Source organism: Mytilus californianus, unplaced genomic scaffold, assembly GCF_021869535.1.
Source record: "Mytilus californianus isolate M0D057914Y unplaced genomic scaffold, xbMytCali1.0.p SCAF_6, whole genome shotgun sequence".
Classification (NCBI taxonomy): Eukaryota; Metazoa; Mollusca; class Bivalvia; order Mytilida; family Mytilidae; genus Mytilus; species Mytilus californianus.
Genome location: NW_026262712.1, coordinates 80,024,928 through 80,266,220, shown reverse-complemented (window position 1 = coordinate 80,266,220; position 241,293 = coordinate 80,024,928). Strand labels below are relative to the sequence as shown.

The 241,293-nt window shown below is 32.8% G+C and overlaps 5 protein-coding genes, 2 long non-coding RNA genes and 2 pseudogenes across 10 annotated transcripts; 3 read left to right on the top strand and 6 right to left on the bottom strand.

The window, feature by feature from the left end:
* Positions 1-7,257: 7,257 nt before the first annotated feature.
* Positions 7,258-29,321, bottom strand: LOC127704197 (alpha-1,6-mannosyl-glycoprotein 4-beta-N-acetylglucosaminyltransferase-like). The gene is made up of 5 exons (XM_052208134.1): positions 29,216-29,321; positions 20,027-20,113; positions 19,371-19,420; positions 10,115-10,388; positions 7,258-8,430 (listed from the first exon to the last, which is right to left on the bottom strand). The coding sequence occupies exons 1-5, from the start codon at positions 29,220-29,222 to the stop codon at positions 7,265-7,267; spliced, it is 1,584 nt and encodes a 527-aa protein (XP_052064094.1). The 5' UTR covers positions 29,223-29,321; the 3' UTR covers positions 7,258-7,264.
* A 9,024-nt stretch (positions 29,322-38,345) lies between these two features.
* On the bottom strand, positions 38,346-149,551 carry LOC127704203 (alpha-1,3-mannosyl-glycoprotein 4-beta-N-acetylglucosaminyltransferase C-like; annotated as a pseudogene).
* Positions 46,266-59,086, top strand: LOC127704208 (uncharacterized). 3 transcript variants are annotated; one of them, XM_052208152.1, is made up of 4 exons: positions 46,266-46,408; positions 53,500-53,807; positions 56,741-56,866; positions 58,837-59,086. In XM_052208152.1, the coding sequence occupies exons 1-4, from the start codon at positions 46,405-46,407 to the stop codon at positions 58,987-58,989; spliced, it is 591 nt and encodes a 196-aa protein (XP_052064112.1). In that variant the 5' UTR covers positions 46,266-46,404; the 3' UTR covers positions 58,990-59,086. The 3 variants fall into 3 exon arrangements, 2 of the variants coding, with proteins under 2 accessions (XP_052064112.1, XP_052064113.1); XM_052208153.1 differs by having other exon boundaries at positions 46,268-46,408; positions 58,851-59,086; XR_007983182.1 differs by having other exon boundaries at positions 46,270-46,449; positions 58,851-59,086.
* LOC127704210 (uncharacterized) lies at positions 65,689-67,742 on the bottom strand (annotated as a pseudogene).
* Positions 74,376-123,381, bottom strand: LOC127704196 (alpha-1,6-mannosyl-glycoprotein 4-beta-N-acetylglucosaminyltransferase-like). The gene is made up of 5 exons (XM_052208132.1): positions 123,317-123,381; positions 85,574-85,660; positions 85,266-85,315; positions 77,917-78,190; positions 74,376-76,198 (listed from the first exon to the last, which is right to left on the bottom strand). The coding sequence occupies exons 1-5, from the start codon at positions 123,345-123,347 to the stop codon at positions 75,033-75,035; spliced, it is 1,608 nt and encodes a 535-aa protein (XP_052064092.1). The 5' UTR covers positions 123,348-123,381; the 3' UTR covers positions 74,376-75,032.
* LOC127704211 (uncharacterized) lies at positions 107,756-112,471 on the bottom strand. Its single transcript, XR_007983183.1, has 2 exons — positions 112,295-112,471; positions 107,756-108,592 (listed from the first exon to the last, which is right to left on the bottom strand). It is a non-coding gene; the product is annotated as an uncharacterized LOC127704211 (long non-coding RNA).
* Positions 132,901-136,170, bottom strand: LOC127704201 (alpha-1,3-mannosyl-glycoprotein 4-beta-N-acetylglucosaminyltransferase C-like). The gene is made up of 2 exons (XM_052208144.1): positions 136,018-136,170; positions 132,901-134,067 (listed from the first exon to the last, which is right to left on the bottom strand). Exons 1-2 carry the CDS (start codon positions 136,154-136,156, stop codon positions 132,908-132,910), a joined length of 1,299 nt encoding a protein of 432 aa, XP_052064104.1. The 5' UTR covers positions 136,157-136,170; the 3' UTR covers positions 132,901-132,907.
* A 15,025-nt stretch (positions 149,552-164,576) lies between the features above and the next one.
* Positions 164,577-194,229, top strand: LOC127704207 (NADH-cytochrome b5 reductase 3-like). Of its 2 annotated transcripts, none has more exons than XM_052208151.1 (8): positions 164,577-164,619; positions 184,681-184,827; positions 186,489-186,561; positions 187,440-187,546; positions 188,782-188,911; positions 189,428-189,597; positions 191,841-191,940; positions 192,894-194,229. In XM_052208151.1, exons 1-8 carry the CDS (start codon positions 164,599-164,601, stop codon positions 193,064-193,066), a joined length of 921 nt encoding a protein of 306 aa, XP_052064111.1. In that variant the 5' UTR covers positions 164,577-164,598; the 3' UTR covers positions 193,067-194,229. The 2 variants fall into 2 exon arrangements, with proteins under 2 accessions (XP_052064111.1, XP_052064110.1); XM_052208150.1 differs by lacking the exon at positions 164,577-164,619 and adding an exon at positions 168,163-168,233.
* Positions 194,230-214,607: 20,378 nt separating this feature from the next.
* LOC127704212 (uncharacterized) lies at positions 214,608-229,114 on the top strand. The gene is made up of 3 exons (XR_007983184.1): positions 214,608-214,828; positions 227,966-228,063; positions 228,957-229,114. It is a non-coding gene; the product is annotated as an uncharacterized LOC127704212 (long non-coding RNA).
* Positions 229,115-241,293: the final 12,179 nt, after the last annotated feature.

The window sequence follows — 241,293 nt, the reverse complement described above, 5'->3', positions numbered from 1 at the left end:
CATTCGACAGTTAAGGACATATCATGGCTACATATCAACCTATTTCAAGTTAAACTCATATTTCATATGTATGTTCACAATTTTCGGATTTGAATGCCTGCATACCAAACTAGTATATACAGAGCTCCAATTTTACATTTATACATTTTCAATTTCAGGGCTATACGTCAGCTGGCCTACGCCTAACAACCATTCCACCAGTATGTTTGCTTTTTTATGGGTCGCATTCCAAGTTATGTATGCCGATCTCCTATTTTCTGCTCTACACGTTTGCAGAATACTTGTACAAAACTGGTCTATGCTCATATATTTCACATGCATCTTGTATATTTTCACATGTTCGTGTTGCTGGGTTTTACCGGGTAGTGTTTGTTAGATTGTTGTTCTTATGATATTGGCATTGCCAGTTTTTCTTCGATTATAAGTCTGAGTCAATTTTATCAAGACCCTTCCAAACGCATATTTGATGTAACTGATATGCAATTTTATGAAAGACTGAGCAGGGTGATACAGATATAGTTGCATGGTTACGAGACCTCATGCGATCATGTTTCGTGCCATGATACACTTTAAGTCACAGATCATAGCACGTTGTTTTTTGCAACAAACAAAGAAAACGAATGTAAAATAACAAAAAAAAAAAAAAAAAAACGAACTCCAAGAAAAATTCAAAACGGAAATCCTTTATTATAAAGCAAAATAAAACGCTCAAACGAATGAAAAACAACTGTCATATTCCGGACTTGGTTCAGGCATTTCCTCATGTAGAAAATGGTGGATTGAACCTGGTTTTATAGCTAGCTAAACCTCTCATTTGTATGACAGTTGCATAGAATTCCATTATATTGAGTGTGTGTGAGCAAAACAAACAGACATAATAGGTAAATTTAATACAAATTGGAGTACAGCAGTCAACCTTGTGTTATAATCTTAATCACTATAAAACCAAACAACTATGTCAACAAAGAACAAGAGGCTCTCAAGAGCCTGAATCGCTCACCTGTAATTTTTTGCTTAAATCTTTCATCAATGATTATTTTTGCTTTTCAATATATATTAATGAGTGGCTTAAAAATGCCATTTAAATGTTCTTTGTATCTGTCATATTTTCTACAAAAGCAAAAAATTGCATTTTACCCCTATGTTGCATTTTAGCCATAGTGGCTATGTTTCTTGACATACAAGGAAATAAAATACAAAATTTATACTAGATACTCTGAAACTCATTCAGCCCAAGTTTGGCGGAAATTTATTCAGCAGATTCAAAGGAAAAGATTTTTGAAAATTTTTGCTGTTTACAGTTTATCTTTATCTATAATAATATTCAAGATAATAACCGAAAACTGCAAAATATCCTTAAAATCATCAATTCAGGGGCAATAACATAAAAATCATTTTAAAAAACTGCATTTTACCCTATGTTCTAATCTTGTCCATGGCGGCCATGTTTTCTGAGGAAATAGAAAATAAAACACAAACTTTATTCTAGTTAACCTAAGAATCATTCAGCTTAAGTTTGGTTTAATTTGGTTCAGTAGTTTCAGAGGAGAAGATTTTTTAAAGTTAGAAAACATGATAAACAAATTGTGTAAAATTGTCCTTAAAGGACAATAACTCCTTAAGGGGTCAATTGACAATTTTGGTCATATAAACTTGTTTGTAGATCTTACTTTGTTGATCATTTTTGCTGTTTACAGTTTACAGTTTATCTTTATGTATAATAATATTCAAGATAACCGAAAACTGCAAAATTTCCTTAAAATTACCAATTTAGTGGCAGCAACCCAACAATGGGTTGTTAGATTCATCTGAAAATTTCAGGGCTGATAGAACTTGACCTAATGAACATTTTTATACCTGTCAGATTGTCAGATTTGCTCTAAATGCTTTAGTTTTTGAGATATAAGCCAAAAACTGCATTTTACCCCTATGTTCTATTTTTAGCCATGGCGGCAATGTTATTTGACGAAACAAAAAAAACCACAAACTTTATTCTAGATACCCTAAGGATCATTCAGCTTAAGTTGAGTTGGAATTGGTTCAGTATGTTCAGAGGAGAAGATGTTTGAAATAGTTTACACCGGACGGACGACGACGGACGACGACGGACGCCAAGTGATGACAAAAACTCACATTTCCTTTGGAAAGGTTAGCTAAAAACAAATGCTTATTCTATTGATATTTAACAAGAGGCTCCCAAGAGCCTGAAACGCTCACCTGTAATTTTTTGCTTAAATCTTTCATCAATGATTATTTTTGCTTTTCAATATATATATTAATGAGTGGCTTAAAAATGCCATTTAACATGTTTAAATGTTCTTTGTATCTGTCATATTTTCTTCAAAAGCAAAAAAATGCATTTTATCCCTATGTTCCATTTTAGCAATAGTGGCTATGTTTCTTGACGTACAAGGAAATAAAATACAAAATTTATACTAGATACTCTGAAACTCATTCAGCCCAAGTTTGGTTGAAATTGATTCTGCTGTTTCAAAGGAGAAGATTTTTTAAAGTAAGTAAACTAGATGAACAAATTGTGAAAAATTGTCTTTAAAGGACAATAACTCTTTAAAGAATCAATTGACAATTTTGGTCATATAAAACTCATTTGTAGATCTTAATTTGCTGAACATTTTTGCTGTTTACAGTTTATCTTTATTTATAATAATATTCAAGATAATAACCGAACACTGCAAAATTTCCTTAAAATCATCAATTCAGGAGCAATAACCTAAAAATCAGATACCCGATTTGGCTGATCATTTCAGGGCAGGTAGACCTTGACCTAATGAATACTTTAACTTCTTGTCTGATTTGCTCTAAATGGTTTTAGTTTTTGAGATAAAAGTCAAAAACTGCATTTTACCCTATGTTTTATTTTTAGCCATGGCGGCCATGTTTTTCTGAGGAAACAGAAAATAAAACACAAACTTAATTTTAGAAACCCTAAGAATCATTCAGCTTAAGTTTTGTTTAATTTGGTTTAGTAGTTTCTATAAAGGGCAATAACTTCTTAAGGGGTCAATTGGCAATTTTGGTCATATTAAACTTATTTGTAGATCTTACTTTGCTGATCATTTTTGCTGTTTACAGTTTATCTTTATCTATATTAATATTCAAGATAATAACCAAAAACTGCTAAATTTCCTTAAAATTACCAACTTATTGGCAGCAACCCAACAATGGATTGTCAGATTCATCTGAAAATTTCAGGGCTGATAGAACGTGACCTAATGACCATTTTTACCCCTGTCAGATATGCTCTAAATGCTTTAGTTTTTGAGATATAAGCCAAAAACTGCATTTTACCCCTATGTTCTATTTTTAGCCATGGCGGCCATGTTTGTTGACGAATCAGAAAATAAAACACAAAATTTATTCTAGATACCCTAAGGATCATTCAGCTTAAGTTTGATTTGAATTGGTTCAGTAGTTTCAGAGGAAAATATGTTTGAAATAGTTTACACCGGACGGACGACGACGGACGCCAAGTGATGACAATAGCTCACATTTCCTTTAAAAAGGTGAGCTAAAAATGATCAGATATTTGTCGATTGTTCAATTGTTGATAATTTAAATATTTTATCTATAAAGTGGAAATAATCTTGCGCTGTTGGAGACTTCTAAAGAATCCTTTACATTATTTAACCATGGAAGTATCATATAATAACTTTCATGGTTTAACCTTACCAGCCACTAAGAAGTGCATTAAGTCACTAAGTACACAACAAACAAATAGTACATGCACTGAAAACTTAACTAAACTTGTCAGTTTGACAATTTTTAAATGGTCATTTTGAAGGTCCACAGGACGATGCTCCGGTAGTCAGAATGATAATGGCAATAATCATATAGACTAGTCAGATATAATCAGTATTTCACCAAGAACTCTACTCACTCCGACTATTTATATAATCAATATGACTATACCAGTCAGTCACCTTGACTACAATTTTCAGTCAATTTGACTACTGTTTCTTGACTCGGTCAAACCACTGTCCACAGAACGTGTATGCAGTTGGTCATACTGACTGAAGCTCAGTCAAATCGAGTTTTGATCAGTCCATTAATCAGAGTTTAACTGCTTAATAGAGCCCCATACTCAAAATTACTAACCAAAAGTTCAAGTCTTTTCTAAAATCTATAAATTTACCATTCAATACTAATATATTACCCGATTTTGTACAAAGCCTGCACAGTAGAACCGAAGACTATTTGACCAAATATGAAAAATGTAAAACCGTCATGCAGAGAGTAAAATATGTAAAATATATCAAACAAAAATGGTATGCAAAGAAAGAGCCCAAAAATGACGTTAACATTGTACCTTTTACTCTGTCACGAAGGAAGTGAATAAAAGATGTGTCGATAGTTTTATATTTTCATTAAAAAACAGAAATGCAAATCAGTTTGTAATAATGATGATCCGTTGTAATTATTTTCCTTTTAAGCAATAATTTCGTTCATTGAAGCCTGAAATTTATAGCAGACGCGTGCATAGTGTTTTCGAAGTGCATATGAAACCAGGAACATCGCCAAAAAGAAAAAAACAAATGGCAACCATTGTCAACAAAAATCTATCTTCTTTTATTTCGCTTGTATACTTTTCATCGTTTGTAAACATACATGAGTATTCTTATTTTACAACTGAACTATTTTATTAGAACCGTCATCGCTATTATTATTTATTTAATGTATACATATGAAGGTTTAACATTTAAAACAATATCAAATTGCACTTCTCACAGTTGTCAATTAGGTAATGCTTAGATAGATCTGTATGAAGTACGGCTTCAAACTTTGTAACATAATGACAAAGAAATAATTAAAAGTGCAAGAGGTCAAGATTTCCATAAAATATCAAGTACCGTGACACACCTTTCCGTAACTGTAATCTTTCTTTTATAAGGTAGAATACGATTTTTTTTTACTGTTAGCTCTATCTTCGCCGTCTTTTATTCTATTTCAGTGCGTTTTTTACTGTTTCTTTTGTTGTTCCAATTATCCATGTAAAACGATTCTAGCCTGAATATCCCTAGACCTAGTTTATCCCGTACGATTTTATGTGCAAGTCTTAAATCTCTTCATTGGTTTGCTTGTTCATTACTTTCTGTTTCTCAGTTCATGTCATAGCGGTTTCTTTGTTCATGTCTTGCTGTTTCTTTGTTCATGTCTTGCTGTTTCTCTGTACATGTCATGGTGTTTCTCTGTATATGTCGTGGTGTTTTTTCGTTCGTGTCTTGGTGTTACTTTTTCATATCTTTCTTGTTTGTTTGAATTATTTGATCTTTTAGCAGCAGGTGTTTGTAAGGTATACTAATTGCTTCTCTAGAGTTTTTCTCGGTACATGTTTGTAAGGGATATGTAGCTCGTACATACATGTAGTCGTGGGAAGACGGAAGACAAGTAGTAAAAAGCACCACCGCATACGCCGCCTATTCCTTAAAAAAACTCAGAATCAACACACTCCACACTCTCGTGAACAAACCTGTCTTAAAGTTGGAGGTAAAAAACGTAAAGAAAAGGTAGCTCGTAAGTTAAAAGTATCGAGATAATTACTCATGGTTGATTAAGGTTCAGTTGCTTCAAATAAAAGGAATAATGATTGGCCCAACACAATAACTATTGGCATTTGTTCAAAATGCAACAAATACTTAATATTCCGAGTCTCATGTAAAATACTTTATATAAAAGACATAAAGTGAAAAAATAGAGTTGCTTTAACTGCGAATGGATTGATGATTCTTGTTTAATTAACGTTCAGTAGCAAAGATTTCATGCATATTCGTGACAATGAATAAATTTAAACAACAAATCAAACAAGTTCCCAAATATGACGGATCCGACGTGTCTGTGTAGTGATGCATCCGGCATAGCCAATATAAACGGACCAACACTCTTTCAACATTAGAGAATTCCAGGCGACCATATCTATATACACACATGTAAATCAATGGAGTGCCTCCCTTGAAATAAGGGAGGAGTCAAGTAAGCGAAAAGACAAAATACAAGCAGCCAATATGCAAAAGGGAAAACACTACGAAAAACAGTCATCATTCTCATCCATATGGACAAATTTGGGGTACTTCGCTAATTTGCATCGCGGCCATATTGCCTTATCATGACGACAGCCATTACAATAGGATTATACTGGCCCCTGAATTAAAATAAAAATACAAATTTGCCAATTCCTAAGTCGAATCAACAATTTGTTCGCATATAGGTGAATTGTACATGTATTTGCCTTCTGTTCGTGTCTAATGAACATTGTCTACTATGAAATATTTTCAGTTTAAAAATGGGGAGCGTAACCGTAGTATAATTGCTATATAAAATAACGAAAAATCGTAAAAAGCAAAAGCAAAAATAAAAAAAAGAACACAAGAAGAGATTGTTCATGATTTGTTCGCATGTAGGGAAAGTTTTACACCTAGCTGCGGAACCGTAGCTCATAGGTCCTTATGGTCCGCAAATTGTGTCAAAAAATATCACAAGGACCTATCAGCTACGGTTCCGCAGCTAGGAAACACCTTGCAGGTTAAATAACTGTTATCTTACCTGCTTTCTTAAGTTTTTGGCCAAATTGTTTTAAAAACATGATGTTTTCATCCTTTCCATTTCGAAAATAGTCAAATTTTAAGCATTTCACCTTTGAATAGCACAACATATTTGTAAATATCCGCCAAAGGTAGTTTTAAAAGTATAGTCATGCCGATGCACAGGAAGTCCAATGTAAAAATTATGATTTTGTGTATTAATGAAAGAAATACAACATGTATTCAACATTACAGATAAATAAAATTCTAATTAAGATAAGCAGTATCTAGGAATATATTCCAACATGGATTCCTATGAATAAAATGGTCAGAGGGTAGTGGTATGAAACAACTGTTTACTTTGTTGTAGTTCACTTGTTGAATATGATTAATACCAATAACCAAACGACTGACTGCAGTATAAACATAATTATGGTTACCTTTTAGACCGGTTTGAGAGGGACATCCGTTTGGCTACGTGTTATATAAAGATACGCAGTTACGTGTGATCCGAATGGGTACGTCAAATCCGATGCCATGTGTCAATAGTTTTATTTTTCGCTCAATGTGCAATACATTTTGATTTCCAATTTTAATTTATTTGCCAAAATATGGCCACAAGGAAACTTGAAACTGCCTTTCTAATAAAGACGGATATTAATTTCAAATAGAGTTATGTGAAAATGTTCTGCTATCCCTGACTGCAAGCAAAGACAATACCCGCTTTTTCAATATTTTTTATTTGTAAATACTTCTAGTTCACGGATTATAAGCCAGCTGAATTGTGTTCCCCTGACCTCAATGTGTAAACAATCTATATTGTATGGGAGAACTATTCCTTGAATTAAAGAATCTACATCACCACCTGCAAAGTTGCCGACTTTTCTCAAATCGCTACAATAAAATCTATCTTTTTCATTAGCACCAACTTTTAAAATTCCATATTCTAATGTATCGGTCTTATCTGTAATATTCCCTGTAGATATAATAAGCCTAGATATATTTAATGGTTTTTCAAAAATTATTCTAAAATATTGCCTTTTCTTTATTCCTTTCGCCCAAAAATATGAATTATTTGTATATATATTTTCCGGTGGATATCCTGGTACCACCTCCATATCTGTCTTGAATCTCGCTGGAGGTTTTTCTCCTTTCGGTAAAATCATAATAAGCGGAACTTTAGATCCAAATCCTTTAAATTTTATGTCAACTGATGGCATCATTTTATTTTCTAGTGATGAAATCCTTCCAATGTGTTGAAATAAACTGACTGGTGAGTGTATTGGTGATGGTTGTCCCATATATTTTCGAATATAACCTAGAAGAATATCACATGGAAACGACGTGAAATTCGACAGTAAGACAGATGAAATTGAAGAAAGATGCTTAGAATGAAAGATTTGGCCAATGAATCCAAGGCTTGAAAATTCTAAACATATCCAACTTTGATTTTGTCTGAGGACAAAACCTTTAATATCAGTTAAGAATCCTGGTGCCACTAGGATGTCATCTTCCAGTTGAATAAAATACCGATTGATACCTTGGCTGTAAAGCATAAGAAATGCAAAATCAATATTCTGTTTTGATCTCCATTTTACCCGTTCAACAGGGTCATGCTTTGTTTTGTTAAGTATTGACAGATCTGGGTAAATATATGACGGAGCACTTATAATGTGGATGAGTCCATTCTCAAAATGAGATCTGAAGTCTATATATAATAACCGTGCTGTACGTTTATTCCATGCCATATCTAAATCTGCCATAAATATTACAATAACCACCTCGCTGGCTATGTTGTTGTCGATATTTGATACCAATGATTTTAATGTAAAGTTGAGGTAGTAGTAGTCATTAAAAGGTCTTTTCACTGTGGATATTGCCAGGGTCAAATAGCCTGTTAAAATAATAAATAAAACAATAATTCATATTATTTCTGATGTTCACCTAATTCTGCCCTTCGAATTATCGCCAGCTCATCTCTATGATCTAAGAAAACGTATATGCGTATGATCATCATAAGTTATTTAACTAAACATGTAAAAAACTTTTAAATTCAATGTTACACAAAGACCTATAACAGAAAAAAATTCTAAAGAAACAAGAAAAAGATGAATATTCAGGACGAGAAAACTGACCAATAAATCAATTAGATAGGTATGCAAAGTTAGGCGACCGTGATGAAGAGTGAGATATTTGGATTGAACCAAGAAAACGACATGTTAGGTATGGACATTTATTTCCTTGCAATATTTGTTATTTTATACTTCACCAAAGTGTTGTTAATGGCGATATTTCATGTGCAGACAGCGCGGCACTCTCCTATAACCATGCAGGCATTGCATCTAATTTTTGTATTTTTTAAAGAACTGGCTGATTATTTCACCATACCAAGCAATCAAACGCACACTCCTTGACTCAGCACGGGTCCTACTACAAAAGTGGAGTCTATGCGATCATATTTCTACAATCCCAAACAACCCATGAGGACCAAAGAAAGATGAAATATGCCTAATACTGTAAAATGTGTATTTGCATTGGGATTTACTGGAAGATCAAGAATTTATGTAACTAAGAAACAGTTGATGCTAATACAACTGTTTATACCAAAACAAAATTTTTCTCTTCACAGAGCAACCGTTTGACAAGTGGTTACAATCGATTAAAACATTAAGAGATATATCATAATAATTTTTTTTTGGGGGATGTAACACATCTTCTGATAGGCTGAATTTTTTTTACCTATCAGCTCATAGACATAATTTTATCATGTGACCATGATGTCATCAACGTTTTTTTCATGATTTACTCTTTATTAATGGAATTTAGAATTAAATTATAAGGAATGACTGTAACATATTTTTTTCTGTCTATAAAAAAATAAGCTAAAAAATGTGGTGCACACATTTAAATAATCCGATAGCGGGTTATTCAGTGTGCACCACATTTTTGATGTCATTTATTCATAGACAGAACAAAATATAACAGTCATTCCTTAAATAAACTGAAGTTTCTAAATATAATGATAAGATGAAAATTACTTGTATTCTCGAAACATTCTGTTTCAAATAGCACCTGATTCATCGATCAAAAACCCTAAGCTGCACTTTTCATTTACATTTTCGAATGTCAAGAACCATTGAAACAACTCTATGAGAGATGGCCTGGAACACGGCACATTTTCGGTCTCTATCTAACATATTCTAATTAACAGTGACAATCAAATTGTCCGCCCGTCATCCCGGACGACCTACTTTTTTACTTTACTGTTAATGTGTTCTCGTCCTGAAATGCATTAACTAGTTTACAAGTATTGCTGAATAACATTTTCAGTTTATGGAAATAAAGTTGTTGGTTTTATTTTAATGTATGTTATATTGATACTGGTTGAGGAATTACGTTATAACTGAAATAGAAAAATCGAAAAAAAAATTTCAAAAAGTATATTTCCTATACTAGAGGAAACTTGTATCCTCATTGGTTCTCTTTCTGTAATTATAGTAAACTTTACACTGACCAACGTGTCAAATGGTGGAAATAAACTATAACAAAATCCTTATCATTCTGTTAATAACATGTACCTGCTGTCTTCCTTTTGTGTCCATAAAGAATAACACTATCATCTATATTGCCATTCTTGTTGTAATATTGTTGAAATGCAGACAGCGAGGAAGGTAATGACAAAGTCCTGATATCTTGTTTTCGCCAACTATTGAAGAAGGAAGTATCAAAATTATCGCCTTTTTTACTTGTTTGGATTTTTTTTCCTGGCTCCGATTTCCTTGTTTCTTTATTCAACGTTACATTTTGTACAATGTCCTTTCTAAATATTGTTTCATTGACTATGAACTCTGCCTACAGTAAAAAATCGTGATATAAAAAACAATGAGATGTGATTGACTGTCTTATAGATAAAGATGAAACAAAAAACTTTAAGATCTGAACTTTTTGAAGGCTAAAATATGCTCTTTATAAAACTGTACAGGAATATACATGTAATAGTAATTGTAATTTTAAAATAATCATTGACAACAGAGTCAAAAATAGTATGATTATTAACATATGAATTGAAAGTACTTATTAGTACACTAATGAAATAGAGTTTAACCAATCAAATATTATTTTTTCTTCTTTTTTGAGCAGTTTTTAGCTTTCTTTTGTGAATGAATTTATCATCAGATAAAAATCAGAAAAATACAATCTTAGGAACATTGATGTATTGTTCCTTACGTAATGTCTTGTGGCAAATATTCTCTGCATGTTCTGGAAAAATAAATGAAAACGTAGGCAGCGCAAAGTGCGTCGTCCGGGATGAAGGGCTAGAAATCGTGACTGGCACTTGAGAAAGAGGGGATGTTTGATAGGAGCAGAAATTTGGCACGTATGTACCTCTAAAAAAAATGAAAACAACACGTTATAAATTTCATGCGTCCGAAGCGCTTTCCGGGATTTACCTTCATCAGGAACGCTCAAAGCCGAATATTTGAAAGCCAAGGATGTATAAAAACCAAAACAATTGAAAAGATATATAACCAAAAGGACAAAAAAAAAATAGACAAATCCATCTAAGGTCAACTTTGCCTGAGGGGGTTGAAACCTTAGTTTCTTTATAATTTCAAAATTCAAAATGTGTGTTGAATGTTCTTTAACGCACAGAAATCGTGTCATTTTCTCAAAATGATGTATATGAAAAATATTTTTGTGAACTTGGTGTGTCCGAAGCCCTTTTCTGGATCAACCATCGCCATGAACGCTTAAATCTAAAAATTTGAAAGCCACAGATGTATTAGTATTTCGGAGCTATAGAACCAAAAGCGACATGAAAAAAGCGAAATCCATTTTCGGTCAATTTTGCCTGAGGGAATTCGAATCTTTGTTGGTTTTAACATGCCTATTCAAACCAGACATGACTGTATATCTACATCCCACATAGCCAAATGGACATCAATGTCTGCTTACAACTGGCTATATAAAAATAAGCAGATATGGTTTGATTACCAATGAGATAACTAACCACCAAAGACCAACCGACAAGAATTTAAACAACTACAGGTCACCGTACGGCCTTCAGCAATGAGCAAATTCGATACCGTATAGGGTCCTACAAAAGGTATAAAATTCTCTGGAATAACAAAATGTGAAACGATTCAAGAGAAGAAACCAACGGCCTGATTTCTGTACCCCGATCACTCTTGAGGTGACCATCTAAGGAAGAGCTAATTTTGTCACTAAGAGACCAGTTTCATAGAAAAATGTATAATGTACAACAAAATGTATATGCTGTATGAAAAAAAAACCATATTTACGCGAATTTCTTCTTCATTTATGTTCCACTGAACATGAAATTAAAGATTAATGGAAAGTTAGAGGTTTGTTTCATAGCTTCGTCTTTTCTTGAAATTGACACAGATGCAAGACTTCAAACTACAATCTAAGACAAACATGACTCTTTTCAAATCGTAGACTTTTCATTTCTCAAAAGTATCATACTTTTTGTATGACGTTTGTATATCTCCATTTATACGTTACGCAAGTGCATGTTCATACTCCGCGGACTTCATTCGTAGAGATGTTCTTCTAACGCAATTATTCCTAAATTGGGTTATGAAGAAGAACGATTGAAATCGACACTACACATGCTTTACGGTCGCTATCTATAACTGATTGAACGATACGATGAGGTTGTGTTTTAACTCTGCGGTCGCCAGACCAGCATAGAAAAAGGGATGCTTTCTTTTTGTTGTTAAAATTATTTTATCTCCAATAGAGATTTAATTCGTTGTCATTAAATAAAAAAAAGAATTTGGTCATATGAAATAAATAAAATTGTAAATTATGTATGAAAAATGTATTATCCTGGATTTCTCCGCTCCAGCAATAAGATCCATCCTGTAGAGGGAGGCTGTTCGGGATGTATAAATACAGAGCAACATCCGGTGCAATAGGGACCTTAAAGCTGATGCTCTTAGTTTGAAGTGTTACGCATTCTTAATAGCCTATTAGTCCTGCAGATCGGTGACAAAATTGTGGGTTTGTTGATAAAAGCACCTTAATTTGGCATGGCAGTAGTGTTGGGTGTTTCGAAATAAATTAGCTATAAATCCACCTTAAAAATTAGATATGGCAGTTTTTTCCAAGATGGCCGCCACAAATATCAAAATAAACAAACATCCCTTATATTAGTTTAAATTTGTTATGTTAGTAGTGCTGGGTGCTTATAACAATATAAGCTACGAACCCAACTTGAAATTCCAATATGGCGGCTTTTTCCAAGATGGCCACCATAAGATATCAAAATTCCCTTATAGAAGGTTACAAAGTGTTTTGTTTTGACGTAACTTCAGTAAAACTAAGAGCATTATACTACCAAGTGTATGCCACATTTATCAAACATCAAAAGATTTGTGAAGAAAGTATAGAAAATCGCAACTACGGTAACATTCTTGCAGAACAGTAGTCTACACTATAGACACTGGTGTTATTCCAATATTTCAGCTAGACTTAACTAGAATGTATTCTTCTCTGTGATCAACTGGAAGAGGACATAGTAATGATCTAAAAAATGCAGTAATCTCAGGCTTGCCAGGCCATTAACAAGGCAGGTGTTTGCTTCTTCTGTTTAGTGATTAGTTTGGTGTTGCAATTAAACAACAGAAACAAACTGTATGTTATAACAACGATACTTGAAAAAGCTGCACATGCAGGTAGTTCAAAAATACATGGTGTGGGCAAAAGTCATTCAAAGGAACTTCTGTTTTATTTCTCTATTCTTCTTTAACATTACATTCAACTTAACCAAATCCATCTCTTAGTGTACATAGGCCTTCTTCTGGATGCTAGAAACAGGAAAGGAGGTACTAGATGACAAAATGTACATTTTACGTTTGTCGTTTATGAATGATCCCGTTATAAATTTATCTACAGTACTATAAGATTCAATTAATGAAACATTCAACATTGAATATATAGTTCCTACGGCGAAAATTGTTGGTTGTACAACAGCAGCCGTGGAAAATATTGACAACATCAAGCGTTCAACTACGGTTAAAGAATCGTTACATAGTACGACAATTTCAATATTTCAGCATTTTCTTAATCCAACTTGGCAAATTCGTCATAACCTTTTGCTTTGAATTAAATCAATTTCCCTTATTATCCGTGGTACTTCAATCAATATATTATGTGCCAGCACAATTGTTCGTATTATTGCTATAACTAAGTATATATTTTACTATAAAATAAGATATATCCTTAATACTAACCAAATATAACCATGCGTTTCATACTTTTATCTAATAATAACCGTTTTATGGACATGCACTCTGCCAATTGTCTAACCAGAAATACATGTATGCCAACCTGGTTAGATAAGTCAATTGTGCATCCTTACATGGTATAAATAAGTTAACAAAATGATAAAACAGATGGCGTGAAGCAGATGATAATGAAAACATTAAATATGCCTGGACAGCATGCCACTCATGTACAGCCAAGACCAATAGACATCCGCCTTTGTGTATCAGTCCACATTGACCAATGTTTCAAGAAGAGATCAAATCTATCACAACGATTCGACATTCTATGAATAAAATCCAGCATTGTGTTAATTTTTTCGGGGACATGTATCAATTATTACTTGCGATCAATTGTTTTTTTTTTTGCTTTTGCAGTGGAACTGGGCAAGCATATTTCGAGCAGGACAAAGAATAGTTTTGTTTTAGGTCTTCGTATAGAAATGGCATCGTTGAGAACCTTATGTGATTGGTTAGAAAACAGTGGTTAACAAGTGTTTAATCATGGAAACATAGTACTTCATGAACAGCAGATTCTTTTTAGAGGCTCACATGCATCATGAACAAAACATTTCCATGAGGTTACAGTAGGTGTACGTCTCATTCATATACAAAGATCCTGACATAATTTTTACTGAGGAACGAGACCCTAGTGAGAACTATGTAACATTCAAAGAATGGAGTAATAAGAGGGAAATTGACAGTCAACTTAACCACGACTGGTATGTAACATTAAAGATTGAACTGGACATTTTGATGTGAGATCATTTAAAGAATGTTCCTTCTATTCCTTCTAAGTATATAAAGATTCCATTATAATACTGATTATTCATTGGTTCTTTCCATTTTTCAATCTAAATTATGGCTTCGAGTACCCGTGTGCGATAGTATGCCATTTAACTATACAGTTTAAGTGTTGCAAACGTTTTTGAAAATGATAAATGTAGATCAAGCCCATTTACACACTTGTCAAAGGAGAAGGTGGGGCAATCAAAATGACCATCAATATCGCACAACTACAGACTTTAATAATGTTTTGTCTAGAAATGGCCATAATGATTAACAAGTTTGAATCCACCTTTGAAATAATATAACGTGATCAGGTAATCCACATTATGTTCTACACCAGAAACGATTTAAAACCAAAAACACAACATTCTCAAAGCATGTGAAAGCTTTAGGCGGGTGAATATTTCGGCCTTTTACCCAGAGTACTACTTTGAGTGAATGCGGATAGCATATACCCTATTGGGCGTTTATCACAAAGGTATCAGCATTTTGTAATGATCTAATAAAATGTGGTTGACAGATATGAAACGGATGTCAAGGTAGATGAAAATGCGCGAGGACAATGACGTTATGTATACGTTCCTGTTTAAAATGTGGTTGGGAGTGAGGCAAAGACTAAATGGGCTGTCCTTAAGAAACATTTTGAAAACTGCTGTGAAAACATGTTGTTGTTTAGATAATAAAAAATATAGAGAAGGTACTTAAGCACTCAACTATCATAAGTAAAACAAAACCAGATAAGAACATGGGTAAAACACGAAAAAAAGGACTAACAGCAGTCAAGAAACCACTACACAAAAATCTAAACATTGAGCAACACCAGCCCAAATATCTAGGTGATCTTGTTTAAATAAATAGATGAGTCATATCCAGTAATTAGGCATATATCTTATAATGGTAGATTTATAAGTGTCTTTTTTCTAACCCTTAGAATCATAAAATTCAAAACGTAAAAACATTGGTACATACAAATTATCTAAACTTTGACCAAATGTGAATGTCTGAAATGAAATAAGGTTTTCCATGCCTGTACGATGGATAAACAAGACTTTAAGGGTTATCGTACCAATGTTGTAATTAGATCTCTGAATATAATTTACATTGGCACTAATATCGATTTTGTCATTAGCAAATTAAAACATAACTAAATTTGTATTTTCTTTTCAAACGGGATGTATAGAGACACACACGCGTTCATTTTAATCTATAAAGAAGTCACTCCTAACTATCCTACTACCTGTCGATACATTTATTTTTGGCATTGCACAAGTCATGTCTTCTTTGACTGTTCATGACGTTAAAATACTAAATCCCTGGGATGTATTTTGGTTGATTTTAGTCTCTGATACATGATTTTTTTTATTATTAATTGTTTTGGCTTTTAACTACTGTGGATTCATTATTATTCGTGGGATACCAATTTTCGAGGATTTCGTGGGTACAGATGAACCACGAATTTAAATGTTCAACAAATTACGAATTTATTATGGTCTTGTATGCAGACTGTTACAAAACCACGAAATCAAATATCCACGAAAATGTAACTATTCCTCAATCCACTAAAATTGGTACCCACGAAAATAAATGAATCCACAGTAGCTGTCAGTAACTGCGAGTACTCTCAAATTGTACTTCCTTTTTAATTTGACCTGTTGATACTATTTGTTGCTTTTTTGTTATTTAATGTTAACATGGATCTTGTCTATATACCAGCTTTGATTATTTGGTATTTAATTACTACAAATTTTCACTTCTTCGTACTATGAACATCAAAATTATTTCATTTTTCCTTAGATGCTGTTCTTGGACCTGTACAGGAAGTTTTATCTAGCACTAATTGTATATTTTTATTGTTGATATTCACCCCATATGTACCAAGTGTTAGATTAGTTTTATTGATATTAAAGAAATATCTTGGTATTCCTAAACGGAAGATTTTATACACACAGAAGAAGAAGTATACTTAACAACAAAATTATTTTCATTTACCTGTGTATAATATGACGCAGGTTTCTTCAAAAGTGATGATTTTCTATAAATTGTTTGAAATTTCAGTGATATCATAATTTAACTTGTTTAAACCTGTTTATTTACTTTTGATTTTAATTATTTATCCCTTGTAATTTTTAATTAACTGTGTATTTGCATTCAGGTGTCACAGGTCAAATTTATTCGTTCATTGTGTGTTAATTTACGTTTTTTGATTGAGTTAAGCCTTCCAATTGATATTTTATAGTGTGTTTTTCTATGTTGTGATGTTATACTATTGTTTCAGAAAAGGGAGAAGGTTTGGTACCATTAAAACGTGTAATCCTGTTGCAAATGTTTGCACCTGTCCTAAGTCAGGAATCTGATTACAGTAGTTGTCGTCTGTTTATGTAGTTCAAACGTGTTTCTCGTTTCTCGTTTTTATATAGATTAGACCGTTGGTTTTTCCGTTTGAATGGTTTTACACTAGTAATTTTTTGGGGCCCTTTATAGCTTGTTGTTTGGTGTGAGCCAATGCTCCGTGTTGAGGGCCGTACTTTGACCTATAATGGTTTACTTTTATAAATTGTAACTTGGATTGAGAGTTGTCTCATTGGCACTCATACCACATCTTCCGATATCTTTTTATTGGTTGACAACACAGACATTGAAAAAAGAGCAAATAACACAATATTGAAAGCATAAACAACACGAGTTCCTTTTCATCAACCCCCCAAGGGTGACTGGGGAATAGAAGTATGGTCACCATTGGTCTTCCTCCGACCGGCAGTAAAACCCGTGCTAAAGTGGGGCGTCCGTTTGGCTGTGCGGGATGTACAAATTTGCAGCCACGTCCGGTCAGAATGGGGACGTTAAATCCGATGCCTCGTGTAAAAAGAGTGCCACGCTCTTTGCACGTTAAGAACCCTTGCAACAACTCTTTGAGGGGTCCGTAGGTGACCTGTTGCAAGGCTAAATTTCTGTCCCTATCCAATGTACCCTCATTTCCCGTGGCAGTCTAAATTTCTCCGACCTTAATCCCTTAATCTATTACAGAACCTACCTATTGTATTTATTGTGAACTTGTTCTCGTCCTGAATATGCATGAAATATTTGCCACTGGACGTTAAGCAACCAACAATCAATCAATCAATCAATCTTTTCATCAAAACTAGGGGTCAACGCAGATGTTCCGGAAGGGTGTGTAGTTTCTGGCCAACTGGAAGAACTCGTGATGTTACTCATTGCAAGTAGAAATTCGGTGATTATTTGTATTTATTGATCATCTTGGTGTTACCACAATCGAGAAAAAACAAAGGATTGTGGCAAGGAGAAGTGGAATATATAAATTATCATTTGTGACTCAGATGGTACTTAACGGTCAAACAAATTCTGATGGCGTCCTGAAAACCTTCGAATGTTTCCATTTATGGGATCTTTGATTAAATTGTCCTGCAAGCAGCACCCATATATCATGAAAACGCAATCACTAGAATCAAAGTGCAATTCGATAGAAAAAATAAATATCAGCGGAAAATATGACACAGAAACGTCCAGGACAGAATGTTCTCGCCTCCTGTTGGGCGCAAATTGCAAATAAAACCTATTTATTGTTATTGTTTGTACGCTACATTTTATGCTCTTTTTTGAAGATTGGCCATGCTCTCTTCGTGCTGAATTGAGGTTATCTGTTACATAGCAAAGTTTTCCCCCTAACCAAAATACCCTACTTAAAAAGAAGCGGGATATGCTAAGGGGACATCCAAAACTAATAAATCAAAACAAAACTGACAATGCCATGGCAACACTGAAAGACAACGGTAGGACAAACAAGTACACTAAACAATGCACATCAAGAAATGAGCTATTAAATTAACTGCAAACAGGGATTTCTGTACTGTGAAAGTAGCCATTGTTAAACTTAATCAGAGTGCATGTAGAATGATATAAAATCCCCTTTGTCATCGGTAACAACGTTTAAAAAATTTGAAAAGCATTGATTTAACGGTTCATAGTTTATTGCACGGAATCGACAGAAGTGCCTTTTTCCAATATATCAAGGACCATAACTCCTGAACGACAAACATGATCTAACATGAAAATCGTCAATAACGAATTTGACCTCCATTTTGTCACCAATAATTAAATGAATTGGTTGAACAGTTATTGCACATAAACGTCATAAAGTGATATTTGCCAACCAACAACGGACAATGGCTCCTGAGCGGCACGAGTGAAAATCGTCAATATCGAATTTGACCTCTATTTTGGAATCAGTAACAACACATTAAAAATTTAAAAGCATTGATTTAACAGTTATTGCACACCACAACACAAAGGGCAATTTTCAATTTAACCAATGACCATACTCCTGAACGGCACATATGAAAATCGTCAATATTGAACTTGGCCTCTATTTCGTCATCGGTAACAACAAATTAAAATTTAAAGGCATTGGTTAACAGTCCATAACTGACGTCGCTACAAAAAAGTTTAACGGAGACGAGTGGTGATCTTATTCATTAATACCTGGAATTATTCCGTTCGGGATTGATTGTTGGTTCTCAGTGTTAATATATCATGCATGTTCGGGACGATTTAATGTTAATGAGCTACTTTCAGTGTTCAACATGTACCAACAGGACGAGTAACAACAAATAAAAAGCAGTAAATGCTTTTATGTTGAAGACTCCTTTTTTCATTTTTAAATGTTCAAAATTCGTGAATGAATGAACTAAAATTCTGATTTAAGACCTAGTAACATATAAATATTTACATGTCACGTTACCTCCTGTATTTGTAGTAAGTGTTTCAATGGTTGTGACATGTGTACGTCAACTGAAATAAATCAAAGTTATTGTAGCAATAATGTATTTTTACCCTATAAAACGCCAACCCTTAGATATACAAAATGTAGTTTTGTTTGAAATTATCGTGTACATGCCGAATATATCTGTATTTTAAAAAAATATTAACGCAAAAGTATATTATTAGATATGATAAAAGGATATAATTAAGCCAATATGAAATAAATCGCGATAGACTCATATTTTTTTAGGCTCGGAACGATTCAGAGCTTTAAAGACACTTTGTTGAAGACTGTATATGTTGACTTCTAGGAGTCCTTTCTTTATTTGTGTTGAGTCCCTGTCACATTGACGTATACCCCAACATCTTCTTTTATTCGGATTGATATATAATATGGTGAAATAGATCTTGTAAAAAATCGTTTTCAATACGACTTATTGAACATACTTCAACAAGTGGGTATGATTGCCGTTGTTTGTCTGTTGACCTGGCCTACATATCTATAAAAAATTTATAACAGAAACATAATACTTTGAACAATCCATCATAGAAGAAATAAAGAACAAAACAAAGATGTTTTCGGTAACATTTCGTTACCCGCTTTAAAAAAAAAATTAGAAAAATTTCACTACCTACCTGTGATAAGAAAATTGAAGATCCACACGATGACAAATATACAGAGTAATTGTTTCCAACATTTAAGTCGTATTCTTTTCATTCTTCCTGTAAAAGAAATTTTTCTGTCACTAAAATTTGTCACACCAATGTTGTCATATCTCTAATTTAAAAAGACTGCCGTTCGACAATATTCATAAGCCTATAGACAAAAGTAAATCAATTTCGTATAAAAATATACACTCTATTATTAATTATTATTTAATTTACATATTTCATATAAATGTATTATCATAATATCGTTCATGGAATCAGGTCGATATAGTATCTATCTCAAATAAACTTACATACTTTCGATAATCTGTATGAAGTTTCATAATGTAACATTGTGGAAAATTATGATTTGTACAAATGCAGTATTTATCAATAGTTTTACATGTTAAAGTATGTAACATCTAAATGTTTCTATTATACTATAATACTTCAATTCATCTCCAAGTTTTTACTTATTGATCATGTGTTGATTGTAAGCTTGAATAATAAAAGCTTTCATGATAATTATTTCAAAAGTTTAGTAGGATAAAACTACGAATTGTGAAGTTTAACCGACTTATTTGCTGTACGTGTTTATCAAAAAAATATTAAAACATTTTACAACAAAACACGGGAAGTTCATTGTTTGTGCAATCAAAAAGAGTCAATTGTTACCTGAATAACTATAATTTCAGAAGAAACGTAAGCTTTTGTTTAAAATCTCAGGGTCAGTGCAACCGACAAGTTTTACCCGACGTAGTTATCAACTAAGATTCATTTAATTGTATGCTCCACTCAACTAAAAACATAAATGTACATCCTTGTTAAATCAAACAAGAGGCTCTTGGAGTCTGAATCGGTCACCTGGTAAGGATATGCCGTTTTTATATCAATTTTACTTTTAATGTAATCAGTTATGTTATTTTCGTAGATCTTGTATTGTTGATAATGTTTGCAGTGCATAATTTGTACCTATCGTTTATAGTTCTCGAGATAATTGACAAAATAAGGGTAAGAACTCTTTGTTGACATTTTGTAGAACTTGTATAGCCGATCGTTGTTGCTATTTACCATAACTCTTTAGGGAGCTATCCCGTGAATTGTTTGTGTCACATTTTGTTTTTGCAGCCCCTGTATTGCTGAACATTTTTGCTTTTTACAGTTTTTATCTATATGTTATTTTAATATATTAGGCAAAAACATAAAAATTCGCCAAAAATCGTCATTAAAGGATAATTTCTTAAGGAGTTATCACATGATTTCGATTATATATGCATTTTTTGTCGATCTCGTATTGCTGATAATTTTTGTCATAACAGTTTCTATCTATCTATAATAATTCTTAGGATAAATGGCAAAAACTTGAAAAATAGCCAAAAGTTGTCATTAAATGGCAATTAACTCCTTTCGGACTGATCTGGTTTTTATGGGGAACTAGGAAGTAGTTGGATCTTGACATTTTTTAGCATTTTTGCACCTGTCAGATTTCCTCTTTTTATGATTTTAAAAATAGAAGATAATTAATGCATTTTATCTTTATGTTCTATTTTAAACCCAAGCGGCCTTTTTTGTTGAAAGACCGGGAAAAAGAAAAAAAAAACAAACTCCATACTAGATACCATAAGGATTATTAACCGTAAGTTTGGTTGAAACTTGTTTAGTAATTTCAGAGAAGATATTTGCAAAATGTTACGACGAACGCCATTTGAAGACAATAGCTCATTAGGCCTTATGGCCAGATGAGATAAGGAAACGTTTTATATAAAAAAAAAAAACTATATGTAGTTACTATACAGAGAAATTAAAGACTGTTCATATCTTATTTTTTCAACTCCAACGAGTGATTTGAGTATAGAAAACAAGAGGCTCTCAAGAGCCTGAATCGCTCACCTTTATTTTCTTGCTTAAATCTTTCATCAATGATTTTTTTTGCTTTTCATTATATATTAATGAATGGCTTAAAACTTCCATTGAAATGTTCTTTGTATCTGTCATATTTTCTTCACAATCAAAGAAATGCATTGTACCCCTATATTTCATTTTAGCCATAGTGGCTAAGTTTCTTGACGAACAAGAAAATAAAATACATAATTTATACTAGAGATACTGTGAAACTCATTCAGCCAAAGTTTGGCTGAAATTGATTCAGCAGTTTCAAAGGAGAAGATATTTTAAAGTAAGCAAACTAAATGAACAAATTGTGAACAATTGATTTAAAAGGGCAATAACTCCTTAAGGGGACAATTGACAATTTTGGTCATACGAACTTATTTGTAGATCTTACTTTGCTGAACATTTTTGCTGTTTGTAGTTTATCTTTATCATTAATAATATTCAAGATAATAACCAAAATCTGCAAAATTTCCTTAAAATTACCAATTAAGTGGCTGCAATCCAACAATGGGTTGTTAGATTCATCTGAAAATTTCAGGGCTGATAGAACTTCACCTAATAAACATTTTAACTTCCCTCAGATTAGCTCTAAATGCTTTGGTTTTTGAGATATAATCCAAAAAAATTGCATTTTACCCCTGCGTTCTATTTTTAGCCATGGCGACCATGTTTTTCTACGAAACAGAAAATAAAACACAAACTATATTCTAGATACCCTTAGAATCATTCAGTTTAAGTTTGGTTGGAATTGGTTCAGTAGTTTCAGAGAAGATTTTTTAAAGTTAGAAAACATGATAAACTAATTGTGTAAAATTGCCCTTAAAGGGCAATAACTCCTTAAGGGGACAATTGACAATTTTGATCATATGAACTTATTTGTAGATCTTACCTTGCTGAAAAATTTTTGCTGTACACAGTTTATCTGTATTATAATAATATACAAGATAATAACCAAAAACTGAAAAATTTCCTTAAAATTACCAATTTAGTGGCAGCAACCCAACAATGGGTTATCAGATTCAACTGAAAATTTCAGGGCTGATAGAACTTCACCTCATGAACCCCATATCAGATTTGCTCTAAATGCTTTGGTTTTTGAGATATAATCCAAAAACTGCATTTTACCCCTATGTTCTATTTTTTGCCATGGCGGCCATGTTATTTGACGAAACAGTAAATAAAACACAAACTTTATTCTAGATACCCTAAGCATCATTCAGCATAAGTTTGGTTGGAATTGATTCAGTAGTTTCAGAGGAGAAGATGTTTGAAATAGTTTACACCAGACGGACGACGACAGACGACGACGGACGCCAAGTGATGGCAAAAGCTCACCGTTCCTTCGGAACGATGAGCTAAAAATCGTAGTGGACTGGGTGGGCAGGATGTATAAATACGCAGCCACGTCATGTTGGAATGGAGACGTTAAATTGGATGCCTCCTGCAGGGCGAGTGCCACGCTCTCTAAACATGTAACTTTTTTCATCAACACTTTGGTGGGGGGTCCATAGGTGGCCAGTTGCAGGGAAAGTTTCTAATATCTAACATACCCACGTTTTACAGGGGCAGTCGAAATTTCCCATCCTTTATTCTGAAAAACCTTCCTATTGTATTTTTTGTCTATTTATTCTCGTCCAAAATATGCATGAAACAGTTGCCACCGGACATTAGGCAGACAACAATTAATCAATCATACATTAATTTTTAATGTCCCTATGAATATATGCCAAGTTCAACAGCGCAATTTTCGAGTAATGCGATGTACTTCTTCTAACAAGAACAGTAGATATCGGCACTTCTGACAATTCCTTTTAAAAAAATGACCGTTATAATGTAATTTGCATTTGAATTCGAAAAATTGCATGAGTCTTTTTTACATAATTCATTGGTTGTCCCTTTGGTATCTTGTATCTCTTTTTCTACCGATGACACTCAGTTATTGATTGCTATATGATGGTTTGCATTATTCTAGGACTAATGCAGATTCCGTCTATTCATCTCCTTGTTTGTCTGTAATTACAGCTTATTGATCAAAAAGTTGCATTGAAAAAGCTTTCATATACAAATTATCAAATACACAATTTCAACAAAGAATGAAACGATATAATATTTTATTTATAATATTTTTATATTGAGTACTCAATCCGTTCTTTGTTCAAATTCGGTTACACTGCAGATAATAGAAGTTTGTTATGAGTATTTGCCAATGAATAATTGGAAGAAAAATGGCTTTTTATGAAACTTTGGAAGAAATCTTGCTTCTAGGATAGGTATTACATTCCTGTTAATAACAAAACAGACATGGATCAAACTGGTATATGCTAACATATCTTGTGCATTGCCAAATATTATGTTTTCTAGAATGAGATTTCTACTGCCAGTGCCGATTTAAAATATATAAAAATAACACTTAACTTTTAAAATTATATTTAATATAATAAAAGAACAGAGTTCCAATGTTCCTGCGTTGCTCATATTCTATCTATCTAAGGGCAATAACAAAAAAAAACTTTTTTTTTCTTTAAAACTTTTTACAAATATCTTTGAGAAATGATTCTTAGGCTTGAGAGCAAATACAATGCAATTTTCAATTTAATTAATATTTCCAAGGGCCTTAATTCTTTTAAAAATGTTTGATCGGCACTGATTTTCGAACATGTCCGAGACATTGCTTATATAAACCATTGATATAAATTTGAAATCTGGCAAAAAAATATACACATGAGAGCGCTTACAATGCAATTTGCCATATGATTAATATTTCCAAGGGCATAACTCTTTAAAAAATATTTGATCGTCACTGATTTTCGAACTTGTCTGAGACATTTCTGATATAAACCTTTGATAAAAGTTTGATAAATATCTGGCAAGAATTGTACACACGAGAGAGCTAACAATGCAATTTTCTATATGCTCAATATTTCCAAGGGGCAAAACTCTTTTTTTGAAATAATTAATCGACACTGATTTTCGAACTTATCCGAGACATTGCTGATATAAACCTATGATACAAATTTCATAAAAAATCTGGCAAGAATTGTACACGTTATAGCGCTAACAGTGAAGTTTTCCATATAATTAATATTCCCAAGGGGCATAACTCTTTTAAAAAAAGTTTATCGGTACTGATTTTCGAATTTGTTCGGGAAATTGCTGATGTAAACCTATGGTATAAGTATTATAAAAATATGGCAAGAATTTTTCACGTGAGAGCGCTAACAAGACCAGACGGACAGACACACGGATGGACGGACGGTATTTCTATGTCCCCCGCAATGCCTCGCGCGGGGGACAGATATAACCAATAGTAAGTTATAGCCTAATTGACCTCAATTCTTTCTCGTCAACTGAACAACCTCTCATGCAGCTAGAGGCTAAAGTAATGTCAACGGACAGGAATCCCGATAACCGCGTGCTACGAATAATAGATTTTACTGTGTATGTATATACCACGAACTAATTCAACCAATACCTGATAATAACCCTGTTTAATTATTCGTGAAATGAAAAAAAAAAAAAAAAAAAAAATTAATTATAAAATGTTTTAGATGCTTGAAAATTGAAACTGAAAAATAAGTTAAATTTGAATTATTTACGACCAACAGGAAGATTAATTACAATTGTAAGTCATCTTTGTAAAATTAATTTGATCACAAGCAATTGATATTATGTAAATCACAGGAGATAAAAAAGATGGATTAAAGGGGTGATGCTAATTATCAAAAATATTGTACTGTACAAGACTTAAAATACCCGAACTTCCGAAAAAGACGCGTACGTACAAACAAAGAAAACAACACGTGCGCAAGATAACCGGACTTGGTACAGGCAAAATATACCCCTTTTATTCCTTTCTAGAACATATGTCGCAAAAGTAGTACACATAAATAACCTGTAAAGTCCAGCTACCAACATGATGACCACAAACTTGAAAAAGGAAATAAAATAAAACACGGCATATAATTTGATCGCAACTACAGGAAACCATCTAAGGTGCCAAAATCTATTGTCACTACTGCTCCTTAAAAAACAAAAAAAATCAGACACATTACTCCTTATAAGTTTCTTTACGTCTCGTCAAAAATTTTATCTGAAATCGGCAGTGTATGGGAAGGGCCAGTAGGCCAAGTTTCGACTAAGTTAATTGTTTTCTAAAACAATTTGCATTTGACCAAATGAACAACGAAGATGATATATAATATCAACCGATGTTCGGAATTGTTTACAGAAGGGCTGTTTTTTCAAAAGTCGATGAAGACTGTAATGTTGCCATATAGATGTCTTTTGATTTTATAGTTTGCTGTATCACGTACGTATACACTATGGATTGACTTAGGTTTAGAAATTCGTCTGTTCCCTTGGCTTTACTTTCTGGCAGTAAAACGGCTGGATGTATAATTACGCAACAACGTCAAGTCGGAATGGGGACATCAAATTCAACGCGTCGTGTAGGGCAAGGGCCACTCTCTTTACACGTTAACGGTAACACCCTGAGGGTCCCGTAGGTGGTCTGTTGCAAGGCAAAATATCTGCCCTTTCCAACATCAATGTATCTACATTTTCCATTGGAAGTCCAAATTTCCTACCCTTCAGCCTCTTCGACTAACCTTGCAAAAACTTTCCTTTTAGATTGATAATATTGTTAATTTGTTCCCGGCCTGAATATGTATGAAATATTTGCCACTGGGCGTTAAGCAAGCAACAATCAATAACATCTCTCATTGGAATTTACCCAACACCCAACATTTCTTTTTATTCACATTTCAATCTTTAATCCAATTCATAGTATAACTGTTTAATGTGTTGTACTTAGGGATTGTAAATATTTTATAGCTTATTTCTTAACAGATGACAAAAATATGTAAAGTTTGCTTTTTTTTTTTTTATATATCAAAATGGATTTAACAGCAACATATAACACTGGACAATATTTTAATTTATGGAAATATGTAAAACTGTTGAATTAATTCCATGTAAATGACATTGACTCTTTAATATTCAGATTTCTTTACCATTTGACACTTTTTGAGTGAAACAAGTTTCGGGGAAATTGGACAAAGCTTACTATGAATGCATATTTCTAACGGCTAAAGCACACTAGAAAATACTCATTAAAAAAAAATAAGTTCTCAAAAAAATGTTGAGGTATGTTTTTTAATTAATTTTATTTAGTAATTGTCTAGTATGGTCAGGCTACTGTTAGTTGAGGTTGTTTGCTTAATGTCTAGTGACAAATATTTTATGTACACATTTAGGAAGATAACATGTTTTCGATAATCTAAAAGGTAATAACCCTACAAAGTGGATCGAGTGAAATAAAGAGCTGAAATTACGACTGTCAATGTAAAATACAGTCTGATTAAAACCAGCCCCCCACTATCCACTTGCGTTTGCCTACAAACGCAAGTGGGTAGTGGGGGCTGGTTTTCATCAGACTGTGTAAAATGAGGAATGATTGGATATAGAAAACCCTATTGTCTTGCAACAGACTACCTACATGTATATACCTCTCCAAGAGTTGTCGCAAGGGTTATTACACTTAAAAAGAGCGTGGTAATTTCTCTATTCACGGGACTATGAATTTGATATCCATAATTCGACCGGACGTTGCTGCGTATATTTACACATCCATGCAGAAGCCTTCTTATGCGATTTGCGGGATATTTTGATTGAGTGTAGATTTGCACCAAAATGATGCATATACAGCATGCGACTTTTACCATCTCTCGCTCTTTTTAAAGTTCATGCTATACCCTCAGTTTTTATTTATCTTGATTTGTATATGTTCTAAATGGATTAGCGGTATTTGAAATCAGTTAACTGCTGTTGCTCTAATTAAACATGGATTGTAATGCCGGATGGAAGAAGTTCAGGGATGGCAATATTTTTTTTTATCTCAGTCAACCCATGATGTGTTGTATATGGTGTTAAGGTAAATTACCAGACGAAAAGATAATTATCAACCAAGACAAAGTATAGGGTTATATATTTTTAAATATGGTAACATACCATGTAACACGTATGTTAAAGCAGTAATTTTGATATTATACTGAATTCTTATCCTTCAAATGTCATAAGGAGAAAATATTGAAAGAAAAAAAATACACATGTATTTATAATTGAATTACTAAAGATTGAAAAAAGTTGATTGTTCTATTGACTTACAACAATGTAGCCATGTTTATATGTATAATTGTTTAGTGTAATTTGTAATGTGTAAGCCTAACTCCTCAAATTCTTACTTTGAATACTCACTATATATATGTTTTACCATACTTAAGTTACCCGGTATAATATTGGCTGCGTTTAAATAACTTATTAAAAGAAGAAGAAAAGACGCACATGATAACTCTAATTCCGTTCAAATACTAATTCTCAATGAGTTTCTTATAGTCGTAAGCAAATTTCATTTTTCATAAACTTTATTTCGTTAACTGAGTTTTCGATGTGAAAAAGGAGATTCGAGGTATACGTCAATCATCATAGTCTCCTTTATTGCATGGCGTTTGCATATCTCAGTTTTATATGTTCGTGCATGTTCACACTATACGGACTTCATTGACAGGGATGTGTTGCTTATACAAAAACTGTTCCAACAGAGTTATGAGGAAGAACGAATGAAATCGACACTACATGAGTGTTACTGTCACTATCACAAATTGATTGACCAATATGATGTGTCGTTTTATTAACTCACTAGTGACATGTTTTCGCGGTCTTAGATCTTAAGATACCGGTTTAGTCGATCTGTAATTTTACCGAGTGTGTTTTATTATCGATTGTGACATTTTGACTGAGTGTGAATTTGCATGGTGGGTGATGCATGTATTGCAGGAGACGCTTACACTGTCGTTGGTCTCGTCATGAACATGCATAAACAATTTGCTTATGGACAATAATCAGTCAATCTACCAAATACTTTACTTTAACAAAGACTCCTATAAGCACAACTGGTTTTAAAAAAAGTCACGAAAATATAGAAAGTATTATTTTTTCTTTTGTGCAGATAAAAACAACTCCCTCAAGTTGACCTTTGATAGATCTTGCAATTTTTATGGTCCCATATGGTCATATTTCTCTTCACGTGCTCTGATACTTATACATCCTTGGCTTTCAAATTAGTTTGAGCCTTCCTGGTGAAGGTAAATCCAGAAAAGGCCATCCTTTATAGCTTTATTTTCTTCTTCTGCATAGTCGGTTGTTTTTTTTTCATCAATATTACAGAAAAATTGGCACCGCTAATGTAATTATATGATATTGTAAATCCATGTAATGTCTACTTACCAGACATAGTGAGCCGGATGTTATGTATCCATTTTAGAATTTTAAAATAACGTACAACTTAAACATTGATATCATCGGCTGGCTAGTAGAGCGAAACATTATTGTTTAAATTTTTATACATATTAAAGTGTCAATCGATCAGGTGACCGAAGTTAGTTATTTTACAAAAATAATTCAAACGTTTGATATACATTTCAAATAGGCGGTATTTGTAAGAATATCATAATGTAGGAAAGTAATCACCTGATACTATCATTGTAGAAACACTTTTTGTTCAAAATGCATTCAATGGTCGACACTCCTTTCATTAATATGAATATTAATAATATATTCAGTCTTAATAGCTTGAAATGTTAACATACACACATATTTCATGTCTTCAAATGTTCATGTTCCATCCCCAGTGATGCAAATACAAAAAAAATAATGAAAGGAAATATCTATAAAGCTTGAATTATTTAGATCAGGAGCTTGCATGCATAATAGAAATTCCCTTTAATTCACATTGAAACATATTTTAACATGCAGAATTACCGGTATATTTATATATACATACTGGATGCCAACAGAAACGCATGTCATACACTTATCCATGAATTATCCTTAAACCAGAAATTTACCTTTATCCATTACCCTTAACCAGGCAACAAAACTTTTCTAAAATATTTTTCAACAAATCAAAATATTTTATAGTAGGTCTTTTGATAGGATATAAAGTGAAGTAATAGATATTTTTGGATGAGTAGAACTATGATAATTGGAATAAAATGAACAAATATTGAATTAATCCTTGTGTAACAGTAATGGGAGGATTCATTAAATTTGTATTTTATATAAAGGGAGACAACTGTAACGTATTACTCTTAAACTGAAACGTAATTTACTCGTTATCTAGAAAATACAATATGTAAATAGAGTATAGCTATTATAAAAAACAAAATGCATATATTAACACAAAAATGCACATAAAAGATTACATCCACTATATAATTAAAGGTTATAAATAAATGAAACCCAAATGTTATCTTATGTCCTTCAACAATCATTGCAGTCACTATCCTGATGATATGCAGACAGGATTATTATCCAGGTCTAACATGTTAAAGTTGAGAAACTAAAATCCTTCTCTTTTATTTGTTTTAATGCTACTTAGCAATGACTGAATGGTAACAGATTTATTTGGTGCAGTTGCACATACGTCTTATTTCGCTTATTCCAACAAAAGAAGGGGGTTAAGAGCTGTGGTTAAAAAAAATATTTGAAAATTGTGAGTTTCTAGCTGCAGTATCATGCAGACATATTTAAATTCGGTTTGTGATAATGTTCGTGTAGTTGAAAATGAGGTTGCCCATTTAAGACAAGTCATGTCTTCTTTGACCGTCCATAGCGTTAAAACACTAAATACCTGTGTTTAATTGATTTTAGTCTCTTATGCATGATTTTTTATTGTTCATTGTTTTTGGCTTTTAACCAGCTTTTAGTAACTGCGAATACTCTCAAATTGTACTTTCGTGTTAATTTGACCAGTTGACACGATTTGTAATGCATTTCTGTAATTCAGTGTTTACTTATTTTGTGTGGTATAACGTCTCACTATTTTTAATATGCACCACCTGTGATAAGTATTTAGTATGACGATAAATTTTCACTTCTGTATTCGTACTCCGAACAACAAATTTTATTAATTTTGTAAAAAATGTTTACTTCCGTACTCTTAACAACAAAATTATTATATTTAAATTTACCTGTGTACGTTGTTTTATTTAACGCCATTTTGTCCCAGGTAAGAGTTGTCTTATTGACACTCTCCCTACATTTTTTTTATTACTACCTGAAAGATCTATGTTATATACATGTAGGCACCTACGTTTTAATATTTTATTTATATTGTGTTATAGATGAAACTAATTCGTTCAGTGTATGTTTACTTGTTTTTCTTTAAATGTCTTTTGGAACTTCTGGATAATTTTAAATCTCGGTCTTTTTCTGAAATTAGTTCTATCAAAACATTTGATTTTTCAACCCTGTATAGCACCATACCTCATGAGAATTTGAAAAATCGCCTAAAAGAAATAATCCACAATGCCTTTCAACATAACAGTGGTAGTATACGCTATAAATTTATTACTTTGGGATACCATAAGGCATATTGTGTTAATAGGGTAAAACATGCTACACAGAGGAACAAGTGATCAGTATGCTGGAGTTTCTTATCGACAACATTTTTGTAGAATTTGGAGGTAGACTTTTTTCAACAAATTGTCGGCATTCCTATGATAACGAACTGTGCGCCTCTCTTTGCCGACCTCCTCTTAAGTTATTTTCATATGAATCGGAGTTCCTTCAGACACTTGTCAAAAACAAGAAGATCAAAGAAGCCAGATTATTTAATTTCACTTTGAGATATATTGATGATGTTATTTCCATTAACAATCCGAACTTTTCTGATTGGGTTCCATTAATATATCCCCCGGAACTAGAAAGTAAAGAAACAACAGACACGGATTCCTCCGCCTCATTTTTAGACTTATGCCTCGAATTTGACATACACAGTCATCTCAGTACCAGAATCTATGACAAACGAGACGATTTTAATTTTATAATTATCAATTTCCTCCACCTTAGTAGCAATATACGAACTTCACCTGCATACGGGATATACATTTCCCAACTTATTCGGTATGCAAGAGCTTGCAGCTCCTACTCAGACTTTGTAAAACGTCACCAGTGTCTGAGCAAAAAGTTGATGAACCAGGGGTATGTCAAAGAACGTCTCTTCCTTTTTCTAAAAAAGTTCATCGGTAGGTAACAAGACCTTGTTGATAAATATTCCGTATCAACTTCACAAATAATACATGACAGTCTTGAAGTATAGATTCTGCGTACTGATGCTGTTTATCATCTTAATAACGTGTTAAAGTGTTCTTTTATTTGTCTTTATTTATATTACTTTTACTGTTTGTTCTGTTTTTTGGTGATATACATTTAACGTGCCTCTGTACTTATGCATCCCGTCATTGTGTTGTTTGTATTATTTTTCATTTCTACTTGTGTGCTTTGTCCGTGTGACTTTTTATGTTTCTTTGATACATATGACGTGTCTCTGTACTTTAAACATCCCGCCATTGTGTTATTGTTCTATTATAATTTTTGCATACTTTGAACGACAAAATTGTTTTATGTCTCTACCTGTGTGATGTTTACATTCTGACGTCAAACACGCGATTCTACGCCAGAGTTAATGTTAAAATTACGATTTGGTCCCAGTGCTTAAAATCCCTCGATCCTTTATGGGTTGATTTGGCATACATAAATAAAACACAAAAATAAGTAAGCAATGAACGAGGTTGCTAAATGTGATATATGCTTTTTTGTGCTTCTTTGTTAAATATTTGTTTGTTTTTGTTGTGATTACGATTGTGACACGGTGTTGACTGCATGCTGTACCCCTATTTTGACATTTTTACCTATTATGTCTGTTTGTTTTATTCACACATCGATGTCAATATAATAGAATTTGATGTGACTGTCATGCATGTGAGAAGTTTAGCGCTATAAAACCAGGTTCAATCCAGTTTCTACATAAGAAAATGCCTGTACTAGGTAAGGAATATGACAGTTGTTGTCCATTCGTTTGATGTGTTTGTGCTTTTGATTTTGCCTTTTGATTAGGGACTTTCCGTTTTGAATTTTCCTCGGAGTTCAGTATTTTTGTGATTTAACGTTTTAGATCGAGTTAAGCCATTTCAATTGATATTTTATAGTGTGTCTTTTTATGTTGTAATGTTACACCGCTGTCTCATGTTAGGGTGAAGGTTGGCGCCTGTTAAAACGTTTAAACCCGCTGCATTTTTATGCACCTGTCCTGGTCAGGATCCTGTTGTTCAGTGGTTGTCGTTTTTTAGTGTGGTTCATATGTGTTTCTCGTTTCTCGTTTTTTATATAGATTAGACCGTTGGTTTTCCTGTTTGAATTGTTTTACACTAGTCATGTTGGGACCCTTTATAGCTTGCTGTTCGGTGTAAGCCAAGGCTCCGTGAAGGCCGTACTTTGACCTATAATTGTTAACTTTTTATACCTTGTGACTTGGATGGAGAGTTGTCTCATTGGCACTCATACCACATCTTCTTATTTATATTGAACAAAAGTACTTTGTTATGATGTAGTAATTATTAAATTTATTTTTCTTGACTTAATTTATTTTGTATGGCCTTATAGTAGTTTACAAAATAATGTTATACCTGTGCAGTTTAGAAACCACTGGAACAATCGTAGATACTGATGGACTTATTAGAACTTTCTATTTGAGTTACATGATGATTCCAGAATGATCATAATCTACGATGTGTATTTTAAATTCTACCATATTCTAGAAGTTTCCGTTCTATAGTTTCCTAGGAGTTTCCCTTCTACAGTGTTCTAGAGGTTTCCTAGACAAACATTTATACCGAAACCGAAATTGGACAGATTAGACATTAACATTCTAGTATTCTCAGAAGTTCTCTGGAGTTATTTAGTCCGAGATTACTCTGACGTCCAACGGTCTCACGGCCCCAGCTTGTCTGGCAAAACAACCGTTGGACGTCAGAGTAATCTCGGACTATGTTGTAATTACTTTACCTTCGTCAAATTTGAAATTTTAGTATTATACCAGCTCAAATCGATCAATGATATTCATTAGGAATGTATTTCTATGCAGTCTCTGTTGTAATAACTTAACTTTCGCCACCTGTGAAATTTTAGGATTGTACCAGTTCATATTGCACATTACTATTCTTTTTAATAGCATATCTATGTAGGGAAAACAGTAGTATTTATTCTGCCATAGGCGACAATACTAACATTTTCTAAATTTACCACTTTTTATAATAAAAACCTGACAAAACAGTTATGTGTGGTGTTAGTACTTTATTATTCTGGTTTAAAAATTGAAGTCAAACAGTATAATGACCAACTTCCAACGGAGCTTGTTTATGTTATTTATGCCCACCGTCATTTTACACTAATTTTATGAAAGTTTGGAAATCTTTTCGAATAATTCTCTAGAAAATATTTCAATGGGTTTCAAAATTTATATTGTAAATATACACACTATAGTTATTCATAGATAAATAAAAAAAATATATTGTACCTTACATTCAATCACAGCGCTCCTAAGTTGACTTCCTTCGCCTGCCTTGGGTACACAAAAGGCAAACCTAATGCTGGGAAAATGTAATAAAACTGTTTTCTCTGCAGTCTCTGTTGTAAATACTAAAACCTACGTCATTTTTGAAATCTAAGAATTATGCAAGCGTTGTTAGGTTTTTAATTGTATAACTGTAAAGATTGCTATGGTTAAATCAGAATAGGTTGATATGATTCATTTTACATCATCATAATCATAACGATGAAAGATATCTGTTATTAGAAATATTTATAGATGCTTATATTTAATGTTTCCTTTTTTTAATATTGTTGTTGTTTTGTACACATTTTTGATGTATATATATATATATATATATATATATATATATATATATAGACCAAGTACCAACAGAAACGCAACCCTACATGAATTTTCAATTTAATAAAAAATACAACCCCTTTGATTAGGAAAAATAGAAGTTGACCAATCGTTCTAGGTTTTAAAAGACCTCTCAGTATGCACACAGAACATTTTCAGCAATTTTCGGAGCTTTTTTATTATTTTTCTAACGTTTTTCTTTATTAAATGAAAGCATTGAATCAAACAATAACACAATTTTATATGAAAATGATACAATTTCTCAGTGATAATAAAGAGCTATCAGAAATTTTTGTCATAAATGTTGCTAAAGATAATAGGAGACAAAACATTAAAATAGAAATAAAAATCAACCAAATATAATAAAAATTGAAGAAAAAAAACATAAACAAAAACGATTATAATGACTAACATTTAAAACTGTAACAGAAGAGTTTGTGAGTAAACTAATAAATAGATTGAATATAGGAAAAGCTACAGGATACGACACTAGTTCACCAAAAATGATAAAAATGGCACAACCAGTAATATCCTATCATATTAGAATTGTAGTTAATAAATCAATTGAAAGTTCAATTTTCCCAGATAATCCCAAAGCTACTCAGGCATCCCCACTGTTTAAAAAGAACAACTTTCTAAATAAAGACAATTATAGATCTGTAAGTGTGCTACCTTGTATTTTCAAAATTTATGGAAGACCAATAATACATGATCAATTAATGACATTTTTCGATAAATATTTTCATCCTCTTCTTTCGGCATTTAGGTCTGGTTTTGATTGACAAACATCACTTTTAAAGATATTAGAAGACTTGAAAAAAGCTCTGGACGACAACAAATATATTGCTGCAATTCTGATGAATATACCTAATTTTAAGCATTTGATTGTTTACCGCAAAATTTTCTTTTCCTAAAATTGGAAGCATATGGTCTGTCAAGAAATTCTCTAAAATTATTACAAAGTTATTTAGAAAACAGGAAACAATGTATTATGATTGGAAATTTTTACAGTGAATGGGATCTGATGTTTAAATGTGTACCACAAGGATCAACTATTGGTCTAGTTCTTTTCATATATGTTTTGTCTTGTAGTCATAATTAAACTGCAATTATTCTGCTCTAATACGGGCACTGTGATTAGTTAATAAAATTATTTGTATTTGTCATTAGAAAAATCTTTAGTCAGTGTAAATAATTTTGATCAGATATGTTTAAACAAACACATATAATACAATTTATTATACGTCTCTGATGTAACCAAATTAGTTTCAACACAAACTTGTAATTGAAAAAGTCAGATACCATATAGGCAGATACAATATACCGAAGTTTCAGTCCCTCAGAAGTGTTTACTCTGCAACTCATGATACACATTTTCTAATTTATTGTAACAGAAATAATCTTTATCTTTAATCCGGAAAATTATAAAAGAGGACATCCGCATCCTTTCAAGTGAAGACCTGTTTAATTTTAAGCATTTAAGTTAAGTAAAATATGCTTACTATGCATTAAGTACGGCATACTAGTCTTTTTTCGGATTTCCAATATATGATTGGTTGTTCTATTATAAAGGCCTATGCTTCTTATTGCGTGCAACTCAATCTGTAGGACTTAATAATTAACCTCTAATAAGTAAGCTATTATTATGGCATGTTTATGTCTCAATGTTAATATGTCTTTTTGGAGGCAGTATTCATTTCCCACCCTTCATTCCGGTCCACAATCTTTACAGAACCTATTGTTAATTTATACGCTGTGATAAACTACATTTTCCTCTATCTTTTGAATGTTCTGTCGGTTCGTCCAGTGTATAAATCTCTCTTGTTAAATTGTGTTTACAGGTACTCGTTAAAAAACAGTAATTGCAATCGAAAGGATAAACTTACAATGTAAGCTGCATTTATTTTAATTGTAAGCTACTAACCACAAGGCATTGTTGCAACTCGAGGAATTGTAATGATGTGACTTATATCGCACTCTTGCGGGTAATTATAAAATTTTGTTCAGTATAAATATATATGACACCGTAAAATATTAATTTTTAAGACACACACACAGCGATTATTAAATTCCTGTTTGGCGGGATATCATTAGTCAACAGCTTGTTTGTTTTCGTCCTGAATATGCGTGAAATATTTTCCATTGGATGTAAAAAAAAAAAAAAAAACAACAAGTAGTACGTCTTCATCCCATGGTTTGGTTAAGTTTTGCTGATATATGAACTAAATATTTGAACATGTATTTCAGCATTACAATTCAGCAAGAATTAAGGGTTTCTTAGGTCACCTTTTAGATGGCATAATTTTGTTCGAACTAAACTTCGGTGTCCTGTTTTCCCTTGAACTGTTTGAAGATAAAAACTTTCGACCTACGGTAATTATAAATTCATCAGATGATTAGATAATATCGTCAGAAGGACCAATACCGGAAGTTACAGATGATTTCACAAGTTGTGCTTTTTCAGTGATCCGGCAATATCCCATGATTTTTTGCAATTATGTGTAGATTTCATACAATCTGCTTGAATTAGACGAATTACATGTCAGAGCGAATTCAATATCTTAAAATGATAAATTCTAAGTTTTGCAGATGAATGTTGTAGATGGTACATTTAGTTGATGAAGTCTAGACGCTTTGATCAAATTATCTGCATTTTTTATAATCCTTAATCCTTGACAACGACCGACCAGGACGTTTATCGCAATCTGATTATACTGCAAATCTTTCAGCACTCGCTTACTCGTCGAAGATATGAGCATTACGAAATCAGAGAGAGGCAAAAGATACAAAAGGGACATTCAAGCTCATTGCCATGTCTAAAAAAGAAAATTACCAACAGACATCATCAGTACACAAAACACAACATAGAAAACTAAAGACTGAGCAACAGGAACCCCACTCTGATGTTTTGAACAAAATATATTTGTAATTGTTTGATGTTTATCTCGTCTTTAATATATATATACATATATGCACGGAATACTTGCTAGTAGACGTTTAGCAACACACTTTCAACCAAGAAAGTTATGTTTAGAATAGAGAATGGAAACAAGGAATGTGTCGAAGAGACAACTACCCGACCAAAGAGCATAAAACAGCCACCAATGGGTCTTAAATACAGATCAAAAGATACAACGATAAATATTCCGTATCAACTTCACAAATAATACATGATGGTCTAGAAGTATAGATTCTAGGTATTGACGTTGTTTATCATCTTAATTATGTGTTATAGTGTTCTTTTTGTTTGTCTTTGTTTATTTTTAACCTTTACTGTGAAGTCCATTTTTTGTAATTTATCATTTTGGCGTGGCTCGGTATTTATACATCCCGCCATTGTGTTATTGTTCTATGCTCATTTTTTGTATTCTTGTCTTTCATTTTTGCTTATGTGCTTTGTCTATAGAGTGTCTATATGTCATTTTATTTTTCTTTGTTGGCATAGTTGTTTAATTTTATAGTGATTAAGATTATAACACAATGTTGACTGCTGTACCCCAATTTTTGACATTTTTACCTATTATGTCTGTTTGTTTAACTTACAAATTATTGTCAATATAATGGAATTCTATGCGACTGTCTATGCGGGACAGTTGCGCTCTTTCATTGGACATTTGCGCTTTTTTTAATGGACATTCATACAAGTGAGAGGTTTAGCTAGCTATGCAACCTGGTTTAATCCACCATTTTCTACATAAGGAAATGCCAGTACCAAGTCAGGAGTATGACAGTTGTTTCCATTCGTTTGATGTATTTGAGCTTTTAATTTTGCCATTTGATGAGGGATTTTCCGTTTTGAGTTTTCCTTGGAGTTCGGTATTTTTATTTTTTATGTATACTAGTTCAGCGAAATGGACGCCACACTTAACTCCAAAACACAAGAATGAACCAAAATTTAAACAAGTTGCTTTCTTTAAAAAAAGAAAAGCAATACGTGAACCTAAGACCGCTGACTGCCGGGTCACCAAAAGATTGTTGCTGAATTTTTGTTTGCTTTTGGAATGAAATAATTGACTGTGAATAGAATAAGACAATGATGATGTTAAACACCTTTATTAAAAATATGCAATTGTGTGTACAATCACAAGTCAGCTGAAAGTGTATATATACAGCTACTATTTGAATATCAATTTTAAAGCTCGACTATTTTATTTATTACTTGGGAATGTATATCATTTTTTTCCGATGATTACCCTTTTGCAAATTCCAATTTTAACAAACCGGATGTCCTATGCAAATTGCACAAACCAAGCGCAATATAAATTTAAGCACTCAGTTTGCTTTATACTCTGGATGCATTTATTTTATCTATCATATCTTTATATTTTGTTTCCTCCATTGATGCCTTCATATTCTCAACTCATTGTTGAAGCTGTCTGTACTCATGGTAGATGTTGTACATTTGTATAAAGATGAATTTTAAGTCAAATTTCTATGTGAGGTGAAAACCTGTGGCATGCAATTCATTGAGCCCACATATATAGAGACTTATTTAGGTCTCATAAAACATCTCAAATGTTAAGGATTTCCTGATTTTACTTAAATCGAATCAAACATTCTACAGGGAAACTTGGTTTTGAAGAATATATTATTTTCAGAAGTATGGTATTATCTATTAATGAAATTAGATATTTTTTTTACGAAAAATTCATTTTGGTTGATTATCTTTCTGCTTTCCGACCACTGTGATTCCGAAAATAGATAAATATTTTAACAGAAATATCGTTTTCTTAATTTTCTTCATGCTTTCCGACATTTTCTCATGCTATGATTGAAATACAAATTATCAAATGATAAAAGTTCAGAAATAATCAGTTTATTCTGGGTCATAATATATCAATAAACTATTCCCAGGTTTATTGTAACAATGCACAGCAGCACGCTGTATTAAATACTACACACACAACGAGTAGAGGGACCGTCTCAAATAATGAATTATATAATTGCATTATCATTATACTTGATATTTAATAAACATTCAAATTATTAAAACACACATATGTTTTGTCAGAAGGCAAATAGTTTCTAACATATAAATGATTTTTTGAATGCAACCTAATCTTTATTGTTTTACTTTCCAATCTACAATTGAAATTTGATTGTTGAAATATACAATGCCACGTGGTAGCCTATCCATAGAGCGACCGTATCAAAGACATAAATAACTATACCTGTACAAATGATCGAAAAATTTAGAGACGTTCCGAAAATCTTGATTCCGAGGATATCGAGTGGCCCATAGACACTTCCAAAACTCGCCAATATATAAGCGGGGGGTTCACGCAAAAAAAAACAAGCATTCTGAGAGTATTGCATGGCAATACATAGTCCCCAACCAGTTGAAAATTCATTATACTGAAACAAAATGCTAACTTGATTCATAGATATAATAGCCATAGGCTATTATATCTATGCTTGATCTATAACTTGTCATGGTGTAAACTATATAACAAATATCAAGTCAATATCTTCAAGCATGACGAAAAAAAGTGTGGAAAACTGATTATTTAAGTGAATTTTCGAAGTCCAAGGACCATGACTCTGCACAAAATCATCCAAACGGAACAAAATTTGAACTTGATCTGTAACTTGTCATGATTAAACTATATACCAATTATCAAATCAATATCTTTAAGCATGACGGAAAAAAGTGTGGAAAACTGATTATTTGAGTGAATTTTCCAAGTCCAAGGACCATTACTATGCACAAAATCATCAGACCGGAACAAAATTGGAACGTGATCTGTAACTTGTCATGATAAAACAATATACCAAATATCAAATCAATACCTCTAAGCACGAAGAAAAAAAGTGTGGAAAACTGATTTGCCGGACAGACGGATGGACAGACAGACGGAGTGCAAACCTAAAGTCCCCTTCGACTTCGTCGGTAGGGGACTAAAACACAAGACTAACAAAGGCTAGAGGTTCCAGACTTAGTACAAGGGCACAAGATGAAGCGGGGTTAAACATGTTTTGTGGGATCTCAACCCTTGTTTGTGCATTGAAAGGTGTTCCGGATTAGATACGAATATCTCAAATGTTTCATGCAATATCCTCTTTGTGAATATGGGCAACCCCAAAAATCAATGATATCAAATAACATAGTTTCTTCATCTCACTAACAGGAAGAAACAGTATGTTAAAGCTTGTTTTTTTCTGTCAAATTCTTTCAGAGGCGTTTATATCAAAATGCAGACAAAATATATTTCATATTTTATTTTGGAACATTTCTATCTCTCTTATTATCAACCACCGTTTTTGTCCCTTTTTAGCTTCTATCTGCAAGCATTTTATATTTTCTGGTATGGCTATTCCTTGTAATAAAGAATCGAATTCACCTTCAACGAAACGACCAATTTCTTTCAAATCATTGCAAATACTTTGTTTATTATTAAAACCAACCTTCAATACGCCATGCTCTGAAAAATCCGTTTTATTGATATTTTCACCCGTAGAAATAACTAATCGTGACATATTCAAATTTTTTGTAAAACTTATTCTAAAATACTGTTTACTACTAGGGTATGAAGCAAAAAAATATAAATTATTTTAATTCACATTTTCCGGTGGAAAACCGGGTATGACTTTCATATTAGTTACAAACTTTGCATCGGGATGATCGCCTTTTGGTAGCTTCATAATTAGAAGAATGTTTGATCCTTTATCTTTGAAAAATCGGTCTATCGAAGGCATCATTTTATTCCGGAGGGACGAAATTTTACCATATGTTGGAATAAACTAACAGGTGAATAAATAGGAGAATTTTGTCCTAAGAATTTTATTATTCCTCCTAGTAAAAGATCACATGGTGTTTCACTGAAATACGTTAACAACACTGATGAAATCACTCGTAAATCACTTGAATGAAACATTTTACCAATAAATCCAAGATACGAAAATTCCAAACATATCCAGTGGTTTATACGATTCAAAACAAAACTTTCGATATCTTTAACGAAATTAGAGGCGATCAGAACGTCGTCTTCTAATTGTATATAATATGTACTAAGATTCTGACAATAACAGCATTAAAAAGGCGAAATCAATATTTTGTTTTGATCTCCAATGGACCCTTTCTGCGGAATCCTGTTTTGTTTTCAGCAAATCTGAAAAGTCTGGGTAAATATGTGAAGTTGCTTTTATTATCTGCATGAAACCGCTATCAAAATGAGGCTTAAATTCATCATATATCTGTTTTGCACTTTCATTATTCCAAGATTCGTCAGGGTCTGCCATGAAAATCACAATAACAACATCCTGAATTCTACCTTCATCGGTGTTAGATATAAGAGAGTTTAGAGTTGTGTAAATGTAGTGGTCACCATTTAATCGTTTTTTTACAGTAGGTATCCCTATTGTTAGATAACCTGGAACAGACAAACATACAGTTTTTTTTATTACGAACTTGGAAAATGTACACACACAAAAATAATGTTTCAACGTTCATAAAAGCTCACAGTCGCTTGTCACTGCAAATAAGAATATTCTGGTCTTTCAATCTGGGAAAAGAGGAATATGGAAAGTACATATCATTAAACGGTTCACGTTTTAAACCATAGGCTGAATTGTTAACCATGAAATACTCTATGCGTGGTAACTGTTTAAAGAATGTACTAAGGATATTATCGTAGTTTACTTAACAAGCAAGCTAATTTTCTAACACTAAATGGGGCTTCGGTGGCCTAGTGGTCTAAGTAGTCGAACTACTGTATCACTAGCCAGTCAACACTGAGGTTGTGAGTTCGAATCCCGCACGGGGCAGGTGCACTCGACTCCAATCTTAATTGACTAGGATTGTCAGTTTTCCTACCGAAGGTCGGTGGTTCTCTCCGGGAACTCCGGCTTCCTCCACCAATAAAAACTGACCGCCACGAAATAGCACAAGAGTGTTGAAAGTGACGTAAACATCAATCAATCAATCAATCTAACATTAAACAATTAATCTTATTTTCCATGTTCTTGAATATCTAAAACAGAGCTTTTTGAGAGTATAAAGCGCCTACCTAATCAATCGTAAACTAGCCTTTTCTATAAAAAGGAACTTACTTTTTTATATGAATTCAGCCGTAATAAATATACAATGTGAAACTGTTTGAATTTTCCTTGGAGTTCAGTATTTTTGTTAATTTGCTTTTTACGAAATCATAGCTAATTTTTTTGTGTACTGCCTATCAAGGGCCCTTAATTGGAACAATAAATATTCTATTCTTAATTCATTTTATACATATATGACACATGCAAGAATGTGTATTGGGAAAATTACTGGTAAAAGGTGTCTTTTTCACATTATCAATACAACAAAATGTTTTCTGAAGTCTAACTTAATATATCTTTTAAACCGATAAGATTTGGTTTAAACAAACTTGAATGTAGAATACATGAACAAAGTTCCACAACTCTAAAACTACAGTAGCGCAAATCGTCAACAACATATTTAAAGACATTACACGCGAGAGAAAAAAAATACGTGGTTCTTGGTTTTTCGTTTTAAAGTTGCATTTCACAATCATTGAATTTTATGCCCGCGTAAGATAGTACATCATTGTGAGGTGATTTTTAAAAGTTATTGATATTATGATTTTGATTCCGTTTTCACGGTAAGCTGAAAATGGACATATATGATAGTGCGAATCGGTATGGTGTTCTATAGATATAAGAAGATGTGGTATGAGTGCCAATGAGACAACTCTCCATCCAAGTCAAAATTTATAGAAGTAAACCATTGTAGGTCAAAGTACGGTCTTCAACACGGAGCCCTGGCTCACACCGAATGGCAAGCTAACGGTGTAAAACCATTCAAACGGGAAACAATGGTATAATCTATATAAAAAACGAGAAACGAGAAACACTTATGAACCACATCAAAAAACGACAACTACAACTACATATGCAAACATATTCTTGTTTTTCATAATTTTTTCAGTTTTTTGTATATTTGGTAGTGTACTAAATCTAAGGTTGCAGCCTTCTACGGCAAAGCTGACTTAAAGCAGTTTAGATCGTACTTCAGCAAGCCCAATTGGTTTTGAAAATCACAAAAGTTTAAGTATTTTGATTCCTAAACTTTTAGTTTCGATTAATGCAGATGGTTGTTTGAGAACACGTGTTGTGCACACCGGAATCATCATACTATCAATCAGTTCTAAAGTTTGCTACATATGTGTTCACCATGTGTTCATTTTATTTTGGGAGGGTTGGGTTTTTTGTTGCTAAATTCCTCCTAAAAAGAATTTTTACCACAAAATGTTAAAATACAAATTTTACCAAACTTCTATGAAATACGTCCATTCATCAAAGAAGAGACCTTTGTGACCGAGTGTCAAAGAAGATTATCTACACCCAATTTTGAGTTTGAACCCCTATCGTGGCACGGTGCGCCCGACTCTTTATTAACCAGGATCGCAGTTTTCTTGCCGAAGACGAAGGGTCTGTGGCTTTCTCCTGATACTCCGGATTCCACCACAAGTGGACGTTATTATATTGTCAAGTTTCCCCTATTCTGTTCACTAAAGTAAGACAATGCAAAAATAGTTGCGCTTTATTGTGTCGTCATACCTAAAAAGCACGTCAATGAAATTCTATAAATAGAGCAAACATTGGAAGATAACAGCAAGAGCATGGACATTTGTAGAATATAAACGATAATAGAATAATATGTAAATGTACTACTGACTGTTATGAAAAGAGGGACTTTGATGAAACATTTTCATGCATAACCAAATGGTATAAATTAAAGTGAAACAGTGATACCTTTGTGAAGTGCCAAGTTATACAAATGTACTTAGCGTTTAATAGTCGATCCTCAATAAATATACTATATAGTGTAATGAGAGGACCAAAGATAAGATACAATGTTACAACAACTATTAGTGAAAGCGAAACAGACAACATCAAGGAGGTTTTCCAAGAACAAACCTTGTCTGTTAGTAAAATTACCATACTGAACAACGCTGTAATCAATGTATGAATGTGCGTTGTATAACCTCTCAAATTCCACGAGTGCCGAGGGCAGAGTTAAAATGTTTAGCTCTGTCCCTGATATGTTTTTCTTCATTAGTTGAAGATAAGTTCTGTTGAACCAACCTTGGTCCCTTGTAGATTTACCATACATGACAACATTCAGGTCAACTGCATTATGGTTGTTATAAAACTTCTGAAATTCTGTCAGTGGTGACGGTAATGATAAGTTTTTCATTTCTTTTCCCGCCAAGATGTTTCTAAACAGACTTATATTATTCGCCAACATTCCAGCCTGAAAAAAAAGAAAAAGGTGATTTTTATGTTATAAACCTGTCCAATGCCCACTTCTTACACCAGCAGGCAATGAAATGGAAATGAATTAAATCTGTAAAATACAGTTTGTGAGTGTTGAAGAAAAATACATGGTAAACACGCTTATCTTTACAGCTAAGTGCTGCCAGGCTTTTAAATTTAATACCAAACAGATTATTGTTTTCTGTTTGGTATTAAATTAATAATTAAGATCCATGTTACATCTCGTGATCAATTTATTTGGCAATCGTCAATGGCAGTCAGCAGGGTTTAAGAACATCAGTTGTTCGATTTGTTAGTCAAATGCTATTTGTTAAAATATACTTTTCACTTTTTTGGTCTTTTTGAAAATGTTGTTTGTGCTGTGTATATATATATATATATATACATAAGGTAAATCTCATCATTCTCAAAATTTTTGTCCATGTCAGATTTTCTCTACCGGTTTTCGCAATAACAGACAAATATCTTTCTTGGTGTTTTGAAGACCCATTGGCAGCCTTGGGCTGTTTTCTGCTCCATGGTCGGGTTGTTGTTTCCTTGACAAATTCCCCATTTCCATTATCAATTTTTAATATTTCATTTAACCCTTATGTTCGTTTTTATCATGTCGATCATGTTTTCATCAAGCAAGATAATCGATCAAATTATTTAAACTAAATACTCCATTGATGACTGAGTCCAACGTTGGTGAAATTTGGCCGAGTAATGTCAGAAGAGATGATCCTTGTAAAAGGTAACAGACGACAGACAACGTCGACGACAAACAACGACAGAAAAAGGACGACAAGTGTTGGCAAGAGCTTACACTTGCTTTTTGGACCAGCTAAACTAAAAAAGTCAAATTAACTATATATTGGATCTATAAAAAAAAAACATTTTAACATGAACAATTTACAACAACTCGAAAGGGGTCATCATAAAAAAAAAGATATTTGTTTCAAAATACAGTTTGCTAAATTTTATCTAAATTCACAAAAAATTACAACGTTATAAAGATCTTGGCAAACTACATCTAAAACTACTGATGTATAACATGACAATCGGTCTTTGTTGTTTGCCGTATTGTGATCGTTGAAATTTTAATATTCTAAATTCTAAATAAAATGGAAGTGTACAAGGTAAAATATTCTTGTTTTTTTTTTAAATAATATCAATCAATGAAGTTAAAACACGAAAGTCACAGTAAAAGCAATAGAAATTAGAGGGATAGGTTTGTATAAAAGCATATTGAAAACAAACCATGCACAAAAATCGTGTTTATCTAATAAGGAAATATCACATATTGAGGTCAGGAGGGCGAACAAAAGAAATATTTTTTGTCGAATGAAATTATGTTAACATATCGTTTTCCACAAGAAAGGGTATTTCTGTCCACTTCCTCTACTTGTTAACTGGCTTTAGCATAATGGGTAAATATTTTTCGAATATTTAATTGGCAGTAATATAATTGGTAAGTGACTTTTTATACTTCATCAGCTACCTCATTTCTTCATACTACAAATCTTGATGCAAAAGACAGAACCTGGTAAAATGACGATTTTTCTCATTAGTTTTTATTGGCTTTGAACTAGCTGTTAGTAACTGCGATTACTCTCAGCTCTGTACTTAGTGTCTTTTTGTTGTTGAGATGTACAAGAATTTCTATGCATCTACTGAGTTAAGCATATTTGAAATGATTTTGTTTAGTTCATTGTTATGTTGTACTGCAACACCACTGTCCCTTTTATATGTTTAACCCCGCCACATTATGTATGTTTGTGACTTTCCAAAGTCAGAAGACTGCAACATGTGTAATTTAGTGGTTGTCGTTTGTTTCTGTGTTACATATTTGTTTTTCGTTCATTTTTTTATACATTAACTTGGCCGATAGTTTTCTTGTTTGAAATGTTTTACATTTGTCATTTCGAGGCCTTTTATAGCTGACTATGCCGTATATGCTTTGTTCCTTGTTGAAGGCCACACATTGACCTATAGTTTTTAATTTCTACGTCATTTGGTCAATTGTGAAGAGTTGTCTCATTAGTAATCATGCCACATCTTCTTTTTTTTCATTTTTTTTATATAAGCAAGATTATAAAGAAGAAACATATTATTATCATACGGTAGAATAGCCCATTACCCCTATTTATATTACCGAAGCGATTATTTTTCTCTAAATGACAAATCTTGGTTTATCCGTCTTTGATAAAAAAAAAACTAAGATTGTTTAGATATATTACAATATTTTAACATACATTTCACAAAGGATACAAATATCATAGCACCTTCACAAACACAGAGTTTACATACGTGTCTGTTTGAATCGCGAACTCGTTGCCAATTGCAAGAATCCGATAGTAACTCGCTGGTAACCGGGAATATCTCGTCACACATCGCAACAACTCGCAAAAAGTCGTAAGGATCCGTGAAAAGACAAAAAAATGTTTTGACATGCGAAAAAGATTTTATGTTTTTCGGCAATAACTCGTAACACTCTGAAAGTTTAAACTGCTCGTAAACTGGCCTTGCAAAACACGTTCCCATCTGAAAACTGTTCACCAGAATCCGTTAATGGCTCGTCACAACCTTTTTAAACGACTTGTTGCGGTTATTTTATGTTTTGTTTACGGGTTATTTATGGATTATTACAAGCGCTTACGTGTTGCTTACGATTTTATGGCCGGGTATCAATGTGTATACTTGACGAGTGATTATGAGCATTTTAAGTGTATTATTTAATACTTAACGAATAGATACTATTCTTACGTAGTAATTTACGATTTTGGGAAATTAAAAAAGCTGCAAAATTGCAAAGAGTCGTATATAATCGTTACTTATTCGTAAACAGGCCCAGCACGAAAAAGCTTTGATGAATAGTAACAATCTGTGATATACTTGTAATAATCCGTAACATCCACGTAGTTGTCTGTGGCATCTCGTAACAAATTATGCAGTTTTACAGTAAACAAATCGTAATAACTCGAAATAATCTCGTAAATATACATTATAAACCGAAAATAGCTCGTTATTACTCAAAACAATTCTTAAATAGGTCATTCAAGTAACCATAACGTGAATTTAGGTGATTGGTAAGAACTCCGTGTATGTGAAGGGACCAGAAAATAGATGATGTCGGATAATAGATTCTTTCTTACAGTTAAATCGTGTTGTTGTTGTTAAAATAAGATAAACATGCAGGAATTATAAATCCAAACAACAGTATACAGTTTGTTTGTAGCTATTTGAACCACAAACATACAAGAGTTTTTCTGCGTGCCATGTGAAAAAAAAATATGGAGGTTAAAAAAAATGTACCTAACCTTAACCAAACCAACAACTGTATACTGTTCGAATAAATCTATCCAAGTATACAAAATTTTATTGTTTAACCTGTGAACAATTTACCTTAATATGCTAGTTAAAGTCCCAATACTATAAAAAGACATACCAGAAAATATTCAAAATTGAAAGAGAATTTTTTTCAATCAGTGAAAACAAAAGCCTTAAATTTTGTTTAAAAAAATGCTAAGCATACTCTAGTTTATACAATACGTGGAAAACTGCCTTTTATTCGACGATAAAAGTCCCATAACACTGGAACGGAAAAAATGATAATCGAGCTTTCTTTTACCAATCAAAACAATTGCATACAGATTTGAATAAATTATCAAACTAGAATTAGAATGTGAAATGAGACTAGCACCCCTCCCTAGTTATCATTCAAACTGTTCAAATACGGTATATCATAAAAAGTCTCGTTTACGACGGACTTATAGATAGCCAACTTTTACAGTTGACATGTGATTTTATACCATATCATCTTTTAAAGGTCATTTGAACATACCTACATCAACTAGATATACTTTTTTTGTCAATTACGCAAACAATGTCCACTCAATCTCTATAGTAGATATGTCTTATTTGAGTCATTATCTTCGATCTTTGAAACGAACAATGAGTAAAACATACGTATTGGACAAAACTCTAGTAAACAAGTCAACACTATTAATTTCGTTTATGTATCGTATTTGTATATCTTGTTAGTTGATTATTTATCCAGTTTATAGAGTTTATATATTTAAAATAGGTTGAGATATGACCGAAAAATTAAGACACTCATAGATTATCGATGTTAATATTTCATAAATTGATAAACAAGACAAACCAATTGCAAGCCCCACTCCAATTTGAGCGAGACTGGGTCTATCAAGAGCATTAGCGTTTCCTGATATGCATGTATCAAATTGTAAATGGCTAGCATGCGAAGGAAATAACTTCAATAAGGAGCAGGTTATACAGGCATTTTTGTAGACTTTTGAATTCTATAAGGTTTAGCTGGGACTACAGTAAAGGTTGTTGTTTATCGATTCTTAATGTTTTTATCAGTTTGTGAGTTGATATTGATAGCAGATTTAGAAAGTCTTCTTTCAGTTATTTATGCGTTTCTTATTTTTCTGGAATGGTATATGCTATAGATCGTGTCAGATGTTGGAATTTTTTTTGCTGGGTTTGTGTCAGTTTGACTTATAACCCCATACTTTCTTTTATTTTTTTATTCATACAGGACTTCATGATAATGATGAAATGGTCACACAATATAAAGTTGTAAAGCATTTAGAACCCAAAATTCCAAACGTTGTGCCAAATACGGCTAAGGTAGTCTTTGCCTGGGATAAGAAAATCCTTAGTATTTCAAATAATTTCTACTTTTGCAAACAGTTAATTTTTAAAAATTACCATATAATTGATATTCATGTCAACACCGAAGTGCTGACTAAGGGGCTGGTGATACCCTCTGGGACGAAACGTCCACCAGCAGTTGCATCGACCCAGTGGTGGAAATTGTTATCAAACTTGAAAGGTACCAGGCTTATAAGGAGTCGGAGGAGGTCAACATGAGATAGACGAATCCATGCGTGTTATCTGGTTGATTTATTGAAGAATAAATAATCACTTTTATCTTACAGGTATATATGTTAGCGGCAATAAGTGAAATTAGGCATAAGCTTAAATCCTAGGCAATAGGCTAACGCCTAGGCAGTAAGTCTATTGTCTAAATGATGTTAGGCGTAAGTCTTAAATCCTAGGATTTAAGCTTAAATCCGGAAAAATGTAAGCAGGCATTAAGCTTAATGCCTAAAATATAATTGCGAGTAAATAAAAGACAGTTAGTCATTTAAATAAAAATACATGTATTGCATAATAACATTATCAGAACTGAAGTTTAAAATGTTATCTACTGGAAATAAAACCACTAATAAAATAAATTATTCATGCATATTAAAAATCATCAAATTATACTTTAAAAATATGAAACTTGATAGAAATTTGTGTTAAAATCATTTGTTATCACATGTTGTGGAACTGTGGCATCGAATTTTGCACTGTCTCTTATTTGTTTTTGCAGTTGCATTGGTTACTTAAACATTTTGACTTACATGCACATTTGAAAAATCCTTGACCTCCGGATAATGACTGGTATTGGTACGGCCACTGTTTTACCAACTTCTGGTGTCCCTAGTTATTTTTTGCTTCTGACTATCATATGCATAATGTTTGCCTGCTTCCATAGCTCCAGAACGATGGCGAACTCTGTTGGTATCAATCGTACAATTTGGACATTACACTTTCGAACCGTACCCTCTTCACTAACAGTAGTTCCACATATAATTAGATTAAAAGCAACCTCTGAGGCACATTTTTACGCAATAGCTTTAATGTTTCAAAGTTGTGTAAGGTGATCTTGGAACACCATAAGAAATGAATAGTTTCAATCTGGGTTTGATTGAAAATCCATCAAATTAACTTGTCCTCTACTGTTAAAGTCTTCAGATAAAATGGGCTTCACGACTTCTCCTTTCCCTAAAATTTTCTCAAAGTGAAAGAAAAAAACAGTTCAATAGCATCACAGGAAATATTAGCATATCCATTATTCAGTTGCTTAATCATGCGGTCTCTGCCGCCATGCCCTGTTTCTTTATGTGCCTTTTCAAAATGCAATAGAGTTCCTTTAGGAAGACATAAATTCTAAAATTTCTCTCATCATTCTCGTTTGACTTTAGTTATCAACATCTCAATACCTCCAATGGTAATAATGTCATACCTTTTTTAATTGCAGTAATCTTCTGTTATCTTCTGATTTAATCTTTGCCAAAAGATCATGGTACTTTTCTATAGGGTATATGTTCCTTGTTTTCCTTGATTCGAATTTAGACCGCAAAGATTAATGACGTTTGTCCTCAATAGACATTTTGTCACTTAATGCTAACACAAGACAAGATGGCCTCGGGGTATTTAACAAAATTTTTAACAAAGAAAATAAACTTATCCAATAAAAAAATTGGAAAAATTGTGAGAGCAAAAAAACATATCTTAATTTTGTCAACTTTTGACCAGTTCAAACCAGCTCGACTTGTGAAGTGTAAAAATTTTTAATTAATTATTATAATTATTATACAGAATCTAACCCCCTTTTGGTATTGGATACAATCAGGTTTTTTTAAATCTTTTTTTTTTATTTTTTGTAATACCACACAACAGTATGAGTTAATTCTGTTTTGAATATGAAAAACACTAAAATTTGAAGATCTGTCTAATGAATGTATATTAACATTAGGAATATAATTAAGAAACTATTTAATATCAAGAACAAATCACCGAATATACATCATGTACATAAATTCTAGAGTTCACTTGTTGCCTAAAATTATGTTAGGCAATAGGTTGAATAATCGTCATCAGATTTCAGGAAATAAGCTTAATGCCTGAAAACTTCAGGCAATAACTTAGTGCCTAGGCATTAGCTCATTGCCTAGGATTTAATTTTAATGCCTAATTTCACTTATTGCCGCGAACATATACATATGGTCAGTTGATTGAATATGTACCATTACAATTTTCAAGTGATTTTTTCGTTTGGAGTTTAAACTAATGTAAGTGTTTGAATCTGGTAAATGTATGTTACAAAGACTGCATATGAGAGTTATTCCCCTTATGTATTTAAAATAAGTGATATGTATTTGTAACTGGTAAACCGTAAGTAATAGATGCCTATGGTGTTTAGATTTGAGGTACTTGGTCCACTATAAGAAAAACGAGGCCAAGTTCTTGTTCTAAATTTTGATTTTGGCTTGTTTTTACTTATTTTCAGAAGCCATATAAGTTATCGAAAAATATTTTTACTAAATTGCTATATGCGACATATTGTAACACACATTTTGATTGTACTGGTACGTTTATATATGATGGGAGTATTTCCCCCCTCTCATATTTAAAACTAGCTGTATGGTGATTTAACCAAATAACTATATATAATAGAGACTCAGGGTCTTTTGATATGAGGTCCTTATTGTATGACCTTGGAATTTCAGTTAAGGTCAAAGGTAAACTTGACGTTCTAGATTTTGACCTATGCCAAAAACTTTATATCTATATAAGATACAGCCAATTGACTTTTTGAATTAGGTTGCAAGCCATACTACCTTAAAAGCAAACTAGATGGGACCTTGTGTAAACCGGAAGTAACTATTTTTATGCTTATTTAACATAAAAGTATATAGAACCATATATTTTTTGAATCACGAAACTATCATATAATACCAGAAGTGACATTTTTCATACAGGAAGTAACACATTATATCCATATTTCAAACAAAAGTGTATAAAAACCATATATTTTTGTAATCAGTTTATAGTTATCTATCATCTGATACTGTAAATAACATGTTTAGCATTGTTATTTTCATATTAAAATACATTTGTTTTGTGAAAAGACCTTCAATCCTCTAAACAATTGGTTTTTAATTGTTAAAGATGTTTTTCTTCTGCATTTACCATATATCATGCTAATGTGTCCTGGAATACAGTCCTTTAGATCAGTTGGATATTTATCATAACGCATCTTCTGGAACTTGTAATAAGTAGGAAAAGTACCAAACAGACTTGCGACCAATTTCCAGAAAATGAAAATAGAAGTATATTCAAAGATAAACAAAATTTCTAGGGCACGTTGAACAGGTTCATTCAGTAGTCATAGGCCAAAGTTGACAGTATAGATATGTTTAGGCAATTGGTGATGTTTGGACGTATTTAGTTAAAACCACCAAGGTATGTTCCTGTATCAGAAATATCATGGAGAAGCTCTGCGGTCACGTGGTCTTAGTAGCTAATCTACAGTAAACACTAGCATGTCAACAGTGAGGTGCTGATATCAAACCCCATTTATGGTTTGTTTGTTCGACTCCGATACCAAAAGTTTTATTACCAAAAGTCGGTGGTTCCCTCCAGGAACTTTAACTCTACCAATACAAAATAACCACCATAAAGGTTTGCTGTCAGAACGAAAATTAAATCAGCAATAATTACTCAATCAATCAAAATGCACAGAGTGGCCATAATCCCCCCAAAAATGTATGAAAAATATCTTTATTGTGCTTTAAAAATATGTTTTTCTGTCAACCACAATCACATTTTGACTTTGTAGATTAATTTAACCTGGTTATAATAATTTTAATTTTTGCAGCCCAATCTTCAAACTACGGTAAAATAAAACTGAATGAACATAGGCCCCAGTCATATTCATCAATCGAAGTCCAATCAGATGAACCTGATAAATCATTAACTTATCACAACGAAGATGACAATAAACAACCGTCACATACTTTACTGGAAAATCAACAGTTTACTGATACTGAATCTTCTACTGCCTGCAACAAAGTTACATCAATGGTAAATCCAGAAGTGGATACGACACGTCCATATACCACAGTTGAACATATAACTGTTGTAACAGATTTATCGCCAACATACTATAGCGATCCAGATCAAACTGTAAGATTTCTATCGCCAAAGTTAGTGAGTTGTATATAAGAGGGGGTTGACAGAGTCAGTAGGAGGGAAGTGCGAGTCATTAGATGGGAACCAGTTGAAGTGGGGGGTAATAAACAGGATATGGTGGAAAAGTTTTTTGACTGATTGTCGAATGAGAGTAGGGGGCGGAAAGTGAGAGCAGGAAAGGGAATCGGGAAACCCCAGTCTCCATCATGTAAAATAGACATAGATGAATATAAAGTAACGAATTTACTAAAGCCAATATTGTGTAGTATAAAATGTCATTTTAGGTTCTTACGACTTTCTTTTGTTCAATATAACGTTTTCATTTTTGTGTTTCCTGGTTAGTTTTAATATGTCTTCTATGATCGTTTTTAATATACTGGAATGTTATGTGACTGTCATACAAGAGAAAGGTTTAGCTAGCTATATAACCAGATTAAATCCATCATTTTCCACACAAGTAAATGACTGTAACAAGTCAGGAATATGACAGTTGTTAACCATTCGTTTGATGTGTTTGATCTTTTTATTTCACCATTTGATTGAATTTTCCTCGGAGGTCGTTATTTTTACTTTATATTTATATTGCATGTTTTGTCTCTTTAAATTTTTGGTGTTTTCCTGATGTGGTTTCAAAGAACTTCTCAAAAGAAGTGTAATTTGTAACGAGCAAGCAGGTGCTTGTTTTACACATCTGATGAAGTTACAAATCTTACGTTAATAATTTATAAGTTTGCTATATCATGATTAGCACCAGTGATTTATTAATCAATTTAATCAGTATAGAATTAAAAAGAAATTGTCCTAAATGATGATCGTTTGACAATATTCCCCTCAAAATATTCAACATATCTATGAACATTGTGATTTTTTGTATATTGTTTATCCATATTCATAGATAGCTGTAATTTCTTTCAACCAACTCATGTTGGAGTCCGTAAACGTACGAAAACATAACTTTTAGTTGTCAGTCTCATAAAATCTGCATTTTTTGTGTATTACAACCTTTGTTATTAAATGTACATGCAAAGAACCATGTAAAACTGCCTCCTTTATACTAGATAATTCTTTCACAAAAATCAAACTAAAGAACGATATATAGCCGGGTGGTCAGGAATAAAAAATTAAATAAAAATGCTGGACTTTTTCCTCAACAACTCTTTAGTTGAAATTGATAGATTTATATTTCAGTAGATATTTGAATGGGTACTTATTGTGTCATTCTACTGGCAGACTTGGTTTTGTACTCACATGAAAAAGATTTCATACTGATCTAGAACTTTAACAAAACCAAAACCTAAAAGTATCTTTTATTTCCCTTTTAGTTAAAGTGTCCTTTCACCCAAATACCCACATTGATGAGATGTCTCATATATGTTCGACTATACCAAAAAAAAGTGGGTAAATTCTTGGTAGTGTCACCTACCCTCTGCCTATCGCATAGTGATAACATATCTCAATAAAAACGCTACGACCTTATAAAAGAACCAGTAAGCAGATGAGGTATGATTGCCAATGAGATAACAATTTAACAATGTTATACAAAAAAGTGGATGTAAGCATTTAAAGGCAACCATACGGCCTTCAACAATGAGAAACAATCATACGGTGAAGTCAGATTTATAGGCTCCGACAAAAAAATGTGAAACGATTCAATGAAGAAAACAAACGTTCTCTCATCGTGCAGCAGCAGCAGCATCATCGTTTTAAATTAAGGATGTGCTATTCCGTATATAAGTTTTTTACAAGTACAGCCAAACTTTAAAACTTTTTGTATCTAATTGAAGAATTTGATAAAGGTTTCTTGTAGTGTGTGGCAACGAAATCCTTACTTGATAATTTACCAGTAATACATATACTACGCTCATTGAGATCCAAAAGGTCACTACAGACACCGGCATAACGAAGGAACACCGTAATATGATGCCACAGGAACATCACCATCAAAAAAGGAAAATTAACAATAGGAAAAGAAAAATCACCCCTTTGTGCGTAAATTTTTGTGTAGAGTTACTGGTGTAAAACTGAAATATGTCAATCTAGGAAAGGAGACTTATAGCTGTTAATATTTGATTTATTTAAAGTAAGGTGATGTGGGTAAATGTCGGCAGCATATTAAGACAATTTTTGATAATTTAACGAAAAAATATCATCAAGATAACGGCATGTTCACACTTTACGGAATCCACAATCAGAGGTGTGCTCTACACATAATTTAAACTTTTCAGTTACTACCATGAACTATTTGACTTATACGATATGTCTATGTTTGAACTATCTCGCGGCATATTTTCGCGCGTTTAGACTTTTCGATTACGTTTTTGATATTGATAGTCTGACTGAATGTGAACTCGCATGGCTGATGATGCATGCATATCAGTGGACGCTGAGTAAATTAACGTCTTTTGGAGGTAAGGTGTAAAACCATCAAATTATAGTACGTCACATCAGGTTGCGTACGAAAAAAAAATTCCTTTGATTTTGACAGTTGTAGGAAGTTTCATTGCAGTAAAAACAAAATTGTGTCATAATTATTTCTTGCGTTTTTCAAAGAAGCATTATCTTTTATTTTGTGCTTCTATAGAACATTTTGGAAACTTAGGGTTACATGGTTGCTAAAGCTTGCATGAATACAGAAAGAAAAAGGGTGAAAATTTGATTGGTTAACTTCCAATGATGGATATTTTCCTATATTCAATGACACATTATGTGATTTTTTTCTATAGTACTGGACAGTTTAAAACTTTACACGTGCGAAGTATTACTTTATTTGAAACTAAGCTAAATTCTGCACAATTTTTTGAAATGTGCAAATTTAACAAGGACTAATAGGGGAAAATCAATGGTGGTATTACACCTTCATGTGATTCCCTTAGTTTTTTTTATCCTTTATTTATCATGCTTACTTTGATTTTTATCATCTTCTACAGCATGTTTGTTGTCTGATGTATGATGAAGATCCACCAGACAATGCCAGTTATCTTTGTTTAGCCCTTTTTGCCATTTGCTGTTGTTGCTGGCCATGTGCTGGGGTTGCCGTCTGTAATGCAAGCCAAGTAAGTGTTGAATGATTAATGTATTATCATTTATATTAAAGAATCTAGGATGAAAAAAACAACTTTTAGCATATCTTTCTTCATATAGTGTTCTACCATTAGATTGTTTTATATTTAGTGGTCATTGAACAAAATGAAAATTGTATGAAAATTTTGAAAAAAAAAGATGGTTACACAATATTTCAATCATGTCCTATTTTACGATTTTTTTCCTGATTGCATTCTATTTACAAATTACAAATTTGTAATTTACGTGATAGAGTGCAGAAATTGTAACATACTTAAAAAAAAATAAAAAAAACAAAAATGATTCAAGAAAAAAAATTCTCAGTTTAAAGGATTCTGTTTTATAAAAGTTAATTTCAGTTATGTTTAATCATTGCAAGGCAGACCTTATCTTGCTGAAAATGTTTGCAGGAAACAGTTTCTCTACATCTATTATAACAGTGAAAACACGATTTCAGTTATGTTTATATTTGTGTTGTTCTAATTTGCCGATTACAATTTGTATGATACTTTTCAAGTTTATAGCTTAAAACACAAAATGGGTTAACATTATATTTAAATCAAAACAGTACTCAAACCAAACAAATCTTCGACTTTCAATGTTGTGTAAAATAGACCCTCTTTGTCATTGCAAAACAAATTGTTCTTGGTACAAACATGATATTGAGATTCATTGACATACAAATTTTTACATATATTGGTTGGTTTTCTAAGAATATATAACACTGGAAGTGAATCATACACTTCTCTCTCAAAATTCATACACATAGTAGAAAAGGTTGTCCAGTCTGCTATCGAGGATGTGAAATTTCTGATATGATTTGACCAATGAGTTTATTTATTTGCAGCAAAAAGATATAATAAGATGGCTTATACTTGGATTACCCGACAGGGATAAACATCCATTCATAAAGTGTTTGACTTTATTTTGAACAAAGCTTAAATAGAAAAAAAAAGTTGTGATTTTACAAAGAAATAAAAGAAAACAATATGTTTGCTGGAACACCCTTTTGAACTATCAATGGATATAACTCCTATATGAATTTGGATCTTTGGTAGAATTTACTAGCTAACCATTTTAGAACGTTTAACTTTTTTTGAAAATTATTCTGATCCCCAGTCTGATGCAAAAATATGTTCTGTTCAAGCAGATGACAAAAAAAAATATATTTTTAATCCAGTTTTCCCATACCTTATAGTGTTAAATTTTGAAGAAAAAAAAATTGATTGACAGCGTTAAAAAACTAAATAAAATTGTTCGCGAAATATTTTTTCTGATTCAGACAAAAAACCACCCCCCCCCCCTTTTTTTGAAGTTAAATGGTTGCTCCCTTAACAAATTGTGGAAAATATACAAAGTAAGTTCACTGTCATAACAAATATCATTTTTTGTATGAGGCTCAGAATCTGGGGAAGAGGGGAAGGGCAATGTTTACCGAGCCCTTCAACTGTTTTGTGCCAAATATAAAAAAAGTAAATATTTTTCTGACATTGAACTAATACTGTTTTTATATTGAAGCCGAAAAAGGATACAATGATAGGTAAGAAATTTTACCACAAAAAATAAAAACGAAGTCGGATTCCTTAATGTACCCCAAATAGTAAAGAAAAATGACGTGACATGAAATCGACAGTGCACAAAATATCATTTTGTTACTATATTTGGTAGAAAAACACAACAGGAAGTATTCTAACTGCAGTATAGAAATCATTATCTAATAGTAACAACAAATAGTCTTGTGATTTTAAACCCTATGGCTTATTGAAGATTATACCTTAGAGATAATTTTAGGTTTCTCTCTTTATCTTTATTGGTTTTCAAGACAATAGATCAATTGATAAAATTCGCCCTGTCAGGAGTCGATTGAAGACGGCAGGCATTTGAGTTAGCAATATATTTTGTCATGCTACTCGATTGTTGCTATAAAAATTCTATCTACAAACTACTGCATTGAATTTAATAGTATTTATTTTGTAGGCATCCAACGCAAGAGCACGTGGTGATGTTAATGCAACAAAAAGATATAATAAGATGGCTTATACTTGTTTTAGATTGTCAATTGGTGTTGGAAGTATTTTTCTCATTGTTTCACTATACATACATTTTTTTAGAATGATATAATATAACATACAGTATATATCTGACAACTTACCAAGAACAAAACACGAGTTTATCAGTTATTTAGTTAAAAATTGTAATAAAGGTGCAGAGTATACGGTAGTTGCATTATAATACAAAGTACACAAGCATGAGACCAAAGTGTTTACATTGATTGAAAGTTGTAAATGGTCATTAAAAAAAATCAAAAAGGAAAAACAAATTTTAATTTAAATTTAGAAATAAGCCCTTAGGGATAACTCTCTGCAGCATAAGCTAGATCCATTTTGAATAGGAGGTGTCATAAACGTTTATATATGAGAACGAAACTATACAAAATCATGTTATTTTCTATTTGTTGTTTTTCGTATTACTCATTTCGAAAAAAACCAAAGAAAACTGTGAAGCAACATGGATCATCTAAAGCGATATCAAATAGATTGAAAAACTAATCAAATACTATTGAAAAGTGTTTCTTTCGATTTGAAAAGCTGTCAAACATACCAAACTCCAAGAAACGTTTAAAACGGAAAGTCATAACAATCAATAAGCGTTCTTTTAATACATGGTAACATAACAACACAAAAAACGCACTACGTTTTTCAATATGTACAGTAGTTTCACAATTTCGTGATCGCTTAAAATAAGCATGTCTCCAGTATATTTTAAACACAGCCTAGAAATTATTTCCCAATTTACAGGGAAATTTTCGTTTTGTGGTGACAAACAGATTTCATTCAAGAGATTCAAAAGTAAAAAGTCTAAAATCAGCAAATTCAAATTGGTCATTCGAAAAAAAAAATTGATTCAAAAACTAAAACTAAACATAAAAGTAAGAAGATGTGATATGATTGCCAAGAGACAATTCTCCATCCAAGACCAAAAGTCGTCGATCTAAGGGGTTATAGGTCAACGTACAGCATTCAACATGGAGTCTTTGCTCCAACCACAAAGTAAGCTATGATATACCCTAAAATGACCAGTGTAAAAAAATCATACGAGATAAACCAACGACTAGATTTATATACAAAATTTATTTTTGTTGTATTCGGTTGAAAAGATACTCACAAAATTTGGCATTTTATTTTCATTTTTAGGAATAAAAAAAAAAAACATTTTTCGATTTCAAAAATTCCGACTTTTACAGAATTTCATGTTATGGTTCTGGAAACTTTTTGTCAAAAAATCTTATTACTTGGCGCGTTTTATGTTCTTGAATATAAAATACCTTACGACACGTGTCGTTCAGAACCTAATAGGAAACCTGACAATCTATACTAGAAAAATGAAAATTGCCAATAGTTTTTGGTTTGAATCATGTTATCATGGACATATAGGTTTATGATGTTAGAGTTATTTTATCGTAATAAATTTAAACAATCAAGAATTTTCCAATGCATCAATTACAAGTAAATGCTTAAAGGCAAGCAATTATATACAATCCGCAAAAATTAAGCAACACTTTGGTTTTCTAGTAATCACCATGTAAAACGCCACATGTGTGATGTCGGCTATGTTTGAAACGGGGTGGCGGTTTTGAAGAGCGGAAAAACGATCAAAGTAAGTTCAAGTATCAAAATGTTGATGACAAAAAAGTAATAGGACCAATAGATTGTAACTTAGAAGCTGGTATTAGGTTAAATTTCAGGATGAAAATTTATTTTTATATAAATCATAAGGGAAAAAATTCCTCAAAAGTAGTTTTTTTTATCCTGAAACTGCATATGAAGCATCACAATCTGCAACACCGTCACGGAAAACTAGGGAGAGGTGTTTGAGAAAACAGAGCACGGAAAACGTCTGCTTCTGCTTGCTGAAAATAGATTATGGTTCGATACCTTCTGTACAATACATTATTTGGTACATTGTACTGTGACAGGGGAAAAAGCAGCTTCGTTTATCATTTTGGACTTTAATATAAAATTCTCAATTTTGATATTTTGGACTTTATTTCTCTGTGTTTCACAATTCTTTTTAATTTATGTTTTCGTTTCTATTTACATTTCATATCCAGGACTTAAATCAACATGCTTTGATGTGCAATTCAATTCTCAGTTTGGACATTGAGTGACATGTTTTACTATGTTAACTAATAAGTGACAGTTTACCTTTTTCATAATTATATGTTTTTAAATATCATAATCAGATTAGTAAATTAACTTTATTCTTCATGTTCTAAAAATAGTTTAATCTTTGTCAGTGAACAATATTACTCAAATTAATTGTTATTTGTTATGTTTATTCTTGTCATTTCAATTGTGTATAAGTACTTGTTTATAATTTTGATAAGCAAGATTTGGACTCAGGACTTTACATTGAACACAGTCCATCTGTAATAAAAGTATTCCATGCTGAATTATTGATTTATTCATCGCTAGTTCCAGAGTCTCAAGAGTTAGTTTTCATCAGAGTTTCAGTCTCAGAAGTGTCATTGCTATTCAGAGCAATCGTTCGTTGTGTGATCAGGTGCATCACAGTTTCAGTAACAAGAGACCATTCAGTCAGGCTCTTGCTTCACAACCCTACAAGTCACCCAGTTTCCCCGGTGACAGATTGGTGGACGACGACGGCGTGCTCACTTTTTAGCCAAGCACACGATCCAGAGACCTCAAGCAGCCAATCGAATTCCCCAGACAAGTAGCGTAGACAATATTCAGCGATGGAGTACAGCTTTCGACCACAATGGAGAACATGGAATGTCCAGTCAGGTTACAGTCCAGCATGTGGAAGATGCGGTAAATTTCACAAATTCTATTTATGCAATTCAATCGATCAGAGATGCTATTTGTGTGGAAAGTTCGGACATTATTCTAGTAAGTGTTTTTCAAAAGCAGCAAAGAACAGACAAAGTACACCAGTTCATGTAAAATCTCGAAAGCAAAAGGAGCGTGATACAGCTTGAATGACCAGCTACATTGAACGCAAAAATATCATCCGAGCCTTACCGTTTTCTGGTATGAGAAATTCAGCTTTCGTTCAATATTTGGATATTACAAATGTGTTAAAAACAGAACTGATAAGTGTAAAGCAGAAAATTTCACAGGAAAGGAATAAAAATCTAGAACAACAAAAGTGCATCGAGGACCTTAAAATTCAATCAAAAAATCAACGTAGTATCGAGTCAGAGAGAGACCAGTTGAAACAAGAACTTGAAATCATTTGTCAACAAAAAGAACAAAGTGCCTCGCCTATAGACGTACAAGAATATGTACATCAAATTCAGGAATTGGAAGACCAGGTTATTGAAAAAGACAAGACTGTGAAAATTGTCCAGGATCTTTATTATTTACGTTCCACCAAATTTACGGATGAGATACAAACATTGAAAAAAGAAAAAAACAGACCTATATGTTCCAAGGTACAAATTCAAGCTGATTCGATTTCTCAGCTGACATATAAACTTCAGGACCTTAACCACGAATACCAACTTGTATTTTCCTGCCAAAACCAACAGCGACCCAATCATAACAACAGACACTATAACAACCACAGAGGGGGCCGATTTAGGTAAAGCTAAGTCCTAGGACGGACCTAATTGGGAGGAAAGGCATATGTGACAGGGGGAAAAACAGCTTCGTTTATCATTTTGGAATTATAAAATTCTCAATTTTGATATTTTGGACTTTAATTCTCTGTGTTTCACAATTCTTTTTAATTTATGTTTTTGTTTCTATTTACATTTCATATCCAGGACTTAAATCAACATGCTTTGATGTGCAATTTAATTTTCAGTTTGGACATTGAGTGACATGATTTACTATTTTAAGTGACAGTTTACCTTTTTCATAATTATATGTTTTTAAATATCATAATCAGATTAGTAAATTAACTATCTTCTTCAAGTTCTAAAAATAGTTTAATTTTTGTCAGTGAACAATATTACTCAAATTAATTGTTATTTGTTATGTTTATTCTTGTCATTTCAATTGTGTATAAATACTTGTTTATAATTTTGATAAGCAAGATTTGGACTCAGGACTTTACACTGAACACAGTCCATCTGTAATAAAAGTATTCCATGCTGAATTATTGATTTATTCATCGCTAGTTCCAGAGTCTCAAGAGTTAGTTTTCACCAGAGTTTCAGTCTCAGAAGTGTCATTGCTATTCAGAGCAATCGTTCGTTGTGTGATCAGGTGCATCACACGGTTTCAGTAACAAGAGGCCATTCAGGCAGGCTCTTGCTTCACAACCCTATAAGTCACCCAGTTCCCCCGGTGACAGTACTATCAATTCTCCAAAAAGAAATTTTGATACTTGAACTTACCTTCATCGTTTTTCTCAGCGTCAAAACCGTCATCCCGTGTCAAACATAGCCGACTAACCACATGTAATAGAAACTTAAAAAGTAAGTATTCAACAGCATCTTTTTGTAAATCAATTGATGGTTGGTGAAAATCTGAATCGCAAACAGTATTAATAACAGCTGGAAAATGACGAGGAAAATATCAGTAAAAAGTGTATATATGAGGACTATCAAAATTGTCGGCTGATCAATAACAATGGCAGTGAGTAGATTCTTACCTTCTGGTCATTCCTTTCTTTTTCATTTAAGCTTCTAGTAGAAAACAAATCAAAATCAAACGAACTTTGAAAAATTGTACAATAGTTTAGTTACTCAAATTACATCATTTATTTATCCAAGAAATTACCAAATTGTTAAAGCACAGTAGTAAAAAATAAAAAAAATAGTTTCATATCATCGTCCTCTAAAAATGCTTTTTCTGCTTTACACATTTATCCACGTTGCATTTAACTATAAGCTAGCAGCTTAAAACTGACAGTGTTCCGAGACTTTTCACAAATTTGTTGAAAGTAAACCCATCGGAATTCAATATTTCCATTTGTTTCTATTTCTAAATGCCAAAGTATGTTGTTAGATTTCATCCTTTTCTTTCATAATCGATTCGAAAATATAATTTTAATAATTCTTTACTTTACTTTACACGAGTTCATACCATTTGAATGAATTTCATCTGTCATGATTTCTTCATCTTTGTGTAAAGCTTTACTTTTTTCGAGTGTACTTATTTTCGCGGTTTTGGTATTGTCGATGGATTCGCGCGTTCTTAATTTCGCAGTATATCCGAGAGAAAAAAATTGTACACTGAATGAATTTATATTCGAGTGTATTTGTTTTTGCTGAAATTCATGACAATAAATACACCTCGAAAAAGTACATACACAATAATGGTTTCGTTCCGTTATATTTTCATTGTATGCGTAAGCTACAGCATGATCAGCACATGCCAGATTTTCTCTGAAACACTCAAACTCGGATTGTTTACTTGACATTGCTTCAAGTTCTTTAGTAAGCAGTAGTAGAAGGCGACTATCGTGTGCATGTGCTTAAAACTTACAGTACATGTACGTTTATAAGTTATGTACAATTTGTAAACGTTACCATTATTTGGACAATGTTGACATAACGCAAATGTGTGTTAACGAGTGCATGATAATATTCTAGAGAAAATCATTTATTTAATCGAGTACATCTCCGTTTATTTTGAATTGATTGGAATTGAAAATTTAACGTTACTTTGTTTTTCTATTTTCTAATGACAATTTTAGCGTCTGTGTACGCTTGTCACTGGATAGCTTATGGTCACATCTCCCACCTCATTTCAATCCAACTCAGAATGTTCCTCCATTATAACCTAACAATACACTAGAAAGTACTGTAAGGATTTTCTACCTCAGGCACAGATAGTTAACTAAGCCGTTTTTGGGGATCATCTTTTTGGAATTTTTTGTCCTCAATGCTCTTCCACTTTAAACTTGATTTAGCTTTTTAACTTTTGTTTTATTCTATAATGATGACAGTTTTTAACGACCTTGACTGGCTATACAGTTCTCGCACGGTCGGAAGACGTTTTATTCGAGCGTGTTTTATAGATGATGTTCTCTCAATAAATAATTCAAAATTTGGTGACAATGCTGAACGCATCTATCCAATCGAACTAGAGATAAAGGATACAACAGATACAGTTAAGTCTGCCTCATATCTTGACTTACATCTAGAAATTGACAATGAGGGTCGGTTGAAAACAAAACTTTACGACAAAAGAGATGATTTCAGCTTTCCAATTGTGAACTTTTCATTTCTATGTAGCAACATTCCAGAAGCGCCTGCTAACGAAGTATATATCTTCCAATTGATACGATATTCCGGGGCTTGTATTTCCTATCATGATTTCCTCGATAGAGGGTTGCTGCTCACAAGGAAGATATTAAACCAAGAGTTCCAAACGGTGACGCTGAAATCATTCCTTCGTAAGTTCTACGGACGTCATCACGAGTTGGTTGACCGTTATGCAATAACCGTTTCACAGGTGATAGCGGATATGTTCCTTATGTCGTAACTACAATCACCTTCCCTCAACACGAATGTGACCTACCAAATTAGACTATCTACCGGATGTGTAATAACATGCGCAACACGACGGGTGCCACATGTTGAGCAGGATCTGCTTACCCTTCAGGAGCACCTTCGATCACCCCTAGTTTTTGATGGGGTTCGTGTAGCTTAGTCTTTAGTTTTCTATGTTGTGTCTTGTGTACTATTGTTTGTCTGTTTGTCTGTTTCTTTTTTGGCCATGGCGTTGTCAGTTTATTTTCGATTTATGAGTTTGACTGTCCCTCTGGTATCTTTCGCCCCTCTTTTGTGAGTCTTATGTAGACGAAACGCGCGTCTGGTGTGCAAAATTTAAAGCATGACAACTTTGATTATTTTTTATAAGGAATGTAACAATAAAGATAAAAGCATTACATGTTCATGTTTTGGTTTCACTTTGTGATAAGTGATAGTATAACCTCGTCATTTGGACAAATTTTCAAAACCTTTAAAAATACCTCTTCTGCTTTACACATTTCTCCACGTTGCTTGTAACTATAAGCTAGCAGCTTAAAACAACCGACAGTGTCCCGAGACTTTTCACAAATTTGCTGAAAATCATTTAAAATGATCGAAAGTTTTGGTATTTTGTCTTTTTGAACTAGGCATTTAACAAGAAAGTAGTAGGCAAAATAAACCCATCGGCCTTCTATGTTACCATTTGTTGCTATTTCTAATTGCAAATCTGCATCAAGAAATATTTGCTCACTTTTACCAAATGCCAGTTTATATTGTTGGATTTCATCTTTTTCATTTATAATCGATTCGAAAGTGTCTAATGCCTCTTGAAATTTCTTTTGTGACATAAGGATAATTCCATACATCACTCCGCATGAGTTCAAACCATTTAAATGAATTTCACCTATCATGATTTCTTCAGCTTTGTGTAAATGTTCAGTTCGTTCCGTTGAATTTTCATGATATTTGTAAGCTACAGCATGATAAGCACATGCCAGATTCTCTCTGAAACACTCAAATTCGGATTGTTCAATTGACATTGCTACAAGTTCTTGAAGAAGCAGTAGTAGAAGGCGACTATCCTCTATCAAAATTGCTACGTTATTGAGGTAGCAGATCAGCGGCATAGAGCCAAGGTGTCGATTGATTGTAGGATAGGAATCCAGTAAAATTTCCACCGATTCTTTTGCCTTTCCACCATTCAACAGGAGCAAACTCATTCGGAATGACGTCGTTACGAAGGCATACGAAGCCGATCTTTTGATATCTTTTTGGGTTTTAAATTTTTCATTGTCATCTAAAACATATGATATATTCTCACGGAAAACGTACGGAATGTCCGCTTTGCCGATCAGTCTGGAATCAGTAAATTTTAAAATGGGTGAAATAGGATCTTTTTGAAATTGAACAAGTCTTTTTTCTACTTCTTTCCAATTCTCAACAGGAATATGATCCACTAAATTATTTTCTGGTATGAAGTAACTTGGGATATTTTTTTCTTTTGACACAGTTTATCAAACTATCGATTACGTATATGGTATAGAACCACTAATTCAGGCCCGGTCGGAAAGAACATACAAGAAAGTAGTACATATTTCAAACAAAATAGTTCCTCCGCATAGCTGTATCTTTGTCAATAGGTGAAATATTTGGATAGTTTTGGTATCAAATGAAAGCCTTGGGACTTGGGATCACTGTAGAATTATCGTTGAAAGTTTTTCTTAATAATAAAGAAGTATATAAAATTATAATAGGAGGGCACATTTTCCCTGTTGTTCAGATCAGAAGTACCGGTTTTTGTACTATCAAACTTCCGGGAACCAGTACGCTCTAATATGCAATTAAAGGTATGTTGAATTTTTCAGCAGAAGTCAGGATAAGGTATAGTTTTAACATGAAATGACTGCCACTTTATTTGAACTTAAGACAAAGTAGCAATTAATGCTTGAAATTGCAGAATTTAACATAGAAAGCAATGGGGCTATGAATTAGTGGTTTTATACCATATCAAACATTGTCCAATATGCAATTTCCACATAGGTTTTGAAATTCTTTCACAAGCGTAGAAGAACACCGTTTTTAAACAATACTAGTAGGACGAGATCACGTCTAAATCTTTTAGACATAAATGTCGTAACAGCTTGAAATAAATATAGCATTGTTTTTGTTCGTCAATAATGGCCTTCTTTGCTATTTGCTTTTCTGATGTAGCGAATGAAATTTCCATTCAATGTCGGGATTATGACTGCTCTTGTGGGCAATAGGTACAACATGACACCCATCGGAAACAATGTTATCAACGAATTCGTTACCAAGCCATTTGCTTTGCTTGCACCTTTCTATCCAAAACCTTGCCTCTGATGGCCAATCTGTTACTGGAAGAGCAAGCACTATGTCGAGTGATGTCCGGAGACCGTATTTTGTAATATTTTCAGCGTTCAAGGTTGTAGAATACTCAACTGATACAGCTGGGCCATGCACCAGTATGACTTTTTCGTCATCCTTATCACTTTGAAGATTAAAACGCATAAACCTTTCACCCTGTTTTTGCTTACCATTTAGGAAAACTTTATCTTTCAGCGTTAAAATGTCTTTGTTATCTTTGTATTGGTGTAAACATACTCGTGTGTAGCCTGGGTGAACGTCACAGGATTCCAAAGTTGCATGAACATTTGTTTCCTGTCTACAAACCAATGAATTTGTAGGAGTTTTTCGCAAAATTCCTTCAGTTGTGATTCTATATTACTTTCACGATCTAAAGTAATAAGTCGCTTTGGCAGTAGAATATTAATGATGTAAGATAAGTGTGCTGGTGATAGGTTTGCTTCATCGTCCCACTCTTGAACTGTAAATGGTAACGCGAAAATATCTAAAAAAGAAACATTTTTAGGCATTAAACTAATTCGCATAACAATTTAAAAAAAAACGTTTTCATTAGAATATAATAGTCAAATTTAATAGATATCCCAGAACAGGAGCGTTGCATGTGAACATTCCTACGATTTCATTTCTTTATTTCTCCTTTGCTGTTCCGTATTTAATCTTTTGCGTTGCTTTGGCATAAATTCACCCAACCGCTTATTTACTCATTCATCCAAAAGAAATAAATGTTGTTATTTTCAATAACCGTTGCTTCAGTATTAATAAGTTTAACACGATTGGTGTCACATGTGGAGCAAGATCTGCTGTACCTTCCGTAGCACCTGAGACCGGTGTTATTAGGGCTTCGTCTTGCTTACTTTTTGTTTTTGTGTTGTATTTGTTGACTTCTCTTTGTCAAGTCCTCGTTTTAAATTATTTGCAATGGCTTTGCTGGGTTGTTTTCGACTTGGGAATTTCACTGTCGTTGTGGAGTCTTTCGATTCACCTTTATTATAATAGATCAGATGTATTTGTTTGCCGTAAAGGATGATATTTGTTTAAATTGTGGTATTTCTAAATATGTGCCATCGTAAGAAAATGTACAGCGACAGTACTAGTGTTCTAGCTAGAATTAAAGGACAGAGGGGATCAGTTTAAGGAAAAAGGACACACAAGCGCGGCTGCTCTTCTAAAAAGAGTAACTTGGTCAAGGAATCTGATAAGAATAGAAATATTTAAAGAATTTGATCAATTTTACCTGGATTTATAAAATTTTAGTGTTGTAGAACGTTTTTGTCGGTAAAAAAATGTCCATCATGACTTATAAGGACATAGGGGGTTCCGAAAGGGCAACATTTTGATACTTGATATTTAGCCAACGATGTTTAATTTGTATTAAAGTATTATACATTTAAATGAAATAAATACCTGTGAGGGATTCAAGATATGATTCATCAATGCCAGTTAGTGGTTCATCGATAACACTTTGTCAAATTATTCAGTTTTAATGCATGTATATTGATCTTAAAGACGAGAACAATCAAGTTTAACTTGACATTGTAGAAAAACAGTTCTCTTAAATCTTTGAGCTGAATTACATATGTTGTTTTGTCTAAAGAAAGCGAAAAACTTCAAGTATATAATCAAGGTCACTCTATTATGTTATGAAACGAAAGCGGAAGTTTGTTAGGATTTAATAAACTTCAAATCGTAACTCGATCAAGCTTGGTTACGAATCCGTTTATGCAAGATTGTATAAGATTTTTAAATGTTTAAATAAGTTCACGTGAATTCGAGAAGCTGAAAAGTTTTTTTTCAATTTCCTGTTGACCCTTTGTGCCTACCATTCGGCATATGCAATTATTCAGACACTATTGAGATCGGTTAGTCTACACAGTACTTGAGGTACTTATTCAAAAATACACGCATACTACCCAACAAACAGAAAATCTAACCTATCTTTTATCTATCAATAATAAAATCAAACTACTACATTTATAAACCATACTAAACAAACATACATTTTTATCAAAACCATCACTGTTATAATGCATTGTTCTTTTTTTTTTTTGGGGGGGGGGGGGGGGGGGGTTAATACAATTGGCCTTTTTACTTTGTCTATTTCTTTGTGTTTTTCTGTTAATGTCATAGCTGTTTCTTTGTTCATGTCTTGACGTTTCTCTGTACATGTCATGTTGTTTCTCTGCTGTATATGTCTTGCTGTTTCTTTGTTCATGTTTTGATGTTTCACTGTACATGTCATGGTGTTTCGAAGTATATGTCTTGGTGTTTCTTCGTTCGTGTCTTGATGTTACTTTTTGATATCTTGATGTTTCTTTTTCTTTTCTATTTGAGATATTTGGCAGCAGGTGTTTGTGAGGAATACTAATTGCTCAAATGGTTCCTTTTGCTGAGCTTCTGCCTTCAAATTCAGTGTACGAACGACAACTTGCATTGTTGCATATCTGTTTGTTTAAAAACAAGGTACTGACAGCAAAATCAGCAGAAATATACCCTTATTCAGCACCAAACTTTCGAGTTACCGAAGCAACAGCAGCAACTACATGTACAACCCCCTTATTCAGCAGCCCAAAAACAAAAGCGTCCGAGGAGCAATAGAGATATTGAGAACTCGTTGATTTCTCATAAATACTATACCGTGAGTACATATGTAGCTCGTACATACATGTAGTCGTGAGTAGACGGAAAAGTAAAGAGCACCACCGCATTTGCCGCCTATTCCATAAAAAACTCAGAATTAACCCACTCCACCGCTCGTGAACAAACTTGTCTTAAACTTTTGGGTAAAAAATGCAAAAAAAAAGGTAGCTCGTAAGTTAAAAGTATCGAGATAATTACTGATGGTTTATTAAGGTCTAAGTCAAATAAAAGGAATAACGATTGGCCCAACGCAATAACTATTGGCATTTGTTCAAAATGCAACAAATACTTAATTTTCCGAGTCTCATGTAAAATACCTTATATAAAAGACAAAGTGAAAAAGTAGAGTTGCTTTAACTTCGAATGGATTGATCCCACGTGGTTGTGTAGTTATGCATCCTGCGTAGCCAATATGTACGGACAAACCCGGCCTCTTTCAACATTAGAGAATTCCAGGCGACCATATCTATATACACAAATGTTAACTAATGGAGTGCCTCCCTTGAAATGAGGGAGGAGTCAAATGCAAGTAGGCGAAAAGACAAAATACAAGCAGCCAATATGCAAAAGGGAAAACACTACGAAAAACAGTCATCGTTCTCAGCCATATGGACAAATTTGAGGTACTTTGCTAATTTGCATAGCGGCCATATTGCCTTATTATGACGACAGCCTTTATAATAGGATTATACTGGCCCTTAGAATAAAAATACAAATTTGCCAATTCTTACGTCAAATCAACAATTTGTTCTCATATAGGTGAATTGTACATGTTTTTTTCCTTCTGTTCGTGTTTCAATGCACATTGTCTACTATGAAATATTTCGGCCTTTTCAGTTTGAAAATGGGAAGCGTAACCATAGTATACTACCTCTTTCCGGTGTATACCTGATTCCGGTGTAATGTTAAAATCCGAGTTTTCGTTGAACTGAAAGCGCGTGTGCATGTGTCAGAGGTCAGAGGTTACAGACAACTGGTTCACCGCTGTATGTCAACAGATGTAATTACGTCAAACAGTCTTCACTACAGGTAAAAATATATTTATCAGCTCAAGATATTGTTTTTTCCACCATTCCAAAATCATTGATATGCCATGAAATATCAAGCCATCTAAAAATATTGAATATTCATCCAAAATCAATCTATTGTTATTGATTTATCGTCTGCCATTTGTAAGGCGTCACAAACAACAGTCACGTGATAATAAAACGTCCTTATGACTCTGGAAAATCTATGGAAAGCCTGATTAACAAAAATGAACACTTTTCAGGTTTTTAAAAAGAAATGACTTATCATTTTTTTTGTTTTTGAAAACCATTGCTGTTGATTGAATTTAATTAGAATTATAAAAATTTATATGAAGACCAGATAAATGTGATTAAAGGACAAAATATACAATGATTTATAAATAAAATAATTGCAGCTATATATGAGAGAAAAAAAATTGGATACAAATTTATTTCAAAGTAGATTTTAGTTTTTACTTATTATTTTTAAATATTTATGAGTGTTAATTTTTATTACAGATATCTTCAAAATGAAGAAAAAGCAGTATGACCCAAATGCTTTGAAATATGCCTTTGATGCTGTCCAAAATGGAATGTCTGTTTACAAGGCTGCAAAAAACTATGGTATTCCAGAAAGCACACTTAGAGATAGGACACTTGGTTTGGTTTCTGTGGATGGAAGATGCTCAAATTACCTGTTTGATGAGGGTACAGAGACAAAAATGGTGGACCACATTGCACATATGGCCAGCATTGGTTATGGTTATTTTAGAATTGACGTAATATATCTTGCAACTGATTTAGCTGTGTTTATGGGCAAAAGAAAACTTCAGGATGATATATTAAGTAACAAATGGTACTACTCCTTTATGAAAAGATGGCCAAATTTAACTATCAGTAAACCACGGAAATTGTCCATGCAGAGAACTAGATGTGCATCAAAGGAGACACTCTCCAACTATTACAAAGAGCTGGGCACTATTATGATCCAAAACAATCTCCATGTTCAGCCACAAAGAATCTTCAATATTGATGAGAGTGCTCTGCACACTGAACATAACCCAAATAGAATAGTTCACGACATTGTTGTTAAGTCCCAGTCTGTCACATCTCCAAGGTCTTCAAATGTAACTATAATTGGTGCTGGCAATGCTATTGGTAATGCTGTTCCACCCTACTACGTATTTCCAGTTGTAAAATTTGACAGGGTTCTTCTACTTGATGGGACTCCGCCTGTTTCTGATGGCCAATTCTCTAAGACTTGATGGTCAAACAGTGACATATTCAAAACTTACCTTGAAAAGCACTTCCTCAAGTATGTATCTCATAATATCTCTGGCACTCCTCTACTGATATTGTTTGATGGCCACCGCTCCCATGTGAGTTTAACTTTACAAGATTGGGCTAAATCTAAGAACATCATCATTTTCATACTTCCACCACACTGTAGCCACATTTTACAGCCACTAGATATAGGGTGCTTTGGACCACTAAAGGCTTGTTACAACAGGGAGGCACAGATGTTTATGCGTAGAAACCCTGGATGTAAAATCACAAGATTTGATATTGGACAGATGTCATGTTCACCATACCAGAAAGGTCTCTCAGCACAGAATCTGACATCATCTTTCAAGAAAAGTGGAATATAGCCTTTTAACCCAAAAGCCGTTCACACTACCGACCTTGCTCCAGCTACTATTTACCACAAAGCAACATCTGATGAAGCAACTGAATCTACAATGAACCATAGCCATATTTCCCAAGATGATGAAAACACTTTAAATCAGCCTGATCAATTTAGAAATGTTCCTCTCAAGAATTAAGCAAATCTGCCACTCTGACAATACAATTTGAAGTTTCAATATCAGCTCTAAAAGAACATGATATTTTATCAGACCATGATGAATCAAACCGTCAATCCTTGCTAGTTCCCTTTGAAAACATGCACCCTGACATTCAAATATATACTGCAGAACCTATAATTGAACTGAACACATCAAACAACTCTTCAATGCTCTTCAACTTTGTAATTGTTTGGCTTTCTAACTTTTTTGATCTGAGCGTCACTGATGAGTCTTTTGTAGACGAAAAGCGCGTCTGGCGTATTAAATTATACGCCTGGTACCTTTGATAACTATTCAAACAAACACACTAAACAGTTCTCCATCCGGATTCCTGCTAAAAAGGTCTGTTGTCTCAGTTGAAAAGACAGAAAAGAAAAGGGACCACTTTACCATAACAGGAAATTTAGGAAAAAAGAAAAACATGGATCACCTGAATCAGTCAAAAAAGAAAGTAGTATTTAAACCACCCTATAAGAAATCAGAGCCAATGGTAGTTGAAAATGCAACTAAACAACTAAACAAAACAAGAAAAGATACTAATTATATAAAAAGAGGGCACCCTTAAAAAGAAAAAGTTCAACTGAGAGAGTTAAAACTGAAAAACAGATGAAATTATCAGAGGATGATGTTAATGCAGGTCTTGGTATATCTGGTTTGAACAAAGATAAAGGAGGATCCATATGTCTTGATAATTCACTGAGTGACAGTGATCTGACCGATGATGATGAGGGTGAAACTTGCTGCGTTTGTAACAAGAAATCTCCCTCAGAGATTCGACTATTAGCAGGAATTGTTTTTGTTAAATGGGCACAATGTGACAATGATAACTGTCGTCACTGGACACATCTCCAATTCTGCAGTGCTGTTAGGGTTTTGAGGAGAGGGATACATTCTTTTGTCCCCACTGTAAAGCACAGTAAACCGTAACATAGAACACTATTCCAAGAAATGTTATTCTGATTCAAACCCACAAACAATAGTTTTAGAACTTTTTAATGTAATTTTTTTATGTATTCAGTTAAAGTAATTTTTCAAATAGTGAAAATTTGTGAAATCATTTTTCCCCTGTTGACATTAAAATAGAACTATTTTAAATATTTTTACAATAAGAAGTAGATTATCCGCAAATTCGATATGATTTGTAATTTGAAACTTCACCTGAGGGAAGTAATTTAGTCAAAAGGGACAAAATCACGTGGAACAAATCCTATGAAAAAAGAAACTAGGATTTTGCCATATAGTCATCCCGATGCCCAGGTCATGCCAATGCACATAACGTCCAATGTAAAAATCATGATTTTGTGTATTGATGAAAGAAATACAACATGTATTCAACATTACAGATAAATAAAATTCTAATTAAGATAGCAGTATCTAGGAATATATTTCAACATGGATTTCTATGAATAAAATGGTCAGAGGGTAGTGGTATGAAAGAACTGTTTACTTTATTGTAGTTCACATGTTGAATATGATTCATACCAATACCCAAACGACTGACTGCAGTTTAAATATAATTATGGATACCTTTTAGACCGGTTTGAGAGGGACATCCGTTTGGCTTCGTGTTACATAAAGATACGCAGTTACATGTGATTCGAATGGGTACGTCAAATCCGATGCCGTGTGTCTAATGAATGAATCTGAAATATTTTTCACTCAATGTGCAATACATTTTGATTTCCAATTTCAATTTATTTGCCAAAATATGGCCACGAGTAAACTTGATGGACATTTAAAATCTGCCTTTCTTATAAAGACGGATATTAATTTCAAATAGAGTTATGTGAAAATGTTCTGCTATCACTGATTGCAAGCAAACACAATACCCGCTTTTTTAATATTTTTTATCTGTAAATACTTCTAGATCACGGATTATAAGCCAGCTGAATTGTGCTCTCCTCACCTCAATGTGTAAACAATCTATGTTGTATGGAAGAACTATTCCTTGAATTAAAGAATCTACATCACCACCTGCAAAGTAGCCGACTTTTCTCAAATCGCTACAATAAAATCTATCTTTTTCATTAGCACCAACTTTTAAAATTCCATATTCTAATGTATCGGTCTTATCTATTATATTCCCTGTAGATATAATAAGCCTTGATATATTTAATGGTTTTTCCAAAATTATTCTAAAATATTGCGTTTTATTTATTCCTTCCGCCCAAAAATATGAATTATTTATATATATATTTTCCGGTGGGTATCCTGGTACCACCATCATATCTGTCTGAAATCTCGCTGGAGGTTTTTCTCCTTTCGGTAAAATCATAATAAGCGGAACTTTAGATCCAAATCCTTTAAATTTTCTGTCAACTGATGGCATCATTTTATTTTCTAGTGATGAAACCCTTCCAATGTGTTGAAATAAACTGACTGGTGAGTTTATCGGTAATGGTTGTCCCATATATTTTCGAATATATCCTAGAAGAATATCACATGGAAACGACCTGAAATTCGACAGCAAGACAGACGAAATTGGAAAAAGATGTTTAGAATGAAACATTTTGCCAATGAATCCAAGTCTTGAAAATCCTAAACATATCCAACTTTGTATTTGTCTGTGAACAAAACCTTTAATATCAGTTAAGAATCCTGGTGCCACTTGAATATCATCTTCCAGTTGAATAAAATACCGATTGATACCTTGGCTGTAAAGCATAAGAAATGCAAAATCAATATTCTGTTTTGATCTCCATTTCACCCGTTTAACAGGGTCATGCTCTGTTTTATTAAGTATTGAAAGATCTGGGTAAATTTTTGATGGAGCACTTATAATGTGGATGAGTCTACTGTCAAAATGAGATCTGAAGTCTATATATAATAACCGTGCTGTACGTTTATTCCATGCCATATCTAAATCTGCCATAAATATCACAATGACCACCTCACTGGCTATATTGTTGTCGATATTTGATACCAATGATTTTAATGTAAAGTTTAGGTAGTAGTAGTCGTTAAAAGGTCTTTTCACTGTGGGTATTGCCAGGGTCAAATAGCCTGTTAAAATAATAAATAAAACAATAATTCATATTATTTCTGATGTTTTCCTAAGTCTGCCCTTCGAATTATCGCCAGCTCATATCTATGATCTAAGAAAACGTATATGCGTATGACCATCATAAGTTATTTAACTAAACATGTATAAAGAAGAAAAAGAGGAATATTCAGGACGAGAAAACTGACCAATAAATCAATTAGATAGGTATGCAAAGTAAGGCGACTGTGATGAAGAGTGAGATATTTGGATTGACACAAGAAAATGACATGTTACGTATGGACAGATTTATTTGCTTGCAATATTTGTTATTTTGTACTTCACCAAAGAGTTGTTAATGGTGATATTTCATGTGCAGACAGCGCGGCACTCTCCTATAACCATGCAGGCATTTCATTTAATTTTTGTATTTTTGAATGGACGGGCTGATTATTTCACCATACCAAGCAACCAAACGCACACTCCTTGACTCAGCACGGGTCCTACTGCAAGAGTGGAGTCTATGCGATTATATTTCTACACTCCAAAACAACCCATGAGGTCCAAAGAAAGATGAAATATGCCTAACACTGTAAAATGTTTATTTGCATTGGGATTTACTGGAAGATCCATAACTTATGTAACTAAGAAAAAGTTGTTGCTAATTCAACTGTTTATACCAAAACTCAGTTTTTCTCTACACAGAGCAACCGTTAGACAACTGGTTACAATCGATTAAAACATTTAGAGACATATCATAATAATATATTTTTTTGGGGATGTAACATGTCTTCTGATAGGCTGAATTTTTTTTATCTATCAGCTCATAGACATAATTTTATCATGTGACCGTGACGTCATCAACGTTTTTTTCATGATTTACTCCATATTAATGGAATTTAGAATTAAATTATAAGGAATGACTGTAATATATTTTTTTCTGTCTATGAAAAATAAGCTTAAAAATGTGGTGCACACTTTAAAATAATCCGAAGAGGGTTATTCAATGTGCACCACATTATTGAAGTTATTTCTTCATAGACAGAAAAAAATATAACAGTCATTCTTTAAATAAACTGAAGTTTCTAAATATAATGATAAGATGAAAATTACTTGTATTCTCGAAACATTCTGTTGCGAAGAACACCTGACTCATCGATCATAAACCCAAAGCTGCACTTTTTATTTACATATTTCGAATGTCAAGAACCATTGAAACAACTCTATGAGAGATGGCCTGGAACACGGCACATTTTTGGCCTCTATCCAACATATTCTAATTTACAGTGACAGTCAAATTGTCCGCCCGTCACCCAGGACGACCTACTTTTTTACTTAACTGTTAATGTGTTCTCGTCCTGAAATGCATTAACTACTTTACAATGGATGTAAAACAAGCACCAATCAATCAATTTTATACCAAAATGTCACCAACACCAACAAGTAGTGCTGAATAACATTTTCATTTTATGGAAATAAAGTTGTTGGTTTTATTTTAATGCATGTTATATTGATATTGGTTGAGGAATTACGTTAGGCTGTCATTTTCAACTGTTCTAACTGAAATCGAAAATCGAAAAAAAAATTATTTCAAAAGTACATTTCCCATACTAGAGGAAACAAGTATCCTCATTGGTTCGTTTTCTGTAACTATATATTTTGTAAACTTTACACTGACCAACGTATAAAATGGTTGAAATAAACTAAACAAAATCCTTATCATTCTGTGAATTACATGTACCTGCTGTCTTCCTTTTGTGTCCATAAAGAATAACACTATCGTCTATATTGCCATTCTTGTTGTAATATTGTTGAAATGCAGACAGCGAGGAAGGTAATGACAAAGTCCTGATATCTTGTTTTCGCCGACTATTAAAGAAGGAAGTATCAAAATAATCGCCTTTTTTACTTGTGTGGATTTTTTTTCCTGGCTCCAATTTCCTTGTTTCTTTAGTCAACGTTACATTTTGTACAATGTCCTTTCTAAATATTGTTTCATTGACTATGAACTCTGCCTACAGTGAAAAATCGTGATATAAAAAACAATGAGATGTGATTGACTGTCTTATAGATAAAGATGAAACAAAATACTTGAAGATCTGAACTTTTTGAAGGCTAAAATATGCTCTTTATAAAACTGTACAGGAATAAACATTTAATATTAATTGTTATTTTAAAATAATCATTGACAACAGAGTCAAAAATATAGTATGATTATTAACATATTAATAGAAAGTACTGATTAGTCCAATAATGAAATATGGTTTAACAATCAAATATTATTTTTTCTTCTTTTATGAGCATTTTTTAGCGTTTTTTTGTGAATGAAATTATCATCAGATAAAAATCAGAAAAATACAATCTTAGGAACATTGATGTATTGTTCCTTACGTAATGTCTTGTGGCAAATATTCCCTGCATGTTCAGGAAAAACACATGAAAACGTCGTAGGCAGCGTAAAGTGCGTCGTCCGGGATGAAGGGCTAGAAACCGTGACTGGCACTTGAGAATGAGGGGATGTTTGATAAGAGCAGAAATTTGGCACGTATGTACCTCTAAAAAAATGAAAACAACACGTTAAAACTTTCATGCGTCCGAAGCGCTTTTCTGGATTTACCTTCATCAGGAACGCTCAAAGCAGAATATTTGAAAGCCAAGGATGTATAAAAACCAAAACAATTGAAGAGCTATATAACCAAACGGACCAAAAAAAAAATAGACAAATCCATCTAAGGTCAACTTTGCCTGAGGGGGTTAACACCTTAGTTTCTTTATAATTTCAAAATTCAAAATGTGTGTTAAATGTTCTTTAACGCACAGAAATCGTGTCATTTTCTCAAAATGATGTATATGAAAAATATTTTTGTTAATTTGGTGCGTCCGAAGCTTTTCTGGATCAACCATCGCCAGGAACGCTTAAATTTAAAAATTTGAAAGCCACAGATGTATAAGTACTTAAAAACGTGAGGAGCTATAGAACCAAAAGCGACATGAAAAAATCGAAATCCATTTAAGGTCAATTTTGTCTGAGGGAATTCGAATCTTTGTTGGGTTTAACATGCCTATTCAAACCAGACGTGACTGTGTATATAAACATCCCACATAGCCAAATGGACATCAATTTCTGCTTACAACTGGCTATATAAAAATAAGTAGATGTGGTATGATTACCAATGAGATAACTAACCACCAAAGACCAACAGACAAGAATGTGAACAATTATAGGTCACCGTACAGCCTTCAGCAATGAGCAAATTCGATACCGTTTAGGGTCCTACATAGGGTATTAAATTCTCTGGAATGACAAAATGTGAAACAATTCAAGAGAAGAAACCAACGGCCTGATTTCTATACCCCTATCACTCCTGAGGTGACCATCTAAGGAAGAGCTAATTTTGTCACAAAAAGATCAGTTTCACAGAATAAAAATGTATAATGTACAACAAAATGTATATGCAGTATGAAAAAAAAAACATTTATACGTTACGCAATTGCATGTTCACACTCTTCATTCGTAGAGATGTTCTTCTAACGCAATTATTCCTAAATTGTGTTATGAAGAAGAACGATTGAAATCGACACTACACATGCTTTGCGGTCGCTATCTATAACTGGTTGAACGATACGATGAGGTTGTGTTTTAACTCTGCGGTCGCCAGACCAGCATAGAAAAAGGGATGCTTTCTTTTTGCTGTTAAATTTTTTTTAATCTCCAATAGAGATTTAATTCGTTGTCATTAAATAAAAAACAGAAAATGTTCATATGAAATAAATAAAATGGTGAATTATGTATGAAAAATGTATTATCCTGGATTTCTCCGCTCCCAGCAATTAGATCCATGCTGTAGAGGGAGGCTGTTCGGGATGTATAAATACAGAGCAACATCCGGTGCAATCGAGACATCAAAGCTGATGCTCTTAGTTTGAAGTGTTACGCATTCTTAATAGCCTATTAGTCCTGCAGATCGGTGACAAAATTGTGGGTTTGTTGATAAAAGCACCAAACTTGGCATGGCAGTAGTGTTGGGTGTTTCAAAAAATATTAACTATAAATCCACCTTAAAAATTAAATATGGCGGTTTTTTCCAAGATGGCCGCCACAAATATCAAAATAAACAAATATCCCTTACATTGGTTTAAATTTGTTATGTGAGTAGTGCCGGGTGCTTAGAACAATATAAGCTACGAATCCAACTTGAAATTTCAATATGGCGGCTTTTTCCAAGATGGCCGCCATAAGATATCAAAATTCCCTTATTGAAGGATACAAAGTGTTTTGTTTTGACGTACCTTCAGTAAAACTAAGAGCATTATACTACCAAGTGTATGCCACATTTTATCAAACATCAAAAGATTTGTGAGTAAAGTATAGAAAATCGTAACTACGGGAACATTCTTGCAGAACAGTAGTCTACACAGAGGTATTACGTATAGACACTGGTATTTAAGCTAGACTTAACTAGAACGTATTCTTCTCTGTGATCAACTGGAAGAGGACATAGTAATGATCTAAAAAATACAGTAATATCAGGCTTGCCAGGCCATTAACAAGGCAGGTGTTTGCTTCTTCTGTTTAGTGATTAGTTTGGTTTTGCAATTAAACAACAGAAACAAACTGTATGTTATGACAACGATATTTGAAAAAGCTGCACATGCAGGTAGTTCAAAAATACATGGTGTAGGCAAAAGTCATTCAAAGGAACTTCTGTTTTATTTTTCTATTCTTTTTTAACATTACATTCAACTTAACCAAATCCATCTCTTAGTGTAAATAGGCCTTCTTCTGGATGCTAGAAACAGGAAAGGAGGTACTAAATGAAAAAATGTACAGTTAACGTTTGTCGTTTATGAATAATCCCGTTATAAATTTATCTACAGTACTAGAAGATTCCATTAATGAAACATTCAACATTGAATATGTGGTTCCTACCGCGAAACTTGGTGGTTTTACAACAGCAGCCGTGGACAATATTGACAACATCAAGCGTTGAACTACGGTTAAAGAATCGTTACATAGTACGACAATTTCAATATTTCAGCATTTTCTTAGTCTAACTTGGCAAATTCGTCATAACTTTTGCTTTGAAATAAATGCATTTCCCTTATTATCCGTGGTACTTCAATCAATATATTATGTGCCAGCACAATTGTTCGTATTATTGCTATAACTTACTATATATTTTACTATAGAATAAGATATCCTTAATACTAACCAAATATAACCATGCGTTTCATACTTTCATCTAATAATAACCGTTTAGCGGACATGCACTCTGCCAATTGTCTAACCAGAAATACATGTATGCCAACCTGGTTTAATAAGTCAAAAAGTGCATCCTTACATGGTATAAATAAGTTAACAAAATGATAAAACAGATGGCGTGAAGCAGATGATAATGAAAGCATTAAATATGTCTGGACAGCATGCCACATATGTACAGTTAAGACAAATGGACATCCGCCTTTGTGTATCAGTCCACATTGACCAATGTTTCAAGAAAAGATCAAATCTGTCACAACGATTCGACATTCCATGAATAAAATCTAGCAATGTGTTAATTTTTTCGGGGACATGTATCAATTATCACTTGCGATCAATCGTTTTTTTTTTTTTTTTTTTTGCTCTTGCAGAGGAACTGGGCAAACATATTTCGAGCAGAACAAAGAATAGTTTTGTTTTAGGTATTCGTATAGAAAACATATTACTTAATGAACAACAGATTCTTTTTAGAGGCTCTCATGCATCATGAACAAGACATTTCCATGAGGTTACAGTAGGTGTACTTCTCATTCTTATGCAAAGATCCTGACATAATTTTTACTGAGGAACGAGACCCTAGTGAGAGCTATGTAACATTCAAAGAATGGAGTAATTAGAGGGAAATTGACAGTCAACTTAACCACAACTGGTCTGTAACATTAAAGATTGAACTGGACATTTTGGTGTGAGATCATTTGAAGAATGTTCCTTCTGTTCCTTCTAAGTGTATAAAGATTCCATTATAATACTGATTATTCATTGGTTCTTTCCATTTCTCAATCTAAATTATGGCTTCTAGTGTATCCGTGTTCGATAGTATGCCATTTAACTATACAGTTTAAGTGTTGCAAACGTTTTTGAAAATGATAAATGTAGATCAAGCCCATTTACACACACGTCACAAGAGAAGATGGGGCAATCAAAATGACCATCAATATCGCACAACTACAGAATTTATTAATGTTTTGTCCAGAAATGGCCATAATAATTAACAAGTTTGAATCCAGCTTTGAAATAATATAACGTGATCAGGTAATCCACATTATGTTCTACAACAGAAACGGTTTAAAAGCAAAAACACAACATTATCAAAGCATGTGAAAGCTTTAGGCGGATGAATATTTCGGCCTTTTAACTAGAGTGCTACTTTGAGTGAATGCGGATAGCATATACCCTATTGGACGTTTATCACAAAGGTATCAGCATTTTGTAATCATCTAATAAAATGTGGTTGACATATATGAAACGGATGTCAAGGTAGATGAAAATGCGCGAGGACAATGACGTTATGTATACGTTCCTGTTTAAAATGTGGTGGGGAGTGAGGCAAAGACTAAATGGGAAATGAAGAAACATTTTGAAAATTGCTGTGAAAATATGTTGTAGTTTAGATATTTTAAAAAATATGGAGAAGGTACTTAAGCACTCAACAATCATTCGTAAAACAAAACCAGATAAGAACATGAAGAAAATACGCAAAAAAAGACAAACAGCAGTCAAGAAACCACTACACAAAAATCTAAAAATTTAGCAACACCTGCCCCAATATCTAGGTGCCCTTGTTTAAATAAATAGATGAGTCATATCCAGTAATTAGGCATATATCATATAATGGTAGATTTATAAATGTCTTTTTTCTAACCCTTAGAATCACAAAATTCAAAACGTAAAAACCATTGGTACATACAAATTATCTAAACTTTGACCAAATGTGAATGTCTGAAATGAAATAAGGTTTTCCATGCCTGTTCGATGGATAAACAAGACTTTCACTGGTTGACCAACACAGACATTGAAAAAAGAGCAAATAACACAACATTGAAAGCATAAACAACACGAGTTCCTTTTCATCAAAACTAGGGGTCAACGCAGATGTTCCGGAAGGGTGTGTAGTTTCTGGCCGACTGGTAGCACTCGTGATGTTACTCATTGCAAGTAGAAATCGGTGATTATTCGTATTTATTGATAATCTTGGTGTTACCACAATCGAGGAAAAACAAAGTATTGTGGCAAGGAGAAGTGGAACATATAAATTATCATTTGTGACTCAGATGGTACTTAACGGTCAAACAAATTCTGATGGCGTCCTGAAAACGTTCGAATGTTTCCATTTATGGGATCTTTGATTAAATTGTCCTGCAAGCATCACCCATATATCATGGAAACGAAATCACTAGAATCAAAGTGCAATTCGATAGAAAAAATAACTATCAAAGCATTGTCATAATTTTGTTCATTTTCACTTTTTGGCGGCCATTATGAAAGTTTCCGCCATTTTGAAAAAAAACCGAACAGTCTAATATAACGTCATGACTTGCTAGAAACTTTGGGTTCCTTTTTAGATGTTTTTAAAAGATTTGGTTTGAATATTATTTGCTTTAACTTATACACGCTTGTGAAATTTGGCCTGATTGGCAGACATCTTGAAAATGGCCGCCATATTGGATTTTTCAGAGTGGGTCCATAGCTTAAATTGACTACCAAATATATATCTACAATTTTGCAAAGTTTCATACTTTTATCATCAAACCCACAATTCTTCTAAAAATATGCACCGATCAGCTGGACTATATCTGTGAACCTAATTCTTCACTAATTCATTCTTCGATGAGATTCCATATTTCCCCCTTTATCCAAGTAGATTTATATATGCATTCTGAACAGGGACTTACATAATATGATGACCTACTAGATATAAATTTTGGTTAGCTTGTGTTTTTATTATATAAAAATGTTAACCTAGACTTCTCCGGTTAAACAGAAGACCTATGCTGGGAGAATCGACCGTATGGCTCTGCGAAAAATATAACAGAAATATCCAGGACAGAATGTTCTCTCCTCCTTTGGGGCGCAAATTGTAAATAAAACCTATTTATTGTTGCTGTTTGGACGCTAAATTTGATGCTCTTTTTTAAGATTGGCCATGCTCTCTTCGGGCTGAACATGGAGGCTATCTGTTAAATAGCAAAATTTCTCCCCTAACCAAAATATCCTATTTAAAAAAACAGACGGAATATAATACCAAGGGGACATCCAAAACTCATTAATCGAAAGAAACTGACAATGCCATGGCAACACTGAAAGACGACGGAAGGACAAACAAGTACACTCAACAACACACATCAAGAAATGAGCTGGCAAATTAACAGCAAACCGGTTTTTTTTTTGAATTGTGAAAGTAACCATTGTTTAACTTAATAAGAGTGCAATGTAGTGTGATATGAAATCCCTTTTGTCATCAGTAACAAGCGGATTGGTTGAACGGTTCATAATTTATTGCACGGAATCGACATCAGTGCCATTTTCCAATCTTTCAAGGATCATAACACCTGAATGACATACATCAAAATCGTCAATATTGAACTTGACCTCCAGTTTGTCATTATAAGCAAACTATTAGAATTTAAAAGAATTGGTTGAATGTTTCACCACACCAGTTATTGCACATAAACGACATAAAGTGCCATTTCCAATCAATCAAGGACAATAACTCCTAAACAGCATAAGTGAAACCGTCTCTTGACATCCATTCTGTCATCAGTAAGCAGTGGTTGAACACATCATAGAGGTTATTGCACGGAAACAACTGGAATCACGACAAATAATTTTAACGGGGAAGAGTGAAATACCTTGAACTTTTCCGTTCGGAATAAACACATTTTTTAATATTAATGATCTGCTTTCAGTGTTCAGCATGTACCAGCTGCAAGAATAACAACAAATAAAAAGCAGAAAATGTTTTATGTTGAAGACTACTTTTTCATTTTGGATAGTTCCGATTTAAGAGCTAGTTACATATTTATGTTTACATACCGCCTTGGTATCCTTACCTTCTGTATTTGTAGTAAGTGTTTCAGTGGATGTGACATATGTACGTCAACTGAAATAAATCACAATTCTTGTCACAATAATGGGTATTTACTTAATCGAACTCTAACCGTTAGATATGCAAAATGTACTTTTGTATGATCTCATCGTTTACATGTCAAATATGTGAGCTATTAAAGCGAAACGATTTTTTTACTGAAACATAATACTTTGAACAATTCGTCATAGACAAAATAACGAACAATACAAAAGATGTTTTCTATCACATTTCGTTACCCGCTTAAAAAAATACTTTTTTTTCACTACCTACCTGTGATTAAAAAATTGAAGATCCACAAGATGACAAATATACAGAGTAATTGTTTCCAACATTTAAGTCGTGTTCTTTTCATTCTTCCTGTAAAAGAATAGTTTCTGTCACTCTAAAACTTATTGTACCAATGTTGTCATATCTCTAATTTAAAAAGACTGCCGTTCGACATATTCATGAGCCTATATACAAAAGTAAATCAATTTCGTATAAAAATATACACTCTATTATTAATTATTATTTAATTCACATATTTCATATAAATGTATTATCATAATATCGTTCATGGAATCAGGTCGATAAAGTATCTGTCTCAAATAAACTTACATAATTTGGATAATTTGTATGAAGTTTCATAATGTAAAAAGTTTAATCACAAAAATACTGAACTCCGAGGAAAATTCAAAACGGAAAGTCCCTAATAAATGGCAAAATCAAAAGCACAAACACATCAAACGAAAGGACGACAATGTAACATTGAAGAAAATTATGATTCGTAAAAATGCAGTATTTATCAATAGTTTTACATTTTAAATTATGTAAGATCTAAATGTTTCTATTATACTATAATACTTCAATTCATCTCCAAGTTTTTACTTATTGATCATGTGTTGATTGTAAGCTTGAATAATAAAAGCTTTCATGTAAATTATTTAAAAGTTTAGAAGGATAAAACTACGAATTGTGAAGTTTAACCGACTTATTTGCTGTACGTGTTTATTAAAAAAATATTAAACATTTTACAACAAAACATGGGGAGTCAATTGTTACCTGAATAACTATAATTTCAGAAGAAACGTAATCTTTTGTTTAAAATCTCAGGGTCAGTGTTGTCAAATGAAGGAGTTCTCTTAAAAAGGGAGTCGAACAAGGAACAAGGACTAGGTGCGTGTATGACCATAGAAGAAAACTGAATTTTGTGATAAACGAAAATACATTTTATTCTGATCTCAAGGCAAGTGGCATTGGAATTGCACCTGCAAACACCATTGAATATCGATAAACAAATAAGTATCATACAGTGGCAAATATAACATGCGTATTCAAACAAGAAGAAACAACGTAAACACAACCTTTGAGTTGTTCTTGAAGGTTGAAGTGACATAAACGCTCTATAACGTTGTTTCTAGCCATGAAAAAAACGTCAAATTATTCTGTTATTGCAAATCTACCGGTTAAAGACCAAACAGCCTATTCAGTTCTACCAGTGATTTTTCCTTAAAATTTTGTGTGAAGGTATTTCATGATTTGAGGAACAAAATATGATAAACAAATTGGGGGTCACCGACTTAGTTTTGTCACTATAGCAACCTCAGTTTCGTGTTTTCCCTAATATTAACATGATATTTGCTTGTTATTTAAACTCTCAAAAAATCCCATTATATCGAACCTACAAGCATAATTCTTGTTTCATGTTAAACAGTAGATTTGTGTCTATCAAATACAGGTTCAAGAGTTTAAGACTCTTATTGTTTTGATTTTAAAACATATGATTTATTTCATTCCCGCCAAAAATAAAACACAAGAATGAAAACGTTTCAAGTATTACAAAAATATCTACCAGTGATTTTTTCATAAAAATTTCAAGAAGGAAAGTGCCATATGTACTCTTCAAAATAAAGCAAAAAAATGTATATGTCACCGACCTTTCAAAAAAGTTATGATTAATTTTCATGTTTTTTTCTCGTTCGCTTTGAAGAGTTGTCTTTCTTCAGAACATTGAATCTGACGTCATAGTACAAGTTTTCCTTGCTGGCGCACTATTTGAAAAAAATTGCAAATTGGACGTTTGAAACCCACATTTAAATTTTCAAGAATCAAAAATAACAACTATATTAACCTACTTTATTATCCGGTTATACAAGAGATCACATGTATGTATCAGTAACAGATCTCATGATGATGTTGCCGCACAAAATTAACCTTCAGAAACACCATCCGTCGTAATGAAAAAAATATTCGAAATAACCTTTTTACGACGCTTTAGAAAGGAAAGTCTGTTTTTGTCCTCTCCCTCTCATTAGCAAAATCATTGAAAACAAAAAGAGAAATGAAAGTTCACACTGGTTAACTTACAGACTATTTGACTATATTAAACTAGATGTTTGGGTTTTTTTGTCGAGTCAATTTCAGACCTTTGCCCTAGCGCACTCTTTCGCTACTGTTGACAGACGGACAGACATTAGCACGGACGGACTTCTTTATACCATTATGTGTCCCGACTAAGACGAGCGTATACAAATTATTCCATCTAGTTTGTGGATTCATTATTTCTGAATATTCAAAATATAAGAAAATTAAAATTATAGGTATAATATATGAATTAAAGTTCGTGATCCTAAAATGTTTTACATCCATTCAACCTATGATAAAATACGATCCCCGTTATTACTAACTCACGTGTTTTGAATAAACGAGAGAGTAAATACAAAATACAAATAAGTTTTTAATGCAAAAAATAATTTAGAATCTAAGAAATAATTTTCCGTTGAAAACTACAAAGTATTTCTCAAAACAGGATGAAATATTATGAATCTAAATAGCTCATTTTGGAAATTTAAACAAAGACAAAGTATGTATAGATTGCCGGCATTGAAAATCGAAATTTGTTTTCAATCTTTCCGGTCATTGTATCTTTTTGAAAGTGAGAAATTTTATGTTGGATCTTATTCTTGAAGCAATTGTTTTTGTCATAAGTTAAATTTACAACAAGTTTAGTTTTAAAAACCGTAAATTTTGATTTTAATTCACATTAACTGAGTATATTAATTTCTTATATTTTTTGCCTTAAGCTTCTGTGAGATCAGGCGAAATCTTTATCATTTCTCCTTGAAACAATTTGAAATGAAACAAATGACAAAAGACAATGAACCTTTATCATTTTTATTTTTACTATAAGATTTTGTCAATTATAAAGCAGTATAGATAAAATTTAACTTCATTGCAAGATCACCATTATTTTACGAAAATCTTAAAGAAATAAGTTAATCTCAACATGCATACGTTGCCAGTATATCGAAACTTCTAGAAAGTATTGTTTATCGGCCTAACCTTCTGAAAACTCAATTTTGAAAATCACATATTTTAAAAGTTAAAATTCTAAGCGTAAGTCATATAAATTTACCAGTGTAAAGTTACACGGCGTACGAGATTTGCGCCGATTTAAAAAAAAATTCGATCTTTAATTTGCTCCGATTTTATTCTTTCATTAGCGCCTATTTTATTTTTTTTATCACTAGCCCCGATACTATATTTGCTATACGAGTATATACATGTACATGTAGTAAACCTAGAATGTATATTGCATGGTAATATATGGATATAAACAGTGTTCCCTTATGTTTAAGATAATTTTGGTCATATTCACGGCCGACACTCGGCTAACCGAGAGATTGGTCGGTTAATCTATATTGAGTATGCGGCTATATGGGCGGTTGGTCTGTTAATCGGGTCGGTTATACGTCTGTTAAGAGTAAAACGCACAATTTAAATGTTCAACTCTGTTAAATATACAGATTTTTGGCATATTATAAGAACCAAATAAAAAAAAGAAAGGTGACTGACAAAATGATATCTATCATAGAACATTTTCCACATGTAAAAACATTTCATAGTCTGCGCAAACTTCAGTAAAACTAAAAGGCGTCGCGCAAGTATGTGGTATTTATGCTTATACGCATAGCAATTGTTTTAATAAAAGGCGAAACAAACAATTTTAGATATCATTTAAAGGACACAAAATAGTACTTTGGTTCTAAAAAATAAATTGACATTAGTAAATATTTCATAATTGTAATATAACGTGAGTAATACCACGTTTTAATGACTATTAGGGGAATAAAGTCTGTTAATGGGTTGGACAATTAAAATTGTGTCAGTTAAGAGTTATTTAGCCACGACAATAGTTTTGCTACCTTTATAATTTCCCATTAAAAAAGTTAAGAATGAGATGTACTTGAGTAAATAAAAATGACAATACGGTGCAACAGTATCCTTGTAGTAAGGCCATTTTTATTTTGACTTTCTTTGCTATTTATTGAAAGGTGTGTCACTGTAATATAGCGTGATATGGATTGGCCGCTGGAATATGCATGAATTTATTATTAATGTTTTCAATCAGCCTTGATTTTTGTGTCTGTTCAAAGAAGCACGTTCAAAAATCCGACTGAAAGTGTCTGTCTTATACAACACCGGGTACATATAACGTGTTGTCGTTCTCATATGGACATGATATTTGCAACTGGACGTTAAACTCTAATTCGTCAGCATCATCCAATTGGTTCTTTTGTTCTATTACTTAATCATATGTTGTTTACAAAACATTCTAAAGAAGTAAATGGAAAGCAGCGAATGCAGCTACATTTGATTATCTTAAGTTTTAATTCATTTTATTCAGTTTAGTTCCTTTCTATATATACATAAGTGCAGAGGAGAACTGCAGTTGTGCGCTTGTAAAATTCTAGCATTTATCACCAATTTGAGTACATCGCAATCCGTTACTGTTTCAACCACCCCCTCCCCTGAAATTTTGTTTTGTTTGCACTTTACAATATTTACTGAGCTATCAGATTCAGCGGTTGACAGGAGGCCAATGTTTATCGGACTCCAGTCTCAAATAACATATAACGTGATATACAGTAAAAAAAATTGCAAAGCATCTATATAGACATCTTCGCTAGCCAAGGGTTACGATCCACTTCCCTCTTCTCCAGCCAAGGGTTACGATCCACTTCCCTCCTCTCCAGCCAAGGGTTACGATCCACTTCCCTCCTCTTCAGGAGAGGAGGGAAGTGAATCGTAACCCTTGGCTAGCGAAGATGCTATATAGATATCGTTGTCTATACTATTAATTTAAAAATAAGGAGATGTGGAATAAATGCCAAAATTGTTTTAACAATCATCTTGGAGGGTCTAAATAGTAAAAAGGGGTGTTTCATGCCTGTATTCTTAAACAATTGTTATTTTTCTCTCTTTTTTAGCAATGCATCACTCTCTACTATCCTTATCTATTATTCTATATTCTGCGTCTCCATCCAGATTCTCGTGTATACCATGAGGGTCCGGATGAGGGGTGTTGTTTATTTCTGTATTCTTTAAATTGTTATGTCACTTTTCTCTACATTTATTTTTCTCATTATTTTTTCTCTATTCTTTAAATTTTAGCATCCCAATATATTTTACTTACTGATGTTTAGTTACATTACGACGTTTATCTCTGATATAAGAAGCAGATGTGGTATGATTGCCAATGAGACAACTCTCCACAAGAGACAAAAATGACACAGAAATTAACAACTATAGGTCACCGTACGGCCTTCAACAATGAGCAAAGCCCATACCGCATAGTCAGCTATGAAAGGCCCCGAAATGACAATGTAAAACAATTCAAACGAGAAAACTAACGGACTTTATATATAAAATAAAATGAACGAAAAACAAATATGTAACACATAAACAAACGACAACCACTGATTTACAGGCTCCTGACTTGGGACAGGCACAAACATACATAATGTGGCGGGGTTAAACATGTTAGCGGGATCCCAACCCTCCCCTAACCTGGGACGGTGGTATAACAGTACAACATAAGAACGAACTATAAAAATGATGTATATACTGGTTACCAATGTAGATGACAAATTGGTGTCATTCGTAACAACGAAACAGAATTCACATGATATATGCGACCATTCTTGAATGAAATTAATATTACTTTAATATTACACTTTTCGAAACCATTTTTATCAATTTCCAATTTCCATTGTCTAAATTTATGTTTCATTGTTCATGTGTTGTTTCTGTATATTTTAGCCACTCGTCTTGAGCCTACCCATTTGATCCGATAACTCCCCATAATGCAATCAAATTATATTTTCATTGCCATTCATTACTCTTAACAGACCAAATAACAGACCGGGTTTTATACATCCGACCCATTAACAGACCAGGTTTTTAATAAAAATTGATTAATATCACCAAAATACAGATTTTCGTGTAGATTTTTCACACAATGATATTAATATGGTTAACAAACATAATGCCTGTCTTTTTTCGATGTTCAAAATATTGCATGCAAGTAATTTTAGCCAAGTTGTCATTTTGTGTACATTTTGTGCGTGTAAAATGTGTAAAAATTTATTGATGAGTAACCCGCCTTTTCATTTTATTGATTGTTTATCGGAGCTAGAAAAAAAATAATTACACCACTGGATTCAGTACATTGGATTGTTTTGTCAGACATGAATATTTTTTATGACAAAAATATATTTAAAAAGTTATACAATGAAATATACTGAACTTGCAAGTATTTTCTCGATAACACCTGATTAACAGACTTTAGCCAACCCAATTAACAGACCAACCGCCGATATAGCCGCATACTCAATATAGATTAACCGACCAATCTCTCGGTTAGCCGAGTGTCGGCCGTGATATTGTTCGAGAACTTCGTTTTGACACGAGAAAGAAAAGATGGACTTCGTTGTTGGCAAGTACAAATATAGAAAAGATGAAATGACAAGAAAGGAATATATCATGCACCAGATGTGTGGCATATAAATTCTCGACAAGATGATAATTCATTGTACTAGTATTACATTTTTATGGATTTTATTGTTGTGCTTTGAAATGCTGTAAATAGAATTTTACTCCGTGATTTTAGTGGATGTAAACAGAGTGCACAAATATCTTTTAAATTGACTTATCCTGCTCGAAATTCTACTCCCACCTCCCCTTTGTGAGCAGGGGACAACAGTTATATACATGTTGTAATTGACAATTCATAACATATGTACAACTGGCTAACGGAAGAGGTTTATATGATAAATAAAAAAATAACTTTCACCTATAATTTACCTGTATACAATCGGCGCAAATGAAAGACAAAATCGGCGCAAGTGAAAGAAAAAAAGTGAAATGCAGATCGGTGCGAATGCAAAAAGCCGAGTTCAAAATTTTTATTTTTATTATTATTTCTATTAGAAGGGAAGTTACAGATAGTGTAGTATCTTTTGTGTCCATTTGTGCTTAATTTCCACTAGGTATCAGCGCGACGCTTAATTCCACTTTTCCTGGAAGACGTAGTTTTAAGCGTACACTATGTTGGAATCCGTGAAAAACGCGAAATAGGACGTTATAATTAAGAAATAATTCATGGGGGCTTGAATATATCGTGATTTTACCACGGGTTGGCCCTTTATGACAAATATTTTACCCTGAGCGATAGCGAGGGGTAAAATATAGGCATAAAGGGACAACCCGTGGTAAAATCACGATATATTCAAGCCCCCATGAATTATTTCGATTCTAATAGGACAAATACGGCAATTGTTTTGGATCGAAGCGCTCTAGATGAAGGCATTATTTGCCGTTCCCATAAATAAACGCACTATTAAATTGACGTAAAAGACCGGAGCAAATTGAATAAATGACATGCTCAAACTATTTACAATAACATATTTAGATAGGTTTGGATGAATCTAAATGATAATTGTACATGTCTTATATGTATACCAAAAATGGCTTAAATAACACATTTTAGCATCGTTTGTTTACGTTTCCTTGTTGTGATGATTTTCGGTTTCACAAGCGTGTTTTTTCCCGTAAAATGCTTATATTCTTACGTCATCGTTCTATGACGTCGGGTAGCTCATTCATAAAAAAGCATATGACGCGGGAGTACGATCGGAACAGCCCAAACAATATATTCATATTTTACCACGGGTGTGTACTCAAGGCGTTTGAAGAACGTCATGTTAGAACAACATTTCTATAACGTTCAGAAAATATGAATGCAAAGGTCCTCATCAAAAGCTGTAACGTTTAACGTAATCTTTCCAACCTCGTGTGGATGCGCATTTACCCAAGTGGATTGATTGATTGTTGGTTGCTTTACGTCCAGTGGTACCCAAGTGGACACCCTTTCGGCAAGAGTTTTACTGCATAGCTCATCACTTAAACTATGTAGCTGTTATTCTAATGAAGTTTTATTTGATATTTACGTGCAAGTGCACAAGTTTTACCCGACGCAATAATCACCTAAGAGTCATTTAATTGTATGCTCCACTCAATTAAAAACATAAATGTAAATCCTTGCTAAATCAAACAAGAGGCTCTTAAGAGTCCGAATCGGTCACCTGGTAAGGATATGCCGTTTTGATATTAATCTTACCTTTATTGTAATCAGTTATGTTATTTTCGTAGATCTAATATTGTTGATTATGTTTGCAGTGCATAGTTTATACCTAACTTTTATAGTTCTCGAGATAATTGACAAAAACGCCAAAATTAGTCAAAAATCATCATTCAAGGGTAAGAACTCTTTATTGAGTCATCCAATGGTTTCAGCAATATTGACATTTTGTAGAACTTGTATAGCTGATCGTTGTTGCTATTTACCATAACTCTTTAAGGAGCTATCCCGTGAATTGTTTTTGTCACATTGTGTTTGTGCAGCCCCTGTATTGCTGAACATTTTTGCTGTTTACAGTTTTTATCCATGTTATTTTAATATATTAGGCAAAAACATAAAAATTCGACCGGCAACAATCGTCATTAAAGGATAATTCCTTAAGGAGTTATCACATGATTTCGATCAAATATGCATTTTTGTCGATCTCGTATTGCTGATAATTTTTGTCATAACAGTTTCTATCTATCTATAATAATTCTTAGGATAAATGGCAAAAACTTGAAAAAAATAGCCAAAAGTTGTCATTAAATGGCAATTAACTCCTTTAGGACTGATCTGATAATTATGGTGAACTAGGAAGTTTTATCATTTTTGCACCTGTCAGATTTCCTCTTTTGATGATTTTCAAAATAGAAGACAATTAATGCATTTTATCTTAATGTTCTATTTTAAACCCAAGCGGCCATTTTTGTTGAAAGATCGGGGAAAAGAAAAAAAAACCAAACAAACTCCATACTAGATACCATAAGGATCATTAACCGTAAGTTTGGTTGAAACTTGCTTAGTAATTTCAGAGAAGATATTTGCAAAATTTTACGACGAACGCCATTTGAAGGCAATAGCTCATTAGGCCTTATGACCAGATGAGATAAGAAAACGTTTTATATAAAAAAAATTAAAGAACCTTAGTGAGCGCGCTCACATACCCCACGTCCCAACATTGTCACTGGAGAAATAAAATAACTGTAAGAAAAAAAAATTGTATAAGAAAAAAAAAATTGAATCATTATTTCCTGTCGATATGCACATCTACATAGTATGTCCTTATTATCTACAAAGTTTCATGAAATTCTGTTGTGTGGGTTCAGAGGAGTTGCGATGACAAACTGTTGCAGAGGTATATTGAAGCAAATAAGTTCAAAGGGGCGTAACTCCTAGAAAAAAAATTGAATCGTAATTTCCTGTCGATATGCACATCTACGTAGTATGTCCTTATTATCTGAAAAGGTATCATGAAATTCTATTGTGTGGTTTGAGAGGAGTTGCGATGACAAAAGGTTGCAGTAGTATATTGGGCAAATAAGTTCAAAGGGGCGTAACTCCTAGAAAAAAAATTGAATCGTAATTTCCTGTCGATATGCACATCTACGTAGTATGTCCTTATTATCTGAAAAGGTATCATGAAATTCTATTGTGTGGTTTGAGAGGAGTTGCGATGACAAAAGGTTGCAGTAGTATATTGGGCAAATAAGTTCAAAGGGGCGTAACTCCTAGAAAAAAAATTGAATCGTAATTTCCTGTCGATATGCACATCTACGTAGTATGTCCTTATTATCTGAAAAGGTATCATGAAATTCTATTGTGTGGTTTGAGAGGAGTTGCGATGACAAAAGGTTGCAGTAGTATATTGGGCAAATAAGTTCAAAGGGACGTAACTCCTGGAAAAAAAATTGAATCGTAATTTCCTGTCGATATGCACATCTACGTAGTATGGCCTTATTATCTACAAAGTTTCATGAAATTTTGTTGTGTGGTTTCAGAGGAGTTGAGATGACAAACTGTTGCAGTAGTACATTAAAGTAAATAAGTTCAAAGGGGTGTAACTCCTAGAAAAAAAATTGAATCATAATTTCCTGTCGATATGCACATCTACCTAGTATGTCCTTATTATCTACAAAGTTTCATGAAATTCTGTTGTGTGGTTTCAGAGGAGTTGCGATGACAAACTGTTGCAGAGGTATATTGAAGCAAATAAGTTCAAAGAAGCGTAACTCCTGGAAAAAAAATTGAATCGTAATTTCCTGTCGATATGCACATCTACGTAGTATGTCCTTATTATCTACAAAGTTTTATGAAATTTTGTTGTGTGGTTTCAGAGGAGTTGAGATGACAAACTGTTGCAGTAGTACATTACAGTAAATAAGTTCAAAGGGGCGTAACTCCTAGAAAAAAAATTGAATCGTAATTTCCTGTCGATATGCACAACTATATAGTATGTCCTTATTATCTAAAAAGGTTTCGTTAAATTCTGTTGTGTAGTTTGAGAGGATTTGCGATGACAAGAAACAGGACTGACGGACTGACGGACGGACAGACAGACGGACGGACAGACGGACAGACGGACGGACGGACGGGTCAAAAACATTATACCCTCCGCAACTCGTTGCGTGGGGTATAATAAACTATATATATAGTTACTATACAGAGAAATTAAAGACTGTTCATATCTTATTTTTTTCAACTCCAACGAGTGATTTGAGTATAGAAAAAATGCGCAGGGACTAGGTGGACAGGATGTATAAATACGCAGCCACGTCCGGTTGGAATGGAGACGTTAAATTGGATTCCTCCTGCAGGGCGAACACTTTGGTGGGGGTCCATAGGTGGCCAGTTGCAGGGAAAGTTATTGATTGTCCCTTTGGTATCTTGTATCTCTTTTTCTACCGATGACACTCAGTTATTGATTGTCCCTTTGTTATCTTGTAAATCTTTTTCTACCGATGACACTCAGTTATTGATTGTCCCTCTGGTATCTTGTATCTCTTTTTCTACCGATGACACTCAGTTATTGATTGTCCCTTTGGTATCTTGTATCTCTTTTTCTACCGATGACACTCAGTTATTGATTGTCCCTTTGGTATCTTGTATCTCTTTTTCTACCGATGACACTCAGTTATTGATTGCTATATGATGGTTTGCATTATTCTAGGACTAATGGAGACTCCGTCTATTCATCTCCTTGTTTGTCTGTAATTACAGCTTATTGATCAAAACGTTGCATTGAAAAAACTTTCTTATACAAATTATCAAATAGACAAAAGATGAAACGATATAATATTTTATTTATAATATTTTTATATTGAGTACTCAATCCGTTCTTTGTTCAAATTCGGTTACACTGCAGATAATAGAAGTTTGTTATGAGTATTTGCCAATGAATAATTGGAAGAAAAATGGCTTTTTATGAAACTTTGGAATAAATCTTGCTTCTAGGGTAGGTATTAAATTCAAAACAGACATGGAGCAAACTGGTATCTGCTAACGTATCTTATGCATTGCCAAATATTTTGTTTTCTAGAATGAAGTTTCTACTGCCTGTGTCGATTTAAAATATTAAAAAATAACACTTACCTTTTAGTATTGGATTTAATATAATAAAAGAAAATAGTTCCAATGTCCCCGCGTTGCTCATATTCTATCTATCTAAGGGCAATAACAAAAAAAACTTCTTTTTTTCTTTAAAACTTCTTACAAATATCTTAGAGAAATGATTCTTAGGCTTGAGAGCAAATACAATGCAATTTCCAATATAATTAATATTTCCAAGGGCCTTAACTCTTTTAAAAATGTTTGATCGGCACTGATTTTCGAACTTGTCCGAGACATTGCTTATATAAACCATTGATATAAACTTGATAAAAATCTGGAAAAAAATGTACACATGAGAGTTCTTACAATGCAATTGTCCATATAATTGATATTTCCAAGGGCATAACTCTTAAAAATATTCTAAAAGCTAATTATTATTTCACTATTTCACTTCATATTATAATTTTTTTTATATCTCGCAGCTAATGCCCCTTTAAAGCAGTATGTTTGATATTATACTGTATTCTTATCCTTCAATGTCATAAGGAGAAAATATTGAAAGAAAAAAAAATACATAAAAAAAAAATGGAAACGGGGAATTCAAAGAGACAACAACCCGACTAAAGAGAACCAGAGGCTCCCAAGAGCCTGTGCCGCTCACCTGTATCTACTGTGCTTTTGGAAATCATGTAAAATAAGGTCAAAATCATAATAAATAGTATTAGATACCCTAATAATGATTGAGGCCAAGTTTGGTTTAATTTGGCCCAGTAGTTAAATTAAAAGCAGGTCGTCCCATCGTAGTCTTACAATAGTTACTGAAGACCCCTTATCATTATTTAAATTAGTTTTCAAGTTGTGTCCATTTGAAATTGTTTTTTTACAATTTTCCCATAGACTTCTATAGTAAACTCCTATGTTCTATTTTTAGCCATGGCGGCCATGTTGGTTGGATGGCAGGGTCATCTGATAAATTTTTCAATCAGGATACCCTATTGAAAATTGTGGCTAAGTTTAATTCTATTTGGCCCAGTAGATTAAGTGGAGAAGATTTTTGTAAAAGATTACAAAAATTTAAGAAAAATTGTTAAAAATTGACTATAAAGGGCAATAGTTCCTTAAGGAGTCAATTGACAATTTGGTCATATTGACTTATTTGTAGATCTTACTTTACTGAACATTCTTGCTGTTTACAGTTTATCTCTATCTATAATAATATTGAAGATAATAACCAAAAACTGCAAAATTTTCTTAAAATTACCAATTCAGGGGCAGCAACCCAACAACGGGTTGTCTAATTTGTCTGAAAATTTCAGGGCAGATAGATCTTTACCTGATGCTTTTGTTTCAGAGATATAAGCCAAAAATCTACATTTTACTCCTATGTTCTATTTTTAGCCATGGCGGCCATCTTGGTTGGTGGGCAGGGTCTTCGGATAATTTTTTTAAACTAGATACCCTAAGGATGATTTAGGCCAAGTTTGGTTCAATTTGGCACAGTAGTTTCAGAGGAGAATATTTTTATAAAAGTTAACGGACGACGACGGACGACGGACGCCAAGTGATGGGAAAAACTCACTTGACCCTTTGGGTCAGGTGAGCTAAAAAAAACAGACCAATGCCCCCAATGGGTTTTCAACACAGCAAGAAAATTCCGCGCCCGGAGGCGGGCTTCAGCTGGCCCCTAGACAATAATGTTTACTAGTTCAGCGAAAATGGACGTCACACTAAACTCCGAAACATATGAATGAACCAAAATAAAAACAAAACAAAACATACAAGACTAACAAAAGCAGTTTCCTGACTTGGGACAGGCGCAAAAATGCGGCGGGGTTAAACATGTTTTGTGAGATCTCAACCCTTCCCGTATACCTCTAGACAATGTGGAATAAACAAACACACAACAATACACACAGTAATGTATTTATAAGTGAATTACTAAAGATTGAAAAGTTGACTGTTCTATTGCATTACAACAATGTAGCCGTGTTTATATATCTAAGTGTATAGTGTAATTTGTAATTTATAAGCCTAATTCCTTAAAGTCTTTCTTTATATATATATATCTCAGTATGCTTATATTATAATATTGGCTGCGCTTAAATAACTTATTAAAAGAAGAAGAAAAAACGCGCAGAATAACTCGAATTCCATTCACGAATTAATGTTCAATGAGTTTCTAATAGTCGTAAGCATATTTCAGTTTACCTAACCTTTATTTCGACAACACAGTTTCTGATGTGAAAAAGGAGATCCGAGGTATACGTCAATAAGACAGCAACAATCGTAGTCTCCTTTATTGTATGGCGTTTGTATAACTCAGTTAATATGTTAAGTTTGTGCATGTTCACACTATATAGACTTCATTGAAAGGGGTGTGTTCCTTATACAAAAAACGGCTACAACAGAGTTGTGAGGAAGAACGAATGAAATCGACTCTACATATGTTTTACGGTCACTATCACAAATTGATTGACCGATACGATGTGTCGTTGTCTCAACTCACTTGCGATAGGTTTTCGCGGTCTTAGATCTTTAGATACCAGTAGAGTCGTCTGATCTGTAATTTTACCGAGTGTGACATTTTGACCGAGTGTGAATTCGCATGGTGGGTGATGCATTAATTACAGGAGACGCTTAACCTGTCGACAAACTCGATCCTGCTTTATTTGGAGTTTACGCGATTGCCTCAGTCTTTGTTTGTTACCTTGATTTGTCTCTTCCTAATTGATTTACGAGATTTGAACATCGGTAAACTACTGTCACCTTAATTCATCACTTGGGTTGTGGTGTTGATGTACCCCGCGTATAATATTATCGATTAATCTACACAATGAATAAATAAAATTAAACGGACCTTTGTTCTTGTAAAAAGTGGCAATAACTCGTTGTTACGCTGTCTTATAAAAAAGTAGGCTAACACAATTTGTCACAATACAGAATAGAGAATAATGGGTTGAAAAATATAAAGTACAGAGAATAAATGACACAATATATAAAGAACAGAGAAAAACAGAAAAATGATATAAAAAAATAAAGAATATGGAAATGATTATAAGATTGAACCCCCTCCCCAATCTGGATTCATACATATATCATTACATGTATATATTTTGAATTTCAATGAAACCTATAATTATTGCCCTAAGGAAAACACTTCTCAAACGTTTTACTCTTTTTTAATATTACAGGTGAGAATTTATTTTAGATAACCCGGATCACAGGAAGAATGAAGCATTTGGAACATTCATCTGCAACATTATAGATCATTATAGCAATGTTGAAGAAATGGGCAGTCCTTTTCACTATAGTAAATCAGTGACAAGTTCTAGTATAGAAAGAAGCAACAGACATGTCATAAACACTGAACATATATATACAACTACTATCTGGTGAACTGTAGAGACATGAGCTGATTTTGTGAGGACACCATAGCAATATATTGATTTTTATTTCACATTTGAACATTGGAATTTATTTTAAATAAAATATATGTAATTCATCCTGTTTGCCAAATCTTCACTCAAACAAGGATACATTTAACAACACCATCAAATCAATGCAATGTAATTTGCTTTAAAACTATTTATTATCATCTAGTAAATCTAGTTTGGTACGTACATATATACATTCCCCCAAAAAATTCTAGACCTCACCTGACTCTACTATGGTTTAGGAAACCATGCAAAAATAGATAAAAATCATAACAGATACCCAAATAAGGATTGAGGCCAAATTTGGTTAAATATTGGCCCCGTAATTTAATAAAAAAATCCGTGTGGCCATCTTGACCAGTAAATCGGCAACAAAGTAGCAACATTTCATCAGCACCTCATAAGGAACATTTATGCCATGTTTGGTTTCATTCCATTCAGTGGTTCTCTAAAAGAAGGCATTTGTATGTATTTCCCTTAGGGTCCTATGTTAAACTGAGTCGCCCGCTGGTGGCTATCTTGGATGATGGATCGGCTTTAAAGTAACAACACTATGTCAGTACCTCTTAAGGAACATTCATGCCATGTTTGGTTTCATTCCATTCAGTTGTTCTCTAAAAGAAGACATTTGTATGTATTTCCCATAGGGTCCTATGTTAAGCTAGGTCCCCCGCTGGTGGCCATCTTGGTGATGGATCGGCTTCAAAGTTACAGCACTTAGTCAGCACCTCATATGGAACATTCATGCCATGTTCGCGGTTCCATTCCATTCAGTGGTTCTCCAAAAGAAGACATTTGTATGTATTTCCCATAGGTTCCTATGTTAAACTAAGTCCCCCGCTTGCGGCCATCTTGTATGATTGATCGGCTTCAAAGTAACAACACTTGGTCGGCACTTCATAAGGAACATTTATGCCATGTTTGGTTTCATTCAATTCAGTGGTTCTCTAAAAGAAGACATTTGTATGTATTTCCCATAGGGTCCTATGTTAAACTCAGTCCCCCGCTGGCGGCCATCTTGGATGATGGATTGGTTTCAAAGTAACAACACTTGGTCAGCATCTCATAAGGCACATTCATACCTTGTTTGGTTCCATTCCATTCAGTGGTTCTCTAAAAGAAGTTCAAATTGTAAAAAGTTAACGACGACGACTGACGACGGACGCCAAGACGAAGTGATGCCTGGAGCTAAAAAAGAAGATGTGGTATGATTGCCAATGAAACAACTCTCCACAAGAGACTTATTGATACAGAAATTAACAGCTATAGGTCACCATATGGCCTTCAACAATGAACAAAGCTCATACCGCATAGACAGCTATGTATATAATTATGCTTGCAAGCATAGCCCAGGCCCCCCTTTTGTGGGAAAAATTTGGTTGATTATATAGGGAATCACTGAAGCATGACTAGAGCGGGCCCCCCCCCCCCCTTTAGGTCAGTCAGCCCCCCCCCCCCCCCCTTATGAAAAGTTCTCGATCCGCTACTGGCAAACTGGTAAGAGAAAAGTAAATTTATCCTACATGTTTATACATGATATAGCTACAAAATATCATTATAAATGACCTGAACGAATGTGCAAGTGAGATATTTAAATGACTTGGTATCTAATAGACGTTAGGAAAGTCGATACGATTTTGGCGCTGATGTTAAATACCAATACTACTATAGGCTATAGTCACTGGTGTTAAACTGATAATCGTAACTGGAATTACGACGATCCCAATATGGCGACGGCAGAAATAGGTATAATCTTTTCAGTCATTTTTCTCAAATGTAGCCCGTTGTTGTCAAAAGTTACATGCATGATTTCATACTAGTGATCGATGAAGATTAAGATCGTTGCCTTCCATCCATCGGGATGGGTTTTGCTCCTTGTTGAGGGCTATGCGGTGACCTTTATATGCCAACATTTACGCCATTTGGTCTCTGGGGGATAGATGTCTACTTTGGCAATCATACATTGTACTACTTCCCTTATTTTATATCATGTTTCTAGAATTAGAGAAATGTGTAGCTTAAAATTCTAATAAAAGAACTGGAGATTTGTGTACTTGACAATTAGAAAAATAACAGTATGAAACAAAAGCGTATTCAATTTGATTATCTTTATTTTTTATTTTTGTCTAGAAATGTCACTTTAATTTAATGCTGAAAAGGGACTACCTAAAAAAAACTTGTTAAAATATGTGAATTATTTATTCTTATTCACATTCACTACTGGACAAAAAAACAACTGTCCATACCAGTAACAGTCGTTCTAAGACTGATAATGTTTGTTAAAGTTGTAACAGTTGTTAAATTTCACTGCTGCAGTTATTTTGTAACTGTCCCAACTTTAAAAGTGTTTGTCTAAAACATAAATCGACTGCAACAACGCTAGAAATAACTGTCACAGTCATTAAAGGACTGATACAACTATTTCAAAGTTGTAACAGTTGATTTACATCTGTCCCAACTCGAAAAACGTTGCAACAGTCATAAATAAACTGATTAAACGCCTAAAAGGTTGTCACAGTCATAATAAGACTGCTGCAACCATTTGAAAGTTGTAACACTTATTTAATAACTGTCCCAACACGGAAAACGTTGAAACAGTCATAAATAAACTGTTTAAACGCTGAAAAGGTTGTAACAGTAAAAATATGATTGCTACAACCATTACATAGTCATAGCTAATTTATAAGTGAAGCAGCTTCCAAACATTGATCGTCATTAAGACTTAAAAGTCACGGATACAAAATTTCTGACAGTCAGGGATAGGTTAAATTATTTGTAAAACAATTTTACCGTGTGCAATATAAGGTTGTGACAAAGAGACACAACTATCAAACCCATTTAATACATTAATTTTAGATAGAAATTGATTTAAAAAAAAAATATTTTGAAATATTTGCCACTGAACATTTTGGTATTCCCCGCTTATTTAGTGAATGAGCTAAATATATATAATTATTAACACTCCCTCGCCTATCATCTCATCGAACAAAATCGGAACCAGCACTAAATACCTGCAATTTCACACAGGACGGTTTTATTCGCATTTAAAACTAACCAAATGTATCTTTAACTGTATTAACAGTTGACAATTTTCATTTCAATATTATCTAAATAAAAACTTTTTAATTTTTTAAAATTAGTTAGGTGTGAAATCATTCATGCATACAAGGTTGTCTTCAATACCCGTAGTTTTACGAATCACATTACTTCATCATAACGGTCAATATACACGATATACTGTAAACACAGCGGGGAACTCCGAATATACACCCTTGTCAAACTTATCCCCATATTAAACTGCTTAATTTTTTCCCCGAGGGTTTATTTCACACACTTATTTTGAGCTTTTATTTCTGGCTACATTTTTTTTCTTGCAAAATTATAAATATTGCCGTATTAACCATTTTGATTTCTATACATATAAAAAAAATCAAAGCTATGATGAACATTTAACGCATCTTTTGCAGCTATGGAAAAACAAAAATAATCTTAAATCTATCTAAATTTAATTTATTTTACTGTATTTTATTTTTGAATAGTTCAATATTGACTCGACTTTGTACTGTATATTGTAACGAGTGGTCTATTTGAAGTTCAAATGTCCTTGATAAATAGCACTTCGGCATTCATTCATGATTGATTGAGGTAAAAATATTATCACTCGAGATCATTCATATTTTCACCGGATTTTTCTCAACCAATTTACCAAAAGTATTTATAAACAGATGGGCGTACTGTACAAGACCGACAAAATAACTAGCGCCAGTGAAAGTTGAAATGTTCAAAACAAGAAAACTCGCATTGTTTCAGACAAGGAAATCAAATCTTCTTTTATTTATTCACATAACGGTTTAGAACTTCTTGTATTCTTTAGACTCCGGTCTTGTTAAATTCTACAGACTGACATCGGATTCTCCTTTGTGGTTTCAGTTGATGAGATGTCGTACTAACCATGCTAACATTTATCTAAAATATTTTCCAATTTCCATTTTTTAAATTCAATTTATTTAATCATATAAATGCTTGTCCAATATTGATATATAATTCAAATAGTAAAGAAACCAAATGGGTCCAATATTCTAATTATATTCATCTTCAATCAGTGATGAAAACAGTACATATGTATTACCAGCAGAACTTATTTGGGCGCCCCTTAGAAAAAAAAATCATTGATTAATTAAATCACACAAATTGTTTTGACTCACTTTAATAGAAGGATGGACTGAAAATAAGTATTCTGGCCCTGGTCTGAGTGAAAATATATAATCTGGCTGCCTATATGTTGGAAATTAATATTCTGCCCATATCAAATTTGCCAATTCAGTTGCTAACTTCTATGTCATTGGATTTTAGGTGAAAAATTGTCTAATTTGTAAACAAGTACCACATCATTTTATTAATCAAATAATGATCTTATTAAAAAAAATGCAGTTCTATTTAACATTGTTGTCGACGTAAAGTTTTCACGTGTTTAGACGTATAGATATATGTTGACCTCTAGATTGTTATTTAGTTGTTGTTGGGTTGATGTTATAGTAGCAGTTTACTCAATTTCACCAATTTGTTATCATATGTTTTAGTCTATTTGTCATGTTTGTATTGCATAGGCTTTTCACACCATGCTATATATATATATGTCAATGTATGTATAATGTATATGTAAATTATAACAAACAGCTCACCAATAGTGCATAATACATGTATGCCTTTGTAATGCTTATTGTGTATATTGAAAATGTTGCTAAACATCTTGGGATATATATTTAGAAGGCATTTATTCAAAAGCAGATATAATGGATTTGTAGAAAAACATGAATAAGGGCAGAAGCCTGTTAATATTGGATCACCTATATGCATGATAAGCCTTTGGTAAACCATGATACATTTGTCATCACTCATGTTTCAATGGGTCTGTAAACATGATAAAAATGGGAGACATCAGAAATTATCATCCAGGAACTATTTTTTCAAATTCTAAACATGCTTAACTGTAATTTTGAGGCCCTATATAACTTGCTGTTCAGTGTGAGCCAAGGCTCTGTGTTGAAGACTGTACTTTGACCTATAATGGTTTACTTTTTCAAAATTTTTGACTTCGATGCAAAGTTGTCTCATTGGCAATCATACCACATCTTCTTATATCTATTAACTGACCCAATTTTATCGCCAACAGATTGTTTGTTGCTTTTGTATATAAATCAAACTTGGGTTTCTCATCTCAACTTGTTTACATTGTGTAACATCATTCAATATGGCTAGGCCTGTTATAGGTTTTTCATTATCATGATTATGTGGTACTGATTTTGCTCATTGTTGAAGGATGTGCAGTTACTAACAATTACATCACTTGGTCTCATTGATGGTTGTCTCATTGAAAATCATACCACATCTCCTTAATTTTTGTTATTGTACATTCATGACATTGTACATGTTATACAAGACTATTATCAAATGAATTATAACAATTGTTAATACTTGTCCGACTTTTGTTAACAAAAAGCAGCTATAATCAACATGGTAGACATGATCAATGGTGATGTAATAAGAGTGACTGTGCACACACTGAAATGTCAAGTCTGCTTTGCCTACATGTAAAATTGAATTTATGTTGAATGTAAAAAATGTAATACATGTATATATGAAGGTTTTACTACATGTACAAGTATCACATAAACTTTCCATTATCAATTACCTTTGAAAATGAAGTCATGGTCAAATTAACCATGCCAAACAGATGATGTACACCCTACAAACTGACATTCCATACCCAAAATTTAGTGGTTTATAGTATCTGTGAAATAGACTTAACATCCAAACCATGAAAACTAAACATTGCCCAATGAAACATGAAAATGAGGTCATGGTCAGATTTTAAACCTCCCAATCAAACATGTACAACTTACGAAGATATCCAATACGCCAAAAATAGTGATCCTATACATGTCATGCATGTACATGTACATGTAGTTTATAGCATCTGAGAAACATTGGGAAATAGACCAAACCACAAAAACTAAATTGTTCAATGAACCATGACATTTTCATTGAGGTCAAAGTCTGATGCAGGTCTTGCAGTCAGATATATTCACCTTACAATCATTTCATACACCAAATATAGTTGACCTATTATTCCTCTGAGAAACAAACTTGACAAAGTAACTGAAATAACCTTAATCACTGATCCATGGAATGAAGTCAAGGTCAGGTTAACCCTGCCTGACAGACAATGAGACATGTAGACCTTTCAAGATACCTATATATATATACCATATAAATTTATCCAATTACTCATTATACATGTACATGTTATACATGTAAGAGAGTATTTCACTGTATGACTGTTCAAACAGTCAGTGAACCATGAAAACAAGGTAAAGTGCAATGAACAAGTTACTAACAGAAACTTCATAACATAAAGAAGTATCCAGGTCTTTAAGCTTCTAAAATGTACCTAGTGAAGCTTTATACAAATAGGTTACGCTGTCAGTCAGGGATACTACTTGTACAAGTAATCTTTATTTACTTGAAGAGGTAAAAAAAATATACTTTTATACATGATATAAGTTAACTATAATGTTTGAATAATCTCCCCTTAATTTTCTCAAAAATTCACTTGTATAAGTAATTTTTTTTTACAACCCCACAAAAATTCTCAAGTTTGAGATGTAAAAACATGCCTTTAATGATTTTTCCCAGGATAGCTCATAATTTTTTATTAGAGCTCAATGTTTCATCTCATTAATTCAACAAAGAAACTGATTGCACAAAGATCTTAAGTATTTGCACAAGTCCTTCAAAAATTGCTCCTTGGGGGCTTGTAAATGAGCAGTGTTCTGAAGATAACAGACAAATGAGATTTTCATTGTTCATGAAATTACACTTAAATGATTAGTTAAGACATCTGCAAAAGACAGACAATTTAAAATTCTATTAGAGCAAAGAAGTCCTAAGAATTCAAGAAAAGAAGATAGGATGACTTTTTCACTTATATAAGTAAAAAAATCTGAATGTCTAAGGGACATAACTAAGGCAATTTTTTTTTACCTATACAAGTAAATAAAATACACTTGTATAAGTATCCTACAAATTTACTTATATAAGTATATTAATATTACTTCTTCAAGTAAATAAAAATTACTTGTACAAGTAGTACCCCTGACTGGCTGTAGCCGCTGCCAGATTGTAATACCTATTTCTTGCATACATCAACTTTTGTTGTAGGCGGGACTATAAAATTATACTTTGAAGTACATGGTTTATTTGTTTAATATGCTTGGGCACTAATTTAGATTTTTATTTAATTCTAATTCAGACTTTAAGTACAGCAAGCAGTCATTTGACACTTAACAACTGTGACCGACTACGAGAGACCCTCATGGGTGGTTAAGGTCTTTTTACACACCCTGGTGGTAGTTAACAATTGCAATGCCAACATAAACTTCGGATGCGATTTATACATGCACTGTGTTGTAAATTTCACTGAAACTAGAAATTCACATTATATCCAAATTGTTATTATATTAAAATGACTGATTATCCACTAAAGTATTCATGAATTCAGATATTATGCACTATTATTATTAATATTCACTGAAACTAGGAATTTTCATTATTCCAAATGGCTATTTCAAATGAATAATTATCCAAAGTATTCATGGAATTCAGATACAATGTATGATTTCACTATTAATATGCACTGAAACTATGAAATCTTGTTATTCCAAATTCATTATTGATATACCAAATGAATAATTATCATGATTATCCAAGTTATTTAGTCATCCAGTACTGTGGTCCTCCTTTAATACAATTTGTAAGTTTCCTATTTGTACAATGCACAATTTTTTTTCTTGTCCAATTTAATCCTAACATCACAAGTCATCATCATCATGGAATAATGCTGCAAGTGCTATTCATTATTTCCAAAAACAATAAATAACTAGCACAAAATAATGAATTAATCCACTGTTTCACAATTTGCAGCTATAAGAGTGACTCAGTGACATCTATATTTCCTATGCATCAAAGTGCACATGTAGCAGGCTTCATATTCTAAGTGGGAATCATGCTCAAGCCAATATGAATCTACAAAAAAAAATATACATTGAGACTAAAGTACAGTAAAATTTTAGCTAACATAATACTATATACATTGTACGGTACTTAGAAGAAAGTCAATTACAATAACTGTATCTACCTAGATGAAAACTAGCAATCCTCATTTGATTGACGAAAAAATTTCTAGGACTTATACAATTATATTTTTAAGTCCCAGTTTTAAACAAGAAGAATAAATCTTTTTAGTGGGTCTAAATTCTATGTATGGTCTTTTTTCTACATTAATGATTTTTTATGTGTGACTGTGTACTTTCATTGAAGGGTTACTGTCTTATTGAGGCTCACACCATACTTTATTTCATCAATTCTTTAAAGTCAGACATCATGGACATAGTTATTCCTCTCTAAAACACAACAGGTTATTGCTTTTGTTCATGTTAATATGAAATAAATTGATACTACAGAGAAAAGTTTAAAGAATGAAAAAAATAATTAAATAAATAAATGCACTGTTACTATATAGATGCTATTGACTTTCCCTTTGTCAAGTGCATATAATGAATAAACCTTTGTGATGTAAATGTAGAATCTTTGTCCTAAGGTTAATCAGGATGATATATATACTGTTCCAAGGCTTAACCCTCCCTGTTAACAGTCAGGGGACTTACTTAAATGAGCGCTTTTCTAAATCACTGATTCAAGTAACATTATGACCATAAAGGTTGGAAGTAAGAGTTGTTTTTCTTTAATAATCACCTATTTAAGTACATGTAGTACAAATTAATCACTAGCCTAAGTGATTTAATTTTATTGTAGCTTTAAATATAGAATACTATTGATCCAGGGGCTAATTATGTTGCTAAATTTATCAAAACCAACATCTGTGTTGATAGGATGACCCGGTCATGTCAGGTGATGACCTTGTACTAAATCTAGGATAATGACATAAAAATCACTTGTTTAAGTATCATACCTCAATTTCCTTCCAAAAAATCATTTCTTTTAATAAGTATCATTATTTTAATAACCCCCACTAATTTCAACACCCCAAACAGTGAAATTTTTATCGTGAACAGTAGAATTTTTTTTTCTTAATCTATAAGATGAAACCTTGAATTTTACAGGGCAAATACTCCCACAGTGGCACTGCTGAGAAAAATCTGTTAAGAAAGTATCAGTTCATTATGTAAAGCCATTTTTATAGCATTTTTTCAACTAAAATAGAATTTGCAGCTAAATGATTGCATCAAAGGCATAAACCTTGCTGCTTAAAAGAAGCAAAAAGTTCATTTTTTTTTCAATTTTACTAATGAAAAGATATTATGTAAACCTATGTGTTTAAAATTTTGGTAAAACTACAAAATCACAATTTGTGACAAACCTTCCAATTTGCTACTTAAATAAGTGACTTAAAAATCACTTATTTCAAAAAGTCCCCTGACTGGTTAATGTTTTAAATCCTTGAGTTTAATTTTACATCTTTTGTGTTACCCTGTATACTTTTTCCTTATTACAGCTTGTATTAAATAATGCTTTGCAGCTCAGACAACACTTTCTTTATTTTATTTTAGTTATTTACCCAATTTTATTTTGATAAATCAATACTCAGATAACTTTTAAAATATGCATTTTTTGTAACCAAAATAATATTATATCCTGCTGATTCATATTTTTCTTAAATTACAATTTATTTTGAAATATTTATCAAAATTTTGAAGAGGACAATTATAATTTGTGAACATCATTATAAAATCATCTTCAATATATACCCATGACAGTTTAAAATTCCTCCCCAAGGCAATAAACTATTGTGTGTCTTAATCTGTATATTAGCTATAACATGTATATAAGAATTCCTGATTATTACCTATCCAGTGTTAACATCCTGATTATTACCTATTTTAATGTCACATTTGCATGGTCATGAATTCATGTTCAGTAAATACATAAATTTTAATTATTTATTTTGAATTTGAATAAAAGGTATTTTTAAACTAAATTATTGGACATACAATGCAGTTAACACAGTAAATTTTATGACAACTTACTTGATACTACAATATCTATAAAAATATTTTGAGCTTCATAAAATACTTTAAAAAAGTTTATACCATGTTTAGATAAAAAAAAAATATGCTTACAGATAGATATTTTTGTTATGTTTTCCCCACATATTGAATGTTAAACATAAAATAATTATGTAGAAAAGGCAAAAAATCTGCAGTCAGATGTGAATGCACATGATGAAAGGAGATGTGGGATATAATTATATATCAATGATGCATCAACCCAACAGTAAGGCAACAATAAAGTAACCAAAACACAATTTAACACACAAATTTGACTCATGAATAGAAAGTCCTTTAATCATTTTAATGGTGGAATAAATAAAAAGACCCTTGAATGTTACTACTAGATAACAGTTATGGCATAAATGAATTTTGACTAACCAGAGGGCACAATTTATATAAAAATTTCACATGAAAATATATAGTTTAGGTTCAAAGTATTTACAAATTTATAGTGATTTAATATTCTATGTTAAATCTAAAAAGAATATAATTATGATGCTCACTTTGCTCTTTTAATATGTTTTTTATTTCTTTTTAACTTAAAATCATGTACATGTAGCAATTAACATGATGACATATTTATAGATATTTTATTCATTGTAATTATTCATTTTGAGAAAAGATGCAACAACCTCCACAACCCTTGTTCAATATGAATCTTTAAGTACATGATGAAAGAATTACTAATTGAATTAGCACATTTTGTTTAATCAACTGTGTTTAAATGGCAACTGTTTTGAATCTGTGCAAGGTTTCAGGAACATTAATTTAATAATATTGTTTTATTTTGATGATTAATGTTATTTTGAACCATCTAATAAATGCTAATACATATTCACTTTCAATGCCTTATATTATCAAATATATTCATGTTTTGTTGTCCATGATTTGGGAATTATTTAAAAATTGAATGAAATGCATACTTGCTAAATAAGTCACTAAAATTTATACTTTTCATAAAATTTTATGGTCAGATCATATGTTTTCATACACCGTCATATTAATTTGTACTATGCATGTTTTTTCAATGGAAATTGTGACGTCACAATGCATTCTTAATAGAACGAAAACTATCAGCTGATAAAGCAAAACCAGGGAAATACTTGTAATCCAGCATTAGTAACACAATTATATGGATATGTACATGTAAAGATTGGTTGGTTGTTGGTTATAAGAAGTCCAGTGACAAGTATTTCATGCAAATTTAAGACCAGAGTTAACAATACATTAACATACAATATGTACATTATGTATAGGTCCTGTAAAAGGTCATCCCGCACAACAAAAGTTAACCAATGCCCCACATGTTAGAGTTTAACAGTAAGACGATGAAGATCAAGAGTAACCTTTTTTTATTCCCTTGACCTTGTCACCCTTGGGGTGATGTATGCAAAGTAAATAAGGGATTAAATGAAATACACATGATAAAAGGGGGAGGGGGAATGGTGTCAAACATGAATTTCAATGATGCACAACTTTTCCAAGCCCAAATCCTAACTTTGCCTTGGAACATGCAACTATGCACGAGTGTGGTGATATAGATCGTCGATTCATAGCCTGTCTGTAGGAAGAACAAATATGCACATTTTCCCTTCAAAATCTTGGATCCATGATTATTCGATAGACATGCTTTAAAATATTATTCATTTCTACTCACCGATTGTAATTTCCAGCTCCGCTTATATTGTACATGTGGTCTAACAACTGTAGTTTCCTGTGTAAAATATAGTTTGCCGACCTCCAGGTCCAGTTTGCCGACAAGAAAATAAAGAGGGTAAATCGTCCACGGTGAAGAATTGTTTTCCGTTTTTAAAGAAACTTGACAGATTTAATTAATTATTTTTTTAATCATCGGAAAATATTCCTCATGGAGAGTAATTCAAATTAAAAATGTTTTATTATGCTGTACAATATTGATAACTTAGTCATATTCTTTAAATTTACTTCAGGTACACCGACGGTACATTTTCTATTCCTCAGAATTTATCAAAACTTTTTCAAATATAAATTTGAATGAATTCATTAGCATCTTCTGCAATAATATTAAAACTCCATTTTTAAACGAAGGCTTCTGGTGTGTAAAACCAGTTATGAACGAATCTGAATAGATAAAATAAAAAGTAAAGATACCTAAAGGAAAGTAAAACGCACATGTCAAAAATGAACGGACAATGCTATGGCAATAAACGGAAAATGACAAAAGATAAACAACGATCGCAAAATAAATAAATAAAAAACAAAACAAGTCAACAACCGCACAATAGATGACAATAGTATAAATTATGGGCTATTTCACAACTATATCAAATCTTGAGAGCCGGGTGAAACGTAAATTTTTTCTATACACTGAGTTGCTACAGTGACGCTAAAATATTTGTCGACTGCAACAACCTATGAAATGTTTGTTTTAAACATTTAACGACTGTAGCAACCTTTTAAAATTTGTAATAAACATTTTATGACTGTAACAACCTTTAAAAAAATTTAACAAACATTTTACAACTGTCCCAACTCTAAAAACGTTGTAACAAACATTTTTTGACTGCATCAACGTCTAAAAAGTTGACACAAACAAATTTCAACTGTCCCAACTATTAAAAGGTTGGGACAAACATTATACAACTGCCACAACTTTTGGAAAGACTGTAATAAATAGTATTTGACTGTGACAACCCCGTAGACCACTGCAACAGTCCTTAAATGACTGTTGATAACATATTTTGATTTTCACAACCCATAAAAGTGTTGGAACAGACATTAATCAACTGTATCAGTTTCTTTGACAGTCATCTTCAGTCTTCCACAGACTAAGACAGTCGTAGAACGACTGTTACTGGTATGGACAGTTGTTTTTTCGTCCAGTAGTGATTTTCCCTGACATTTTCTTTCAATCAACTTTCGTCAGTTAGTTATTCGGACAGAAGAGGTTTTCGAATTAAGTTTTAAAAGATATCTACATTTGGGCACTATTCAAGCATGTTAAATTACGTTTCGGTGAAGGGTCGGAATTTTTTTTCTTGGTATCATGAATTCCCAGTAGCAGCTTGGTCATTTTTAAGTGTACGTCTGGACCTCGGCGAGAGGTCTGAAGGCCTCCAGCGGGTCCAGGGCAGTGGACCTTCTGGTATGGGTTCGAGGGGCAAAGCCCCCGGAAGCTAACAAGTTATCGAGAAACCGTCCACCTAGACTATTGTTATGCCATATAGGAGACAACAATTAAGACAAACACCGAGAAGGGAAAAAAGAAAAAGCAAAAAACTAAATAGAAGAATTTCAGAGTGTCAGGTTTATGTCGAACACGCCATCAGACGTTGAAAACATTTAAGGTTATCAGAACTTTGAGACGACATCCAAGACACGAATTAAATCAATTTATTGAATTGTGTGCTAGACTTGTGAAGAGACAAACTGAGTTATTTGACTATACATATATTCTACTCATATCATTCAATGTATATATTTAGACTTTTGGCCGAAAAGTCTGTCTTTCCCATTCTTAACCCTTTTATATATTTTGCCCTCCGAAAATCAAAGAAATACAAATGAATATATGAAGATCTACGAAAGGCCCCTGCACGTTTTAAAATTAGGAGTTAACTGTTCGCTTTATATTGTATCAAACATACCACAAACGTAAACTATACCACGCCGAGATACTTTTCAATGCAATTGCATTTTGAGAAAGTACACACTTAAATCCTGTATCGGTATTGTTATTTAACATCAGCGCAGTATTTAAATCCCTTTCCTACCCTTTCCTAACACACGTCTATTCATCTGTAAACTTTATAAAATCTTCAGATTAATATAAACCAACTTGATATGTGCCTGTTTAAGTCAGGAGCCTGTAATTCAGTGGTTGTCGTTTGTTGGTGTGTTACACATTTGTTTTTCGTTCATTTTTGTACATAAATTAGGCCGTTAGTTTTCTCGTCTGAATTGTTTTACATTTGTCATTTCGGGGCCTTTTATAGCAGACTATGCGGTATGGGCTTTTCATATTGTTGAAGGCCATACGGTGACCTATAGTTGTGAATTTCTGTGTCATTGGGCCTCTTATGGAGAGTTATCTCATTGGCAATTATACCACATCTTCTTTTTTATATTGATAATAATAATCTGTGGGTCATGCAGTTTTTAAATTTTATATTGTAAATTCAGAAATTTATACATATATATGGCATTTATTTTTGTAAATTTTGAAGAATGGACAAAAAATGCGATATTAATTATTGTGATTGAATAAAAATGAGTACAGATCCATGTATTAGATACTAGAATGTGGGTTCTTATTATTGTGATAATAACCCAGTCGCATTATTTCCATTTATATAAAACTTTCTGAATTTACAGTAAATAAAATAATATGTCAGTGAGCGTCAACCAAACAAGCCTGAGATGGACTTTGTTCCAGCCAAACAACAAATATAGGTCACCATTTACAAAGAGATTGTTGTTAGTAAAGATGACCTTTTTATGTCTTTCTTTGTACATTTACATACTCAGCTATTTGTTTTATAGTTGCTTAATAAGTATTGACACTTGTTATTTTTTTTTTCTAGACATAGTAAATTGCATTTGAATTGAAATAACAATTTTTTCTCAATTTGTATTTCTTTTCAGACTTTTTGATATGTACAGGAAGTAAAATATATCACAGTAGTTATGTGATGGTCGTTTTCTCGTGGTCTTAAGCTTCAAGGTGAAATATTTGTCACTGTGACATTGAGATGAAGAACTGCAACAACAGTACTATTTGTTTTCCTAAGGTTGTGTAAGGTGTGTCATGATGCAGTTCATCACATCCCGCACTTTTTATTTTTCATAGCTCCTGCATTTTGTATGTGAGCAGTTTCCATCACTTGACTTCTGTTAAGGAATTGGAAAAAAGTGGGTCTTGGTGCTCTTAAGGCCCTGTCACTTAAGGTCATCTACGTTAAACTGAATCAGCCTACAAACCTAGTTGGGGTCAGATTCCTGTCTGTGTAACTGTATAATTTTTCCCTAAAATGAATTTGTTGTTTCCTTTCCTTTCGGTCAATAGTTCGAGGACTTTAATACATCCATTGATTACAAATTTTTAGGTTTAAAATGTCCTTCAAAAATTCAGAAAAGTGTTTTTTTATGAATTGTATCAGCCTTCTATGTGATAAAAGAATATTCCATTTACAACAAAAACACTGTTTCATGTATTTGCCATTATCAGGACATACTTAGATACAAATGTTAACTTTTATTATGTACAAGTCCAAAAGAGAATGTAGCCATTATTTTGTATGTATTATAGTATACACTAAGTTATTTGCTTGAACGTGCAAGGGATTGGGGGGGGGGGGGGGGGGGGTGGATTTGAAAAATCAGTTATGCTACCCCTTTTATACTCATTGGCTATGTCCAGAGTTAAATATAACAATAAATTAGTACATATTGGCAATGTTTTTAATATTGAGAACATTAAAACCATATAGGTTTCAACAATTTACATTTTCATTTTTTTTTAGCATAATTTGTCATATTTGTGTGAAGTATATAATTTCCTATAAAATAAGGAGAATTTATACTCTTAAAAGTCAGCAATCGCGCACTGTAGTCATACTGCATAAAGAAACAATTTTAAGATTTTTTTCTATGGTTCATTTTGTTGATTCTGTCATGCTCAGCTGCTGAACTTCATTGTGTGACCTGCAATTAAAAGGATACATACACGTTTCTGAACTGCTAGGATAACATAAAATAAATACCAAGAACATACTTTCATGCAGAGGAAAAGTGCAAATTATAATAAATATTTCATGTAATTAAAAAAGACAAAATGTTACAATACATTAATTTAACATAAATATTAATGCCATATTAAAAAATTTTCAATTATCATCACACTGTTGTATATTTGTCTAGGGGCTGACAAGTTTTTTTTTAAAATCATTTTTGTTTCAAAATGAAAATAAAGAAAATAGCCAAAGATATTTATTTAACTACGGCTCTGAATAGACAGACTTGGGGAAGAAGTGTAACCCCCACCCCTCGGCATGAAATCTGAATGCTCAGATTTTACCATTTCACATAATTATGAAATGATTCTTCCCAGGGGGATGAGAATCTGTTTATTATGATGGCCTCAACGAAACATTTAGTTTGTACGCTTGACTTTAGAAAAACCAAAATTTTAAATCATGAATAAATATAATATGATGAAACTGTGATATTGTTTACTGCAAGCATATACATTTAAAAAATTACAACTCGTGCTAAAATGAATGAAGAAGTTTATATGTATAATACATGTATACCAATGAGACAGAGCTCAAAAAGAAAAGATGATAAACCAAATATATATAAAAAAGTTGCTCATCATAATGCATGGACAAGTGTCAAAAACATTTATGAAGAATGCAGTATGTATGCATTAACATACTACATACATCAGGCCCTTAGCCAGGGGGTCCAATGGTTCTTACGAACCCCCTTTTGAAACCTAATAAGCACTATATAGTCTATTAAAGTGAATTTTTATTTGTCGTAAGTCCATACCGACCCTTTTGAAAATTCCTAGCTCCAGGCCTGTACATTACTTTTTTACATGTAAGTGAAGGTATGAACAGTTAACTCTGTAGTCAAATTCTTACCTTAAGCAGCAATAGAAATTCCAATTTTGCAATTTATTAATTGAAAGTTAAAATTTTCTTTAACTCTAGTACAAGGACACTCGGGGTCATGTAGAAGAATATCTCCTACAATAAAAAAGAATTCATGCATGGTAAAACATATAGAAAAATATTTCTATTCCTAATTTTTTAAGCTGTTTATCATGTTTATGTGTAATAGTAAAAGTTCAATGATAAGTTAATATTGATATTAAAAGACCTCCGAACAAAAAGGGATGTTCAGATCCCCGAGCCCGACTTTTGCCAGGACAATTGTAGATGAATTTTTTTTAACAAAACCGATTAGCCAGACAATAACTAAAAAAAAAAGAATGAAACGCTCAAAATAAGTTGAATCCTTATATAAATTAATGTCAACATTTTTTTTTATCCATTTTTGCTTTTATGTCAACTATTATACCAGTCTGAGATAAAAATAAAATTTAAACAGCAAATGTTGTCACCTAGACGAGACAGTCGTCATTGTACGCTTCAATATAAGAGTTATTGCCAATCAATGAAGATTGTTTTTCTGTTCTAATCCCCTCTCCTATTAGTTTTGCTGGAAAGGATACAATATAACCCCTGATGTGTACTACGACAACGTTTTTTAATGTTAAAAAAAGGATTAAATGCAAAGAGAAAAATGATGGAATAAATGCTAAGATTTACGCTTAAAAATGCAAATGTAAATAAAATTGAAATATATAAAAATAAGGAAAACTGTTAGAGACAATTATCAACTGAAGACAAATGATTATACATCACTAAATGAAGCTGATAAATTAATTGTTCCATTAATGTCCAGTGGCAAATATGTCATGCATATTCACGACGAGTGGATCAACCTGAAGCAAATAATTACAATTTTAGAGTGGCACTTTTTACAAATAGGCGGAGCGTTCGATTGAGGTAAAACGTATGCCGTAATAGAATACAATTGAACCATGGTCGAAGTCGTAAGTTACGCTATTAGCCCTCCTTCCCTTTTTTTCTTCCACGGTAGACGAATGTCAAAAACAAAACGTCATGAATTTACAAGCAATAACGGCCACTATAAGTAAATTAGATATATGAATTTTTTTGGTAAATAAATTCCTATTGCAGCCAACATCTCCCGGTTCGAGACAGGTTAGTATTTCCACTAAAATACCGTTTGATTATTGACCGGAGATATTAAAGAAACCAAATGCACGTTGAATCAAAATAATTCTAAACTGATTGTAAATTATGGTATTTTGCTTGGTGTTTTCCCGATCCTATTTCGGACCCCCTGATTTTAATTGGGCGTATCTAATAAGTCATGCCCGAATAGCTTTTTGTAAATTGAACCTCAACTTAAAGACCTACACCCACAGGCGCTTGGGTATATGATACAGATATTTTTTATTTTTTTTTTATTAAAATATTCAATTTTCTATATGGAATAGGATCCCAGTTACGGCAACCAGTCCGGTACAGAATGTAGTTCTTAAAAAAAATATATAACTTTTATTAAAAATGGTGTAGTTTTATTATTACACAAGTTCTGTAACTGAATGTAGATTTATTTGAAAGGGTAGGCTTTCTAGCTTGAATTTCTGTAAAAATTTTGATTGATTTAAATGTAATCTGGCGTCGGTACATAGAGTAAATTGCCTAAATTCTAGCCTTTTTTCCACCCCGGAAGTAGACGGACCTAAGCTGTTGTCAATCAAAACAAAACTTTGCAACAGAATGCCGGTCATGAGGCACTGAGATTGTACTTAGAAACTTAGAAACAAATGCCTAACGTGAAACGGAAGTTCCAAGGTGGCTATCAAAATTATTAATTGGACAGCACCCCATTTATTTACTATGATGTTTAATGTGTTTCAATGGGGGAAATAACTGGGTCCCCGTTCCATATTTATACTACATATCTATCACTACTGCGCATGTATCACCTAGTTTCGAGTGATTTTACCAACTCTGAGACAAACCCCCATTTTACTATCCACACTAAGAAACAAAAAGGCAAAAAGGCTTTTGTTTCTTAGTGTGGATAGTAAAATTGGGGTTTGTCTCAGAGTTGGTAAAATCACTCGAAACTAGGTGAGACATGCACAGTAATGATAGATATGTAGTATAAATATAGAAAATTGAATATTTTAATAAAAAAAAAATATAAAATATCTGTATCATATACCCAAGCGCCTGTGCCTACACCGGGTAAATAAGTTCGAGGTACAATAAGTAGACAATAGAAATCGTTTGTGAAATGAGATCGTCCCAGGTCTCTTACATAATTATTTTGCGTTGAATAACAATGAAAAATGCACGAGCAGGTTTGTAAAACATGTAAAAGTGTACATGTACAATATCGTAGCTATATTGGGCACAGCATCCCTCAGTTCGGGATACAGCATATATATATATATATAAAAAACGTCTGTATATATATATATAATAAATGTAAAGACAGGAATAGGAAATAAGTCAAGAGTATGGAAAGTAATCCGGCGGAACGCACACAATAAGCAACACATTATTTTTCTTTTTTCTTTAACAGTTAACGAAATGATATATAGTCAAAGTAAACAAACATCCGAGAAAATATGATAGAAACATTACAATTTAATATTTCAACACAAAAAAATGCAAAAAATCAGATTTGAACCCCTTCTTAATAAAACCCCTTTTTAATAACAATCTATTTATTATCAGTTCTATACACTATCGATGAAGTTACGGAGACTATGTAAGAGATGGAGGTTACAATTTAGTGACGTTCCACTTTTTTTTTATAAAAGTTGTTTTTTTTATATGTTAAGGATACAACAAACCAATTTCATTTTTGAGGAAAGAAGTTGTATAAATAACAACAACAACAAAAAACATAACAGGGATTCCCTGTTTTCCTACATAAAAACACGGCAAATTCCGCATAATAATTTATTTGACTTTCATCTTTTTTGGGGGGTTAAACTAATTATTTTTCAGACATATCATAATATATAAAAATCGAGCTATAGATCAAAAACATCAATCCTATTTTTCTTCTTTCAGCATTTTTTTAATTGACGCTTCTGTGAAAAAAAAATGATCAGGGGAAATTGGCTTTAGATCAAATTTGACATTGTATGAAAGCAAAATTATTTAAGGAATGCAAATTTGGTCTATATTGCATATTCCATACCTGTCTTATGTCTATCAGCTTTGTAGCCAGAATTTACAGGAACATTCCTCATGTCTCTGGCAAGTCTTGACATGGATACCAGTGACGATTGAAGCTGCTCAACGGTTTCCTCATCTAATTCTGCTCTCCCATTTTCCAGTTTAGTTGAGGCATCTCTAATCAGGATTTCAACTTCTTCGAAATTATTGGATAGAGCTGCCCCGTTAATGCTTAGCAAAATCTGATTCAGTTCATTCTTTCTTTCACATTTTTTCTAATTCCGTTTGTAAAAAGGGAGGGGTTATTGAATATAAATAATAAAAATAAACAAGTCAAAACTCTTTGGTGATGAAGATTTTAATTTTTAATATTAAAAAATGATTTTTTTTTATATTAGAAAATGATTTCTTAATATTAAAAAATGAATTTCGAATATAAGAAAATACTTTCAAATTTGTAATATTAAAAAAGGAATTTCTAATATTAAAAAGGAATTTCTAATATTAATAAATGATTTTTTAATATTAGAAATTGATTTTTTAATATTAAAAATTCACATTTTTTAATATAAGAAATTAATTTTCTAATATTAGAAATTCATTTTCTAATATTACAAATTCATTTTCCTATATTGGAAATTCATTTTTTAATATTTAAGAAATGATGATTTTCTTTTTTAATATTAAGAAATGATGATTTTCTTTTTTAATATTAAAAAATCATTTTCTTATATTAAAAAAACGAATTTCTTGTATTAGAAAATGATTTTTTAATATTAAAAAATGATTTTCTAATATAAGAAAATGATTTTTTTAATATTAGAAAAATAGTTCTTTTTGTCCACTTTGGCTTGCCATAGGGAAGGACATATATGTCCTCTGTGTAAAAAAATAGCTTATTTTTTTCCCTTAGTTTAATATTTCTAAAAAATACCCCTTCCTTCATTTATTGTATACATTTCATATATTTGAATCATTATGTGGTTATTATTTTTGTTATTTTTTCTTCTTCATTAAAACGTCATTATTACGTCATATATTATTTGTCGTCATTTGACGTCGTAATTGAGTTGTGAAGACAAGATAGCGCTTCCTTTTAGAATGAGCCATTTAAATGCTTCTTATTGATAAGATAACACAGAATCATACAGAAAAAGTTCAACACAAACAAATAATCATTGAGCTGTACAAGCAAATATATTTGCTAATTGGTTTTATTTTTGTATCCAACTATATATTTCAAACAAATGTCCTAAACTCTCTTAGATTGGTAGGGACATATACTAAGTGTTGAACTTGGTGCTTGCAGTGTTTTTCTTACTAGTTTTGCAAACAAATGAATTACACAACGAAAAAGTCTGCGTTGGTATATAAATGAATAAATAAGTCTACAATTACTGACGTGTATTTAATTGGCATAGAAAAGCATTCTGTAATCTGAATATTTTTTATGTTTTGTTTCAGCTATTGTTAGCTTTAGTTTATGTGCAAAAATGGATAGATACTAAGCGGTTATTCAAAAACCGTTAGTCACAGAAAAACAGACAAAGCAATGAGAAAAGCCCATACCGTATAGTCAGCTAAAGAATGCCCCGACATGAAAAATATGAAACAATTCTAACATGAAAACTAACGGCATAATTTATAACAATACAATTAATGAAAAACAAATATGACAGACATGTACCAACGAAAACCACTGAATTACAGGCTCCTGACTTGGGACAGGCACAACAGTGTGTGCTCTCTTTATTTTTCCGGTCTATTTTGTTGGCCAGTGTTCCCCAATGTATCTCACATTTCTGATAAGTTTAATACAATTTTGAAGATGTTAGCTTTGAAATATTTGCCGCTGAAATTTGGTGTTATAGTTTATTTTATCCTGACAATATTCAACCTTTTTAGAACATTTCATTCTTATTATCTCTATAATTTTATAACGTGTGGCTTGTCATGACTCGATGATACACCACAATGGAACTTAACTATAAGCGCATCACATTTTTTACACTGCAAATCTTCCTTCAAATTTATCCAATGAAATTTTGAATTTGAGACTAGTGTAATGTTTATGCCTCATATCATGCTGCTAATAATGACTTTGCTTCGAACTTAACGTGTTATATAAATTTAGTGTAAAACGCAAAGTTAGGAAAAAACTAACAAAATCGGGAGATGTAAAGAAATTTTCTAAAGATATGTCAATATAACATTGATGTACAAATATAAATGAGCACATATGGTGTTATAAACTTTTTATAACTGAGTTTATTGCCTACTGTTACCGGGTATTTTTCCCATATAGCTATATAAATTCGTAAGAGCCCTCTAATATTTATTCTGTAAATATATTTACAATGATAGTTACAAATAGACTAAGTATAAATATACTATTAAACAGTTTAGGAACAACCCCACAAATGAGGGATAACCCCTAAATTTAATGACTATCCCTTTTATGAGGGGTATAATTCAAGTGATAAAAATATATTTTTACAAAAACCACTTCTAATTACAAAAGGGCACATGTTTATATTATTAGAAACTTAACCAAGAGAACAATATGTCTATCTGGTATTATCTTGACAAAACATGTCCATGAATTTTGTAATATTCATGGACTTCAATCTTCTTTATTTTTGAAAATAAGAAGACCCCACTTTTAGAAAAGTTGTTCCAAATATAATGAATATTCCCCCTTTCCAGTTAAAAAAACCGAGTTATTATTTTTTCCTTTCTACAACAGCAAAATAACCCCTTGTCCGAGGGACAGACCATCATTTAAGGGATAGCCCTCGTTTGGGGGTTGTTCCCAACCTGTTAAACAAAAGTATTCAAAGAATATTATTATCGAAAATATTAGAACCGAACCTTAAAACTAAGAAATAGAAAAGACAAACCTATAAATATATAGCTAATGGCGCAACCCATCCACACGTTCCAACGCCTGAATACAGGAATACAGGTATATTATACAATATTAGGTCAATGTCAGAAAAATATAAGACTGAGAAACGAGGCGAGGTTTAACCGAGCCCTTCTCCAGTTTTGTGTCGAATACAAAAAAGTTTATATTTTTCTGACTTTGACCTCATATTGTTTTTATACTGCAACTTAAATTCATACATTGATAGGTTTTTAAGTTGTAATACAAATTTCAAACTTATTTTCATCCCTAAATGAACCCCTGATTGTGGAAAAAGTGATCCATGATGAAATTGACATTGCACAAAATAAGCTGTGTTACTATATTTAGGAAATAAACACAACTAGTTTAAAAAAGTATAAAAAAAGATATTACAGGTAAGAAGGGATTTTATTGCGATAACTAGAAAGCATGCAGGTTAAAAGGTGTGCTTGATTTGAATTTGTCATTCGTCACGCGTTGGTGTGATATGATAATGAAGATAACATATGAAATAAAATATGATATGAATACATGTATAACATAGAAAAACATAATAAAAATAATAAACACAAGAAATATTTCATGTGGTGACACTACCGTCGGTACAACCATGTCTACAAAGATAAGGGAAAAAGACGACTAGTGTTTCACTCGAGGGGGGGGGGGGGGGGGGGGTATTTCAGAGGACAGACATTTTTTTTCATATGGATTTTCCACTCGTCAGTATTATTTATTAACGTTTTGATTTTCTTAACATATTTAAAGTTATTATTTGGAAGAAGATCACTTGTATATATGTATCTATCATTTTTTGTTTCAGTTCAGATTTTAAAATCGATACTGATTCTTTTTTTCGTATGTATAAATCTATTGTTTTGCTTTGTATATGAGTGATACCTAACATCAACGCATTCCAACATCTATCTAAATCCCGAATGCAAACAAATCTTATTCGGAAGATTCCATATACATAGTGTTTAATTGTTATTATATTACAATATAATGATAAAAAAGATACTAGTATTACTAGACTTGTAATAGCTTACACCAATCCTACATAATTTAGTGTTTCGGCGGTTTTTGTATCATATACTCAAGATAAATGTATTACATTTATGAATGGGTTTAAGCATTGTAAGCCCGCCATCATCAGGGATTCACCTATAATATCATTTCAATTTTGTCGACGTTAATAAATCGGCTATATTTTTATGCTTTTTATAAGCTATTATTAGTTTGATCGAAAATATTTCTTTGCAAACCTGATCATGTTTGAGTAGAACCCAATGTTTTAAGTGAGGCATAGTTTTAATTTGTGAATGCACGGATTGAATTTCATTGCCAATACTAAAGGTATTATTACCTTTGTGTGTGTTTTACCCATTTTCTGATTAAATCAGATCTATCACTTGATAATGCCTCATAAATGTACCAAAGATCGGAAAACAGCCCAAGTCCACCAATGGGTCTTCAACTTAGCGAGAAAATCCCGCACTCGGAGGCGTGATTCAGCTGGCCCCTAAACAATATTGATATTATTTTTTCAGTTCAGATTTTAATATAAGAGTGCTATGAAAATACAGGTGCTTGTACATGCATGGAAAGCGCAATTCAAACAATAAAAACAAAAGAAATATTTATTGTATAGGTTATAATCAGGATTCACTAAAAAGTTCATAACAATGTTTAGTGTCGTTTGGTCTACCATATGTTATGGAAGTATACTTTACAAAAAAAGACTTGTAGTAATATATATACAGCATATCATTAATTTTCTCTTGTTATGCATTGTTTAATTTACATTATTTGTCATGTTGTATATGTCATGTATGTTGTACAGTTGGATTACGCAATGTCATATTTATGATATGTGCTTTATCCAATAAAATATTTGATTTGATTTGAAATAACCCACTGAACATATGTAAAACTGACTTGAAATTTCGTAAAATATAGTGCTGTGTTGCAAAAACTGAACGTTTTCTTCCAAACACAGCAAAGTGCTTGGCGTATAGCTAATTATAAAGCGCGAAACTTCCTTAAGACGTGACGTGAACACCCATTATATTGTCATTGTTGTGTCATATAAATAACGTTATTTTTTGAAAAAATAAGCATCTTGTCTTTATACATGTATACCTTAGTTAATCTTCAATTAAGCAAGGTAACATGCTGCTATACAAGATTGAATAACAATATACTGTTTGTTATTTTGTACTGATATTGATCCGCTTCTGGACAGTGTTTGGAAATTTCGCTCCGCACTAAGAGGGTTAAAGCTTTTAAAACAAGACAAAGGTAAATCTGAAGGTAACCCAGGTGCTAGGGATCAGAAACTGAGCAGTTCATATATACTCTCCTGTTTAAATATATGATAAAGCGTATAAAACATGGCAAAATCCGTATCACATGCCGTATCACCCTCGACCAATATCATCCCACGGACCTAAATGCCCTCGGGCTGTATTGGTATCTCGGGATGATACGGCATATGATACGGATTTTGCCATGTATTATTCTCTATATACTCAACTTTCGTCACCTGTGAACTTTTAGAAATATACCAGTTCATATCGCACATTACTATTTTTGTTAGAAGCATATCTATGCAGTGTCTGTTGTAAATACCTAACCTACGTCATTTTTGAAATTTTAGAATTGTACAAGCGTTGTTCGGTTTTAATTGTATAAATTTAAAGATTGTTATAGTTAAATCAGAATAGATTGATATTATTCATTTTACATCATAATCATACTGATGAAGGATATCTGTTATCCGAAATATTTATAGATTCTTACATTAAATGTTTCCTTTTTTTTAATATTGGTGTTGTTTTGTACACTTTTTATGCGTTAATACAATTTATTTATTGTGTACAGGTATCGTTACTCGTAACGATCCAGCGCCCTCGTAAGAAAGATCGTTGACTAATATCTAGACGTTTTATATATATATATATATATATATATGTGTGTATATATGTCTAGTCCAGCTTCTAACTTTGGTATTGAAATGCAATAACTTCACATTCAATGGTAAACACTTTCTCCAGATTAATGGAACAGCCATGGGAACAAAGATGGCTCCGTCTTATGCCAACATTTTTATGGACAAATTAGAACAGCAAATTCTCAATTCTTCTCTTGGTTCCGATTCATCGACGATATTGACATGAAGTGGGATAATACTGATCAAGAACTCAATGAGTTCATTCAACATGCCAACGATGCCCATCCCTCAATAAAATCCAGTTATGAAATCTCTGACTCAAAGATCACATTTTTTCATAGGCCATCCGAATAAAACGAATTTGCTCCACCAATGATACTGCAAAAAAGGCGACTACAAGAACTTCGCGGTCACCTAAATAATCGGGGCTACAGAAGAAAAGACATTGATAGAGGTATCTCTCGTGCTAACAACATCAGCCGAGATGAACTTTTACAATATAAAGACAAAAAGGTCAACAAAAGTGCCGTTTGTGCTGAATTACCATCCCAAATTTGACAAGTTATCAAACCTTATACGCGAAAATTGGAAAGAAATCGAAAAACATCCTAAACTATTCAAGATCTTTCCAGAGCCACCCGTACAAGACAAGATCTACAATTAAGACAACATGAAGGAATTTCAAATCGTCCGACGACTCCTTATTGGAGTTATTGCCCTTTAATGACGATTTTTACCATTTTTTTGCGTTTTGCCGTATATGAAAAAAAAACATAATAGATAAATAGACACTTTAAGTCACAAAAAAATTATCAGCAAGGCAAGATCTACTAACATGTCAAATTTTGCTGATATAGTTAGTAGACTGTTACTCTTTATAGGAGCGATTGTCCTTAAATGAGGATTTTTTTACCCTCTTTTGTGTTTTGAGAAAAAACTAAAGGAGATAGAGAGAAACTAAACAGACTAAATGATCAGCAATACAAGATCAACAAAACAGAGATTTTTGTCATGAATTCTATTCTCGTCTACAATGTTGGAGAGTGTCCTTTGTTGAATATACATATAGACCCAGGTGAGCGACACAGCCTCTTTAGAGCCTCTAGTTTTAATATTGGTGTTGTTTTGTACACTTTTTAGGCGTATATATATATATATATACTAAGTGCCAACAGAAACGAAATCCTACATGGATTTTCCATTTAATAAAAAATACAACCCATTTGATTAGGAAAAATAGAAGTTGACCAATCGTTCTAGGTTTTAAAAGACTTCCCAAAATGCACACAGAACATTTTCAGCAATTTTCTGAGCTTTTTTATTTTTTCGTTTTTCTTAATCTTATAAAAGCATTAAATCAAACAATAACACAATTTTATATGAAAATGATCAAATTTCTCAGTGATCATAAAGCATTGTAAAGAGCTATCAGAAATTTTTGTCATGAATGTTGCTAAAGATAATTGGACACAAAACATTGAAATAGAAATAAAAATCAACCAAATATAATAAAAATTAAAGAAAAAAAAAAAACGATTAAAATGACTTAAATTTTAAACTGTAACAGAATATGTGAGTAAACTAATAAATAGATTAAATATAAGAAAAGCTACAGGATACGACACTACTTCACCAAAAATAATAATTATCGCACAACCAGTAATATTCTATTCTATTAGAATTGTAGTTAATAAATCAATTGAAAGTTTAATTTTCCCAGATAATCCTAAAGCTACTCAGGTATCCCCACTGTTTAAAAAGAACAACTTTCTAGATAAAGACATTATAGACTTGTAAGTGTGCTACCTTGTATTTCCAAAATTTATGAAAGACCTATAATACATGATCAATTAATGAAATTTTTAGAAAAACATTTTCATTCTCTTCTTTCGGAATTTAGGTCAGGTTTTGGTTGACAAACAGTACTTTTAAAGATATTAGAAGACTTGGAAAAAAGCTTTGGACGACAACAAATTTATTGCTGCAATTCTGAATATTTCTAATTTTAGGCATTTGATTGTTTACCGCAAAATTTTCTTTTCCTAAATTGGAAGCATATGGTCTGTCAAGAAATTCTCTAAAATTATTACAAAGTTATTTAAAAAACAGGAAACAATGTATTATAATTGGACATTTTTACAGTGAATGGGATCAGATGTTTAAAGGTGTATCACAAGGATCAATTATTGGTCCAGTTCTTTTCGATGTCTTCATAAATGACATTTCTTTTTGTACAAAAAAGCTCCATTTATAATTATGCTGATAATAACACTGTATCATATAGTGAGTATGATATAGATAAGGTTATTAATATTTTAGAAACTGATAGTTTAAATCTAATGAATTAATTTCGATAAATTTAATTAAGGCTAATCCCGACAATTTCCAGGCTGTAGCCATTGGGAAAAACACCAAATAAACATAATTTGACATTCAACTTAAATGGAAACAAAATGTCTCGTGAGGAAAATGTCAAACCTCTTGGAGTTACTAGGCATCAAGACAATTAAATAATCTAAAACGAATGGGCAAATATTTAAGCAGGCTAGGCAGGTTAACAGCATACTATTCATTCATTATCTCTTAACTATTTTCCAGTAATTTGGCACTGCTGTGGTGAAACAAATCTTTAAAAAAATCTTAAAATCAAGAAAGAGCTCTTAGATTCATCTATGAAGATTATGATAGTTCATACGAACAACTGTGAGAAAAATCAAAGTTGCCTTCTTTAAAATAAGGAGAACAAAAAGTGTTGTTGCAACATAAACATTTAAAATAATTCCAAGTTATCTACATGATTTAATTGATATCAAAATTCAGAACTATAATTTTATAATACTGAATTACAGGCTCCTGGCTTGGGACAGGCACATACAGAATGTGGCGGGGTTAAACTTGTTTGAAGGCGCCAACCCTCCCCCTAACCTAGGACAGTGGTGTGACAGTACAACATAAGAACAATTTATTATACGTCTCCGATGTAACCAAATTAGTTTCAACACAAACCTGTAATTGAAAAAGTCAGATACCATATAGGTAGATACAATATACCGAAGTTTCAGTCCCTCATAATCTTTATCTTTAATCCGGGCAATTATAAAACAGGACATCCGCATCCTTTCAAGTGAAGACCTGTTTAATTTTAAACATTTAAGTTAAGTAAAATATGCTTACTATGCATTAAGTACGGCATACTAGTCTTTTTTCGGATTTCCAATATATGATGGGTTGTCCTTTTATAAAGGCCTATGCTTCTTATTGCGTGCAAATCAATCTGTAGGACTTAATAATTAACCTCTAATAAATTAGCCATTATTATGGCATTATTATGTCTTTATGTTCATATGTCTTTTTGGAGGCAGTATAAATTTTCCGCCCTTCATTCCGGTCCACAATCTTTACAGAATCTATTTTTAATTTATTATACGCTGTGATAAACTACATTTTCCCCTATTTTTTGAATGTTCTGTCGGTTCGTCCAGTGTATAAATCTCTCTTGTTAAATTGTGTCTACGGGTACTCGTTAAAAAACAGTAATTGCAATCGAGAGGATCAACATACAATGTAAGCTGCATTTATTTTAATTGTAAGCTACTAAACACAAGGCATTGTTGGAACTCGAGGAATGGTATTGATGTGGCTTATATCGCACTCTTGCGGGTAATTCTAATATTTTGTTCAGTATTAATATATATGGCACCGTAAAATATTAATTTATAAGACCAAATTTCTGCTAACATCCAACAATCTGTCGTTTTCCAGTTGGAGTAAAAATTCCAGCTAGCCCTTCGTCATGGTATCAAGCTTTATGTGAAAATCCTATTCTGCGTGGTGTATTGAACACGCACAGCGATTATCAAATTCCTGTTTAGCGGGATATCATTAGTCAGCAGCTGGTTTGTTTTCGTCCTGAAATATTTTCCATTGGATGTAATAAAAAAAAACAACAACAAGTAATACGTCTACATCCCAATTTGGTTAAGTATTGCTGATATATCAACTTAATATTTGAACATGTATTATAGAATTACAATTCAGCAAGAATTAGGGGTTTCTTAGGTCACCTTTTGGATGGCATAATTTTGTTCGAACTAAACTTCGGTGTCCTGTTTTCCCTTGAAATGTTTGAAGACAAAAACGTTCGACCTACGGTAATAATAAATTCATCAGATGATTAGATAACATCGTCAGAAGAACCAATACCGGAAGTTACAGATGATTCACAAGTTGTGCTTTTTCAGTGATCCGGCAATATCCCATGACCTTTTGCTATGATGTGTAGTTTTCATACAATCTGCTTGAATTAGACGAATTACATGTCAGAGCGAATTCAATATCTTAAAATGATAAATTCTAAGTTTTACAGATGAATGTTGTAGATGGTACATTTAGTTGATGAAGTCAGGGCACTTTGATCAAATTATCTGCATTTTTTATACTCCTTAATCCTTGACAACGACCGACCAGGACGTTTATCGCAATCTGATTATACTTCAAATCTTTCAGCACTCGCTTACTCGTCGAAGATATGAGCATAACGAAATCAGAGAGAGGCAAAATATACAAAAGGGACATTCAAGCGCATTGCCATGTCTGAAAAAGAAAAGTACCAACAGACAAACAACAGTACACAAAACACAACATAGAAAACTAAAGACTGAGCAACCCGAACCCAACTCTGATGTTTTGAACAAAATATATTTGTAATTGATTTGATGTTTATCTCGTCTTTAATATATATGCATGGAATACTTGCTAGTAGACGTTTAGCAACACATTTTTAACCAATAAAGTTATGTTACGAATAGAGAAAGGAAACAAGGAATGTGTCGAAGAGACAACTACCCGACCAAAGAGCATAAAACAGCCACCAATGGGTCTTCAACACAGCGAGAAAGTCCTGCACCCGTAGTTGGGCTTCAGCTGGTCCCTAAACAATTATGTACCAAAGAACGTCTCGTCCTTTTTCCGAAAAAAAGTTCATCGGAAGACACAACGATAAATATTCCGTATCAAGTTCACAAATAATACATGATGGTCTAGAAGTATAGATTTTAGGTACTGACGTTGTTTATCATCTTAAGATGTGTTATAGTGTTCTTTTTTCTTTCCGGTATTGGTCTTTCTGTCTTTGTATATTTTTAACCTTTACTGTTTAGTCCATTTTTTGTAATTTATCATTTTGGCGTGGCTCGGTATTTATACATCCCGCCATTGTGTTATAGTTCTATGCTCATTTTTTGTATTCTTGTCTTTCATTTTTGCTTATGTGCTTTGTCTATATGCCATTTTGTTTTTCTTTGTTGACATAGTTGTTTGATTTTATAGTGATTAAGATTATAACACAATGTTGACTGCTGTACCCCAATTTTTGACATTTTACCTATTATGTCTGTTTGTTTAACTTACAAATTGTTGTCAATATAATGGAATTCTATGCGACTGTCTATGCGGGACGTTTGCGCTTTTTCATAGGACATTTGCGTTTTTTTAATGGACATTCATACAAGCGAGAGGTTTAATTAGCTAGCTATACAACCAGGTTTAATCCACCATTTTCTACAATAGGAAATGCCAGTACCAAGTCAGGAGTATGACAGTTGTTTCCATTCGTTTGATGTATTTGAGCTTTTAATTTTGCCATTTGATGAGGGATTTTCCTTGGAGTTCGGTATTTTTATTTTTTATGTATACTAGTTCAGCGAAATGGACGCCACACTTAACTCCGAAACACAAGAATGAACCAAAATAAAAAAAAACAAGCATTCTCAGAGTATTGCATGACAATACATAGTCCCCAACCAGTTGAAAATTCATTGCACTGAAACAAAATGATAACTTGATCTATAACTTGTCATGGTGTAAACTATATAACAAATATCAAGTCAATATCTTCAAGCATGACGAAAAAAAGTGTGGAAAACTGATTATTTAAGTGAATTTTCGAAGTCCATGGACCATGATTCTGCACAAAATCATCCAAACGGAACAAAATTTGAACTTGATTTGTAACTTGTCATGATAAACCTATGTACCAATTATCAAATCAATATCTTTATGCATGACAAAAAAAAGTGTGGAAAACTGATTATTTGAGTGAATTTTCTATGTCAAAGGACCATAACTATGCACAAAATCATCAGACCGGAACAAAATTAGAACTTGATCTGTAACTTGTCATGATAAAACAATATACCAATTATCAAATCAATATCTTCAAGCACGAAGAAAAAAAGTGTGGAAAACTGATTTGCCGGACTGACGGATGGACAGACAGACGGAGTGCAAACCTAAAGTCCCCTTCGACTTCGTCGGTAGGGGACTAAAAACACAAGACTAACAAAGGCTAGAGGTTCCGGACTTGGTACAAGGGCAAAACATGCAGCGGGGTTAACATGTTTTGTGGGATCTCAACCCTTGGTTGTGCATTGAAAGGTGTTTCGGATTAGATACGAATATCTCAAATGTTTCATGCAATATCCTCTTTGTGGATATGGGCAACCCCAAAAATCAATAATATCAAATAGCATAGTTTCCTCATCTCACTTACAGGAAGGAACATTATGTTAAAACTTGTTTGTTTCTGTCAAATTCTTTCAGAGGCGTTTATATCAAAATGCAAAAAAAAATATTTCATATTTTATTTTGGAACATTTCTATTTCTCTTATAATCAACCACCGTTTTTGTCCCTTTTTAGCTTCTATGTGCAAGCATTTTATATTTTCTGGTATAGCTATTCCTTGTATTAAAGAATCGAATTCACCTTCAACGAAACGACCAATTTCTTTCAAATCATTGCAAATACTTTGTTTATTATTAAAACCAACCTTTAATACTCCATGCTCTAAAAAATCCGTTTTATTGATATTTTCACCCGTAGAAATAACTAATCGTGACATATTCAAATTTTTTGTAAAAATTATTCTAAAATACTGTTTACTTCTAGGGTATGAAGCCCAAAAATATAAATTATTTTTATACACATTTTCCGGTGGAAAACCGGGTATGACTTTCATATTAGTTACAAACTTTGCATCGGGATGATCGCCTTTTGGTAGCTTCATAATTGGAAGAATGTTTGATCCTTTATCTTTGAAAAATCGGTCTATAGAAGGCATCATTTTATTCCGGAGAGACGAAATTTTACCAATATGTTGGAATAAACTAACAGGTGAATGAATAGGAGAATTTTGTCCTAAGAATTTTATGATTCCTCCTAGTAAAAGATCACATGGTGTTTCACTGAAATACGTTAACAAAACTGATGAAATCACTCGTAAATCACTTGAATGAAACATTTTACCAATAAATCCAAGATACGAAAATTCCAAACAAATCCAGTGGTTTGTACGATTCAAAACAAAACTTTCGATATCTTTAACGAAATTAGTGGCGACCAGAACGTCGTCTTCTAATTGTATATAATATGTACTAAGATTCTGGCAATACAGCATTAAAAAGGCGAAATCAATATTTTGTTTTGATCTCCATTGGACTCTGTCTGCGGAATCCTGTTTTGTTTTCTGCAAATTTGAAAAGTCTGGGTATATATGTTCAGGTGCTTTTATTATCTGCATGAAACCGCTATCAAAATGAGGCTTAAATTCATCATATATCTTTTTTGCACTTTCATTATTCCAAGATTCGTCAGGGTCTGCCATGAAAATCACAATAACAACATCCTGTATTCTACCTTCATCGGTGTTAGAAATAAGAGAGTTTAGCGTTGTGTAAATGTAGTGGTCACCATTTAATCGTCTTTTTACAGTAGGAATCCCTATTGTTAGATAACCTGGAACAGAAAAACATACAGTTTTTTTTTTATTAAGAACTTGGAAAATGTGCACAAAAAAAGTAATGTTTCAACGTTTATAAAAGCTCACAGTCGCTTGTCACTGCTAATAAGACTATTCTGGTCTATGAAATCTGGGAAAAGATGTATATGGGAAGTGCATGTCATTAAACGGTTCACCTTTTAAACCAAAGCTTGAATTTTTAACCATGAAATACTCTATGCGTGGTAAATGTTTAATGTGTATACTAAGGGTATTATCGTAGTTTACTTAACAAGCTAATTTTCTAACACTAAACAATTAATCTTATTTTTCATGTTCTTGAATTTCTAATACAGAGCTTTTTGAGAGTATAGATCGCCTACCCCATCAATCGTAAAATAGCCTTTTCTATAAAAAGGAGCTTACTTTTTATATAAATTCATCGTAACAAATATACAATGTGAAAGTTTTTGAATTGTCCTTGGGGTTCAGTTTTTTTGTTATTTTACTTTTAACGAAATCATAGTTAATTTTTTTGTTTAAACAAACTTAAATGTAGAATACATAACCAAAGTCACCCCACAACTCTAAAACTACAGTAGCGCAAAACGTCAACAACATATTTAAAGACATGGTGTAATGCGTGCGTCGTTACATGCGAGAGAAAAAAATACGTGGTTCTTGGTTTTTGTTATAAAGTTGCATCTCACAATCATTGAATTTTATGCCCGCTTAAGATAGTACATCACTGTGAGGTGATTTTTAAAAGTTATTGATATTACGATTTTGACTCCGTTTTCACGGTTAGCTGAAAATGGACATATATGATAGTGCGACGCGGTATGGTGTTATATGCACACACATTCTTGTTTTTCATAATTTTCCAGTTTTTTTTTATATTTGTTAGTGTACTAAATCTAAGGTTGCAGCTTCCTACGGCAAAGCTGACTTGAAGCAGTTTAGATCGTACTTCGGCAAGCCTAATTGGTTTTGAAAATCACAAAAGTTTTATGTTTTTTGGTTCCTAAACTTTTTGTTTCGATTGATGCAGGTGGTTATTTGAGAACACATGTCGTGCACACCGGAATCATCATGCTATCGATCAGTTCAAAAATTTACTACATATGTGATCACCACGTGTTCATTTTATTTTGGGAGGGTTGGATTTTTTTGTTGCTAAATTCCTCCTGACAAAGAAATTTATACCACAAAATGTTAATACAAATATTACCAAACTTCTATGAAACACGACCATTCATCAAAGAAGAGACCTTGGTGACCGAGTGTCAAAGAAAATTATCAACACCGAATTTTGAGTATGAACCCCTATCGTGGCAAGGTGCGTCCGACTCTTTATTAACCAGGATCGCAGTTTTCTTGCCGAAGGCGAAGGGTCTGTGGCTTTCTCCTGGTACACCGGTTTCCACCACAAGTGGACGCCATTATATTGTCAAGTGTGCTGAAAGTGGCGCTAAACACAAACAATCAATCAATTATTCATTATTCAAACAGTATAACAACGCAATTTATATAATTTCCCTTATTCTGTTCACTAAAGTAAGACAATGAAAAAATAGTTAAGATTTATTGTGTCGTGATACCTAAAAAGCACGTCAATGAAATTCTATAAATAGAGCAAACATTGGAAGATAACAGCAAGAGCATGGATATTTGTAGAATATAAACGTTTATAGAATAATATGTATAATGTCTGTACTACTGATTGATATGAAAAGAGGGACTTTGAGTAAACATTTTTCATGCAGAACCAAATGATATAAATTAAAGTGAAACAGTGATACCTTTGTGAAGTGTCAGGTTATATAAATGTACTTAGCGTTTAAGAGTCGATCCTCAATAAATATACTATATAGTGTAATGAGAGGACCAAAGATAAGATACAATGTTACAACAACTACCAGTGAAAGCGAAACAGACAACATCAAGGAAGTTTTCCAAGAACAAACCTTGTCTGTTAGTAAAATTACCATACTGAATAACGCTGTAATCAATGTTAGAATGTGTGTTGTAAAACCTCTCAAATTCCACGAGTGCCGAGGGCAAAGTTAAATTTTTTAGCTCTGTCCCTGATATTTTTTTCTTCATTAGTTGAAGATAAGTTCTGTTGAACCAACCTTGGTCCCTTGTAGATTTACCATACATGATAACATTCGGGTCAACTGCATTATGGTTGTTATAAAACTTCTGAAATTCTGTCAGTGGTGACGGTAATGATAAGTTTTTCATTTCTTTTCCCGCCAAGATGTTTCTAAACAGACTTATATTATTCGCCAACATTCCAGCCTGAAAAAAAAAGAAAAAGGTGATTTTTATGTTATAAACCTGTCCAATACTCCCTTCTTACACCAGCAGGCAATGAAATGGAAATGAATTAAATCTGTAAAATACAGTTTGTGAGTGTTAAAGAAAAATACATGGTAAACACGCTTATCTTTACGGCTAAGTGCTGCCAGGCTTTTAAATGCTAATTTGTGTAAATCAAATCTGATCAAATCAAATTATTTTATTTGTGTAAATTCCAATTGATACCAACTGACATTTTACAAAATACGAATTATTTGTGTTAGTATAAAGCTGATAAGGTCACATCCAGTGCCAGTTAGTGCAAAAGTTAACTATGAAACTCAATTTGATTGCATAAAAATCTGTTAAGCAAAGAAACATAAGCACATTGCTTTAGTCGTGGAATTGAAAGAAAGTTTCAAACTTTACACAACAAGTTTCAAATTTACACCAAATTTAAATACTGTTGAAAGTTCGTTATATGATAAAAAAAATATTTAACCAATCATGCTCACGTCAATGATGAATCACTCAATATTGCCTGATAAATTATTCCAATCAAAGGGAGACTAAATACTGTTGGTCAAATGCAGATAATAAAAAACTCTCATTCATACAATGGGGAAGTGACCAGAATAGTACCTCCACACGCACATAGTTTTAATCTAATAATCTTTTAAGCTTAGTGTAATGTTGATTTGAAACGGGTTTTATTATTTATCACTCTAAAACATGATTATAGTATACCAAATTATCTAGATTGTATATCTATATCTGAATTGGTTGCCAAAATGTAAACATAACCAAGCCTCTAGCCTTTGTTAGTCTTGTATTATTTTTAATTTTAGTTTCTTGTGTACAATTTGGAGTTTAGTATGGCGTTCATTATCACTGAACTAGTATATATATTTGTTTAGGGGCCAGCTGAAGGACGCCTCCGGGTGCGGGAATTTCTCGCTGCATTGAAGACCTGTTGGTGGCCTTCTGCTGTTGTCTGTTCTGTGGTCGGGTTGTTGTCTCTTTGACACATTCCCCATTTCCATTCTCAATTTTATAAACATAAACATTGTTGCAAATTATACACATAAAATTTGCTATCTTAACTATTGCCAGTATTTCACATTTTTGTAATAAAACCAAATCGTTTCATTCGTGTCTCACCTGTGGAAAATGAAGTATTTCGTCGTTTCTTTTGGTCATATTTACATCAACTACAATGAAAAATTAATTCGTCATTTGATATTCGTCATTATTATTAAAATTATAAATGCTTGTTTCAAACCATTCTATTGTCTCTGTATTCTCTGTTCAATGCAATGTAAAGTGAATTTTTGGTAATACCAATTCACTAAACATTGCATTTATTCTTCATGTTTATGTCAGTAAAATGTATGATGGTTAAACCTAAAATCTGTTTGGATAAGTAATGGAAGCCCCTGTATCTGCATTTGAAAGATAATCAAGACGTATCTTTTGATAGAACACTTGTAGAATGCATTTGTAAAAAGAGCTCGAAAGGAGAAGGTATGATTAGGGCACATTTTTGGCCCCTTGAAAATAAAAAAGTGTTATAAATCTACCAAATAGCATCCTCCAATTATTCATAACACATACTTAAGTCTTTTCTATATATAGACATCAGTATTTATGTTTTTTAAAGTTTGTCTAACATATTGGCATGATAAGCTAGGGCTTCAAACTTCTTACATTTACATGTTTAGTGAAAAATAGCAAAAAGTACAAAAATATCCGTATTTTGAGATCTTGAGTGTTCAAGCTTTGCCGTGTTCTGTGTTCAAGCTTTGTCGTGACCCTGTGTTCAAGCTTTGCCGTGTCCTGTGTTCAAGCTTTGCCGTGTCCTGTGTTCAATATTTGCCGTGTCCTGTGTTCAAGCTTTGCCGTGTCCTGTGTTCAAGCTTTGCCGTGATCCTGTGTTCAAGCTTTGCCGTGATCCTGTGTTCAAGCTTTGCCGTGATCCTGTGTTCAAGCTTTGCCGTGATCCTGTGTTCAAGCTTTGTCGTGATCCTGTGTGCAAGCTTTGTCGTGATCCTGTGTGCAAGCTTTGTCGTGATCCTGTGTGCAAGCTTTGCCGTGATCCTGTGTGCAAGCTTTGCCGTGATCCTGTGTTCAAGCTTTGCCGTGATCATGTGTGCAAGCTTTGCCGTGATCCTGTGTTCAAGCTTTGCCGTGATCCTGTGTTCAAGCTTTGTCGTAAAAGCAAAGCTTGGATACAGGATCTGTAATTTTAATCAGATTTACTGTTTTTATCGCAGTAGACAATTTCTGCGAAGTTTTGTGTTTACAAAGATTTACTTTCAGATTAAAATGTTAATAACATTAACATATTTTATTTCAAAGATCTGTAAATATAAGAATTGCATGCACATTTATACAAAATGAAAGCAAGTGACGATAACATATTTAGCAAGGAGCGTTTTATTCAAAATGTGAAGCTCACATGCTTTCATTTCGTATGAATTTTCAAAAAACAGCATTCAGTCTATATTGTAATGTTTTGAAATATTTGGCATCGAAGGACATCCATAACCAAACTGACTTTATAACTGACAGACACAACATGCTCTGACTCCCGATAGAAATTTAACATTTGTTTCGACTGTCCTCATTCAATATTTTTACAAAAAAAACTCAATAATTGAAAATGTCTTTGAAAACTGCCATCTTGCATGTGCCATTCTTATTTTAACATGTATAAGTTCACAAATGTTGGCACAACCTTAAAGTAGAAATATGAAGCTGCTTTATTTTGCTTCAAATTTTAGGTAAGAGTCTTTCGATAATTGATCCTAGTTTAAGATAAATTTAGGTGAAATTGGTCCTATCTGTTCGTAAACAAGCAGATGAAATGGAACTGAGGGTTAAGATATAAAATTCCTTACCTGTCAGGAGAATGTGAAAAATACAAATTAAGCACACCGTGCACAGCAGCAGTTTGCAACATACTTTGCGTGTTTTTCTCATTACCTATAAAATACAATAATAAATATATGAACATGGAACGATATCATGTATTGATCGATTATTGCTGAACGATATCACAGATTGATCGATTATTGTTGAACGATATCACAGATTGATCGATTATTGCTTACGATATCACAGATTGGTCGATTATTGCTAACGATATCACAGATTGGTCGATTATTGCTAAACGATATCACAGATTGATCGATTATCGTGAACAGTAAGTCCCAAACGGCAATAAAGTGACGATGTTTATTTACAAATAAATGATTTTCGACGGCTAGTTAACACTCTTTGCCATGTTTATTTTAAAATTCAGAAAGTGTTCAAAAGTTAAAAAAAAGTGTTCATTGTACTTATAATTTTTAATACATCTTATAACTCGTATAGTTGTTGTAGGCGAGTTTCTCTTATATAACATATGAGATTACTATAACACAATTGGTTTTTATAGTAATATCAGGGGTGTTATAGTAATCCCATATAACCATTTGGCAGAAATAATTCATTGTAATAGTGCAAAATTATTTTTAATATAGCAAATAGAATGTCTACAAGCAAAGTTATGACAATTGCTCAATCATCATATTATCTGTAAACAGGTTGAAATATATTTTATATTGGAATTATGCACAGTAGGTATAGTGTCCGACTGGCATCGTGTTTTTACGAGTGATTCGATCTTTTTTTTTCGAGTGTAACCACGTTTTTTCGAGTGAATATGACCCAAAATGTAAACAAACATACTTCTTTTTTGTAAGACGTGAAATAGATGCTTAAACTTGATATAAAAGATCATACAAGGTAAGTTAGTATTGGTGATAAATAGAAATCATCACCCCTAAATTATTTTGTGTTCTCAAGTTTAATTTAGCCTTACAATGCTTTTATTCCAAAATATAGAATAAAGCTATTTTTATACAAGTACCAATGCAAATGTCAAAGGAATTGTATATTTGGAATCTATATATCCTTAGATATACAGACACTTTACAAAAATTCTTGCCAATTATTGCAGTCCGGGTTTTTTAATTGCGGTCCATTTTTTGATCGAGTGATTAAACAAAATTACAATGGCTTAAAATGTTAAATGTCAGTGCGATTACGTTTGAAAAAAACAATGAGAAGGTTCAAATGAAGTACTTTTCAAAGCAAGAAACAAATGCATTTAACCAGTTTGATAATACTCTATTACTAAAAACACGTACATTCGTAAAAAGCATCGTATATTTGTATATATTATTGTTTGCCACATCTTATAAATTGCATGGACACTGGCATTGGTATATTTGGATAAGTCAAACATGTCCAAGCCAATATAAATATGGTGGAAATATCCAACATGTCAACGCGCAGGTACACATGTTGTATCGATTCAAACATACGTATATCGATGTCCATTCAACCAAATATGGATATCACACTGTATATTCGTGTTAAACAATATTAATGTGAGCACCGACATATATATATATATAAAGAATAGATGTGGTATAAATGTCAATGAGACAACTTTCACAAGAGTTCAAATGACGAAGATACAAGTAGATATAGGTCGCCGTGAACCAACGACAACCACTGAATTACAGGCTCTTGACTTGGGACAGGCATATAAAGATTGTGGCGGAGTTCAACATGTTTGTAAGCCCTCAACCCTCCCCTAACTTTGGACAGTGGTGTAACAGCACAAAATAAGAACGAACTGTAAAAATCAGTTACAAATGGCTTTACTCAATAGATCGGTACGAAGCACAAACAAACTAACTAACATTTTTAACCAACTTTCAAATGTTACTATGTTATACTTGGTCACACAGCAATAAAACACAATGATAGCTTCTTCCCCATCAGTAAGCAGTGCTTTAAAAAATGAAAAATACGGATCTCTACCTAGACATTACAATTCCCAATGTATATCTACAGAACTCTGCGAAAGAAATGAATTAAATAAACGAGGTGTACACTATTGTATACAAATTTTTCTTATTATTATTTCTATAGATTATTTATTTTATTGTTTATTATATATTCCATTCAATTCCAAATGTATTGTCAACCGGAAATAGTAAAGGGGCGGATTAAGTGATTTTTTTTTTGGGGGGGGGGGGGGGGGCTTGGCTGATCCCAGGCCTCTCTTAGTAGAATATTTGTGGTATATTGCATTTTACTGAATTTATAACTTCTGTCACTTTGTTTTCTTAACCTTTTTTTTTTAAACTTCAGGTTTTGCCACTGTAATATATATAAATCATAAACTATATTATTTACTGTAAAAAATATTGTAGCATGAAATGATATTGCCTGAAAAGATTATGAGTCCCCTGTTCTCGGTTCTAAAGACAGTTTTACAAAGAATCCAGTAATTTCTAATATATCTTAATACTGCAAAGTCATGATTAAATGTTTTCAGAACAGAAAATTATCATTAAATTGAAAAGGGTTAAATTTGATCAACATAGTAATATGTTTTGTTACTTATTAGGAATATGTAATATTGCCCTTCACTTAATTACAGTTACAAGCTAGAAAAAAAATTTTGTTTTTAAGCCCAATAATGCCTTCTTTCTTCTTCACATTTTCTTTGAAAAACCCGGACCATTTGTTTAAAAACCCGGACGTTTTAAATGTTGCTCTTGAAAAAAACACGGACAATGTAAAACACTGAATTATTACTGAACTACAAGGAAATTGTGCGTAGTTTGTACTAAAAACATGTTAAGTATACAAAATAAGATAAACAGTCACGAACAAAACTATTATATACGCGAAATAGCAGTAACTTGATATGATTGCATGTAGTATCACTCGAAAAAACCTGGTCTACACTCGAAAAAAGTGGACCGATTCACTCGAAAAAACACTATCTCCGCCGGACACTATACCTTCTGTGATTATGTATCTGGAAGCAAAAACAATCTGAATTTCGATACAAGTCGTTGTTTGTAGTCATGCCTTCATGACTTCCGGGATCTTGGTAGTAAGATTTAAAGTCTGCAATGAGAAGCTTACCTTGGCTTAATAATTCAAGGCTTCAACTGCTATCTATCACAACATAAAAGAAGAAATTTGAAAAAGAAATATTCCATTATATATTTGACGAACTCTTAGGGATCACAAAACTTTAAGGATTGAGAAAAAAAATAGTTTTACTAAGATTTGTAAAGTTTTTACTAAAAATCTACAAAATCTACATACGTCAAACAATATAGTGACAACAGATGTCAATCTTCTAATGATCCCAATTTATTGATTAGAGATGTGAATTCACAGTCACTGTCATTCTATACACTGTAATGAATGGGTGATCAATAAACGCATTGACCAAGAAATCATAATTATGGATATTTATTAATGTGAATAAGTCGGGACAAAAGTGGTCGTTAAAATAAACGAGACTGCAACACAACGTAAAAATGATTGCATGATGTCCACGACATTAAGAAGACAGGTACATTGTACAACAGGGTCTAAATATCTTTATTGGCTATACATGCAAAGAATTATTACCAGGGGCGGATCCAAAGTTCAAGAAAAGTCGAGGTTTAAATGCTTATAACGGTAAAAAAAAATATTGGCAAATGTAGCGAGGCAAATCTTTTTTTGAGATGTTATGCTACGCGGAAAAAAAACCCGATCAAAAAGGGGGGTGTATGCCCTTTACGCCTAGCCCCTCAGAGTCTATTAATTATTTGCAGTAATTGGTTGGACGTATTACCAATTGAGAGAAGCTAGCTTCAATGTATAACCCGAATGGTACAGGTATCGATTCTTAAGATACATGGGATGAAAGATAACCCTATTAATCCAGAAGGTATATACATATGGTAAAGACGTTCCATCAGACCACACAGAGAAAAGTTCGACCGACCCCGGATGGATACAGTCACTCCAGGGACAAACTGGACTGGTCGCAGATGGTGATCAATCCATGAGACCGTGAATATGAAGAAAACTCGACTGAACCCGGAATGCGGATAACTCCATTAGACCACACGGAGACAAACTCGACTGACCCATATGGACATAGTAAATCCAGGGCAGGGGTTTAGGAGTCGGGGCGAGCGAAAAATTGCCCCACTTTAAAGTCAGTGTATGTTGTTCCCACTTTTTACACGCTTTTTGGCCAAATAAAAAATACTGATAATAAAAAAATGAAAATAAAAGAGGAAACTATATATAAGTAACTTCTAGACTATTGGAATATAGTTATTAAGGGTTTCCCCCTCCCCACACTTTTCATTCATCTCCTACACCACTGATCAAGGGACAAACGTTAACTGGACTGACCCCGGATAGCGGTCACTCATTAATACCATACAAACTCGACTGATCCCGGATTGCGGAACTACCGACGGAGCCTGACAAACTTGACTGACCCCGGATGACAGATATGTGATCAATAGATTCTGATCATCATTTTTTTTAATTTTTCAATGAAATCAAAGGCGATGGATTTTGATTTTAAAACAAGGGAAATATCCGATAATAATTTGACAATGTACTGAAAACAACCACTAGAAAATGATGTTTCACAATAAATACATGTTAATAGCTTGAAGCATGAATAATTGTGTATATATATATTGGCCTTGTCATTTTGGTTGCACACGAATTGTTCCATTTTTTGTGTATATAAAACAATATATTATGTTTATTTCGATTTAATAAAAAATAGAATACAGTGGAAGGTTATAAAACTCCATGACTGTCTGAACCATGATAAAAAAAATATAGAACTGACTACACAATACAACAATTATTAATTAAATAGAATGATATAATACACTTATAAATAGTGTACTTACTCTGTTTAACTACAGTTCCTCCATTCCAATATTACAGGATTCGTTACTATGGAAACAGAAAGGAAATAATTTACACATTATACTGACGTATGCCTTGTTTTAAGATGAATGTGGTAATTAGCTAGACATAAAACTGTGTAATTTTGATACAACACACCAATAACACTAATAAAATCCTATTACCGTATTACTGTAAGGTAGATATTTAGAGTATGTATTGTCTAATTCTCGGTTCGTGCATAAAATATGAATTATATATACACAACAGGATGAGAATTGGATCAATGAAACCTCAAATTTATGTACATGTGTTTATTGCCTGTAGCGGTCAGTTGTACAATGTTAAAAGTGAAGACACTTATGGTCAATCTTATTGGTTTTACTGCTATTGAATAATTAATTTTGTATCGAAGACACGTTTGGATTCTACCATTTTCGCTATAACAAGAATTTACTATGTAGTTAGTTAAATATAATAATCATTGGCTTTAATATGCAACGGTATAACTATACATCGCGGGAAAGAAAGTTGCAAGCACTGGATTATTTAAGAATGTAACCCATTTAATTAGTAACTGATTTAATTATCTCTATTTATCCTGATATACAAATACAAATACAAATACAAATACAAATACAAATATTTATTAGCACAAACTCATCAACAATAAATGGTTAAGGCTCATGGTATATTAATTATATAGCTGATCATACATAATAAGTATTGCAAATAATGACTATATTAATATGTAATATTATAAACAATGATTATGAATTAGACATAATGACAATTTTATAGAGTTTGTTCTGCTTTACGCAGGTTCAGACTGTCTGAAATGAAAGAGGAAGTCAATTTTAGGATTGTGTATGAATTATTATTTAATAAAAAGATTACATTATTTTCATTTTTTTGAAATTTTGTAGGATCAACGATTATGTTTGAAACTTTTTGGTAAAATATGGCCCTTTTAGTTGAGTATTTTTCACAATGTAAAAGAAAATGTTTTTCATTTTCAATTTGACCAGAATTACATACAGAGCAGTATCTTTCATTTCTGGGAATATTTAGATGTCTCCCTCTTTCAATCATCAGTATATGAGCGCTTATACGGATCTTACATATTGCAGCTCTGTCACTTCTGTTTTTCAATATATCAACATAGGGTGGTCTTCTGCCCATTATGTATACACTCTTGAAAAAGTCTAACTTTTTTGATTCAAATATATTTGCATTTTGAACTTGCAAACATTGGTCATTAATTCTTTGTTTAATTGAATTTAAATTACCTTTAACATAATTAAAGTTATTGATGATATAAGACATTCCAAGTCCATTCAAAAGACTCTTGACCTTTATGACCCAAGGGTTTGAATCTACAGATTTAGTGAATATATCATATGCCAAAGAATTTTCCGAAGAAACTATATGGTTCAGGTAGTTGAATATTGAATATAATATTTTATTTTTCAAGGGAATTCTATTAAGTTCGGCTCGACATCCATCATTAGATGCCTTACAGTGAACCCCTAATATATCTTTGATAAATTTAACATGAAGTTTTTCGAAGGGATCAGAGTCTTTAAAATCTGAATCCACCCCCCCAAATTTCACTACAATATGTAAGAATGGGAGTAACTAAACAATCAAACAATTTTTCAAGAAGTCTACATGGGTTGTTGAGACCTATAGTTTTCTTTATTTTATAGTATGCCTTCCTGGCTTTTTCCATTAGAGTATTCACAGCAAGGCAAAAATTGCCATTATACTTTAAAACAATACCCAAGTAACAATAATTTGTAACCGTTTCAAGATATGCATTATCATAGGTAAAATGTTTTAACAATGTCTTGCCATTAGAATTAAATATCATAATTTTTGATTTATCAGTATTAACTTGTAGTTTCCATGATGAACAATATTCATGTAAAATATCAAGAGATTTTTGTAGACCCTCTTTGCTTTCAGATAGTAAAACAATATCGTCTGCATATAAAAGAATGTTCAAAGAGGTATCCCCAATGGCAACTGGATCCGTATGTTTGTTATCAAGATTACCTACTAGTTCATTTATAAAAAAGTTAAAAAGAAGGGGACTCAATACGTCACCTTGTTTAACACCCCTTTCTGATAGGAATGGAGGACTCAGCCCATTAGAGAATTTTATTCTACATACTGTATCAGTATACATTGAATAAATAACATTAAACATTTTTTGGGGGATATTATGTTTTATGAGTTTAGAAAATAAACCTAGTCGCCATACGGTATCAAATGCCTTTTTTAAGTCTATGAAGGCAGCAAAAACTTTTTTCTTTTTTTGTCTATATTGATCAGTTATGGTCTTAAGAGTGAATATGTGGTCAGCTGTACGGCTTTTCTCTTTAAAACCAATTTGATTTTTACTTATTAAATTTTTGATATCCATAAATTTTACTAAACGTTTATATAAAACCTTATTGAAAAGTTTACCCAGGTTAGAACTAATAGATATACCTCTATAGTTCCCTGGATCAAATTTGTCCCCTTTCTTATGCAAGAGAACAAGTAAGCTTTCATTCCATATTCTCGGAAATTGACCAGATTCGAATATGCTATTAAAGAGTTTATGAAGTGGTTTTATTAAAGTAGGGATTGCATTTTTCAACATTTCATTTGAAATCATGTCAGCTGATGTGCTTTTGCCATTTTTAATTAAACGAATAGCTGTTACTATCTCTTCAATTGTTATCTCTGAACTCAAGTGAGTCAAGTCATCTGTAACATGTGATAAATTAAACTTTTCTTTTAGAGAGTCAAAATCTTTAATAATTTTAGAATGAGAACTATTGTGGTTTATGTCACAGCTATTTAATTTTTTATAAAACTGGATGAAATCTTCTTGTGGTAAAGATTCGTTTTGTTGGTTATTACTTTTTTGTCTATTTAATTTATTCAAAATGTTCCAAAACATCTTTGGGTCTTTCTCACATGTATAAAGTTCTGAAAATATATCTTTTTTGTATTTATTTTCTTCATATTTACATAGACGTCTAAGTCTAGATCTGAAAGAATAAAATTTATGTCTGTATTCAGAATTATAGGGATGTTTATTAACTAACTTTTCATAATTTTTTACTGTAACACCAAGTTCACGGCAAGATTCAGAAAACCAAGGTCGTCTTTTTGACCTATTTTGATTTTTATTTCTGACTGGGACTTTCTTAATTAGTTTAGCAGATTTCAAAGCATTTTCATATAGTATAGTATTAAATGAATTTACTGCTGATTCAGAGTCTTTAAAAGTGGATTTCAAAAACTGTTCAAATTTGTTTTTACTCTCTATACTGTTACTATTTAATGCGTAGAGATTAATTGCTTCAGGGGTCCATATAAACTTATTTGGGATAGGATCCAACTGATATTGGGGTGTATTTTGAGGCATAATAAAACCTATTAATAAAGAACAACTTATTGTACAATGATTTGACAAAGAAGTGAAGTCATATACTTCAAAATAACCAACTATATGTAATTATTCTTTAGACACAAGCATATAATCTACAACACTACATCCATTGTATGTAATACAAGTGTGTTTACCATGTAAATCGCCTATGGTTCTACCATTTAGTATTCTAAGTCCTGATTCCTTACATAAATTCAGTAGATACTTTCCACTATTGTTGACCAGTTTGGTGTCAAGGTTATTCCTTGGTATATTTTGATCAGAAATATATTGTAAATCATCTCGATTTGAAGTACAAGAATTATCAAAGGCAACAAAATCTGGTTTTGTATTAGTATAGGCATTGAAATCGCCTTGGACTATAATGTGCCCTAAATTAGAGTATTTAACAACATCAGCTAGTAGCTTGTCATAAATTGGTTCTAATCCGGTAATGTTCGTGCTAGAATTTTCTGGAGACATATATACTGTAGCAATATATATGTCCTTATCTAATTTAAAAAATTTATGGTCCATTTTGATCCAAAGGATATCAGTGTGATATTTTGGTAATTTTTTTATTCCTTTTGAAATGGAATTTTTAGCAAAAATATTTATTCCACCAGAATTGCGTCTGGCTTTACGATGTTTTTTTCTATTATTACTGTCAACAAAGCAGAAACCTGGGATACTTATTTCATTTACATCAACATCATTTGTCCAAGTTTCAATAAAGCTTATAATCTGAAACTGTGAAATAATTTTGTTAAAATGGGGGTCATTGATCTTGTCAGTGGTGAGACCCTCAATATTCCAAACAGCAGTTTTTAGTAAATTTGTACACATTTTACAATATTGATTTGATAAAACCCATTAATTTAAGATGATGGAACAACACAAACAAAATTATTACACTAAGTAGCATATATGCAAATATGCTTTTAACATTTTATGGTGATCTGATACATGATATTTCTTAATTCTACATGTATGTATAACTTATATATATTTGTTTATGTATTGGTTGTATGTAATATTATGACATACTTTATGATACATGTATGGTGATGCAAGATATAAAAGAGATTATGTACAATAATAGAAGGAAAACATATATGAACCTTTTGGTATTTATAACATATACCGGTTCTTTAGGCACTTTCCAATTAAAAAGTAAACAAATGTTTAACATCGGGTGTTTTAGTTAAACAACTAAAGTATTGGCTATTGATGTTTATCTGTATTTTTTATCTTTAAATGAATTTTAAATTTAATAAAATGTAATTCAAAGAATTTAAGATATTTTTTTTATCAGAAAGAAAATTATATGAATATTAAAACTTGCAAAAAGGGTGAATTAATCTGTGGGAAAAAAGTTTTAAGTTTTGAAAAATCAAAAGTAAAAATGAAAAATATATAACCTATAATTTTGACTTCATAATTTGAAAAATCATCTATTGTTTACATGTACTTATGAATAAAACAGGTATTAGACAGTTAATGTTGTACTTGATTGAACTGACGATAAGGTTGCCACATCCAAGGGACTTGCCACGGCAATATGTTGGGCGGCGGTTGACCCCATGGGGGACACAAAGCTTTATCATGTAGCATATATGCATAAATATTCATTTTACCTGTACATAAAGGTATACATATTGTAGGTCTGCAGTTTTGATTAACAAATCCATCGGAGTCATTTCTTTGATTTTGTCTTTGTAATATTCCATGAATAGCAGTTTACATATTAGTCTGTTCGTTTAGTTGTTTAGACCTCCAACTTTTTTCTGTGAGAGAAAACAAATATTCGTATCACACTTATTTTTCCGTGTGTTTGTCACTTGATAACCAAACTCCGTTGAAATACAATTATGGCAGTTGACATTTTTTCGTTTCGAATCCCAGATGAACCCCGTACGCATATATCATGTACATATAACATCATACAATACGCACATTCACAAGTTGATGCCTGCAAGGGACATATAGATTTGAAACAATAAACATGTTTCGATAATAAAATACTTTGACTGAATTATTTCCGTCAAAGTGTATCATAAAAAAAGCTGATTTTCTCACGCAAGTTTAAAGTAAAACATTTTTGTATCAGACATTTGAGACTTAAAAGCTCGTTTGATCAGTGGAGATATATCTCTAACATGACGTCTGTTCCTTTTATGCATTTTCATAAACTTTTCTCAAGTTCTTACTCAATTTAAATAATTAAGAGATGTGATATATGATTCACAATGAGGCCATGCACTATCCATCAAAGCTCAAATAATAGGAATGTCAACAAATACAGGTCACCGTAAGACCTTCAACAATTAACCAAACTCAGCTATAAAAGTCTAGGATAAATAAAAAATAGAGATTTGCAGTGAACATTACGAAATGTGACCTTTTGAGAATTCCTTATTTTTTTTCGGTCGGACATACCATTTCTTAATTCTTATAACTTAATATTGTTGTAAAATGATGCCCTTTATGGGTTCTTGATTAGATTAAATTCTTATAACCACAATATCTTCTATAGAATTATTAAAATAAAAATGATTATAGCAAAATTCCACAATTCTTGCTGATCAGGTGGCTCATTTGAAAGCATTATTCTCAAAGAAGTATTGCTTTAAGATTCGATTTAAAACTTTTCTGGAACTGCATAGCCACTTTGAATCAGCTTGACTGGGATAATAAATGAAGAATCCTTAATTTACAAAAATTCTTAAATGCGTCCTAATGTACATGAACTGAATAATAGTCTACAATACTTAGAACTATATAAGAAAATACTACAGATTTTTTGCACTTGAAAAAAACTTTTGGCATCTATTAAAATTCTTTATCCTAAATGATATATATAGTCTTACAACCATGCATATTGTATTAACAGTGGCGGATCCAGAAATTTTCATAAGGGGGTGGGGGCACTGACTGCCATAAGTGGGAGCCCGCTTAGTCATGCTTCAGTGATTCCCTAAATAATCAACACAATTTTTTCCCACAAAAAGGGGAGGGGGGACCCTGCCCCCTAAATCCGACTCTGATTGAAGCATATATCTTTTTGACTTATGTATTTAATGTAAACAGAGCAAACAAAATGCAATATAATACACAATACATGTAAATCTAAATAAAAAAAAATAAAAATGTCTTAAGATATTTAGCTATAATGATATATACATGTATATATAATTACTCTAAATATCAGCAAAACAATGTTAAATCTGCAAATTTGCGAAAGTAAATTTTTGTTCTTCCCTCGTCGGCATTCGAACTCAGGCTATTGGATTATCGAGACAACACTACCTGTACTGTGTCCATCGCTCTAGACCACTTTGCCACCTAGACTGAACTAGTAAAAATTCAGCTTTCGGTGGCCTAGTGTTACCTTAATTTCCTCGTCAGTAAAATCTAGAGTTGTAACACAGTACATGATATATTAGGCATGAAGATGGAATTGATTGCAGATTAGCTAAATTATCTATCGTAAAGGATCGTAAGATGCAGTAACAGAAATATTATTTGATAAGTACATCTAAACAAGTGACAACTCCATCCATTGTATCACCAGTGAAGGTGATACACGGCTGAAAACACATATATATTCATAATTATATAACCGGGAGTTTTTCCGGCTATAGTATTTCAAAGACGGAATACCAATACTTTAAACTTTATTAGCTAGGTACGGACAGTACTAGACCTAAGACCAAAACACTTCAAAATATCATACAAAAACATATATAAACAAGAAATGATTGTAACAGGATGCTGTTACGAAGCCTCCCAAACGAAGCTCCCATAATTCGTCATTCCTATGGTCGCCTGACATTGGGCGAAGTCCAGTACAAATTGGTTTGGTCCAGTAAAGTGATATGCATTAGTGACGCCTCGGGACTGACCCTAGCTGCATGTCATTCAAATCTGTGTGAAATGACGAACTGGAGTATATATAGTTTAGGGGTGGGGATCTCAACCATTTACAAGATATTAGAACATTTGGGTTGGGGTGACCCCTGGGGACTGACCCTATATGTCATCCAAATCTTTATGACATGACAATCAGGAATATATATGGTTTATGGGTGGGGATCTCGACCATTTACAAGATATTAGAACATTTGGGATTGGGAGAACCCCTGCGGACTGACCCTATATATTATTCAAACTTTGGAACATGACGAACAGGAATATATATGGTTAAGGGGTGGGGATCTCAACCATTTACAAGATATTATAACATTCGGGAAACCCTTAGGAACCTTTCCTATATATCATTCAAATCTTCATGACATGACAAACAGGAATATATAAGGTTTAGGGTGGGGATCTTGACCATTAACAAGATATTTGAACATATTCAAATGACTGCGGGGGGGGGGGGGGGTGGGGGGGGGGGTGACCCCTTGGGTCTTACCATGTTTATCATTTAAATCATCTTGGTATGACAAACCAGCATATATATGGTTTAGGTGTAGGGATTATGACCACTTACAAGATATTAGAACTTTTTAAAATGACAGGGGGTCGGTACGACCCCTGGGGACTAACTCTGTTTATCATTAAAATCATCCTGGCATGACAAACCAGAATATATATGGTTAAGGGGTTGGGATCTTGGCCACTTACAAGATACTAAAAAAATTTAAAATGACAGGGGGTCGGGACGAACCCTGGGGACTAACCCTGTTTATCATTCAAATCATCTTGGCATGACAAACCAGAATATATATGGTTTAGGGGTGGGGATCTTGACCACTTACAAGATATTAGAACTTTCTCAAATGGCAGGGGGTCGGGACGACCCCTGGGGACTTACCCTGTTTATCATTCAAATCATCTCGACATGACAAACCAGCATATATATGGTTTAGGTGTAGGGATTATGACCACTTACAAGATATTAGAACTTTTTAAAATGGCAGGGGGTCGGTACGACCCCTGGGGACTAACTCTGTTTATCATTAAAATCATCCTGGCATGACAAACCAGAATATATATGATTTAGGGGTTGGGATCTTGGCCACTTACAAGATACTAAAAAAATTTAAAATGACAGGGGGTCGGGACGAACCCTGGGGACTAACCCTGTTTATCATTCAAATCATCTTGGCATGACAAACCAGAATATATATGGTTTAGGGGTGGGGATCTTGACCACTTACAAGATATAAGAACTTTCTCAAATGGCAGGGGGTCGGGACGACCCCTGGGGACTTACCCTGTTTATCATTCAAATCATCTCGACATGACAAACCAGAATATAAATGGTTTAGGGGTGGGGATCTTGACCACTTACAAGATATTATAACTTTCTCAAATGGCAGCGGGTGGGGATGATCCCTGGGGACTAACCCTGTATTTCATTTGATGTGCTTTGTCATGACGAACAAAATATACATGGTTTAGGGGTGGGGATCTCGACCACTTCCAAGATAATAAATTTTCTCTAATGGCAGGGGGTGGGGGTAACCCCTGGGGACTAAGCTTTTATTTCATTTAATGTGCTTTATCATTTAGAACATTTTCAATTATATAGATTGTGTCTATCACTAACTTTTTTCAAGTTATGATCATTTGAAAATTAAAAAAAAATAAATTCACATAGGGTTCTATAGTAAACCCCTCCTTCCTTTATGCCCCTCAAAGTACCCCTTTATAAACTCCATTGCACAAACAAAATGATGCCAGTGGAGGATCCAGAACTTTTCATAAGGGGGGCCCGCTGACTGACCTAAGGGAGGGGGCGCTCCACTAGACACTTTAGTCTAAAATATTGTGAAATCCGAAGTTAATCTGACAGTGGTTTTGGAGAACGGGTGCGGACAAGTTCGGCGGAAGAAGAAGAAGAAGAAGAAGAACTGAGCAAAAACAATAAGTCTTCGCAAAACTTCGTATGGGAGACTTAAAAAGAGTATCTATAGAAAAGGATTAGTGTCCAACGGATTAACTTCTTATCGTCAAGGTGGTTTCCATTACGACAAACATCTTTTTAACAATATAATGAATTAAACACAAAGAACTGTAAAAGGTTAGATAAACAGATTAACAAATTGTCACTATAGCACTTAAAATATATTGTCTGAATTTGCTTTATTTCTACTTCACATTTGTCCAAATCTCCCTGGTTATAATTACTTTAAATATCAGCACAACAATTTTAAATCTGCGAAAGCAAATTTTCGTTCTTCCGGGATTCGAACTCATGCTACTGGGATATCGAGACAACACCGCCTGCACTGTGTCCTTACTGAGTTTGGTCATAAACTATGATGCATAACAGTACAAGAACAAGTCTGCTATTAAAGGGGCGCAATTGGTGCCCGTCATAGGAATCCTACAACCTGTCGATAAACTGTACTGCCGAAACGTACATAAATATTATCAAGGAGAAAATTAAATTAACAGCTTCAATCATCTCATCACACCTCCAGTTAGTAAATCTAGCATATTAGGGAAGAAAGCTATAAACGAGTTGCAGCAAATATATTTCCAACCAGATTTAACAAACGACCATTTAATTAAATAGGAAACCTTTGTTTGATAAGATTATATGGAAGTGTAGTGTAAAGAGTTGAAAAGCCAAAACTGTCAACAGAATCAAAAGGACCACCAAAAGCACTCCAAATAAAGTTAATTCCACTATTTTCATATGTTTTATTACAGAAGATGATGATAAATTCTTTGGTAGTAGTTAAGGAACTAGTTAAAAGACTGGGCTGGAGTGACGTGTGAGAAAGTAGGAATTCAGTATTTTAATTGTATGTTCTGAATCTTTGTTTAATTCGGATATAAGATTGTACAGACTTAAAATGTCTTTATTGTGCTGAAATGATCGAAGCGGTTTTCTGGATTTACCTTCATAAGGAACACTTAAACCTTTACATTTGAATGTAAAAATACGTAGAAACGTTATGAGCTATATGACCAAAAGGGACATAAAAAGAATAACCAAAATCATCAAAAGTCAACCTTGCCTGAGGGAGTTGGAACCTTAGTTATTTACCAACGGAAACTTTATAATAGTTGTTATAAATTATGTCAGTGCTACTGACCTGATGATACCATCGGGACTATTATAAGAGTCCACCAGCAGTGGTATCGACCAAGTGCTTGTAAATGAAGAAAAAAATACTTCATAAATTTCGTGCGTCCGAAGCGGTTATCTGGATTTACCTTCATCGGGAACGCTATAACCAAGGATTTATATTGTACTATATAAATCATTGCTCAAACCTAAACATTTGAAAGCCAAGGAGGAATAAACTCGAAGTAAATGCAGGCGCTATAGGACCAAAAGGAATCTCAAAATAATAGCGCTTTTTTATTAAAATATAGTCAAACTACTCCCTTATTTTAGAAACATATAAAGCTGCTGAAAATATCGACTCTTGATAAATTTAATAAGCATGAATACTAAGTTTAGTTGTCAGTATATATAAAAAATAAAGAGACATGGAGTGATCGGTGGCAATGAGACAACTATCTACCAAAGCCACACCCTTCCCACTACAAGACTTGGATTTCTTTTCATAAGTTTCATCCCTTTTGAAATTAAAATACTGCAGTCCAGAGAAAATTAAAGTTACAGCATTAAAAGTGAAGTAAGTAATATCACTCAGCAAAATATAGTAACCCCGATAAAAGTGATAATAATGCTGTTGCTATTATAGTCTTCTATCGTTCAATATAGAATCCAAACGAAAGACCACATATGTTGATTTTGAACATTAAAATGAGACCAATCTACTTTTAGTAAACTAGGAATTGGTGCCTATACTTTTACTTTTGTTACTTGGAATACCATACGGCATCCTTTGTTAATAGTGACTGAACAAAAAGGTAAAACATGCTACACAGAGGAACAAGTGATCAGTATGCTGGAGTTTCTTTTTGACAACATATTGGTTAATTTGGAGGTAGACTTTTTCAACAAATTGTCGGCATTCCTATGGGAACGAACTGTGCGCCTCTCCTTGTCGACCTCTTCTTATTTTCATATGAGTCGGAGTTTCTTGTCAAAAACAAGAAGATCAAAGAAGCCAGATCATTTAATTTCACATTCAGATATATTGATGATGTTCTTTCCATTAACAATCCAAACTTTTCTGATTGTGTTCCATTAATGTATCCTCCAGAACTAGAAACTAAAGAAACAACAGACACGGATTCCTCCGCCTCATTTTTAAACTTATATATTCCTCGAATTTGACATAAGCGATCATCTCAGTACCAGAATCTATGACAAACGAGACGATTTTAATTTTGAAATGATCAATTTCCCAGCTACTGAAATTTCAAAATTATACCAACTTCACCTGCATATGGGATATACATTTCCCTACTCATTCGGTATTCAAGAGTTTGCAGCTGCTACTCAGACTTTATAAAACGTCATCAGTGTCTAAGGAGAAAGTTGATGAACCAGGGTTATGTCAAGGAACTTCTCGTCCTTTTTCTAATAAATTTCATCGGAAGATACCATGACCTTGTTGATAAATATTCCGTATCAACTTCACAAATGATACATGATGGTCTTGAAGTATAGATTCTAGGTACTGACGTTGTTTATCATCTTAATTACGTGTTATAGTGTTCTTTTATTTGTCTTTGTAAATTATTAACCTCAGTTATTGTTTAGTCCATTTTTGGTAATATCCTTTTGGCGTGGCTCGGTACTAGTACATCCTGCCATTGTGGTATTGTGCAATGGACATTTTTTGTATTCTTGTCTTTCATTTTTGCTTATGTGCTTTGTCTATATGCCATTTTGTTTTTCTCTTTTGCCATATTTGTTTGTTTTTATAGTGATTAAGATTATAACACAATGTTGACTGCTGTACCCCTATTTCTGAAATTTGTTACTATTATATATGTCTGTTTGTTTTGTTCACAACGCGATTGTTGACAATATAATGGAATTATAAACGACTGTAATACAAGTGAGAGGTTTAGCTAGCTATAAAACCAGGTTTAATCCACCATTTTCTACATAAGGAAATGTCTGTACTAAGTCAGGAATATGACAGTTGTTTTCCCATTTGATAAGGGATTTTCCGTTTTGAATTTTCCTTGGAGTTCGGTATTTTTGTTATTTTACTTGTTGCAATAGAAATAGGGCGAATTTGTCTTTGCTATCAAACAGGAGACATTGTTTATTCAAAGTATAATATTAGTATGCAAGTATTATTTGTCACTGATTAATAGTAGCAATGAAAATTTAAAAGTAATGCAATTAAGACCACTGATTATGTAAATATTCTCACTGTAAATTTTGAGCACAGATTTTACTTCGTTTTATTTGTTTAGCATGGTCTGAGACTACTATAACACATATGTATGTTATAGTAGTCTTAGTCATCAAGTTTTTGCTATAACCAATATCTAGATAAACAAGCATTCTGAGAGTATTGCATGGCAATGCATACATAGTCCGCTACCGGTTAAAAACTCGTTGTATTGGAACAAAATGCTAACTTGATCTATAAATTGTCATGGTGTAAACTATAGAACAAATATAAAGTCAATATCTTCAAGCATGACGAAAAAAAGTGTGGAAAACTGATTAATTAAGTGAATTTTCTATGTCCAAGGACCATAACTCTGCACAAAATCATCAGACCGGAACAAAATCCAAACTTGATCTGTAACTTGTCATGATAAAACTATATACCAATTATCAAATCAATATTTTCAAGCATGACGAAAAAAAGTGAGGAAAACTGATTATTTTAGTGATTTTTCTTAGTCCAAGGACCATAACTGCATAAAATCATCAGACCGGAACAAAATTCGAACTTGATCTGCAACTTGTCATGATAAAACTATATACCAATTATCAAATCAATATCTTCAAGCATGACGAAAAAAAGTGAGGAAAACTGATTATTTGAGTGATTTTTCTAAGTCCAAGGACCATGATAACTCTGCACAAAATCATCAGACCGGAACAAAGTTCGAACTTGATCTATTACTTGTCATGATAAAACGATACACCAAATATCAAATCAATATCTTCAAGGACGAAGAAAAAAAGTGTGGAAAACTGATTTGCCGGACTGACGGATGGACAGACAGACAGACAGACAGACAGACAGACGGACGGAGTGCAAAACTAAAGTCCCCTTCGACTTCGTCGGTAGGGGACTAATAAATGCCTCCATATAATTATATCCCCTAACACCTTTTCTTTTAGAATATAATTTTAAATATTCAACATTTTAGTACCGTGTGACACTGAGAAAATTTATGAAGATACGAAAAGAAGAAGTCATTGTCATTTGTCGACTACCCTGGCCACAGTAATGCCAAAAATCAAAGTACTGAAGTACTGAACATCGGATGACCGCAAGTTCTGATGGATGGTCACAAGCACTTGTCTCAGAAAAAAAAATCACATCTCAATACCTGAAAATTAGGTAAAGGTACATGGATATATTTTTTTCTGAGACAAGTTTGCATGTGGATGATGAATAAATGACAGGGAATTCAACCTCACCGTAATAACTATTATATTGTAGTGATATAATCATTTGTTATCAGTATACTCTGGTTTGTTGTTATATCTTATATTAATATTTGTATAACAGTTATATATAATTTTCATCTATTTGTATATCATTCTATTCTTCTATTATAATGATAGTGCAGTGCAAGTGCATGGTGGACACTCTTAATTCTGTGATAATTCGTTATCCTAATAGATTGTATTTAAGTAGGCATTCATATTTTCCCGCGTTTGTTGCAAAACGTTCTTGAAATATTCTTCCGCATGCGTTAACACCAATTTTCGGTATTCTTGATTTGTTATTGATATATATATTTCTCACAACAAAACATTTTCATATCATTTATCAATGTTCTTAAAAACTATTTTCATGAATATTTATTGATGAAATTAATTTATAACAAGCGATAAGGAATGTTATTTTGCACTCGATAATAATTATCCGCGTAATTATACGAAATACGTTCGGTTATCAGTCAAAAACTTAAGTCACGTGGGTAGAAATGTCTCAATCAATCCAGTCTCGTCTCAGCCATTACAACTGAAAGGACGTGCTGGGTCAGCTCCACTTTACCCGCTATGATCTACAATGTTGGTTTACTGATAGATGGATCAACGACACACTACTCTCGATGACAGAAACCAATCCGACGCTGTACAGTACGTCGTATAAACTTCAAGTTTCGCGTAAATACCCGCGTTAGCATATGGTCCGTAACACCCATTATGGGGGACATATTATGCCGACTGACGTCCGACGGTCTGTATCGTAGGTGTTGGATAAGGGAACTACCAATTTGATTTTTAGGGGAGGCTAGGATGAAAAATTTTGTACTGCATTTTTATTTTTCACTCGATTCGGTCCTGCCATTTAGCTCATCGGGGCCCAAAGGGCCCCATGTGAGCTTATGCCATCACTTGGCGTCCGTCGTCTGTCGTCGTCGTCCGTCGTCTGTCGTCGTAAACTATTTCAAAAATCTTCTCCTCTGAAACTACTGGGCCAAATACCTTCAAACTTTAACTAAATGTTCCTTAGGGTATCTAGTTTATGAATTATGCTATTATGTACTGCAACACATATTCTATTATCTAACTCCAAATCATCTCCTTTTACAAACCCTTTTATATTTCCACAAAAGTCACTTAATATTTGTCACTTAAACATAAATCATATATTGCCAAAGTTTTCTGAAATTGAATATTTGCTATCAAAATCTAACACAGATGTGCTGTGTTTAAGTGAAACATTTTTGTCAAATTCTGTCCAAAATAAAGAAATAGATATTAAGGGTTATGATACAAACAGAAAAGACAGAATTGGAAAATCTGGGGGCGGGTTTTTAATTTATATTTCTAACATGTTAACCACAATTAGACGATATGATTTGGAAAAGGATGATATAGAATCAATTTGGGTCGAAATTATTTTTGTTCATCAAAAACCTATATTACTTGGTAACATATATAGACCACCAAATAGTAATGCAGAGTGGATTACAAAATTTGAATCAATGTTAACAAATGTTGATGTTGAAGATGAGGAAATAATCATTTTGGGTGACTTTAATATTGATTTGGCGTCGAGAAAAATTCCAGCTAAATGGTCCCATTTGAAAAACATTTTTAACTTGTCTCAAATAGTCTCAGTTCCCACTCGAGTCACACAAACATCTTCCACTTTGGTAGACCATATTTATAGTAATGAACCAGATAATATTCATTTTTTTTCTGTTCCAAAGTATTCTATCAGTGACCATTATCCATTATGCATTTCTCACAAAAGAGGGTTAAAATCGAAAAAGAAAATTCATGAATATATTACGTTCAGATCTAAACATTTTAATGAAAATGATTTTATCAATCACATATCACAGTGTTCATTTGATAGTGTATTAGAAATTGATGACCCCGAAGAAGCATTGTTGTCATTTTTAAATATTTTTACTGAAGTATTAAATCATCATGCTCCACTCATTAAAAAGAGAGTAAAACGTTTGTATCAAAATGAGTGGATGAATGATGAAATTCTAGATAGCATGAGAAAACGTGATTTTTATCATAAGAAAAAAGATATGTATAGTTATAGACTCTGGAGAAACAAAGTCAAATATCTCATCGAAAACTCTAAACAAAATTATTATACCAATATCATAGAACACAAAAAGGGCAACAGTAGTAAATTATGGAAGCACCTACATACTGTCAGCGGAACCGACAATCATACCAGTATTAAAATCATAAGTGATTGTAACAAAAAGGAAATTTTAGAACCGAAAAGCGTTGCTGATGTATTTAATGCTTATTTCACAAATATCACAGATAATCTTAATATAAATCAAAACAGCAACAATAGTTCTTTTAACAAACTTGATGATTTCATATCGGGTCATGTAACAGATAACGTGTATTTTTCTATACCACTTATGAGTAATGATTTTGTGTGTTTACAACTAAAAGCACTAGATGAATCAAAAACAACAGGTCTTGATAACATAAGTGCAAAGTTTTTAAAGATGTCTTCTCATGCTATTTCACTACCACTTTGTCATATTTTTAACTTAAGTATTAAAAAATGTATTTTTCCATCTTCATTCAAACTGGCAAAAGTCATACCAGTTTATAAGAACAAAGGTTCAAAACAGGATGTTTTTAATTACAGACCAATTGTAATTTTACCACTCGTTTCTAAAATCCTCGAAACACATGTGAAAACACACTTAGTAAAGTATCTTAACTTATTGTATAGAATGCAGTCAGGCTTTCGCGCAAACCATTCTGGTCAAACTGCGTTAACAGCTTTATTGGATAAATGGCTTAAAGCCATTGATGATGGCGATCTTGTTGGGGCAGTGTTTCTAGATCTAGCAAAAGCCTTTGATCTTCTCAATCATGAACTGCTTATTCAAAAATTAAACAAATACAAATTTGCTTATACTTCGCTACGATGGTTTACATCATATTTGGCTGACAGATATCAGATGGTATCTATTTCAAATACATTTTCAGACTTACAAAAACAAAAAACCGGTGTACCTCAAGGATCAGTTTTAGGACCTGTGTTGTTTTTAATTTTTATTAATGATCTTCCTTTGTCTAATCCTAATCATAACACCGATTTATTTGCTGATGATAGAACCATATCAGTCATTGGACAAAATAAAAGTTGTATCAGTCATAAACTTAATACGGTTTTACAAGATATTTTTCGCTGGTGTGATGACAATAAAATGGCTGTAAATGTATCTAAAACGAAGGCTATATGTATTGGCTCTAAACAGAAGCTTTCAGTTACACCAAATGAAAACATTAATATTGCTATGAATGGACAACAAATTAAAGAAAGTACATGTGAAAAGGTTCTAGGTATTTTTGTTGATGCATCTCTATCCTGGTCTTCTCATATTGATTATATCATAAAAAGGGTTAACTCTTCTTTAGCTTTACTAAAATGGATAAAGAAATATTTAAATCACAAAGCTAGACACATGTTCTATAACGCTTACGTTTTACCTCACTTAGATTATTGTTGTTCAATATGGGGAGACTGTAATAACTTTCTATTAGATAGTTTACTAAAACTGCAAAAGAGGGCAGCAAGAATAATTTTAGACGAACATGATTACACCAAACCTTCAAGCGAATTATTTCACGAATGTAACATTGTGCCGATTACACAAAGAATTCATTATCATAAATCATTACTAATGTATAAGGCAAAACATGGCTTAGCTGCATAATCCAGTCTTATTTTATCAGCTTCTGCAAACCAAAAATACAATACGAGATTTTCGTCCTCAGATAATTTTATAATTCCAAAACCAAATACATAGTTGTATAAGTCTAGTTTCTCGTACAATGGACCAAAAGTATGGAATGCTCTTCCTAATTCAATTAAAAAATCAAACACAGTATTAGAATTTAAACATAACTACAAATCTATGTACTTTTAACATTACCATGATATTTGTACTGTAATGCCATATATAATAATTGTTTATTGTATTTAAATTGTATTACATCTTTATTTATCATTATTATTGAATATGTATTGTATATTTTTATGTAATTATTATTGTATTAAGAGAGTCTTATTGAAAATTGGTGTAATCCAAATGAGTTACTCTCTCTAAATAAATATATTATTATTATTATTATTATTATTATTAATTGTATCCGAAGTTTTGATCCATCGACAAACATGGCCGCCATGGCTAAAAATAGAACATAAGGGTCGAATGCAGTTTTTGGCTTATATCTCAAAAACTAAATCTTTTAGAGCAAATGTGACATGGGGTAAAATTGTTCAGTTGGTCAAGATCTATCAGCTCTGAAATTTTCAGACGAATCGAACAACCGATTGTTGGGTTGCTGCCACCGAATTGGTAGTTTTAACAAAATGTTGCAGTTTTTTGTTATTATTTTGAATATTATTATAGATATATATAAACTGTAAGCAGCAATAATGTTCAGCAAAGTAAGATCTACAAAAAAAGTTAATATGACCAAAATTGTCAATTGACCCCTTACGGAGTTATTGCCCTTTAAAGACAATTTTACACGATTTGTTCATCAAGTTTGCTAACATTTAAAAATCTTCTCCTCTGAAATGCAGGTGAGCGATTCAGGCTCTTGAGAGCCTCTTGTTTTATTAGTTTATCCTGACTTTTTTTTACATAAATTGTCATCTTGCCTTTTTTTTTGCCAAGCTGCTCATCCTGTCCTTTTTTTGCTAAGCTGCTCATCCTGCACCTTTTTTTTTTAATGAAAACTCCTGTCCTGCCTATTTTTTTTTTCAAATTTCATCCTAGCCCCCCCCCCCCCCCCCCCCCCCCCATAAAAATCAAATGGTAGCTCCCTAATGGCCGCCATTTTACTGTCTTACGACTTTGGTCCTGATAAAGATTCATGTTATTACTATGTCCGACACTCATTGACCAGTACTTCATCATCGAGGTTAGCGGGGGTTAGCGGGCTGCACAGCTGACCAACCTGGCCCTGAAAGCAGCCGTTGTGAAGGAAGTAGACTGCAAACCAACCAAACAACATTGAACAATAGTAAAAAACCAAATAAATCCAGTAAAACCAAAAATGGCTGCCTTGTTCCAACTGGACAACAAAAACATTTAAATGCTCACCAAACGCCTTCGGGCACCAAGCCGACCGTGCGAGGGCTTACCAGCCAGTCAAGGTCGTCACATAAACACCACCAGTTAGTTAGAAATGTCTGTGGCAACATAACACCGGAATGCCCTCAAGGTCATCCGCTGTAATAACTGAGGACTCTAGAAACCGATATTTTGACTTGAATTTAGGGAGCTACCATTGGGGGGGGGGGGGGGGGGGGGGTGCTAGGATGAAATTTGAAAAAAAATAGGCAGGACAGGAGTTTTGAGTTAAAAAAATAGGCAGGACAGGAGTTTTGAGTTAAAAAATAGGCAGGACAGGAGTTTTGAGTAAAAAAAAAGGCAGGATGTCAATTTATGAATAAACAAGTCAGGATCAACTAAAAAAAAAGGCAGGACCGAATAGAGTGAATAATAAAAAGGCTGAACAGAGATAACAACAAAAAAAAATGCAGGACAAGCAGGACAAAATTTTTCATCCTAGCCCCCCCCCCCCCCCCCTCCATAAAAATCAAATGGCAGCTCCCTTAATCATCTTAATCATAGAAATGGTTGAACATGTACTATATGCTTAATTGCAGACTTTCGATAATTTTATTAAGTATTTCGTTTGTGTCTGCGTGTGTACATATGTATGTATGTTCTGTATCTTCCTTCTTTAGTAGGAGCACCACCATGGGTTATGGTGTAAAGGAGGACATTTAACACACTGTATCATTACAGATTTAATGTGAGCATTTGATAGCTAGTATTTGTGTGTGTCTCTGTCCTGTATGTTCTCCCATTTATTTGTATTGTAGTCTTGTCATGTAATCTTGTCATTTTAATGTTATATTTAACATTGCCATAAAAGCGGGAGGTTTGGCTAGCCACAAAACCAGGTTCAACCCACCATTTTTTCTTAAAATGTCCTGTACCAAGTGAGGAAAATGGCCATTGTTATATTATAGTTCGTTTCTGTGTGTGTTGCATTTTAGTGTTGTGCCGGTTTCTGCTGTGTCGTTGTTCTCTTATATTTGATGTGTTTCCCTCAGTTTTAGTTTGTAACCCGGATTTGTTTTTTTTCTCAATCGATTTATGAATTTCGAATAGCGGTATACTACTGTTGCCTTTATTTGCCTACCCAGTTTCCCAGCCTTGTCGTGACGGGTCTTACTACCAGAAAGTTAACCTTTCCCCAAAATAATAAGTACAATGCAATAAAACATACTAACACACCCACTCACCTGATTCGCTCATCCTCAAAAACATAAAAAATGCAAAATATAAAAACAATTATATACAAAAAAGGATAAGGTCACCTATTGAATAATTCGCTGGTGGTGCTCCTAAAAGCGGAGACAACTTAGCCGACAAATCAATAGCGGTGTAAGGTGAAAAATTGCTTGTAAGCATTATGGCCGCAGATGAACATTGGGTAAGGGCAACCTTCTCTAAGAAATTTGAATCTCACCTTTTGATCATTTACATTATTTAATGACAGTGATGATTTATGTTGCATTAATGATGTGGCCACACTGTAGATCATTGCATTATAGTCGAATATATCAGCATATAGTTCGCATTCATGATCAAGTAACTTGAGTTTGGACCGGTTGAGTTCAAGAATGCAGGAAAAACGTCACAGTTAATAAACTTTTTTTAAAGTCTCAATTTTAATAGTAGTGAAATAGATAATTTGATAAATTAAATTTTCAAATGTATTTATTGCGTCTTTTTTATTATAAAGATGTTCATTAGGCAATGTTAGGAATTCTTTTCTTTAAAGTAATTGTAAATCTTTAATTTAATTGAATTTCATTTCTTTTCTCAATGGAAATAGTTACATGCTTGTACAATGTATATGCATATAAATTAAGGAGATTGTCAATGTCAATGAGACTCTTAAGTGACTTCACCTACATTAAGTGACTGCACCTACATGTATTTTGATAGGTTTTCGACCTACGTTTATTCAGAGGTATGTCTCTGGTTTATTTAAAAAAAAAAAGGACAAATGTTTCCATTCTGTTATAATTTTGTAGATGTATCCTTATTAAATATATAGTTTCACAAATTTAATTTTGAATCCATTCTGAATTAAAGATAAATTGGTTTGAACCGACCTTTAATAGATTGGGGAAGATCCTCATATTTGGGTACTATCGCCATTTGTGGGTATTACCTTTGTCTTTACCGGAGTGTTTGTGCCATGACAGAAAAAATCTGTAAATCCAAAGTTTCTATTTTTATCACTGAAAATTGTAATCCATTTTGGGGTATAATACCCACAAATGAGAATAGTACCAATTTATGAGGATCCTCCACAACCTGTTTAAGGCTCTCAGCCACCTAAGATTCTGTAATGAGCAGTCCCTAAATTGCATACATGCTTAACTTATCATCTGTAAAAATTGAATAACTGATGTTTTGTCTGATTCTGAACATTTTATAACTTTTTGACAATATTCCATGCATACTACATGTACTAAGCATTTTGGTTACAGGTAAAAATGGATGTCTGTGACATATTTTTAATTACTCATTTTTAAAAGTTGACTTTTTGTGGACATGGCATACATGTTTCCATAGATTTTACTTTTTCACATGATATTTCATCTGTTGATATAGATAATGTGATTGTTTTGTTGTCGAGCCTGCGACTTTTGTCGCAGAAAGCTCGACATAGGGATAGTGATCCGGCAGCGGCCACGGCGGCGTTAACTAACTACTTTAAAGCTTAATATTTCAGAAGGTAGAAGACCTGGATGCTTCATACTACATGTATGTATATAGATTTTTATGTTATGAAGTTTCCGTCTGTCATATGTCCTTTGTCCTTGACCTCATTTTCATAGTTCAGTGACTACTTGAAAAAAAAAGTTAAGATTTTTTGTAATGTTAATTTCTCTCTAATAAGAGTAATAGGATAACTATATTTGGTATGTGCATACCTTGCACAGTCCTCATGCCTGTCAGTCAGTTTTCACTTGACCTCAACCTCATTTCATGGATCAGTGAACAAGGTTAAGTTTTCTTGGTCAAGTCCATATCTCAGATCACCATTCCAGTCACGTCTCAGTCATTACAGCTGAACGGACGTGCTGGGTCAGCTCTCCTTTACCCACTATCTACGATGAGGGTTTACTGATAGATGGTTCAACGACTTACTTCTTTTGATGACAGAAACCAATCCAACGCTGTACAGTAAACGTTTGTTTTCTATGTAAATACAAGCGTCAGCATACACTCCAATACCCATTATGGTTGGGGAGTGTTATGCCGACTGACGTCCGAGGGCTGTATCCTAGGTGTTGAATAATGGACCTCCATTTCACTGTCTCACGATTTTGGTCCTGATAATGCTTCCTGTCATCGTTATAACTACGTCGAGACTCATCGACCAGTACTCCGTCATCGAGGTTAGCGGGCTGCCAAGCTGACCAATCTGGCCCTGAAAGCAGCCGTTGTGGAGTATGGACTGCAAGAAAACATCAAAAATAGTCAACAAACCAAACCAAAACAATTCACCAAAACCAAGATGGCCGTCTACCAAAATGGCGCTTTCCACCTGTTCCTGACCGACTGCAGAAAATATTTAAACGCTCACCAAAACGACTTCGGGCATCGAGCTGACTGTGCGATGGCTGAACAGCCAGTCAAGGTCATTAAACACTTCCAGTAGTAGTATCTTAGATACTATAAGCAATAGGTCTACTATATTTGGTATATGGAATGATTGTAAGGTGTACATGTCCAATTGGCAGGTGTCATCTGACCTTGACCTCATTTTCATGTTCAGTGGTTAAAGTTCAGTTTTTATGTTTTGGTCTGTTTTTCTAATACTGTATACAATAGGTCAATTATATTTGGTGTATGGAAATATTTTAGGATGTTAATTCTACTGTCATGTATTTCTTAATTAGATATAAGAAGATGTGGTATGAGTGCCAATGAGACAACTCTCCATCCAAGTCAAAATTTATAAAAGTAAACCATTATAGGTCAAGGTACGGTCTTCAACACGGAGCCTTGGAACAGTAAGCTATAAAGGGCCCCCAAAATTACTAGTGTAAAACCATTCAAACGGGAAGTATATTAAAAAAAATACTTTTATGAGTTGTACCCCGCCCTGATAGCCTGCAGAAGATGGTTTTTGATTTTTTTTCTTGGACATCTTAATTTCCAAGAGGAAGTATTATCTTAGAATTTTTTGTTTGGACATTTTTCATTGAAATACATGTAATACATTTTAATAGAACTGAGCTTTGAATTGAGGACATGCTGATGGAAGTGTTCTCTCCAGGGGCCTTATAGCCACATGGTGTTGATTTTTACAAAGATGCTAGCTGGATATAGGTTACTATAGATTTTGTTATGGAATGTATTATAAATTATAAAACAATCTAGATCCATTTCAAATCCCTTGGCTCTAATTAGAAAATAGTTGGGAGAACACCAAGATGGTATAAACCAAACTTTTTGACAGCATCTTTTTTTGGTAAGGATTTACATGAACATGTCTTATTGAAGTTATGCATCCCAATGCAAGTAGCAACATTGCTTGTGGTATTTTTTTTTAATCCTTATTGATACTGACTACTGTACAGAGAGGGACCAAGTCACCAAGGGTGGATCGAGGGTTCAAGGAAAGGGGGTCAAAATTGTCAAAAATATATATATATATATATATATAAAAAATGAGCAAGCGTAGGAAGGAGAATTATTTATTGACAATTTTAATAAAGCAAAAAAAAAATTGATATTCTTTCCAATCAAAGAAGAAAGGGGGGGGGGGGGGGGGGGGGTGCTGCTCTATTAAATTTTTTTTGTATGAACAGAATATAGATTAAGAACACTCCTTGCTTTATTCATTCACATTCACTAAATAGTTAGTGTGATAATTGTTTATAAAAAATAGTCCAGACTTTCCGTAATTTTGAAAACAAGTTGAATAAATAATTTTTCCGAGTGGACAATTTTTATTGACATTATTTGTATACTCACCAATAGCAAGACGTATCTCGAGGCATGGGTAAAGCATCAACTATTGTAAGATATTGATTTTGTTAATTAATTAATTAACCTTTTTATCAGTTTGTATCACTATTTAAGAAGGATCATTCCCTACTTGCATTACATAGCATGATATGTGAAGATAATATGTTAAAAAGGTGACCTTGGTTTGTCAAGTTACAAAGGGGTCTATTCTGCCTTGATTTTAATACCAACTTCCATACTTGGTGCAGTAGCTAATTTGTATTAAGCAAAGAGATGTGAGCTAATGTAATGACCTGACCTGCAAGAAGGTACAAAACTATCAAACTATGCAAAGTTCATAATGTATAATATTTTTTTTTTATAAAAAGGGGGGAGGAGGTGGAGAAATTTTGAAAGCTTCAATAAAAAGTACACTACAAGGAGAGACATTAGTGAGCAGAAACTTACAATAGCTACATCTCAACTAAGGTTGAAGCCTGCTAACACCTGAAAATTAATAGTATTGCTGAAGACCAGATTAAAATGAATGTTCTGCCTCACATATAGGAAATGAAATATTGGGGACAAGACCCCCTCCAAATTCCTTTCAAAGAAAAACAAATTATATTTCTCAGTTTGTTTTTGTAGGTCCTGCATATTAAAAGCAAACAAGAATAACAATGATTATAACATTTAATCAATTAGATCCCTTATATTGTACATCTATTAAAATTAGAAGATGTGGTATGATTGCCAATGTCAATTTTCCACTAGACACCAAATGACCTTAGAAGTCAGCAACTATTAGTCAACATATATATGACTTACAACAATGAGCAAAATCCATACTGCATAGAAAGCTATAACATGTATAAAAGCAGTTGACATCCAAATGTAAAACAATTCAAATGATAAAAAACTAACAACCTGATTTATGTACAAAACAATAAACAACATGCATATACAGAATGTGGTGGGTTTCATGTTTGCAAGTGCCCAAACCCTCCCTTTAATACTAGGGACAGTGGTGTCATAGCACAACACAAGTACATGCTATAAAAATCAGTTGAAAAAGGCTTGACCCATCGGATAGATACATAGGAGACAAAATAAAACTAACAGAAAGACTTATGACGCAAAGTACCATTCCGAATCAGAGAGAACTAGCAGTTACATATACTGATCTTATATGGATACAGGGGTCACCACAGGCTTTGTAAGAACACTGAGGTGCTCCTCTACTCTTAAATATTTATCACCAATCATACATACTAAATGAGGATAATTTTGAGTGACTATGATAAGTTTTAAATTTTGTCATAAAAATAATATACATACACAATGTACATGTATGTTAATTATGCAAGCCAATGTTTGAAATGATACTTGTTAAAAGTCATGCATTTATCGTATACAAAGCTGCATAAGGGGTGGCCCAGGCACCCCTGCTCCCTCCCTGAATCCGTCTCTGGTAGTAGAAAAGTTTTTAGAAACTGACAAACCAAAACCTTAAAATTTAATGTGCAAATCTATGCATCACAGTGATCACATATATGAACATAACCGATCAGTCACCAGTATTTCTGATATCAATTAGTTTCTTGATTTTTTTATACGACCGCAAAAAATTTTTGCGGTTGTATATTGGTATGACGCTGGCGTCGTCCTTGTCGTCCGAAGACAAATTGGTTTTCGCACTCTAACTTTAGTTTAAGTGAATGGATCTCTTTGAAATTTTACCAAAAGGTTCAATACCACAAAAGGAAGGTGGGGATTGATTTTGGGGGTTATGGTACCAACAGTTAAGGAATTAGGGGCCAAAAAGGGGCCAAAAATAAGCATTTTCTAGTTTCCAGACAATAACTGTGGAATGGTGTATGGATCTCTCTGAAATTATACTACAAGTTTCCATACCACAAAGGGATGGTTAGGATTTGCTTTGGGGGGTTATGGCTTAAACAGGTTTAGGAATTAGGGGCAAAAAAGGGGGAAAAACAAGGTTGTCCTGGTTAATGGACAAATACTTTAGTACAAAACATCATTGAAATTATCTCCCTTACACTGCTTTTAAATTATGTATAAAGTAATGGTTAATGAACAATTAAGATAATTTAAAACAGTGTAAGGGAGGTAATCCAAATACAACGTTTTGGTTACTTCCCTTACACTGCTTTTAAATTATGTTTAAAGAAATGCATATTTATAAAGGAAGACCAGTAAAAATATCTGAAAATGTTGCATCTTTGTTTTTTTACAAAATAATCCATATGAAAGATTTGACACTATATTTTAAATTCTATTATAAAATAGATTAAGCTAGCACTATGGTAAATTTAAATGGGTAATTATGGTTGCAAACTCCATTGGAAATTTGAATTGAGATTATGACCATATCTTGAGGGAAAGAATTTTTGGGGGGAAAAAGGGGGGGGGGGGGGGGGGTAAAAGAAATTAAAAAGAATTATTCTTCAAATAATAATTTTTTTTTCAAATTTCAAATATTGAAAAATTTCAAGAAGTAATCTTTAATTGCACAGTTTGGCGCATTAGATTTGTAAAATCTTTGACCACATTTATTTATTTGTTATGCCGAATCTAACCGTGTATTTAGATTTTTAATTTTGGGTCCAGTTTTCAAATTGGTCTACATTAAGGTCCAAAGGGTCCAAAATTAAACTTTGTTTGATTTTAACAAAAATTGAATATATGGGGTTCTTTGATATGCTGAATCTAAACATGTATTTAGATTTTTGATTTTTGTCCCAGTTTTTAAGTTGGTCCAAATTGGGGTCCAAAATTAAACTTGTTTGTTTGATTTCAACAAAAATTGAATATATGGGGTTCTTTGATATGCTGAATCTAACTATGTATTTAGATTTTTTATTTGTTGACCCCGCTATCAAATTGGTTCATATTGAGGTCAAAAGGGTCCAAAATTAAACTTCGTTTGATTTCATCAAAAATTGAATTATTGGGGTTCTTTGATATTCCAAATCTAACCGTGTATTTAGATTTTTAATTTTGGATCCTGTTTTTTAAATTGGTCTACATTAAGGTCCAAAGGGTCCAAAATTAAACTTGGTTTGATTTTAACAAAAATTGAATTCTTGGGGTTCTTTGATATGCTGAATCTAAACATGTATTTAGATTTTTGATTATGGGCCCAGTTTTCAAGTTGGTCCAAGTTGGGGTCCAAAATTAAACTTTGTTTGATTTCAACAAAAATTGAATATATATATGGGGTTCTTTGATATGCTGAATCTAAACATGTATTTAGATTTTAGATTTTTGGCCCAGTTTTCAAGTTGGTCCAAATTGGGGTCCAAAATTAAACTTTGTTTGATTTCCACAAAAATTGTATATATGGGGTTCTTTGATATGCTGAATCTAACCATGTATGTAGATTTTTTATTTGTGGGCCCGCTATCAATTTGGTTCATATTGAGGTCAAAAGGGTCCAAAATTAAACTTTGTTTGATTTCATCAAAAATTGAATTATTGGGGTTCTTTGATATGCCAAAATCTGACCGTGTTTTGAGATTTTTAATTTTGGGTCCCGTTTTTATTTAAATTGGTCTACATTAAGGTCCAAAGGGTCCAAAATTAAACTTAGTTTGATTTTAACAAAAATTGAATTCTTGGGGTTCTTTGATATGCTGAATCTAAACATGTATTAAGATTTTTGTCGAGCCTTCGACTTTTGTCGAAAAAGCGAGACATAGCGATCCTACATTCCGTCGGCGTCGTCGTCGTCGGCGGCGTCCACAAATATTCACTCTGTGGTTAAAGTTTTTGAAATTTTAATAACTTTCTTAAACTATCCTGGATTTCTACCAAACTTGGACAGAAGCTTGTTTATGATCATAAGATAATATTCAAAAGTAAATTTTGTAAAAAAAAAATTCCATTTTTTCCGTATTTTACTTATAAATGGACTTAGTTTTTCTGCCAGGAAACATTACATTCACTCTGTGGTTAAAGTTTTTGAAATTTTAATAACTTTCTTAAACTATCCTGGATTTCTACCAAACTTGGAAAGAAGCTTGTTTATGATCATAAGATAGTATCCAGAAGTAAATTTTGTAAAAAAAAATTCCATTTTTTCCGTATTTTACTTATAAATGGACTTAGTTTTTCTGCCAGTTAACATTACATTCACTCTGTGGTTAAAGATTTTAAAATTTTAACAACTTTCTTAAACTATCCTGGATTTGTACCAAACTTGGACAGAAGCTTGTTTATGGTTAAAAGCTAGTATCCAGAAGTAAATTTTGTAAAAAAAAAAATCCATTTTTTCCGTATTTTACTTATAAATGGACTTAGTTTTTCTGCCAGTTAACATTACATTCACTCTGTGGTTAAAGTTTTTAAAATTTGAACAACTTTCTTAAACTATCCTGGATTTGTACCAAACTTAGACAGAAGCTTGTTTATGATTAAAAGCTAGTATCTAGAAGGAAATTTTGTTCCATTTTTTCCGTATTTTACTTATAAATGGACTTAGTTTTTCTTCCAGTTAACATTACATACAGTCTGCAGTTTAAGTTTTTAAAACATTTATTAGATTCATAAACTATCCTGGATTTTTACCAAACTTGGACAGAAGCTACTTACAATCAAAAGATAGTATATATAGAGAGGAATATTTTTATTAATTTTTTTCCTCATTTTTGCTGAGCCTGTGATTAACAGCAAAAAGTAGGCGAGACACTGGGTTCCGCGGAACCCTTACGAATTTTTGATTATGGGCCCAGTTTTCAAGTTGGTCCAAGTTGGGGTCCAAAATTAAACTTTTTTTTATTTCAACAAAAATTGAATATATGGGGTTCTTTGATATGCTGAATCTAACCATACATGTATATTTTGATTTTTTATTTGTGGGCCCCACTATTAAATTGGTTCATATTGAGGTCAAAAGGGTCCAAAATTAAACTTTGTTTGATTTCATCAAAAATTGAATTATTGGGGTTCTTTGATATTCCAAATCTAACCGTGTATTTAGATTTTTAATTTTGGGTCCCGTTTTTTAAATTGGTCTACATTAAGGTCCAAAGGGTCTAAAATTAAACTTAGTTTGATTTTAACAAAAATTGAATTCTTTGGGGTCTTTGATATGCTGAATCTAAACATGTGTTTAGATTTTTGATTATGGGCCCAGTTTTCAAGTTTGTCCAAGTTGGGGTCCAAAATTAAACTTTGTTTGATTTCAACAAAAATTGAATATATGGGGTTCTTTGATAAGCTGAATCTAACCATGTATTTTGATTTTGGACATTGGACCATAATAGGTAAATTAAAAAAAAATCAAGTTCTTAGACCACATCTTTCTGTGTCAGAAACCTATGCTGTGTCAAATATTTAATCACAATCCAAATTCAGAGCTGTATCAAACTTGAATGTTGTGTCCATACTTGCCCCAACTGTTCAGGGGTTCGACCTCTGCGGTCATATCAAGCTGCGCCAAGCGAAGCATTTTATTTTGTTTTGGCTTCAGTAGATTTTGATTTGAATTTTAGTAAGTACAGTATACATACTACCTGCATGACCTGTGACATACTCTGATAAATGGTGGCCATAAAAACTATGTCCACCATGATGGCCTTATACATGTATGTCAATCTTTATACCACCTGTTGCTAAATTAATACACAGGTGATTATTCAAATCACCAGTCAAGGGTATAATGAGGACTTCCAGATCAAGAATAGATGTTTCATTCCAGTTGACCATCTTTATACGACTGCAAAAAGTTTTTGCGTTTGTATAATGCTATCATGTCGGCAGCGGCGGCGTCTAAAGACACATTTGGTTTCTGGACAATAACTTTAGTGTAATTGAATGGATCTCTATGAAATTTTACCAGAAGGTTCAATACCACAAAAGGATTGATTTTGGGGGTTATGGTACCAACAGTTTAGGAATTAGGGGCCAAAAACAAGCATTTTTGTAGTTTCCGGACAATAACTTGTGTGCGAGTGTATGGATCTCTCTGAAATTGTATCACAAGGTTCCATATCACAAAGGGAAGGCTGGGATTGAGTTTGGGGGTAATTGCCCCAAACTTTCAGGAATTAGGGGCAAAAAAGGGGTCAAAAACAAGCATTTTTCTAATTTCCAGACAATAACTTGTGTTTAAGTGTATGGATCTCTCTGAAATTGTACTACAAGGTTTCAATACCACAAAGAGAAGGTTTGGATTGAGTTTTGGGGTAATTACTCCAAAGAGGGGGGGGGGATTTTTTTTTGGGGGGTTCATACTTTTTTGTCGAGCCTTCGACTTTAGTCGAAAAAGCGAGACATAGCGATCCTACATTCCGTCGGCGGCGGCGGCGTCCACAAATATTCACTCTGTGGTTAAAGTTTTTGAAATTTTAATAACTTTCTTAAACTATCCTGGATTTCTACCAAACTTGGACAGAAGCTTGTTTATGATCATAAAATAGTATCTAGAAGTAAATTTTGTAAAAATAAAATTCCATTTTTTCTGTATTTTACTTATAAATGGACTTAGTTTTTCTGCCGGGAAATATTACATTCACTCTGTGGTTAAAGTTTTTTAAATTTTAATAACTTTCTTAAACTATCCTGGGTTTGTTCCAAACTTTGACAGAAGCTTGTTTATGATCATAAGATAGTATCCAGAAGTAAATTTTGTAAAAAAATAAATTAATTTTTTCCTTATTTTACTTTTAAATGGACTTAGATTTTCTGCCAGGAAACAACACATTCACTCTGTGGTTAAAGTTTTTAAAATTTTGATAACTTTCTTAAACTATCCTGGGTTTGTACCAAACTTGGACAGAAGCTTGTTTATGATCAAAAGCTAGTATCTAGAAGGAAATTTTGTAAAAAAATAAATCCATTTTTTCCGTATTTTACTTTTAAATGGACATAGATTTTCTGCGAGGAAACAACACATTCACTCTGTGGTTAAAGTTTTTAAAATTTTAATAACTTTCTTATTCTATTTTGGATTTGTACCAAACTTGGACAGAAGCTTGTTTATGATCAAATGCTAGTATCTAGAAGGAAATTTTGTTTTCTTCCAGTTAACATTACATTCAGTCTGCAGTTAAAGTTTTTAAACATTTCTTAGATTCATAAACTATCCTGGGTTTTTACCAAACTTGGACAGAAGCTTCTTACAATCAAAAGATAGTATCAAGAGGAATATTTTTATTGATTTACTTCCTCCTTTTTGTTGAGCCTGCGATTAACAGAGAAAGTAGGTGAGACACTGGGTTCCGTGGAACCCTTACGAATTTTTTCTTCAAGATTTTTCAAAAAAAAATTCTAAGGGGATTTTTTTTTTCATAATTTTTTGGTTTTTTTTTCATAAATATTTTCCATTTTTGTCGAGCCTTCGACTTTAGTCGAAAAAGCGAGACACAGCGATCCTACATTCCGTCGTCGTCAGGGGCGGCGTCCACAAATATTCACTCTGTGGTTAAAGTTTTTGAAATTTAAATAACTTTCTTAAACTATCCTGGATTTCTACCAAACTTGGACAGAAGTTTGTTTATGATCATAAGATAGTATCCAGAAGTAAATTTTGTAAAATAATAAATCCATTTTTTCCGTATTTTACTTTTAAATGGACTTAGATTTTCTGCCAGGAAACAACACATTCACTCTGTGGTTAAAGTTTTTAAAATTTTAATAACTTTCTTAAACTATTTTGGATTTGTACCAAACTTGGACAGAAGCTTGTTTATGATCAAAAGCTAGTATCTAGAAGGAAATTTTGTAAAAAAATAAATCCATTTTTTCCGTATTTTACTTTTAAATGGACTTAGATTTTCTGTCAGGAAACAACACATTCACTCTGTGGTTAAAGTTTTTAAAATTTTAATAACTTTCTTATACTATTTTGGATTTGTACCAAACTTTAACAGAAGCTTGTTTATGATCAAATGCTAGTATCTAGAAGGAAATTTTGTTTTCTTCCAGTTAACATTACATTCAGTCTGCAGTTAAAGTTTTTAAACATTTATAAGATTCATAAACTATCCTGGATTTTTACCAAACTTGGACAGAAGCTTCTTACAATCAAAAGATAGTATCAAGAGGAATATTTTTATTGATTTACTTCCTCCTTTTTGTTGAGCCTGCGATTAACAGAAAAAGTAGGCGAGACACTGGGTTCCGCGGAACCCTTACGAATTTTTACATTGACATTGACTATTTCTGATTTATATATAAAAGCAACAAATACTGATATGGCAGGAGATACACACCAAACATTTTTCCAAACAGGGTGTGTAAATTATTATGACAGATTAACTAAGTATTGTGCAACAACACAGTATTGCGCAATAGCACAGTATAGCACAATAGCAAGAAATCTTCAATTGCACAGTATTGCACAATAGCAAGAAATCTTCAATTGCACAATAGCAAGAAATCTTCAATTGAAAATAAATACAAATCTTTTAACCAATTTCAATGGGATTAATTTAAAGTCTTTAATTTTTGGGTTTCTAACCTTGTATTACTATTTTGGGTATTGGGCCCCATTTTTCAATTGGTCTACATTGAGGTTCAAAGGGTCCAAAATTAAACTTTTTTTGATTTCATCAAAAACTGAATTATTGTGGCTCTATGAGATGCTGAATCTTATTGTGCATTTCGATTTTTTTATTTTGGGCCCTGTTTTCAAATTAGTCCATATTAAGGTTTGAAGGGTCCAAAATTAAACTTTGTTTGATTTCAACTAAAATTTGGTGTTTTTTTATACGACCGCAAAAATTAAAAAATTTTTGGTCGTATATTGGTATGACGTTGGCGTCGTCGTCGTCCGGCATCGCTGTCGTCATCTGAAGACACATTGGTTTTGGCACTCTAACTTTAGTTTAAGTGAATGGATCTCCATGAAATTTTACCATAAGGTTCAATACCACAAAAGGAAGGTTGGGATTGGTTTTGGGGGTTATGGTACCAACAGTTAAGGAATTAGGGGCCAAAAAGGGGCCAAAAATAAGCATTTTTCTAGTTTCCAGACAATAACTTGTGGAACGGTGAATGGATCTCTCTGAAATTATACCACAAAGGGATGGTTAGGATTTGCCTTGAGGGGTTATGGCTCAAACCGTTAAGGAATTAGGGGCAAAAAAGGTGGAAAAACAAGGGTGTCCTGGTTAATGGACAAATACTTTAGTACAAAACATAATTTAAAGCAGTGTAAGGGAGGTAATTCAAATACATCATTTGAATTACCTCCCTTACACTGCTTTTAAATTATGTATAAAGTAATGGTTAATGAACAATTAAGACAATTTAAAAGCAGTTTAAGGGAGGTAATCCAAATATAACCTACACTGCTTTTAAATTACGTTTAAAGAAATGCATATCTTTAAAGGAAGACCAGTAAAAATATCTGCAAATGTTGCTTTTTTTTTTTACAAAGAAATCCATATGAAAGATTTGACACCATAATACGCAACAGCATAGTGTATTGCTCAAAAGCAAAAAAAAAGGGGGGGGGGGGGTAAATTTTTTTTTTTTTTTGGAGGGGGGAGGGGGGTCAATTCGCAACAGCAAAGTGTATTGCACAAAAGCAAAAATTGAATATACATGTAAATTCAAATCATATAACCAATTCTTAGTTCTTTGACTACAGTTATTCTGTGTCAGAAACCGTTTATTTGTCAAATATTTAATTACAATCCAAATTCAAACCTGTATCAAGCGCAAATATTGCGTCCATTTTTGCCCCAATTGTTCAGGGTTGGACCTCTGTGGTCATATCCAGCTGCGCTCGGCGAAGCAATTTATTAAGATCTTTGACCACATTTATTTTGTGTCAGAATCCTATATTATGTCAAAAATTTGATCACAATCCAAAAAAAGGGGCCAAAAATAAGCATTTTTGTAACTCCCAGACAATAATTGTGTGTTAGTGTATGGATCTCTCTGACATTGTACCACAAGGTTTCATATCACAAATGGAATGCTGGGATTGATTTTGGGGGTAATTGTCTCAAAATTTTAGGAATTAGGGGCCAAAAAATGGGCCAAAAAAACAAGTATTTTTCTAGTTTCATGACAATAACTTGTGTGTAAGTGTATGATCTTTCTGAAATTGTACTACAAGGTTCCATATCACAAAGGGAAAGCTGGAATTGAGTTTGGGGGTAATTGCCCAAAACGTTTAGGAATAAGGGGCCAAAAATAAGCATTTTTCTAGTTTCCAGACAATAACTTGTGTTCAAGTGTATGAATCTCTCTGAAATTGTACTGCAAGGTACCATACCACAAAGGGAAGGCTGGGATTAATTTTGGGGGTAATTGCCTCAAAATTTTAGGAATTAGGGGCTAAAAAGGGGCAAAAAACAAGCATTTTTCTAGTTTCAGGACAATAACTTGTGTGTAAGTGTATGGATCTTTATGAAATTGTACTACAAGGTTCCATATAACAAAGGGAAAGCTGGAATTGAGTTTGGGGGTAATTGTTCTAAACGTTTAGGAATAAGGGGCCAAATTGTTTTGATAAATCATTCAGGCCGTTAGTATTCTTGTTTGAATTGTTTTACATTTGTTATTTTGGGGCCTGCTATAGCTTGCTATTCGGTTTTCGTTTTGCTCATTGTTGAAGGCTGTATGGTGACCTATATTTGCTAACCTTCTAATCTTTGAACCTCTGCTTGAGAGTTATCTCATTGGCAATCATATCACATCTTCTTATTTTTATACAAAGCAGGATTTGCTTCTGTTACTGTACTAGCACCTATAAACATGATATACAAGCCATTGTTTTTTTTCTATGTAAATCAAGGACTGCATGGAAATCTCAATGCAATGATTTAATTTGATAGAGAGAGTCTGAAGAACCAGAAATTATTTGGTGGCCTTTGTTAGGGTTTTTGCCCAGATTTCACAGTGTACTTTTATTATTTGATATGGAAATGTGACCGTATGATCATATGAGTGAGGCATTGTGTTGCATATTTGATTTTGTTTTTCTTTGAAGACTTGCGTTGTTACAACTTAAGTTATGTTTATTATGTCACATGCACTATTATTGTTCCTGAAGATGTGCATATCTCTTTTACAGTTAAGTAACTACAAACACAACTTTCAGTAAATCAGATTAAATGGCAAATGTATCATGTGTATTGTTATATCATTTGTTACATATATTGTATATCATTTATGTCTGTTTTAGATGTTTTTTGATGTGCATCTTTGATGTAACTCTTTTCTTTTGTGCTTATCAATACATCTAGAAATTAAAACTGACATGCCAATTTCTAGAGTTAGGAAAGTATTTATATTTTGGCTGAAAACATGAACACACCTTCTGAGTCATACAATAGATTGATGTATAAGTTATTTACAAATATATAATATTGTTTACCTGACATACCTGTGCATATATCATGTATATTTTAATATATGTAGTAGAAAAAGTGAAGGAGAGGTTAGGCTTGAGGTTAATTTGCCTAAAGAATCAAGTATTACAAAATCATACATGAATATAAAAAAATTCGTAAGGGTTCCATGGAACCCATTGTCTCGCCTACTTTTGCTGTTAGTCGCAGGCTCAACAAAAATGGTGAAAAAATTATTAAAAAATTTCCTCTAGATACTATCTTTTGATTGTAAGAAGCTTCTATCCAAGTTTGGTAAAAATCCAGGATGGTTTATGAATCTAATAAATGTTTTAAAAACTTTAATTGCAGACTGTATGTAATGTTAATTGTAACTGGAAGAAAAACTAAGTCCATTTATAAGTAATATACGGAAAAACAGGAAATAAATTTTTTGATCACAAAGTTTGAAACAAGCTTATGTCCAAGTTTGGTAGAAATCCAGGATAGTTTAAGAAAGTTATTAAAATTTTAAAAACTTTAACCACAGAGTGAATGAAATGTTAACTGGCAGAAAAACTAAGTCCATTTATAAGTAATATACGGAAAAACAGGATTTTTTTTCACAAAATTTACTTCTGGATTCTATCTTATGATCATAAACAAGCTTATGTCAAAGTTTGGTAGAAATCCAGGATAGTTTGAGAAAGTTATTAAAATTTTAAAAACTTTAACCACAGAGTGAATGTAATGTTCCCTGGCAGAAAAACTAAGTCCATTTATAAGTAAAATACGGAAAAACAAGAATTTTTTTTTACAAAATTTACTTCTGGATACTATCTTATGATCATAAACAAGCTTCTGTCCAAGTTTGGTAGAAATCCAGGATAGTTTAAGAAAGTAATAAAAATTTCAAAAACTTTAACCACAGAGTTAATATTTGTGGCCGCCACAGCCGACGACGACGCCGACTTGATGTAGGATCGCTATGTCTCACTTTTTCGAACAAAAGTGGAAGGCTCGACAAAAAGGGAGGGGATTCAAGTCTTCACTGTACAAAAGTTACTTTGATACATTAAAATTTCTCAATTCTTGATATCAATAGAAATTTGTTAGGCAATTTGAAAATGTTATTTTTATAAGCCTACACTGAACATGCTGAAGAACATGAAGAAGTCCACACTTTGTCTTTTCAACATTACATCACTCTGGAATAAAGTCAAACTTTTCCATTTAAGATTTCTGAGTAATAGTGCATCATGATATGAAAGTTAGTTATAAGATGTTACAGATGATCTGTCTCTATGGAGTATACACAAATCTTTCATTCTTTATTTAGAATTTAAATAGTACAAGATGTTGAGTTGGTAGTTAATTTATTTTGGACATGAAATGCATCATTATTCTTTTAAAGGCAATCATGTGACATACAACATTTTGTTTTGAAAAATACAATATACATGTACATTTATGGCTGATTTTTTAAAAATTACATGTATATCCATGAAAACAACAGTAGTACTGTAACAGATGCATTAAATTAGTCATAATTATTACTTCAATCATGCTAGCTATATACATGATGTACATGATGTATATGAATAAATGGAGATGTGGGTGTGTGTCAAGTATTTATAGTCATGATAGTTGTTCAGTTTGATCTCATTTGGCTAATCAATTTAAAAGACTGACATAAATACATTTCCCCTTTGATTAAAAAAAATGTATGGGAAACCTTTTGTTTTTCTGCATTTGTATAAAAATATATTTGTATTGGTTATAAAGTATATAATGGCCTTGAAACTACACATATTTAGCACATACTTACAACTTCTCGTCCAATCAAATTGCTTATATTTGCCTTCTAATTTTCATAGTACATACTTTTCCTGTGTACTAAGTAACTACGCATGAATGACCACAAGGGTAAGATTTCATTGTATCGTAATCAAGATATTTAAAACAAAAATTGCCACTGGCTATTTTGAAATAAAATGCTGTGTTCCAAATTAAAATAAATAGTTTGTAATTAGTTTTCACATTGATTTTTGTCGAGCCTGCGACTTTTGTCGCAGAAAGCTCGACATAGGGATAGTGATCCGGCGGCGGCGTTAGCTAACTTCTTAAAAGCTTTATATTTTAGAAGGTGGAAGGTCTGGATGCTTCATACTTTGTATATGGATGCCTCATGTTACGAAGTTTCCGTCAGTCACATGTCCAATGTCCTTGACCTCATTTTCATGGTTCAGTGACTACTTGAAAAAAAAGTTAAGATTTTTTGTAATGTTAGATTCTCTCTTATTATAAGTAATAGGATAAATATATTTGGTATGTGCGTACCTTGCAAGGTCCTCATGCCTGTCAGACAGTTTTCACTTGACCTCGACCTCATTTCATGGATCAGTGAACAAGGTTAAGTTTTGGTGGTCAAGTCCATATCTCAGATACTATAAGCAATAGGTCTAGTATATTCGGTGTATGGAAGGACTGTAAGGTGTACATGTCCAACTGGCAGGTGTCATCCGACCTTGACCTCATTTTCATGGTTCAGTGGTTATAGTTAAGTTTTTGAGTTTTGGTCTTTTTTTCTAGTACTATATGCAATAGTTCAACTATATTTGGTATGTGCGTACCTTGCAAGGTCCTCATGCCCGTCAGACAGTTTTCACTTGACCTCGACCTCATTTCATGGATCAGTGAACAAGGTTAAGTTTTGGTGGTCAAGTCCATATCTCAGATACTATAAGCAATAGGTCTAGTATATTCGGTGTATGGAAGGACTGTAAGGTGTACATGTCCAACTGGCAGGTGTCATCTGACCTTGACCTCATTTTCATGGTTCAGTGGTTATAGTTAAGTTTTTGTGTTTTGGTTTGTTTTTCTTGTACTGTATGCCATAGGTCTACTATATTTGGTGTATGGAATGATTGTAAGGTGTACATGTCTAGCGGGCAGGTGTCATCTGACCTTGACCGCATTTTCATGGTTCAGTGGTCAAAGTTAAGTTTTTTGAGTTTTGGTCCTTTTTTCTAATACTATATGCAATAGTTCAACTATATTTGGTGTATGGAAATATTTTATGATCTATTTGGCAGTCACACAGGTTTTATTTGACCTTGACCTCATTTTCAAGGTTCATTGCTCAGTGTTAAGTTTTTGTGTTTTGGTCTGTTTTTCTTAAACTATAAGCAATAGGTCAATTATATTTGTTGTATGGAAGAATTGGTAGCTGTACATGCCTGCCTAGCATGGTTCATCTGACCTTGACCTCATTTTCATGGTTCATTGGTCAATGTTTAGTTTACTTGGTTAATGTTAAGTTTATGTGACAGTTGTAATAAAGCTTTATATTTAGGACTATCAACATAATATCAATGATTAGTAAAGAAGGCGAGACATTTCAGCATGTGCACTCTTGTTAAATATCCTTCTATTAAAATCTTTGGATCTAAAAAATGTTTTTGACAATTGCAAATTTTATCATTTAAATAAAGGGTAATACATATGGTTCTTTATACCTTGATTAGAGTACAACGATATCTTAAAATTATGATAATGTATCATCCATGCAATTACTTTGTACACAGAAAAGTGTGTACTATGAAACCTTGTGAAGGAAAATTAAAGCAACTTGGTGATAATTTTTTAAACTTTCTTAAGGAAAGTGATCTATTTCGTCATGAATTGATTGATTTATTGATTATTGGTTGCTTAATGTCCAGTGGCAAATATTTCATGCATGTTCAGGACGATGTCATGAATTGAAAAACTGTGATTATGTATGAAGATAATGTGCCACCTATATATATATATATATATAAACCTATTCTGATAAATCTTTTAGTTTTTACTTTGAACTAATAAAAAAAAAAAAAACACAAAACCTATAATCTTTGATCTATTTGTAGTTGCTTTTAATGCCTATCTGCTAGACTATATCTTTGGGGACAAACTATCTATATGTTTCAAGTTTATTATAGCTTTAGTTTTACTGTGAAATTAAAAAATGTTTTCAAAACATGTAAAGTTTCCACTGCAATTTAATTATTGCCTGCTTTTGGTCAATTTGTTTTGTCATCTTACCTTGTAAGAAGAACATGTATAGTAAAACACCGCATTATATCAGTATACATACTTACACCAGCAGCTACCATCTTTTCATTCTGGAGTGAAGGGCCTTTTGAAATCACATATTTTACAATGATACTAGTGAGTAGATTTACAAAATTCGTTAATGAGCTCTGTTTTACAAACACCTGTAATACAAGTAGTCAGCCAAAATAAACTATCAATAGACCAATTAAAAGATTACTCGAGTTGTAAATATGTGCTAAATTGGATAGTCTATGGAAAGGTATATACTATGAAATTAAGAGCTCGGGGCAAGCCCCTCGCTCTAAATTTCATAGTATATACCTTTCCATAGACTAACCTAGACATAATCCTAGTTCCTGATATACTTTTGTCTCAGGAACAAAGTACTTTTGTTTGAACTGTTAACACAAATATGACAGCTTAAAAGGGTTAGCAAATCTTCTATTGTTTTAAACTTCCAAAAAAGTTACTGCCATTTATAAAAAATTATATATTTACAAAAAAAGTGAATGAAACATAACTTATTATTTATTATATTCCCACTGGCTGACTGCCAGTATGTCAAGGTTTTCTTGGTGTGTAGCTTAGATTTATAATACAAAACTAAAAATCTAAATAGATTTTTTACAAAATGCACTTTTCTAGATGTTACGGTCATTTACATTGAATAAACCAATTATATTCAGAGTTCGCCAAATCTTTTTTTCCCTGGTGGTCCTTGAAGAAAATCTGCTGGTCCTCTATATTATTTTTATTGCAAAATTGTGCTGGTCCTTTGCAAAATTTTGGCGGTCAAATCGTTTGGACCACCCCTTTTTGAGAATTCTGTCTATTGGAGATAAAACTAACTGCCAGGCCAGCGTTTTCCCCGATGTATAGGCAGTTAAAGTAACATTTCTGATGTTTCTGTTGAATCAAATGATCAATAGAAATTTTTGGCAATTAAATTTAACTGTTGTTTACAACATGACCAATAACCTAACAACTACATGCAATAGATTCAATTTTTTCACACCTGTGTTCTAATACTTGTCAACCAAAAAGTAGATTCAATTTGGTATATGAAAATGCCAAAGTAATTCAGGGATAACATTCACACATGATTTATGTTACAGGGTATCCCAGTAGCCATTGGCATTGGTGTGGTTGCCGTGACTGCTATACTTGCCAAGATCTTCCTGTTTGGAAACAAGAAGAAAAAATCACCAGTCACTCTCGAAGAACCAGACAGAAAATATCCACTGAAACTAATAGACAGAGAGGTAACATTTTTTAGTCCTACTTATAATATAAGCATGTTAAGGATCCTTACAATTGTTTACTAGCAATGACTAGATAGTGGTAGTTATCTTTACAGATCACTGTGATCCATCACAAATACCTTCTTTAATTTCTACACAGTAATTGTAGGGGTTTTATTTTAGTGTATTGCCAATTTTAATTGCATTGATATAGGAAGGTGATTGGCTGATTCTACACACTAAACAACCCTTTATCAATAGAGTCTGCATCCGACGGACACAATCAATTTCTATTGTATTGATTCACAATGTGCCAAATTTCCTCATGTGTTAGGGATTGTCTCACCATTAGAGGTGATGACCTGACTTAAATCAACCAAATCTAAAAACATCAAAACAGGTTTTCAAAAGAGTTAAAACCAAATTAAAGTACTTACTCATTATACATGTTATAACAGTATATTAAAGAAAAAAACACTTGACAAATATGAAAGATGCTTTAGGTCCCCTTGTGCTCAAAATTCCCCATACAAACAAAAAATCTACCTTCTTATACGCCCGTTTACGGGACGTATTATGGTATACCGTTGACCGTCTGTCCCTCGTCAACATGTCGGACATTAACTCAAAATGCTTTAACCAATATGCATAAAACTTTGGTGAATTGTTTATATCTATTGACCTGAGCTCCCTTTCGTTTTTTATAAATTTCAGATTTACCGTTTCTGAGTTTTGGGGTTTTATTCATTAAAAAAGGGGGGATTTTCCAGTTTTCTGACAATGACTCAAGAATGCTTTCACCAACTTGCAAGAAATTTTGGTGAATTGTTTATATCTATTGACATGAGCTCCCTTTCGATTTTTATAAATTTTAGATTTTACATTTCCGAGTTACAGGGTTTTATTCATAAAAAAGGGTGATTTTCCAGTTTTCGACAATAACTAAAAAATGCTTACAGCAGTTCTCATGAAACTTTGGTAAATTGTTTATATCTGTTGATGTAAGCTCCCTTTAGAATTTTATAAATTTTAGATTTTACATTTCTGAGTTAATGGGTTTTATTCATTAAAAAAGGGGGATTTTCCAGTTTTTGGACAATAACTCAAAAATGCTTTCAGCAGTTCTCATGAAACTTTGTTGAATTATTTATAGCTATTGATGTAATCTCCCTATTGATTTTCATAAATTTCAAATATGACATTGAGAAGAAATTGAACTTTATTTGTTTATAGTTACTAAGTATTGCGCAACAGCACAGTGTATTGCACAACAGTAAGAAATCTTTAATTGAATATAAATTCAATTCATATAACCAATTTCAAGTTCTTTGATTACATTTATTGAGAAACCTATAATATGTCAAATATTTAATTACAATCCAAATTCAGACCTGTATCAAGCTTGAATATTGTGTCCATTTTTGCCCCAACTGTTCAGGGTTGAACCTCTGCGGGCGTATCCAGCTGCGCTCAGCGAAGCAGTTTATTTTAACTGGTACAAAATAGTAATTGTGGAATATATAAAAAAGCATGTTGTAGATCTATCAACAGTTGGTTATAATTGTCTTTGTTCAGCTGGTCATGATCCATTACTTAGCATTTATGAAACATTCAACTTGTTCAAGACTTATAGCACCTATCATATATTAAGCTTGCTTCATTGTTATGGTATTTCTTTGTAGGAAGTTAGTCCAGATACAAGGAGATTTCGTTTTGCTTTACCCAGCCCTGAACATATACTGGGACTACCAGTTGGTGAGTAACAATAATTATTATACATGTGGTTTATATTAGTCCAATATCAAGCCTTCCTGATAATAACTGTCAGTGGATTGTTGTCAATTTTTTCAGATTACACTGTATAAGTGAGATAGTGGCATTTTTGGACAAGTCCCAAATTGCAATACTGTCATTTAGTATTGGGATATGAGGTGGGTTGATGGGCAGGCTGGCAGAGGATGTTTGTTTAAGGTTGTGTTATCAACTCATCCTACAGTTTCCACCCAGATCCTAAGCCTGAAACCTCAAAGAAAGATTGCATACATGTACATATTAAATTTGTGCACCTAGTATTATGGATTTATTTGATGAATTCCCATACTTAGAAATATAGGAATTTTTGAGAAAAATTTATAAAATACCTGTACTGGTAACTATTTTTTACAATCAACATCTACAGTTATTAACCCAGATCCCTGAAATTCACAGACAGATTGCACACATATTGAAGTTGTGCACCTGCTTTTATGGAATCATTTGAGGAATATATTCCAGTTTTTCAACCCAGATCATTCAAGCTTCACAGAAAGATTGCACACATATTGATGTTTTAGGATTTGTTTCTCATATTTCCAAACTTGGGAACACGGTAATTTTTTAGCTGAATTTGCAAAAGCTGGCACCAATAGTTGTCTTTGCAACTTCATAGAAAGTTTGCATCGTTTTAAGGTTGTGCTCCCTCCTTTATTGAGTTATTTCAATATTTTCCATATTTTTTATGTTTTATAGACCATTCTCCATTGTTAAAGAAACATTATGTGCAGTATTTCATCCATTTTTATATACAAATGTATTGGTTCCTATATATGACCTTTCAATAGATAGAGTCTTAATTTACAATCACTGTTTTTCAGGTCAACATATATATTTGACAGTGAGGATTGATGGTCAGTTGGTAATCAGACCTTACACACCAGTGTCCAGTGATGATGACAAAGGATTTATGGATTTGGTTATCAAGGTATGTCATCTACTGTATTCAGGCTTGTAAAGTCTGCACTGGTACATTGTCCGCACCCCCCTTTTCGCCATGAGAATTCAGGAAAAAAATCTATTAGTACCTGCTTAAAAACGTCTAATAAACATGATAAAGCTCTGGTAATTTCAAATCGTGTGTGATCGTTTGCGGTATTTCATGTAAAACCCTGTTTTCCATCATTCAGCAGAAGTTGTAAATGATTCTAGAACACTCCATGAGTGTTAAAATAAGTCAAAATCACGAATAAACAATTGGGAAAGTTATTAACCTGAAGTTCATATAGCACGTGTAAATCAAAAATAATTACGGTGAGAGTGTGCAGAAATTCCGTACTTCATAGTTATTACTAGAATATGACTTTGAAACTAAAACAATTTCGTTCTTTAGTTAAATACTATTACCTAAATGTATCCATCACATTAATATTTGAATGATCTTCGGATAAAACAAAACGCATGCGTCAGTATGAAAAACCAAATAACCGATTACATTTTGTAGTTTTTACATTGTAATGCATAGGGTGGTTCCCGGCTGATTTATATACTTTTTTCATTCCGGTAAATACAAGCGGATTCCAGTTTATGTTAAGCAATGCTATGAAAAGAAACAATTGATTTGTAATGAAGCATTTAATTTTGATATTTATCAGTTAATATTGGATTTTGAATTAAATTTGCATATTGATATGGATTAGGGAAATTATTATTTTTGAAAATTATAAGGGCGCCCTCTACATTTTCAATAACAAACATGGCAGAATGTAAACAAACCTTGCAAAATCAAGTTTTTTTCTTATTTCTTGCTTATCCTACTCTCTAATTCACACCCCTGCCTGGCAATACTAATTTTGGACATAAAAATGTGGACTATACAAGCCTGAATATGGTAGATAGGGACTGAACAATGATCCAATCTTCTTGAGAATTGCAACTACATGATGTAAACGATTTATAGTCATGTTGATATGTGAAGATAAAATGGACAAATAGAATAGGTCTAGTTAAAAGAATAATTTTGATTAATAAAAGAATGCAGAAAAAACCCAAGAAATGGCTGAAGGATAAATAAAAAAAGAAGAAACAAAGACATGCAATATGCTATTCTTTAGCTTTACATCTTTTGCCAGATTTTCATTTCTTAATATAACTTCAAATTTTTTTTTTAGTTTTTGTTTTGTTTATTGTCAAAGTCTAAGATTTGTTCATATCATATTTTAGGTGTACTTCAAAAATGTGCATCCCAAGTTTCCAGAAGGAGGTAAAATGTCTCAATACTTGGAGAGCATGGAGATAGGAGATTTTATTGATGTTAGAGGACCAAGCGGTCTCTTGGTTTATGATGGACAAGGTTTGTTTCTTTCGCCATGATAAAAAAGATCAACATTCTATCAATTGTTAATTGCAATTCCAATAAAACTTTCATATTTGCACACGTTTTCTGATTTGAGTTACCTACCTTTGACCTTATATCCATGTATTTGATGAACATAGTAATGGTATCACTTTCATGTTACCAAGATTGCAATGAACATTTGTAATCAGCATTGCTACAATGAAATTTTGCAATGCGGCAAACTATTATGTTTTAAGTTGAAAATGGCAAAATTTGGTTTTAATTGGCAAGACAAGTTATTTCTCATGAAACATTAATCCACCAAATTATTTTTTAATTACAGTAAACAAAATATGTCAGTTAGAATAAGAATTGAAGATTTCCTCTGCTATTTATTTAGAGTATGTGTCTTTTCTTTGACAATTCATCATCAGTTTATGCAATTATTAGTTTTGCCAAATTTAATTATTGAGGCCAAATCATGCATTGATAATTATGAATGTTTACTCATGATCTGTTATTTTTTTGTAGGAGTTTTCCAGATTAAGTCTGACAAGAAAGCTGCACCAGAGACTGTGATGGCTAAGAAAGTTGGAATGATAGCTGGAGGTACTGGTATTACACCTATGTTACAGCTTGTCAGGGCTATCTTTAAAGATAAAAATGACAACACAGAGATTTCACTTCTCTTTGCTAACCAGGTTAGATCAATGAATTATTGTCTGTTTTGCAGTGTCCAGACTTATTAAAGACATTTTTTAAAACGACATAGTTTCTTCGTTGGGCCATGATGTATTTGGAATTTACATTTTAAAAATATCAGACCGTTTTGATTTATGATCTGAAAACTTCACCGTCAAACATCCTCTCTTTTTAAGGGTTTGATACTGTTTAATGCATTTCTTATTTCTTACTTAATTTTGAAATAAGGTGCTATTTCAGATTTACTGTAAATGCAGAAATTATTGCAAGGTTTTTATCAATGCGAATAATGTGACTGGTTGAGTATAACAATGATAAAAACTCGCATTTTGATATCTGATACATATATCTGTATGCAGATTTTCCTGAAATCACAATAAACTCCTATTTTTGTCCATTCTTTAACAATTGCAATAATAAATGCATGCAATAATTTCTGAATTTACAGTAATTGAAACCCAAAAAACTTTTTGAAAAAAGCTTGAAGAACATGGGTTCAAATGAAAATTTAAATATCCTATTAAGATGTAAATGAATTGATGAATGATGTTTCAGTGCATTCATTAATACCCGGTACCCGGTACTTTTACCCGCCTACGGAAGCGTCTGGTACCGGCAGAAAAAATAAAAATACAAAAAAAAAATGTGTAAAATTCTTTTGAAGATCGTTCAAATCTAATTTCTTTCATTCCTTGACAATCTCTGTTCTACGCCGTTCATGTGTATGTTTATAGGTGTCTTCGTCGAGGTCCGCGTTAAAGTATAGATCTATCTTCTGCCAATTTAGGCACACCTCCAAAGTAGGAGAAGTGATAATTACAAACCATGTGTCTGTATCTGTATCGTAAGAGCGCTTTAAAATGCGACGATTTAGCAGTATATTTTCAAGCGGCAAATTGTTGATGAATTTAAACAACAACAGCAATATTATGTCTAATAAAAGGAAAGCAGCTTGTATCACAGATTATTTTATGAATAAAAGGTTTAATAAAGGTGATTATTCTATGAAATTCAGAAAAATCGTTAATCGTATCAAATCAGTTCGTTTCCCGTTGGACGTTGTCACTGATCTCCGTTTTCACGATATGTGTTCTATGTTGTGATTGAATTTTTTAGTGTAAGACATCGTGAAACATTTTACAATCTGAACTAACATAACTGTTACGTTTACCAAATATAACATCTGACGAGATTTAAGACTTCTAAAATTAAAAAAAAAGACAGCTAAGAAGAAGTGAAAATTTTTTTTTTTTTACTTACTATAGTCAAGAATCCTATGATTAATTTGCCCCCCCCCCCCCCCCCCCCCCCCCCCCCCCCCCCCCCCCCATTTCACAATCACCCCTTTTTATGAATATTAAAGTTAAGTGAAAGTTGAATACATGTTGTTTTTTTTCGGACAAGAACAACCATCACAACACTTAGCATATATCAAAAACGTTTGTTTGTTGTTTTGCATGAGAGCATGTTTATTGTTTATTTTGTTTAATTGTTTGCATGACACTGTTAAATTACTTACACAAACAATTGACACAGTTATGATTATAACAAAGCAATAAAAAAAAAGTTACAACAGTTTTATTATCAATTTTTTTTAATAATATTATATACTATGTAACTTATGAAATTTCATTCACAAAATTGAACAAATGCAAAACATTTAATAAAAGTATAAAAACAAACAAAACATTTAAACAACATTTCACATGAAACCCCTGCGTTATAGGTCATACCATGGAAGTATTATATTGACAATATAATACTTCCATGGTCATACATATTTTATAACTGATTACAAAATAATTATAAGCAATGTATTTTCAGATGATTACTCTAGCATGTCTAGAAAAAAAACAATTCAATGTTAACTTACCCAAAATTGAAGCAAATATTACAGACTTTACCCTATTTTTTTAAGCAAAAAATTAAGGCTGAAATCCCTAAAATCCATGAGCTTCCGGGGGGCTTTGCAAAGCCCCCCGGAAGCTCATGGATTTTAGGGATTTCAGCCTTAATTTTTTGCTTAAAAAAATAGGGTAAAGTCTGTAATATTTGCTTCAATTTTGGGCATAAAAATGTGGACAGGGGTCTGGGGGCCGCTTAAGGCTAGCCCTGGTAAGCGGCCCCCAGACCCCTTGCCGTTTAAGTTTGGTTCCCCCTATAATCTCAAAGGTACCTCCAGTCTAAAAAAATAATGAAACCCCTGATGTTTTGAATTTTAAACTCTGTTCTTGAATTTCAGACTGAGAATGATATATTACTAAGGACGGAGTTGGAAGAAATTGCTGCTGAACAACCAAATAGATTTAAATTGTGGTTTACGTTAGATAGGCCTGAAGAAGGTAAGTGTAACTAGACTGCTTAAAATGTGGCTAACAATTGTGTAATTACACAATATATTTATTGTGTTAATATTTGTCATGACTGTGATTTGTGTCTTAAATTTTTTTTTCTTTGCCACTGGGTAAGATTAATTTGCAAATTTAAAACAAACCTTTCTGTATCAACAAGTGGGTTCAGACATTTGGCCGAAAATGAGTTGGTTGGATTAGGACCAGACTAGAAAGCTAGAAGTGAAACATAGTTCTTCAAAATTAATACTACAATGAGCTCACTAATCTGCATGTTTAACTGTTTGATGTGAAAATAAATATAATGTACAAAATAAATTTATTTCTCAATTTAAAAAGAACAAACAACCAATATTTGTAAATATGTTTTATTCACAAAAGCGCACACACATCATCATGATACAGTACATATATAAATTCAAATGCAGTAATGTATGGTAAAAATACATGAGACAATATATATCCTATATAAACAAAAGAGATGAAAATAATGGTTCCCTTATAAAACATGTATATTTTAATGTTGTGAAAAAGACAAAAACTATAGTCATGAGGATAGCCAGTTATTTTTTTCTTCATCTTTTTCCAAGTAACATGTCAGGGATAATTACTACATTCTATTAAGGTCTTATTAACCAAAATGAGAGAGAATTTTAGGTGACTTCCAAAAGAAATATTTTCAAAAGGAGTCTAACTGCATTATAATATTGATTGACTTTAAATCAACATTTTTGAAAATACTTATTTCCTGTTTTTCCTTTTTGCTGACTTTGTGGTGATTTGTTTTTATGATTTGATAACTCTGTAGGTGTATTTATATAAAAGAATATCAAAGTATTTGTGCAGATTAATAGTGTGATTTTTTCTATTCACAAAAAATTGGAAAAAAATGAGTTGGTTAACAGTATTGTTTATTCTGTAGTGGCGTTTTCTTTTCATTTTAGGCTGGAAGTATAGTAAAGGATTTATAAGTGCTGATATGATTAAGGATCACCTACCTCCACCAGATGGCGATACTCTTATTCTGATGTGTGGACCACCTGCCATGATCAATTTTGCTTGCCTACCTAACCTGGACAAACTTGGGTATACACCCAAGATGAGATTTGCCTACTAAGACCAATACTAAATATAAGTTATTATTTGTAGTTCCTATGACAACATATATTAGTGTATTATCATGCAAGGGTAATATTGAAAGAAGAAAGCTTGCATGTGTAGAATTATGTGGTATTTATATTAGATATTGTTGCAATATTATAACCAAAAAAATGCTAACTTTTTGTCTTCTTCCTTCATCTGGTTCTAAATATATGATAATACCACAACAAATACATGTAATATATAGTCAAAGGAAACAATTCAAAAACATGGGATAAGATATTTATTGATGACGTTTCTTGAATTATAACATAAAAATGAAAACAAAATTTTTTGGATAAAGCTATAAAAAAAAATAGTAATGTTAAAAACTATACACTTAACCTTTTGCCTATACATGTACATTGCAGATTCTTGGTTTTTTATTAAGTATACTCTTTCTCTTGAGGTCTTGACTTCAACAGACAAAATGCGGCCTTAAAGTATGAGTGAGGGATGGTTACTAGTGAGAATGCAATAACAAGGAAACTACTGTTCTTATGTAAAAATAAACTAACATTATAGAGGAGAGACATTTCTTAAAAAACACTTTATACATCACATCTTGTAAAATTCCGACATTTATAAATACTTTAAAATGCTATGGTGTTGATTAAAAAAATATGGTATAATGCTGGCAGCAACATACATGTTATGGGAAAGTCTGTGTGCATTTAGTGATTATATGTATTTATTTGTGATAGGCTGATTATTACAAGTGTGTGAACAGTGCTATATTATTTATGATTGTGGCAATGAAACTATTTGGTGCAAAAATGCAATAAAAATATGCAATGCATGACAAATACTTGTTGATATTATATAAAAGATGAAGAATTGCATATTAAAGGAATGAAAAATGGTTTTTGAGCTTTTTTATTTTCTTATTGGAACATTTTTGAATTCTTTACTGAAACTATGATATTAAAGTTACAACAATAAGCTTTAATATTGAAATTGTATCTGTTATAAGCTATTATATTTATTAGATAATTTTTTTAACAGTTAAAAGTTGGAAATATAAATAATGAAAACAATGGGTACATATGATGTTTGGTGTAGGCAATGCATAGATATTATATGAAGTTTTTGTTACAAGCTTTTCTATTATTTTTATTAAAATTCTTTGAATATTTTGTATATCCTGTGTTGTTCTTATTCATTACTTATGGCAAAAACAGTCTATAAGTTGTACTAAGGATTTTCTACCCACACAATTAATTACTTTAGCTGTATTTGGCAAAATGTTTTGTAATTTTGGGTCCTCAATACTCTTCCACTACGTCCTTTTGTTGGTCTTTTTAATTTATTTTTATTCGTGTTTCACTGATGAAACTTTTGTAGATTTAACACCAAGTCTGGTGTACAAAATTTTAATTCTGGTATCAGTTATGAGTTTATTCAATATTACTGGGGCCATTAAGTCATTTTCTTTTCTGAATCCTGATTTGTCTCCAATTTAAATTCTTTAGAAGTTGGATGATCATACTAAATTATTTTAAATAAGTAATTTATGGAAGTAATTTTGGTTCTCAAAAGACACAAAGTCCTGGAGGTGAAAATATGGCATGCTTTTTCCAGCTTCAATGTTATCAGTTGTTTTATTTGTGATTACATTTCTTAAGTAGAACCACTTTTGGCAAGTGAGTGGTATTTGGTATGCATTTGAATTAGCATTGGTACATTTCATTTTCATGGGGATAATTTTGGTCAGCTCCAATGTCATCATTGCAACCTTTCCTGAGTTTACAGGTTTAAGTTTGAGATTAGGTCAAATAATATGCGACTTGGATGGAGAGATGTCTCATTTGCACTCATACCACATCTTCTTATTTAAATGAAGGAGATATGATGAGGAATACAGTAATGATGCCATTTAAATTTCAACATTTGCAATGTGCTTTTGAGGTTACACAAAAATAAGACATGCCTCTGTGTCTACAGTTTATTGATAAAATTGAGAATTAAAACATTGACTTTTGTCTCACCTCTGACAAGTCTCAGAATGTGTGACATAGGGATTACAAACCATCAAAACTTGTATAAAGCTTTATATTTCAGGGGCTAGAAGACCTTGATGCTTCATACCTTGTATACAGTTATGTTATGTTACCAAGTTTCCAACTGTCCTTAATCTCATTTTCAAGGTTCCCCAACTGATTGAAAAAACTAGAGCTTTTCTGTAACATAAATTTCTCACTTATGATTATTATGATAATTATATTTGGTATATGGGATTCTTGCAATGTCACTATGTCAGTCAGACAGGGTGCACCTGCCCTTGAAGTCATTTCATGGATCAGTGATCGTTAAGTTTTTGTGGTCAAGTCAATGTCACAGACACTTTCTATTAAGCAATGTGTCAAATTCATTTGTGTAGGGTATATGATTGTAAGCTTGTACATGTCTGACTGTTAGGTTAAATCTGACCTTGACCTTATTTTCATTGGTCAATTTTAAGTTTTTGTGGTTTAATCCGTTTCACAGAAATCATAAGCAATATGGCCACTATATTTGGTGTATGGAATGATTGTTAGGTGTATATGTCGGTCTGTCAGGTTTTTTATGAGCCTGACCTCATTTTTATGGTTTATTGAGCAATGATCAACCTTTGTAGTTAGGTCCGTTTCTCAGATACTACAAGCAAGAAAGCAACAATATTTGGTTTATGGATTGATTGTAAGGTACAAATATCAGTCTGGCAGGATTCATCAGACCTTGACCGAATTTTCATGGTTCATTGGCCATGATAATTTTTTGTGGATTGGTCTGTTTCTAAAAGCTATGCGCAATAGGTCAACTATATTTTTCTGTATTTTATATACGTCTTCAGGATTAGGTGTGTTTCTCGGATACTATTTGCAACTATATTTGGTGTGACCTTAACCTCAAATGGTAATTGTAGTAAAACATTTACATGTATCTAAAAGACTTTCAACATACATTCAATCATGATCAGTAAAGCAGAAAAGACATTTTAGCGTGTACTCTCTTGTTATAAAATAACCCTGAAAAAGTAGAATACTTTATAAAAAGGAGCTAATTATGGCTGCGGATACTGATGAGAAATGGGATTTAAAAAATAATCCGAAATAATGATTGCATCTTGCTACTTTGAGTTTCCATCACTATGGTGAAAGAAGAACAGACATACATTAAGATGCAGTGAAATATAGTGTGTACGTAATTTAAACTTGTCTATGCTTTACGTATGTCGGTTAAAATTTACCCCAAAAAGCATCTCTTGGCTCTACAAGACATACTCCCTATAGTAGCAACAAGCAGGTCTGTGTATCTTTTCAAATTGTTCATCATTCAGCCAAATGCAGTACGGTGACTTTTTTCCTGTTTACTAATACTGTAAGGCATATGATCATTTAAAGATACTGTTCTATCAGAACTTTTCTAGACACAGGGATTTAGAGTTTGACATGTTGCAAATCCAATTGTCCTTTGATAAAGGACATTTATGTTAACCTGTAGATGTCTCTTCGATTTTTATAAGTCTTTTGGTTGTAGTGTCGTACGTGTACACTGGATCTCATTTTATTTAACTGTTACTTTGTTGTACTAAACAGGGTGCATCCTGTTGTCTGATGGTTCTAACCAGGAAAATAACCAATTATTTGGGCGAACATATCCGATACCTATTAGAGAACATCGGACGTATGGGTGCATGTTTTGATTGTATGGATTTAAACCATTTGATAACATTTTCTTGCATTTTGATAAAGATTGGTATGGGTAAAATTAAAAAGAAAACCCGAATACACTGTTAAAACATGTATATCCATTTTCAACACCGTTGAAAAAAAACACAGTTTAATTTATAGTCTTGTTGTTGCTGTTGCTGTACTTTACCCTTTCACTATACCAATTGGCCAGCATAACATAAAATTGCAGTTTGAATATTTGATCAAATTTTGAAAAAAGAGTTAAGCCCACTGCATGTCAATGACATGTTGATCGTACGTAGCAAGAACAGTGGTATATATACATTGACTTATCATCCAATTCCAGTGATTGACTCTTTGTTTCGTGCGAAGGTTTTAACAATTGAACATCAAGGGACACTAGTTTAAATAAGTATATGAAAAATTCCATCAATATGACAACTTAAACGTATTTTGTTCGAAACATGTTTTCAATGGTTATTTAACTATTTTAAGTGTTCCGGGAAGAAATCAGAACTATATTTGTAAGCTTAATCAAGATTAGTAAAAATATTATGAAAAGTTTTGAAAACATGATATGAAAAGGAGTTTTTATCATCGATTATGCTGTAAAAATATTCCCGTTGGATAGTCAGTAATTCGTAAATATTGTAGAAAACATATTAAAACGACAACTACGCAAAAACTTTTTGTCATTGGAAAGATTGTTTTTATAACATTGCAATTGCTTAAGGCATCAATCATTCATCTTTTGTGAGGGGACAGGTTTTTTGTAATTAATCGTTTTTATTCTAAATCTCTTTCGAAAAAAAATCTTTGTATCATGGGAGGAGGGGGGAGGGCATTACATTCGCGCGCATTCCGGGATTAAACGTTTTGACGATTCTGCACAATATTTCATTACATTTGCGGATATTCTTTATTCATCTTGAAATATTCAGCACGTACGGACATGTAAAACGTTTTACTTTATTCTCTCATCAGATTTACTATGCTCGATGCATTTGAAATTTTTTATATTTCAGAACTTACTGCTTAGTTTACTTGTGCATGGTGAAACAGAATTATCCTGCTCGAAACCCCACTTCTATCTCGTCGTTGGTGAACAGGGGACAAAGGCTAACGGAAGGGGTACTGATCACTTGAGAATATGAATAAAAATAAATAAATAAATAAATAAACAAATAAATAAATAAATTTCACCTCTGTGTATCTAAATAGGTATAAATTATCTGTATTTACCGTTAAAATGAATGCACCCAAACGTATGTTGAATAAAATCGAAAAAAATATTTGTCTGGAGAAAAACAAACCGTGAACTTCACAAAAAATGAAATACAAACAAACTTTGATTTTAATCGATGGGCTTAAAATTTTCACCAGTTGATAAATTCAAACTGCAACATGACAAAAAAGTATGGTAACTTGCAAAAGGATAATGTTTACTGTGTCCATTTCTGTGTCAATATCTGAAACGTGATTCTTACATTTGATGAAATTTGTAACACAAATGGGTGCCAAATAGGTATAATTTCTGAATTTTTAATAACCTTATAATTGTCCAAACGTTATAAAATTGGGCAGACATAATATATGTCAGTTTAAAACTGTAGTATGTATCATGGATGCTAGGTGTACAACAAATGTCTCATTTTCACTTTATTTTAATACGAAGAAAACAACTTTAAATAATATATAATTAAAATTTTTGTTTTGTTTCAATCTATTCAACGGATTGTTAGCAAATCAACAAACGAAGTACCATTTTGATTTCTGATCTACAATGAGAAATGAGGCAAATGTACTTAATCTTCGTGCCATTGAAACCCACGCTATATCATGTTCTATTTCTCGTAATATTTTGCGTAAGATAGTTTGTTAAAAGTACGCATAAAAAATATTATGAATAAGCTGGTTTAACCGAGATAAATAAAATCGTTCACAATTTTAAAATGCTAAGCCCTTGATAGTTCCCTTTAACTTACAATGTTATTTATCTTTTCATATTTTCTAGCTTGCATTTTTGAGAGAAGACTTGAATTGTTTGTACATGTTTTAAAATAGCACTAATTGTGCATACAGTACTCGGGGATAAAGACCCCTTATTGATGGGTAAATCAAAAGAGGTTGCTAGTATATAAGTCTAATATAATCTCCTTGCTAAATCATACTACTAAAGCAATATGAATATATGCATCCTATAGGAGGAGGGTTGAGATCTCACAAAACATATTTAACTCCGCCGCATTTTTGCGCCTGTCCCAAATCAGGAACCTATGGCCTTTGTTAGTCTTGTATGTTTTTTCATTTTGGTTTATTTATATGTTCCGGAGTTTAGTGTGACGTCCATTTTCGGTGAACTATTATATATTATTGTTAAGGTGCCAGCTGAAGTCTGCCTCCGGGTGTGGGATTTCCTCGCTGTGTTGAAGACCTTTTGGTGGCCTTCGGTTGTTTTCTGCTCTTTGTTCGGGTTGTTGTCTCTTTGACACATTCCCCGTTTCCATTCTCAATTTTATCCTCATTATCTTTTATAGTTCACTGTAATGTGTGTTAACTAGTCTCCGCTTAGATTGATATTGAATGTGAGACACTGAGATGATATTACAATGGCGACGTTCACTATAAACATGATAAATTACTTGTAATGGGTTCATATTTCAGAAGGAGAAACAGCTGGATATTCAACTTCTTGTAACATGTAGATGATTTTTCTGAAATTTCTTGTAACACAGCTATATGTTCCTTGTCCTAATATTCATGGTTAAAGACCGCATAGAACCTCTAAAATTTCTTTATCATGAGCCCGTTTCATTAAATTGTCTATCAAAGACGCCCATTACAGGCATAATTTCGCACAAAGTCTGAAACAATATCAGAGTTGGCCACTTCAATACTGAAATTAAGGCGACAGGCATATCCAAAAGCAGACATGCAAATATTAAATACGATTGCCGTAGAATATTTCATTGACGCGTTAGATGTCTCTGATATTAGATTGCGACTTCGACAATCACAACCCGATTCAAGAACACAAGCTGAAACTGACACTATTCCGATACTGAACAGCGCATAATGCCTGTTCTTGAAAGATTTATGAACAAAATTAGCAATGACGCCGATTCAATTAAATCGACCATGAATTCTATAATAAAGTCTTCGACAAACCAAATGTTAATAACACTAAATATAGTGGTTATCAACAGAAAAGCAATACTTCCAACCAAAAAAACCAATCACCCAAAACACGATAAACCTAAACCAACTAAGGTACATATAGAGAAAAAATCAGACAGCACTGAAAATGACGGTTCTAAGGGTCGAAAGGGGGGGGGGCGACATTAGGAACTCTAGATACTCCCACTGAAATGATTGCAAGAAGTGTATAGTCCAATAAGGATGTTAGTCGATACTGGTGCTACAATAAACATTCTAAGGAAAGACGTTCTTCCTTGTTTACCTATTTAATGATTTACGTATAAACCATGAAGTCTGGTTTGCTGATATACATAATGAGGGAATTATTGGGTTCGATCTCATGGCAAGGCACAATTACAAAATGTACCTGAAAGACTTTAATAAGAATACAGACATGAAATCATCTGCTGTTGGTTCTAATTTAATCGAATTATAATTGCAGAGAACACAACAATACATACCAACAGTGAGATGATTATAAGTGGTTTACCAACTGCCCAGTTAAAATTTACCGATTCAATCATTTTTGAAACAATTGCTAAATTGATAGAGGATAAAATGCATTTCAAGTTGGAAAATTAATCATATTCCTTTAAGAATTCTAAATGCCACAAATCAGACTGTCACTTTAGAAAAAGGGTGGATGTACTGCGACATACCTGTGAAGTTATTGATACTATTGATAATACACGTTCTGTCTCAAGTTTTTCTGTGATAGAAAAGAAAAATAACACAAAACTTCCATAATCCCCTTTACATCAATTATTTGAATCCTTCTGTCAGGAATTGACAGAATCTCAGATAACGTAATTAAAATCTGTTATACAAGTCTGTGACAAAAGAAATGATTTCTGCTTTCTAATTGTGAACTTTCCATTTCTATGTAGCAACATTCCAGCAGCGCCTGCATATGGAGTATATTTTTCCCAGGGCTTGCGTTCCTATCATGATTTCCTTGATAGAGGATTACTGCTCACAAGGAGGCTATCAAACCAAAAGTTCTAAGTCGTGAAATTGAAGTCAATCCTTCGAAAATGTTACGGACGTCATCACGAGTTGGTTGATCGTTATAGAATATCTGTTTTACATTGTAATATGTTCCATTCGTCGTAAAATACAATTTCGTTTTCCTTTACCCCGAATGTGACCTACCGAATTAGATTTATAACCGGGTTTGTATTTACATGAGTAACACGACGGGTGCCACATGTGGACCAGGAACTGCTTACCCTTCCGGAGCACCTGGAACACCCCGGATTTTGATGGGGTTCGTGTTGCTCAGTCTTTAGTTTTCTATGTTGTGTTTTGAATGCTGTTTTGATCTTTTTTTCTTTCTTTGCCATGGCGTGGTCAGTTTGTTTTCGACTAATGAGTTTGAATGTCCCTTTCTAACCGACATGGTTAGAAAATACAAATGATAACACCATTACAAACACAATTCCATTTTAATATTCTTGTCATGTTAGAAAATACATAAAATAACACCATTACAAACTCAATCTTATACTCTTGTACGTGTCTACAATAAAACAAATCTATTCTATTTTTAGAAATTTACCTGTGCTAATATAAACGTTACAAAAAATACGTCACTTTTTGTGGCGTTGATACATTCGTGTGACGTACAGTTTATAATTCGTTTGTGGTGTCCTGGTGTGCTGTCGTGGATTCATGGGAGATGTCCGTTGTTATTCTGTGGTTTACATGTTGTAATGAACTATTATATTATTTATTTATGTGTTTCTCTGTTTTTAGTGTTCTTGCGTTTATTTTTACTGTATTCATGTCACGTGATGTTGTCATTTTAGCGGTATTTTTAACTTTGCCATATAAGCGGGAGGTTTTGCTAGCCATAAAACCAGGTTCAACCCACCATATTTTCTTAAAATGTCCTGTACCAAGTCAGGAATATGGCAGTTGTTATATAGTCCGTTTCTATGTATGTTGGCGTTTGTTTTTGTAGCGGTTCACCGTTTCTGTTGTTCCGTTGTTTTCCTCTTATAGTTGATGTGTTTCCCTCGGTTTTGGTTTGTGACCCGGATTTGTTTTCGCTTAATAGGTTTATGACTATTGAACAGCGGTATACTACTGTTGCCTTTATTTGGTATCTTTCACCTCTCTTTTATATAATTTTGTAGACATTTTCTCTAAATCACCGATCGAAAATTGTCGAACAAAGTGAGTAAAACGTAAAATTGATACAGAGAGTTGCAAGCCTATACGTCAAACACCTCGACGTACACCCTTTGCCAAACGAACAGAAGTAAATAAAGAAATAGAAGACATGAAAGAGATTTGTATTATTGAATCAGGTGAAAGTCCTTGGTGCAGCTAAATCATATAGGTCAAAAAGAAGGACGGTACAATTAGGCTCTGTATCGATTATAGACAGGTCATCGACATCTCCATTAAGGATTGTCATCCGCTACCAAGAATCAACGATACACGATGGCTTGAGGTTTTGTCTGAGTATGACTTCCTAGTAGATCGCCGATGCTCTTTCACGAAGGCCATGTCCAGATCAGTGTAAGTACTGTGTAGAAGATAAAGTGAAATACACATAGAATGCCGATGAATCTATTGGGATCCAGAATTCTCAAATTAGAGTGCCTGTTTATTCAGTTAACAATAAAACAGACAATGACAATAAAATACATAATGAAGAGATGTGCAACGAAGAACGACATATCTTGTATTGTTGAATAATGGCATTCTAAGTGCTAAAATTCTGAGAACAGAACAGATGAAGGACGAAAAAATGATCGAATTGAAGGAAGTTGAGGAACGGTCTGGTTGGTGAGAAATGCCTTATCTCTCAGTAAAGTTCAAATATTATTGGGCAAGATGGTCTGTACTACACCTACGATCTGGAGTTTTATACCGAAAGAGGGAAACTTTTGACGGGTCCAGATTTGACTGGCAGCTTGTTCTTCCAAAGAGTTTTCGTCCCTTTGTGTTTAATCAATCACACGAAACTACAAAATCTAACACTAAAAAAACACTATCCAAGACTCGTTGTAGATTCTTTTGGCGTGCAATGAGAAAAGATAAGCCATATTTGGTCAAGTGTGTAACAAAAGTGCTTCACGCAAGCGTACACTATGTAAGAATCGAGTACCTCTCAAAAAGTTTACTGTAGGGAATCCAGTTGAGAGGGTTGTATTGGATATTTTGTGTCCTCTATCGGTTTCTGACGATAGAAACACATATTTGTTAGTAATAGAGGATTACTTCAAATGGATGTACGCGTATCATATGCCAAACCATGATGCCAAAACAGTAGCTGAAATACTGGTAAAAAGGCTTGTTTTTTTGTTTAGAGTTCCGAGAATTCAAAATTCCGACCAAGGCACAAAATTTGAGGTTTTTTTTCATTTCAGGAAATGTGCACTGTTCTCGGAATTGATAAATTAAGGACAACACCAATACATCCAGAAAGTGACGGCATGGTTGGACGTTTCAATCAGACTTTTGAGGATATGCTAGCATTGTTCTGTTATGAAAATCAATTGGATCGGGATACATTTTTAATGATGGCATATCGGTCATCTGTCCACAATAGTATAAAAGTATCCTCTTGTTTAATGATGTCTGGTCGTGGGGTTTACCTACCTGTAAATGTTCTCTTTGGTCTTCCAGGGGCAGAACCAAGACAAGCAAACTCAACATAGAATCCTTAGCAATTATCCATGTGTTTGCTAGAGAGTATTTGTAACCATCTACAGAAGCAACGAAAAGAAATTATGAACACAAAGATTGCTTTAAACAACTGAATGAAGGTGACTGTGTACAGTTGTATAACCTGGTAAAGAAAATTGACAGAAGCCTAAAATTGCAATGCCCATGGAAGGGTTCACACATAATCACAAAACGGTTGAACGATGTTATTTTTAGAATACAAGAACGATCAGATTCAACACCAAAAGTTGTTCACTATAACAAGTTAAAGAAATATACTGGTGAGAATACCAGACTGGTTTAACAAAACAGTACATTCTCAAACAGAACAAAATCAAATTGATAGAAAAGAACAAATAAATGAACGAGAACTTGTCAGTAATGACTCTGAAGTTACTCTAACACTGTTACATTAGAATTTGATGACAATATTCTTGCAGAAGGAGATTCAGAAATTGCCGGTCAATCAGAAGATCAAGAACAGGTCAGAATTGACAGAAGGGCCGCAGAAAAATTAAACCAAAAAGGTTTCAAGACTTTATTTTATCATTTTTTTTCGGAACAAGAGTACTTTTAAATGTTCGATATGCAAACAGGACAGCAAACAAAACTCTTTTGTAACAAAAGCAGCTGCAGAACGCCATATAATGACAAAGCAAAGATATTTTGGCAGGCAGTATGAAAACTGTAAAATTGTCACTGCAAGGGAAAATGGGAAACATGACCGGTGTTCATGAGAAGAGAGGTTATTGACATCAGTATGTCACAACCGTATCACAGGAGAGACTGGAGAAAAAGCTAAGCAGTCATTGATGAATACCGAAGGGAAGAAGCACAAACGAAAGTAACAGAAGTGAAACCACTTGTGGCACGTTCACGCTCTCCATTAAGAAGATCACAATAGAGACAGCGATACCATCATAGTGGGCATCATGCCACAACATGTGCAAGATCAAGGTCAAGATCACCAAAACGTAGAATTCATGAAAGCAGAGAAACTCAGTCGATAAAGCACACGGACACACACTCATATTCCAAATCAAAGATATCACCTGACAAAAAATCAAAAATGTCACCGGATATAAACCGTCAATATATCTTAAATCACAAAACAAATGTAGCAGTCACAGCAACAACAGAAAATTTAGAGCAGAATGTAACTAGTTTAACTAAGGAGAAAGACGTTCATTCAACTGAAACTGTAAAGAAACCTGAGTCAAATTCAACAGAAAGAAGATTTGGAAAGAGAGATGATAAATACATGGATGACATGATTTCTGAAGGGTCAGATTATGAACACTATATTCCTTGGAAGGTTGTATCGACAACAGTATTTAACGGAAATCTGTCTTTGTAATATAGAAATAAGATGATGTGGTATGAATGCCAATGAGACAACTCTCCACAAGAGACCAAGTGACACAGACATTAACAACTATAGGTCACCGTATGGCCTTCAACAATGAGTAAAACCCATACCGCATAGTCAGCTATAAAAGGCCCCGAAATGACAAATTTAAAACAATTCAAGTGAGAAAACTAACGGCCTGATTTATGTACAAAATAATGAACGAAAAAAAATATATGATTTACAGCAACAAACGACAACCACTGAATTAAAGGCTCCTGACTTGGGACTGGAACAGCTATAATCCGGCGAGGTTAAACTAGTTTGAAGGCACCAACCCTTTCCCTAATCGGGGACAGTGGTGTAACAGTACAATATAAACTACAATAATCAGTTAAAAAAGATCTGAGAGTACTCGCAGTTACTGACAGCTAGTTCAAAGCCATGCAATAACAACTAATAAAAAAAATCATGCATCTAAGACTAAAATGTCAATCAGTACACATCCAACGTCCAATAGATTTAGTGTAAAGATGTCATTAACAGTCAGAGAAAAAAAGGACCTTGTGCAATGTGATTGTAGAGCCATGAATGTGTATATGTATATAAAAATTATATTTAGTTTGGTTTTAATTTACTGATAACAAAATCAATATTAATACCAATAAAAACAATATTCAAAGATATAATTAAAATGTTGAATTGGTAACCTTTTAGAATAAGTTTATCTAAAGGATCGATAAGTTTACCCGGATCGTATCTAAATTTCCGGACTCGGAAAACAACATCTCCGCAAAAATAAGGATGTGCTTTCCCGTTAAAAATAAGTTTCCTATAGGTACAATCAAACTTCCAATCAAATCTTTATATCTATGGAAGATATTAGTAAGGGTTTTAAGTAATTTGTGGAAATAAAATCCCTGACTTTACCAATAATACATAGATTACGTTCCTTGAAATCCAAAAACGTCACAAAAGACACGGGCATAGCGAACGGGTTGTGAAATATTACCACCGTAAGATGGTGCCAAAGGAACATCACCATCCAAAAAAAAAAGGAAAATTAACAATAGAGAATGAAAAATCGTCCTCTATGTCGTAAATTTTAGAGTTTCCCGTGTAAAACTGAAATATCTAAATCTAGGAAAGGACAGTTATTACCATTTATGTTTGCTTTATTTAAAGTAAGTTCCTCTGGGTAAATTTCGGCAGTATATTTAGAAAATTCTTGAATATTTAACGAAAAAATATCATCAAGATAACGATAAGTGTTGTTGAATTTATCAATTAAATGCAATTTAAACGGGTCTTTACTGAGTTTTGCCATAAACTGTGATTCATAACTGTACAAGAACAAGTCCGCTATTAAAGGGGCGCAATTGGTGCCCATAGGAAAACCTACAACCTGTCGACAAACTGTATTGCCGAAACGTACAAAATATCATCAAGGAGAAAATTAACAGCTTCAATCATCTCATCACACCTCCAGTAAGTATGTCTAGCATATTTACTTTTCTCATTAGAGAAGAAGGCTTTAAATGAGTTGCAGCAAATATATTTGCATTCAAAAAAGGCTGTTCCGAAGTTGGTGCATTGATGGTTTGTGTAATTTGATGGAGAGAAAAATTGACGCTTTAAAAAATTTATAGAAAATTTGACAATGTATTATTATTTTCATTTTTATTCTTCAATGATTATATCTCATGTTGTCTATGATGCTATATATCCTAATTTGAATAATGTTTAGAATGTTATGGATAACGTCTTCATCTTCCAATTGCATCCATGTTTGGGGACAAACACCTTAAAGATGGGTGATATGTCACGATCTTACTTTAATCATCATTCAATTATTAATTAGTGCATATGAGAATCGCTTTGTTTTATACATAACTGTATGTGAAAACCACTTTGTTTTATATAATTATTGATTTAATGTTACACCCCAGTTCTATTGTTATTCTTCATAGTTTCTATTTCTGAAACAAGTGTAAATTGAATAGATCTATTGTTACGAATAACAAAGGATTTTGACCACAGGGTGTGACGAGCGGGGTTTCTGGAAACCCCTGCTTCTACATCCCGCAAACAAAGTCCATTGTTATTCGTAACAATAGAAATTGATTATTTTTTAAATAGCATGAACATAAGAAATTACTAATAGTGTTCACTACAAATTGTTTCAAGATATTAAAAAAACACATTTTATGAAATTCCAATAGCGAAAAAAAAAATTAAGCATCTATTTTGAATACAAAAATAATCCTTTAAATACTACTTAGCTTGAAGGTAATTTTTTTTAATCCAAGTCATATGTCTCTATTCTAAAGCATTAAAGCATTGGTCTTTAAAAAAAATAGGGATTCTAACTCCCGGGACCCCCCCCCCCCCCCCCCCCCCCCCCCCCCCCCCCCCCCCGGTTACCCATTGGCCGATCTGGGGGTGGGGGTTCCGCGGTTTGGACCCGACTTTTATTTAAAAGATCAATGCATTTAAATGGTTAGACCCCCCCCCCCCCCCTTTTTTTCTCTTGAGTTGGGAACCCCCAGCTGGATCAGCTACTGTTTGCCCCCAAAAAGAGAGTTCCTAAATATTAGATCTGTATCTTTGTATGTTGAGCGTGTCTGGTAGTCGGGTCACACATATCCCTTAGTATGTCCGAATATGAATGTTTGTTTATTCTCGAGAAGATGGGGGGGGGGGGGGGGGGTTATAAAATCGTCAGATATAAAATACAGTTATGATTACCTTTATTACACTGATACAGGTAAATACTTTGGTTATAATATTGCCTTTATCTTAAGTCTCTTCTACCAAATCCAACGCTTGCCACAAAATGTCGTCCGTCTTATACCCGTCCATATTGACAACTGTATACAAGGAGCATGATGTATTTTTTGTTTGTAATAAGAATACACGAAACGGTTAACCTTGACCCGCTGATCCATTTTAGCACATGGATTTAACGGGAATATGCAAAACAACTTTGACATTTGTAAAATATACTCACTTGTCAAAGTTTGAACCAAGATACCTTAAGAAAGGTTACTAGTGGGGTTTCATTTAAAAAAAAAATTCTTATAAATCATGGTTTGATATTGTCAATAAATATGCTATCGTTTTTTTTGTTTTTTTTTAATAATCAATGTTAACAAATGTAGGGTTTAGAATGGGGTGTAAGTTAGTTATACACCTCGGGATACGGCGTGTCTGGATAAGAAACCCCTCCGGCCTCCGGCCGACGGGGTTTCTTATCCAGACACACCTATCCCTCGGTGTATAACTATTACTGTATGATAAATATTCCCTCAGGTATAATGTCCTTGATTTTCTTCGTGCAATTTAAATGTCAGTCAGCGAAGTGTAAATAACCTGTGCTTGTCAGGTGACTGCTCAGTATAAAAACACCTGAATTTTATATAATGGTGTGCAGTCTTAAAAGAAACAGAAAGTTATGAATCCAAGCTGAACTCCAACCATGGTAAATATACACATAATGTATTAAACCACAGATTGGTTTAATTGTCGTTAACTTTGGTTAGACATTAATCATAAATCGTGGTAAATCAGTTAGCATTGGTAAAAAGTGAACCATTGGTTAATCATACTGAACCATGTTAACCACAATCTGTGGAATACAGTCCTTACATAATACTTGCAAGCTACTTAAATTTGTCATTAGATCTAACTCGCCAAACACATATATAATATGAACTAGAAACTGTAGTGCAGGCGAGGATGTTACAATATTTGAAGTTTTATAATTTTTTTCATGCACTTTTATTTCCAACATTTATGGGTTAGGATATTTCTTTTCAATTTGGCATTGGAAATGTTGTTCAATGAACCTGGTGCTGTTTTGCATGGTTTCCTTTCTTGATTTTGACATTTTCTAACTTACTATATAAGTAAGAGACAAGCAGCACGATGTGTTATGAATAAGCACCATGATCACTCAAGTGTAAGCAAGATGCTCAATCACATTGAATGGGGTTCTTTAAAACAAAGATGACTTACCGTGCTCTATAAAATAGAAAATGATAAAGTTGCAATAACAAAGGAAGGTCATTTAATGTCAACAAAAACGTCTACCAAGAAACATGAATGACAGAAGCTTCCAAATTCCAGCGTCAGCAAGTGATTACCGGAAATATTATTTTTTTAACGAACCATCAGGGATTGGAATGCTATCCTTCTTGTGGTTGTATCAGCACCGTCAGTCGAGGCTTTCAAAATTAATTCAAACAATATGATGGAGGGGTGCGTATGCGCTCCAAAGTCATGGCAGGATAATCAGTTTGTGTATTGAGGCCATTATCTGGAAGAAGTAGAAGAAGGATAACTTTAAAGAAAATTTACTTGCTTAGTTATCGTATAGATATATATCATTCGAGCACATTCTATGAAGTGTAATAAGTTCCACACCAATCACAATTATAGTAAAAGAGAAAGAAGATTTTCTTTTGATTTAACGTGTGATGGAACAATCAATCATGAATTGGACAAATATACAAAGAGAAAAAAAAAAAAATGACAATTGTTTGAACGAATAAAAATTCAAGAAAAATTTGCGATTTGATGAGTGACTAAATGCAAAATTTTGCGAAAGAAAATATGATAAAGCTGAATACAAAAAAAAGTATTTTACTATTGAAAAATGAAAATGTGTTTTGTTGCCGTCTGATAGAGTTCATGTGACCATGGCATGTGTTACATGGTTCAATGATCAACGTTAAATTTTCGTGATTTGGTATTTTCACATTAACTATAAATAAAAGGTTACCTCCATCTAATCATATAATGATTGTTTATGTCTTCTTGACATGTTATGTTAGATCCACCCCACCTCATGCTTAGTATCATCATACAATGCTAATATTTCGTAGTGACATACGATTTACATTTTCTATAAGTTATCATATGTCAACCTCTTTTGTATAAAAAAATGATGATGAAAAATGTATATGACGTCTAACGGTGATCATCTTACCTTGACCATATATAACGCTAAGTTTTATGATGCATGATCTCAATGACTTTCCAACATCAAATTCAGTAAACCAGTTAAGCAGGCGAGAGCTTTCAATGTTTCTACTCTTCTTCAAACATGGAATTAACTCGAAATTATTCATAAACGTGAGCAAGTCACTTGCATGTTACTTTTAAAGAAAATATTTAATCTTTACAATTTTGTCTTCGAGTTCCTCTTTTGTCCTTTACAATTTATTGGTTATCTGTGGAACCAGAAACTGCCTATCCTCGCATAACAACTGAGTAAATTCTGGTTTCTGATGGGGTTCAGCTAGGTTTGTTTGTAGTTTTCTGTCCATTTACTTTTTGTTGACAGACGTTTTATCCTTTTGTCTTTTGTTTTCGCTTACGATATTGACTACTATTTCTTATTCTTATATCGAACTAAGTATAACAAGAGATGTAAAGTATACGTCAATTAGAAAGCAACCCAACGATAAATAAAATCAAAAGAAATCTTTTAGATCAACACAAAGTCTTCACACTACACAAATGTCTGTTATATTCAAGAACTAAATGGCCAACAGTCTAGTTAAATTGTGAACACTGTAATAGTAATTATATAATTTTGTCACAGTAAACTGTTAGTATTGCTGCTAGTTTATAGCGCACACATTGAAAAGAATCACCACGTTGTCGATTGGTTGATTGATTGATGTCTGTTAAACGTTCAGTGGCATTAATATTTCATGTATATTCAGGACAAGAACAAATGATACAAAGAGGTAGGTTATGGAAAGTATTTCGACCGAGATTAAGGGCGGCGAAGTTTGGACTACCACTTGAAAATTAGCGTATATTGGATAGGGGCAGAAATATTGCCTAGCAACAGGCAACCTATGGGCCCTCATAGAGTTGTTCCAATGTGTTAATGGCATGAAAAGAGCATATCATTCTCCCTACACGCGGCATCGACTTAATTGTCCCAATTCCAACAGGACGTGGCTGCATATTCATACATCCCGCACAGACAAATGGACGCTCCGCTTTAGAATAGCCGGGTTTTACTGCCGGATGGGAGTATTCCATGGATGAACATATTCCTATACGACAGCCAACCTTTGGGTTTGGTTGTCGTTTGATAAATGAAACACCTTCACTAATTATCATTTTCCGGTTGTATTGATACTAGAGAGATATAATTTATGATGTATCTTAAAATACTTAACAAAAAAGGTAAAGCAACAAATAAAATTCCAATACAATAGGTGTACGCCTGAAAATGATGTCAAGTCAGTAGCTTTTCGTTATCAAGGACGCGATTACATTTTAAAAGTAACGTACTGAGTATTAGATAATTGACAAACGGCATTTGCACGTAAAACATTTCTTTGAATTTGATCTAAAATGTGATGCAATGGTCTTTCACACCTAAGAAAATAAAAACCATGAGAGAACGATCACCATGTCTTTTATTTTGCATTATAGCAGATATTCAAATGGTGTACCAAATCACTAAAAATGTCAAAAAAAAGATTTTGAAGTAGGGGATATGCCAAATGAATGTATTTATGAAAATCTTAGAATCGAACATTAATGACGTTCCTTGCAGGAAAAAAAATTGCCATTACAAAAAATTGGAAATTAGTTTAGATTAAGGAATATATCTCCTCGTGCAAAGCTATGATTCCTTTCCCGGGTTTGGCTATACTTTTTGCCTTTTGTTTGTTGTTGTACAAGTATAAGCCCTTCATTTTTTCAATAAATTTTTGATTTTCGAGTATGTTGGCCTCGAATATCACTGAAGAGACATTTATTGTCGAAATAAATACATTGTGCGGTAAAATTGGTATCATTTACATTACATATGCATCTTATTATATTTATCAGATAACCGAATTCATCATGCGTACGGTTAGTAATTGATACACGTCCATTTTCTTGACAGGTAATGTTAGATCCACCCCACCTCATGCTTAGTATCATCAATTACTAACTCGATAACCCGTAAACAGTCGAAAACAAGCTCAAAACAGAAAACAAGTGTTTACTTCCCGAAAACAATATTTTATGAGTTTTTCATAGTTAATTATGATAAAAAAAAATTAAAAAAAGGAGAAGACAATATTATTACGATGCATGTCGATTTTCCTTAATTTCAACTTTAGAAATATGGTTTTTGTTGACTTGTATGTATGTTTATTTAAAACAGTATGGCGAACGCAATTATATATTATAGCAGTTTACATGGAGATTGAATTCTGTAATATTTGCTTGTCTGCCATCAGATCTTGGTGTCCGCGTTAGCAGTACGTCAGAGCTTTGCTTATATACTAAAGTTCATTTTAATCAAATCTAAAAAAGATAAATTATGAAATCAACATAGATATACGTCTTTGCAGACATATTCTACATCACAATGTGAAAACCCATTATTTGTATAATTCTATATTATCATTTGACCATTTTCGCTGTTCTTTTTTTTTATTTTGCCGATTATTTACTATTCTTTATATTTTAGCCCCCTATTATTCCCTTTTCTTTTTGTTTCCCTATTTTTCTCTATTCTTTATTTTTCTGCCTTTATTCTGCACCTTGTGTCCATTATTATCTATCATGTAAACCCCATCCCTCATACATGTCAAAACGGATATCGTAATCCCTATCGGTTAAAATAACTAGAAATATGATAATCCTTTGACGTATGTACTCGAAGACTTCTTTTATCTATCGTCACGTTTGTCAGTAAAATTACATAAAAAATTGACCATAGTTGCACTAGTAAATATACAGGTTAAACATGCCATAATTATATAGGTGAAATAGTTTAGGACGAACTTTATCACTGAAAAAGTCAGGTTATCTACAAGTCAAGTTAACAAGAGTGCTGGGTTCTATGAAAAGAAACGTTTGATGCCATGGACGCTTTGCATGTTTAAGAATCTTTATAAAAGCTGGTTTAGACCCATTTAGGGTACGGCAACATTTTATAATTAATTTCAAAAGTCTTATTCCAAAATATGAAGTTCGGTCCACAACACCGTTTGGTTCATTAAAAGACGCTTGGTATTTAGTACTAAAGATATTTAGTGTCAACCATATATACCTGATGTTTTGGTTATCACGTGGATAACATGTAAGGGTTGCCACATATTGCAACGTTTATATATCTAGATATATCATGTCGATACTTAGATTTGGCATTGCATTGACTGTTTATGACGTCTTTGCACTAATCCCATTGGATGTGTATTAAATGGTTGGAAAGATGGTTTATTTATTAGTCGCGAGTATTCTTAGATCGGTATATGGAGCTTTTTTGTCTTTTTGTTAGGGGTTTTGTGTGTGCTTAGTGTCAATCTGATAAGTTCAGCTTTTTCCAACTGATTGTTCTTATGTGGGTAAGGGAAGGGTTGAACGCTCACAAACATGTTTCACACCGCCACATTCTTCAATTGCATTCCCCAAGTCTCTCTTTAGCACGGCTTTTATTGTTTGATATCCTGCGTGTCTATATTTGAATATCCCAGTAAACTCTTGACAGTGGCGGTTTAGGGTTTGAAGGGCGTATGATCCCATTCGATTGGAAATATATCATTTATTAGCATTAAATCGTCTAAATGTTTTTCGCATCGCTAAACTCGGCGATATATCTTTTGTTTTATGGAATTCTGCCCCCTTTCAAAAATCCAGGATCCGCCCCTGCTTGAGTAACTTTCCTAAGCGAAAACTCAGTAACTGAGCATGTAAATTTCGGGAATAACAGTATGTACTATTTGCGGAAACGTAATATTTTTTTTTGTTGAAAAAATATACTGTGATTTTTTCATATTTGTGGAAATCTAATACGCCTGTTAATTCGACTGTGTCTCCTGCTATGCATATATCAATCGTCAGGAATTTTCAGTCAGGATAAACAACAGTTATAGCAATTTAAGCATAAGTGCAATGTTGACAAACATGAAATTATAGGTATGATAAAATCACGTAAGTTTAAATAACGTTCATGTGTACCTCATTTTAATGGTTAAAAAAAGATCGGGGGTCTCAAGAAATTATCACTTTACATAATAATGCCTATTTTGAAAGTCTGATCTCATTCATGTATAAGCAAGCAGTACAAAAACGGAATATACCAAAGATAAATTATTGGATAGTTTATAAAATAAGTAAATTTAATTTATGTTTTTAATATCAAACACCTGTCACAAGTAGCTGCCAGGAACAGTATAGACTCTATGGTTTATACAATATATCCGATGTTTCAATACCATATATTATACGTTACAAAAATAAAAAACAATCAAACTACTATATGTAGTAACGACACTACATATACTTAAGATTGAGCAAAATAAACCTTATATAGTAATGTCAATTTTCATCATTTTTAACATGATCTCAAGTCTCATTTATTCTGCATTTTTTCAATCCTTTTTTTTTAATATCAATGATTCAACTGTTTATATGACATTATATTATTAACGTTTATGTTGACACGAAAACGTAGAACCAAAACCATTCACATAATAGCATGTTTAAAATTTAAATCCAATCACATTTTACCTGACAATTTAAAATCATTATCTATCTAAATTAATTATCAGGCATAATTCATATCAAATACAGAACTAAAAGAATATTGCTACGTAATTGTTCCATATGATATAAGGTAGGTGTGAATGACATCTCTACAGGAGGGAGATATATAATGCAGAGGCACTTCGATATGGATGCAAAGAAGAACAGGTGAACATACAGTTAACAATGAAACTTACACACACTTCTGTTTTTATGTTTTTAATGCTTGGAACTTTTGTCCATACCTGGCCATGGAGAATTCCAAAACAGTACTTACAAATTATTCAACGTAAGTAATTTTTATACCGTTAAGTTCTTATTACTATTTTATATCTTTCAACTATGTTAGACGTTTATAAACATCGCTAAAACTACTGTCGCCTTAATTAAAACTTTGTTGAAAATGCAGGAAATTATAAATAAAAAAAACAATCACAATATACTATGATTACCCTTAGTTTTATTGAACCTTTTGTTAATCCGTTTCCACTAAAACGGACATATTAGGCATTGTATTTTTTCTTACATCAAACACTGTGGTCACCATTGGATTGAAAATTTATACAGTTAATCTTTTCGTTTAAATTGTTAGACTTTGAGTAATACCTGCTACCATTGAAACGATATAAAAGAATTGTGGAAACGAAATTATGCTTTTGATTGTAATCGTTTAGTGATCAGCTAGTATCCTCCGTCCCACTTTAAAAAAGGGGGCAATGAGTATTGTGAATTAGGCATTTTTTCATCAAGACTAGCTTGCTTTCGATATCTGACCATTACAAGAATATTATTTTAAACAGCAACTATATCTACAGTGTTCAGTATATTTCCCATTTTCTTTAAAAGAGAAGTGTTTTTCATGAGTATGCTTTGCGGTTTTTAAAACGTTGCAATATCTGGGGAAATATTATAATTGTGGTTAACCTTTTCTAAACATAAAGTAACAATTTTGTCGAATTTCTTCAAGTAAAAGGAATATTTAATTTAGCTACAGGATAAGTGGCACAAATGGACCGATTTTACACAAAAAAATAACGTGAACATTTTGATTAGATTTATAAAGAGCACACGCATTATCCAAAATAATCCTTTAATCAACTAGTAGATAAATATAATCCACATGCTATGTGAATATCTCATTGGGCGAGGAATATGCTGTTTATCCTTTCTGAACTTGGTTTAAGTAAAATGAGGAAGATAATTTCGTCATTTTACTGAATTAACTCTCGAATTAAAGCTGTATAATCAATGAAAATAGAATAGCTTTATCACGAAAATTAGCACTATTAGATTCAAGGTTTAATTCTGCAATTTTTTGTTAATTTGAAATAAAAGTTAAGCCCAAAATCGTATATTCTTTTATCGTATTGACAAAAGACTAAAGGGACACATTATGAATTCAGATGATAACGATTATGGTAATAATTATAAATTAAATAATAACTATTTAAACGATTTAAAAATTTTCGAAATACTAAGGATGTTCTATTCGGGAATAGATTACCTCAGCTGTATTTGACAAAACCTTTCGAAATTTTTAGATTCCCATACCTAAGCTGTGTTTGATAAAACCTTTTGGAATTTTGGGTCATCAAAGCTCTTCAGTTTCATTTTTCTTCATACTTTAATTGGTCTATTCAACTTTTGTTATTAGAGCTTCACTAATGAGTCTTTTATAGACGAAACGCGCGTCTGGCGCAAATACAAAATTTCAATCCTGGTATCTATGATGAGTTTATTATAGACGAAACGCGAGTCTGGCGTACACAACTTTAATCCTGGTATTTATATGGTGAGTTTATTAGCAAGAAATGATGCAAATGTGATTTTCATGAAGTATGAAAAATTCCGAGTTTCAGTTTGAGGTGTACGTTGATATATTAAGATCAAAATAAAGATAACTCAGTTAATGTTTTATCAAAGAGTAAGTGACAATACTCTAAAAGCATCACATTTGCTGATCTTGTATTACAGTTTTGACGCTGATCTTGTATTACAGTTTTGAAGTAAAAAATGACGGGTTTTTTTTTGCTTTAAATCGAATATTTCAAAAAAATAAAATTAACGAATGACCTCAATTCTTGTGTTGCGGAAATTTCTGAAATAAAAAGTTCTTTGTAAATATTTTTTTACTTATTTATCTGATTTGCGTCAAATGCTGAAAATAACTTTTCCTCTATATGTGACAACGACAATTTTATACTTTTCTAACTATCCGTACCTATTAAAAAGAATGTTTGGTTAATGATATTTAATGGTTCTCATATCCAATGCAAAAACAATGCTCCAAAGTCTCTGTCATGGCCTTCGGATTTAAAAACATTATCAAGGTTTTACAATGTCGCTGTGTTTTATGGTTATTTTAGTTAAACGAGGGCATGTTCATCTCGAAATTAGGACAACCATTATAGGGGTATGTTCTCCCATCAAGGTTAATCGACTTTTGACATGAGTTATCAAACAAGATTCGTCTTCAAATCTATCTTCTGATTTGTCATGATGAGAAAAAACTAAATAGTGAAAAAAACTTTAATTTCTACAAAATAAAATACATATTTCATTGTTAATGTCGAGTTATTTATGGCCTCAAGTTAATAAAATTATGTGGCTTGAAAATAAGTGCGTCATTTCGACGACATGAGAGTTAGCAATATCATAATGGCTATCAGATGTAAAGTATATGAACAATACCGGTGCAACTGCATCCTTCATAGACATTCAAAATTGTTTTGGACCTTAATCAATTCAGCGGTAAATATATGTGTGTATATGATTACATAGTTACATTGCCTTGCATGGTTCTTTCCAATGCAAACCAAACATTTTTTTAATGTAACTCACCTGAAAAGTAGACTTTTTGTGGACATCGCATGCAATATTTAAATAATGCAACTGTGATACAAAGAATATACTGTGGATAAATGCTGGTTACAGTTTTGACGCATACATTTCTATTTTTGTTTAGAGGGAATATTCCAAAGTAGGTTATTTTTTTATTAAGTGTCAACTGAGGTAATTAATTTGGGCAAATTTCATAGTGTGAACACGGCATAAGGTTCCAACTCCCTCAGACAAAGTTGACCTTAGAGTAATTTGACAAATCTTTCTCTTATCCTTTTTGGTCATACAGATCCTCACGTTTCTAAGTATTTATACATCCTCGCTTTAAGTTTGACCTTTCCTAATGAAGGTCAAGCCAGAAAAGTGCATCGGACGCACTATAAAGTGTTAATTTCATTTTGTGAAATTGCATCAGTTAACTATTATCATAGTAATGCCTGTCCGGAAACTTATATAGAAATAAGAAGATGTGACATGAGTGCCAATGAGACAACTCTCCATCCAAGTCACAATGCGTAAAATGTGTAAAAAGTAAACAATTAAAGGTCAAAGTACAGTTATGTACACAATTAAATATCTATATATATATATGTAAGAAATGCGAATCAAATGACAGTTAAGTTATAAAGTAACTTAGCATTATGAAATTCACAATAGCATTATTCTGTGCTTTCAAATATTTGGTAAACACGCGTTTTTATAAAACAGAAATCCGTTCGAATACTCTTGGTAAATTGATAATACGGACATACAGTATTACTAATCAAAACGAGTCTGTTGACTTGAAATCAATGCTACTGTATTCGTGCTGCTATGGATTTGTTTCAAACTGAGTATTGCAATAGCTATAGTGCCTTAATGATAGATCCAGTTTCAAAGATGTAAAATCAGACCGAGTTTTATGTAAACAACTGAAAATGGAAGTTTCTTCCAGAACAAAAACCAATTGACGCTTATTCCCTAGTACGCGAGATATTTGTAGTTACCTCTAGATACTTTTAGGTAATTTGAGTCCTTGAATTGCTGTCTCATTGCCATATATACACAACATCTACTTTTACCCATTGTAGTTTCTGCTAAGTTTTCCTAATCTAGTATCTTGCGCACAAGCATTCAACACAGATGCACGCTACGTTATTGTTTTATTCATAATCATTACTAGTATTTTGGATAAGTGATGTTCATATGTATTTTTGGAAAAACATTCTACCGACCTACCATAAAAAGCTCTCCCAGAAGGGCTTATAGAAAGCATAACTATGAAATAATTGTCAGGTTAATGAACGAAAACTGAAGTTTTTGATCATAAAAACTAGTGTTTCATCACACTTTCTCCTCCTTTCAGTTGTTGATGTAACGTACAGAAAGCACATTAGATACTATCAACCAACAACCAGTAGTCAAAAGAGCTAAGATGAAAAACTAAACATTAAAAGCCTTATCTTTATTAAATTCTTCCATAGATACAAAGATTTGGTTTGTAAGTTTGGCTGTACCTGTAGAAAACTTATTTCAAACGGGATAGTACATTCTAATTTTTACGGAGATGTTGTTAACCGAGCACGGAAATTTAGATACGATCCGGGTAAACTAATCGATCCTTTAAATAAACTTATTCAAAAAAGGTTACTAATTCAACACTGTAATAAGTTCTTTAAATATTGTTTTTATTGGTATAAATATTGATGTTGTTATCAGTAAATTAAAACCAAACTAATATTATTGCACATTCGCGGTTCTACAATCTGTCGATACCTGCATTTTGGCATTGCACAAGGTCGTGTTTTTCTCTGACTGTTAATGACGTCTTTATACTAAATCCATTGGATGTTGGATGTGTGCTGATTGATATTTTAGTCTTAGATACATGATTTTTTAGTAGGTGTTATTGGCTTTGAACCAGCTGTCAGTAATTGCGAGTACTCTCATATCAGTACTTAGTGTCTTTTGTTGTTGTAGGGATGTATAAATACCTGTCACGTCGGGTCTGTGTTTTTGTTACTTGTTTTTCTGCTTTGTATCGATCTGATGAGTTAAGTCCTTTTCAACTTATTTGTATAGCTTTTTCATATGTTGTACTGTTAAACCACTGTCCAAGGTAAGGGGAGGGGTCGACGTCCTCTAACATGTTTAACCCCGCCACATTCTGTATTGGCCTGTCCCAAGCCAGGAGCCTCTAATTTCGTGGTTGTCTTTTGTTGCTGTACATCATATTTATATTTCGTTCATTGTTTTTTTTTACATAAATCAAGCCGTTAGTTTTCTCGTTTGAATTGTTTTACGTTTCATTTCGGGGCCTTTCATAGCTGACTATGGTGCGGTGACCTTCAGTTGTTAACTTGTATATCATTTGGTCTCTGCTAAAGAGTTGTCTCATTGGCAATTATACCTCATCTTCTCATTTTCATATTTACACTTCTATCAAAGTACATGAACCATGACAGAGAGGCGAGAACCATTAAACTGTATTGGGCTTGAGATTCAAATGGCCTAATAGCCGTCCATGAATATAGCCAATCAAGATATATTTTTACGTCAACAATATACTAATAAGAAAACATGGAAACTGTTGATTCTTCGTAAAAGAGGGACAAAAGATACCAGAGGAACAGTCAAACTCACAGATCGAAAACAAACTGACAACGCCATGGCCAAAAATAAAAAGACAAACAAACAAATAATAGTACAGATGACACAACATTGAAAACTAAAGACCAAGCAGCACGAACCCCACCAAAAAACTGGGGGTGATCTCAGGTGCCAGGAAGGGTAAGCAGATCCTGCTCCACATGTGGCACCCGTCGTGTTGCTCATGTTAGTACAAACCCGGTAAATAGTCTAATTCGGTAGGTCACATTCGTGAAAAGGGAACGGGATTGTCGTTACGACATTAGGAACATATTCGTTATCATTTGTGAAACGGATATTCCATAACGGTCAACCAACTCGTGATGGCGTCCGTAAAATTTACAAAGGGATGATTTCAACTTCACCATTTGGAACTCTTGGTTTAATAGCTTCCTTGTGAGCAGCAACCCTCTATCAAGGAAATCATGATAGGAAATACAAGCCCGGGAATATCGTATCAATTGGGAGATATAAGTGCAAGGGAACACGACCCACGAGTCATGCTTCGTAACTTTAAATACAGGCACTGTAGAGCTGCAACTTAAATTATAAGTCTGAAGTACATTTTTTACGAAATACATATTCTTCAAAATTTCCAACAAAATAAGTAGAGGTCAATAACAGAATTGATACACTGAAAAACACCATTTAGACGTCAAAATTGATATACATAACTAAGAACTGTGAAACAAACTTATGTTAATAATTATTCTCACTCATTCTATTGAATATCATAAACCTTATCAATCATTTAGCACAATTTTATTTATGCAATCGCCATAGACCACAAACTAAAATATAGCTTTCATTAGTCGGATAATGCCTTTCCTCGTCGTCTTAATCTAGGGTTGAAACAAAGTATATGTGGCATGTAGTTTAATACCTTGCAGATCAGCTGTTTTTGTCATTCGAAGAGGATTGTGGTGCTGTCCTAAGTCAGGAACCTGATGTTCAGTGGTGTTGATGTGGTTCATAAGTGTTTCTCGTTCTTTATATAGAGTTAGACCGTTGGTTTCCTGTTTGAATAGTTTTACACTAGTCATTTTTGGGGCCCTTTATAGCTTGCTGTTCGGTGTGAGCCAAGGCTCCGTGTTGAAGGCCGTACTTTGACCTATAATGGTTTACTTTTACCAATTGTGACTTGGATGGAGAGTTGTCTCATTGGCACTCATATATCTACTTACAATGCAGTCACATCAATATGCTTTATTTTATTTTATACGTCTTCATATATGACAAATTTACGACAGACTTTTTCCATCGGATAACATAGGACAATGCAGGGATAACGCAATCATTGTACTTCGTCTAAAATTTAAGCCAGCAATGTTTAGATCTGTAAATTTCCCTCAGCGAGATTTGAACCATTGCCTCTGTTTTTATTACTGGTATTATTTATAAGTAAACAAAAAAGGTCATGATAATGTCTGAATCTATGTTATGAGATGGTATATAATGTCTTAATATGTATCAAACAAAAAAAAAATACAAAAAAATATTTGTGTAAATCAACTCATTTGCAGTTAGTTAGTTAGTTAATAATTAAACTTCATATTCCCCTTTGACTGTAATATAAAGTTTTAATGTCAAATATTTATTTTTCAATAATAACTGGTGAGGTTTCAGCACTCAGTCAATAACTCAATAACACTAATAACTATTTATCAAATATATAACACAAATATAAATTTTAAGAGGGAGATTGCCTCTCCAATCTAATTAAAATATCGATTTCTGATTTCTTTATTCTCATACGACAAGCACACGAGTTCCAATAGATCTGAATTTTAATAAGATTGGTTGCCTCCTTTAACTCACCGTTATGTTGAATAACCAATGCATAATGCACAAAGAGAAATATATAAAATAGTATTAAATTATTCGATTCGTTTTGTATGAAAAGGAATTTGTATAGCCTTTGCATCTTTGTTTAATTCCTTTGCTTAAAAGTACAAATGATGTTTAGATACTAAACTACACTGACTTGAAAGCATAAAAGACAACTAGGATTGTTTCATTCGTTAAAGAATAGACAAGCAACTTTAAAATGAACTTTGTTTTTTTTTCTGTACTGACGATTCAAAGCGTGTCCTATAATCTGGGCGTTCGTCTATTTTGAGAAAAATATGATGACCCGTCTAGATATTTTATTTTTGATTATTCTGTGGTCTTTGACTCCTCTTGCGTTGTCGTTTAACCCACATCTCCTTTTATTAATATCAACACGACTTAATTAAAAACAAAGGTTATCTGTTTCCTCAACAGTGAGAATGGTGGGCGGGTATCAAAGAAGTGAAGAAAATTCAATATTCGAAATTATTCATTTTAGTTTCAAAACTGCTTTTGTCTCAGTTTTCTCTGTCGTTATTTCTACTTATACCAGCTTCTGCTTAATTTGTGATAAAAACGAAACTAGATTAACTGAATGAAATCAGTTGGCAAAAAAATGATCAGAGAGAATACGGTTTCTTTACGGAAGTACATAAAATCCCTGAACATCATTATTTAATGGGTGGATTCAACAATGTCGTGACATGACGGAGATGTCCTTTAAAAAAACGGTTTTGGTTTTAAATGAGCTCTGAGATTGCGCAACATCATTTACAATGAAAAAGATTGAATTTCTCATTTATTCTCTGAAAATGGGATTAATGTATGATCATAATCAACCCACTTTTGTTGCGTATCAATATTTTTTTGTCTATTATATTTTTGCATTAAAGTGAATATAAAAAATATTCAAGATCATACACAGGAACGACTTATTACTTATTTAACAATAGAAAGAACAGAAAACATCAATTTAATTCGAAAATTCAAAAAAAAAATCTTCTACGATTTGGTGTCAGAAGGACTGATGGGTTAATTTCTTGTTTTGTTGTTTAAAGTCACCTTAGAAAGAACAATTTGATGAAGCTTTAAAGTTTGCTAGTAATTTAACCATAATCATGTAATCTTATTTTAGACAATAGACAATAGACAATACTTTATTATTAACCCTTAGACACATAGCTGTACAAGAGGACATCAAATATACACATAAACACATTTTTATACTCAATACATTTACACTAAACACAATAATGCATGCATGGTAAAATACAGCAAAATGTCAATTTACAAATCACCATAACATTCAACTAAAAAAAACCAAACATAAATCATAAGTATCGTGTAAGTATTTTAAAAAATATTGCTAAGTTTTTGTAAAAGAGGGACAAAAGATACCAGAGGGACAGTCAAACTCACAGATCGAAAACAAACTGACAACGCCATGGCCAAAAATAAAAAGACAAACAGACAAATAGTAGTACAGATGACACAACATTGAAAACTAAAGACTAAGCTACACGAACCCCACAAAAACTGGGGGTGATCTCAGGTTCTCCGGAAGGGTAAGCAGATCCTGCTCCACATGAGGCACCCGTCGTATTGCTTATGTTATTACAAATCCGGTAAATAGTCTAATTCGGTAGGTCACATTCACGAAAAGGGAACGGGATTGTAGTTACGACATAAGGAACATATCCGATATCATCTGTGAAACGGTTATTCCATAACGGTCAACCATCTCGTGATTGCTCCGTAAAATTTACGAAGGGATGATTTCAACTTCACCATTTGGAACTTTTGGTTTAATAGCTTCCTTGTGAGCAGCAATCCTCTATCAAGGAAATCATGATAGGAAATACAAGCCCGGGAATATCGTATCAATTGGGAGATATATACTCCGTATGCAGGCGCTGCTGGAATGTTGCTACATAGAAATGGAAAGTTCACAATTGGGAATTTTGTTTTCAACCGAAAGTAAAGTTCTACATGACAAAATATTAACAAAGTACTGAAGTACTGAACATCAGATGACCGCAAGTTCTTGTGGATGGTCAAAAGCACTTGTCACAGAAAAAAATCACATCTCTATACCTGAAACTGAGGTTAATGTACAGAGATATATTTTTTTCTGAGACAAGTTCGTGCTTGGATGATGAATAAATGACAGGATATTCAACCTCACCGTAATAACTATTATATTGTAGTGATACAAATCAGTATACACTGGTTTGTTGTTGTATATTATATTAATATAACAGTTACATATATATATATAATTTTCATCCATTTGTATATCATTCTATTATACTACTCTAATAATAGTGCAGTGTAAGTGCATGGATGACACTCTTCTGTAAAAATTCGATTTTTCTAAAAGATTGGATATGAGCAGGCATTCATATTTTCCCGCAAAAACAATTACAGAGTTACCGGTCCTTGCCGGGATTATCGCAAAATGTTTTTTTAGATATTCTTCCGCATGCTTTAACACAATTTTTCGGTACGTGTGCATATATATTATCAATGATTTTTTACTTATATATATATATATATCTAACGACAAAACATTTTCATATTATTAATTTATGTTCTTAACAAAAATATTTTTATCAGTATTCATTGAAGTGATGTATTTATAACAAGCGATAAGGAATGTTAGTTTGCACTCGTTAATATCCGCGTATTTATCATGTTTATAGATCGGTTAGAAACCCAAAACGAAAGTTACGTAATGGAAATCTAGGCGATAGCAATACATCGGAATGCCCTCACGGTCATCCCGATGTAAAAAGCTGTTTTAATTTGTACTCCGTTAGATTTGCAGTATAATATTGTTGTATATATTTATTTCTAAGCAGTTTCATTTCCTGTTTTTGACGAAAGCACACAGAAGATTCGAATTGAATAATTATATTGTATATTAATGTTTGAAATTGTTCTGTCTAAGTTAAGTTAAAGTGCATTTTCTATTAATTTGTTTCTAATAAATCTGTATTAAAGGGGCATTAGCTACGAGATATAATAAAAATAAAATATGATTTTTTTGTTTGTTCAATCATTAATGAAAGTGAAATAGTGAAATAACAATTAGCTTCTAGCAGCCAGTTTGGTTCAGTTTTGTCAAAATAAGCTAAGAAACAATGCTGCTGAATTATTCATTTGCAAGTGAATAATTCGACCTCATGGAATCCGTATTGATGTGACCTTCAATTTAACCCCTTCACTGGAGATGGGTTACGCATATATTCAGCTATATAAAGGAAACGAATGTCAACATTGAAAGTGAAACAAGGTTAAACCATTTGGTTGACTAATTCGATCCACAAAATATCTTTCTTATACAGGTAGAAACGACGATAAACACACTTTTTAACCTACAATATGAAATCAAACAGACCTAGAAAAATCCAATTGCACGTGGTTTCTATCCATTTTTATATTTCTATTAATTTTTATACCGTCGGCAGTCTTCGGAGGTTATCTCGACGGTTTATTAAATAACGTCTAGACAAAAATACACAAGAAATGTTGATACATATTATCGAATCCATGCACTGTTAAATGTTTATTTTAGACTTTTTGTAATTTGGATATACGTTGTAGTATGTTATAAATCAAATATGAGAATTTGAGTCAAATCGGTGAACATGAATTTGACAGCTAATGCCCCTTTAAACTTTTATATTCCTTTTTCCGAGAATACTTAGACCACTCGGCCAAAAAGGCCCCAACAGACGAAAAACGATATTCGGTGTTATTTGTTTTGTCCTACCTTAATATTACTCTGGTTTTACTATAAAAACAACTTTTTCTCTGTCTAACAATTACTTCTAATCATATTCTAGTTTGTCACTTACGTAAAATACCAAAGTAAACGCACACAACCCTTTTTGAGGAAACGACCCTTATCAGGCCTTATCAGGTACGCTGGACGCAAAACATTTAGATTGAGAATCAAATATACTGGTACGTGAAAAAGGTATCTGTAGATATATCTGCGTTCGATGAGCATACCTAGTTTGCATTGTCAACCTGAACAACACTCAAATGTAACAGTTGATTACCAGAAAAGCTTAAATTCTGCAAAAAATCGGTCAACCAGAACGCAAACTCGATCAGTAACTTGAAATTAAAACTAATAGTAATTAACATTCAGGTTGAATTATAGGAACATTTGTTAGAATAGAAAGGTTAAATTACGGAATAATGGCTTTTGTTTAGAAAATATACCCTGAATTAAATGTATCTTTTGTAATTATACATGTCGTATTACCAAAGCAAAAACAAAACTTGTACTTTTTATGGATGACAATGGGAATAACGTCTCGGAGAATTATTTTAAAGTCTGTTTAATTACCGGAAAATATTCTAATTGCATACAACACAATATTAACGTTGATATAAGACATCCGATGCTTGGGATCATTTGTCGTAAAGGTAAATAATTTATGGATTTAATATGTATGGATCTTTCAAAGACAATTACAACATCACAGACAAGTTATACATGTAATTATGTAACAGAATTATGATTGAAATTTATGCACTCTTAGAGAATTTCTATTATCGTCTGTTCATACAATTAAAGATGTAACATATGTAAAGCATCCTTTCAAAACAAATAGTGCAGGTGTACTGGCTAGTCATATTAACTGCGTAATAATAAACGATACACAGGTACTGGTAATTTAAAATAGCGACTCGAAGCAATCGTACAATTTGAGTGTATACATATAGCTGACTATACGGTATGGATTTTGCTCATTGTTGAAGGTCGTACGGTGACCTATAGTTGTTAACTTCTATGTCATTTGGTCTCTGGTGGAGAGTTGTCTCATTTGCAATCATACCACGTCTTCTTATTTTTATACATATGGAAAAGAAGAATCAAGACAACACACAAACAACTATCCACAAACTTTACACGAAAAAAAAACGGAGCAACACGATTCACGTCAAATCCAGGGATTAGTTAAGGTGCTCCTGGATGGCAGGCAGTTCTTGCTCGAATAGTGCCCGCCGTCACGTTCGACACTTTGCAGGATCTAATAATAAACAAAACTAAAAAAAATGAGAGACACTAAAACATTCTTTGTATGTATTCCGCTTGTTATTAATTTCGCGCTTTAGAATAGAAAAATAACATGAAAAAAAGAGAATATAGGTTGTTTTAGTACTCAGTAAATTTATTATTCATCATTACAAATTCAATCTGATTAGAATTTCTAACTCCGTCAAAATAAGGTAATCTGTAATTAAATCTACTCCAAAAATACAAACATAAAAAAAAAATATCAGTTTAAATCTTATTCATCGTTATAGCAACAATTGATGAATAATATTATATATGTATGTGTGTATGTTTGTGCGTGAAGGAACAACCATTAATAGATAATGGCGAGTCGGGAAGATGAATGCATTCGAAAATTGCATTGGTTAAAACAAGGGTCGAGTAAAACTGCTTTAGGAGTGATTTGTAAACCAAAGATTTCCATCGCAGTAAGACTGATATTTTTTCTGCTTTTTATTTAGGAAGTAAAGCAATTTCGATGCTCATATAGGCATGTTTAGAATATCTAAAGTGTGAATATAATTATTAAGGAGGATAGAAAAGACAAAATATTGAATCATTAAGATCGTCATCAGTTTTCGTTCTCATGGTATATATGAACTTATTATTGAGATAAATTTCTACACTCGGTTCTATTTAGAGATTGCCATATTGTATAGATATCTGACAAATGTTGAAAACACATCTTGCCATCAAGTTGTCTTCTCTTGTTTATAGTGTTTTTATTTTACTGTCTCGCTAACGTATAATTCACAAAGTCTTTCATTCTTAACGTTAGGTATGTTCTAGATATGTCTCTAAAAAAGTACTAGTGTTGTTGAAATTTTAAGCAGAAACTGATAGCTTTTAAACCATATAATAGGACAAATGTAAGATATAAAAAATCCAGTCAGATTCTGTGCGATCAGCGAGGAACCAACACTCACTTGCCCTCCTTTTTTATTACATGGTTTACTCAGTTTCATATAAAGAGAATGAGGATGAATGTTTCATGTAATGATAGCGTTGAAAATCTCTTGTAATTTATTTAATGTATAATTACTCTTTTTCTAGAGTGCCATTGTCCATCAAAATGTGTATGGAAACTGCGGTCTTGCCTACAGACAGGAAAATGTGAACTCTGTCGGAAACCACCATATGGAAAACGACAGGTTAGTTTTATACTAGTATCTTATACTTCTCAAAATTCTAGAGCAAATGGAAAATACTTAGTTCCCGCCAAAACATTTCATACATTTGTACTTGCAGAGATACAGTGGACAATAAATTCGTAAAAAAAAACCCAGTTCTACTAATTTTCTTCAATATTGATATGTTTTGCCACCGAAGTTTACGTTTTTTAAGATATATGTGAAGACAAAAACTACGTTAATTCGTGACAACATCTTCCAACGAAATATCGTTTACGAAGTTACTGAATATACGTCGAATGAACTTGAATGATTTATACAACAAAATAAAAACGAATTCGGAAATTCCATAGAATAGGTAGAAATGGTAGATGTATCAGAGAAATCTTCATTTAAAGTGATTTTTTAAATACTCTTTTCGACTTTTCTTGTCAAAATTCTATATATTGACTAATTTCCAATTTATCTCTGAAACCTGAAGTTAAATATACTTTTTTCCGATAAATGTTTTAATTACTTCCAGCTGTCCTATTTGTAATGATACACTTATATAGATAAACCAATGAAAAAGATATCAAAATACTCGTATATAAGTATATGCCATATATAATATAGTATATAAATCTCGTGTTTAAAGAGAGACGAAATATACCAAAGGGATATTCAAACTTTTAAATAGAAAACAACTGACAATGCCACGGCAAAAACCGATAAACGATCAAAATACAAAGAACAGTACATAGAAAACTAAAGACTGAGTAACACAAACACCCCAAAAAAACCGGGGATGATGATCTCAGGTGCTCCGGAAAAGTAAGCAGATCCTGCTCTACATGTGGCATCCGTCGTGTTGCTCATATTTTTATCATAAAGTTTTATATAGTTTTATAAAAAAAAAAATATTTCAATTGCAGGATTCCCACATGTCAGCCATTGAATCCTCAGATTATCGCAAGCAAAAGACGTTTGAAGATTTACCTATGATTGTTCTGTAATAAACAGATTTGTCCGAAAGGGAAATTCAGCTCATCGTTTTATATGCTGTTTTTTTTTAAATAGATTTTTATTGAAATTATTTGTTATCATTTGAAAGGTATGGCATACACCATCCATCCCAATGTTATTAGAATAACTACCATAATATTTATATGAATGGAAAGCAGTAAATTTACCAGTAAATATAACATGATCCGAGTTTAATGAACTTAATAAGCATAGTATTGCGTAAAATACACGTATACTATAAAAATAAGGAGATGTGGTATGATTGCCAATGAGACAGCTATCCACCAAAGTTCAAATGAAGTGGATGTTACGTAAGAAATTAAAGGCAACTGCACGGTATTCAACAATGAGAAAAACCTATACCGTATAGTAGGCTGTAAAAGACCCCTACATGGAAAATACCGAGTATGAAACAATTCAATTGAGAAAACTAACGGCCTTATTTATAACAGCAATTTACGAAAAACAAATATAACATACATAAACCAACGACAACCACTGAGCTACAGGCTCCTGACTTAGGACAGGCACATAAAGAATGTGGCGGAGTGAAACATGTTTCATTGGCACTCATACCACATCTCCTTATATATATATTGAAGGCTCCAATCATCCCCTAACAGTGATGTAATAGTACAACATAAGAACAAGCTGTACAAATCAATTGAAAAGGGCTTAACTCACAAAGCAGAAAAACAATTACTAGCAACACAAACACAGACCGGACGTGGCAGAGTATTTATACATCCCACATAACTAAAAAGACACAAAAAAAACATCTGAGAGTACTCGCAGCAGAGACATATATACACATGTGTATATATGTCTCTGCTCGCAGTTACTGACAGCTAGTTCAAAACCAATAACAACTAATAAATCAAAGTACTGAAGTACTGAACATCGGATGACCGCAGGTTCTTGTGTATGGTCAAAAGCACATGTCACAGAAACAGATCACATCTCTATACCTGAAACTGAGGTAAATTTACAGAGATTTTTTTTTCTGATACAAGTTCCTGCTTGGATGATGAATAAATGACAGGAAATTCAACCTCACCGTAATAACTATTATATTGTAGTGATACAAATCAGTATACCTTAGACTATTATACTAATATAATTATAGTTCCAGAGAATACACTGGTTTGTTGTTATATATTATATTAATATTACGGTTGCATGTATATATAATTTTCATCTATTTGTATATCATTCTATTCTACTATTATTATAGTGCAGTGCAAGTGCATGGTGGACACTCTTCTGTAAAAAAAATCAAAGCCTTAAAGGCTGTAAAAGCAATTGTTGCCATGTTAATGCTTTGTGGACTTTTATTTTTCATCCATATATATAAGAATTAAACCTGACAGGACAGGAGTGTTGACTAGTGAGAAGCAAGACGGTTTTAACTTTATATCAATAAAAGACTTTAGCAGGAAATCATTTTAAATATGTTTTATATTTCACAAGGAGACAACAAGTTTACCAGGCTAAAGTTGGGGTTAATTATACATGTGCTGAAACATATAACTAAAAAAAAATCAATATGGATTGTCCCCTGGTAGTGTTTGTAACTGGGCAATAATTTCCTTTATTGATTTAATTTTAACAATTTTCATAATTAATTTAAATTAACCATTCAGTTAAAACATTTCAACTTTCCAGACGCAAATGTTGAAAAACGGGCAAGAAATAAAATATCTTACAAGACATAAATATGTAAAAAATAAAAATATATTTCAGCTTACTAAAAATATTTTCATAATGTTACTTTGACATCATTTCTTAAAACTAAGTCCCAAACATAATTGCTCAGTTGATATGTGTCATCCTCATGCGATACGAGATAACTATAATTCTGATGCAATCCCGAAAAGGGGGGTCATCACAAACAAACATGACATTAAATTGTCATTATACGAACTAGAACAAACAGCTCTATGTTGCTTTGATATTTATCAATTTTCAGGAAACATGTGAAATAAATTTCAGGTCCATTTCATTATAGTGCCTAACAAGATTGTGTGAGGTAGACGAAATTGACCTTAAAACGATCGTATTGTCTTTTGATGCCCAAAAATAGGCAGATCGGACATATAAGGACTTTATCTAATGACTACATAAATTTGGGATTTATTATTATTATAATATTCTAATGAAACTGAAAATTGTATTTTTTTGTTAGGATAAACAACAATTTTACCTGGCGTAGCCGTGCATAAAATGTTTTTCTGCGAACAATGGCGTATTTAATGGAATAGAACGTTAATACAGTAAACTTTCTCTTTTTTCTCCGCAATAGGCTATCAAAAATAATTTATCTAATGTGTATGTGGAAAATTATGTGAAAAGATAAAAAGTGGCAATTGTTACCTCTCATACCTATTCATATGCCGCTATTATTGTTGTTGTTACCAATTATGTAAATCAATTGTATCTGATTTTATGCCCTTTATGGGCCCTGTAATTTGGAAAATACAAAAAAAAAATCTATTCATTGATAAAACGTAATATGGACTGGTCCAGTGTCCAGTTTGCAGGTCATTTAATTTACTTTACACGTTCATGCACGCTCTGATTTAATCGATATACTCGTACGAAAAAGCATGAACAGTTTGAAGGTAATCTAATAATAACTTAATCCAATCAAATTGCATAAGATTCAATAACAATGTCCAGTCCACATCATAATGAGTAATAGGGGTAAACTTGGTAGGGAGAAAATGACAGATATTTCAAGTTAATATTTATGCAATAACGAATTAAAATTTGTCAACCAAAAGTTTTGCTACAATTTCAAAAACATGTCGTTCTGTATGGGTATAGTTTTCGGATCTTTCATTAGCGTATTTAAGGCTATAAAAAGTTTGGGCTTCAAAAGTTCACACAATTATTGACTTTATACAGAAAATTCGTCCTTGTAAAACATTTAATAGTTCACAAATGATACGCGATTTTAAAGTAAAATTATTTCTTAAAACACTGCAAAAAATTTCATTCATATTGATAAAGTGGTATCGTCATAAAGTGCGTTGAAATGAACAGTGGTATAGCAAACATCGAATTTCCTCACAAAATGTTATCACACACTATTAATAGTAAGGGGAGTCAGTTAAGTTTGTTTATTTTTAGATTACAGGTAATCATTTGACATTACGTATACAACCTGTGTGACCTGTGTAGTGATTTTGATTTTACGATAAATTAATGAATGAATGAACGATAATTTTATGAATGAACATGAGCACCTGACCTCTTTCTTAAACACCAATTAAACATATAAAACCGTATTTAAAAGGAGATAATTCAGTCAAATTTTCAGTACTAAATCAACAACTGAAATGATTCCATTTTTTGATGAAACATTGTACGAACGGAAAACGGAATCGCAGGTATAAAAATGCACTTTTTTCCCTTGTAATGACCGCGGATCTATAATTTTTATAGATCGGTTGAAATCCCAAAACTAATTTGCATAATGGAAATTTAGGCGATAGCAATACATCGGAATGCTGAAGGTCATCCTCTGTAAAAATTCATGTATCTAAGACTTTATTACCAATCAGTACACATCCACTATCCAATGGATTTTGTGTAAAGACGTCATTAACATTATGTGGACCTTTTAAATATAAGTATCTACAAATATTTCGGATAACAGATATCCTTCATCAGTATAATAGCATGATAATGAAGATGTTCTAACTTCAATGAATCATGTCAATCTAATATGATTTAACTAAAACAATCTTTAATGTTACACAAATTAAAAACCGAACCATGCTTGTATAATTCTAGAATTTCTAAGTTGACGCAGGTTATTATTTACAATAGAGATTGCATAGATTTACATCCCAAAATAATAGTAATGTGCGATATGAGCTTGTACAATTCTAAAATTTCAAAGGTGACGAAAGTTAAGTAATTACAACAAAGGCTGCGTATTCATACATCCCAAATAAATAACACTGTTCGATTTTAACTGGTATAATTCTTTTATTTCAAAGTTGACGAAGGTTATATAATTACAACAGAGACTGTGTATTTATATATCTCAAATGGACAGCACTGTGCGAATTGAACAGGTATAAATATAGAATTTCAGAGTTGACGGAGGTAAAAGAATTAAAACAGAGACTGCGTAGTTATACAACCCAAATGAATAGCACTGCGCGATTAGAATGATCCCATTTGGTGTCATAGTTTTTAATTTTCTTATCCAAAATCTTTCCCGAGTGATTTTCTCCTCCTTAGACCAAGCAGTCGATTAAGATGGCCAGGCCTAAGGGATCTCAAATGTCGACTGAGAGGAAGGTCTGGCTTGCATTCATAGTCACTACGATGGCCGTTCATACGTTTGTAAATTTTATACCAGTTCAAATCGCACAGTGCTACCCATTTGGGATGTATAAATACGCAGCCTCTGTTGTTACTGTCAACATTCAAATTATATAAGAATAAAACAAAGAAAACGCAAAGAAAAAATATTACGAAAAGGTTGGTCGACCAATTATATCACAATCAAAGGTAGGACCAGTTTATCATTAATTTATTTCACTCACTTAGTCAAATAAAAAAAAAGAGTACAGGAATTTCAATATTGTAGTGTCTAAATAATACACAATTTTAAGATTTTACAGCAACTATAACATATCCACAAAATTAACTTTTCATTATAGTTGAAGACAGTTTTGATGTTGCAAATTTTACATGTTTCTGTTTGTTTTTTTTAAATTAAGAACATAATCATCCTTAACCAACATGAATAAATTTGATAATAAGTATAAATCTGCCAAAATTTATATGTTCAGAAATAAAATCATTAGAACTACAATATGCATATATGAAAGTTATAGCAAAAGATTTTTCGAAAAATGGACCTAGTATGAAGAGCTTTGATTGTAGTCGAGTAGCAAGTATCCAGTTGTAAAAATTAAGCATCAAGTAACAAAAAGTGAGCATCGAGTTGTAAAAAGTAGGCATTAAGAAACAAAAAGTTAGCTTTGACTTGTAAAAAGTAAGCGTATTAAGTAACAAAAAGTGAGCATCGAGTTGTAAAAAATAAGTATCAAGAAACAAAAAGTGAGCATCGAGTTGTAAAAAGTAAGCATAAAGTAACAAAAAATGAGCATCGAGTTGTAAAAAATAAGTATCAAATAACAAAAAGTGAACTTTGAGTTGTAAAAAATAAGTATAAAGTAACAAAATGTGAGCATCGAGTTGAAAAAATAAGTATCAAGTAACAAAAAGTGAATATCGAGTAATCTTAAGGGAGAGTATCGAGTTAAAAAGAGTGGTTATCACTTCTCTTTATTGTGCTTTCTCTTTTTAACACTCGATACTCATTTTTTATTACTAAATACTCACCTTAATTACCGCTCGATACTCACTTTCATAATTCGACACTTACTTTTTGTTAGTCGATACTCACCTTATACGAATCGATACTCACTTTTTGTTACTATATCTTCACTTTTTACAACTCGATGCTTGCTTTTTACAATTAGATAGTTGATACTCGACAAAAAGAAATCCTCCGGAGTGAAATAATTTCACAATGATCCATGAAAATGAGGTCAAGGTCATATGAACCTTGCCAGACAGACATGTTCACCTTGCAACCTTTCCATACACCAAATATAGTTGACCTATTGCTTATAGTATCTGATAAATTGATAAAACCACAAAAACTTTACATTGACCAATACACCACTATAATGAGGTCAAGGTCATATGAAACTTGCCAGACAGACATATACACTTTTACAATCATTCCATGCCCATAATATAGTGACCGCATTGATTATAGTATCTGAGAAATAGACCAAACCACAAAAACTAAATATTTGCCAATTAACCATGAAAATGAGGTCAAGGTCAGTCGGACACATACACCTAAAAATCATTCCATACACCAAATAAAGTTGATCTATTGTTTATAGTATCTGAGATACATCTTGACCACCAAAAACTTAAACCTTGATCAATGATTCATGAAATGAGGTCGAGTTCAGATTAACTCTCTTTGACAGACATGTAGACCTTGCAAGGAACCCATATAACAAATATAGTTTTCATATTACTCATAATAAGTGAGTATATCACATGATATAAAAATTATTTTTTTCAAGCAGACACTGAATCATGAAAATGAGGCCAAGGACAATGGAATATGACAGACGGAAACTTGGTAACATAAGGTTTCTGCATAAAAAGTATGAAGTATCCAGGTCTTCTACTTCTGAAATATAAATCTTTATTCAAGTAGTTTACGCGGTCGCCATCGAATTGTAATCCCTATGTCTCGCATTCTGCAAAAAATTGAAAACAACACGTTTAATAATTTCATGCGTCCGAAGCGCTTTTCTGGATTAACCTTCATCAGCAACTTTCGTCGCAAGCGAGACAATAAAATAACAAATAGCAAAATAAGTAAAAAAAAATATTTGAAAACAAACAGAAAAAGAAAATATCGTCAGGAGATCAGCAGTTATCTAACAAGTCTACGGAATTTGGACTTCAAATCCGATTCACAACGCTCCTAGAGTTAGGTAGTCTCACAGTGACTCTGTAACCCGGTTTTGGTAGCTTATAATAATAGATATCTGTTACCATGAAGAGTGACAGATACAATGCAGAAAGGAAACTACGTCCATCTTAGATACAGCAAAGTGATTAGAAATTCATTATAGAGTATTACCAAGTCAAGTAGCAGTCATTTGCACTTGTCACGTTCACTCAAAAGTTTCGTATTTTTATCTTTTGCAAAGTAAAAAAGAGTATTTTAAATGTGTGAAAAGTATAATATAAGTCATCCTTTGACAACCTTACAACTGTTAAAGACGAAAGGATATGAATTAAAGTTAAAGCACGAGTTATATTACGGGACATACAAAGGGTAATGTTCTAACGTTCTACATTGTTATAATATACACTACAGTTCCTATTAATTGATATAATGAATATTCACGGGAGTTATAAATACTTTAATCATGGTATCCTATTTGGCAGAAAACTTCAGTTTCTATTGTTTTGTAGATTTTTGTATAATTCAACTTAAAAATAATCAAACTATAACCGGAAATTAATTATTCCTTTTTTCTTTATTCGTATATCAAAGTTACCTTATATGTGAGAAAGACTAATTATTAAAGTCATATTAGACATATCAGATTATAAACAACATTATTTTTCTCAAAAACCAACAGGAGAGTCACGGTTTCCATTAAAATGAAACCGTACATGAATACATTCCTATTAATGGAGTTATTATATCAAATTATTAATTAATAAAGGTTATTTTCACGCAGTTCATTATACTATGATTAAACACAGTTTTCCAAGAGGTTATTGATGTGTAAACTGGGTTGATTGACTATTGGTGAAAGAGAAATATATATCATCCATTTTGAGCCCAAATTTACTTGTCCATGATTTTACATTCAAAATTGAGGATTGATGCGCTTCATAGGATACTTATAGTTAAGATTTCCAGAAAACCAAGGGTTATTTTTAGTAGCAGTTGACCTCCGAACGGTCGTGTTCACTACAAGATTTTAAACATTGGTTGAAGTTTGGCATATAGAAAGATAATACATGTGTACAATTCAGAATAGATCTGGTTTCTATAAAAGTTAAAGTTAAGGTAAAATATTTAAAAAGCTGTGAAAAAGTTAAAGATGATAATCAAATTGAACTTTTCTGGGTGAATAACTGTAAATGTCTCCATCTACTTTCGTACGTCATTTATGACATTTATGTAATTGCATTGAAATACTTATAATTATCTTTATACCTTTGTGATTTTGTTTTTGAGCATAAGATATAAATATATATACAGCTGTACAGATAGACTGACTGTTTCACATGATGATTCCTGTATAAGCCTCAACCTTTCCCCTCCACAAACCACATTTGCTATCTTCTTTATAGTTAGAAATTTTCATAATCTTCTGGTTTTATTGTCTTGTAGTTACTGTTTTATTATCTACGTAGACCCCCCGCGTCTCATTTTATTCATAATAGAGGAACAACACAAACATACAAACAATGAAGAAATCGTTTGGTAAAATATTCTTTCTCTGTGTTTCATTCCTTTACTGGAGAATTTAATTTCAAGTACTTTCTTACGATGAGTAATTTTAAAATCCGTGAAAAACGGCATCTTTTAAAATAAATCAATTACGTAGGTGGTACAACTAGATCGATTAGTTCAAAAACGTCATATGAGCTTCGGACACTTCGTCAATTATGATTTATGCTATTTATTTTGATTCATTTATAGTTTATTGATGGGAGTGCATCGCCATCAATTGTTATTCCTAAAACATTTAAGTCATATTATCACAACAATTCTTGCAGAAATATAATACAAAAACAATTAACGATATAAATGATTTTTTTAATGACAGTCAATGGGCAATATTTACTTTTATAGCTTCCGTTCACAGGTGCAAGTCTGTCAACATAATCATTTAATTTGTTTTAATGATTCAAAACTGCTATATGAGGAAGCAAAGAAGACATTGTATTTAATATGAATGAAATGTAAAGCGGGGTTAATGTCAATGAAACAGCAATTGCAAAAACACACGCAAGGATCAACATACGATCGATCATCAAGATCAATCTTATCAATGAACTTCCCTATTCATAGAATAATATATGTGCGTTTATAACAAATATTCAAGTACTTATATTAAACTAAAATTTGTATTGGATCTTAATTTGAAATACAAATAATTCAACATGGATGTAAAAACTGACATGACAGTTTGATACAAAACGAGGCGGTGTTGCATGCATCAGTGAATATGGGGTGTTGAGTATGGGGTCAGTGAAAATGGATTTGAAAACAGCTTTCATTGGTATAAACAGGTCGGGAACATTACCTTATATGGATATGCATAAATTAGCATACTTATGTCCTCGCACGTGTAATTGCTTATATACGTAAGACGCATTTTTTTTTTACCTGGGTTTTTGACCAATCCATTAAATGAGTAACAATGCATGATGGACTACTACGTGTTTACGATCAACCGAGACTGAAATACAACACATTTTTTTCATGAATTGCGGGATTAACAATTTCGCTTAGGTTTTCATTTTTGTATCCACATTAATTTATAGTCCTTGATATAAAGTATTCGTTCCATGCTTAGATTAACGAAGAGTTGTTTCTATGCGAAGAATGAGTGTTTGAATTACCCGAAATATAGCCATTAATATGATTGATGATTACACGAACATTTCAGGTATTCGTCAACAAGACAGCAACAAAATAACAGTGAAAAACACAATTACCCTTAAGACAAACTTTCATTCAGATAGTTAAGAAAATAAGGGATCCTTGAATTTTTGGTTCGTAAAAAAGGGGAAGGCTTAGGGGTCACTTAAATTTCCCAGCTTTTCATACAATTGATGTTATGATATTGTACCTTCTTTTATGATTAAAAAGTCATTTAAATAGAGGAAGGGTATGTAATTATTAATTTGTCTTTAAGAAACAAACACGTGTAAGACGGTCAATCGGGGCCATTTATAGCCGACTATACAGTATGGGTTTTTTCTCATTGTTGAAGGCCTTACGGTTGCCTAAAATTGCTCACATCCATTTCATTTGAACTTTGGTGGATAGTTGTCTCATTGGCAATCATACCACATATTCTTATTTTTATATATAAACACCTTTCAAAAAGATTGGTTTTCCATTATTTGAAAAGAGATATTTACTATAGAGTACTGTTTAATATTTCTATATTTAGAATTTGACAGAACATGTATAAAACCTATATCAATTATCACATTTTATCAAAACTGCTCAAAACATTTTTTAATTCTTGTCTGAAAATGTTCACAAAATCTATAAGTATTGATTTTTTTGGCATATTTCAGTTTTTTGGACTTTTTTGCTATTTCAAACTGTTCCCTTTGTTCTGAAGGTAATGAAGCAATATTTACCTCAATCATTGCAAGCAGCTGTAGTTTCGTTTTGCTTTCGTCTTTGCAAAGTTCGTTTTCTTCTATTGTAGATATTGGAATTTTTGATATTTTTAACGAGCTCGGATATTTGCCAATCTTTATGAAATCATTTATGATACTATCCATGTTTATGTGCGACAAGAACGTGAACTTTGATATGTTTTGTGAAAATTGCAGCGTTGGATCAAAAGTTTACACATCCAGTGCAGATAAGACTGCGTCTGTCTCTACATCCATATTGCTGGGCAGCCTGTAACGCCACAACGGGAATCATACGATACAGTTGCAGGGGAGGTAGTGACGTTGCTAACGTAAAATGTTACTTTTCCGCGGCAGCGTCAAATTTTGACATTTTGGAAAAACATGCATTTTCGACTGATTTTTATCACTCAGACTGATTTAACTTGAAAACGAGTTCATGGACCCTCTTTTTTAAAATGACATTAGGTTTGATTACGTATGAAGATTATTTATAGCAATTTATATGAAAAAGTCACCGATGAAATTTTTTAAAATTAGATAAATATACAGCAAAAAAATCCGTTTTTTTTTTAATCCTGAAACTTTGATAAAAATTAAATATTTCCAAAGAATTGTTATACCAATTTAGAACATAATTATGTAAAGAAGATTTTCCAAATGTCTTTACAGAAATCCGCTTGTGTTTATCTTTTGAAACAAAACAGTAAGGTAAATGTCCACAAAACCGAAGTTTTGCGTAAATGTCTAAAACATTGACCCCATTTATCTCTAAAAATAGCACATGAAGGTATATTTTTATTACATATTTGAATTAACTAGGTGAAAAATAGCTTGTATGCAAATTTTCGTAAAAAAATCACCGTCACCCGGGGATCAAAACTGTATCGTATGCCCTTATACAGGATACGAAAAATCCAATAGCATATATATAGATAGACGTGTAACCCATTCCTTCATCCATTTTGACAGGTTTAAAAGAGCTCAAATGATTTTTATACTGGACAGTGGTCACTTCATTGGAAATCTCACTGTTTCACGTGAAATTAATCCATAGGTACAATGCATAACAATGGACAAAACCTGTTCAACTATTTTTACAAGGCGAAAAAGAAAGTCGAATCGTGAAGTCAGTAAACAATATTTTTTTATTCTGAGCATGCATGCAAATTAAAGATTATGTTATATACTTTACATTAAACACATTCGCTGAACAAAAACATTTATTATGAGAGTCCCAGACACTATATTAGATGACAGTTTTCCCACTAATTCCACGTGTTTTTAAGTGGTAGTAAACTCGTAGTACCGATTTAGACAAAAATCAGAAAATGTCTACCGATATGTGTTATAGGTTGCATTTTGCAGAAATCATAAATCCGTCCAATTAATTGTAAATAAAGTGAAACCGTATGTATTGAACATTTGTGATATGAGCTGTTTGTACATATGTGATAAGGTAGATGAGTAGGTGTTCCATAATTGGAAGTTAATACGTATAGAAGAAGAAGAAGTAGCAAGAAAAAGAGTCCGTTGACCCCATTTTTGCTTTTTCTTTTCTGAAAGCATATTAATATAGCTATTTTCTCATATTTTATCTTAAAATTCTATGGTGTAATTTTCTTTTTATCACACAAAATTAGGTTTTCCATGCATAATCTATACAAAATCTGACAATTTTGCACAACCTGTAGCGTGAAAAAAAAACCCGGTGACCCATACTTTTTAATATATTTTTGAAAAAAGCATGATATAAACTACATTTTGACAAATTATCAAAAAATTCTATGGATTTTAATTTAGACACCCATCTACCTTAATACCTTTATTTTGGCATTGCACATGTTCAAGATAATGTTTTTCTCTGAAAGTTTATGACGTATTTACGCTAAATCCATTGAATATGTACTTGTTGATATTTTGATATAAGTTGTTCTTGGCTTTGAACTAGCTTTCAGTAACTGCGAGTACTCTCAGGTCTGCAATTTGTGTTTGAAGTGTTTTTGTTAGTTGTGTAGTGCTTTGTATCGATCTGATGAGTTAAGCCGGTTTGAAGTGATTGATTTTTAAAGATTGTTCTTATTTTGTACTGTTTCACCACTGTCCCAGGTTGGCCACCCACCGGGCAAACATGTTTAATCCCACCACATACTATATGTGCCTATTCCCAGTCAGGAGTCTGTAATTCAGTGGTTTTCTTTTGTTGGTGTTATCATATTTGGTTTCGTTTATTGTTTTGTAGATTCTGTTTTGTGTTGTGCTGTTGCACCACTGCCCGAAGTT

What these genes read in the sequence shown, in the direction of transcription:
- LOC127704197 (XM_052208134.1), bottom strand. An exon ending in ACTTACTACAAATACAGGAG is followed by an intron (nt 10,389 to 19,370) that starts GTAACGTGACAT and finishes TTTTTACTGTAG; the next exon opens with GCAGAGTTCATAGTCAATGA. An exon ending in ACACAAAAGGAAGACAGCAG is followed by an intron (nt 8,431 to 10,114) that starts GTACATGTTATT and finishes TTATTTTAACAG; the next exon opens with GCTATTTGACCCTGGCAATA.
- LOC127704208 (XM_052208152.1), top strand. An exon ending in ATAGCGATCCAGATCAAACT is followed by an intron (nt 53,808 to 56,740) that starts GTAAGATTTCTA and finishes CATCTTCTACAG; the next exon opens with CATGTTTGTTGTCTGATGTA. An exon ending in CCGTCTGTAATGCAAGCCAA is followed by an intron (nt 56,867 to 58,836) that starts GTAAGTGTTGAA and finishes TGAATTTAATAG; the next exon opens with TATTTATTTTGTAGGCATCC.
- LOC127704196 (XM_052208132.1), bottom strand. Translation starts at nt 123,347, where the DNA reads ATGGGTTGCGCCATTAGCTATATATTTATAG. An exon ending in CTTCAATTTTTTAATCACAG is followed by an intron (nt 85,316 to 85,573) that starts GTAGGTAGTGAA and finishes GATTTATTTCAG; the next exon opens with TTGACGTACATATGTCACAT. An exon ending in ACACAAAAGGAAGACAGCAG is followed by an intron (nt 76,199 to 77,916) that starts GTACATGTAATT and finishes TTATTTTAACAG; the next exon opens with GCTATTTGACCCTGGCAATA.
- LOC127704201 (XM_052208144.1), bottom strand. Translation starts at nt 136,156, where the DNA reads ATGAAGAAAAAAATATCAGGGACAGAGCTAAAAAATTTAACTTTGCCC. An exon ending in TAATTTTACTAACAGACAAG is followed by an intron (nt 134,068 to 136,017) that starts GTTTGTTCTTGG and finishes TTTCTGTTCCAG; the next exon opens with GTTATCTAACAATAGGGATT.
- LOC127704207 (XM_052208151.1), top strand. Translation starts at nt 164,599, where the DNA reads ATGGCCGCAGATGAACATTGG. An exon ending in TGGCCGCAGATGAACATTGG is followed by an intron (nt 164,620 to 184,680) that starts GTAAGGGCAACC and finishes TTTATGTTACAG; the next exon opens with GGTATCCCAGTAGCCATTGG. An exon ending in TGAAACTAATAGACAGAGAG is followed by an intron (nt 184,828 to 186,488) that starts GTAACATTTTTT and finishes ATTTCTTTGTAG; the next exon opens with GAAGTTAGTCCAGATACAAG.